This window comes from Spermophilus citellus, assembly GCF_964194105.1.
Source record: "Spermophilus citellus genome assembly, chromosome: X".
NCBI lineage: Eukaryota > Metazoa > Chordata > Mammalia > Rodentia > Sciuridae > Spermophilus > Spermophilus citellus.
This window is the reverse complement of record NC_138190.1, coordinates 13,294,001-13,582,358: the sequence shown is the minus strand read 5'-3', so window position 1 is coordinate 13,582,358 and position 288,358 is coordinate 13,294,001. Positions and strand designations below refer to the sequence as shown.

Here is a 288,358-nt window from a genome sequence, read left to right as displayed (position 1 = left end):
TTTTGGCCACAACCACCTCCCCGTTAACAATTTGTGTGTTCATGAACATAGAAAATAAAAAATAATTTGTTTCTTAGAAGAATGTCAAGACTATTAGCTAAAACAAGGCCTAAGAAAGATTCATGGCTTTCTTTTCAAAACCCTCTTTTGGGGCTGGGGATGTAGCTCAAGTGGTAGCGTACTAGCCTGGCATGTGTGAGGCCCTGGGTTCCATTCTCAGCACCAAATAAAAATTTTTAAAAAAGATATTGTGTCCACCTAAAACTAAAAAATTAAATATTTTTTAAAAAACTCTTTACCATTGTCTTAAATGAGATAGTAAGTTTATGGTGAAGTCTTTGGGAAAGTTTTTAAAGCATTTTCTTCTAGAGCACTTATTCTTGTCTTGGTTTCATCCATATATTCATTCAACAAATATCTTGAGCATCTATTATATGTTGGGTACTGCTCTATACCCTGGGAATATGTCAATTAATAAAACTGACAAGTCCCTTCCCACTTGAAATTTACAGCCTGGTAGGGAAAATACATACATACATACATATATACACACACACATACACACATATAAAATAATCATAAAAATAAATGTGAAATTATAAAGGACAAGTATGTGTATTGTGAGAGTAAGTCAGAAAATCAAGCAAAGAGTTCTCTAAGGAAGTCTTCTTTGAACCTGACATCTGGAGGATGAACAGGATTAATTAGGTGAAGGTGTTGATAGAAGGATGGAGTCAAGTACACACTTAAGCTTAGGCTTCTGACCTGGAGTAGATAAATGGAGTCTATGATCTGAGGTCTTTCAAAGGAGAATCTAGGTTTAATAAGGTCTTAGTTTACTGAAGTTGAAGTTCTTATTTTTACTAGTAAAAATAATGTTACTACCAAACACAACAAATCTGTTACTACCAAACACAACTCCTATTTTTACTTAGAAAAAGTGCACAATCTTAGCTAGGTATGGTGGTGTATGCCTTTAATCCCAGGGACTTGGTAGGCTGAGGCAGAAGGATCACACGTTGGAGGCCAGCCTCAGCAATCTAGCAAGGTCCTAAGCAACTTAGTGAGAACTTATCTCAAAATTAAAAAGGATTGGGGATGTAGCTCACTGGAGCACCCCTAGGTTCAAACCTCAATACCATAAACCAAAAAAAGTACATAATCTGTGAGTCTTTTACAATTCATTTACATGAAACTGTCTTAAAAAGTAATTTTTACACTTTAGTGTGCTTATAAATCACAAAACCCTGAACCCAATTCTTATAGGTTCTGATTCAGTAGGTCTGGGGTTGGGCCTGGGACTTTGTATTTAGCTCTCCCAGGTGATGTGAAACATACTTTGGCACTTCTCTACAACCTAGTACAGGTTTTCATTTTGCTTAATCTTTTTCAATTCATTCTTTCATGACTTTTTTTTTTTTTTTTTTTTTTGGCAGTGCCAGAGATTGAACCCAGGAGTACTCTGTCACTGAGCTACATCCCCAGGCTTGTTTCATGAATTTTCAAGTCAAACTATATTCTACAATGTCCTTGTGATTTTATGGTCTACACTCAGTAATATCACCAAAACAATGTTGTGATATACAAATAAAGCAAGGCCATAAGCTAAAGCTTTCAAATATTTGGAAAGAATGAGAAAAATAACTATTATAAGCAAACTGAGGTATTTATAATAAAACAAAATGTCACTAATTTACCCAGTGAGGTGAACTGTTATTCTTACCTAGTGAAAAGGCCAATTTACAAAAAAAGTAACATAAATCAATCTGATGTAACTCATTAAAATAAATTTTTATGTCTTATGACTCTTTAACAAGTTAATGACAGCTATTTGTAATTAACATTTTCATTTTCTGATAAAGCTCTAGATTTTATGTTATGTGAGATAAAAATCACCTCCCTTTCAAATCTGTTACTACCAAACACCTATTGAAATGCCATGTTCCTTCTGGTGTGGCTACTTAAAAAGAACACTATGGAAACAAGTTGGTTAGAGATCAAATATTTTTCTAGATTATTTTTCCTGAGAAGGTCATAAAGTTTATATAGGGCCTAGAGCAAAATACTGTCATTTTTTAAAATTAAAAATTAAGTCCTCTGTGCACATTAATAATAGGAAGATTATGAAAGGGAACCAGGCTAGGCTCCCTTGCAGTTAAGGGTGATCATGTGGCATAGTTCTGGCCATTGAGCTATAACCAGAAATCTACTGCTAAGGCTTCCAGAAAACACATTTCCTAATAAAAAGGAAAAAGTCTCAGCTGACAGGAGCCTTTTCTTCTTTGCCCTTCCCCCATTCTGCCTGGAAACAGAACACAATGCTGGGAGGAGGGGCAGCCATCTTGTGAGCATTAGGAAAAAAGCCTCACACTGAGAATGATAACAGGAAGATGGAAGGATAAGCCTGAGACATGGATAGCAAGGTGAAGCTGATTATTTCCTGGCTTTTTATTATGTGGGATAAAAAAAAAATCTTCCATGTTAAGTACCTGCTATTTCATTTATTTTATTATATGCAACCAAACACATTCTCTAACCAATATACTTGTAAGGTGGTTTGAATTGTGCCTGGCTCATAGTATTCAATACATGTTACTAGCAGTTGTTGCTGTTATTATTTGGCCAACATAATTCTTGCTAACCAGGTGGCCAGCAAATATTCCCTTAACCTCCTTATAATAGAACCTCAATTTTCCTTTTTGTAATTAACCATCTCTAAATTTTCAGGCATATGTTTTGCATGGGACTGACCACTCCCCCACACACTCTTAAGTGTGGACCCTGACTTAAGCCAATTAGCATAGCACGCTTCCCAAGCAACAGTGACTGTTCAGGAGTAGGTACATCCTCTTCTGTTAGCAAAAGAGCACTTGAGGGGCATTTAGCTCAAGACAGACAATGTGAGTGAATCTCAGGGCTCCTGAAGAGAGCACTGGTACAGAGACTCACTTTTCTCCCAAGAGTATGGTGCTGTGAGCAATGTTGCCCCTATGAGGAGAGCCTATCTAGAAGGTGAACTTGATACATAGAGAAGGGCAAACAAAAAGGTCAGGGATATGGAGCTGGAGCTTTCTATCATAAATCTCTGAATCAAATCTTACCTTGGGAATTTTCAAACCAGATTTCTTTGAAACTAATTTTGTTAACTCTATTTAAATGGGATCTTCTGTCACTTGCAATTATAAGATTCTTTCTGACAGTGTTAAATGAAAAAAATACATAATTTTAACAAATGGACCACCTAGAGGGGAACTTTCCAAACTCTGGTCTAGTGCATCTGTTTAATAAAATCTACAAACACAATATAAATTTATACCCAAATCATCTTTCCAAAAGAAAAAAACAGCAATAGCAGTGGTGCATGCCTACAATCCCAGTAACTCAGGGGCCTGATGCAAGATCGCACCTTAGCAAGACACTGTCTCAAAATAAAAAATAAAAAGGGCTGGGGATGTAGTTCAGTGGTAAAGCACCTCTGAATTCAATCCCTAGTACCAAAGGGGGAAAAAAAGAAAAAATAAGAAGCAATAAAAACCACAACCAATTTGTAATTGTGTAAATTCATTCAAGTTTCTCTTCCAAAAGAAAAAAATCAGCTAGTTCAAAGTGTTTTGTTTTTGTTTTGTAAACATGTCCTGGAGAACCCCATTAAGAGTAGATGAGCATCTGGGTTTTAGAATTACTACTGGACCCAGAGGCTGATGCTGGAAACCTGACTAATATTGAAATAATATTCACAGACAGTTGTCATGGCAGCCTGCTCATTCTGCACAAAATAGAACCCACTGCATTTTAACAGGATTTAGCAAAGAAAAACTGCTAGTCTGCAGACAGCCTCTAACTGAGTTAAACAACCTACTGATTCGTTTTGGTTTTATTATTGTACACAGCCTTCAGACTGCACCCTAATTGTATCAAAAAGATCCCAAATACTTAAAAATACACATATAATTTTGGTCTGACACCTGCACCACTCTTGAAATCTTTCCATCAGTTCTACAGAGAACAGCTTAGAGGCAGATCTGACATTGTGCGCAGTTGGAATCGACACAGAAATCTAAATAAGACAGTAAGTGTTGTGGAAGGAGAAGGAATAGCTCATTTCATTGGCTGCCATCAGATGTTGTCTTTTAAGTGGGGTGCTATAGAAGTGGGGAGTACCCAATTGTTCTATGCTCATTTACATAGTCCTGGGTGAGCGACTTTAGAAACTAGAGGCATCTCAAGTAAAAGAGAAAGGGAGAATGACAAAGTATTTCAAGCTGATCAGTTTCTTTCTGGAGTGGCTATCTCCAAAAAAATCCAATCTTACTGAATTTGATTATGGGTGATTTTGATAGCTGGTCTTGAGAAAAACATCACACAGAGGCCTTCATTATTAGCCCCCACTCCCATCTGCCTTCTTCTCTTTCAAATTTCTTTAAGGGAAAGGAAACATGGCCCTAATTAAAATCCAATACATCCTACATTAGGAAAACCACATCAAGTCATTATCTTCCATTAAGATCTTAGAACAATTTATTCCTTACCTACGTTCTTTAAACTTGAAATGAGACCATGTCATATCCTTTTTAAAAAACTCCCACACTGCCCAACACTATGATTCTAGACATTGTAGGCATGGACTGGGACATAGAGCAATCCTTCAACAGCTGGTGGGCAGATTAAAAACATTGTCAAAATGATGTAAGAGACAGACAGATGAAAAATATGGAGAAGTTAAAATCAATAGGGTTTGTATTTTCCCTCATATAACTGAAACTCCCACTAATCTGTGGTTTTAAAAATTAGGAATTTTAACTGGGTATAGTGGTACATGCCTGTAATCACATTCCAGAGAATGGGGTATGAGGATAGCAAATTGGAGATCAGCCTGGGCAACTTCGTGAAACCTTGTCTCAAAGTGAAAATGAAAAAGGCTGGGGATGAGGCTCGGTGGTAGAATGCTTGCCCAGCATGCTCAAGGCCCTGGGTTTGATCCCCAGGATCACAAAAAAAAAAAAAAAAAAGCAAGGGGGGGGGGGCTGTTTTTCACATGCAACAAAGAATCTGATAGTAGGAAATCCAGATTCTTTGCAGCTTTCTTCACAACTATCAACTCATGGTCACAAAACAGCTGATCTACCTCTAGCATCACATGCACATTGGTAGACAGAAAGTGAAGATTTATAGTCAAAATGGAACATACCACTTAAAGGAACTTCCTTTTAAAGAAATAGTTTTGGAAGCCCACCTATTTACATACCTCCTATTGAACAGAATCATGTCACACCGTCTCTCCTAGCAGTTAAGGAACCTGGGAAATCAAGCTGTTTTAGTGGGACACATTGCAAAATCAAACAAAAGGCAGTGTAGTACAGAGGTTAAACACAGCCTATGGTGCCAGATGGCCTGGGTATAAAACCCTGCTCCGATATACACAGTGGCATATGCCTGTAATCCCAGCTACTCAATAGGCTAAGGCAGGAGGATTACAAATTCAAGGCCAGCCTGGGCAATTTAGTGAGAGTCTATCTCAAAATAAAAAATAAAAGGGGTTGGGGATGTAGCTCAGTGGTAGAATGCCCCTGGGTTTCATCCTCAGTATCACCATCCAAAAAAAAAAAACTCTTATCCAGCTGTATGACTCAGTCAAGTTATCCAATTATTCTGTGTGGAATTTTTCTCACCTGTAAACTAAACATCATAGTACCCTTGTCATAGTGTTCTTATGAGTAGACCCTAATACATAGCAAGCACTACACAAATGCTGCTGCTTCTTTTTATTATTGAGGAATAGAAGAATGCATATTGGATGTGCAACTAGCAGTATCTATTACTGTGCCACATATGAGCAAATGTCTTGCCATATTTGAGAACTGCTGGGAACCCAAAACCTTATCCTACCAAAAGTGGCTATTCTCATGACCATTGTCTGTATGCCCATTTATTACGAACTGAGAACCAAAAGTTTCATTTGTCTAAGCCAGGACACCACTGTTAATCACTGTGCTGATGCTCATCCATTTTAGATACATATCATTAGGACTCTTTTTTTTAATATTTTTTAGTTGTTGATGGACCTAGATGATATTATTTTATTTATTTATATGTGGTGCTGAGAATCGAACCCAGTGCCTCACACATGCTAGGCAGGCGCTCTACCACTGAGCCACAACCCCAGCCCTCATTAGGACTCTCTCTGTTACAAGTGTCAGTTAACCCATTCTAGCTGGCCTAAGCAGAACTGGGAATCTATTCCTCAAATAGCTGAAGGGTCAGTAGATATATTAACAGAATGACTTGGTTGAGGACTTAAACAATAGCACTCCATTGCTCTATTTCTCAACTCAAATCTCTTGGTGTTGGCTCCATTCTCAGGCCTCAGAGGTAGTGGATATTTTTCATGTTTTATGGTCATCCACTAATTTCAAATCCTCTTCCCTGTTTTGGTAATTCTTCTCATTTGACTCCTTACCTCCTCAAAGTAGAAACAACAACAAAAAAAAAATCTGCTTCTCCAGCCTCTCCTACAGCAAGAACACAGGCACTTAAACCAAGAACTGCCTGAGTTTTCAATCCAGAAGAGGGCAACATGAAGAAGAGGGGTTACAAAAGTCATATTCTGACAAGGTTAATAGCAGAGGTGTCCCAGTTTTCAGAGACAGCAGTGGTAAAGATTCTGCACTCCATCACTGATTGGAGTTGCAAAATCTATCCTTAGTGTAGTCCTTTAGTGAGATGTGGATATTGTTTCTAGCTTTAGAATCACCAAGGCCTTCTCAGAGATCCTGAGAACTACCTAATATCCTTCAATAAACTCATTTTCTTCTTAAACTAGTAGGAATGTTGAAGCAGCCTAGATGATATTATGCTAAACAATCCAAAATCTTAGTGGTTTACTTTTCACTTATATTTCATGGCCAGTGCAAGTGGGCTACAGTTGTGTAACACACAGTCTTCCAACTCAGACTCAGGTCAACCTGTCTCTGGGGCACTGCTGGCCTCACAGGGAATGGAAAAAGAAAAGTAGTAAACCATACTGGCCCTTGCACTTTTGCTGGTAAGTGACGCACATCAGTTTTTGTTCACATTCAATTGGTCAAAGCAATTCACTTGATCAAGCGTATTAGTGGGGCAATGCTATAAGAATCCTACATGGGTGGGGTTAGGACATGCTTACTATGCATGAGGCCCTGGATTCAATCCCCAGCACACACACAAAAACAACAACCAAAAACTACTTTGAACAAAAGGGGTTCTGTTGTATACAATTAAGAGCACTGCCTAATACAATGCAATAGTAAGATGACAGCAGAACGTTCAGCCTGTGGATCATCTCACATTCAAGTCCAGGTTGAACAAGAAAATGCCTCTTCTCAGGAATTCATGCAAAAGCTCAAGGATTCGCTATAATTGGAACTGACTGACCTGGCTTGAGTCACCCCCCCAATACTGACAAATTTATTCCAGATGTATTTACTAAGAATTTAGTATATGCTAGTAATAACTATTTGGGCTCTATGGAGTATAGCAGCAAACAAAACCAAACCCATGCCCTCATAGAGCTTTCATTCTAGCTGAGGATGGAGAAAGACAATCAACAAAATAAGTAAACATCTAAAAATTTAGTTGGTGCTATGTGCTACAAAGAAAAATAAGCAGGAAAAGGAGATACTGAGTTTCTAGGGTGAATGGAAAGGAATAATAGCAATTTTAAAGGAAATCAGGAGGGCTAGGGTTGTGGCTCAGTGGCAGAGTGCTCGACTTGCATGTGTGAGGCATTAGGTTCGATCTTCAGCACCACACTGAAATAAATAAATAAATGTACTTTGTCCATCTACAACTAAAAAAAAAAAAATTAAAATGGAATCAGGAAAGGACCCACTGAGAAATTATTTGGGAAAATACTTGAATGAGGTGAGAAGACAAACAATGGGGTGATCTAAGGGAAGAATATTCAAGGCTCGGTAAACAGTAGGTATAAAGGCCCAGAAGCAGGAGAGGCCTAGTTTATTTTAAGAACAAGCAGGCTGGAATGGAATAAAAGAAAAGGCAGAGTAATAGGATATATAATCAGAATGATAATGGGTGAGGAGTTCAGGTCAGGTAGGGCCCTGAAGGTCACTGTAAGGCTTGGCTTTTATTCTAGTTAAGGTAGAGAGCCAGTGAAGGGTTTTTGCACAAAGGATTGACAAGATTTTACTCAGATTTTAAAAGGACTCTCTGGCTACTATGTGAACTGTCTGTAGGAAGAAAAGCACAGAGGCTGGGCAGCCAGGATATGGGACTACTGGCAATTATCCAGGAAAAAATGTGATAGTGGCTTTGATTAGATGATAGCAAGGGAGACTGTAGAAAGCCATTACATTCTAGATGGATTTAGAAGATGGAGCCAATATGATTTGCTAGTGAGATTACATCTGGGTTATGAGAAAAAGAGAAGAATCTAGTATGATTCTAATGTTTAGGTGTAAATAACTGGAAAGGTGAAGTTACCATTATCTGAGATAAGGCAGTCTGAAAGAGGAGCAGGTTTAGAGAGTAGAGATAAGGAGTTTAGATGCAGACATAATGGGTTTAAGATTCCTACTAGACATCTAAATGGAGATATTGAATATGCAGTTTTGGAGAAAAGTCTGGACTAGAGATATACATTTGGAATAAATAGATGGTATTTAAAGCCATTAGATTGAATGAGGTCATTGGGGGGTTAAGAATGAAGTTTAAAGAAAATAGCTATGTTCAAAGGACAAAGAGATAAAAGTGTTTCAAAAACAAGGGTGATTGACTGAAATGCTGCTAATAGTCTTGGATGGTGATGCATACCTATAATCCCAGCTATTCAGAAGATTGAAGTAGGAGGATCACAAATTGGAGGCCAGCCTCAGCAACTTAGCTAGACCCTGTCTCAAAATAAAAAATAAAACAGGCTGGGGATATAGCTCAGTGGTGGATATAGCTCAGTACTGGTCTCAATATCCAGTATCACACACACAAAAAAGAAAAGAAATTTTACTAGATCAAATAAGATGACGAAAGAGGACTATTCTGTGTAGCAATTTGGAAGTCCCTGGTGATATGGACTAGAGGAATGATACAAGCAAGTGCCAGTGCAGGGAACAGAACTGAAAAGAGCACCAAAAACAAGCAGCAGATTTTTCCTAGAGAGCAGAAAAATAGAAATAGCTAGAGGAGAAATGGGATTAAGAGATTACTTCTTGGCTGGGGTTGTGGCTCCATGGTAGAGCACTTGCCTAGCATGTGTGAAGCACTGGGTTTGATCCTCAGCACCATGTATAAATAAATAAATAAAGGTCCATCAATAACTAATAAAAATATTTTTTTAAAAAAAGAGATTAGGTCTGTGTGCCAACGGGAGTGATCCAATATGGGGTGTGGGGGGGTTTATATAGAAGAGTAGGAAATTTTTGTAGTGAGTTCCAAGAGTATGCAAGAGCAGGTGGGCCAGAGCAGGCACTAGAAATGCAAATTTAGAACAGGGTTTCTCAACTGGGTGCTGCTGACATTTGAGGCCAGGTAATTCTTTGTTGTGGGGAACTCTTCTGTGCATTGCAGGATATAAAGTAGTGTCCTTTGTTTTTATCCACTAGAAGCCAATAGCACCCCCTCCAAGTCACAATAAACAAAAATATCTCCAGACATTGCCAAATAGCCCCCACAAGATTTTGCTCCCTCCAGCAGACATTTTGGGTTGTCACAACTGGGTATTCATATGTGGGTGCCACAGGTATTTACTGAATGGAGGCCAAGGATGCTGCAAAACATCCTACCATACACAGGACAGCCCACACAAGGGGGTTACGCAGTCACAACCCACAGATCTGTGATAGAGACACCCTGAACTAAAGGAATAAGAGAAGTATGAAGCCACAGATACTGACAGGTGGGTTTCTGTGGACGTTCTCTTCTGATTGCTTTCATTTTTATTTTATCCATTGAAATAGAAAGCATGGTAATAAGCTATAACCCAGATTGGGAGAGGAGGTACAGGAGGTTGAGGAAGAAAAGATATGAAACTATACTGTAGGAGGTAAAAAATAAATGGCCACGAGAAGTGGTCATGAAACTGGGCTGCAGAGCTCACCTGAGGCAAGTAGTGGTGAATTTGATGTGAAACCAGTCGGCCTGGATGTGGGTTTTTCTTGAGCCATATCCAGAAGCACAGAAAGGAGAGTTTCATTTAACAGATTGTGGTTTTGCCAGCAAGTATAAGGAAGCAATGAGGGGGCAAACAAGTGTGTGATAAAAATGACCACAGAATTTGAGCCAAGTAAGAAGACAGAGGGAGAGATATATGAAGAAGAGAAGTATGAAGCCATAGACACAGACATTCTGTGGACATTCTCTTCTGATTGCTTCCATTTTTACTATCCACTGAAATAGAAAGCATGGTAATAAGCTGTAACCCAGGTTGGGAGAGGAGGTACAGGAGGTTGAAGGAGACTGTGAAAAGGTAGGTGGCAAAAACCAACAAATATTAGACTGGGGATGTAGCTCAGTGGTAGAGTGCTTGTCTAGCACGCAGTAGGCCCCAGTTTCCATCCCCTGCAAAAAACACACACACAAACAAAATGTCTATCACAATAGGATAGTTTCAAGGTATTTTGAATATATTGAGCTGAAAAGAAAGTTAGCTCTGCCAGAGTAAGGTAATGACTGACTTTCCCTAATAAATACTCAATACTCACTGAAGGACTGAGTACAACAGTTTCTAAATGATATCAGGTAAAGTAGGCTTCTTAACTAAATTCAATGTTTGGGACCACAGTTTCTTTGGTCAAGTTACCTCTATCAAGTGAAGCCAAAAACTGGTGAAACAACACTAAACACCTGAGAAATCAGTGAACTCAAAATCTGAAGTGGCTTCTGGTCTTCATGTATTAGTTTGCTCATGTATTTTTCTTATACTTGTTCAAATGCACGAGGGTATATCTGGGTGTGTCAGGCCTCACAAATCTGACTAAACAGACAGAAGTGCAAGGCAAAGCTGGCCATCTGAAGCATTATCCCTCTCAATGGTTTCAAGGTAAAAGTCATCAATAGTTGTTTCTAACAGACTTATGGTTCCTACTTTTGAGGATTTTGTTTAAAAATTACAAAACAAAAAAACAAACGGTATCCACTTCCTTGCTAGCATGCATACAAAATAAATGCCACTCTTAGGGCAATAAACATGTAGTCTTTATAGGCTTGGGCCTTGCACAATCAGATATCAGTAGGCTTAATATAAACCAAGGCCTGCTACTCACCAGCTGAAAGGTAACAGGTAAGGCATTCCAACTCAACATAACTTCTTCATTGAAAAATGGTGATAGTAATACTTACCATGGTTACCTCATAGGGCTCCTGGCCAGGAATGTATGTGAAAGTGCTTTGTAAGCCATATTGTACTTTCCTAATAATAGACATTGTCACTACACTTCAGAGGGGCAGGAAGAATGGAACTAAAGTCTCCCTTCTGGCCATAATGGAGAAAAGAAACAAAAGGGTTTGTTGTTGTTGTTTTGTTTTTTACTAAAGGCAGAAACCTGTGTTGAATGCATTAGAGGGGCAGCTTCTTTTCTACATGGATTTTAAGTATGGGAATTTGGTCAAAGCTTGCAGTTGGCAAACAGAAAGCTGAAGGGAGAGCAAAGCATTCCCTGGAGATACAAACCAACACAAAACTAGTGGGTACAATTTTAGGGCCAATTCTTGGCAACCTTGTTTTGGACTGATAGGGGCTTGGAAACAGACAGGACATACTTACGGAGTTCCCCAGCAGTCATTACAGCTCATTAACTAGCAGGAAACATGGAGCTTTTATGAATTCATTCTCCAGTTAGTGGCTGGCCACTCATGGTCATCTCAAAGCTCACACTCTAGGCAACAAGTACTCAAGAGGCCTCCTGAAATATATCAACAAAAAGGAAGACTGTAAGGAGACCCTGTAAAGAATATTACAGGAAACTGAGGACACAGGAAAACTGGGTACTAGATAAACCAGGCACTAGCTGCAAGCTTGCCTCTAATTAGTTCTATGGGGGAAAAAATTCATAGGGCAAATAACTGCCTCCATTCTTCTACATGGTAAATGGGGATAATATTTACAGCCAGAGGGGAAAATAGCAGTATTGCACAGAGGAAGAGATTGAGACTTGGAAGGTGAATTGGCTAGCTCAAGAGTATACAGCTGGTGAGTGGCTACAAACAAAACTAAAATCCAGATCATGACCCCCACATAGTGTTCATTCCACCCACCTGTATCTTCCATGGGCTTTCTCAGGAAAACAGGAGTTGGTTGAAGGGAATTGCTTTCCTATCATCAGTATCATTTCTTCATCATCCTGCCAGCCTCCGAGGAAGACGCCAGGGAAAAGAACACCTGCCACCTACAGCTCAAATCCACCAGGGTGCTCAAGATGCGCTCCTCCCCGCAACCACCGTGGTTTTTAGTGGGTTTTCAGGGTTGCAGGTGGTGAGCAATCCTATGATGGCGGTGAAGATCCACCCAGAAGCCCAGGAGAAGGCAAAATGACACTAACAATGAAAAGCAAGAAGTGAGACCATGTGGGAAACCATGTGGGAGTCCTTTGAGGCGAAGGATCGCAGCATCTTACTGGGACCATAGTTCTAGAAACACAGCTGTAGGGTCAGGAACTGCCATCTGCAATCCCACAAGGCCCCCACGCTGGATTTAATGCTTTACTGTCAAGGTTTGAAAATCTTCCTAACTTATAAAAACGGGACCTGGCATTTTCATCTTACAATGGGCACCTGAAATCATGCTTCAGGTGGCCTGTCTACACCAGCGCCACCCCTGACCCTAACCCAAAGGGACCGAAGGCAAGGCTTTCGGTTTTCATCCCCTCTGCGGCTTCGAAAAGGGAGGAATGCTGGAATAAGGTTAGAGGAGAGTAACAGGCCCGTACCCTCGGGCAAGGAGCCCACTAACTAACCAGTGGCCTTTTTCAACCCAGGCACAATAGACGCCGTCATAAAAATGGCGCCCCACCTCCGAGCCCCGCGCTGCCAACTCTTTAGCTCCTGTCCTCCCTGCTCCTGCCTCAGTGTCTCCAAAGCTGCCGGAAGCGGCAACAATGTGACTTCTGACGGGGCAAGTCAGTCGGGTCACCCAGGCTCAGTTTGCCTGTGGGGGAAAATGGGAAAGTACCGGTCCTTCACGAGTTCTGCGAAGCTGCCAGAAGGAGCAGTGCCCCAGCACGGCGCACTTCTGCCCGTCGGACCACCTTGCCGACGCTTCGGCTGAGGGAAAGTTTGGGGACAGGTAATTAGGGGGCCAGCATTCTCGGCGAGGAAGGGACCGAGTCCCGGCTTAGCCCTGGTTACAAGCGGCCCAAAGGCTGAGGTGCTGAGCTGCTGAAGTAGCTCAAATTCCGAAGCTGCCGGCGAGGATCTAGAAGCTAATCTTGTGCCTCGGGGGCGGGGCGGAACCACGGCGGAGGGGCGGGGTTCCGGGGGGGTGGGGGAGGCGCTGGGTTTGATGTAACTATGAATAGACAACTAACGCTCCGGGCTTGTGTGGAGGTTCTATAGTGTAGTGGTTATCACGTCTGCTTTACACGCAGAAGGTCCTGGGTTCGAGCCCCAGTGGAACCATTCCTAGTAAGAAGTTCTTAACTTTTCATATCCATTGTGGCTAAAAAAAACAAAATAACTAACATCCACTAAAAAAAAAAAAAAAAAGGTGTTTCTCCTTATCCTTTATTCGTTTAAAATGTTTTTGACATTCTTTCATCACAGAAACGAAATGACAACCTCTCAAATTCCTCAAGATCGCGGCTGCAGTTGCCAGACTCGCGAAATAGCAGAGGGTGAAGGCGGCGCAGAGCCGTGGTCTCTGCTGGACGCTATCCGACGTCTCCTGGTACTCCCGGGCGCGGCGCTTTCCCTGGAGCCAGGACAGGCCGGCTCCACACAAAACCTCCAACTAAAATGTAACAGTAAAGCAGCGATTTGACTGCAGTTGAATTATTAAAGGTTGATTATGATTATGATTGAAGGTTTAATATTTCGGTCAACTTTAAAATACAAAGCAGGGGGACAATATAGTCCTTTTATTTTTAAGACAGCAGTGGGATTAATGGAATACACATTCATCTGTTTAATGAATCCATACATAGTATAGAATAAAAGCCAGTTCTATAGACATCCAGTAAGTGCCTATTGAATGACCAAACATTTGCCTAGTTGCTTTTGGGCTCCTCTTTAATATTTCATTACTGTTTCCTTTACGGGGTGGGGAGAGGTGTTTTGTTGTGTAGTGTTGTGTTGTGTTTTGTTTTTGGCCTTTCTCATCTTTGATAAAATGAATAAGGGAAAGGTATCTGAGCCTTGGGTACTGAGGATGTGGGCTACAGGTGGGATGGTGATGGCAAAGAACTAAAAGAGGAAGGGAAAACTGTGTTTTTCTCAGCATTTTCCCACATAGTTCTGCTTATACAGTACATAAATTCGTTACTTTTTTGTAATTCCAGTATAACATGATTGTCCCTGTCATTAACAATCAACTCAATTCTCCTTTAAAATGCCATCTTAACCATTAAGTATACAGTTTTTATGTACTATTCACACTGGTATGTTAAGCCTATTCACGTTGTTGTGAAACAGATCAGCATCTTTTCACTTTGCAAAACTGAAGCTCTACACCCATCAAGGGAGTGGTTACTTCATTTTTCCTTCCATCAATTTTTTAGGAGTGCTGGGAAATATGAACCCTGGGCTAAGCACACATGCTACCATTGAGCCACACCTGGAGCTCCTTATCAACCCGATTCTTAGTGGCTATGTAACAATGATAGGTAAGTATGGCAGACACTGTTCTAAGTGTTCCGTTTTGGTTTTGCTATACTGGGGATCAATTCTAGGGTCCTGCACATGCTAAAGCAAAGCTCTACCACTAGACCACCCCCTACCTAGTCTATTCTAAGTACTTTGTATATATCATCACTCCCCACTACCACCCTTACTGGGAATTGAACCCATGGCACTCCACCACTGAGTTATATCCCCAGTTCTATCCCCAGTTCTTATATCCCCAGTTCTTTTTATTTTGAAACAAGGCCTCACTAAGCTGCTGAAACTGGCCTCAAACTTGTGATCCTCCTGCCTCAGCCTCCTGAATAGTTAGGATTACAAATGAACACCACCAGATATTATTCCATTTAAGCCAAAATAACTGTATGAATGAAGCATTATTATCATTATCATACAGATGAGAAATTTGCTCTAAGTTCACAGCAAATGGTAGAACTGGGATTTGCATCCAGTGTAGTTTGGAAATCCATGTTCTTAACTCTCCCAGCTTTACTACCTTTCCTAATTTGCTTAACCAGTCCCCTAACCTTGCACACTTTGATTGTTTTCAGTTTTATTATTGTAAGTAACACAGCATTAAACATCTTTGTGTGTAACTGTCTCCCCCACCAAATTTAGTATTTTCCTGAGTGAATAGTATGAACATGACACCAAGTTGCTTTGTGAGAGGTGATTCAGTGGCATTTTCATACCTTTCAAGAATGTTAGGACTTATTTGGCAGAAAATTGCTCAAGGTCACCCACTAGAAGACAATAACAGAGAACAGATGAAGAGCTGAGTCTTAGGATTCTAGTTTCCATTTCCCTCCATTCCTTCCCTTAACATTTAAAGATAGAATAAAACCAGTATCTTCCTTGTTAAACCAACCTCAGTTGACATTAGTATTGTCTCTGAGACTTCCTTGTTGAGGCAGGTAACTATGTGGGTTAACTTGATGGGACTCAGCCAAAACCTAAGAACTAAATGGAATAAGATGCTTAATGAGGCTGGTGCTCAAGTTAATCTCCTCCTCCTGGGCAAGCTCCCCACTTCAGGAAGGTAGAGCTGCCGCCAAGGACAAGGGAAAATGCCCCGCAAGATAGAAGGCTTCTTGTTATTACTTCTCTTTGGCTATGAAGGTATGTGCGATTCAGCCATTGGCATGTTTAATAATACATAATAATACAATTTAATTTATAATATAGTTGATAAATAGAAATACAACCTGAATAATACAAAAATCACTAATTAACAACACATGTTCATTAAGGTGTTATTAATGAACAACAGTTGTCTTTGTGTTGAATATGATTGTCATTGTCTTGCCACTGGCTTGCTTCTGTTTTTTTTTTTTTCTTTTTTGATACTGGGGATTGAACCCAGTGGTGCTTTGCCACTGAGCTACATCCCCAACCCTTTCTATTTTTTATTTGGAGACAGTCTCCCTAAATTATCGAGGCTGGCCTCAAACTTGCCATCTTCCTGCTTCAGCTTTCCAAGTTGCTGTGATTATAGGCGTGTGCCACCATGCCCAGCTTGCCTCTGGCTCTCTGGTTCTGTGAGGAGCCTTCTAAAGTTCAAAGGATGTTTAAAATCCAACAGAAAGAAGAAAGGCTCTCTTGGGTTGGGGCTGGGGCTCAGCGGTAGAGCACTCGCCTTGGACATGCGGGACCCTAGGTTCGATCCTCAGCACCACATAAAAATAAATAAGTGAAATGAAGGTATTGTGTCCAACTACAACTAAAAAATAAATACTAAAAAAAAAGTAGAAAGGGTCTCAGATATTGTATAAAGTAGCTACAAATTGCAATGATTAATGAAAGGCATTCTATACTCTAGAATAGTTTTAGGAATCATAGTGTGATTTTAGAATTTTAATCTTCCAAACTGGTATGCTAGGGTAGAGGAGGATGCTATTAATAATTCTGCTGGGACAACAGGTGTAAACCAGGACTGTCCTGAGCAAATTGGGACGTAAGGTCACCCTAGTTTAAATATGGATTAACATAACACGTCAAGTACCACTGGAATCTAATAAAAAGCATAATCCAACTGAGAGTTAAGAAACCCCAAAGACTCAGTACACTCCATCATTTTAAAATTTCTTAATGTAGCCCTGGTTGGGGTGATGTGCTTAAACAAGAAAAAAAAAAGAACTAAAGTCAAGTCTCTAAAATGTCATCCAATTGAACTTTTAAATTCTCTCTCAATCTTAGAAATATTACTCTCATCTCTCTCTCAATTCTGAAGTAGCCATCCACTCAGAACTCCTTGTCGGGTTCATTTGGATAATAGAAACTGAATGTCTTCTTTGCAGTCATTGTGTATTTTCGAGTTTTATAGGAAATAAAGAAGGAGGGCAGAGAGGGGGAGATCCCTCTTCTCTGCAAATGACCTGGTAGACAGACAAGATGAAACACACAAGAAGCATCGGGATTCCTGGCTGACATTTTCCTTCCTACTCTTTCACTGTATTTTATTGATAGAGAATCCACTTTCATGAATCCCCAGTCTTGTGACTTTTGTTATTTAGTCACATTTCTCAGTATTTGGAAAGACTTGAGAAAACATAATCCCAAAGTCATTTTGAAAACCCCAAGATATATTTCTTTCTTTTTTTAAAATTTTTTTTAGTTGTTAGTGGGCCTTTATTTATTTTTATGTGGTGCTGAGAATCGAACCCAGTGCCTCACACATGCCAAGCAAGTGCTGTACCACTGAGCCACAGTCACAGCCCCCCCAAGATATATTTCTAAATAGGGATTGTTTTAACCAATTTTCTGTTGCAAGGGCTTTTCCTCCTTGCAATTCAGAGGCAGCAACTTGTTCCAATAACTTTCATTCCTTGGTACCTAGCATAAAACCTAGGGCTTTGTGCGTGCAAGGCAAATGCTCTACCACTGAGCTACATCCCCCTTGTCCCAGTAATTCTTAATGCTTTAAGATGCTTTGGGGATTTTGTTTTTCTTTTACTCCTCGCTCTTTGCTCAACAAGATCTGAGTCGAGGATTAGATCCAAATACTTAGGATTCTCAGACATCCACGGGGCTCACCCTTAGATTTCTCCTTTTCATAGTTGGCATTGAGATTAATTCATTTGTTTCTCTGTCCAAGAACCCATGCTTGAGTATGTGCTGTGGGCAAACATTTTGAAAGAACTTGACATGCCAGGCTGATTCTTGTTGCTTTCACAGTGCTGAGTCTGACAACCCTGCTCCATGACCCCCAAATGCAAAGAAGTCCTCTAAAAGTTTACCAATACATTTTAAAATTAGGCCTGGATATCAATAATAAAATGGGAGGCACAAAGATAACACTCCATCTCATTCTATTACTTACCAATTTTTATTCAGGGGTGGGGAACTCCAGAAATGTCCAGGAAGAGCAGAGATACCATCTGTCCAGGTGGAAGGGAATGCGGTCAGGTGGGAAGGCTTACCCACCTAACTCAGGCCCTCCATCCTCACACCACCTGGAAGGAAACCAGCCAGCCAAAAATGACCAGCATGGTTTGACAACCTCCCGTGTGCTCTCTCCTGAGCCAGAGGGATACTCCAGGAGACAGGAAAAATACAGGACACAATTACTGTCCTAAATCAGTTTAGAATCCAGATGGAGATATGGCCAACACACAGAGAAAAGATGTATTCCATTGCACAACTGGGAACCCAAAGACAACGATTCCTTATCTAATGTACTCCTTGCTGTTTCTGTTGTTCCACGGTGGTGGCTCCTTTATGTAGTGAAATGAGGTCAATGGATTGACTCTGCTTATGCACTGGATGAAGGTTCATTTGGGAATGCACACATCCTCATAGTAAGGCCCCATCTATATCATAGAACTGTCAGGATTCTTTTTATCTTCCATTGCACATTTTGGATTCTATGCCAATATGATTTTTAAAACATCTATCCTATTAAAACACATTAGTCCATGACTTGGTCATGCTTATTGTATAAAAACAACAACAAAGCTCTCCAGTTCCATCTTCCATATGTATGTGTCCCCTTTGCTGGTATGCCAGCCATCAGAAATTGCAGATTTTTGTGAAAAGCAGCTTTATTGAGATGTAATTTGCATACCAGTAAAGTCATTCTTTTAGGGCTGGGGCTATAGCTCCGTGATAAAGTGCTTGTGTGAGGCACTGGGTTTGATTCTCAGCACCACATATAAATTAATAAAATAAAAGTCCATTGACAACTAAAAATTATTTTTTTTAAAAAAGTCATCCTTTGTAGGGTGTAATTCTATCATTTTTAATATGTTTACAGATTTGTGACACACACATTCTAATTTTAGAGCATTTTCATCACCCCAAACATTAACCAATCACTCCCCAGTCTCCAATTTCCCCCAGCCTTTGGCAACCATAAATCTACTTTATGTCTCTAGACATTTGCCTCTTCTGGATATTACATTAAAATGGAATGGTGCGACATGTGGTCTTTTTGTCTTTTGCTTAGCATATGTCTTTAAGGTTCATATGTGTTGAAGCATGAACAATAGAATTACATATGAATATGCCTGTTGCTGAAAATAGTAACACATTCACACTAGGAGCAATTTCCTTCTTTCTTCTTCCCAAGAGGAACATTACTGCAGCTGACTGTGTTTCTCCTGTGTCTTATTCTTGTTTCTCAAGTAGAATAGAAGCTGGTTACAGACAGTTTTTATCATTCACAGTTTTATGCTTTTCTCCTTACTTTCATGTTTCCATGGGAAAGGATGCTCTGTATTTAGTGATACCTAATCAAAGAAATTAAAATAGTCTATGTGTGTCTCTAAACGTACTCTTTTTCCCTTGCAAGGGATTTTTGGAGAAATAGGCATGCCTTTCTTGAATTTTCTTGCTGTGGGAACAAGACTTTCCCCAGTGGAGTGGCCCTTGGGGCAAAAGGGTACAATGAGCTCATATTGTACAAATCAAAGATGGGCAAGTGGCAGACATCTCACATAATGTGGGAGAATCACAAAAACAATCGAGTAGGCAGAAAAATATGCAACTACATAATCAAAATCTTTTACTATGTTCCTATTAAAGGCTGATTTTTTTTCTCATTCCAACAATGTTGTTTTCTGGTATAATAATTGTTATAGTCAAAAAATGCTTTTGCTCTTGTTCTTTAGCTTTTATTTTTTGGTGATTAAATCACTTAGGGGGGTGCTGCAGCAGCCAGTCGCTGCTCCCTTGGTGAAAGTGTTTCCTGTAGAATGCTTGTTGTTCCTTCTCTCTCTGCTCATTTCCATAAGGATCTGGCACCTCAGAATCTCAGGCTGCCTGCAGACAAAAGCTTTCTGGGGAGGGGACCCTGGGAGGAAAGAAAGGCAAGGAACCAACCCAAAATCTGCTGGAGCACAGGAACTGACTGTGAACGCAGGCCTTTTCAGGCCTCGTCCTCTCCACAGGTAGACTGAAGCTGAGTCCCCCTCCACCCCCAACACCAGTCTTCCTTTTTGCCTTCGGCTTCATTTCTGCAAAATGTGGAAACGGCTCCAGTACCTGCCAGTGAACATGGAGGAATACAAAAGTCCCTGAAAGCCATATTAAGACTCATTTGAACCCTGGGTTTGCTTAACTGTAGCTGAATAGACCCTCTTCAGTGACAGATGTGCCTTTGAAATTGATTTGGTTAATAAAGCCACATCAGTGACCATCACCTCTCACCTTTGGTCCCTCCAAAAGAGAGTCTTGATTTTTTTTTTTTTTTTTTTGATACCGGGGATTAAACCAAGGGTACTTAACCATTGAGCCACATCCCCAGCCCCCCCCCCCTTTTTTTTTTTGTGACACAGTCTTGCTAAATTTTTCAGGGCCTCACTAAATTGCTGAGGCTGGCTTTGAACTTGAGATCCTCCTACCTCAGCCTCCAAAATGGCTGGATTACAGAGCCACTATAGGAGTGCACCCCAACACCCAGCCACACCCAGCATCTCTTGAAGATGAGGATTGAGCAGAATACCTCCTGGATTCACAACCCCCAAGTCAACCAGATGCTAATTGCTCATTTACTCTGTATTTGTTGATGACAAACTATGAGACTGAGGTTATGTGCTTATGTAGACATTAACTCTGAAAAGCACAGAGCATCACCCTGCCTTTCTGCACTTCCCCCTGATCTCCAAAAGCTTGTATCTAGCTGTTCACTCAATCTTAACATCTGGGTGTTCCTTAGGCTTCTCAAATTTACTGTATCCCAAAAGGAACATCCTCTACCCCATCCTCCCTGAATCACTGTCCCCACTGGAATCTCTTCCCCGTTAGTAAACTGCATTTCTAAGATCCCACTTCTCAGGCCTCAAGCTTCTCTTTCTTTCACACTGCACATATACTCTGTCAGCAAATCCTATCTGCATGATATTTTAAGTACAGTCAGCAGTGGTCGCTTCTCATCACTCTATTGCCATTATCCCGGGTCAAACCACCATCAGTTCTGGCCTGAAGGACTGTACTTGCCTCACAACTAACTGGTCTTGTTTCTACCCTTAACCCAGTCAGTCTAGCCTACAACATGGTGCTAGAGGAAGCCTTTGAACCCACAGTCAGTCATGTCCCTCCTCTCCCCAAATCCCTCCAAATGTCTCACTCAGGCTAAATGCCTAAGTCCTCCGTCACATGGCCCACAACACCCTGCACAAACTGCACCCCCCCTTGGCCCTTCCCTGACCTCATCTCCTAAAACTTTCTATGCTCTGGTTTCAACCTCAGAGTCTCCTCGTTTTTTCCAGAACAGGCCGAACACACACCCTCAAAGGCTTTGCACTTGCTCGCCCTCTGTCCTGAATCCTTTGCCCTGGACAGGCACCCCACTTCTTCAGGTCTTTGCTCCAACATTACCTTTCAGTGAGGGCTTCTCTAAGCCAAAAAGTACCAGCCCCTGTCCCCTCCCCCTAAGCAACTTTATTTTTCAACTTGATGGCCCTAAGCAACTTGATTTTTCTCCATAGTAGTCATCATTATTGTATATGCTATATATTTTGTTTGTTCATTCATTAATTCATCCCCTCCAACATACACACACCATGGGGCAGGTGCTCTATGAGTACAGGTGTTTTTCCTGCTCCGTTCTACTATATTGTTGGGCCTGGAATATAGTAGACACTCAATAAATATTAGCTGAAAGAATGAATGCTCTGGAGTAAGTCATTATTAGCTGTCTTTTATATCAAATTCTACAATCATACAGGTGCTTATATAAACCTGTGAACAAGAACACGATGGGAACAAAAACCAGAGCAGGGGCTGAGTTGGGGGACAGAAAAGGGGATAAGCAGGCAGAGAAGTTGCTGGGGGCAGGGGGGATTTGAGGCAAAAAAAAAATTCTTTGAACAAGGGCATCAAGTACAGAGTGCAGAAGATAAACTTGGAGATATGTTATGTTCATTTTAGGGATGAGGAAATGGAGAGATACTACTGAATATCAGAGGTGGCACTCTGACCCTGTCAGGGCGACCTACCAAAGGGTTGAACAGGAAGAATTTCATCATGTCACATTGGCAGCAGGGAGGATGGATGAGGCAGCAGCTGTCTTTAACAGCAAGTGTATCCAGGGGAGCTGGGCGTGGTGGCACATACCTATAATCCCAGGAGCCCAGCATCTTGGGAGGCTGGAGAATTGCAAGTTCAAAGCCAGCCTCAGCAACTTAGGAATGGCCCTAAGCAACTTAGAAAGACTCTGTCTCAAAATTAAAAAAATAAATAAATAAAAAGGGCTGAGGATGTGGTTCAGTGGTTAAGTGTTAAGTGCCCCCTGGGTTTAATGCCAAGTAATAATAGAAAGAAAGAAAGAAAGAAAGAAAGAAAGAAAGAAAGAAAGAAAGAAAGAAAGAAAGAAAGAAAGAAAGAAAGAAAGAAAGAAAGAAAGAAAGAAAGAAAGAAGAAAGAAAGAAAAAGAAGAAAGAAAGAAAGAAAGAAAGAAAGAAAGAAAGAAAGAAAGAAAGAAAGAAAGAAAGAAAGAAACGAACCCAGGGGAGGGAGTAGCCTAAAAGCAGGAAGTGGAATGGAGAGGACAGAACACCCTCAGTAGCCACTGGATGTGGGGGTTAGGAAACTAAGATGAAACCCAGGTCTCTGAACAGAATGGTAGGTGGATGGTAGAGCTGGTCACCAGGATAAGAAATAGAGCAAGAATGGTCTGAGGAAGGAGCTATATCAGTTCAATTTTTAAAAAAAAAAAAAATCCTTCTCTACTGGGCACAGTGGTGTATGCCTGTAATCCCAACAATTCAGGAGGTTGAAGCAGCAGGATCACAAGTTGGAGGCCATCCTTGGCAAGTCAGTAAGGCCCTCAGCAACTTAGCAAGACTCTGTCTTGAAATAAAAGGGCTGGGGATATATCTCAGTAGCAAAGCACTACTGGGTTCAATCCCCAGAATAATAATAACAACAAAAAATCCTCATTGAAGTATAATAAACACAAAAGAATACATGTAAATATATAGCTCAGTGAATTTTCACCACTGAGCATGCCCATGGAACAAACATCTGGGTTAAGGAATGTATCTTGACCAGCCCCCATTGAGGTTCTTCCCCACCACTGCCTGCCCCAAGTGCAACTAGTATCCTAATATCTAATGGCATGGATTATTTTTGCCTGTTCTTATACTTTTAAAAATATTCACATGGTGTATCTGCTTTAGCATCTGACTTTTCACTTAGTATTGTGAGATGTATCCATATTATGTTATGTACTTACAGATTATCAATTTTCACTGAAGTATAGTATTCCATTATAAGAATATACCATGATGTATTCACTCTACTCTTGATGGACAGATGAGTTTTTCCAGCTTTGGGTATTACAAATAACTGCTATGAATAGTCTTGTACATGCTTTTGGTTTTTTGGAGAATATATATATATATATATTTCTGGTTGGTAACCATTTAGGAGTGGAATCACTAGATTATAGAGCACATATATGTTCAGCTTTAAATTGTCCAACTGAGCGAGGTGTGGTCATGCATACCTGTAATCCTAGCAGCCCAAGAGGCTGAGGTATAAGGATCATGAGTTCAAAGCTAGCCTCAGCAACTTAGTGAGTTCCTAAGTAATTCAGTTAAGACCTTGTCTCTAATAAAATATAAAAAAGGGCTGGGGATGTGGCTCAGTGGTTAAGCACCCCTGGATTCAATCCCTAGTACCTAAATAAATGGCCAAACCATTATCCAAAGAGGTTAAACTACCTTATGCTCCAACAACAACATACAAGAGTTTGGGTTGATCCCTAGCCTTCCTTGCCAATACTTAGTTGGGTCCAGTTTTAGACAGCAAGGGACATCTACAGGGAGATACTCAATCAGCCATTCAGTGCATGAATTAGGTTTAGCATCATTTACAGGGTGGACCAAGTCAAGCTCTCAAAGGAAATGGGTTATCCAGAGAGTAGAAACAAAAGGAAAATGTGAGGGACTAACAGTACCCAACATAGCAGTATGAAGACAGAAGGTCAATGTTGGGAAAAGTCCATTGGATTTGAAAATACATTATTAGTAACTTTTGCCAGTAGAGAGCTTTGTACCACAGAACTGTCCTAGTCTGTTTGGTCATCTATAACACAATATATAAACCAGGTGATTTATAACAATAGAAATGTATTTCTCAGAGTTCTGGGCCCTAAGCAACTTAGATTGTCCACGATCAAGGTGCTAGCAGATTTCATGTCCAGCAAGGGCCTGCTTTCTGGTTCATAGGTGATACCTTCTCACTGTGTCCTCACATGGTAGAAGAGGCAAGCTAGCTCTCTGGGGACTCCTTTATAAGAGCACTAATGCCATTCATGAGGATGGAGCCCAATCACTTCCCATAGGCTCTGCCATTTGATGAATAGTTTCAAGTGTGAATTTTGGAGGGACACAAACATCCAGACCATAGCAAGTACTAAGGCAGATGTCCACCAAGATGGCGCTCCCTAACCTTCATTGCTACCTGAGAGGATCAATTCAACCCATAGCAGGTGAATAACTAGTAGAACAAGGGCCTAGGAGAGACAGGAGTGTGGTGGCCAGAGGTGCGGGTTGGCCCTGAATCTTCCCAGGCTAAGAGATATGCTCCCCTGACTCCCAATCACAGCCTGTGCGTAACATGGAATGTCACCTTGTGCATTGGTCTTTCTTCTGAACGTCCCGAAGACCCTTGTCAGCACAGTGAGACTTCTATTTCAGAAGGCCCAAGCTCTAGTAGACTGCCAGACTCACAGTGAACACACTAAAGTGGTCACAGAATGGGTAAAAATGTATTTTTTCAATGATAGCTTTTATCATTATGATGGAAGAGATGAGACTCTCAATCTAAAAGCTTTTTGTGGGCATCAGATTCACTTTTTAAATAGCCAAGTAGTTAAAGGAAGGACTTTTACTTCCCATTTTCTACACTCAGGTTTTGTTTGGCACTTTTATAATAGGTAATGTTGCTTTATAGTCAGAAAAGAAATAAAAGAATCTGGTCAAAAATGGGAAGTTGGGGGGCTGGGGTATAGCTCAGTTGGTAGAGTGCTTGCCTCATATGCACATGGCCCTGGGTTCGATCCCCAGCACCCCCCCCTCCAAAATAGGAAATGGGTGAGCTGGAGTTATGGCTCAGTGGCAGAGTACTTGCCTAGCATGTGTGAGGCACTGGGTTCAATTCTCAGCACCACATAGAAATAAATAAAGGTCCATTGACAACTAAAAAAATATTTTAAAATAAATGGGAAATGGAGCTTTGGTGCTAACCTGGAGAAAAATGACCTTTTCCTCACTCATTGTAAGGTTCATGGCCAAGACTCCCTATAACAAAGACAGACCAGTAAGAGAAAATCATACAAATTTACTTACTAAGTTTGACATGGCACAGGAGCCTTCAGACCCTGAGCTGGGAGTGGAGCAGTGGTAGAGCACTTGCCTAGATACTCAAGGCTCTGGGTTCCATTCCCTACAAAAAAAAAAAAAAAAAAAAACCTAGTGGTGCACACCTATAATCCCAGCAGCTCAGGAGGCTGAGGCAGGAGGGTCACAAGTTTGAAGCTAGCTTCAGCAACTTAGGGAGGCCCTAAGCAACTTAGTGAGACCCTTTCTCAAAATAAAAAGGGTCAGAGATGTGGTTTAGTACTAAAGCACCCCTGGATTCAATCCCTGGTACCAAAAAAAGAAAGAAGGAAAAAGAGAGAAAGAAAGAAAAGGAGGGAGGGAGGGAGAGAGAGAGAGAAAGAAAGGAATAGGGAAGTCTGTATACTTGTATGGATAGTCATGCAGAAGAATAATTGGAAAACAAAAACATATAATGGTAATAAACTGGGGGGAACTTAGCAAAGCCTGTTCAGATTCTTCTTGGTATCCCTGTTTGTGACATTCCTTCCTTCTGGGAATAGGGCAGAACACCTGTCAAATGATGGTGTCTAGTAGAGAAGGTCAGAGAGTGGCCTTCCTAGGTTTTATGGCTTGTTTCAGAGGAGGAGGAGCAAGGGAAATTTTAGTTTATATGGCCCACTTCAGGGGAGAAAGAAGTGAGGAGAATTTATGTGACTCATTTCAGGAGCAAAGGGACAGAAGATCAATGGGACCTTCCTGCTTCTGTAGTTTTCTCAATTTCCTTCAGCTTAAATACTCAATCTACCAAGGGACTGTATTTGGGGGTAGCATTTCCTGAGCCCTTTCTGAGCTTTGAACCAGCACTCTCCAATGGAACTTTCTGTGATGATGGACATGTTCTGCATCTGTGCTGTCCATTACAGTAGCCCATGTGGCTATTAGTCACTTGAAATATGGGTAGTTCAATTAAGGAATTGAATTTTTAAAAATTTTTTAAATTGTAAACAGACACAATACCTTTATTTTATTTATTTTTATGTGGTGCTGAGGATTGAACCCAGTGCCTCACATGTGCTAGGCAAGCGCTCTACCACTGAGCTACAACCCCAGCCCAAGAAATTGAATTTTTAATTTTGTTAATTGATTTTAATGGCTTTTTTGTTTGTTTGTTTGTTTGTTTGTTTGTGTGGGGATTGAACCCAGGGATGCTTTCCCACTGAGCCATCCTTTTAATTTTTTTAATTTTGAAACAGGGTCTGGTGTTGTGGTTTAGCAGTAGAGCGCTCGCCTAGCATGCGTGAGGCACTGGGTTTGATCCTCAGCACTACATAAAATAAAGATATTGTGTCCACCTATAACTAAAAAAAATTTAAGAAAAATTTAAGACAGGATCTCACACTAAATTGCTGAGGCTGGCCTCAAACTTGCAATCCTCCTGCTTCAGCCTCCAGAGTCTCTGGGATTACAGGTATGTGCCACCTCACCCTGGCAATTAAAATTACTTTAAATTCCAATGACCACATAGAAATTGTTGCTATTGCACCAGACAGTGAAGCTTTAATCAGTTTATACTAATATACACAAACTCTTTTCCTACTTATTATGTATTCATTCTCTTTATTTGTACTCCAGAGATGATAGTTTATATCAGTTTTATGTTAAATTTTGTATGCTTTAAGTTTTCCCATATTTTTATATAGTATTTACACTTTAATTGTGGTTTGGCATTCCCTGTAAATTATAGAAAAACCTAAAAAGGAATTTCTAAACAATGTCCCAATCCTAAATAATCTAACTATGACATGGTAAGGGAACTGGGTATCAACTCCTGAGTAGTACATTAGACAGACACCAGGAATGAGGAGGAGGAGGAGGATGAAAAAGTAATAAGAGAAAACCTAACACTGTTACTGTTAAATAGAAAAGGAAAGCAAGACACAACATTATTTATAGAGTAGCTTGTCAAATATGTTTTTTAAATATTTATTTTTTGTAATGGGACACAATACCTTTATTTACTTGTTTTTTTGTGGTGCTGAGGATCCAACCCAGGGCCTCACACGTGCTATGTGAGTGCTCTACAGCTGAGCCACAACCCCAGCCCTCAAATATGTTTAAAAAATATACATGAGGGCTGGGGATATAGCTCAATTGGTAGAGTGCTTGCCTTGCATGCACAAGGCCCTGGGTTCAATCCCCAGCACCACAAAATAAATAACTAAATAAATAAATACACATGAAAGGGCTGAGGATAGAGCTCAGTGGTAGAGTGCCTTCTTAGCATGCATGAAGCCCTGGGTTCAATCCCCAGCACAGAAGAAAAAGGAAAAAGGAAAAATGAGAAAATTTACACTAAACATTGTTGACTTTGGTGAAGAAAAATATAAATGGTCTCTCCTCCCCTGCTTGACTACATTAATATATTTTCCAAAATTCCATAATGAACAAAAATAGTAATTAGCATCCTGTTGTGTTTCACTTTACTGTCCCTAGTTTCTCAGCATCTGTGGATGTTTTTCCTGGCAGATAGGTGCTTAGCTTGACTTCTTTCAGAAGGAGCTTTGTTAACTTTCACATGATTATTTTCCTTTTGCTTCTGTGTAATGAATAATATTGTCAAATTGCTTTTTTCTTAATTTCATTTTTCCTGTCTTCTTTTGCTCAGCCACATTGGGATTATCATCTACAGAGGTATGTCACAGTTAGAAGGCTGGAATGTACATGGACACAGCTTTTGAAGCCCCCGTGCCCCATTACTAGAGATTGAACCTAGGAGAACTTACCACTGAGCTGCTACATCCCCAGCCCTTTTTATTTCTTATTTTGAGACATCTCCCTAATTACTGAGGCTGACTTCAAACTTGAGTTCCTCCTGCCTTGGCCTCCCGGGATGCTGGGGTTATAGGCATGTGCCACTGAACCCAGCTTGCTTTTCAAATTTTCTTAAACAAGATTAATATATAGGACTATCACCCCACCCCACCCCTACCCCCATGCTGGAGATTGAACCCAGGGTCATGCTAATGCAAGAGCTCCACCACTGAGCTACACCCCCAGCAAGATTGGCGCTTTAATGAGAGAATAACAGTAAACCAGATCTTAACTCAGAATGCTCAGTTTTGAATCCAGTGCCTTTATGTATTCTAATTGTGGGGCTGGGGGTTGATCCCAGGGCCTCCCACATGCTAAGCAAGCATTGTACCACTGAGCTTCATTCCATCCCAAATCCAGTACCTTTAAAAATTGGATCCCTGGATAGGAACCTACAGAACATGTAAAAAAGTCCAACCTTGCATTGGGTTGAAACACAGCCATGCTCATACATTTACTATTGTCTATGGCTGCTTCCAAACTACAATGGCAGAATTGAGTACTTCAGAAAGAGACCATTTGGTCCACAAAACCACAAACATTTACTGTTTGGTCCTTTGTGGACAAAGTATACAGACCCCTGTCTTAGAGAAAGGCATTCATATTAATCAGAATTAATATATAGGACTATCACCAAGCCCTCAGAGGGTGAACACCGCCCTCTACATGGATATGTCTGAGAGATTATTAGCTGGTCACCCATGGCCACAGATATTTGTTTACTTAGAATCAAAGATGAGTGGCAACAGTAGATGTTCAGGCTGGTAACAGTTTTGCCACTGTAACAAAACACTCAGACAATATGTAAGGAAAGAACATGATCTTTGAAAATAAGCTTTCCATGGGCACTGACCACAGTTACCTTTGCCTGCGAGTTTTCTGACTTCCTGTTCCTCTGGCTGCGTGCAGGATGAGGGCGAGGACCCCTGGTACCAAAAAACATGCAAGTGTGATTGCCAAGGAGGAACAAATGCTCTGTGGAATGCAGGCGCTACCTTAGACTGCATACCAGGTGAGTGTTACTCTTCTTGGTTCACCATATTGGAACAGTCCTCAAAAACACCCTATTGCTCCTCCTTTCAATCTGGCTGAATTACCTCTGCTCCCAGCAACACTTTGCTCTGCTTTCTCTCGAGAGCTTCACACTGGCTGCTGCTTCCACAGACTGCACTGATGTCATTGTTCAAAAACAGCTTCCTAGATCTCTACCTGGTCTGACTGAAAAGGGATCCAACTTTCAATGAAATTGATTAATGGAACTGACTGAAAATAAATCAATGGCAGGCAGCATTTCAGAACTCTGGAACTGCCACTCGGTTCTTTATCTGTCCAATGGAGGGGACAGCACTGGGCATGGATATTCACTGCTCACCAAAACAACCATGTGCCTCTTCCCTCACATTTTCCAGCCTCCTTGCAGTCAGGTGGTACCATCTGAGTAGTGGCAGCCAAGGTGAGCAGGCCACTTTCCCAATGAGGCATCACAAAGCTAGCATGCAACTTTCCACCACTAACTACATGCCCGCCTCATTGTCCATTTTAGAAATAAACTTTCATTGAAACACAGCCATGCTCATACATTTACATATTATCTATGGCTCTCCCTTTCCCTGCCATGAAAACAACTGTTGACATAGTGGTTTTCTTTCTTTTTTTTTTCCCCCAGCCTGATCCCTGGATTATTAAGTAGAGCAGAACCCGCTGCTTACCCACAGTAGATGTCACCTAAGTGAAAAATACACCTGTTATGTGAAGCCTCTGAAATTTCCAGGACAATTTGCTCTGCAGCTAATGTAGCCTATCCTGATGAATATGAATGCCTTTCTCTAAGACAGGGTTCCGCATACTTTGTCTACAAAGGACCAAACAGTAAATGTTTGTGGCTTTGTGAACCAAATGATCTCTTTCTGAAGTACTAGATTCTGCCATTGTAGTTTGAAAGCAGCCATAAACATTATGTAAATGTATGAGCATGGCTGTGTTTCAGTAAAAGTTTATTTGTAAAATAGACAATGAGGTGGGCATGTAGTTCAGTGGTGGAACACTTGCCTGACCTGTGCAAGGCCCTGGGTTCTGTCCCCAGCTCCACAGAAAAACTAAATAGAGATAGTGAACCAGATTTGGTTTAAGGGACATAGTTTGCTGACCCTTGCTTTTTTGTTGTTATAGATGGACACAATACCTTTATTTTTATGTGGTGCTGAGGATTAAACCCAGTGCCTTACACGTGCCAGGCGAGCACTCTACCACTGAGTCCCAGCCCCAGCCCCTGACCCTTGCTCTTAAGGGTTGTTATGAAGAATAAATAAAATGAGCCATCTCAGTATCCCGTGTTGGACTTGGGAACCTGTGTGTTGGGGGTTGGGATAAGGAGGCTGAACACAAGGACCTTTGTTCAGTTTTTTTTTTTTTTTTTTTTTGGTGCTAAGAATCTGGGGTTTCAGAACCCAGGGGGCTGAACGCAAGGACCTTTCTTATGTTTTTTGGTGCTGGGGATCGAACCCAGGACCTTATGTATGCAAGGCAAGCACTCTACCAACTGAGCTATATTCTCACCCCTGAACATAAGAATTTGTGTATGCTAGACAAGTGCTCTACCACTGGGACATATCCCTCCACCAAACTATAGCCAAAAGAATAGCTAAAAGTCTGGCTTTCCTTTTCTCTTTCACCCTCTTACCCCAACTTCTGCCTCCAAGGAAGGGCACTCATCTCCGGGAAAGAATTGAGCAGACTTTCAGAGGCTTGGGCAGTCCCAGCAAATATGTCCATGGCTGGGGGTCTATTTTGTATGAAACTGGTCTTGCCACCATCCCTGCAGTTAGGACACTGCTCTCCAACCTCATTCACTTTACATAATTGCCTGAGTAGCTGCATGCATTGTCTGTGAGCCTCTTCTCATTATTTCATTAAAATTTGCATTAAAATAGCAAATTGCAGAGCTGGGGGGATAGGGTACAATGGCTTCTATTGCTCCCCTTTTCCTATTTACTTAAAAGGAATAGAAAGTCAATTTGAAACTCAGTTTGTTCCCCAGGAGAACAGTGGGGCCCCTGAGGAAAGCAGGAAGGCTATTTTGTTCACAGGCTTTTCCGACAGGAGGTCCCATTGTGCTCCCTGGCAGGAACTACTGCAGCCAGTAAATGTTGGTGTAATTGAAGGGCCCTCCTTAATAATCCATTCATAAATCAATTTAAACCTCTCATCAAGTGCCTATTAGGTGCAAGGCACTATTAGGAAGACAGAAATGAAGGTCTTGACTCCACCTTGGAGAGATTTACTAGTTAGTGGAAATAAATTTTTTCACTAGAGACATGAGACCTCCTGAAATTCCACTTCAAGAAAGTTCTAAGAAGAAACTGGAAAGAGATAATTTATGTGGGTTGGCTGCACTGACTCCATCAACTGTAAAACTGAGAAGGGCCTAGTGTTAGAGGAATATAAAGAGAACCCTGATCCCCAAGGTATCTCCCCTACACAGTTGACATGAACTTGAAGTTCTAAAATGAGAAACATTTTAGTTTAAGTGTTCCCCTCTCCCACTGTTTTTCTTTTCTTTTCTTTCTTTGCCTTGCTGGGGATGGGAGCCAGGGCTTCATGCATGCTAGGCAATTGCCCTACCACTGAGACACATCCCCAGCCCTTATTTTTGTTTTTCGAACAACAAAGATATTTTCGGGAAGGAAAAAAAAAAAAAACCAAAAAACCAAAAACCCACAATCTCAAGTGTTCAGTGGTTGATCCTTTGTGTTAATTGGTTCCTTCATGAATGAGATGATTCAGGGCATCAGGACTAGCCACAGCTTCCAGAAGTCACTTGCCCATCCATGCCTCAGATTATCATCGGAATGTCAAGAATCCTGTTTGGTCTCTCTGGAGCCTGATATTGAGTGCTTCCACCACAGATGGCCTTGAGAGAGAAGAACCTAGAAAGCACAGAAGAACAGGGGGTCACTCAGACCTTGGGGGGAGGGGGCAATGCAGAGGCCACAGGTGCACAATGGTTGTTAATGCCTGGGGGCTCCACACATGGAGCAGAAGGCCAGGTGCATTATGGCCGCCTAAGCTTCAGCTAAAGCTATTAAAAAGACTAACACTGCCTTTTCCACAATTGAACCAAGATTACCCTGGCCCTCTGAGAGTGGGGTTTAGGGTAGGGAAGGTATTCAAAAGCATAAGAGTTCCAGTGGTTTGCTAACACTTTAATTCTAGATTTTACATTCTATAACATATTCAAGCATATACTCTGTTCTATAAATATTCTGTATATTTTATCATTCTATATTCTACTATATTGTCACATATATTCATGTCTAACATCTAGGCACAATAATATTTACAGCCCTCTAGAATCTCTTCCCAAGAATATCCTTGAACTATGTTTTGTTTCCATTTTATTTTTCTTTTCTGGTACTGGGCATGGAACCCTGGGGTGCTGTTCCACCAATAAATTCTGTTATTTAGAGACAACAGGGTCTCACCCTAGGTTGCCCAGGCTGGCCTTGAACTTGCAATCTTCTTGCCTCAGACTCCAAAGTAGCTGGGATCACAGATGTGTACCACAACCACCTGGCCTCTGCATTTCTTTTCATTTATTTATTTAGTGTGTGTGTGTGTGTGTGTGTGTGTGTGTGTGTGTGTGTGTGTATGTATATATATTAGTTGTAGTTGGACACAATACCTTTATTTTTATTTGTTTTTATTTTTTTGTGGTGCTGAGGATCCAACCCAGTGCCTCACACGTGCTAGGTGAGCACTTTACCACTGAGCCCCAACCCCAGCCCCCTCTGCATTTCTTTACGTTAACTCCCCCCAGCCCCCCTGCCCCCATGCCCAGGTGCTGAGGATGGAATCCAGCGCCTCCTAATGCTAGGCCACTGCTCTACCACCAAGTACATCCCCAGCCTTAACCTTTCTATTTTCGGTATGGGGGATTGAACCCAGGAGTGCTTAATCACTGAGCCACATCCCTAGCCCTTTTAATATTTTATTTAGAGACAGGGTCTCAATGAGTTGCTTAGGGCCTTGCTAAGTTGCCAATTCTGGCTTTGAACATTCTGACCCTAAACATTTTTTTTAAGCATGCCTGGCCATCATGCCTACAAACCCAGAAAGCATTGACTGAATAAAACAGCCCAATACATTAAGTAGACATAGCCTGGATTACCAACACATTACAAATATACATTTTTCATCTAATTATCAAGAGCCACTTGAGCCACAAAAGATGCAGATTTTTCCTTATGAGTAAAATGAATATAGAAAACAGTTTAATAACTGCAACAACAAGGTTCCATTGGGTGAAAAATTTGGCAAGTCACTTTCACTGTGTCTGATAAGGATCTCCTTAATGCCTTTGGCAACATTATTTATGCTGCTTTCTAGCTTTTACTCAATTTACAGTTGCTTTTTTTTTTTTTCATTTTTTTTTATTATTTTATTGTTGGTTGTTCAAAACATTACATAGTTCTTAATATACCATATTTCACAGATTGATTCAAGTGGGTTACAGTTGCTTTTTGATTAGGCCAGAGGGAATTCTCAAGGCTGCAGCAGTTCATTTCTACTTCCTCCTCGAGTTCTGTGCTTCCTGCATCTGCCATTTCTCTGCTTGTCCCCAGCTGTCACCCAAGATTGGATGACTATCTGTTTATCCCTTTGTCCATCCATCCAATCAGATTATGTTAAGTGCCTAGTGCATTCAGGCATTCTGCTTGGCTCAGAGGATAGGATGTTGAGAAAGACAGACATGGGGAGCTGACAAAATCACAAGAGGAAGCAATATGTGACAGGTATTACAGTTAGGCAGCACCATGGAGCCCCTTACTCAGCTCAGGGTGGGCAGGGGAAGTGGGTGGTGATCTGAAGGAGGTGAAGGTGGAAGGAAGGGGACAGAAAGCCTCAAGGGAAGGTGCCAGACTCCTCAGGCATACCTAAAGGAAGGCAGAGAAGGAAGAAAGGGGGAAAGAGGAATCAGGAAGCACCACAATCATAACTGATGTGCAGTTTATTTCATAGCACACAGAGCATGAGAAATGTCACACTTGGTTTTTCCAAGTGAAAACAAATCCAGTTTCAGTCCTCCCTTATTATGGCCTGTGAGGAGTCTAAACACAGGTCTTTTACCACTGAGCCACATCCTTAGCCCTTTTTATTTTTTATTTACAGACAGGGCCTTCCTAATTTGCTGAGGCTGGCTTTGAACTTGTGATCCTCCTGCCTCAGCCTCCCAAGTTGCTGGGATTACAGGCATGTGCCCCTACAGTTAGCTAAAGACAGGTCTTTTGAAGGTCCTTTTTCTTCACTTTGAACTACATGAAACCCCACAAGATTGTGAGGGCTTCCTGGGGGCAGGACATGTGTTCAGGCTGGGTGGCAGGATCCTGGCCTGGCCCTAGGCCCCATTGGGGAGCAGTGGTGGCTCCTTTTCCTCCTAAGCCAAGCTTTCTAAGAATCCCCACATGGTATTCTGAGGCTTCCCGTAGCACAGGGCTCCCAGACCCCTCCCTGCTCCTGTTTCTCAGGGGACTACATCCCCACTGAGTCCACCACCGTGCCGCTGCTACCTTAACTGGGGGCTCTCACCTTCTCCTCTGGGAGGATCAGCTAATTCCTGTTCAGGCCTAGATTGTCCAACTCCATAAGCCTGAGGGATGCTGTCTACAAGGTGGGGGAATGAAGTGGGTCAGTGTAAGGTAGAATGCTGTTGGATTTCCTCCTTTGCTAGAAGGGCGCCCAACTCACGAATGCACCCTATCACTAATATTACCTGCTACTTGTTTGTGTTCATTTGTTTTGCAGTGCTTGGGATTGAACCCGGGGCCTCATGCATGCTAGACAAACACTCTTCTATTGAGCCACATTCCTAGCCCCTAATCTGTTACTTTTTGGCCAGGCATGTACTCTACAAACTCTATAGTCTCTAAACATTATTTCACCTTAATCTATTCTTTTTCTTTTTTTTTAATGTGGTGCTGAGGATTGAACCCAGTACCTCACACATGCAAGGCAAGTGCTCTACCACTGAGATATGACTCCAGCCCCTCACTTAATCTTTTAGCAGCTTTATCAAGGTGATACTACTACAGTGGCATTTCACAGATGAGCAAACTGAGACCCAGAGGGGGTTAAGCACTGTACTCACACTGAGGAAGACTGGGAACCAATCCTGGTCCTCACTGGCTCTAAACAGACCTTCTTGACCTTGAATGCCTATTACAATCACCTGTAGCTTTGTCCTGATTGCCTCCCCACCTCCAGCTGCTCAGATGATTCCAAGGTGCAGCCCAGGCCAAGCCCCACTGGTCTAGAGTCTCTGCCTTGTACTCTGGGGGTATCAAGGAATGAGACTTGGAGCACCACACAGGAGGTTGGACACTGAAGGGCTGTTTTGGATGTACAACACACCAAACTTCTTTGAGTTGCCCGGATGGAAATAATTCCCTGGAAAATCTTCAGGGATCAGTGGGCTGAGACTTGGGATCTGGCAGTAAGGTATAGATTCACAGAGGCCACCTGAAGCCATGATAATGATAAAACTATCACCTGTTGGGCTGGGGTTGTAGCTCAGCAGTAGAGTGCTTGCCTTGCAAGCAGGAGGTAGTGGGTTGAATCCTTGGCACCATAAACAAAAATAAAGATATTATGTGCATCTACAACTAAAAACATTTTTTTTAAGAAAAAAAAACTGTCACATGCCCTGGAGAGAGTGCAGGGTCCACAACTGGATAAACAGCTTTTTTTTTTTAACTTTATTTTTATGTGATGCTGAGGATCAAACCCTAGGCATTGAACGTGTGAAGCGAGTACTCTACTGCTGAACCATAACCCCAGCCTCGATAAACAGGTTTTTAGATCGAAAAGCTAGAAAAGCCTTCCCAGGCCTTTAAGGACATTGTCCCTCTGAGTCTGGAGTCCACTCCTAATCATTAGATGTGGGAAATATGGCAGACAAAAGAGTTGTAAGGGAGTTGCTGGTTCCATGGCTCAGTGGTAGAGCTCTTGCCTAGCATCTGTGAAGTACTGGGTTTGATCCTCAGCACCACATATAAATAAACAAAATAAAGGTCTTTCAACATCAAAGAAAGAAAGAAAGAAAAAAAGAAAGAAAGAAAGGAAGGAAGGAAGGAAGGAAGGAAGGAAGGAAGGAAGGAAGGAAGGAAAGAAGAAAGAAAGAGTTGTGAGGGGCAAATAGAGAAAGAGCAAAATGCCAGGCATAAGGTGGTGATTGGGAGGGGTGGTGACAAGGGGTCTTGTTCTGTTACACCTCCTCTCTCTCAGCTGGTGGCCCTGAGCAAAAAATAAAAAAAATAAAAGTTCAGTCATCAAATGCTACAAATGTTACAGATGAAGGGACCTTAGAGATATCTACAGTTAGAATTTTACAGATTAGAAAGGCTGAGAGCTGAGGTTAAGTAACAGCCAAGAGCCCTACTGAGACCCTGCTCTCTGATGCTTCGGACTCACCCCCCTCCTTCAGGTGGCTCAAGCCTGTCTTCCAGGCTGGAAGGAAGTTGGGGGAACTAGAAGAGCGTGGGAACCCATGGGCACTCAGTCCTCTGAAGCTCCAGCCCACAAAACGCCTTCCCTGGCAGGCTAAGGTTTTCAAAGTGCACTTTGAAAGTGTGCTCGTTAAAAATGCGAAACTCTGGGGATGGAATCCTAGAAACTGCATTCTTAACAAGCTCCCCTGATGATTCTACCACGCAAGGCATGATTGAGTGACCCATAAAAGCACTGCTCTTCTCTCTCCCAGGAATTGACATTATTTTAATAGACTCCCAAAGTCTTGGAGACTTGATAAACTATAAATACTGTCCCCTCTCCCCCAGCCCCTCTGAGTTGTAGATGCTGGTGGAATTCCAGCCTATTCCTTTGGTGCGTTAGGGCAGAAAAGTTGAGGAAGCTAGTGCTGTCCTGTCTTCAGCTGCTGGAGGCAGGACATGACCCTCTTGGCAGGTACTCTGGAGCCTTAGGATGGCACTCAAGCTTTTGCATGCTCCATTCAGTTTTTTTTTAAATTGGTTGTTCAAAACATTACATAGTTCTTGACATATCATATTTCACATTTTGATTCAAGTGGGTTATGAACTCCCATTTTTACCCCGTATACAGATTGCAGAATCACATCAGTTACACTTCCATTGATTTACATATTGCCATACTAGTGTCTGTTGTATTCTGCTGCCTTTCCTATCCTCTACTATCCCCCCTCCCCTCCCCTCCCCTCCCCTCTTCTCTCTCTACCCCCTCTACTGTAATTCATTTCTCCCCCTTGTATTATTTTTCCCTTTCCCCTCACTTCCTCTTGTATGTAATTTTGTATAACCATGAGGGTCTCCTTCCATTTCCATGCAATTTCCCTTCTCTCTCCCTTTCCCTCCCACCTCTCATCCCTGTTTAATGTTAATCTTCTTCTCATGCTCTTCGTCCCTACTCTGTTCTTAGTTATTCTCCTTATATCAAAGAAGACATTTGGCATTTGTTTTTTAGGGATTGGCTAGCTTCACTTAGCATAATCTGCTCTAATGCCACCCATTTCCCTCCAAATTCTATGATTTTGTCATTTTTTAATGCAGAGTAATACTCCATTGTGTATAGATGCCATATTTTTTTATCCATTCATCTATTGAAGGGCATCTAGGTTGGTTCCACAGTCTTGCTATTGTGAATTGTGCTGCTATGAACATCGATGTAGCAGTGTCCCTGTAGCATGCTCTTTTTAGGTCTTTAGGGAATAGACCCAGAAGGGGAATAGCTGGGTCAAATGGTGGTTCCATTCCCAGCTTTCCAAGAAATCTCCATACTGCTTTCCAAATTGGCTGCACCAATTTGCAGTCCCACCAACAATGAGCAAGTGTACCCTTTTCCCCCACATCCTCGCCAGCACTTGTTGTTGTTTGACTTCAGAATGGCTGCCAATCTTACTGGAGTGAGATGGTATCTTAGGGTGGTTTTGATTTGCATTTCTCTGACTGCTAGTCCATTCAGTTTTATTGACTGTTGAAAATTATCTAGAAAGACTTCAGTTCTCAATTTTACTATTACAGATGATGATACCCCAGTAAATATGTCAACTTTTTTATTCCCCCTGGTACTAAGGACTGAACCTAGAGATTCTGTACCACTGAGCTACACCCCCATTCCCATTTTACTTTTTATTTTGAGACAGGACCTCACTAAGTTGCTGAAGCTGGCCTCAAACTTGTGATCCTTTTGCCTCAGCCTCCTGAGTCACTGGGATTACACGTGTGCACCACTGTACCTGGCTACCTCTTCAGCTTGAACTCAAATATACACATGCACACATGGAGGAAATAATTTTTTTTTGCCTCATTTGGAGTTTACCATTCACAATCAGAAAATTAGTCAAATGTATTTATATAAGTTTACCCTTTGTTTTCTATAGCAATTCAGTTAAAAATTGGATTTTGTTAAAGTTAGAGATGTCCAAAAGAGTGGCTATTGAATTAGTTTTTGACTCAGAAGGCAAAAAGACAATGGGATAGTGAGTTGCTTAAGAATATCAGGGCTAGCTGGGCATGGTGGCACACGCCTGTAATCCCAGTGGCTTGGGATGCAGAGACAGGAGGATCGTGAGTTCAAAGCCAGCCTCAGCATGGCAAGGTGCTATGCAACTCAGTGAGAGCCTCTCTCTAAATAAAATGCAAAATAGGGCTGGAGATGTGGCTCAGTGGTTGAGTGCCCCTGAGTTCGATTCCTGGTATAAAAAAAAAAAAAGAAAAGAAAAAAGAATATCAGGGCTGAGAGCTCTATAGTTCTTCTTACCCCATGGTAGAAGATGGCTACAGTTACACCAGCTATCAGGTCCTTCAATCTAGACAACTGGGAGAAAGAAGGGGCAAGCAAAACTTGACCACAAATCCCTAGCACACATCTTCTTACATCTCATTGGTCAGAAATTATGTCATGTGGTTACTTCTAACTGCAAGAAAGCCTGCGAATGATTGCCTCTTTAGCTGGCCACATTGCTGTCACCAATAAAATTAAGCCTTTTTAGTCTAAGAGAAGGGGAAAATGGTGGTTGGGTTGGCAATTGGCAGTCTCTGATCAGGTAACCCAATACTGTTGTCAATACGAGGAAACAGCATATAGCCCAATTTGGGCTATTTCCATTTGGAAAAAGCAGTGTCTTTCAGCTGATCCGTCTTCAATAGTCACTCAGGTATACTTCACCTATTTTTATTTATTTATTTTTATTTTTTGCATTAGACTGCTGAGAAAACAGCAATTTACAAGTGGGAAGTCAATATATAATTGCCTTTCTTTCTGGCTCACCATTGTTTTATTCCTATAATTGGCATCATCTGCTGCCCAAGAACAATTAGAGACCCTGATGTCATCATGCAGCATGGCTAAACCTGCGAGCTAATGAGGGAACTGAAGATGTCTGACATTTAAATATGCTATTTTACCGAGTACCTCTTAGTGTTTAGGTCTCAAAGTTGGTGGAGGAGGAGTATTTCTCAAATCCCCCTCCCCGCATGAGGTTGCCATAGAACCATTTCCCTCTGCTTTTCTGAACGTTGAGTCTCTATGGCAATCCCTTCACTTCATCCTTCATGCTCTTTCCGCATGAGCAGTAAATAGTTGAAGGCTTTTGTGAACCTCCTTGCTGACAAGTAAAACATTCTCCATTTCCACACTGCAAACAAGATAAGGTTGCTTTGTTACTTCAATCATCTGAGTACTGAGATGTGGTGGTGGGAGGGCTTGTTTTTAATTTTTCTTTTTGAGATGGGGGTCTTGTTCTGTTACCAGTCTGGCCTTGTACTTTTGGCTTACAGGCCACTACAGTTTCCAAGCAGCTGGGGCTACAGGTGTGTACTACTGTGCCTGGCTAGAGGTATGGATGTTTGAATTGAATGTGCGTTGTTTTTCCTTTCCAGAATGCCCATATCACAAGCCCCTGGGTTTTGAGTCGGGGGAGGTTACACCAGACCAGATCACCTGCTCCAATCCGGAGCAGTATGTGGGCTGGTATTCCTCATGGACTGCAAACAAGGCTCGCCTCAACAGTCAAGGCTTTGGGTAAGTAGTGCAGTCCCAGGTGGTTTTCTGTATTGTTTTTCCCATATACCTTAAAAAAAAATAGGTTTCTCTAATAAACAAATGGCACAGAATGCACTTATTTATTCAATAAATACTGAGTACCTTCCATGTGCCAAGGACTGTGGGTATAGCAGTGGACAGGATGGATAAGGTCCTGGCCTTCAGGAGGTGCACAGTTTAGAGGAACAGACAGACTGTAAGCACATCAGCACACAACCGATTATTCAGTAAGTGTGATGAGCCTTGTGAGGAAAATGAAGAAGGAACTAAGATCTCATCCATTGCAAGTACCAGGGAAGGCTTTTTTTTTTTTTTTTGTACCAGGTACCAGGGCACTTAACCACTGAGCCACATCCCTACATCCCTGGCTCCTTTTTAATTTAGAGACAGGGTCTCACTGAGTTACTTAGGGCCTCACTAAGTTGCTGAGGGTGGCTTTGAATTTGCAATTCTCCCGCCTCAGCCTCCCAAGCTCCTGGGATTACAGGCATGCACCACTGCTCCTGGAACCAGGGAAGGTTTTCTTTCTTTCTTTCTTTTCTCTTGTACTGGGGATTGAACTCAGGAGCACTCAACCACCGAGCCACATCCCCAGCCCTATTTTGTATTTTATTTAGAGACAGGGTCTCACTGAGTTGCTTAGCACCTCACCGTTGCTGACGCTGGCTTTGAACTCGTGACCCTCCTGTCTCAGCCTCCCAAGCCACTTGGATTACAGGGGTGCAACACCGTACCTGGCCCAGGGAAGATTTTCTAAGTGAAAGATATTTCATCTGAGACTTGAAGATTGTGTTTTAGTCAGCTTTTTCACTGCTGTAACTAAAATACCCAGCCAGAACAATTGTAAAGGATGAAAAGTTAATTTGGAGGCTCACAGTTTCAGAGGTTGTAATCCCTTGGGGCTGAAGGTGAGGCAGAGCAACGTGCTGGAAGTATGGTAGAAGGAAGCAGCTCACATGATGATCAGAAAGCAGAGAGTCGCCCCTTGCCAAATACAAATATATACCCAAAGTCATACCCATAATGCCCCACCTCCTTCAGCCACACCCCATCTGCCTTCAATTACCATCAGTTAATCTAGTAGGGAATTAATTCACTGATTGGGTAAAGGCTCTCCTAACCCAATCATTTATCCTCTAAACCTTCTTGCATTGTCTCACCCATGAGCTTTTGGGAGCCACCTCACGTCCAAACCATAACAGATGGTCAGGTGAGGGAGGATAAGACACATGGGTTACGGCAGGTACAAAGACTTGAACTGGGGGATGGCATCTTCTGGTGCTTGCTGGCTATTTGCAGGCACTCACAGGGGAAGGCTCCTGGTGACTTGATGTGTTTCTGGCAGGTGTGCGTGGCTCTCCAAGTTCCAAGACAGCAGCCAGTGGTTACAAATAGATCTGAAGGAGATCAAGGTGATTTCAGGGATCCTTACCCAGGGGCGCTGTGACATCGATGAGTGGATGACCAAGTATAGTGTGCAGTACAGGAGTGATGAGAGCCTGAACTGGATTTACTATAAGGACCAAACTGGAAACAACCGGGTAAGTGGAGCTTACCCAAAACCCATCTTCGGCATACACCCTCTCTGGGACTCCTCTCTTATCCCTGTGTTGTGTTCGTCACCTTCTGTCAGAGCACTAATCCCATGGCAGAGTGGGTCATCTGTGCTTCTTTCCTGCAATTCAGTTTGATCTTTCCTGGTTGTCGAGTTAGTGCCTGGCAGTTTGTGAATGAATGTTGCTCTTTTATGCAAAAGAAATATTTGTCTGATTTCTATCAGTGCATAGTTGCCTAAAGACCCAAGACTGGCTATAGGGAGTATTGCAAACTCACTGGATCACTGAACACACTTTGCTTCATGGGTTTGGCTTGATCCATTACAGACACAGGTAGATAACATGCATTTGTATAGATATGGCCTCTCCTTACTATTGATCTGCGATTGAATGCTGGAAACCTTTTGACAACCTAACAAGTTAGCTGCCTAATCACACTAGTGTTTATTAAAAAGATTCCACCAGTGCAAGAACAGACACTTAAACTTTTGGGCAACCCTATATCCTATTAATCTTTGAAAACTGAGACCAAAGTCTTCTTCATCACAAACTAAACACATTAGATTCCTGACTATAAATATTTGAAATGAACAAAAATGAGTTAAAAATTCACTACCTGTTTGGAAATGTTAAGTATTTTTTGCCTAAGAGTAAGGAATTACCCAGGTTGATTTTGACATTTGACTAGGTTAAGCAGACCTGTATGGCTGAGAATGAGAAGGCTTTGTGGTCAGTCTGATGACAATCTGCAAAGTATGACATTCATGGATGAGGTTGAGGAGTTCGGACACAATAGGAAAAAACCATCTTGATACTTGGACATCTAAATTCATTTTTGTTCTTATTAGTTGGCTTTTCCAAAAGATATTAGGATTCTATTTCAAGTCCCGTGCCTTTTTGTTGTTGCTGTTCTTTTTTAGTTACACATGACAGTAGAATGTATTTTATATTGGAATAACTCCAGGACAAACATATTATACATACACGGAATATAACTTATTCTAATTTTTGTGGTTGTACGTGATGTAGAATTACCGTGATCATGTATTCCAACACAAGGCTAGGAAAGTTATGTCCGATTAATTCTACTGTCCTTCCTCTTCCCCTCCCTTTCCCTTTCCTTCATTCCCCTTTGTCTATAATCCACTGGATTTCTATTCTTGCCCTAGCCACACTCCCTTGTTTGGGGTTAGCATCCACATATTAAAGCCCTGTGTTTCTTGCACAGGTCTTGATAGTCATTGTTCTTTGAAAGAGGCACTCACTTCTGGTATTTGCATAAACTAGTGGAGCCTGTTCCATAGTCCCCTCTATATCTGGTTCCTGACTGGAATAACTCCAGGACAGACAGCTGAGAGAGGATAACATTAGGTGTTACTACTGGGAAGAAAAGCAAGATCATGGCAGACAAAGCCTGTCCTGTTATTTCATTTTTAGTACATATTAGTTTCGTTATATTATAGTCATACATCAGATAACACATTTCGATCATTTACCCCTTCATTTCCAGCCTTTCTCTCCCCTGCCCCAATATCCTTCTTGCTAATGAATAGTCTCCCTTCTCATGTTATCTTTTTTTCTTTCTGGATTTCACATGAGAAAACATGTCACTTATTTATTTGTTTGTTTATTGATACCAGGGATTGAACCCAGGGGAGCTTAACCACTGAGCCACATTCCTAGACCTTTTTTGTATTTTATTTAGAGACAGGGTCTCACTAAGTTACTTAGGGCCTAGCTAAATTGCTGAGGCTGGCTTTGAACTTTTGATCCTCCTGCCTCAGCCTCCTGAACTGCTGAGATTACAGGCGTGTGCCACCATGCCTGACATCCATTCATTTATTTATTTATTTTGGTAGTGCTGGGGATGGAACCCAGGGCCTTATGCATATTAGGCAGGCACTTGGCCACAAAGCTATATCTCCAGCCCAATACTTATCTTTTCAAGTATGGCTTATTTTACTCAAAATGATGTCCTCCAGCTCCACCCATTTTCCTGCAAATTACGTAATTTCATTCTTTATGGATGAATAATACTCCATTGTGTATATATATCACATTTTCTTTATACATTTATCTGTTGATGGGCACCAATACTTGTCTATGGTAAATTGTGCCTCAATAAACTTGGGTATGCAGTTACCTGTATAAGTATGCTGACTTCAATTCTTTCAGATATATCCAGTAGTGCTATAGCTGAATTCTATGGTAGTTCTATTTTTAGCTTTTGACCTCTATATTGACTCCCTTAGTGGCTGTGCTAATTTAACATCCCCACTAGCAGTGTATGAGGGTTCCTCTTCCCCTGCATCCTCACCAGTATTATTATTATTAGGTACTGGGGATTAAACTCAGGAGCACTCAGCCACTAAGCCACATCCCCAGACCTATTTTGTATTTTATTTGGAGGCAGGGTCTCACTGAGTTGCTTAGCACCTTGCCATTGCTGAGGTTGGCTTTGAACTTGCAATCCTCCTGTCTCAGCCTCCCAAGCTGCTGGGATTACAGGTGTGTACCACCATGCCCAGCTCAAGCATTTATTATTTTTATTTTTGAGGATAGACATTCTGACTGGGGTGAGATGAATTCTCAATGTAGTTTTGACTCGCATTTCTCTGACAAAGATATTCAACATTTTTTTTCATACAATTGTTGGTTATTTGTCTTCTTTTCGGAAGGGTCTGTCTGTTCAGTTCATTTGCCCATTTATTGATTGGGTTATTTTTATTTTTTGGTGTTTTTTGAGTTCTTTATATATTCTGGATATTAGTCCTCTGTGGGAAGAGTAGTTGCCAAGGATTTTCTCCCATTCTGTAGGTTGTCTCTTCACTCTGTTAATTGTTTCCTTTACTGTGTAGGAGCTTTTTAATATGATGCAATCCAACTTGTCAATTCTTGCTATTATTTCTTGAGCTATTAGAGCTATTCAGGAAATCTTTGCCTATGCCTATGTCCTGAAGTGTTTCCCTTGTGTTTTCTAGCAGTTGCATAGTCTCTGGTCTAATTCCTAAGTCTTTGATACCATTTTTTTTTTTGGTCCTGGGGATTGAACTCAGGGCACTCAACCACTGAGCTACATCCCCAGCCCTATTTTGTATTTTATTTAGAGACAGGGTCTCACTGAATTGCTTATCGCCTCACCATTGCTGAAGCTGGCTTTGAACTTGGGATCCTCCTGCCTCAGCCTCCCAAACTGCTGAGATTACAGGCATGCGCCACCATGTCCAGCTCTTTGATCCATTTTGAGTTGACTTTTGCACAGGATGGGAGATAGGGATCTAGTTTCAGTCTTTTACATATGGATATCCAGTTTTCCCAGTACCGTTTGTAAAAAGGCTGTCTTTCCTCCAGTATATGTTGTTGACACCTTTGTCAATGAGATAAGGCCAGCCTTGGTTAGTGGATGTTTAAGGCCAAATTCAGGAGATTATCTCAGAAGGAAATGAAGTGTTCCCGTGTCGTGGAAGAGAACACTATGACTCTGGGAAGAATGCAAAGAATGATTTCTTTGGAAATACTGTCAAACATCCATTGCATCTTTTTGCATGCTACTTCCATTGCATGCTACTTCCTGAAAAACACTATGCATCAAACCCTTTTTTTCTCTCTGATACCACCCTCCAGTTTTTATCTGTTTAAAAAAATATTTTTCCAAGTCTAAAAGGTACTTGTCACTAGTATCAAAGTAGGAACACACATTTCAGCTCTGGTTCACAGCTTCAGAGCCAGGCACAAGTTTCTATTTGAGTCCATTTGGGATACCTTTGAAACATGGGAATATTCTTCTTGTAAGTATGATATGAGCTTTTTAAACTGTCTTGTCAAAATGCAGACAACAAAAACACAAAATTGACAGTAAGAGTCAAAAAGCTTTTTTTTTTTTTTTTTTTTTTGGTGCTGGGGATTGAATCCAGGGATGCTATACCACTGAACTAAATTTTTCTGAGACCTTTTTATTTTCTGAGATAGAGGATAGGGTCTCACTAAGTTGCTGAGGCTGGGCTCAAATTTGTGATCCTTCTGCCTTATCCTCCTAGGGAGTTGGGATTACAGATGTGTGCCATCATACCTGGCAAGAGGTATTTTGTATCAGTGCTACCCAATAGGACTTTCTGCAATAATGGAAATATTCATATCTGTGTTGTCCAATGATACACATTGAAACATGGCTAATGTGGGCTGGGGGTGCAGCTCAGTGGTAGAGCATTTGCCTAGCATGGATGAGACCCTGGGGTTGATCCCTGGTGCTACAAAAAGAAAAAAAAAGAAGAAAAAAGTGACTGAGAAACTGAATTTTCATCTAATGTTAATTCATATAAATTTAAATTTAAATAGATGCTACTGGCTACCACATTGGATGGTGTAGTTCCAAAAGTCTTCATATATTCAGAAATGCCTCAAGCATGTAGGTGCTGACAATTATTAAAGGTCAGATTTTACAGGGTACTTGTAAATTCTTTGCACTATAACTACTTTCTAGGATTTTCCATGGTTCAAAGTTGGAGTTGACTCCAGATAGTAGTTGGTTGTCTTTTTCTCTCCCCTGATGTAATGGTAACAGGATTTCCTTCCTCTCTTTAGGTCTTCTACGGAAACTCAGATAGAAGTTCCACAGTCCAGAACCTGCTGCGGCCCCCCATCATTTCCCGCTTTATCCGCCTGATCCCACTGGGCTGGCACGTCCGCATTGCCATCCGCATGGAGCTGCTGGAGTGCGTCAGCAAGTGTGCCTGATGCCTGCCTCAGCTTGGCCCTGCCACAGGGTGGATGGGTATGGGAGGGACCTTTTTTTTTTTTTTTTTTTTTTTTTGGTACCTGGGATTGAACTCAGGGGCACTCAATCACTGAGCCACATCCCCAGCTCTATTTTGTGTTTTATTTAGAGACAGGGTCTCTGACTTCCCTGAGTTGCTTAGAGCCTCACTTTTGCTGAGGCTGGCTTTGAACTTGTGATCCTCCTGTCTCAGCCTCCCAGGGTGCTGGGATTACAGGTGTGGCCCTGTTACAAGCACTTTTAAATGCAGAGCTTGGTAGACAATATTTCATTTTTTAAAAAGCAATATAGTTTCCAATGAAAGAAAATGAACTTTCCCCCCACTGAGGGCCAAAGAAAATAAGAACAAAGAAAATATCCCCCAAACCAATTTTCTTATGAAAGCTTAAGTAGTAGGGGTAATTTGCTGCACTCCCTCTTGCTTGCTCTCTCTCTCTCTCTCTGTCTTGGCGACACTGAAAGGTGCAGTCCCAGGGGAATACAAAGCAGCCCTGATAATTTGAAAAATCTTTTTTGCTCAACCACATTCAAAACAGGAATGTACAGTTTTGTAAAGCTTTGCTTGAATGCTGAAAGGAAGCAGGCTTGTAGTTACATTTTCATTCAGCCACGACCTTGAAGACTTGAGAGGTAGCTGAAGTTATGGGGGAGACTGGGTGGCAGTACAAATGAGGTAGATGGGAGCCTGTGGCATGCCCCACAATGGTCCTGGTCAACTGAGATCCTGTACATGACAAAGGACTAAATGTTCAAGATAGGAAAGGTAGGAAAGCTTCCCTGTTCAGTTTTCACCTTGTGGGGGTGGGGTGGGGTAGAGTTATTAGCTTGAAGAACACAGGGAACTTGGCCTGGTGGCACATGCCTGTAATCCCAGCAGTTTGGAAGGTTGACACAGGAGGATTGGGAGTTCAAAGCCAGCCTGAGCAACAGTGAGGAGCTAAGCAACTCAGTGAGACCCTGTCTCTAAATAAAATACAAAATAGGGCTGGGGATGTGGCTCAGTGGTCGAGTGACCCTGAGTTCAATCCCCGGTACCAAAAATTAAAAAAGAACACAGGGAGTGGGGAGGGATCCAGAGCTCCCATTACATCCGGCTCCATTCTGCAACTCATTCAGGCAAACTACTCAACTCTGTGATGAATGCATGGGGCAGGCTGATCATTTAAGTAGCAGGTCTCCTATGTTTAGGAACCCCAGATAACTCCAACACAACAGAATTTCCTTATCTCAGACTACCTACCAGTGTTTAAGAAACATTTTGACAACAGCTGGCCCAGGAGCTATCACTGGTCACTTGGAGGTGACCTGTTAACTGCATGCTTCATAGGACGTGGTCAGGGCTCCCAATATAAAAAGAACCATGTAGCTTCTACCCTGGAAGCCTCTCACCCTCCAACCTATGCCTTGTGCCATCCCAAAACACCTGCCCCTGACATTTGACACCTCTTTGGAAAGGAGCAGGCCTGACCTGGCTTTCTCTTGCTGGAGCTCATTTGGCAGACAGTGTAGCTCAGCCTGAGTTCTAGGTCCTTCCCTTGAAGAGGCTAGTAACATGGAGGTCAGGGGTGGGTAGAGCTATATGGAAAGTAAGAGCTGAGAGGGTTTGAAACCCTCCAAAGAGATTGGGGAAGCACCGAAGGTCCTGGACCTGTGTAACCCCTGTTAGCAAGTCATTTCTCACTTATTTTTCAATTTCAAACAACAAGGGAAGTGAATGGACTCATTCTAACATGATCCTGGACATCACATTCAGTTCTGTGAACAGGCAGGTTCCTAAAAGCCCCAAATCCCTCCCCTGGTGTTCTAGGGCTCAGAATAGCTTTATATTCAAGCCAGCATCTTTTTAATCTCCATGCCATTTACCTGGAAAAATGCTTTCTCTTGCTAAGTTTTCTCCCAAATATAAACAGACCACTGGTGGAGTAGGGTGGGGTCATTCTTGGCCACAGGACATATCAACAAATCCATTTTGGACAGAACGGCTGAATAAAGACCCTTATTATTGGGGGGGGGGGGCGGGTTACTGGGCATTGAACCCAGGGGCCCTTTACCATTGAGCTACATCCCAGGCTTTCAAGTTTTCATTAAGTTGCTTAGGGCCTCACTAAGTTGCTGAGGCTGGCCTCACCTGTGATCCTCCTGCCTCAATCTCCCAAGCTGCTGGGATTATAGGTGTGTGCCATTGTGCCTGGCAAAAACCATTATTTGAAAAACTGAACTAATGAAGTCATAAGAAAATTATAAACAGATTGTCAAAGAAAATTGCAGTAGCTTAAGAGTTAAGGGCTTCTACAACTGGCATCGTCAGACTCATAAGGCAAGCAAGAATATACTTTAGGAAAAAAAATAAAGACCAAAATAGTGTGACAAATGGGTAAACGTTCTTCAAATAATTGCTCATGTTGGAAATTTGTTTTGTAATAGTTTTATTGAGATAACATATCATCCAATCCTCACCCATTTAAAGTGTGTAATTCAAAGATTTTTAGTATACTCAGAGTTGTACAACCATCACAAGCAACTTTAGGTAACTACTAACCCATTTTCTATTTCTTTTTTTCTTTTTCTTTTTTGGCACCAGGGATTGAACGCAGGGGCATTTAACCACTGAGCCACATCCCCAGCCCCCTCCCCCTTTTTTGAGATAGAGTCTTGCTAAATTGCTAAGGCTGATCTTGAACTTGCACTCCTGCCTCAGCCTCCCAAGTTGCTGGAATTACAGGTGTGTGCCACTGCACCTGGCCCCATTTTCTATTTTTATGTAGATTTCCCTATACTAGGCATTTTTCCATAGAGATGGAATCAATATGACATGTGGTAGTTTGTGACTGGCTTCTTTCACTTAGCAGTACTTTGAAAGCTCATCCTTGTAGTATGTATCAGTACTTCACTCCTTTTTATTGCAGAATAGCATTCCATTGTATGGATATACTACATTGTATTTATTCATCATCCCTCAATGGACCTTTGGGTTGTTTCCATTTTTTTTTGGCTATTAGGAATAATGCTGCTATGAACATATGCATGTGAGTTTTTTGTGTGGATGTATGCTTTCATTTATCTTGGGTATGAACCTGGGAGTGGAATTGCTGAGTCATAGTCTGCGTTCAACTTTTTGAGGAGCTACTTTCCCAAGTGGCCGCACCGTTTGCAGTTTCCACTAGCAGTGTCGGAGGGGTCCAATTTCTCCACATCCTCACAACGCTTATTGTCTGTTTTTCATCATAGCCATCCCAGTATACGTGGTGTGTTTCGTTGTAGTTTTGTTTTTCCCTAGTGATATGATGTTGAACATCTTTTCACATTTACCGGCCAATTGTACATCTTTGGAGAAATATCTATTCAGATTCTTTGCTCATTTTACAATCATCTTACAATTGAGTTATAAGGACTTCCAACTATTTCTCCCACTCTAGGTTTTTTCTTCCTCTCTTGATGGAATCCTTGGAAGCACATAAATTTTTAAATTTTAATGAAGTCCAACTTATTTTTTTGCTTGCTGGTTCTTTTGGTGTTATTGAGAAAGCATTGCCAAATGCAAGGTTATGAAGCAGTACTCCTATAATTCTACCTTTTATATTCAAGTCTCTGATCCATTTTGAGCTAATTTTTGTGCATGGTATCAAGTAGGGGTCTAACTCCATTCTTTTGAATGTAGATATCCGGTTGTTCCAGTCCCATTTGTTGAAAAGACTGTCCTTTCCCCTTTGAATGGTCTTGGCATCCTTGTCAATCAATGGATCTTAAATGGGATGGTTTATTTCACAGTCCTATTACCTCACTGTCTTCATCACTATAGCTTCTGGTAAATTTTAAAATTGGGACATGTGAGTGAGTCCTCCAAGTTTGTTCTTCTTCAAGATTGTTTTGGCTATTCTGGGTTCTTTGAATTTCAATATGAATTTTAATTTCTGCAAAGAAGCCAGATGGGATTTCACACTGGACACTGCTCAGTACTTCAGAATTTAATAAACAATGAAATACCGAGATCTGTAAAACATTTACCTGAAGTTAATTTGCTCCCAACAGCCATACTAATTATTTACTTCATTAAATTCATGACAAAATGTATAAAAAATAAAACTATTATTGAGAGAAATGTGAAGCTTAACAGAAACTTGTTATTAAACATGTGAAATATGTTTGTAGTATCATTTCTTTTGTGGGGAGAAACTTTCAATTAAAAATGCATAATGCAGTAAAAACGCACTCTTACTTTATTTTAACATGTTTATTTTTATTTTTAGAAATGCTAGAGTGTGGTCTACACTTGGGGACTTTTAAAAAATGTGGTAAAATATACACAACATTTTTGCAGATTTTAAATAATTAAATGAAATGTTATGAACAGAGAAGTAGCATTAAGTGTTGCCAATATTAAGAAAAAAAAAATCTGAGCTGATTCTAGTACTCGGTGTGGGAGGAGGTTACTTGGACAAAGCAAAGGTATTTCAAGATAGAGGTACTGGTATGAATCTATTCTCAGAGCCAAGAAGACTGCACCCCTAAAAGTGAGCCTTTGAACAAATGCCGACAGAAGCCTGCCTCTGTTCACTGATGTGGTTGCTGAAGCCTGCTGACAAACAGCTTACAAGGGCTGCTACTTTCCCTGTGATCCCAAGAATGGCTCCAAGCTGGCCTTTCTTGGCTACCACCACCTTTGAGGGCTGATAGGAAGATCAAATAGGATACATGTATCACAAGTGCTTGGCAGCCATCCAGTGACATTCTTTCTCAGTTCACCAACTGGGACACAAATAATAGCAATAATGTTACAATAGCTAGCATTTATTGAAATTCTATAGAGTGCTTTGTAGTATCTCATTAGATGCTCACAACAACCCTCTGAAGTAGGTACTATGATTGTCTCCATTTAAAGGGAAGGAAACCAAAGCATAGGGAAGCTACATTTATCTTGCCTCAAGTCATGGGGAATTTAGTTCATGAAGTCAGGACTCCACTCAGGCAAACTGATTGTAGATCCTGGGCTTTGAACCACTTCAATGAAAAGTTCCATTCCCAAATCAAATCAGTTGCGACCTGCTGCAAGACATGGGATGGAAGGTGGTACATAAATTGTTGGGGCTACAGTTAGAGCTCAGTGGCAGAGCGCTTTCCCAACACATGTGAGGCACTGGGTTTGATCCTCAGCACCCATAAAAATAAACAGTACTGTGTGCATCTACAATTAAAAAAAAACAATGTTAAATTGGGTGTGGTGGTGCACCCTTATAAGCCCAGAGATTCAGGAGGCTGAGACAGGAAGATGGCAAGTTTGAGGATAGCCTCAACAACTTAGCAAGGGCCTAAGCAACTTAGAGAAAACCTGTCTCAAAATAAAAAATAAGAAAGAGTTGTGAATGTAGTTCAGTGGTAAAAGGCCCTTGGGTTCAATCCCCAGTACAGAAAAAAAAAAAAGACATGAGGATTCATTATTACCTGCTCCAATTAATATACTTATGTATCAATATAAATAGCTTTTTCTAAATGTGTTAGTCCCCTCCCCCGCATTTTCATTTTGGGGGTGCTGGGAATTGAACCCAGGGCCTCATACGCACCAGATAAGTGCTCTACCACTGAGCTACATCCCCAGCTCCCAAATGTGTTACCCCTTTCCTTCATTTAACTAAGTTGTGTTTATTTTTGCACCTGAAATTCCTCCAGGCAAATATTTTTACATGATCTATGTTGGAAATTGTTTTTGAAAATCTGGACTTTGGAGTTAATTGAATAAACCAGAATTACTAAAAGGAAAACGATATCTGAATGGGACCACCATTAAACTTGATGTCAGTGCTATACATGGAGATGCAGTGGCTGCACCATTTACTAGTGGTTAAGGGTACAGGCCTTATGGTTAACATATTCAGCCTCAAATCCTAGGTGCGCCACTTCCAAACTGGGTGACCTTGAGCAAGATAATGCAAAGTATGAAAACCTACAAAATGGAGATAATAATAGTATCTGCTCCACTGGGTTGTTATTTAAAGCAAATGTAACAATATAACACATGGCACTGTGCTATGAACATAAAAAAATTATAAGCCCAGATACTTGATACAGTCTTAGTATAGCTGAAACCACAGGCCACAGTTTCCATGCCACTTAAGGACACAGAGTAAAGAACTGGTTGACACAGTGCCTTTTTTTGCTTGTTTTGACAGAGCTTTCTAAGAATACAAAGAACTTAGTATTAGCTCCTACTCTTTGTTTATAATGATAAAACTAGAGAATATTTTATACATAAGTTACCACAAAATTTAAGTTCTTGCTTCTCTGACTGAGCATGACTCAGTAGGTCTTCTTTCCCTAAACCTCACAAGTGTCAATAAACTCTGGCCTGTTTTTTTTTTTAAATAAAGTTTTATCTGAACACAGCCATGCTCGCTCATTTACATATCCTATAGCTGCTTTTGCACTCATTTACATATCCTATAGCTGCTTTTGCACTAGGGCAGAGTTGAGTCTGAGTAGAGGCAACACCAAAAGAATGTTCAAGGCCAATATTTACCATCTGGCCCTTAACATTAAAAGTTTGCTGACCCCTGCTCTACCACGAGAAGAAACCCTCATGGAGCTGTTCATCTTTGCTTTCTCCACAGCACTGAGCACGAGGTTGGCATCTCTTCCCATCCTCCTCAAACCACCGAGTGAGCTTCTAGCAATGCATTACAAGTGACAACACTCAAGTGTAAAAGAAACCAAAGTTTTCAAAATGCCATAGGGGGAAAGAACTTTATAAATAGAAAAGAAAAAAAAAATCAACATCATTAAATAACAGGATTTGCCTTGCTTTACATTAATTTCTCTCCCTTAAACTGATTACAACTTCAAAGGCCCATTATCCGTCATTTGAATTCAAATGCTTTAAAAAAAAAATTTTTTTTTATATATATATACAAAGAAGGAACTAAAACCGAGCTGCTCGCTGTTCAAATGCAAGAAGGACCATAGTGCTCAAGATTGGGATGGCCTGGCAGTCACATCAGTCAGTGCAAAATCTGCATTTTATTAAAGACATTTGGGAAGATCCATTCAAAAATACATTGTGCTCAGTAAAAATTAACCATTTCATGCTGATAATGTAGGTTACCACGGAGTAAATATTTGTATAATTATTTACAGCAACAATAGAAATTTTACAGAAGTTTAGAATGGAATACATGCCAGAAAAAACTTGATAAGATGTACCAACACATGATACAAAGAGTTATAGAAACACTTTACAAATGGTTCATAATTAGCTTGTGAGGAATTTAAGTATTCAACACTTTAAATTCAGTTTGGATTCAAAAATTAAAAAGATTTAACAACCACATCACACCCTTGCCACAGTAAAAAGTATGGAATTACAATTTATATAATGAATTATAAAGTCTGTGCAATTAAGAATTTCCACTGATTCTTCATCTACCACAAATTGGATATCACATCCCTCTGGCTTATCCCTATTTTTAAGAATGAACAGGGTCTCAACATCACCCTGCCCTGTGTCTTCCCAGATACTCCCTTCAAACTTACTAGAGATTGAAGAAGCTCTGAATAGTTGTCTAAGTATATACAGAATATCTACCTGAATTCAGAATGGCACAAAGCAATTCTTGGAGATAGGAATCTGGGGCAACTATTTTGTTTGGCTTCATTGTTTCTGTTAATCAATGCAAGTTTACAGTGAGAATTCACTTCTTTCCATCACCCCTCTGGCCTGACTCAATCGGTGACCAAAGAGTAACAAAGGAGAGGGACCGAGACTGGCGACTAGAAACCGATTATTGATCCCTAGGGAAAATGGGTTTTCTGCAAGCTTTGCTTTCCATTTTGGAAAAGCGAAGCTATTATGGAGAACTTACACATTCTCCAGGAGGAAAAGTATCATTTTTCTCATGAAACTGTACAGAATTTAACCAGAGCTTTTGATAACTCTGGCAATAAACACTTTAATCCCCCAACAGGGACAAAAGTCAAGGCATCTACCTTTTCTATTCCTGGGTTTCCTCTGATTAGACCTGAAGCAGAGTATTAGGACAAACTTGTCTATGTCTGAAATGAATCACATCAGCCTTCTGGGAAGTGAAATCCCCAACCAAAGGAAGTCCTGAGGGATTCTCAGCAGTCTGTCAAAACAGAGGGGGGGATGGAGGGACAGATAAGGCCTCTTTCTCCCTGATACTCTGCATGGGAAGAGCAGCGAACAAGGCAACTTCTATTCTGCATACAACACGGAGACCGATTTCAGATTCCCAAGGAGGATCAAATATGACCAAGGATCAAAGGGGGTGTAAAGAGCTTACCCTTGTGGGACATGAAGGGCCTTGGAAGTGACACCAGTTTCACTGCCGCAGTTCTGCTGGCCCTACAAATCTAGCGTGTAGACTGTGACAAATTTTTTCTGGCAATACAAGAGACAACACTCCCTTAAATTTGGGAGTGAACAGTTGAAGAATGAAAATGCAAGGCAGGTCAAGATCATATTTAATAGCCTACAGTAAATACGCAGAAAGGTGGGTCAGTGCCTGGAGAAGAGAAAGGTGGAGTGGGACCAGGCCTAACGCTGATGAATTACCGAAGCACTGTGGGAAATGAAGACTCCTGTAGTAACTGGCTCGCACAAAAGTCTACCATCTTGTATAGTACATTCAATTAAGAAGAAAAAAGAAGAAGAAAAGAAAGAAAAAAGAATCGCACGGGGCAATAGGCCCAGAGTTTCCTAGACACCTGACTTCTCCCCCATTCTGTGATGCAGACAGATGAGAGACGGTCATTTTCTTTCATGGCTTCTTACTCATGGTTTTTAAGAATTTTTTACTCAGCTGAACCAGAGCAAGATAGTCTATATCTCAGCTGATCATGAGGCAAAAAGAAGAAACCATAACCATTTAAAGGTTTGTTTGTTTGCCTGTTTCTGGTAAGCTGACCTCTTGTTTATTTTTTATTTGAAAAAATTTTTTGAGTGCTAAGGATCAAATCCAGGGCCTCACACATACTAGAAAAGTGCTCTACCACTAAGATACAGCCCAACCCTAAGCTGGCCTTTTAAATCTCTGCAAAGACCTCTGGTGAGATTCTGGTCCTGGTTATTAGTGATAGGACATTTTCAACATTGATACTGTTTTTCTGCAGTCTCTTTCAAAGAAACCAGAATTGTTATTTATTAAACCATAAATAAGTTTTCTCTGTCTACATACTTTATTAGTGAGGAACTGAAGGAGGCAAGGAAATAGCCCACTGTTTTCTGGCTTGTTAGTTCAACAAAACCACGATCCTGGTTCACACAAGTATGAGCCTGTGGATCTTTGTACCTGCATAGAGTTCAGTATCCCACTTTAATGCAGGAGACAATGAACTTCCAGATAGAAAAGCAATGCTCTCCAGCAAACAGGTTGGCGCTTGAGAGATAATGCAGGTTTTTTGAGTACCAACTGGGCTCCAGTGGTGACTCAGGATGAGCTTCTTATTGCCCTTGCCAAAAAGAGTTCTGTCACCACTGGGATCCAGGGATACAGAAGTGGACAGAGCCTTCTACACACATGAAAAGTAATCCTCTGGCCTTTGAAAAAAAGTTGTACACTTAATGAGTCATTCTCAATACATGGCTAGAATAAAATAAATGGCTTTTTTCCTTATTTACTCTAAAAACTAGTTTAAGAAGTGAGGATACTATGATATCAACTAAGAGGTGCTGGGAAGGGAAAAATGGGACAGCATTTCCTAGTGTAGTCCACTAATTTTCAGATTAGGAACATGCTAAACTGGCTAACTCTACAACCACAACATACTTTATAATACACAACGTGACTAGAGACTGACCAGCGTAGCTCCGAGCTTAGAGTTAAAGTATACAACTGCATATGGTGAGTCTTAAAGCATGTTTTAAAACAGATTTAACCAAAGCATACACAGCACAAATACTTCTATAATAGCCACATCACAACCACCAATAAAGAGTTTTTTTTTTTTTTTTTGCTTTTAATCGGTCTGTCATATGCTAATATTTGTAAAGAGCTATTAAGTAACTTGATTAAAAAACAAAGACATTTTCTTTCGGTAGACACAGCTAAAAGCCATGGGTGCCTTTGAGCAGTTGGTAAAAATCATGCCAATCTGCCAGGCTGTTGCTTGCTTCTAAATATAAGCCTCATGGCTCTATGAAAGATTTTCTAAGGATGCTAACCTAGAATTTAAGTTCTCAAACACATATAAAGTAACTCTGGCTTCCTCCCAAAGTGTGCACCTTTTAGCAGGCCCAAGACAATGGAAACAAACAACAGGATTCCAAGGACTCAAGAATTGTGGTAGAAGATTCATTCCTGCAGTTCTGTAGCCTGGAAAGAACAAGGCCAGAGCCAAGCTCTACAGACAGGGCTGGAATGGTGTTGGGCAGGGTTTCTCAACCTCACCACCAGTGACAGCTGAGGCTGGATTGTTCTTTATTTGGGGGACTGTCCTGTGCACTGCAGGATGATTAGAAGTATTTCTGGCCTCTACTCACTAGATGCTAGTAGTAACCCCCACGGAGGAGTGATACCCAAATGTCTCCAGACATCGCCAAGTGTGCCCTGTGGGGGCAAAATTGCCCCTGGTTGAGAAGCACTTGCTCTGGAGATAGCTCACTTGAGCCCCTTGGCGCGGAGAACTCCCTTTTAGTCTTGGGTTATGGAGAGAGGCTAAACTTCAGTCAAGACTGAACAAGGCTCAGTTCAAGTTCACTTAGAACTTTAGAGAAGAAAAAGAAGAATGGCAGAGAAGTCAAAGTAGAAAAAGAGAAGCTAAGTTTTTTTGTTTTTTTTTTTTCCAAAAGGAGATTAGTGATACTTCCAAAACACAAAGTAATTCACAAACCTTCATTCAACCTATGTATTCTTTAGGAAGTTAGGGCAGATAATAGAATGTGGATGTCATAAATTCCCCTTCCTAAAGAAAATGCAAATTTTTGTGACTTAAGTCAAGTCCTTCCCACTATGGATGGCAATCTTTGTGAGGTTAGTAATTCCTCATCAACCAGAGGCAAAAGCAACAGTTAGAAGCTGAGAGAGGACCCATTAGATCCAAAAGAAGACTTTACTCCCACCCACCCCCCAAACAGGAAAAGAATGACATGCTAGAAAGGCAGAATGTAGGTTCACTTACAGCTTATTAAGGATCGATGAAAGTGGGAAAGGACAAAAGCTGAGAAGAGGATAAAAGAGCTACCTCAAAAACACTAGTTGAAAACATTGTAGCTATTTTCTGGCTCAAATCTGGGAATGTACGAAAAAGTACATATTGACTCTTCATCAGTTAGGTTTAGTTTGTTCTAGGTAGAAGGCAATTAGTCTAGCCCTTCTTTGAAGAACCATCGAGAATATAAATGTTCTGCAAACATCTGAGATCCCAGTGTTAGCAAGGATGACAACATGGGAAACCAGCCCCTAGGTGACAACGAGCCTCGAATGCCATAGTATGGCAACGGGACTGCGCAGTTCCTAAGCGCACAGCACAGTGAGAAGTCTTTCCAGAAGAAAAAACGTAGTTTCTGGTTTGCAAGGGGGGATACAAGGTACAGATCTAGTACGAAAAGAAGTGTTAAATATACACCTTTGTAGAGTCATTGTATCCAGGCAAAAACTGCTGAGGGTCTACCTCACATGTATAACCAAGCAGCTGCCTGGGGAAAGCCAGAATTCAGAGCTACCCAACCAGTATTGAACTGGTGACAGAAAGGAGATAGAAAAGGAACTTGAGAACATGCAAAAACTATTTATTTGAATCAAATTGTTTCAATGATAGTACCCAGTTGAGTTTCATTTTAGTGCCTATTACACTTACTACAATTAAATAAAAAGCACCTTAAAATGACCTCTCTCTATATATAATCAATACACACCATTATAATATTTATATAAAAATGCAATATGCACACATTTTAAGCTTCAGAGATTCTAAGACCTTTCTCTTTATAATCTTCATAATCATCAGAGCTAGGATTCTAAAAATCTTGGGGGAGGGTTAACAGGAATTCAGCATATTTCAAAGAGAGCTGACTTGATTCAAGGGCTGACACTCTCATAATCCTGGAGCGAGTAATAAATACTGAGAAGTTACCTCTTTGAGGGGTGGGAGGGACCTCTAAAAGTCTTATTGCTAAGAGACTACTTCCAAAAGTCTACTACTACTGATAGATGATGGTGTTGAGGTGATTTCTGTCAAGGATGGCCTGGAGATATGGGGGATAACACTTGCTGGCCAAAGGCCTTAATGGTACTTGCGAGTAACTTGGGAATTGAAGTGATCAAATGAGAGCAAGATAGGTCCTGTTCTGATGGAGGGAAGGGTGTATATACAGGTGTGCATGATGACCTTGTTATAAATGGACAGTCCCAGGAAGAAAAAATGGATATAGCATCCATTTATAGAGAGATTTTCTCTACATCTGGAATTGCTTCAGGAGCCTTTTAAATACATCGGGAAAAGCAATAATGAAAAAAGCGGTTAGAAGGAGAAATGCCACACACGCATCTCACACCGCAGCTAGAGCCAAGAGTCTCCAGGAGGGCGGACGGTATTCAGGAGCATAGAGCTGGTTTGCAAGATCTGCAGACAGGTGCCTCTTAAAACCTCACAACAAGGAATGTTTGCTGGCGAATCTTTGGTCTACGCTCTACACTAATGCTTAGTGGAAGAGCACATTCTCTCTACAAAGACCCATGAGCAACACCTCTGTCTGTTCCCCCGCTTACGTCCAAGTAACATTCCTGGACACAAACGGGAGCCAAGTGTGTGAGGGCAGAAACGAGGCCTGCTGGAATCTTCACTGGCCTAGCTGACCTTCTTCCCTTGTGGGTCTGGAAAGAGATGCTGCATTATCTGCTACCAAGGATCACATCTAGAGGCTACTGCTGGGGCCGAAAAGTTGAGCAAGGTTCATACTGTTACAGTCACATGTAGCCACAATTCAACTCCCTTTATTAGAAGTATAATACTCACTTCATATCACAAATGTATAAAAATATGGCAGATAGTGTCATAACGATACTTTCTTTAAATGAATATATTTATAAAACAGACAGATATTTACCATATATATTTATATATATATAGAATAAAATACTCCTGATGCAATATATAAATGTTACTGTTTAGTTTTTATAGAAACTACTGTAGCTGTCCCACTGCTTCACAATGTTCCAAACAGCTCAAAATAACTTTACATTAGAACATAAAAGTATGATAATTATAACAGTACAATATTAATTATAAATAAATGTTACAAATCCTATCAAATATAGAAAACAATTTAAGACATACAGTTCATCTTCTAACCCTTCAAAGGGATACTCTTGGATTACAACAAATCCCACACTTAGTCTAGGCAGAAAAAAATACGTGGTAAGGGCATCGGTCAACACGAATTTTTCTATCCCTTGCAGTGCCAGGACATGTCCTGGCTTTCCCAAGTTCAACAGAGATTGCACTAAAGCTGGAATGTAAGGGGGAGAAACTGGCAAGAATTTCTTCTTCCTCAATGGCACAGTCTATCCATTCTCACACAAGACCTGTGGGGGAGTGGCGATCCCTAAGGAACTCCTGTGGCTCTAAGATCCCTGACTAGCATTTGTGGCTGTGAGGAGCCAGATGGCCCTACACATACAATATTGCACACACCTTCATAAAGCTGAAAATACTGGCTTACCACCCTGGCCCAGCCCATTCCCCAGCCCACCCCGCGCCCTCCCTTCCCAACTGGCTCGTCCCCCCTCCCCCCACCCCAGCACAAATTACAAGGCTGTCTCTTTTAAATCGTTCAGATTTGGCATTCGTGAGCGATTTGTTCTGTTATATGGGTGCCCATTTGGCCCACTCTTGGCACCCAGCTGTTCAGAATAGGAAGGCCCCTCTGTGGCACTCCTGGTCACAGAGGACACGTGCCAACCAGGATCCATCTGACCTGGCAGCTGGAGGGCTGGCCTGCCCTTTGGTGTGGGCTCCTGCCGGATGTTGGTGCTCCCACCAGAGGCCTGGCTCAGGGGGTGAATCCGAATTTCTGAGAAGGAATTTTTGGTTTGTTGAGCTGCTAAGGGCTGGAAGCGGGGATCTGAGGAAGCCGGATGATTTGAGGCCGAAGAGAGATGTAACAGCTTGCGCAGTGATTTTAACGGCTGGCTCTGAAAGAAAGGATGAGAACGTATATAGTATTAAATTCTGAGTAGACCAGGGCGCTGGGAGAAAATGGAGCTCAAAGGGGACAAGACTAAAAGAAGCCAGGGAGGGTAAGCTGGGAGGGCAAGCTGGAAGGGCTAGCCCAGCTCTAGCTGCCTTCTGAGTTTCTTCAAAGAAGACTATAGTCACCGTCCTCTCATGTGAAAATCTAGAAGACAACTAGAGCTGGTGGGTGCTGCTCAGAGGCCCAGGCTCCATCAATCTGGCTGCATCCTGTCTTACTATGGAGTTTCATGCTTCAACCATAGGAAGAAGAAATATAAGAAGGGATGTTTTTCTCCTTTTTGAGAAGACTTCCCAAAAGTTCCACATAATGCTTCCACTTAATATTTCACTGGCTAGAACTCAGGCACACAACCTTATCTAGCTGCAAGAGAAGCTGGAAGAATGCAATGCTTTAGTTCGGCAGCAATGCACTGAGCTAAAAAATTGTATAGCCCTTTTTGTTCTCATCTATCTGATTTCCCCTTTTCTTTGATATGTAAAATCTAAATGTGCCCTGCTATAGTTACTTTTATGTGAATGTATGGTGGGGGGTGGTGGTGTAAGATCTGGGCATAAACAATGCAAAGCACAAAAGCAAAACCCCTACAGAACCTAATTTTTCATTCACAGAAGGCTGTCAACTCCTAACATGGACTCACAGCAGCTCTGCCTGACTGTCCATGGCTGAAGGCCCATAAGGGGCTGCACTGTGGAGGAAGAGTGGCATCAAGGCAGAAGGCAGGGTCCTGGACATGTTCTGCCCCAGGCTAGCCAAATACTCTCGGGTAACTCCCGAGCCTCAGGTTCCTCAATGATCAAAGGCAGCTGACTTCCCTATTCTCCACCTCTATCATGGGGCATGTGAAGGCCACTATCAGAAGAGGCATGGAAAGCCCTTAGACATGCACAGCCAATCACTATTGCTGGACTCTTATCACTCAGACTACAATCCTAGCCTTGGGGCAGCTCTGCCTGCTAATATCTTTACCTTTACTCTGAGTGTCACAGTACAAGGGACATACATTTAGGGCTAGCCAAATTTGAATAAGATGTTGAAAATCTCCAGGAACACCACAGGGTTTGAAGGAACACGATGTTGAAAGCCAAGTTACGGGCTGGGGTTGTAGCTCAGTAGCAGAGCACTTGCCTAGCACGTGTGAGGCATTGGGTTTGATTCTCAGAACTGCATAAAAATAAATAAATAAAATAGCCAGGCGTGGTGGTGCAGGCCTGTAATCCCAGCAGCTCAGGAGTCTGAGGCAGGAGAATCAAAGTTCAAGTTCAAAGCCAGCCTCAACAACTTAACGAGGTCCTTACCAACTTAGTGAGACCCTGTCTCAAAATAAAAAATAAAAAGGGCTGGGGATGGAGCTCAGTGTTATAGCACCCCTGGGTTAAATCCCAGTACCAGAATAAAAAATAAATAATAAATAAAATAAAGCTATTATGTACATCTGCAACTAAAAAATGTTAAAAGAAAGAAAGCCAAGGTAAAAGGCTTGAGAATCAACTCAAGGAGGAACTAACTGCTCCAGGGGAAGTATCCTCCAACACTATTCCAAGATCTTTCTAAGAAAGCCATGGGTCCCCACAGGAGGCGGCATAGTACCCTGCGCACTGTAAGTGCTCAAAGGTGTTTTTGTTTTTTCATTTTTTATTAAATTGTTATGGTAACACAATGAGACTCCTGGGGATTTTTTATAGCCCTAATCACATGTAACTATTGAGCAATTACAATAATCCAGAATCAGCTGGAGATGAAAAGTTACTTGAAAAAAGCTTCTTGGCAAAGGAAACAGTTTCACCATGGAGTTTCTAAGCATTGGGCCCTCACTTGGAGCCTGTGTTCCAATATACTTGGATATCTGGTTCTCTATTCCCCCACTGCCCCCAGCCCATATGACATCAGAAGCAGAAAATATAAATGGTTGGATAAAGAGGATAGCCATTTGGGGAACTCCTGTTCCCAGCTCTAAGTAACAGCTTACAGTTAAAGAGAACAAATAGAAAACCTGTAATGAGTAAAGGCCCCACCTCCAAATCACAGAAACCTGTGATTTGATTAAAGAAATCGACAAATTATGTAACTATGCTTATTGTGGGATACTGAAATTTACAATATTGAAACTTCTCTAATTGACAAGCTGTTTAAAGGAGATAAACCTCCACTACTTAAAAAATTTAGTGACTCAATTTCTGCTTATTGCCCCACTACAGTAGATAAATGTGCCTATACAATACTGTCCAATTTGTAGTTCCTAATGCAATTGTTTGCCTGTTTTTTTTTCTTCTGAGATAGCATAGGTTTCAGGGAATGAAATGTTCTTTCATGAAAGATAATCCTATCTATATGTATATCTGAACCAATTTTGGGGGCTGGGGTCATAGTTCAGCAGTAAAGCTCTTGCCTAGCATGTGTGAGGCACTGGGTTCAATTCTCAGCACTGCATACTAATAAAATAAAGGTTCATTGACAACTAAAAAAAATATTAAAAAAAGACCCAATTTGTATTCTACTACTTTTAAGAAAATCTTAATCTTCCCACCATCTCCATTCATTCTCTCAACATTTTATAGCTGACCTCACTTTTCACCACAATCTTTATGAATCTCTCTCCTGGGCTGTAGAGTATTTGGAGGATAGGACTGTATCTTTTTCATTCCCTTAACCTCTCTGTCCCCTCCCCAGCTAGGTAAAGGCTTAGAGACTCAGTTTTCCCCCACGAGGACGTGAGTCATTGAAGCATGATTCATCCAGACTCCCAAGATATACCTGGCTATTATCTATTTGAAGGAGGCCCTCAGTGTTGCCGTAACACCGAGAAACTAACTTTTCTCTCCCCTGCCTTCCTCCCTAGGACTTGCTGCAGAGTCAGAGAGTCTAGGAGTAGTGTAGGTTCCACTCACTTGGATCTGTAGATCTGAGAACTTCTCAGGACGCCACTCCTTTGGTCTGCTGCTTGAAGTGCTAGCAGAGTGAATGGCTTTCTGTAATGTCAGAAGGTCAGGGCCGTCAGAATTGGGCACCTAGAGTGAAAGGTGGACAAGGTTTCAACAAGCACACCAATAAATCTATTTAAGATATATAGCCACACCCAAGAGGAGAACCAAACCAGAAAGCAAATTGAACCAAACCAAAACTCAAAGGGGGTGGGGGGGATAAAGAAACCAAAACTCTCCCAATATTCATAATGCAAGTGATGCTAGTTAAATTCTGCTGCCCTCTTAATAATTTTCCCTGCATTAGGAAAAATTGGCAGATGTCATGCAGCTTTGTTGAAACCTCAACCCTTAAAGCATTCCCATGCTGTTAGTTTTAGTCGCTGTAAGAGAGAGCAGTTAAATTGGGCTGTACCAGGAATTGATGTCGTATCCTCATTCCATATTGCAGTTAGGTTATGAACCAGTTCAATAAAACAACAAAAAAAATTTCCCTGCTGGGAAAATGATCCAAACACTATAGTTGGTGGTGCCAAAGAAGTCTAGTAGGTCTTCAAGGATAGTGAAGTGGGAAAGTACAGTTTGAATCATAGTCCCAACGTTACCCAGTACATTTGGATCTAGTATTATACACTGGAAAAATGCTGGAAATTTGTACCACAAATTCCAAGTGAATGCAATTAGTCTATTCACCAGTTTTGGTGAACAAAGGAGAGTTATGCCACATGCCAAGCAAAATTGTGGCTTTAAATTAAGTGACCAGCAAAAGCTAGAGCCAGGCAAGGAAAGAACAAGTCACCAACTAGTAGAAGCTATTTTTTTCATGGAGCCTGCAAGCTCACTTAATTTGGTCAACTCAAACTTAGTTTCAAAGAAACAAACTGCCAACCAAATGTTAACAAACTTTGTGAGCCAAATGCAAAGACATTTGTTAAGTGTAAATGTTAATCAAATTCTTTACAAGAAATAAGGGACTTCATAAATGTTGTCTGCCAATAACTGGCTAATCAGACAACCCAAACTAGCCTTTCACTAGTTTGTTTAATAGATGTTATGTGTCAACATCCTTAACTGATTCCAAAAAATCCAGAATGACAAAGATTTTATATCCCGGTGAATTTATGGAACTGGCTCAGGTACTTAACTAGCACAAAGAGAATATGACCCCACGAAAATAAGACATGCTTTTGTCATCAGTAAAACAAGTTTACTGGAGCAGTTTTCAGGGCTACCATACATAAAAATGGGTACCATGGGTGGAGTGACTACAGGAAGCTTTTTCAAAGAAGAACTATGCTTTAAATGATTCTTTGAATTAAAAAGAGGAAAGAGGGATTTCTTGATGCTTGGATTCTCCCCGTTGGTGGAATCTGTCTGCAATATAAGATACAAATAAACTAATTGCAAAAAAAAAAAAAGTGTTTTAATTGAAACTAATAACCCTTGGCAGCCTTCAATTTGTTAAATATTAACGGTCACTGAAAGAATCTTTGTGCTGAGCATCTAGAATGGTTCTGTTTCATTTTTCACATGGATATGAAGAGGTCAATAAGTTAAGTTCAAGGCAAGCATGAACTTCTTCTAAGCCTATAATATGTGGTCATGATCAATACCTATGGTAGGAATGCCTGGAAACCTATACACATCTGTTCAGATTAAGCTTATGAAACATTTAAGAATTTATTTATTATCGAAATAAAATTATTATAAACAATTGTTTAATGAGCTGCTGATGAATTTCAATCTTTTCCTAATTGCTAGAGAGAAATTTAGCAACTAAAAAATAACAATATAATTTGCCTATTAATGGGAAAAGAGATACTGTAAATCCTTTATAAATTTGGTCAACTCTTGAGCCAGAATACATCACTTGGAAGAGGACTACCACTGTTCTGGGATGCTAACATTGAGCAAGCAGCCTTCTTGTACACTGTTAGAAATATTTACCCAGTGGAAAATATTTGGCACAATTTAGAAAATTGGCTTTTCAAGTGAAGAAACAGAAAGTTCAATCTTTAAATTGAAGCATCATTGCAAGTTGAGATACCAAGTAGAATACAATTACCAAGTTGGCAAAGTCACCATATGCTCTGAGGGCTTATGTAACTCTCTGGATATGTAACTGAAGCCAGATTTCCCAAGGCAGCTTCCAGATTTGCTTGAGTCAAAGCATGCACCTTTACAATATAGAATTAATTTTTGGCACCCCTTTTCTCTCTTTTGGATATCTCAATTGTCGGAGAACTAGAAAGTAATAAAGGTATTCACAGACCATCTTTTATGGGTTTGTGTATGAGGACATTCAGGAAAAATATCCCATGCTCTAATTTCCTAATCTAATGACAAGAACCCAGGGCACAATTTAAGACCCATTGCTAAAGAGGTCAGAAGAGAGCTCCCTCCTCCTCCCAGGCCTTTCACAACAATGGGCCCAGCAGGACTAAGCCCAACTGACTATGTGTTGGGCAGGTCACAACCTGCCTGGGCTCAGTTCCTGTGCTAATGAAACAAAAGGGTTCAACTAGATTTAAGATCCACCAACTTTTAAAATGTCACACCTCTCTATGTGCACTGGACATCAGAATTTCTTTGAAGCCTATGCAAAAGTTATAATGCCTAAATCTTACAAAGTTTGTTTTAGTTTCCTTTTGTTCAATTCTAGAAAGTGAAAACAAATGAACTTTAATTACGTTTGCTCATTCAAAAAAGGCCTTAAATAGTTTGTCTTTAGTTAAAAAAATACGGTGGTATTTAAAAAACTTTTGCTTTGGAAGGTGTAAAGCATGATGGCATGAGGACAGATATTTTGCAGTTAATTTAAATATCTAATAAAAAGTAAGTTTAAGTCAAAGAGATGTTAGAAAATAGTAATTTTCCTATTTACCCTGATCTATACTATTAAATATCTAAGTAACTGTATCCTGAATAATAAAGTCAGTCAATATGTATATACTCTACTTGGCCTCACTGAATCAGGGGCTTTAGGTTTAATGTCAGTCTAAGGCAGATGGACATTAAAACCTAACTCTAAATACAAAAACAGTTTCAATTCCTTGATTCTTACTATTTTCTGTCATTTAATCACTTAAAATGGCTGCAGATCTGTGGTTAAGAACAAAAACCTTAAAATAAAACTCACAGTGGTCAGGATGAGGTAGCTAAGTTTCAACGATCATGATGAATATGTTCTGTAGACAATGGTAAATGTTGTATTTATTTTTTTCAGCACTTTAAATATTTTAAGCATCCCTAGGCTAATATAGGTCTATTTGTTCATCTACTCTCAGCAACAAATGTAAGTAATATCTGATTGAGTGGCATTTTTTTCTTTTTCTTTTTTTAAATAGTACTGGGGAATATAACGAGGGGCATTATACTACTGAGTTACATCCCCAGTCCTTTTTATTTTTCTTTGTGGTGATGAGGTTTGAACCCAGGGCCTTGTGCATGCAAGGCAAGCACTCTACCAACTGAACTATATCCCCAGCCCTCTTTATATTCTTATATTGAGACAAGGTCTCACTAAGTTGTCAAGGCCGGCTTGGAACTTATGATCCCTTTATCTTAGCCTCCTGAAGTCAGTGTGATTACTGTGCCCAACTATGGCATTTTGATTTAACTTTTCATTTTAGGTGAGCTTCAGTTAGAGATAAGGGTAGGTTTAATTTATTTTTTTAAACTCAAATGAACATTTCAGGAATATTATGCAGGCATTAAATTGAAGATAATAAAGTTTTGTGAAGTAGCATACAATATTGTGTGTATATAGACACAGATTAATATATTGTAAAAAGGCAGAATATAAAATTATACTATAATTATTACTATTATTTAAAACAAACTTAATCTGGGCATGGTGGTGCATGCCTATAATCCCAGCAGCTTGGGAGGATGAGGCAGGAGGATTGCAAGTTCAAAGCTAACCTCAAATGTGAGGTACTAAGCAACTCAGCAAGATCCTGTCTCTAAATAAAATACAAAATAAGGCTGGGGATGTGGCTCAGTGGTCAAGTGCCAGCCCCTGAGTTCAATCCCTAGTAGCCCCCCCAAAAAAACCACTCTTAAAACACCCCCCACCCCCTTTTCTTCCACAAACATTTTACACATTTTTCTATAATGAGGTCATATTTATTTTATCATGAAATACATAAATTTTATAAGCAAGCAAGTGAAAGAATGGTCTAGAAAGCTAATCTAAGAAAGATCTTTGTTAACATTTCTAGAACATTTATGAAACAAAAATCCTGATTCTAGGTTATATACTCGCTACTATCACCTATCTCATCTTTACTTACCATTGAGTCACAATTCTAGAATTTTCATAATGAAAAGGGCCTCAAAAACACTGAGTCTAATCTATTAATCTTACAGATGAAATCAATGAAGTCCGTCCAAACAGGCCATTTGGATTAGGCAATTTTCTTCTTCAAATAAATGAGAGCATATCATGCATGAAGTACAGCTGGAATCAAAATCACTTAAAATGGCTAACTCAACCTCATCTAATTTTGAAGGTTTCATGAAGCTAAGGGGGAAGCAGGCCTCAGATGGGCAAAGAACCACCTGTTGCTGTCCTGGAGGCCTGGCTCCCCCACATTTTCTCAAGTCTCTAGCCAATAGAATTCTCACTTGGGTGGCTCAGTGAAGTGATGTACTTAGTACCAGCCTTTTGTTCAGGCTGAGAGCTCCCAGGAGCTAAAGCGCAGCCCAACTCACAGTGATACTACAGGGGAAACATGTTTACCTACTAAAGCAAGCTCTGAAACATCTGATGTGATCATCTCTCTGTGACTATACAGCACAGAAACATACTTGTCAACATGGGAATTCTACAATCAGCCAGGAGGATAAGGAATGATGGTTATTTATGAATTTCAAGATTTAAATGTAAATCAAAACTGTTTTCTAAGTTTTCGCATATCTTTATGCCCCCAGAGAGAAACAAATTTTTCATCTCCATAGTTTTTACAGGAATATAAATCTATATGGATAAGAAGTTTATTGAAAGAGGCTTAAAGTGTTCTCTTTCATCCAAATTAAATTTCTTCTATTCTTGAAGATCTGCTGAATCTAGAAAAGACTTTGTGACAGGACAGTTGTATAGAATTTCAAAAAGAGACATCTACAGTGTATGCATGTCAAGTCTCAGCAAAAAATTAACTTTGATTGCCATGTACAGAGTGTAATATATCCACAGAATAATGCAGAAACCCATGCCATTATACATAGAAATTGGCTATCTACTTACTGTTTGAGATTTCTTCTTTTTCTTTTTCATTGACCTGAAAAAGCCTTGCTTCTCCTTTTCCTTGAGTTGATCAGAATGACTAATATTTTCGGGACTTTTCCTAAATGAGAAGACATTTTTATCATATTGATCTTTCAATCAATCTCTTGCCACTGTGTGACCAGCATAATGAAGACTAAAAATGCACGACACCAGGTGCAAACAGCCATGAAGAATCAAGCACACAGGTAAAGGTCCTCGAAAAAAGCACAGGAGGAACTGAATCTAATCAACCATAGTTAATGGGTATTTTTCGGCACAGGCTCACTCACACTAGCAATTTGGGCACTGTTACAAATGATCTGTAACTATGCTGCTGGACCATTTTCATGCTGCTGAAAGCCTTAGAATTAGAGATTCTGCAAAGCACACAGCTTAGAGGATGCCTTTTCTGTAACCCTCCAAGAAAAGAGCAGAAACATTTTTAATACCTTCATTTTTCTATTTACCTTTTTAAAAACATTTCAACGAGTTTATTATTAGCAGCTTGCCAAGATATTGAACATTAAAAAATCAATGCTGCTACAGAAACATTACAAATAAAAAAAATGGCCTGACACTGGAAAATTCCTCTCTATTAAACCTTTTATTCATTTATTAAAGCTAAATAAAAAAAATACTTAAAAACATAGATAGGATGAATGCTTTAATACAAAGTGCTCATGGAAAGAAAAAGCTTCTAACTGAAAACACTGACATTAAGCTTAATGCCATGGATAACACCAGGTATTTTAATAAAAATAGAAGATACTTAAAAGATAGGAAATAATGCCGTGGCCTCAAAAAATGCCTATACTTGTATGTTGAAAGAGGACTTATATTAATTTAACTTACACTCTTTAAAAAGCAACTTGACTAGTGTTATTCTTGAAGAACTCACATTTCATGGACCCTACTTTTAATTTCAATAACTATATGACTGTGCAGAGCCTTTTTCTCAAATGATTGGATTTCTTTTATAAGCTATTCTCTAAAATTGAGAGTAAAAGTGACTGCTTAGTGGCACAGTGACCATTTCTTCTTAAGCATTTAGTCTAAAACTTAATGGGAATGGCCAAGAAGTAAAAACTGGTATGGTAGGTCCAAGTGTTCCAGAAACTTACTGGGACTTGCAATTTTAAACATCACTGAGAGTTCCAAGTTGTGAAATAAAAAGTTTTGTTTTTCAACAAATCATGACACTTCAACCCGAAACTACAGCCAGAAAACTTCAGGCATAGCCAGGTGCAATGGTGCATGCCTGTAATCCTAGCAACTTGGGAGGCTAAGGCAGGAGGATTGCAAGTTTGAGGCCAGCCTCAGCAGCTCAGCATGATCCTGTCTCAAAATAAACAAGGCTGGGGATGTGGCTCAGTGGTAGAGTGCCCCTGGAATCTGTCCCTAGGTACCCCCCCCCAAAAAAAAACCAAAGTTCAGACATGATGAAATGAGCAAGAATGGGGAAATGGGGTGGTAGAAAGTTAAAGATTCTTTAGATGCAGTGTAGTACTATAAAGGAAAACAATCTCAACATGAATGCAATTTCAGAAGGGGAAGGCATTACTCTAAGAATATTAACTCTGGCAGGAGAGGAAAGGAAGGATGAGACACCAGTTCTAGGAAGAGAAGGATTTTTCCTGGAAAGAGGAGAGTCTGTCCAGGATGAAAAGGAGAATAAGATGAAAGGGAGAGTTGAAGCTGGGAGGGTAATGAAAGAGGAGAAGGAGTGGGGAGGAAACAGCTCAGAGTCTGAAGTTAGGTGTTGCAGAGTTGAGTTGAGGGAAGATGGATCAAAGACCCTCTCTGTAAGGTCTCTTCAAAGGGTGCTGGGTAAACAGTCCAGAAGGGATAGGAGGAATGATGAGGAAAACAGTTTTGAGCTGAAGCTGAGTGGGTGGTGGGGCTCAGATCTAGGCTGTGAAAAATCACAGAGGCCAAAAGAAAAAAGGTAATAAATTACCCCTGAACCAGATGAAAGCTAGGATTGAAACATGCGTATGTTTGCATCACAAAAGACAGACTGAAGACAGTGAGAAAAAACAAATCCAGGGGGAAACTACACCAAACATACATACCTAGATAATTCACAGAGCAACAGAAAAGAGAAAAGCCAGAGAGAGAGAGAGAGAGATGGAAAGAGAGAGAGAGAGATGGAAAGAGAGATACAGAGAGCAGAGGCCCAGAATATAGGCACTTGAAAAGCTATATGGTGTACTAAGGATGGAAAAAGAAGCCTCGAACATGGGAGTGAGTCAAACACGCAAGAGTGTGGCTGACCATTTTCCTCATCTGTGCTCTGTGGTCCATGTGATTCTACCCAGTACAGACAGCAGTTTCATGTTAAATAGGGCAAAGAAGAGCAGCATTAATCTCAGGGATGTATGCTTTGAGAAAGATCACCCCTCCAGGCACCTGGCACATTATTGGGGGCAGCAGCTCCCAAAAGAACAGTGCATATGTGGGGGGAAGGGGGGGGTCAAATGGTAAACAGGTGACTTCCTTTACAGTCATGTGACTCCAATGTCATCTAACACAACAGCAATTTCCATAATCAGTCAAGGAGAAAGAGGAAATTCCAAAGGGAGGAATGAAAACCAAAAGCTACTTAATCAAAATCAGCCAACATTTACTAAGTACTTTTTAGGTGCTAGGCCCTGTGTTAGGTGTCAGAGACATACAGATAAATCAAAAAGGAGCCTGACCTCATTAAAGCTGCTCCCAGACTCACAGGGAAAGAGGATGGGATGGAGATGAGGCAGCAGGGTCAGCCATAGAGGCTTTAGTAATCCTGGAAGCAGCATGGAAGGCGAGTTGAAGAGGTGAGAGGCATTACTCTGTGATTCTTTCCCTGCCTCCTCCCCTCCCCTGGCAGCGTGACTAGGGTGGTCAGCTAATGTGTGAGAGGAGAGAGCTATAGTGAACGATTCCATAGGAGTAATTCTTAAAGTTAGGTGACAAGCTATAATGGATACAATATATCTATAACTTTATATGAAAAAAGAGAGTCTGGGATTATGTAAGTAAGTTACAGCAATTCTTCACCTAAATAGTGGGATTTCAAATTAATTTACTATTTCAAGTGTCATTTAATCCAATTTTGATGGCAGTCTTTCTAAACATTTATACAATTTGTCTTTTTTAAAAATTTTTTTATAGTTGTAGATGGACAGCATGCCTTCATTTTATTTATTGTTGTATGTGGTGCTGAGGATGGAACCCAGTGCCTCACCCATGCTAGGCAAGTGCTCTGCCACTGACCTACAGCCCCAGCCCCAATTTGTCTTTTTAAACAGAGTAAATATTATCTATTTTATAACATATACTCTAAGTGGATATCTATGATGTGCATAATTTTCTCACTGGGGGCCTAAGACAGAAACACCTGCTTTTCTCTACACCTACTGTTCGTGATGCTGCTTCTTCTGCACATTGCATTGTTACCTGGGACTGTTTCTTGCCCTGACAACCTCAGCACCAACTGCTAGAATTAGGCATAATAGACAAACAGGCTCCAAGCAAGGGTAGAGGTGTCATCCTATTAGTAAAGATGATGAATCTGGCTGCACAGACTCTCTTTTTCTTGTTCTGAGATATCCTGGCTCATCTCTCAGTTCTTAAGTGGGTTCAAGGCAGCTAAGGTGGCCGGAATAACAACAACTCTGGGTATTATACCACAATATCTATTTGTTGTTTTAAAAATATGACATAGTAGCTTCATTTTTTTCATTGCAGACAAAGTGTACACTGTACAAATATTCTCTTCCCCAAAGAAGTTATACTGTTATACAGGAGAAACAGGCTGCCCTTAGATTACTAGATCAAATAAGATATGTTATATGAAAGAGATGTGTCATAGCAGCATTATCAGGAGGGGTTGGCAGGGGGCAAAAGAAGAGAGCCAATTTACTACTGCAATGCTGGAACCGTCTCAAGCCTCAAATCAGCAATATCAGAGCAAGGAATACTCAATGAAGACTTGGCTAAAGTTCAATGTCCCAATTGTGCCTCTGATTCTCCTAAAACAACTGATTTCAGGTTTATCCATATATCCATATCTAAAGTTCTACTACTCAAGTGGATTATCAAAAGGACAGAAATGAGGAGCTGGGGGAGCAGCTTAGTGGCAGAGCATGTGCCTAGCATATGCCACGCCCTGGGTTCATTCCAGCACCAAACCAAACCCAAACCACCTTCTAAAAAACAAAAACCAGAAAAAGACATAATAATATTACTGACTATCACACTTTTGGATTTAAAATTTTTTTAAATAATTTTTAAGTCATAGATGGACACAATACCTTTATTTTTTATTTTTATGTGGTGCTGAAGATTGAAAGCAGTGCCTCACATGTGCTAGTAGGCAAGCACTCTACCACTAAGCTACAACTCCAGCCCCTAGATTTAATTTTGATTCTGACCTAGCTTTCACATGACTATGGTAATCTGTAATTGATTCTCTCTTTTTTCTTTTGGTACCTGGATTGAACCCAGGGGTGCTTTACCACTGACCTACAGCCTCAGCCATTTTTTTTTTTTTTTTTTTTTTTTTGTGGTGCTGGGGATTGAACCCAAGGCTTTGTGCATGAGAGACAAGCACTCTACTGACTGAGCTATATATGCCCAGCCCCCATTTATTGTTTTTTAAATATATTTTTTAGTATTGATGAACCTTTATTTTATTCATTTATTTATATGTGGTGCTGAGAATTGAACCCAGTGCCTCACACATGTGAGGCAAGCACTCTTCCACTGAGCCACAATCCCAGACCCAGTTTTTTTTTTAATATTTATTTTTTTGTAGTTGTACACAATAACTTTTATTTATTTTTATGTGGTGCTGAGGATCGAACCCAGGGCCTTGCACATGCAAGGTGAGCACTCTACTGCTGAGCCATAATCCCAGCCCCCCCCCCCCCACCATTTTTTTTGAGACAGGGTCTTGCTAAGTTGCTTGGGGCCTTCCTAAGTTGCTAAGGCTGGTTTTGAACTACGATACTGCTGCTTTAGTCTCCAGAGTTGCTAGGATTACAGGTGATTACAGGTTCTAGGATTACATGGTGGTGACCATGCCCAACAACTGATTGTCTTCTAAATTATCACCACTTCATTTACCAAAAAAACTCTATTCCTTCCAACCATGTTAATGTATTCTCATACTTTAGACAATATTTTCAGGGCTCATCAAAGCTACATCTGAGAATAGTCAACACTGGTACCTGTGCTCTAGGGTTAATGCACAGTAAATCTCTACACCCCAGGGAGCACAAAACAGCCACAAAGAGGCAGAATGCATGAAAGTTTATTGGCAAAGTTAGGTGGAGGGGAAACATTTAACAAGTCAGAGTGAAGCTATATGATACTAAGCATAATAACTGCAGCCACTAACATTAATGAGCCCATAAGATGACAGACACTATTCTGGGTAATTTTTATGAGTTACCTCATTTAATTATCACATGAACTCTATGAGGGAATTGCTATTTTTTTTTTAACCCTGCAGTGCTGGGAAATTGAACCCAGGGCCTTGTGCATGCTGAGCACTATGCTTTTCCACTGAACTATATCCTTGGCCTGGGAAGTGCCTCTGCTTAGCCCTATTTTACAGATAAGCAAACTGAGGGGCATATAAAGTTACAGGGTTAAAAGTTGACATCAGAGCTAGAGTCGTGGCTCAGTGGTAGAGTGCTTGCCTACCACATGTGAGGCCCTGGGTTTGCTCCTCAGTGCCATATAAAAATAAATCAATAAAATAAAGGTATTATATCCATCTACAACTACAAATAAATAAATAAGTTGACATCAATCACGATATCTTACTTCCAGTGTAACACTTAGTCTGTTAGGACTCTACTACATATGATACAAAAAGAAAAAGGATAAGAAAATTTACCACAACATTTGAACCTTTTTAGGGTAGCATATGAAGAGCTGTTCTTACTTCTGACTTTTTACCATGAATGAAAGGCAGGTGGTACGAAGATGAAAGCTACAAGCTTTGGAGTCAGAACCCATTTAGGTCTAAATTTGGACTCCCTCATCCATGTGACTGACTATCCAGCATCAGGAAAGTTCCTTGACTTCCAAGCTTCAGTTTCTATAAAATGGGGGTAATCCCTACTCCAAAGGGCAGTTGTGAGAATGGACTGAGACAATGTACAAGTGCAAAGCAAAGTATGGGGTACAATGTCAATAAAGGGAAGCGACAAATATTATCATTCATATAACAAAAAATACAATGGAAAATTATCAGGTATTTAATGATGTAAGAGTTTTTTCTTTTAAATGATATTTAATATAGATGTTTAACTTTAAAAAAAAGACAAATAATGACAAATTATGTCTTCCTTGTCTAAAAATCTTTCGAGAGAGAAAGACCAAGCAGGAGAAATAATGCTAACGTTTATCCAGAATTTCTTTGCATTCTTGAATCTATAATTCGAAAAAAGAAGATGAAACTAAATCAAAACACTTACCATGGATCAAATGCTGGTTGTCTTTTTGAGTGATTGGTTCCAGAACTGCTTTCAGATGGTAGGGAAGAAACTCTGGTTGACACGTTATTTTCATGGAAAGAATTGTCTGGTCGTGGAGAAGGCACTGAATAAAGAAAAACTAAGTTACTGATGTACAGATATACTCTTGGTCAAAGCAGTTCTCATGTCATTTTATTGCATTTTCTTGAACATAAAACAAACAAACTAACTAAAGAAATAGATGAGGAAAAATCCTCATCTCCCTTTTGCAAAACTTTCATGTCTTCTGAGGTTGGAGGCTTTCCAGGGAACATTCTTCCTACTTCACTGCTTGCAGCAAGGGCCAGTTAACATAGGGCAACATGTACTTCACAACAGAAACCTAATCTTTCAACTGATATAGGATATTTAAAAGCCCCCACCCCACTGATCTAAGTTCAGGCTTTCTTATTATAGACCCAACCTACTTCTTAGAAGTAATTTTAACAACATTTGTGCTGAAAAATATAAACTCCAGTTTAAGCCCAAACACTTGGAAGGCAGTGTCACTCATATTTTTTAAGCTAAATTACAAAGAAATTTTGTTAGTGCACAAAAATAGTATCTTTCTCTACATTCTCATTTCAAGAATGAACAGAAAACTAAACTACAATGTAGGTAAGTAGATACTTTTCTACTTTTAGGGAGGGGACAGTTACTAATTTTTTCCATGAATTTCTAAACTTAGTCATAAATCAAAATATACTGTAAATTTCTTTGTAAAAGTAATATACAGAATGTATATCAAGGTAAGTGATACATTTTACTTGACTCTTTTAATATATATTTATTTATGTTGGACACAATATCTTTATTTTATGTGGTGCTGAGGATTGAACCCAGGGCCTCACACATGCTAGGCGAACACTCTAATGCTGAGCCACAACCCCAGCCCTTCACTCGACTCTGGACCAGTAGGAATGAAAACAAGAAGTATTCTTGTGTATGATACAAGCATTTTTTTTAAGGGAGAGAGAGAGAAAGAGAGAGAGGGAGAGGGAGAGAGAGAGAGAGAATTTTTAATATTTATCTTTAAGTTTTCGGCGGACACAACATCTTTGTTGGTATGTGGTGCTGAGGATCGAACCTGGGACGCACGCATGCCAGGCGAGCGCGCTACCACTTGAGCCACATCCCCAGCCCCAAGTATTCTTGTGTATGTTTTTATTTTGGAAATAAAAACAACACTGATGGTAGAATGCTTGCCTCGCATGTACAAGGCCATGAGTTCAATTCCCAGCAACAAATAAAAGAAGGCTGCGGTGACTCTTGAAGGATTTGCAAGGCAGAGCCTCCTACCTGTGGGCTTATTGTCCTTTCTCCACCAGGGTGCTAGTTCCCAAGGGTTTTAGTTACCACTCCAAAGGGTTTGTCTTTCTCTATCAATGTCCCCTAAGTTCATATAATCCCAGATGCACATTTCAGTCAACTGTTAAACATCATATTTTTAAGGCTGTGCAAGTAGAAAACACACTTGAAATTTTCCTTTAGTTCAAACAATAAATATTTATGAAACTGTGCCCTGTCAGTATGCTAATCAAAAGAAGAACAGATGAAGAGAAATCAGACTTTTTTTTTTTTTTGCAGTACTAGGGGTTGAATCCAGGCCTCCCATAATCTGGGTGAGTGCTCTTTAAATGAGCTACACCCCCAGTCCAAGAACTCAGCATCTCTGAGAGGCTTACAACCTTCTGAGAGAAATGCAGATAGAGAATGAGCACAATGTGGTCTGCATTGTATAAGAGGCATGGTACTGTGAGTAGGACAGAGGAGGAAATACTTTATCTAGGGTGGGTAGGGAAGATCTCACAGGAAGAGGACTATAAAGAAAAAGACAGGAACAAGCTCTTCAAACAAGGGAAGATGAATGTGTTTCAAGCCATTAAAGGGCATGGCCTGTGCAAATCCCACAGGCTGGGTACCAGTCAGACTTGGCAGCAAGACCACAGACAGTCTGGAATGCCATCTTAGACAATTCAGATTTTGTCCTGATGCCAATGGGAAGCCATCAAAGGCCTTTCAACAGGTGAGAATTAGGGTTTTGGGGGTGGGGGTAATGGATTACATTTACTGGAAATCTTTCCTGAGAATGTGAGCTCCATTAGGATGGAGATCTTTAGCTGTCTTGCCCATTGACATATTTGTTCTAAGCTAGACTAGTACCAGGTACACAGGTGACATTCATAAGTATTTTATGACTAAATGGAATGAATGAGTGGTATGGTCAGAATGCAGCTTCAGAAGGATTATTTCAGGGACTATTTTGATGGGTACCTTGGAGACGGGAAGGTTAGGAAGCTCAAGCCCAAGGCAGAAGGTAGGAGGGCCTGAACGAAGACAAAGGCAGAGAATTGCTAGAGGTGACAGTGCAGGCAAGAACGTTGCAGGTCTGAAGTCAGTCAGGGTGTGGAAAATGTAGTGCAGGGCTTGGGCTAGAGATGCACTCCTCAGAGAAAAGAGGACGACCCTGCTTAATGCTGGGGGTGGCTTACCTCTATAAAAGCTGCCAACTCTTCTGGGGACAGGATCATTGTACAGATGTCTGTTTTCTTTGGGGGCTGTGCCATCGTCAGAATGTGGGTCATGATACGCTCCACCCTAAGGCAGGAAACAAGTTTATAGAAGTTAAACCACAGACTGATGACAGTGTCACCTATGAGGTCAGACCAGAGCCCAATCAAGACAATGCCATGAGGAAAATGGCTTCCTTTAGAAGACAGTCTAACTTATTTGTGGGAGGCTGGGTATGAATAAAGTTTACCAGCTAGGCTGTAATGACGCCGAGTGAACAATCTGTACAGACCATCCTATAGTAAAACATAGCAACTCGGGAAGAATTCAGACCTCAGACTTTTGACGAGTGTGGAATGAAGAGGTGCCTTCTCTGGAGGACTCTTTGACAGAAGGTCTCGCCACAGTCATCTCTGGAGGGAGCTGTTCTCCAGGCTGAAAGTCAAATTCAAAAAGATTTATACGAGCATCCTATTCCTACAGATGAAAATCAACATGGTCTTTATTTAGTAAACTGGGGACTAAATCCAGGGGTGCCCTACCCCTAAGCTACATCCTTAGCCCTTTATATTTTGAGAAAGGGTCTTGCTAAATTGCCTAGGTTGGCCTCGAACTTGTGATCCTCCTGCCTTAGTCTCCCAAGTAGATGGGATTACAGTGTGTGACACTACACCTAGCCTAGTATAACTAGTACCTTAACCGGCTAAAATTAAAAAAATGTTGTCTAAAACATAAATTGTCCCAGGAAAGAGTGAATCATCTGATGAATATAAAATAAGCTGAACAAATTTCAACAGATGGAAAGCGAAATTCTCATTAAAGTTAAGGCAAGCAAGGAATAAATTAATCTGAAAATAGTCCAATTAATTATTAAAAACAAAACAAAACAAAAAACCTCTTTCTAATATCTAGATGTCATGGTTCTGAGCAGCACTATGGTTGTCTATTAGTCAATCCAAAAGTCCTCTAGCTGATTTTAGGCTGAGTTCTCTAAAAAGAACTGTCCAGAACCAAAATTATTTTTCAGAAAGAACTCATATAGCCAATTCAAATGAAAATAAATGCTTCTTGAATGAATCAAGGAATAAGTCCTCTTATTAATTTTTGTCTTGAAAGTCCCTAAATCCCATAGTCTATGTGCTTCAAATTTTCTTCTTGTCTCCAGGATAACAGCACTTAGGTTCTCTGTATTTCTCAGCCATAATGATGACAGTGCCCCTTTCTGGAGAGGCTATTACTACCTAGATCTCTCAAAAAAATGAGTCACAGCCTCAACACAGCACTTGATCTACAATGGTACCCAAGGGGGACAATTTTCATATTTTCTACACTTTAGAAAAATCGATTAAGGAATGCATTACCAGCTCATTAGGAGGAGTTAGTTGAATCATATAGGTGTATATTAAGGCACATAAAGAGTATTAGCTCAAGCCTAGGTGAGATATAAAAAATGTTTTATTTAAAATCTAAAATATGGGGGCTGGGGTTGTGGCTCAGTGGTCGAGTGCTTGCCTAGCATGCATGGGGCACTGGGCTCGACCCTCAGCACCACATAAATGTAAAATAAAGATATTGTGTTCACCTAAAACTAAAAAATAAATATTAATAAAATAAAATCTAAAATATAATTCTGTTTTTCTGACCCTCACTCTCTGGGGTATTTGGAGGACTCTGGGCAAGAATTTCCACAGTGCTGCCTTTCTTCTTTCTGCTTTGTGACACAATCTTATTTGACTCTTACCACCTATGCTGCTGACAAGGGCCTCTAGAAAAATATTTTAGAAAACAAGTTTTTTGTGTCTAACCTAAAGGTGGTCACATACTTTGCATGATTCCTATGATTCATTCACAGCTTTCATTACCTTTCAAGCCTTCTGCCACCTTTGCTCCTTTAAATGTGTACTTTGCTACAGCTTGGTTCTGCACCTCCTGAACTGGACTTTGGATCTGTACTTAGCCCACACTAATTGCTTATAATTAGCTTAGGACAACCACGTTCACAAAAATCATTTTTTTTTCCCTGAATTCACCAAGAGCCAATCATTTGTCCTTTTCCCAAGCGAAACCATCTCTTTTTTTTTTTTCCTTACTTCTCTGATACTATGCTTACTGCCAGCACACTTTACCTGGTTTTGACCTCCATCTCATGTCTATGGGCAGGTGGGTCCTAGAGATCTTTCCATGTTCTTGAAGTTCTCTTCTCTCTATAGCAACTCCTCAGGGCTCCTCTGACCATTCCTGTGACTCCATTTATGGCCTCTGCAAACTGGTACCTCATGCCCTCCCCTCATCTGGCCTTTCCAGCTTCTTAGAGCATACCTGGGGACCTGAAGACTGTCTCAGAATCCCAGGATCCACCTTGCTCTAGTTGGGTAAACTTGGGCGACTCACCTACCTTCTCTGAGTCTCTGTGAGATGAAGGTAGTGACTTAATGGGCTGTAAAAATTCCCTCTCCCACTGGGAAAAGGAAAGGAACGCCTAGGAAAGAAACCTTCAAGTTTCCATTTCCCTATACTCAACCCTGCAACTTGAAAGACCACTTGTTTCTACTTCTGAGCAGTTATTAACATCCATACTGTTTCCCACTGGCATTCACTCAGTCCTGAACACACTCTCCTCATGTGTGCATGACTGCAAAAGCCACTCCAATTCTTGCATTTTCCCCTCCAGGAACATGAAGCCAGTTGCAATCCCTGCAACACACTATGCTAAGTCAGGTCTCTGTCACCCTCTGCCCCCTTGGAATGTTTTTCTTCTTCTTTGCTTCTTTCAAGCCCCTTTCCTGCTGTTGCCCTCACTTTCATCCCCAAATGAAATCCTAACCCTCTTGGAGGACTCTACTCAGATGCTGCCTCCTTGGGGAGCCTCCCACTGCCCTGCCTGGACTGCCACACTGCTCCCTCTCCCTTTAGAACACATGTGTGTCTCTGGTACAGCAGCTGGAACTCGACCCCACAGCATCAGAGTGACTGATCTGTTGGCAAGTGTGATCCCTGCTAGCCCAGAAACTCTAAGAGGACAGCAACCCTGTCATTCTCCTCTTTCTAACTAGGGCCTCTCATGGTGCCTGAGCGCATATTCACTCTTCAACCACTCAGCACCTGTCTATATCCTCACCAGAGCAAACCTGCCCCCAAAAGCCATTTCTGACTGCTGCTGCTCACAGTGATCTTTCCTTGTTCTCAATCCTACTCCTAGCCATGTGAACGTAGGCCTTAATTATACCTTAATTAGTTCATGGTCAGCATGTATAATTGAATCTTTCCTGAGAAAAGCTAGTTTCTCAAGGGCAAGAACTCTATTTGGGACTCTCTGGAGTACCTGGGAACAACCAGCACCAAGACGATGTTCACTGAGTAACAGCTCCCACCATCACAAAGGAGCAGCAGGAATGGCTAAAGTTTGTTAGACACTTGCCCTGTGCCAGGCACTGGGCACAGTGCTTTATACATGAAATCATGAAAATATGATTTAAAAATGTGTTCTATTATAGGAATGTTACTTCTTTAAGCAGGTTAGTCTCAGTTCTAGAGTCTGATGATGAATAAGATGGAAAAGCATTATGCTAAAATTATTGCCTGAAGATTTAGACACAACCCATAAAGTCCAAAAATTAACATTTATCCTGGCCTGAAGTTAAATTTATCTGTAGTTCTGGATAAATTAAAGACTTTTAAATTCAGTAAAGATATTGAAGAAAGCCTTAGAAAAAAGGTTTGATTTAAGCAAATGTGGTTTAGACTGATTACAGAAAATACCCATGAATTCACACTGAATTTTGAGAAAACTAAAAGCTAACCCATATAGCCGATGAGTTCTGTAATAAATCAAAATAGGATTCTTTCAACAAAATATGCCAGAAGGGAACATTTAAGAAAAGAAACAGATTACTAAAAACAAACTTTTACATTCTTTTGAGTACTCAACAGTTGATTTAATTTTCTTTTTTAACACAACAGTCCAGTATTGCTTCTTTGTATTCACTCTACCAAAGAAAGCATGGCCTCCTACAGTAGGTAAAATCGCAGACTGACCCCGAAAGCATCCCTTGTACCCCCTTTTCCCATGATGAGCCACCAGACTGGGTCAAGGTGCTGAGCTGTACCTGAGGTGATAAGAGTTGTAGGCTGTTGGCTCTGGCCGCCATCCCTTGCCCTATGCTCAAGCTTCCGTCCAAGCCTTTGGCTCTCACTTTGTCCCGGGTCACATACATGGAATGCCTATGAGGACGCTGTTGAGAAGAGAAGGGGCTGGTATAGCCTAGCCCATAAGAGAAGGACTCATGAGGTGCAGACAGCGAATGAGAATGGCTGCTGTCCATGTGTTCGGGCAGCTTCAACTCCTCCATTGTTTTGGAATGCCTAGTTGTGGTTCTGCGTGAGTCCAGAGTGCCCTCATTTCGATTATTTCTCCCTGAAGGGCTGAGTAAAGTTCTTGTGTCACTGTGCCTGGTGGGAGTTGGGCTGGTGGGAGAGTTCAAGTCCAAGCAGCTGGATGGGAAGTACCTACTGGTATTGGTATCTGTGATTTGAGCCCTGGTTTCGGAAAGGTTGCTCACAGATTTGGAGTCACTCAATGCCCCATGGCTTTTGGCCTTGGTCCTGTAGGAGGGACTCCTGGAGGACTGGGGAATGGTGTCAATGTAGCTGTGCCGACTCTGCTTTTCACTAGGCTGCAGTGTCCCGGCTTTGCTCTGAGAGCTTTCCATGAATGAGTGCCGGTTCTGTTGAGATCTGCTGCTGGACTTGAGGTACTTTGTGCCTGGGCCTTCTGACGGCTTCGGATCAATATTAAAGTCAAACTCTGTTTTGGACTTGGCTTCTTTTGGACTGAGAAGATGTGGTATGTTGTTGTTGGTGAGATCTTTGCTGGCAGACCCAGGCTGGGTGCTTGCTTGGTAGGTTTTGGTGTGCATCGGACTAAGAGTAGCTCCAGCAAGGTTTCCATTCAGGAAGCTTTCATTGGCAGGAAGGCCTTCGTCAGCCCGGGGTAGACCCACACTTAAGTTCTGAATGTCCTTACTGTTGGATCTATGGTGAGACTGTAAAGCAGCACCTTTGCTGGCTTGGTTTCTATGTTAAAAACAAAAGAGGTACATTGGTTTCCTTCAATAGCTGGCACACAGAAAGAAAGAAAGAAAGAAAGAAAGAAAGAAAGAAAGAAAGAAAGAAAGAAAGAAAGAAAGAAACACATATTTAAAACACCTCAGTGACTAAAAACATTAACTCTCTCAAACATGTGCTTACCAATAACAAGGAACCTATCGATAAGAAAGAAGTAAGTCCCTCAGACTAATTCACTCTGCAACAAAGCACTAGTCCTGATGAAGTTATTATTGCATCTGTAACTGCTCAACCAACTTGCTGCCAACACAGTTTCTAACTGATAATCTGGTAAAACATGCTTTCACTCTGTTGGCTGCTATGAGTGTTCATTATAGAATATCTGCTAAGGAGAAGAAAGCTGAGATGTAGACAGACTCCCTATCACTCTTTTATCCTCTTGAATGTCAGAAGGCAACACTTAAGACTTGAAGGTTACTGTGTTCTCTGAACTTGATTTTTGTTTGTAAAACATGTAGCTTGCATCAGAAATACATACTCATAGCACACAGACACCAATATCTCTTTAGTCTTTAACTTGCAGAGTTAAAGAATGAGAATTCCAGCAATGTACTCATTAAAAGAAAATGACACTCTAAAAAGAAATGCAAACTGCTCAGTGAGGTTTGTTAGTGTTTATGTTTTGGAGAAGAGGCAATTACTTAGGGCTCTTTGGCTATCTCCTTATACACAAGACAGGAGTGAGTGAGTCACTAACTGTTCAGATACCTTTGTGTTGGCTAAATAAGAAGCCTATACTGGATCCTAGGAATCTGGAAATGTTAACTGCTTATCAAAGGATACAATTTAGTCTCTTCATTTTACATGTTGTTACTTCAAACTGACTCAAAGCTTCATTTCCTACTTGGCTTAAAATACAAACTATCAATCCAAAGGAAAACCTTGACCTCTATCTAAAACCTGAAAGTAACACCATAACAAGTTTAGTTTTATTCATTAAGTAACTCTTTTAAAGGACCTGATAAGGGCTTGGGATAGGTTAGAATGTTTCAAAATGAATGAATTACACAATTTTCTTTTTACTATGTATTCAGAAAACGTTGTAAATATCACTATTGCTAAAGATGGTTTGATTGGGGAAAGTTTTGTTCCCATTACATGCTCACCAGAAGATTCTGGCGAATGTTTTTTTTTTTTTTTTTTTTAATTAATGTAGAATGCTAACCTGTGAAACTGCCTTCTAATTTTCCCTGTAAGAATCTGCATGTTCAGGCATCAAATGTAAGGGCCCTTTTCCTATCATATTTTTTAAACTTTATTTTAATTCTTTTAGTTGTAGGTGGACACAATGCCTTTCTTTTTATTATTTTATGTGGTACTGAGGATCGAACCCAGGGCCTCATGGCCTTGCACACACTAGGCGAGCGCTCTACCACTGAACCACAACCCCAGCCCTTTCTATCATATTTTTCAGATGGTCTTCCCCAGCAGAAATCTGAGAGCATTAAAAAGGAAAATCTTATATTAAGCAAGCCTATAATAGTGTGGAAAGTTCATCTCCTAAATGCACTCACTAATCTCTCCCAGTAAGGTCACAAGAATTGCAGCATTAAATAAGGACACTTAAATTTGAGTTGACCAAATGGCAAATCTCAGACCTAGAAAGAAATCAGGAAGATAGGAAAAGTTTTACTTTCTGTTGAATAATGTCATTAAAATCTATCCCCAGATCAATAAAGGAGAGTCCCTGTATCCTAAAGGCATCAGGCTTTAAAACCATTAGAGTTGTCAACTGAATCTTGCTAACTAAAATATCTCAGTGACTTTTCAAAAACCCAAAAATGATAAGACAGTCTTATACATGAATAGATCTAAGTGTGTGTTGGTTATTTATTATTTATCCAGTTACCAATCTGTTCTTCACTCCTCTGGCTGGTCCTGGGCCCAGACTGTGTTCCCTAGGCTTGCAAACTGGCGACCTTCCAATAGGGCTTAGCAGGGGAAAGTATCACAAGACCAGAGGAGAAAGAAGCCAGGGGAGGTCTTCCTTGCTCCTTCCTGGCAATGATGCCCTGACTCAGATCCTAGCTGTGTCCCTCCCTCCAGATGACAGCTTCTGCAGGGTAGCTCCTCCTGCAAAGCTCCAGCTGTCACTAGGCCTTGGAACCCTATTTCCTCTCTTTCTCCTTCAGGCCTAGAGAGAGTAATGGCAGAAAGATAAAACATGCAGATATTGGGAAATGTCTCAAACCTAAAAAAGGACGAGAAGGGGACAGAGAACAATAAAGACAGCTGCTAGAGCTTCTGTCAGCTTCTGGAACTGCTAGAATCACTATTATTAATGTTGAGCACAATTCAACATGGGATGTTATACATATTCACAGCAACATAAGATATAATTTCTAACTGAAAAGAAAGGCTAAAAGTTAAGGCAGAAACATTTGTCAAAGTTTTAGGTTTTTCCATGAATGTACAAAGAGTCTAAATCGCTATTCTGATTAATTGGAAGTAATTGAGCTTTGTACATAGTATAATTCCTATATAGAAAGGGCATCATATTATCTTCAAATTGGAGCTCTGCCAAAGCATAACAATAAAATACAGCTTTGAAAATTCCATAGATCTCTTTGACACACAACTGTAAAGAATCTGTTTTAAACTGCCAACCACATAAGGAGATTTTATATATAAACTGGTCTTAAATGATTGGCAGGATGGATGGATGGATGGATGAATGGATGGATGGATGGTTGGTTAGTATATTATGTAAAATAAGTTTTAAAAGGAAACACAAAGGCACAAAGCTACATTATTAGGGGAACACTGGCAATGCAGAACCAGTGAGAGAGGAGCAAGGACATGCTGAGCACCATCATGTAATCGGAGGTTTTTCCTCTGATAATGAATCTAAGGAGAGCCCCAGTGAGACAGGCAGGGGACTGGGTAATGCCCGAGTCCATTGCTGCCTACAGAGAAAAGAACTTGGAAGACAGGGTATGTGAGAGTGTATATGCTTCCAGGGACAGGGCAGCGGAACATGTAAGTAGCGACCAATGGATATAGTGATTGTGAGTGGGAAATATCCTGAGAAGTCCAAAGGAGCCACGGTCTGTGATGAGATCCAAGCTAGAATTAGTGTTCCTGACAAGAACTCTACTTATTCTGTGGAGTAAGTATGGACTACAGACAAGAATGGGAAGAAAGCCCTAAGATGAGGTAGGATTATTAACAGAAACCATTTAGGACTTTTTATTTAAGATATTCAACAAGAGTGTCAAGACCTGGAAATAAACTCTTTCAGAAATATCTATGTACTTATTTTCTAATGTCATATACTTCAAAAGAGGATTTGGGAGGATTCCTCAAAGATTCATACAAATCATCTCCTCTGAACCTGCTGCAAACACCTCCTTAAAAGACACTGAAAGAGGATTCCCAAGGACAGCCTCAGGTCCTCACTGAGGTTACCTCCAAGAACTCTCTCAAGTAAGGCCCCTTCCAAATATGGTTACACTACTAATGTCTATGGCACAAATCACAAATTTATCATCCGTCTACTGTACTTTATATAATTGGGAAATTTTCTTTGTAAATGTACACTGTAGACAATTCAGGTATAAGGGAAACAAAAGAACCTGAATTGAGAGTGACCCCAGAGAAGACACAGAAATAATCTGAACCTGCCAAATGCAAAGGAGAAACCAGATGATGACTACTATTCCTTACTTAGTGTACTAAAATCTCATGGAAGCAAACAACAAACGAGCTAAGAATGGTCTGTAAGATGCAAGGGGAAACAACTGAAATCAGTCATTTAAAGAAGAGTAAACAGTTCTGAGATACAATCACATGATTGTAGTTAAGCAGAGCAAATATAGGACAAATGGTTATCACCAATTGATGAATGTCCTCCCAGACCTTAAAGTACCAAATCTTGAGCCTTTAAATCTCCAGTCTATTAAAAACAAATGCTCAGGCTGGGGATGTGGCTCAAGTGGTAGTGTGCTTGCCTGGCATGCGTGGGGCGCTGGGTTCGATCCCTCAACACCACATAAAATTAGAAAAATAAAATAATAATAATAATAATAAAGATATTGTGTCTGCCTAAATAAAACTAAAAAAATATAAATATTTTTTAAAAATGCTCTATGTGGAAAAAAATTGGGGGGAGGGTTTAATTTTTTTAAAAAAGGCCTCATATTAAGAATTATTGTTTTCTCTCTTTGCAGTACTGGGGAATCAAACCCAGGGCATTGCACATGCTGGGCATCTGTTTCTAGTATTTAATGAAAGAAACTATGTCTTTCAAAATCTAATAATCCCAGATGCCAAGATCAGCTTCTGGAAGATACACGGAGACTGGCTACACTCTCTCTCCTCCTGTAAATGCAGCCAGCAGAATTGGGGGTATCAGGTCTAAAAAGACAACCTGACGGATCTAATTCCAGGGGGAGGGGTGTGTGTGTGTTTGAAAAATTGCATTTAAAAAGTACCACTTTCTTAAAAAAATATTTTTTAGTTGTTGATGGACCTTCATTTTATTTGCTTATTTATATGCGGTGCTAGGAGTCAAACCCAGTGCTTCACACATATGAGGCAAGTGCTCTACTGCTGAGCCACAACTCCAACCCTAAAAAGTACCACTTTTAATCGCAGACTTTACTTTTATTTTTGTGAAGTCATTGGCTTTATTTTTATGAAAAAATATTTTTTCAACAATTAAAAAACAGGAATAAAAACACAAGACCCTTCTAAAGAGTCAGCTTACTTGGTTCAGTTGCAAAGACTGTTCTGGGGTCTGGGCCCACCCACATGTTTGATATCCTCCTTTCCTTCCAGGAATTCCTGGGCCCCCACCCATCCTTCTTCCTCTAGGTATCACCCCAGGGTGCTATTTATACAGAATCTTCTAGCTGGAAACCCCCTGAGTTGCTAATCCAATGCTACCTTTCCCAGAGAATGTATAGATTTCCATAATATACTTGTTAAAGATAAGAAAGACTTTAAGACCCACACAACTCTTTAATTATAGTTCTGAATCATGTAATAAGCATAAGGAAGATATTTTTGAATAGAGAGGGCTTTCCTTCTTTTCTCTAAGTGCATAATTTTAGCAGCCACCTCTTCCACCTACTTGTAAGACCAACACTGCATCTGTATTTCCTTAAAAGGGAATATTTACCTATTAGACAACGTGCTGCTTTCCACATGATAAGGTTTCCTTTTGGCTGACCTTGAAGGGGACCGATCCAAAAGTCTCTGGGTTTGAAATGTAGGGTGATTCAAACACTGTTCTGTCAAGTATCTGTCGGCTGGGTCCAACTTCAGTAAATTCTTAGGAAATAAAGTTCAGAATTGGACATTACAAAGTCAAATTTAAATTATAATAAAAATATTACTTTTTTTAAGAAAAGGAAAATACATGAACATTGCAGAATATCTAGTAAACACAGTTCAGGAAAAACAAGACTATCTAAATCACCATCTCACCATCGTTGTCCTCTGTGTAGACATCCTTCCAGCCTTTTCCTGAATATAATATATACATATTTCCTTTTTAGAAAATCTGGGTCATATTACACACACAAGTTTTATATCCCACCCTTTTTAACTTACCCATTAAAACCACTTTTTATGATATAACTTAAACATTTATAAATCTTTTTAATACATAAACATTCACATTCTTCATCTTTTTCATTTCCCTCAAATACCCAATTCCTATTTCTGGAGGCAGGTCATCAGTTTCTTGTGCAGCCTTCCATAGTTATATTCTGTACACAATTCTATTTATTTCTATTATTTTACCCAAGTAGTAGCATACACACAACTGTTTGTACTTAGGGTTTTTTTCCACTCTTTCCACTTGATGTACATTTTTCCCCCTTTTCTTTTCTGTACTGGAAACGGAATCCAGGGGCATTCTACCACAAAGCTTCACCCCCATCCCTTTTTATTTTTTATTTAGAGACAGGATTTTGCTAAGTTGCCAGAGGCTGCTGTAGAACTTGCTGTCTTCCTGCCTAAACTGGGATTACAAGCGTGTGCTACAACACCCAGCCTTGAGACACAACCATAAGGGTTCATTCATATAGGTAAGGAACATTAACTCTACAGATGTACCTTTTTGTATTGTTTTCCTTGTTTTGTTATTTTTAGTTTTAGAAAATTTTTTTCTTTCTTTTTATACTTAAGATCAAACCCAGGAGAGATTTATCCCTGGGCAACATGCCCAATCCTTTTTATTTTCAGACAGGGTCTCTTTAAATTTCAAGGCTGGCCTTGAATTTGCAATCCTCCTGCCTTAGACTCCTGACTCACTGGGATTATAGGCATTATAGGCCTGAGCCACAGTGCCTGGCCTCCTTGTTTCATTATTATGAACAATGTGGCAACAAATAATCTTACAATATGTTTGCTTTTTTTTTTTTTTTTCTTCTCAGTTCTGGGAATTGAACCACAGGCCTTGTACATGCTAGGCAAGCACTCTACTGCTTACCTGTATCCTCGGCTTTAACACCACTTTTTTTTTTTTTTTTTTTTTGAGAGAGAGAGAGAGAATTTTTTAATATTTATTTTTTAGTTTTTGGTGGACACAACATCTTTATTTTATTTTTATGTGGTGCTAAAGATCGAACCCAGCGCCCCGTGCATGCCAGGTGAACGTGCTACAGCTTAAGCCACATCCCCAGCCTAACACCACGTTTTTAATGACTACATAGAAATCTGTGATATTAACATACCATTATTTAGTTACAGCCTACTACTGTTGGGCATTTAGATGATGGTCACTTTTCACTATTATAATTAATTCTGAGACAACAATTGTAATCTTTTACAGGATGAACTCCTAAAGACAGAACTGTTAAGTATGCAAACTTTTAAATTCTTTTTGGTGGGCTGGGGATGTGGCTCAAGCGGTAGCGCGCTCGCCTGGCATGCGTGCGGCCCGGGTTCGATCCTCAGCACCACATACCAACAAAGATGTTGTGTCCGCCGAGAACTAAAAATAAATAAATAAATATTAAAAATTCTCTCTCTCCTCTCTCACTCTCTCTTTAAAAAAAAAAAAATTCTTTTTGGTATATTGCCACATTACCTCCTAGGAGGGTGTCTCAAAATTGTAGGAATCTCTGCAATTGTAGGAATCTACCAATTTCTTGGCATCCTCATCAATAGCAGGCATTTCCTTTTTTTTTCTTTTTTTTTAGTAATTATAAAATATATATTTAAAAGGCAGTATTTCACAGTGGTTTTACTTATTTATTTTATTTTTTTGGTGGGGAGAAACCAGAGATTGAATCCAGGGGCACTCAACCACTGAACCACATCCCCAACCCTATTTTTATTTTATTTAAAGACAGGGTCTCACTGAGTTGCTTAGCGCCTCGCTTTTGCTGAGGCTGGCTTTGAACTACTGATCCTCCTGCCTCAGCCTCCCAAGCTGCTGGGATTACAGGTGTGTGCTACTGCGCCCAACCTTCTCATAGTGGTTTTAAATTACATCTTTGACTACTATTGAGGCTGAATGCTTTCACATGTTTATTCTTATGTTTTTTTTTTTAATTTTTCCCTTTCTAAATCTATCCTTCTTTATTTGTAAGTGTTCTTTATTCATTAAGGCACTGGCCCTTTGTTTTATATTGTATATATTAGATTCTTTACAACTAAAAGTTTTTTCCAAATATTGTTTATTTATATTAGTAACCGAACAGGATTTTAAAAGTGAATCACTGAGATTCTTATTTACAAATTAAGCAAATAGCTAAAGAAACATTACCTACATAGCGTAACATAATACAATACAGCACACTAAAATTTGCTCTTTACTTTTCCCTGTTAAAGGAAGGAAGCAGGGTGAATTGTAGCATTCACAAATCCATCTCTAGCTCATTTTTACTGGTTTTGCCCATAGTTGACCTCTTTGTGACCCACTATTAAACAGCAAGAAGAAATTTGCTCCCCAAAAGTCAGATTTCAATTTCAGACAAGCACCTTCAACCTAGCACCATATAAAGTTTGACTTTTGATTCCACCATATACTGAAATGAACACTTTAGGTTGAAAGATTCTGTTTATTAAAACACAAACCTCTGATTACATGCAAGTGGATTTACATTCATACTGATTCAGACACAACTCTGAAATCATCTCAATTCTTTCTTTCTTATTATCAAACAAAAACTGTCAGGATATAAAAACAATTTTGTTCTCACTCGCAGTTCAACAGTTAACATCAAAATGGCAACACTTAAGATACTAGCTAAAAAAGAAAGGAAAATCAACCCTTAAGTAGTCTTTTAAATTCAAAGTATATATATCTACTAGCATTAGTGTTATTTATTGTTATCAAGTAGAAGTTACTGTACATACAAAAACTACATTTGTATTTATTAATAGAGCTGTTAATTTTCAAATTACTTGAAAGGATGAGGTCTTCATGAGGAAAATATGAAATTTACCCAGTTAATAGTATCTAAAATTCAGCATTTTGAGGAAAAACATCATCCTCCTTACCATCACCACCACCACCATCACGATCATCATCATCATAAAATAGATCCAACATAATTATTGTATCTATTCTTAAAATAGTTAAGGGCTTGAATTAATGCTGGTGACTTCTATCCCCATTGAAGTGGTTGAAATGAACAGATGCAGGATGAGATGGCCATTTTAGGTACTTCTATTACCTAAGACAAAATTATCCAGACAGCTTTTGGGAATGGCACAGAGAATATTTCTTCATGAAAGGATAATTGGTATTTTTAATTTTTCAAATTCATTTTCAAAAATAGCTAAAAGACAAAAGGAATGGATTCTATTTATGTACCATTCAATAATAATAAGGCAATGTTAATGGTTGGTAATAGAAGGGGGCAGAGCAGGACAGGAGCATGAAGCCTAGAAAGGATCATAAGGAGGGTTCAAGGGTATTAACACATTTCTATATCTCAATCTATATAAGGTTATAAGAATATGTTAACATTATAAAAGTCATCTGAGGTGGAGACATAATGAGCACCTCTGAATATATATTTCAGTAAAACTATTTACTATTCAAGAAACTTGACAATAAACTCATTTTAAAAAACAGGAATTAGAATGTCTAATTTATGGTTCTACTTCTGTCTGTGGTATCTTTTTTCAGTACTTGCTTTTATTCAGATTCAGGTACCACCCTGATGACTGGTAATTACACTTTACAATGATTTAACAAAAAAGTTCAATTATTTTTAACTAAAAAACAGATAAAAGGCAGAAAACATGAAATTTTATTTACTTCCATTTTTCTACCTCATTTACATTTTAAAAGTTACCAAATTAAGGCCCTGATCAATAAATATTGACTGTGAAAGAATATATTGACAAAACCCAACTGATATAAGTGATAATTTATACCTAATTAAACTGAAAGAACTTGGAGGTTGTTTTTATTTTTTTTTTAATAGCATTTCTCAATCTGTATTCAGAACATTAGTGCCTTAGAGTTTTATACAAAAACAGTTTTTAGTGGTTAATTAAATTTGGGAAATGTTGAATGAAACAGAAATGCTTCTTTACATGAGATTTCTGAAACCATTTACAGGTTAATGAACATTGTGAATCTCTAAGAAAGGTTATAAGGTATGTGGCCTTTCCCAAATGCCACACCTCCCTCCTCCACCTCCACCCCCACACCTATTTACACTGTGTTCCCTGGAACACAGATTAACATAGTTTAAAGCACAGTGAAGTTCTAAGAATGCAGCTCAGCAATTTCCAACTGTGCTAAGTCTTTTAAAGGTTCTATGCACACACTGTGTAGCCTCCACTGATTTTGACAGTTGACTGAATGGGCATAAAATAAACTCATCTATTAACAAGCATTTTTTGAAGGTCTACTATCATACAACCAATGCTTGTTTATACACTTGTTGGCTGCAGCAGAAGCTGGAGAAATAAGAAAAGAAATAAGAAAAGTAATAAGAAATAAGAAAAGTAATTTTTGCTCAGAGGATGTTTTTAGTAGTTCAGAGCAGGAAGTGTTCTGAACAAGGGGCTAGCACAAGGAACATTCACACCACAGTAGTAGCCAGTGTCTAAAGAAGAGCCAGAAAGAGTTATCTGGGAGAGAAGAAGAGGTTACACAGAAGAGGAGAATTGGGTTCACTGATTATATCTGTACAAACTACAAGAGGCCTTAAATATCATGTAACAGAAATTGTAGAATCTCTTTTCCTTCAATATTCATTTTAACAATTGTTTAAAAACTTATGCCTGATCAGCTCTGAGTGCTGAAGATTTTTATTACTCTGCCTTAGGAAAATGAGTTAGAGATCTCATGCTATTGTCTAAATGAACTACGATAATACCAGAACTTATTGCAAGTTTAAACAAATTACATGCCTTTTAACGTGAAATAGTCCCCCATTATTCACAATTTACATCTAGTAACAAAACACTTAATTCATAAAAGCAGGCTATGATCACATGTAGACACAAGAGAATCCATACATCAAAAAACATTTTCATATAGATAGATATCAATTTCCCCTACCTTCATTAGATCAAGTAAAACACTATTTAAAATTCCAAGATATCTTCTCTCCAATGATTGAGGGTGGTTCACAGCCGGAAACTGTAAGGATAACACAACAGGAATGTCAGCATGTGGGGAAGGACATGTGTGCATGTACTTGTGAGCACAGCAGAAGGGAGCAGTTGAGAAATTATTGCCTAGTACCCATCCAAGCAAATTCATATTTGTATATTACTTTTGGTATCCATGTATTTCAGGTATGAATAAATAGGACTGTATGTTAAACAATGGGAAACTTCACAGTGAAATATGATATTTAAATCTAGACAATACTTTTAAGCATGTAAAATTGACTAAGATATAAAATCTGAAACTATTTATACAGTTTATAGAGTACTGTCTGCTTTTATAAGTTCTAAAATAGTTTACACAGAATGTCTACTTAATTACTGATGGTAATTGGGGGACTAACAGGAGGGATACAATATGATATAATGTAAGATTTTTATCGCTTTTTCTCAAGAACATAGCATTTATTCCTGAAAATAGCTAAGTTTTACAAAGGAGAAAAAGGAAGCAGGAGGCCAGAACCTGAAAGGCCATCAGAAGCAGAAACAGTGAATTCAGGCACACACTGTAATTGCTTTAAATGTCTTTTTAAAATGAACTGTTTTTAATTCTCCCTTTTTGTAAGCTGAGGTAGGGGGCAAACATAGGCGCCTAGATTAACAAATGCAATTTTTAATAAAATGAAGGGGAGGGGTCAAGTTTATTTAGATATTCTACCCTTTCCTGTGCTAACACACACTTGGCACTATCTGAGTGAATGCTGAAACACTGGGTAATATGACTGGCAGAGCCCAATGCCATGTACTCCCTCCAAATGTGAAGGCTAGTTTGCTTTTAATATATATTTCCTTTATACCAATATAAGAGCATTTCAAGCTACTGAAATCCGTAAACATGTAAAAATAAGTGGACAGGAAAACTAATTATGGGTAAAATTCAAACAGGCTATTTAAAGAGTGATTATGACATCATCTGCACGCTCTGCTCAGCAGGGGAGGAGATGCAGAATATGGGTAAGACCTAAACCTTGCATTTGAGGAATCTATTATATGATTGGGAAAACAATCAGTGCTACACTGTGCAAACATAAATTCCAATGGAAGCTCAGAGAAAAGAGATCAAGGTGGTTTGTGGCTATAGAAGCAAGAACCCATAGGTAATATCTGAACTATGTTTTGAAGAATAAAAAAAGGGAAGACAAGAGAAAAGTAGGACAGCACCTCCCAGATAGAGAAGGAAAGAATAACATGAACTTAACACAGACTCACAGGCAAAAACCTAAAACTGATTTCTGAGGGAAGTGATGCTATGCAAGGCATTTTAGGTATTATTATTCTTTCTTTAGAGATGAGGAAAATGATGATCAGAAAGTTCAAATAACTAGTTCAAGGAAAGTTACATAAGTAACAAGCAGCAGAACTAGTATTTGCACCCAGGCCTGTGATCCAAACCTAAACTCTTTCTAAACTGAGGCATCTCTCCTAATGGAGAAGCAGAAGTTCCTTTTGATGTTATTGGAACATTAAATATCAGCCCAAAGAGAGAGATGCCTGTCATGCCATGATAAAGACCCTGTACCAGTATATTTTATTGATTGGCTGACTGATTGATTGATTATGGTACTGGGAATAAAACCCAGGTGTGCTTTACCCCAGAGATACATGCCTACCCCTGCCTTAATGTCGAAACAGGGTCTTGCTAAGTAACTGTGGCTGGCCTTAAAATTACAATCCTCTTGCCTCAGCCTTTCAAGTCACTGGGATTACAGGCATGTGCCACCTTGCCCAGCACAGTACATTTTGATTAACATTTTACTTCTACATTACATACCAGATACCCTCTCCTTTGCTTTTCTCAGAAATGACCTTTCATTGATAAGAAAATCAATTCTGAAAGTCAAAAGGTATTAGAACTATTATAATAAAATTACCAAGCAAACTTCTGACTTAAAAAAAAATTATGTTTCGAATGAAATCTACCATTCTAACATGAGATGATTCAATAGACAGCTAAAACTTAAGCACAGAAGTTTAAATAATAATCTAATCAGTAGTTTGTTTCCTTTCTTAATCACTTGGTGGATACAAAACAATGAGCATACCTTTTTACTGAGCACTGACTATATGTCAGGCACTGGACTGGGTATTTTATATCCAATATTTCATCTTCACAACAACCCTACGAAATGTTATTCTATTATCACTATTTTACACATGAAGAAACAGAGGCACAGGATGGCGAAATAAGTTGTTGAGTTCATTCAAGTAATAAATGTGGACTCAGGCTTGGAACACTAGCAGTTTAACACTGGAGCCTAGGAACTAAACTATGAGACAACAATTGTTTTCCAAATAATCCATACAGTTAGAGCAACATCTTGTGCATTTCCCATTCTCTATGCAAGTGGATCCAATTGCACATCATACGCTGGATTTTAGTTACCGGTATATGGGGCTCACGGCAATTGCAGTTCACAAGCTCTCTGTGCTCAGCTCTCCATTGCAGACATTCTCAAGGGATATCATAAAAGAAAACTTTCCCCTCAAAGGATGTTGTTAAACCTCTAAAGAGAGTGAACTAATTTAGTTGAAATACCGTAAACACTTTCAGACTAAAATGTAAACATTTAAGGCTTATAAAAATCAAAGTGCCATGGAAGCAGCAATTTCCCTGAAGAATATTTATAAGCAGCATTGTCAAATGCCGCCTAACACTTTACAGGTAAGATTGTTTAGCAAGGAGGTCTGTGAACAAATAGGACCACAGACAAATGAGGAAAATACACCCTTTGTGTGGTCTCTCTAATCTAAATGCTATTCATTCTTCAATATCTACTTAAAATGTCAAATCCTCCATAAAGTCCTTTCTAATGAATCCTTATCTATGATTTCTAACTTTCTGGAATGTTTGACATGCATCACAGTCTAAATCATAGTGAGATATATTAAAAAGCAGTACAATAAAATAACGAGTACAGTTCTGTAATATATATATTATACTTTCCTGTAAAATATATTGTTTCACAATTATTTTAGTATGAAATCCTTAATTCTTTAGCGTACTAAGGCTAGGTACCATGTTGTATCTGCTATATATATTATATATTATGTAGACTATTATATAGACTATTCATCCTAGAATAGTCTAGAAGAGGCTTTATGGACAGAGGAGATTTGGTTGGAGTCTAGGCAAGTGTTGGGAACATCAGAAAAAATGGAAATGAGCCATTTCAGAACCCACATATCAAGAAAATGGTGGGAGGTTCAAGGTAGTTTAAGAACAGGGGGCAGGGACAGGGTGGAGATGATGCTAGGAGGCTCCTTAATGCTAACCCCTAAAGATTTCAACTTTATCAGCAATTCTACATAGGTTTTTAAATAAAAGGGAGATAGAAGTAAATGCATAGTTTGAGAAATGTGAAAAGACTTAAGTGAAGAAATTTCAAGAGATTAGTTTGGGAGCCAACTGTCTATACTTCAGGCAAAAATGACAAGGGTGAAAGAAGCATTGGAGATGAAGAGAAATGAAATAAAACTGAGCTTGGGTGCTGATGACACCGGTTCATTCGATCCATAGATCACTCAGATGTTTAGTGAGGGCCCACCAGACATATTCGTTCTGTGTTAGATGCTGTAACTAACTACAGTGATAACACATGATGTCCATCCTTGAGGAACTTATATGCTAGTGGGACAGAACTTGATATTAGAAATTATCAAGAAAACAACAAATGAAATAATACCATAATGTGATAAGTGGTATGACAAAGAAAGAAGGATACTATGGAGGAGAGAGATGAGATAGGGTACAGAATATTGGGTGGACAGAGAGAGGAGGCATTCTTTGAGTTGAGATTTATGGAAGGAGAAGAGGCCGTGCAAGGGAAGAACAATCTTCCTGAAAGAAGAAGCCACAGGTCCCAAAATTCATGAACCTGGAAAAACCTCTGAATGTTTATGGAAGCCAAATAACAGAAAAATAGAATTTGGAGAAAGAGGGGATTGGAGATAGGTTTAAGACAAAGTCAGACATCCAGAGGACATGGATTGGGCAAGGATTCACAGACTATGGCAAGGAGTATGGATTAATTCTCAGTGAAACAAATTCGATATGACTAACTTTATTTGTGAATATAATAGATTTCCCTTACTGCAAGACTGAGGGCAAGTTTTATTTATTGTCATGTTTTCAACATCTAGTATGACAAATGTTCAATAACTGTTGAACTAACCTGGTAAACTACGTGTGCTGTTTGTACCCTAATTAATGGCATAATTTGGCTAATTTTTGGCTTACAAAAGCAAAAATAGAAGGGAGAAAAACTTGCCTGAGGCACTTCAGACACATTTGGAAGAGAGACAGAAAGCAGGAAGGAGATGAAAGAGAAACCCAGCAGGAGCTGGGGTTGTGTTGGCACTCAGGTGTGAACAGTGGTGTTCTCCAAAGGGAAACTAACTGAGGTCTAGGAAGTCAAAGAAAAAAAACGAAGTGCTTTACAAATGGCAAGATAACATGGTTTGAGAATGATGCATTTAAGAGAAAGAAAGGAAGTGATGAAAGATTATTTTATAGCTTCCACCAACTAACATGTGGGTCCAAAAAATGTTTGAAAACTTAAAAAGTTGCTTTTGGGGTAGATGGATGAGAGGGGTAGCCTGTAACTCACTAGCCACTCCAATGAAGTGCCTCTACAAGGTAGGTGTTCCTTATTTGGGGAAAGTTCATACTTTCTAAGATGCTTTTTGGCATATTCTAAGAAAACAAGCTCTGTACAAATTTATCAAGTTTAGAAAAGGCTGCTTAAGACAACACATGGGTTTGTAAAGAATATGTGACAAGCAATATTTGCTGGAACAAAAACCTTTAAATCTGCAGGATGCAAGTATTCATGGTCTTCCTCAAATCACTATAAACAAATTTGCTCAAGTAAGTAGTAAGCATACATACATTCTGTATCTTTCAGGAATGCTTAATATTTTGAATAAAGAGTCTAAGATAATTGAGGTTTAGAATATAATAATGCATATGCTAAAAAAGATCTTGAAAAATTAGAATTTATAAATGAGAAAAAATATTAGCAGTTCCTACTTTCAAATTCTGATCATTTTTTAAGCATTCACAAATACTATATAAGACCCGGAAATAAAATATGATAGTGGGGATTATAAACATTATAATGGGAAAGGGAACAGTTTTCAAAGGACAGCTTAGCATACCACTGTGCAATGAACAATGAACTAAGTACAGCTGTATTGATTCCATTTGGGGTTTTAGCAAAACCTCTTACCCGGAGCCCGTGGAAGCGAGGATTACTATAGAAGAGCTTCATCTGCTCAGATGGAAGTGGTCCTAGCACCTTCTGAATAGTAAAAAGTTGGTCAATTTCGCTTTCTCCAGGAAATAAGGGCTGTCCGTCACTAAGTTCCCCAAGAATACAGCCCACTGACCACATGTCTACAGACTTCCCATAGGGAGCTCTGAAAAAGCAAAGGGAGAGATTATCTTGACAATTGAGGACATATAATGTTTGAAAACTTTTCCAAATTATTTCGAACAGATTCATGACTTAAAGTACATTTGTGTATTTAAGAAATTTTAAAATGCCACTAGAAAACAGTACAACTGAAAATAAGGAATCATGGATATTCAAGTAAAAATCCAGAATACAAGTGAATAAACCTACATTAATAAAGATGTCAGTTTAGTAGCAATTTAGTCAGCATACACTAATTTGATATCTGGGTATATCTTGAATATGAATGGCTTAATAAATCCTAATATAGTGCACATGGCTGATGAGAAACACCTCACTTGGGAAATAAAATGCTCCCAAGAAATATAAATTCTAGGTAATTAAATTATACTTTAGCTCTCTAAATGTCAAAAAGTTATATTTTATCCATTTTATCCAGTGTATTAAAACGTACTACTGACTTGTGTGTCTTCTTAAACAAATAGTGAATATTATTTAACCTTTGATTACTTAGTGTCACAATATCCAATAGCTGAAATGGTGCTAAGTTCTATTGTATTATTTACTTGAATATAATTGTACTCTACATATCCAGGGCTTTCTAATAGCTACCTTCCTAAAAGCATTATTAGTTTATTTAAAGGGTTTAAAGCTCTCTTCTAGGATCTGAGTTTACCAGAGTGCTTTAGGAGGAGAGTTGCTATTACAAATAGAAACCATCCATGAAAATCTAGGCATTCCCAAAACAGCTCTATACCTATAACTCAATATCTATGGCTGTAAGTCAAATTATTTATGGTAGTTTAGGTAAGAAACCATGTATTTATTTTAATTTCAAACACATATACAAGTTCTTTGGTGTTTGATACTAGGGATTGAACTCAGGGATGTTTTACCACTGAGCTACATCCCCAGCCTTTTTTTTTTTTTGATGGACCTATATTTTATTTATTTATTCATATGTGGTGCTGAGAATCGAACCCAGTGCCTCACACACATACTAGGCAAGTGCTCCACCACTAAGCTACAATCCCAGCCTCCCAGCCTTTTTTATTTTATTTTGAGACAAGATCTTTTATTAAGTTGCCCAGGCTGGCCTTGAACTTGTGATCCTCTCAAATTGCAGGAATTACAGGTGTGTGCAATCATTCCAGGCAAATAATCCAAGTTTTAAGAACAGAAAACCAAAATAAAATATATGATAAATGAAATGAAATTCTAGAATGCCACAATGATATTAACAGTTAATATCAAAACTTTTAAACCAAAGCACTGTTAACATTATACAGAACATGTTTCTAGGGTAACAAATCACTGCAATAAGGCAACATTTCATAAGGCAACATTTCATTTCTTTCCCACAAAAACTTAAGAACTATATGAGGAAACTTCATTTAAATCTTTTTGGTAGCTTGCTGGGGGAGGAATAATACTGATTGTTCTTTCATATCTTTTTGAGAGAAAGAAAACATCCTAGGTACTAGACGGAAAAACCTTCAAAAAACCTCTACATACCCTAACTAAGCTATTTTTCTTCTATCATCTGATTTGCGTAATTTATGCAGCTGGAACTATTTTGAATGTCAAGGACAAAGCCCTGAGAATATGTAAAAATGAAAATTCTTAATGTAAAACTAAATATCAACTGATTTCAATGGAATTTTTACACAAATCATATAGTTCTTCAACTAGTACTTGACAATCACTTGACTAACAATAGTCAATTTAGCTCAAATGAGTTGCGCTATCACCATCTACTTTTGGTAGCTATCACGCATCTCTAAACATAACTTCAGTTTTCTGAGAATTATCTACTTCATACTCTTTTTTTCATTGGCAAATAGTGTCCAGTAAATTCAATGAGTCCAGAATGGTACACAGAAGAAACACAGGCAGAATGAAATATCAATCCTAAATCCAAGAATAAAAATTAGCACAGAAATCCAGAACGTCCACACAAATGAGGGAATAATAAAGTGACTAATGATCATTTGATTCTCAGGATGAAGCAAGCTTTTGATTTCAAAAAAAAAAAAAAAAGTAAAGTTTCCAAAAACTGATGCCAGTAATACTTATAGGTCAGCAATGAATCTAGAAGTACTACCAGATGGTTGGTAGACACTGGGAAATGAATAGTTAACATTCATACAAACCCCTCAGAAAATAATTTAAACATGTAGTCATGCTCTTCAGAAAAAAATTCAGAAATTTATATTGCTATATTCTACATTGTTGAGTGGGACTGCAAACTAGGACAATTACTCTGGAAAACAGTTTGGAGATTCCTCAAAAAAACTAGGGATGGAATCACCATATAATCCAGCTATCCCATTCTAGCAATGCAGCCTCATCAAAGTTTACAGCAGCACAATTCACAATAGCTAAGTTATGGAATCAACCCAGATGCCTGTCAATAGAAGAATGTATTAAGACATTGTGATACACACACACACACACACACACACACACACACACACACACACACAATAGAGTTCTACTCAGCCACTAAAAAGAATGAAATTATGGCATTTGCTGGTAAGTTGATAGAAATGGAGATATCATGCTAAGTAAAATTAGCCAAACTCAGAAACTCAAATGTCAAATTTTTCTCTCATATGCAGAAACTAGAGTAAAATAAAGGTAAGGGGGAGGGAAGGCTAAGATTACATAAGGAACCAATCAAATACACAAATTAATAGACAAGTGAAAGGAAGACTAGTAGAGGAAGAAGAAAGGGGGAGGGCAAGAGGGAAAAAGGGAAGGGGCAAGGGGGGTGGATTATGAACTGAAATCGATTTCCATGCATGTATGAGTTTGTTGGGATAAACCCAACTACTAAGTATAATCATAAAGCACTTAAAAAAAAAGAATTTCTCATATACCCCAGGATATATATAGCACGTTAAAGAGATAACTGACAATTTGCATACTTGTCATATGGCAAATTTTACTAGATTATGAATTTTTTCTTCATTCTTGGGTGGTCTCAAAGGAGGAGATATAATCTAGGGAAAATAAGAAAATACTATGACTAGGGTAAGTAGAAAATTCCTGAAACTATGTAATGGAGATCAGGATCATGGGCTCCCTCTCTTAGGCTCTAAAGTTAAAACGCATTAAAAAGAAAAGGAGAACCATGTCAGAAGATCCTTTTCTGGTTAATAGATGAATGATAGGGCACTGACAAAGGAAGGGTGGGTACAAAGTAGATGAAATGTTAAGAGGTATTGCTGAAAAAAATCATCAAGGCAGCGATAAAATAGTATGTATCATCAAACAGGATTTACACTGTTCAGAAGAAAATGGCTACTGGTTCAATATTTACCCCATGTATCTAGCAATGTGGCTAGATGTAAAAGACACTCAATAAATATTTGTTAAATGAATGAACAGGTAAGCCAGAATGCCAAACTCTATAGACAACTACATTTTAACATGGAAGATTACTAGCAAAGGTGGCTGTAATAATTCCTTCCATCTGTATATACATGCTGGTTTATACTGTGGCTCTGTCACCTTTTCCATCAAGAGGTGGGATTTATTTCTCCTTACCTTGAATCAGGGGTTGGCCATGAAATGGGCTTTGGCCAAAGGAGGCAAAAGTCATGCAAACCGGGTTTTGGAAAGTACCTTTGCTTTGCTTACTTCTTGCTACATGGAATTCTCCTTCTATTCTACTTAGCCTACTGAAAGATGAGTCCCTACAGATTAAAGATTATCAGTCTCAGCTGAGGCTCCACACACCAATCAGCCTCCAGATAACCTGCTAGCCAATTGTAGCTAGATGAGTGATTTAAAGAGAGGCCAGCAGAGAACTATGGAGTTGCACTCAAATTATTAAGACCCAGAATCCTGAGCAAAGGAAATGGTGCATTTCTTTTGGGTTTTGATTTTGTTTTGTTTTTGTGGTGCTGGGAAGTCAAACCCTGAGCCTCGTGGTAGGCAAGCACTCTCAGTGAGTAGGCAAGCACTCTACCACTGAGTTACATCTCTAGCCCTCATTAAAGATCTAAAATCAGCATACTACAGCAACACAGGTGCTTTGTTATACTGAATCTATAACTGACAAATATTTAATTAACTGAAATTCTTATTTTTCATAGGTGATCCCAAAGCCAATGATAAAGGAGCAATACATGCATAGAGATCATTGTATTTGGAGAAGGTAACTCACCCAAGTAACAGTTCTGGGGATCGATACCACCTGGTGGCCACATACTCTGTGTAATTAGCATTGTTGCCCTCTGATAGATTCCGAGCAAAACCTGAAAGAATAAATAACTTTGTGTTGGCAAAATATTTCAGTCCTAGTAATACTTTAAAACAACATCAAAAGAATAAATTACTGATATATTGAATGAGCTGCTTATTAATAAGTGTCCTTGTTATTTTAAAAAGTAAAGTGTTCATATGTTAATTGAAGTATATGATGTATTTACTATATACTAAAGAAATTCATGTTTTTGAAGTTATCTCATGCTTTATTAAGCATTCAGAGCATACTTTTAAATCAGTGCTCCTAAAAATGCAAATCTTAGGAACAAAATGAAGTCTCCATTAGAGCCATAAGTCAAAGTTAAACTGGGATTATGGTCATTAATTCTGCTATGTGGGACTTAAAGGGATATTTGTATAGTTATTGTATCTGAACAGTTTCAGCCACTATGTAAACAACTAACAGTTGGCAATGATGGAAACAAAACAGGCCAAAATTACTGTCATCTCCTAGTGATTGAGAAGCAGGTTAGGAGTATCTTCATTACCTCACAAACTTGACTACTACTTTTGCCCCACATTCTTTTAAGAGGTTTGGGGGCCATAGCATAGCCACAAAATGAGGCAACAAGAGAAACTAATTATCCCACTAACTCACCAAGTGTAATATAGGCTCATCATCAACAGTTACAAAAACCAAAGCATTAAAATCAGAGGTAAAAATTTAGGTGTCTGTCAGTTTTGAAAAATGGTGTATGTGTGACAGTACTGGAAACGGAACCCATGGCTTTGTGCATACTACCAATGAGCTACATCCCCAGCCTCATGCATTTCTATTTTTTTAAAATATTTTTTTAGTCGTAGGTGGATACAATACCTTTATTTTTACTTATTTATTTTTATGTGGGGCTGAGAATCGAACCCAGTGCCTCATTCATGCTAGGCAAGCACTATATCACTGAGCTACAACCCCACCCCTCTTTTGTTTTGTTAATTTGCTTTATGATTTTCAGTAACTTTGGAGCTTAAAGAGACCAGTGGCCCATAGAATCATGTATGCATACTAAATTGTATATGAGGGGCAAAAAGTCCCAGTATCACGTAATAATCACAATTGCGGATAGAAAGTCAGACTTAAGTACCATTCCTAAAAATCATGCTGCTAAGGATATGCTAAAAATGCCAAAATCAAAACCTAATCAGATACAGTATTCAATATTTCTTTTTCATTTTCTTAAGAACTTCTTTAAGAATTGGGGAAAGAGCAAAGTTCTTTGCACTATTTCTTATAAATTATGATGAAAATTAAAACCTTTTTTCTCAGGCAAGCAGGTTCATAATGTTCAAACTCTTTGAAAGTGTTGAGTAAAAACAGTTATACATGCTTCCAATTGCTATACTGAACAAAATGGTCATTCTACAAAACTGATTTTTAACATTTTCCATTGCTGCTGGGCGTGGTAACACATGCCTGTAATCCTAGTGGCCTGGGAGGCTGACGATTTCTAGTTAAAAGCCAGCCTCAGCAAAAGCAAGGTGCTAAAGCAACTCAGTGAGACCCTGTCTCTAAATAAAATACAAAATAGGACTGGGGATGTGACTCAGTGGTTGAGTGCCCCTGGGTTCAATCCCTGGTACACCCCTCCAAAACAAATCTCTATTGCTCATTTATGCAATCCATTTATGCACTAATGTAATCTAATCTAACTTGCTTATGATATTTATTTTTTAGTATTTGGCGGACACAACATCTTTGTCTGTATGTGGTGCTGAGGATCGAACCCGGGCCGCACGCATGCCAGGAGAGCGCGCTACCGCTTGAGCCACATCCCCAGCCCTAACTTGCTTATGATAAAGAGAGATATTCTTAGCTACATTTGGAGGTTATTATATTTAGTTATATTTGAATATGTAAAAAAATTTAAAATCCAACTGTTATGTTTTAACAGAAAGATTAGGTAAAATTTGGGGCTGGGGTTGTGGCTCAGCAGTACAGCGCTTGCCTAGCATGTGTGAGACACTGGGTTTGATCCTCAGCACCACATAAAAATAAATAAAGATATTGTGTCCAGCTACAATATATATATATATATATATATATGATAAAAGATTAAGTAAAATTTTATATATTATATAAAAGATTAGGTAAATTCTTAATTTCAAAGTGACCTGTGGACCTAACACCCTAATTTTTTATTTTAAAATTTTCTAAACTATTTTAAGTGTTTAACAGCACAATACAGAGTTACCTATATGGGATATAATATACAATTTTTTCCTAGGAGACAGTACAACTAAAAAACTTTCCTATACATTCAAGTAAGAGCTGAAATAGTACACATCAGTTACTAGTCTCATTCATTGAACATTGAGCAGAAATAAATAGAAGTGTTCTAAAAATGGCTTTGACCATACAGATACATAACCATTATATGGGCACAATGTGAACATACACACACGTATATTTTTTGTGGTTATGATGAAACCTATAACAATTTCTATCACATTTAAAATATTTTAGCTTATTCAAACCAGGAATCCACAGTGATAATTCTAAGAAATTTTTTTCTGCGGCTATTAGGTGCTGGGCTTATTAATCTATACACATGCATATATTTGCTTTGAATTCTCATTAACTAAATACTGAATTTTTAAAAACAGCAGATAAAAGTCTTTAAAGCAAGGAAAGATTAGTACTCCTCCAGCAATCAAATTTTGAACACAACAGAATGAACAACAGACTATTGCTCTGCTAATTTAAGTAAAAAATAAAGATTAATTTTAATATGCCTTTAAAAGCTACCTACATGTTACACTAAATTAATTCTGTATCAGGACTCAATTTCTTTTTAACTTACCAAAGTCACATAGTTTCAGAACATCATTGTGGCTGATTAAGAGATTTTCTGGCTTTATATCTAGAATATCAAGATTAAAAAGCAATTAGTAAAAATCTCCTATGTTCTACTGATTGACACTATTATATCATGGTGACAACATCTAATTAGATATATCTAGAGTAATTTGAATAGAAAACCATGGAAGTGAAAACCAGAGTACCAGAGTAACACATATCATGCTGGTACATAAAAGTTTCAATTAATTTCAAGAAACATGCAGACCACAATCCCTTGCTCCTTTTTTGGTATGATGGTGTGAAGTCCTAGGGATCAAACCCATGGCCTCAAGCATGCTGGGCAAGTATTCTACCACTAAACCACACCCCCAACCTACCTTAACTCTTAAAGGGATGAACTGAATCTTTAAGGAGTTTAAGAATAACTGAATCTAGACCAACAGATTTCAAGAAACTATTTTTACCACATAAAATATTAATGTAAACTTTTGGAGGGAAATAGAACAGAACATGTTTACATACACAAGATAACTTAGAAAATACATGAGCACAAGTAGCCAGCATTATATTTACTGGAGGAGGGAAAAAACACAAGAAAGGAATAATTTCTATGTTTACATATATCTTTAGCTTTTCTGTGTGGTTCACAATTACCAATGTCTAATGCTGAAGCAATACTGAATGAGTCAAGGTAAGATTTCTAATTTTTTCCCATAGACCTCCTGTAGATATGACAGGAATTGAGGAGCAGAAATTTGAAGAAAATGCAGTTAAATTCTCCCTTTGGGAGGCATCTCATACAGTACTTGGTATCTGTATCATGGTATAGGTCTAAGTGAAGAAAGGGCAAAAATAGTGAAATCTGTAGATTTCAGAATCATGGTATCTACAGTTAATTCACAGCCACTGGTTAGCTTTACACTTAACCAAATCACATTTTCATGATGGAAATGTAGCTAACTCAGTTCCTCATTAATATTCTTTTTTAAAATATTTGTATTTGTTGTTGACAAACCTTTACTTATTTATTTATATGTGGTGCTGAGAATTGAACCCAGTGTCTCACACATACCAGGCAGGCACTCTACTACTGAGCCACAACTCTAGCCCCCTCATTAATATTCTTGAACAAAATATATAGACTGTTATTAGAATCATTACCCTAGACACTAGATGGCATGTCTATCCCATTGACAACCTTGATAGGGTAGTAACTGCTATGAAAGCCAAATGTAAGAAAACAAACTAGAAATAATAGGAATTGACATTCTTCATACAACCTTCAAGCCAGTCTTAAAAGTCAGACTATTTTTAAAGTAATATCCTTGTGCATTTGTATAGGTGAATTAAAATGTAGTATTCGTTTATCTAATAATTCAAGGACAAGAATTAAGTATGGCAACATTTTCTGATAAACACACTCATTTAGCCCATTTTTTTATCCATTTGTGTCCCAGTACTATAAAATTATGCAATGCAAGAAAGATTATCATGAGAAGATAAATGGTATAGAGTCAAAGATGATGCTGAGCAAGTAATTTCCCTTTTATTGTATAAACCACCAGTTTGTGGTAGTAAAGGACAAATTAAGACAGTTTATAAAAGTACAATTATGGTCTTTATGCAAGGCTGATCATGCCTACAACCTGCAGACAATGAACACTTTTCACTAATGGATAAGGAAAACCAGGAAGTATAGATATGTACTGGAGATTGTTGGACTAAGAGTGAATGACAGAGGAGTGCCAATGGGGAAAAGGTCAGTAACTTAGGGGTTATTTAAAGCCTGACTCTAATGGGGTTCACATTACCTGGTCTAAAAGACTGGACCACAAGACTGGACATTCTCTCTCTGCTACCTCCACCCCCACTCCCACTCCAAGTTAAGCATTTAATGGATTCTTTTGTATCACCAGTGTTTCTATAGTTCAGTGCAGATCTGGTGATACAAACAGAGCTCTCACCACAATGCCCAAATAAATCTGATTTGTCTTTTACATGGCACAAAGTAGACTTGGAGAATGAATGACTTCTCATATCCTATGCTTTCAAAATGTTATTTCATTTAAATAGAAATATTCTGAAATTTTATTTGATGTTTTCTTTAGTACTTTCCATTTCAAAAATTCCATACTCACCTCTATGGACAATATCGTTCTTATGGCACCAGTGAATAGCTTTGATTAGTTGATAGATATAGCTTTTTACTTTTTCAGGTGGAACCCCATTTGGCATTTCTTCCAGCAACTCAAGCATATTCTAAAAATTGGAGAAAAATATTAATCTCCAAAATTAGGTAGGCCCAGAAATTATGTTCTAATAATTTTTGAAAGTATCTTGAATGATAATCCATCCAGTACACAACATGTATTTTTTTATTTTGCATCTCATTTACAACTTAGCTCATGGTAGATCAGGATACTACATTAAGTCGAGATTTTCTTTTATGAGAAATTCTATTTTTACTTCTCTACACTGCCTTAAATAATAACTGTATATACTTTTTACTAAAGACTTTAAAGCATCATTTTAGAATAATGTAAAGGGAAAGACAATACAAGGTAGAGGTATGACATTACAATGTAAAAAGAGAGGGCAGTCATTTTAACACAGCAAGCTGTATGTCTTTAATAGAAACTTGCATTGGAGTCAACTCTTAAAAATTTCTAGGAAAGACCTGGATAATATCCCCTCCACCCCAATATTGGGGATTCAATGTAGGGTCTTATGCATGTTAGGTAAGCACTCTACCACTAAGTCACAACCCTATCCCTTTTTGTTTTTGAGACAGAGTCTCGCTAAGTTCCCAAGACTGGTCTTGAACTACAGATCCTCCTGCCTCAGCTTCATGAGTCGCTGAGACTCCCAGTGTGCACTACCAAGCCTGGCCTGAACAATATTCTAAAAGGAAAAAAGAGTTGGATGTGGGCACACGCCCATAACCCCAGCTACTTGGGAGACCTGAGGCAGGAGGATCACAAGTTTGAGGTCAGCCTGGGCAATCTGATGAGAACCTGTCTCAAAATGAAAAAAAATAGGAAGGACTGGGGATGTGGCTCTATGGTAGAGCACCCCTGGGTTCAATCCCCAGTACTAAGAAAAAAAAATCCCTAAAATTGAAGTGATCAATATATTTAGTACAAAAATTAAAATAGGCTAGAAAAATACTGTAGAAGTAAAAACACACAGACCCAAACAATTCGATCTTCAAAAATCTTAAGACCATTTTAAAATTCATGCAATTTGTTAAGTAGAATCTTCACTTAGCCAGTTTCCACTGAATTTCCAGGTTAACTAAACTCTATTTTTTCTGCAAACCACAATGGAGTTAAGGCCCACAGCACCTTATTGTTTGTAAGCAATCACCTAGGACAGCAATTCTCAGAGTATGTCCTGGCAATCTACAGTAAGACTTCGCAGAGTGTCCATGAAGTCAAACTATATTGATCATAACACTTAGATATGTGCCTTTTCCTGTGTTGGCATTTACATTAATGGTACAATGAAATAATGTGTAAACTGCTAGTACCTTAGCATGAATCAAGGCAAGGGATTTTTCAATGCAATTAACTCTTGCCATTAAATAATAATAATAATAATAATAATAATAATAATGAACAAAACAGCAGTTTTAGTTAAGGATATTCTTGATGACATAGTAAAAAATATTACATTTACTAAATTTTGTTTCTTAAGAGTATATATCTAAGTTTTTACAAGAGAAAGAAGAACGCACATAGAGTTCTTCTGCTGCATATGTACCATCTGGACCATAGACCATGACTGTCTTAAGGCAAAGTGTTTGGGTGATTGAGATGAGACGCAAGCTGGTTTATTTATAGTTGGTTTATTTGTGTGTGTGTGTGGAAGACCATATCTTACTTGAAAGAATGACTGACATACACATTTATTTATGTCAAAATTAACAGGTTTATCATTATTTATTTGTTTGTTTTGTTGTTTTTTTTGTGTGTGGTGCTGGAAATTGAACCTGGGGCCTTCCGGATGCTAGGTAAGAGCTCTATCACTGAGCCACACCCAAAGCCCCATATTGCTCAGTTTTGCCTTCTAATATGAAAAACATAAATAGATAAAACCGACATAAATAAAAAGTACTGAGGGCTCCCAATAATTTTCAGAGTATATAAAGGAGTCCTGAGGATGCCAGGTGTGGTGGCACATGCCAGTAATTCCAGCCACTAGGGAGGCTGAGGCAGGAGAATCACAAGTTCAAGACCAGACTGAGCACCTTAGTAATACCCTGTCTCAAATTTTTAAAAACAGGTTGAGGATATAGTAGAGTGCTTGCCTAGCATGTGGGAAGCCCTGGGTTCAATCCCTGGCATTGTCCCCACCACCACCACCACCCCCAAAAGATGGAAAAACCACTGCTCTAATACAGCCTCAAAATTTTGTTCATATAAGTTGTATACTTATCTGTTGTGTGTGTTCTTATACCTACTTATAACAGATTCACTTGCTATTTTAATAAAATGATCAACCAATGAAAATGAATTTTTTTAAAACAGGGAGTTGCTGTTTATAAGAAAATGAAGCTGAATACTTTAGAAAGATTTAATGAAGGAAAACCACAAAACACTGGCAAGGGACAGGTGCTGGCAGTAGTGAGCATAAACACTGAAGGACTCTGTAGTGAGATTGCTCTGTGTTTTTGAGCTTTTGCTTCACTTTAAAGGTACATGATGAGTATGATGAGTATTCTTGCCTTACTCCAAAGAGATAAAATTTTCAGTTGGAGACCTAGTTGCCCAGAATGAAGAATCCATTTCTTCTCTGCCAAGCAGCCAGTGTGACCATGCGACTACACCCTGGCCAATGGCATATGACAGCTGGAGATCTATTCTAACCTTAAAGATAAGGGCCATATTCAGGAATGGGCAAAAAGGGCAGAAGCAGCCCACCAGAGTTCCTAAAACTATAGAGCAGAGCTGCCATACCAGTCCTGCACTGCTTACCTTTGAATTTGTTATTTTGTTGAAGACATTATAATCAAGGGTCTCTGCTATCTCCTTGCTCTCCTGAGACACACTGTTAACTGTTAGGCATTGACACTAATGAGCAGGTGTGATGGTCACCTTCCACTTAAGAACCTTAGGGCAGGGGAAAAGGCCCAGGCCTGAGCATCAGAAGCCTGCAATTCTGGTAGCAGTTTGGACACTTACCAGGAGAGAGCTCTCAAACATGCCAAATTACCCACCCAGGAGGTAATACACAGAGGTGATTTCTCAGTTTGTTCTACTACAGTGACATTATCATGAGCAATCACCATAAATAGATCAGAAAAAAATAGTGAAATACTAGATTTGTTGAAATTTTATTATTTGGCAGTGAAAACTGCAAACTGTATGACAACTAAAAAATAAATAGCATCTGATTTTCCCTGGGATCCTAGCATAGCAATCCTTTTCTTATAACTTTTCCCTTTTTTTTTTAAATCAACTTTTAGTTTTATTTTTTTGGGAAAGTACCTTAGGGGAATACCTAAATTGACACAGAAAAAGAAACTTCCAACAGATTTTGGAAAAGAAACATAAAAGCCGTGGCTTAACATGACAAAGAACCTAGTATTTTTGAAGTTTTGCTAGCAAGTAATGAAATTACAACATATATGGTTTATTTCACAAAATTTTTTGTAATGGCTGAATGAATTCAAAGTTGCACTGCTGGACAGTCATCTTGACAACACTGCTTCCAATTTGATAATGACAATGGCAGTGATGCTCTGTCATGGGATAACAAGCACCTGGGAATTGACCTAAAGCAAACAACTCCTCCAACTTCAATTTTCATTAGAAAATATCAGGATATCAGCAAGTGCCACCTATTTATTCATCTAGGAAACCTCCAAAAGGCTTCTCTGGCATGTTTCCTCTACTATTGTATTTAAGTTTTGACCATCACCAAGTCCTAAGGGTAAGCTGTTCTCCAAAAATTCCAAGGCACCTAATATACATTACTGTAGTGTATACTGTCTTTAGGTCAAATTATTTAAAATGTCACTAATAACTTTCTTCTTCTTCTTTTTTAATAGATGGACACAATACCTTTATTTTATTTATTTATTTTTATGTGGTATTGAGGATCTGACCCAGTGCCTTACACATGGTAGACAAATGCTCTACCACTGAGCGACAACCCCAGCCCTCTTTCTTTCTTTTTTTAAGTGCTAAGGCAAGTATACAGTCAATTCAAACAACACCTGCTTTTCCTCTTTTTTTCCATGCTTTCAATTCCTCACTCCTGGTTTCATCTACTGCCTCAAGCCTCACCTTAGGCTTCCTGGCAGGCCCCCTTCCCTCACATAAAGCCTAAGCACTGGCAGTTCACAAAAGGCTACTTTGCACATTTACCACCCCAGGTCTGATTCAAGCTCCCAGTATATCCAGGCGTGGTGGGATCTGACACATACCTCTATCACTGGGACCATCATTTGTTAATTCTCCTGTTTCTCTTTCAGAAACTCCGTTTAGGTTTAATTAAAATAAATCAAGTCTAAAAATAAGTTGTTAGACCATAGATTCTAAGATGTCAGAATACAAACTGGTATATTATTTAAACTTGAGGTTATCTCTGTACTGTTAAATTGTATGAAATCCTTAAATATATTTCAGGACATAATTACGGATAATATTTTCATTTTTCAAGGCTTAGATTATGAGTACATTGACAAGTTATACTAAATAATACTTTCTTCGATAATATCTGAAATGGACAAGCAAATCTGTACACTGGCAATCAATGTCTTACTTTTTCAACATATTCAAACACCAGGTATAATTTCCCCCTCCGACGAAAAGCTTCCTTCAGCTCCACAATGTTTTCCTGTTTGAGAGTCCGAAGCATTTTAAGCTCTCGCAAAGTCGTTTCCTTGACTTCTTCATTTTCTAGAATGTAAACAATAGTGAAGAGAGAAAAATTAAAGTTTTCAAACTATTTTTCAAAGAATTTTAAGAACACTGAAAACATCCCAATTTCATCTTCTACTTTGGGTACTTCTGCTTAAGATTACAGATGGAATATTAAGTAATATATTTTCTTGTTGGGAAAAAAAATTGAGAAGAATTTAAAGAAGAAAAGGCTTGCCTGACCAGCACGGAACTGATTTTCTGCTTTTTCTTTTCTTCCTTTTTTTGGTACTGGGGATTGAACCCAAGGGCACTCAACCACTGAGCCACATTCTCCATCCCTTTTTTGTTTTTTTTTTTTTTTTTAGAGATAGGGTCTCACTGAGTTGCTTAGCACCTCACTGTTGCTGAGGCTGCTTTGAACTTGCAATTCTCCTGCCTCAGCCTCCCGTGTGGCTACGATTACAGGCATGTGCCACCACACCCAGCTTTATATTTCTTATTGTAAAGTGTATGTACAGAAACATGGGTTAATAGGAACAACATACAAATTCACTGTCATTTAACTCTAACACTCTATACTGGGGAAGAAGGCATTTAAAAGGGCCATAAGAATCAAGTGTATCAGTGCATAGAGGTCCTTCTCTGCTGCCAGCGTCAGTAGCAGCTGATGTCCCTAAGGTTGCCCTCAAGCTTTGGTTTTAAAGAGTGTTTTATTCCCCCATCTGCATGTAAGTCACCACACTGAACAGAGGTTGTGTGCCAGGCATCCACAATGAAGCTCGTGGCCAAACTGCAGGGACTTCTTAAGAGTGATTGCTTCTCTGAATAGCAGCTCCTATAGGTTCCCGCTGCCTTCCTGTGGCATGTCCATCTGTCCATCCCAGATGGTATAGCTGTTCTGGGATAAGAACTGATGCTGAACCAGTATATGCCCTTGCATACCACCAACTTCACTCATGATAAGCTCCACAGATAGGGAGAAAGAACAGAAGTCACCTTAACTCAGATAGATTAATGGGCAGGGAGTGAAGAGCTAATATTTCATTTTAAATGAATGTTTATAATAGCTCTGGGAAATTCAAAAGTACTGTGTTATTGTATGTATATGTGAGGGTAAAGGTTCATAATCCCTCATCTATAATTTCAAATCCCCAAACAATCTAAAAACTGAAATCATTTCTAAGTGTGACAAATTCATTTAGATGCAAAATTGAACAGTGTTCATATGAATATGAATATTTATATGTTGTGCTACAGAAATACTATTTGACTACAGGGTGCTATATAGCACGCCATATTTCCATTCTAAAATCCCAAAGTTATGATTTGGCTCCAAGATTGGGGTAAGGGCCACAATCCTAACTTTGAGAGGTTGGGTCACTCTCAGGTCCAGGCATATCTTTTTTTTTTTTTTTTTTTTTGTACTGGAGATTGAACTCAGGGGTACTCAACCAGTGAGCCACATTCCTAGTTCTATTTTGTATTTTATTGAGAGACAGAGTCTCACTCTGAGTTGCTTAGCGCCTCAAATTTGCTAATGCTGGCTTTGAACTAGAGATCCTCCTGCCTCAGCCTCCCAAACTGCTGGAATTACAAGCATGTGCCACAGTGCCCAGCTCATATCTTCAAATTTGAGGAGGAAGAAAATGGAATTTGGGGATATGGGCGTTTCTAGGAAGACATGTTTCTACACAAGTTACACAAGAGGGAAAAGGCTGAAGCATGCATGGGGGGCACAAAAGGAGAGGGAGATTCTAAGTACAGAGCCCGGAGTGTGTCTCAGCTCATTTTCTATCCCAGCCCCTTCTCTCAAACCCCTTTCAAACCGAGTTCAAAGAAGAGACTGAAATAGAAACAGAGGCTTTGTAGCAGTGGAGCATTTGTAACAAATAGGAACATAAAATCAACACTCCTTTGTGAACTGGTTACATAAGCAAAGTATTCTACTTCAGTCAGACAACTGTTGGAGAATGCTGGAACACCGACCAGGAAAGGTCAGAGATGCTGCCTATGGGAAGACAAAAAACAGTGGCAGGGAAGGACAACAGTGGCAGAAGCAGTGAACCAGCCCAACCCACATTGGGGGGAAAAGCACAAGACAGCAGATACTGCCTGGCAGTAAGGGGGAATGAGTGAGATGCAATCAGGGAACTTCTCAAATTGGCTTCAAGGACTATGAGGGCCATAGGGCCATAGGGCCAGCTGTTCTCCAAGGTGGGGCCTAGCCAGAGAAGTGGTATTCTGTGATGGTTAGTGTTACAGCAGCCCCAGATGTTGCAGCCTGGGGGACCACCACCAGTCTCCAAAAGAAGCCATACCAGGAAACCTCACCTTCTGTTCCTCTTTCCCTTCATCATCTTAGGCTTTCAGTTCCCAAAATAACCCTAAACCTTATTTTTTAGCCATAGGACCTTTCAATTTGTCCCCTATTCCCAGAATGTTCAGTCTACCACCCTGGCTCTTTATAGGGCTGCTGGCTCCTTCTGTTTTTCTTTTAAATATCACTCCTCAAGAGTCTGTCCCAGACCTTGAGGCAAGAGGGCCCCATTCCCACTATACCTTATCACAGAAGTCTAGGCTTTTCTTTTGCTATCACGTCATTTTTTTCCTTTTAATATAGATAGAGCATCCCTTATCCAAAATGCTTGAGACCAGGAGTGTTTCAGATTTGGGATGTTTTTGGATTTTTGAAATATGTGCTTTTACATAATGAGATATTTATCTTGGGATTGGAAGTCAAGATAAAAGACAAAATTCATGTATGTTTGGTATATACACAGCCTGAAGGTAAATTTATATGATTTTTTAGTGCACTTGTATTTTGACTGTGACATGTCATTCAAGGTCATTTCCAATTGTGATCATTTCCAAACATTCAGAATGTTTCAGGTTTTGCAATATTTCCAAACTTGGATTTCCAGGTCAGAGATGCTTAACCAGTACATTTGTTGCTTACTGTTTTACCACCTGTGTGGTCACCTCTGCTAAACCCAGAGCTTTAGGAGGATAGGACTAAGTTCTTCCATTCAACAATATACACCCCACCACCCAGCACTGCACCTGCTACAAAGAGGTGAATGATAAATATATCCTACATAAATGCTTCAGCTAGAGCCATGAAATCTTTGCTCATGTGTTGCTAATTCTTCCTCTTTTCAGAGGTGGGGGAAACAGTGCAGGATAGCAAATAGGCACTTTGCCCTCTTTGTTTTGCGTGTGTGTGTGTGTGTGTGGGGGGGGGGGGTTTGTTGTTGTTTTGTTCTGTTTTGTTGCTTGGTGCTGGGGATGGAACTCAGGGCCTTAAGCATGTTACACAGACACTCTATCACTGAGCATACCCCCAGAGTCCTTCCCTCTCAGTTTTGAGAAGAATGCTTTTAGTCCCTTCTCTCTCAAGAACTTTGAATAGACTGCTTATCACATAATAAGACACAAACTGAATTGATTTTCCCTAATTCACCTCTGACTGGTTGTTTTTATAACATGTGATTGCAAAAAAATGGAGGCTCCAGAAAACTGATAGTACTGAGGTCAAGAACTGTGTGTATGAAATCCTTAAGAGTATCCACAAACTAGCTGGGCATGTTGGTACACATCTGTAATCCCAGCAACTTGGAAGGCTGAGGCAGGAAGATAACAAGTTTGAAGGCAGCCTCGGTCATTAGCGAGGTCCTTAGCAACTCAGTGAGATTCCGTCTCAAAATAAAACATAAAAAGGGTGGGGGATATAGCTCAGTGGTAGAGCACCTGGGGGTTTAATCCCAGTACAAAAAAAAAAGTACCCATAAACTATGCTGGAGCTGTGTAATACCAAGTCAGTAAGTAAATACAGCTGGTATATCTTCCCTAATCAAATGCTTGATGAATTGTTGGCACACGTAAAGCAAGTGAAAAGAGGGCACTTTGTATTATTGATCTATGGCAGTTTCACTTTGCTAACGGATAAAGCCACCTCAGAATATTTGAACCAGAATGGCTTTAGTAGAAGGAATGCTGGAACAAGACTATAGAAATCTAGATTTTCAATTTAGTATTTTAGTATTTTAACTAACAGTGTGACATGTCACTCTGGGCAAGCCACTTAATTTTCCATCAGTAAAGTAAATAAATAAATGTCCTCCCAATTTTAAGGTCTCTTCCAAATCTAATAATTATTTCTTTTCGTTAAAATTTTACTGATTATAAGCCTAAATGACTTTTGGTACTTTGTTATACATCATTCAAATCTATACTGATTTCACTGAACAATGGTTATAAAGAGAAGATAAATGACCCTGCAAAAAAAAGCACACTAAATCAACTAGCATGTAGTACCAAAACAACCTCATTTTAGCAGCCTATTTTTAGGAAATGAATGCTTTTTTACTTTATGCCAGTCATAGGTAATAAAGTGGAGGTAAGTGCTTAAGCATTAAAATTGTAATGAATGAGAGCAGGCAGGAAATGGAGTTATTAATTCCCAAAGTGCAGGCAAAATGTGCACTCTTCATTACTGGGAACATCCTATAATTTTGTTTCTCTAAGTATTTTTAAGGTTCTCAGCCTGTCCTGCACTTTTAAGATAAAAATTGAGGCAGCAAATGATGAGATGATGGGGAAAAGGAATATACGCTCCATGTGCATGGGCTGCTCTCCCCAGAGCAGCAGAAAGCAGCAAAGTGCTTCAGTGGGGCAGTTTTTTAAAGGTGAAAACAGCAGAAAAATCACTGTCTTCTAGTTGAAAGAGTCCTTGTGGGTTCTCTATACAGGCTAGCTCTTCCTGCTCACAAAAGAAGAAACCAAGGATAGCTAACTATCTTAGGATGAGTAGGCTGAGGGTCACAGACTAGGTCAAACACAGGGACATAGGTGGCAGTGATGTAACACAATGAGATTTGGAGAATGAGCCAAAACACCCAGCTTTGGGTTGACACTCTGCTACCAGACTTGGGCACTTGACTTGCTGCTAAAGCTAAGTGGCCAAGCTGCAAGTGGAAGAAAAACTCAGTGAAGATTCTGGGTTTGCATTTTCGTCTCAGTTAATCACATACAAACTTGTCAACAATAAATTGCAGCTAGAGTTAAGCTGGATTACTCTCAAGGTCTCATCCATCTCCAAGAGTTAGCACTTCTACACAACACACCTGCTTGTACGCATACTGGCTGAACTCATCACCAGTTATCACTGAAGGTTTAGTGAAGGCAGGGCTACTCTGACAAAGTTATGTGCAGATAAATACATAACTCCACTGAATGAGAACTAGGTGACATGGTAGAAGAAAGTACATTAGGTAAGAACAAACAAAATCTGACCCACTTTCAAAGGGTTACCAGTGAGGCAAGTTACCATATCTAAAAATCAAAAGATTCACTAAAGTAAAAGGTAACTATTTTTTAAGAAGAAAGATCATAAGAGCAAAAGAAATCTCAAAGATAAATAAGTGATGAAAAGAACCTAAAGATGAGCAGAAACTCTATTGTAACTCTATTTTTAAAGAACTGTGGGCTTGGAAAAGAAATCCAGGAATAGCTATAACCTACTTCGTGAAATCACAAACCTGACATTTTTGTATAGCCAAAGAGGCCCCCAACACAGGCCTTTAAACAGATATATTGAAAAAGAAAAGTCAATCCATCCTTGTTTGAAACCACAGGGGCACCATGTTTGATTCTGCTTGTCCTGATTGAAGAAGGGACATTAGCAGCAGGGCAATTAACGTGGTCAGGAACGTTGGAATGCTGGTGCTACTGTTTCATGTACCAAAAAAGATGAGGACCCTTCAATCTTCAGAGATGAAAATCTGGTAAAAGGACAGTGGAAACTCATGAAATCACAAAAGGCACAAAATGGTCACCAGGTCTTAGAAGAATCCCTGGGATTTGAAAGTGATCCATTTTGGACATGAAAAGGAAATGTGGTGAAACCATGACTAGCCAGGAAACTCAAGCCCAGTTAATCAAATTCTTTGCTTAATCAAGGGTTGGGAAATTTATTTCAAGACCTCTCTTTCAGAGAATAGAGGCTCTTGAATTTAACGACTCAAGATTATGAACTCTTGCTTTGTAACATGATACAAAGTATAGATTTTTCTAGTGTTTGGGTAAAAATAAGAATGAAATAAATTGGAGGAAAGAAAAGATGATCAATTAAACATGTTCTAATAATTAAGAATAAATATGTCCACCCAAGAGAAAAATATTTATAAAATACATAAGCAAGACATGAAACACAAGCAATTTTATTTGATATAAAATTAGAGATACAACCAAAATTCCACATTAAACATGGACTGCTGCACAGCTCCCCAGAGTCAGCCCCCTTACCATGTACCAAGGCCCAGTGATAAGTAGGGAAGATCCTTCCTCATCCCATCATTTGTACATTCCAGGAAAGATAGAAAAGTCCCAAGAATCAAAAGGAATATCCAAACATGAGTCAAAGATAAATTCTAGAGGGCTGGGGCTGTGGCTCAGTGGAACAGTGCTCACCTAGCATGCAGAGGCACTGAGTTCGATCCTTAGCACCACATAAAAATTAAAAAAATAAAAATAAAAATAAAGATATTGTATCCACCTAAAAAATTAAAAAATAAATTCTAGACCACAGGTTCTCCAAAAATAAAGGTTTAGCAGACGATATTTTTAATTCTTGCTGGTCCAAAGCCACCTAGTTTAGGGCTGGGATGTAGCTTACTGACAAAGCGTCTGCCTTACATTCGCAAGGCCCTGGGTTCGACCCCCAGTTCCAAAAAAAGACAAAACAAAACAAAACAAAACAAAACAAAACACCAAAGCCACCTAATCTAAATCAGTGCTCTTAAATCATTTAATAAGTTTGGGGCAGAAGGCTTTTACACATGCCAATGGGTGAGAATGATGAACCAACAGTGACAGAATATTATCATGTGAACATCACATCTCATCACATAAGACTGGAATTACAGGAAGAGTAGGGTAATTAGGCTAAATTTATAATTATACATAGTCTGAAAACTACCTTTTACCTAAATAGTATCTATTATCTTTATAGTCTGTGGTCATTTTTTGATCTTCTCAGAAAATCCAAATAATGAGCAAATAATTTGATGAAGACTTATGGTTGGTTTGGTATTCACCGGAATGGTTCTCTGTGGAAACTTAATTGACAAATTTATAATACCATCAGTATTAAAAGTACTGCTAAGAATTTACTGACACTTCCAATTTATGATGACATGTCAAGAGGCAGAAGTCATTGAAATAAGAAAAATCTAACTAACGAAGTGTTCCCAGATTAAAATTTGCCCTCAAACATCCTCCTCCCACACTGTCTCCTCCTTTTTGGGGCGAGTGCTCAGGATTGAACCCGGAGCCTCAAGCATGCTAAGCACAGGCTCTATCACTGAGCTCCAATCCCAGTCCACATTCCTTCCTGTTTCTGTTCTCACCCCAAGGTATCAAAGTCTTTCAAGGGAGAATTATAGAAAAGGACACTGAGAAAAAATGATCTGATAGAGTTATACCAGCTAACAACTAGAGAATAAAAACCTGAAAAAGATGACGACAGAAAGACAGGAATACAAAAAATGAAGAGAAAACTGACAAAGCTTTTTAAATATTTTTTTGAATATTCTTTTTTTTTAAAGAGAGAGTGAGAGAGGAGAGAGAGAGAGAGAGAGAGAGAGAGAGAGAGAGAGAGAGAGAGAGAGAATTTTTTTTAAATATTTATCTTTTAGTTCTCGGCGGACACAACATCTTTGTTGCTATGTGGTGCTGAGGATCGAACCCGGGCCGCACGCATGCCAGGCGAGCGCGCTACCGCTTGAGCCACATCCCCAGCCCCTGAATATTCTTTTAATGACCCTCTTTTTATTGTGGAAGTCATTCATTAGCCTAGTCTACAATTTTACAGTATAGTTGCTATTATAACTTCAATTGTATTAAGTATAAAATACTTATATTTATTCATAATTTTAGTTACAATTTTTCAACTGAGAGTTCCAATATAACATTTTATTTACTATGAACTTTCCCCCATTTTAAATAGTAATTGATATACTGGAATAATAGGGACCTCTTGAACTAAATAGTGGTCTACCTTAACATTGTAGCCCTGAAAATGTTTTCCACAAATTTGTGACAACATATGGATTTAAGAATATTTAAAGATATTATCAGAATCTTTCAAATCTACCAGAAGGTAATATCTACTCTCACAAAATATCCCTTGATATCAATTTGAGAATACTTCATTAGATTGAATGTCAGTCAGACCAATTACACATCCTGCTTCAGTGTAATGTTGTTTTTATGGAATTATACCATCATCTTTACAAAGATTTTTAAACATTAACTTAGAATAATCACCATTGCAATATCAAAAGGATATTTTCAGAGTAACTAGTAAAAGAGATGAATAAGAGCTACATGACAATATTATTATGACACCATACCTTTTATTATAACAGGCTTAACCGAAATTTAAGATAATAAACTGATTCAGATTAAATGGTTTACACAGGAGTTGGACAGCCTCACCTGTATGAAACTATTTATGTTCATTCCACACTCCAAAAGGGTTGTTCACAATACATGTACTCTTTCATTCCATTAAGTAAGACATTACTCTGACAGGAGGAAAAAGATAAAAGACACAGACAACAGTAGTAGATGTCCCAGGGAGAACTGGAAACAGTAGGAAAGTGGGCCTATAATAGGATGGAACTAAAAAGTTTATTAATAATTGGATATGTCTTCAGATTCTATCAAAGAAATGCTTCGGAAGTATCTCTCTAAAAGTACATGTAGGTGTACATTAACAAAGTGGGATAGGTGATAAGGCTCCATGCCAGTGAGGGGTGATTAATAATGGTCTAGCAGAGATGAGGGCACAGCAAATTAATGACTTGTCGACTCAGAGAAATAAGGACAGATCAAAATATTTCCATGTCTAGACTATACTCATACCTTTGGATGCCACAGCTGGACACAATCTCTCTTACGTCAAAATGAATCATGTCTCAGGCACTGTTTTTCATTCTGTTTTACGATTATTTATTTACAGGTCTTAATTTTACCAATAGGTTATAAGCTTCACATGTGTTCTTTATTGCCCTTACAGTACTTGGCTCAGTGTGTTATGAATTACTGCAGATACACCACTGATTGCCACTCTGAAGATATCATAACAGGTAAAAATATATAATATGACGGAGAGGGGAAGAATAGAAATTCAGTGGATTAGACAAAGGGGAATGAAGGGAAGGGAGAGGGGATGGGAATAGAGAAAAGACAGTGGAATGAATGAATCTGACATGTTTCCTATGTACATATATGAATACACCACAGTGAATCTCACCATTGTGTATATCCACAAGACTGGGATCTTAATTAGAATAAGATACACTCCACATTTATATAAATATGTCATGTATAACTAACTCAACAGAACAAAAACATATATCATAAATATAGCAAATCACTGGTATGCCACAGGATAGAGATTGTAAAAAAATATGGTATTTAGTTTAAAAAAAAAAAAAGCAATGGTATAAATGGCCTAGATTGCACTCCTTTTTAAAAACCCAATGACAATTATTATTTTTGGTGATATCTGATGCTTGCCGATGTGCCCTGTAAGATAAATGCACAGCCAGAAGCCTCTACACGCATACGAAAGTTGTGCTTTCATCTACTGATGCAACCACTCTCTTTAGGAGATCATCGTTTGTCTCTGGGCCACCTGTCGTTAGCCCAAAGTCACTGCTCAAAGAGCTCATTTCCAATGGTCTCACGGTGGGTTGACCCAGGGCTACTGCTTCCTTTAGACCACAGCACACCCTTTGAAGCATGCCCTCTGCACCCCCACCCCCTGCACCTGTCCCAGCCCAGAAAAAGCTAAAAGCATTTTTCCACTGCCTTCCTTTAAGGCTGCCCTCATAATGGCTGCTAAAGTTCCCAGCTGATATGCATGTGCTCCACATAACCAGAACATCAGAGTTCGATTACATCAAACAGTACTGAATCTATCCTGGGACATTTTTGTTAGCAAGCCCTTTCAGTTGTCTCATGTTTGCCGAGTCTCTGAGGGTGAGGGTGAGGATAAGGAAAAGCTCTTCATAAATGTAGAAGTTGGTATCTTACAGAGCTTAGTAAATGGGATCTGATGAGGGCAGGCTGTGATGGCAATCTTCATACTTCTGATTAGATACAAAGGTTGATGCTATGCTGGTTCCTCTTACCCCTAGGTCATTGTTTTTCAAATGGCAAGCTGTGGCTCATTAGTAGTAGAATCAATTTATCTGATGCTACAATAGATAGGCATTTATGTGAGTTTTTAGGAACAGGAGAGAACAGAAAATGGAGTACCTTACATTAATTAGTACAACAAAGTAGTCTGTGATACTTTTGTTTTAGTTACATCTAGTACAGTATGTGGGGTTAGGATACAAATGTATTTCTACTGGAGTTCTCTGTCTAAAAAAATGTGAAGAAACACTCCCTACAACTCCTTAAAGGCCATGCAGATTTTCATGATCAGCTGGCTATCTTTGGCCAACAGTAGAGATTAAAAACCAGATGAATTACTAAATGCTATATTTTAAACTTTCTTTCCCAGCATAGAGTAATTTCAATATTCTATTTGAAATGGTCTAGATGTGTGATGAAGACCTTAAAAGTATGCTATTTCTTCTCAAAAAGCTTTTATTCTTCAAATGAGTGGTTCTAAATAAAAAATCACCCCTTGATATTGTCTCTCATTATTCTTGTATTTCTAACTCTGACTAAGAGCTGGAGAGCACAGTAACCAGTACAGAAACCTTGCACAAAACACTAGCTATTTGTGTGACTCGGAGAAGCATTTACTTTAAATCAGCCTTTTCATTTTAATTATATTTGAAAACAGTGTAGATGACTTCTATACAGTCTTTGAAGCAAGATTTCCAATGTTGATTGTACTGTAAAACACATGATAAATGTTCTAATATCAGGATACATGAAAAGATTCATATGAAAGGAAGTAAATTTTTCAGCCCAAAGCATGATAAGAAATAAGCTATATTCACTTTCTGAGATGATGTCTTTAAAATCTTAGGAAAAGATAGGGTCCAACCAGCTAAACCCCATCTTTCCACAATTCCTTTACAAAATCTTAATAAAGAAGGAAAAAAAATACATATATACCTTCACTGTCCTTGAATTTCTTGATTGCCACAATTTCATGCGTTTCCTGCAAAGGAAAAAGGCAGAAGAAAAGTTATTCTTCAATGGTTTTCCAATTGGGGAACCAATTACCTGGGGGTATATTCTGGGACAGAGTAGCAAGAACCCAGAAAGAAAGAAACCAGATCCTCCTCCTTCATAGCCCTCCATTTCTTGGTTCCAAAACTCTCTTTCTTACCACACTGTAGACACGGTCAAGGAAGGTGAAGGAGAAGGGGAAGAGGAAAAGGCACAAACAGTTGAGATGGCAATGGAATATGCATGAATCATAAACTAGAAGTGTTGATGTCTTCAGGCTACTCAAAAGTGGCAGGATATAAAAGGAATAAAAACAGTATAAAGGAGACATCAAAAATATTCATATAACCCTTGCTACATTTTGGCATATTTTCTTCAATTAAATTTTTCTCAAATTGGAATAGTAATGTAGTACATCTTGTTGTATGTTGCCTTTATTTCACTTGATACTGTATAAGCAACATTTTGACTTGTCATTATTTTTAAAACCACCATTTTTAATGGATGATTATTTAACCAGTCTATCAATGAATAACTTCAATACCTGCATCTTTATTTCCATAAGGTACATTCTGTAGCAAGACAACTGGTTCAATTATATATATCAATAATGTTAAAGGGTCCTGGGCTGGGATTGTAGCCCAGTGGTAGAACACTTGCCTAGCAAGCGTGAGGCACTGGGTTCGATTCTCAGCACAGCATATAAATAAGCTAAAATAAAGATCCATTGACAACTAATATATAAATAATGTTAAAGGGTCCTAATACATATTGCCAAACTGACACTGAAAACTGTATCATTTCACAGTTCCCTTCAGCAGTGTATGAGAATATCCAGTCTACAACCAATGCCAAATGACATATAATTATTTAAAGAATCTCTGGAATTCATTGAGATTAGAGAAGTTTTCTTTTTTTATCACCTGGTTAGTGCATTGAGGTCTACTAGGGTAAATTTTTTTTCCTAGCTGATTCAAGGATAAAAAGTTGTTACCAAAATTTCCCCAGGTTGACGTGATTATCAAACTATTTAGGGTTTTTGTTGTTGCTGAATATATCTTGTTATTATATAATCAAATTTATTAATATAGGCCTTTGTAACTAGGTTCACTACTCTTATTCCCAAACTCCTTATTTAACTTAAGTGTGGCTGATATTTATCCATATTTATGCGCCTTGGTATTTTAATAATTTATTGTCTTTCCTTAAATCTGTATCTATTTGTAATTTATTTTAATATGACATAATGAGGGAATCTAGATTTAATATCATTTCTAAATATAGAATCAGTTGTCCCAATCCCCTTCAGTATGGATTTTTAGTTCTTTCTTATATTTTATATTCTCACATACATATTCTAGATTTGCTTTCAGAGCTTTCTTAGTCATTTCTAGTTTAGTCCTGTGTAGCCTACTATTCTTATGCCAGAACCAGTTGATATTATTGGGACCTTAAACTCCTGAATTAACCTGAAGTTACAAATCCTGATCTTACGTTGCTTTGTTAAATGAATTTATTTTTGAGATTAGGTATTGGCTGTCAAATCTAATTTAAAATTACACACACGAGAGTGATTAAGTTCATCTATATTTATTTACATATTGAATTGGCTTCACTGTTTACCAACAGCCTTTTTCTCCTACAGTTTTCGCAAATTTTTGTGAAATATTCATTATTGAGTGAAATATTTGCATTAATTTTTTACTCAGCCAGAGTGGATTGCTGAATGACTTTCTGAGGAAGTATCGTATTTTCCTGAACATCCTCACACATGCATGGCAAGTTCGCAGAAGGAAGGGGAAGTCTTACATTCTTGAAGAGTCCCTGTAAACTTGTGTGTACTGCAAAGCCCTGGAAGGAACCATTCACATCGCTGACAGGGAAAAATCTATATATGCTTATTAAAGCAACTTAAAGGCTAATAGGAGTGGAGTGACTTGCAACAAAATTCCTTTTCCAAGAGGAAGAAAATTAAAGGTTTGAAAAGAAGGACTGCCATTTTCAAACATAAAGAAATTATAGTAATAGTACATGAGGCTCTAAATGGGGAACAATGATGGTCTCCAGTATTTAGTGCTATAGAAAAGTTGTCTGTGGCCAATTTGGCTTTTGCTCTAATGTAGATAACTTATTTTTATTCTCTGCCTTATTACTTTTAGAACTTCTCATTTTCCTTGAAATAAAAATTTGAAATTATCGGAATATATCTAGAGGGGAATGTTTGTATTTTTTGAACTAATATTATCTCAAGATCAATGAAATTAGAATAGTTTTCTTCTAGCGAACTTAAATGTTTCTGCTCCGATTTTTCTATTATTTTTCACTATAAACCTCAGGGTTGCTTAATCACTGAGCCACATCCCCAGCCTTTTTTACATTTTATTTTTGAGACAAGGTCTCACTAAGTTGCTGAGGCTGGCTTTGAACTCGTGCTGTTCCTGCCTCAGCCTCCCAAGCCGCTGAGATGACAGGCATACACCACTACGCCAGGGTAAACCTCAGAACTTTTAGGTGGATCTTTTGTAATTGTTCGATATGCTTTGTTCACAACTACATCATTTGTGCCTACAACAGCAGGCACAGAGTAGTTATGTTGTTCAATATTTAATGAATGAACAGTTAATGAGTGAATTACTCAAAATGCTGCACCAATTTTGTTCTTTATTGGCTCCATTTTAGGTTTCTTGATCTCCTTTCCTTATCTCAGCAGCCAACTTCTGCAATTTTTGCCTCGTTTCAGTTTGTTCCATCTGTAGAGGTCATATCTTCATGGTGCTCTTTCAGAAAACTAAACAGATGTCTCAACTTCATCTGCTTCTTACAAAGGAAAAAAAAAAAAAAACATCTTCAGATCTAGGTGCTGCCACTACAGGGCAATGTCTTCTTTGCCATGTCTCTTCACAGGGCCTCCCCTCCATTTTTTTGGCCTCATCATTACTAAGGATGAAAAAAAGAGCCACCAGGACTGGCAGATATCTGGCAGCAAAAAGAGAACTTGGATTCTTCAGCCATCTGAATTTCAAATACAGATTGATGTAGCCTGAGCCTGATTTCAAAACCTGGACTCCTAGCAAAGATTCTTATTGAGTTTGGCTAGTCTGAGGCTGGACTGCCTGGGCACCGTTCTATGAATAAAAAGTTGGAGGAGCACATGCCACTTGCTGTTTCCTGTGTGGGATCTAGAGAGCACATTTCCTAGCACAGCCTGCTCCCACACTTCTCTGTGGATGCTACATGCCTCTTCTACTCCTTCTCTACTTCTTGTTTTACTGTATCTGGGGGCATTTTAGTCTCTGAAATGATCTGGAAATATAGATGCTAATGTGGCATAGTGAGGCACTGAGAACTCCAGCTCTTTGCTGTCCAGCCTCTATGGGCATGGATCCAAGTCTTTTCCTACTCCCTTTGGATATTTTGACCAACTTGGGTTCACAAAGGTGAATAAATAGCATGACATTCAAGACTATGCTTGTTAAACCATTCCTACTAATGAAATCAATTCTCCTTGCCAATAATCTTTGATGGATTTTTTTTTTTTTTACAGAACTGTTATGAGCTCCTGTTTTTCTTTTTAAATATCTTCATGGATATTTAATAGAAAGGCAGGAGGTGATCACATGCCAAGCTTTATTACTTGTTCCACCACCACCCAGAGATGACATACACAACATAGGTGTGGACAAACAAGAAAAATACATGACAAAACACCAATGAAGAGGGGCTGAAGCTGTAGCTCAGTGGTAAAGTGCTTGCCTCGCATGTGTGAGGCACTGGGTTCGATCCTCAGCACCACATAAAAATAAATAAAGATACTGTGTGTTCATCTACAACTAAATAAATATTTTTAAAAAACATGAAGAACTTGTGTTCTAAATTCAATTTATTCATGAAAGCATGCCATTGCCCCCACAACGTCTGCAACAGAATGTCACCAGATGTAGTTAACAAGATAGGCATAATTTGCTATTTGTTTCAGTACCTTGCTCTGTATAAATAATGAGGTAGTTAAAAGCTGGTATTTTAAGAAACAAATTAAGAATGTGATAAAATATATCAGTAATCCATTAATGATAATCCCATGCTTCATCCTTAATTCTGTATCAAAAATGGAATTTGCAATACAAAAAGAAAGACTAAGTAAATTTTAGATAAACGTTCCTAAATTATACTAACTTCATGAGAGAAAAAAACTATATTAAGGCATTTAACAGTTCCCAGAATAAATTTTTTCAGCAGAAAGAAAAAAAAACAGAAAGAAAATGAAAAATTATATTAGTAGTAACTAACACAGAAATATCTGGAGGACCTATAGTTAGTTTTTCCGGTATCAAGATCTCCACCTCAGGGCTGGGGATGCAGCTCAGTGGTAAAGCACTTACCTAGCATGCACAAGGCCCTGGGTTCCATCCCCAGCACTGCAAAACAAAAACAAAACCCTACCCCATAAAAAACAAGCCTTGATCACCAACCAACCAATGAACCAACCAATCATATTGGACAGAGACCTGGTAACTACTCCTGTTGTTGACTACCTAAAGTTTCTGAGTCACTGTTTTATTCTCAGTATTAATTTTCCCTTACTTAAGATTTTGGCAAAGGAACTAATTGGTATTAGCAGTCATAAAATTTACTAACTTATTTTAGAATGCAGTTATGCAAGAATGCTCTGGAAGAGTGAATTCTTTAAACTGATCATACACTGTGTAAAGAAGCAGCAGGAGTCATTGTATTAAATGTTTTGCTCTCTAGGTTAGAAATCCAACATGCATCATGAAAGAGGATGGACAAAAATATTGATTCTATTTTATTCTACTATTCATGGATTAAACCATTTCAAAGGTTATACTCTAGAATTCATTCTTTAATTACTCTCTGAGGAAGCCCTTCCTTGGGAGAAATGCTTATTTCTTCATCTGAACAGCAAGGAATACAACCTCACAAGTATTTTAAATATGTTTATATGTAAATATCCATGCTCCTTCAGCAGGAGCAAAACCATACATACATAGATACCATTACTTTGTAGACTGATATGGCATCCAAGAAAGTAAGCTCTATTTTCAATTATTTTTAACGACTTTTGTGCCAGGCCCCATGCTAAGGGCTTCCCCTGGATTATATTACTCAATTCTCAAATCATCACTCTGAGAAAGATTTTATGCGTGTTTTAGAGATGAGGATACAGAGTTCAGTGAAGTGTCAAAATTGTCCTAAGATCACACAGCTGATACATAGGAGAGCTGACATTTGAAACTCAGTAACATTGATCTGGGATGCCATTTCTCAACCATGACCATGCGTGTAATACTGCCTTCACAAACCATATATGTAAATTATGTTGTGGAAAAGGATAGATTCTAAAACATGCATGCATACAAACATCCTCACAAAAATGCACCTTCCAAGGAAGGATCAGTATTTCTCTTCCACATCTCTCTGAAAAAAAATATATATAAATACACACACACACACACTAGCACCAATAAAAATTTCCAAATAGTTTTTTTATTGTTGCTGTTGTTGGTTTTGGTACTGGGGATTGAATTCAGGGGCACTCAACCACTGAGCCACATTCCCAGCCCTATTTTTATTTTATTTAGACACCTGGTCTCTCTGACTTGCTTAGGGCTTCGCTAAGTTGCTGGGACTGGCTTTGAATTCGTGATCCTCCTGTCTCAGCCTCCCAAATTGCTGGGATTATAGGTGTGTATCACTGCACCCAGCTTCCAAATAATTTTCTAACAATACCTGTTATCATGTACTTACAAATCCATGTAAGTATTTCACTATTTCCATATTTATTATTTTATAGAAACCTAAATTGTGAAAGAGACATCGTTTTTAAACTGAGTAAAAACCATAAAATGAGAGTAACTCAGACTCAGGATACATTCCATATAGCAGGGAGAATACAATAGAGCTAATGTATTTGCCAAGTATCACAGAAATTTAAAATATCGTCCATAATATGCTAGATTTCTTCAAGAAATCCTGTAGCAATTGTGACTTTCTTTTGGTGGGGGGGTGCTGGGGATTAAACCCAGGGGCACTCTAACACTGAGTTACATCCCCAGCACTTTTTATTTTTTATTTTGGGACAGGAATTATTAAGTTTCTGAGGCTGGCTTTGAACCCGTGATACTCATGCCACAGTCTCCAGAGTCACTGGGATTACAGGTGTGTACCACCACACCTGTCCGTGCCTCGTATTTTTTGTTACTTGAAAATTACCATAGTTTGTCAATACTAAAATTTAAGTATTTCAGACCAAATCAGAAAAGAAACAATTTAGTATGGCCATGAAGGGGAGCATCTCAAGCTGTTCAGCTAACAAATGTCTACTGGGCTTCTGCTTTAGGTAAGGTTTTCTGTTGCATCCTGTGTTTGACATGAATAAGGAAATTAAGCTGTCTCAGGTACACAGAAGCTTACAACCTAGTATGTAATAATGCATGACAGGAATTTAAAAATGCAAGACAAAAGTTGAAAAGTACAGTAAAATGTTGTATAATATGCCATGGGAGTTCAAAAAAGACTAATCTTGCAAATATATAGAAAAACTGTACACTTCTTTCAGATTTAGCAGCTGAACAGATCTTGGCTTATTTGCTTCTGATCTCTCTCTTGCCTTTTGAAAATGTAAAATGTCATAAATGCCATTCCCATTCCCATTCCCTCTCCCAGAGGTAACTTCTATCCTGAAGTTGGAATTTATCATTCCTATCACACATTTTTGTTTCTACAAATGAATTCAACCAAAAATGACTTCACTATTGTTTCGTACATTAAAAATCATGTAACTTTCATATTACTGTATATCTTTTTGCAACAGCTTCTTTTTTAAAATATTTGTAGTTCCTGATGGATTTTTATTTTATTAATTTATTTATATGCAGTGCTGAGAATCAAACCCAATGCCTGACATATGTGAGGCAAGTGCTGTACCACTGAGCCCCAGCCCCAGCCCCAGCCCCAGCCCCTTGCAACAGCTTCTTTTTAACATAACAATGTGCATCTGAAATTGAAACCTACATCTAGTTCAGTGGTTCTCAACTAGGGCAACATGACCTCCCTCCAAGACATCTGGGGCCACTTTTTGTTGTCAAATAGGAGAAGGGACCTCCTGGCATCTAGTGAGAACAGGATCTGCTATACATCCTACAGTGCACAGGACAGTTCCCACAACACAGAATTATCCAGCATCAAATGTTAGTAATGCGGCTATTCATTTTAACTAGTCATTTAAAAATAGTTCATTCATTAAACTATTTTTTCATTTTAACTATGTTGTAATATCCCCTCCAGATATTCCCCTTTTGAGACTGGTCACTTGTTAAAGACTTGTCCACCAACTGATGGGGCTGAAATTACGTGATTTCTGGCAAAACTTTGCTGAAAATATTAATATATTGTAAAAATAAACCTTAAACAAAAGAGATGTTTAAAAGACTGGTTCTTCAAGAATTATTAAAACTATTAATACTGATGCTAAAATGTTCACATTCATCTCGTTTTTCATAAAATAACGATTACTTTTACAATAACTCTGTGACATGGTCCATTAAAATATTATAATGAAATATATCTTCAACGATGTATGAAAACATATTATTTACTTTTTTGTTAAAAATTCATTTGGCCAGGGGCTGGGGGTTGTGGCTCAGTGGTAGAGCACTCGCCTAGCACTTGCAAGATGCTGGGTTCAATCCTCAGCACCAAATAAAATAAAATAAAGGTATTGTGTCCAATTCTTTTTTGTTAAAAATTCATTTGGCCAGGGGCTGGGGATTGTGGCTCAGTGGTAGAGCACTCGCCTAGCACGTGCAAGATGCTGGGTTCAATCCTTAGCACCAAATAAAATAAAATAAAGGTATTGTGTCCAATTACAACTTAAAAAAAAAAAAAAGACTTAAATTCATTTGGCCAAAAACAAATTAAGCCAAGTCCTGGTAAATCGACATCAATAGCTCAAACAATTGTCACTAAAGTTTACATTATGGGGCTGAGGTTGTAGCTCAGCGGTAGAGCACTCGCCTAGCATATGCGAGGCACTGGGTTCGATCCTCAGCACTACATAACAATAAATAAAATAAAGATTAAAAAAAAGGTTTACATTATGGAGATATCACAGGACACACTAGTATACACTCTAGACAGTTTACAATTTGAATTTATTTGTATACTAAGAGTATTTTATGAAAAAACTTATATTTAAAAAAGGAAAGACCAATGTATTTACTTCATGCTGAGTAAGCCTCTAAAAGGAGGCTAGTCTAATGAAAATATTAATACTCTATCAAGAACGTGAGATAGCACACAGACAAAAAAGGCAGGTGTGAGAAATGGGATCTTGTCATAGACTTCCTACAGAAAAGGTCTGACTTCAAGTTAAGTCAATGATAAAATTCCTACATAACAAACTCTACTTTCTCATTTATTTCCATTAAATATAAAATTGCTTCTACCCTAAGATGGATCTGCCCTGTTTGAATCTTCCATTAAGATGTAAAGTATGAAATATTCAGCCAGAATGCCTATTCTCACATCTTCCCCCACTAAACTTGGGCCTGACTTCTGTCCCATATCTCAGTGAACACTAGCCAAAGATTTAGAATCGCTCTTTACTTGTTTCTTGCCTGTTCCTCCAAACCCATCCAGTCTATCACCATGTGGCAGTAAGTTTTTATTTTCTAAATCTGGTTTCCAATTTACCTGAATACTCCCATCCCAGGTCAAGCCCTTGGTACTCTCACCTGTAGTACTGCCTCGCCTCCTTACCCTTCTGTGTTTGCCCCCAGCAACCAGGATTTTATTTGAAATTGGATATCTGATTTCATGTCCCACCATTCCTCCTTAAACTCTCCCCAAACTCCACTGACCTAACAACTATAAGCAGCCTCTCCAGGTGGCCTGTAAGGCCCATCAGGGTTCCGACCACTGGACATCCCTCTAGCCCTCTCTCCCCAGATATCCCTTGCTTGCAGAGCCCTAGTCATTCTTGCCATTTTCTCTACCACTACAGGGTCTGTTCCCTTTGCCCTTGCCCCACTCAACACTCAATGATTCCCTCAAATCCTGACTCAGTCTGCACTTACTGCAACCATGAGGAGGTCTGAAGCCCATCTGCTCTCTCAGCACAAGCCTCCTCCTTATAACCTGCTCTCTCAGCACAAGCCTCCTCCTTATAACCTGCATCAAAGTTCCACCTTTACAGATGTATATGACCAAGGTCTGACTCTACGTCTTGATCAAGGTCTGACTCTACCACTAGACTGCAAGTTGGTGAGAGAGGAAAATAACTATATGACTGGGCCAAAAAGTTGCTCAGCAAGAAAGATGAAGAGCTGGTCCTTGCAAATGTCTGACTATACTACGTCACCAATTCAAAGCACAGATCCTGCTGACCCAGCTCATCTTTCTTGTTGAGCCTCATTTACTAATTCCACCACTGCTTAACGGAGAAACACTTTTTTTCTACCATAATAAAATTCATTACTTTCCTTGGTACACAAGGAAAAACAAGCCACTGAAGAATGCAAGCCACAAATGCACTTCTGTTTTGTTTTTGTTTTTAAAGGACAGTATATTCCCTAGGAAACACATTAGGATAGATCTATTCTTCTGTGCTTTAGAAAGTTTCAAAAAACAAAGACAACACAGGAGACATAATATAAGACCCAGAAGTCCCTCAGTAGGTAGGAATTGAAATCAGTTCTTAAAAGTTCAGAAAGTATGATACTGTCTTGATTCAAACCTTCTTTTGCTACTTGGCTACTCTGGTCTCCTGCAGATCTTAAAAATGCACTGCAAAATTCCTATTACTTTGTCAACAACTTCTTTCACACCAGTACCATAAAATGGTTGTGTTTACTATGTTGCCAATATGTATCAAGTTATAGCAGAGGTTTACTAAATTTAAAAATGAGTATTCTGTGATTTATTTATACACCTGAAACAATAAAATGACTCTCTTTCACTGTCATCTTTATTCCATTCTGTAACAAAACTAGTAAGATTTCTTCTAGCCTGACAAAAAGTAAAATGAAAACAAAGCCATTACATAACTATGAATATGTCGATTTGCACTGTCTGAGGCATTCCCAGTGGGAGAACGGTCATGAGATTGGTAACTGGTTAATATTTATGTTGCTGACAGTGCTGTATAGTATCCTGGTCCCCAAATACTCAGACCACTGGACTTCCCACAGTACTTACAATGAAGCCTTGAATTATTTTTATTTACACATTAAAAGTGAAACTATCTAGTAAGGCTGAGACATGGGACCACCTACATACTTGAAATATAAGAATAAAAACACATAAAAGTCTCAGACCATTTCATTGATAAATGCAAACCCACATACCAAGTCAGTCTTTTAAAGTATTTCTAATATGGCTCAGTATAACTGTTATCAGTGGATTAATACCAACCTGAAGGGACACTGGCTGATAATGTCAAAGGATGAGCTAAGTGGACTAGTTCACACAAAACTATACACTGAAAATGAGTACATCTTGTTATATATAATTAGGTATACCTTTTTCTGTTCTTTTTTGTGTGTGTGTGAGCTGGCATTGAACCTAGGGCTTTACACATGCTAAGCAAGTGCTCTACCATTGAGCTTTATTTTCTAGCCCTAGTGGGGTGGATATACATTTTTCATGTATATTATACCTCAATTAGGTTAATTTAAGATGAATCACTTATAAATAATTCACCTCACAGATATAGATTAATATGCTTGCTACCCTTATGTTCATATGATAGACTAGGTAGTTAATAAGATGTTCAAAAACTAAAATGTATTTATTAAGATGAAAAAAATGAGACACCTAAACAATTTTTGCTAATCCCTCTGGTAGATCAAACAGTGACTTTTTTTTTAATTTTATTTTTTAGAAGTAGACACAATACCTTTATTTTGTTTATTTTTATGTGGTGCTGAGGATTGAACCCAAGGCCCTATACGTGCTAGACTAGCGCTCTACCACTGAGCCACAATCCCAGCCCCCAGTGACTCTTTTTAATAAAAAGGGATATATAAACTGGGCATAGTGGTGTATGACCATAATTCCCAGCTACTTGAGAGGTTGGGGCAGGAAGACTTTGAGATGGAGGTCAGCCTGGGCAACATGATGAGACCCCATCAAAAGAAAGAAAGAGAGCAAGAGAAAGGAAGGAAGGAAAGGGAGAGACAGGTAGATTTTCAATACACTCTAGCTCCATATTATCATACAAAATGTGAGATATATTTGATTTTCACATAACCCACACTTTCATGCATTGTGTGTAAACGCTCTGAAACTATCTTGTATATACCAAATTCAGACCATGATATGACAGCAAATGAATGAAAATTTCAAAGACTATGTAGTGATGATGCCTGTCAGACTGCATTTAGTTTGGTGATATTAACCATCACACCTATACAGCAGATATTATACAACTGGGTTACTATTTCATTTTGCCCTTATTTTATAACAATGAAGAAAGAGATGAGAAAATCAAAGTCCTACTTCTAGTGATCAAGTAATTGAGACCAAGATAGCATTAATTAGGTTTGCCAAATACAGGCAATCTACAACCTCAATCAGACAATCATTGAACTTAAGCTATATTCAATTGTGAGCAAAGAATACAAAATTTAAATTTAAATGCAGAAAATATATTCTCAAAGATTATCCCGTTGTAACAGAACAATAATTTACAACATGCTAAACCTAAGGTGTACCAAGAAGGTGGGGCTTTTCAATTTTCTGTAACCAATTTAACTTTGCTTTTTAAGCATCCATTTGACTTCAACTTACATTCTATAGCAGCTAAGTCCTTCTGGTTTATAATCTCTTTCTGGTAAATGCTCAGTTTTACACACTTTCTTCCTGCATCAAGATGGCAGCTGGGTGTATGGATATGGGTGGGGCAACAGAACTTCACAGAAGGCAGGGAGGGGCTCTCAGATCTCCAAGACGAGGTTCCTTCTATTTCAGATACAGACCTGCTGCTGCTGCTGCTGCTGCTTACCACGGGAGCTATAGAGACTCTGGTGTCTCTTGACTCAATGCCTAGGAGTCTGGCCCAGTTGTTTAGGCTCCCTCTCAATTTTATTGGTGCTGAAGATATCCAGACTCTGTAGTCTCATTTATACCTGACACATGCCCCTCTACACAGCTTCCCCACTGACTAGTACACTGGCTCTCAACTCAGCTACTGGGGGTGTGCAGTACCTTTGGGATCCTTAGAAGCCACTCACAAGCTAAAGAGGCCGAGGAGTCTTCTCTCAATCTAATCACACCCTGCTTCATTTCCTTCTGCTGTCACTACTGCAGATGTAATAAGGCAACTCTACAGGTGGTTTCTTCCCCAAGTTCCAAGAGGGGAATGGGGCATCAGCTTCTTTTGCTTTTGGCTTTACCCTCAACATCCCCAACCCCACCAACCAAGAATTTCAGTTTTTTTGTGTTGAGGAATGTCGAGACATTCCTCCTGTCCTCTTGCCTGCTCTAACTCTGCCGCTTCTGCCCACATTGCTTTGACACCTGAAAGGGCTGTCTTTTGTTTCTTCTTTAATTCTCAGCAATTTCCCCTATAAAGTGGCATTCATGCTATACTCTCTCCTGGGGCCATGACAGAAGAAAATGTAAGGAGAGAGAAACCAATTTATTGATCAAAAATATATTAACCAAGTATTCAAAAAATATTATCCCTATTAAATATATAGATTCAAGTACAGTGATAGAAGAAAAAAAAAAGAAAGCCTTAAGCCTTTTCCCATGGTGACAACCTCTTGCAAAGAACATGCCTCTTGCAAAGAATCTCTTCATCCCTGTCCAAAAGAGAAGAAGAAACCCAAGAAGCAGCACCTGGTATCATTCCTATTTCATAGATGTAAAATGCCTAGGGTGCTCCTAAATCACCACCATTTTTAGCCATGCACAAACAATAGTTTGGTGTGTTGGCTGCTCCACTGTCCTCTGCCAGCCTGCAGGAGCTTTAGAAAAGCAAGGCTTATAAAAGGATGCTCCTTCAGGAGGAAGCAACACTAAAAGCAACCTGAATAAAGATGAGTGGGAAAACATCCCAATTAACATATTTTGGATAAAGAAAAGAAAGGCTTAAAATTATGGTCAGAGTGAAAAAATACATAATCCAAATGAAGACAAGAATCTATGGTTCTACTGAACTAGTGATATCAGATAACAGCTCTCTAAAGTATCTTTTTTACCAAAGGGGGGGGGCCTAACTTCCTCATGATCAATATTTCCAGTAAGTTATGTGGATATCACTTTAGTCAGCATACTTGCAGATACTTGTGGGAAAACAATATACAGACAGCTAATGATAGTACAGCTAGTATAGAGCAAGTTATTCGTTGCTTCCTAGGAAACCCTAACAGAAACCAGGCCCACGACTATGCATGTGCTCATACCTTCTGCTAAAGATAGAGACAGTGGAGTTAAATGGTTATAAATTAGTTCCTAAGAATGTCTGTTTTGCTGTTTTTCATTAACATGCTGATAAATCATGCATGCATGTATATAAAATCTATTAAGTCTGGGTTTTGACAAATACCATGCTACACTAATTTTACATTTTCCTATAAAATAAGACAATGTGAATGCTGAAATCTGGCAAACATAGTCAACACGACAAGTTTTAATTTTTTTTTCCAATTCATGAGAAATACAGCTGGTTTTACAATAGAAGCATGTTTAATGAAATTCTGAAGTTCAAAAGAAATGAATTATGTTCTATAATAATATCTTCAGGCTATCTGAGCACAAGGTCCTCAAGTGCACAATCACTATGACATTCACAAGACAAGAAAGACTGAGGCATAGCAAGGGAAACTCAGAAACTCCCTATCCAAACACTGCAGTGAATTTCCTTCAGGGATGCCACCATCACATGTTCTGACAGATATGTTCACACATAAGCCGACAAAGAAACAGAAAAAGTTCCAAGTCAATGCTTTTTACCATAGCTGTATCCACACAGGAAACTGAAAAAAACACTCAAATAAATAATAAGGATTTTTCTGTTCTTAAAAACTTATTTTCAAAATATCTAGCTAATTTAGTGAAAATCCCTTATATCTTATATGCATTGTGGGAAAAATTAGAAAATGCCAGACTTGGTTTCTCTTACCATAGGAAGAAAAAGAATACCACATGTAAATCAGCAGACTATAATACTTTTCATTGAAAAGAATTTGGTCAGATTTGTTTTTATGTCCAAGTACCTAGCATTTTGTTGTACATATGTATAAATGATATATATAAATTGTCTGCTGAATTGAACAGGTCTGGAAGAGGAACTATTTACCACATTCACATAAAGAAGCTTGATGACCTATACGTGCCACCTTGAGTACTAAAGCAAAAAAGAGCAGACAAAATACCCCAAAATGGCAATAGCCTTGAAACAACAGTGACATGCAAGTCTCAAGCAGTTCAATGTTTTAAGAGAATTAGCCAAAGGACACGATAAACTTAAACATTTTTGTGCCTGGTTATTTAATGTCAAGAATATCAGGGTTGGGGATATAGCTCAGTTAATAGACTGCTTGCCTTGCATGAACAAAGCCCTGGGTACAATCCCTGGCACCACAAAAAATGAAATACAATAAAAAAGAATATCACTGAAAAATAAGGAACTCAGCTCAATAGAAAAATAAGTAAGTAAACCAGTAAATAAACATTTCTCAAAAGAAGACAAACAAATGGCCAACAGGTATATAAAAAATGCTCAGTATCACTTTTTATGAGGGAAATACGAATCAAAACAACAATGAGATATCAGTTCACTCTAGTAAGAATGGCTATTATCAAAATGACAAAAGACACCGCTGGTGAGGATGTGAACAAAAGGGAACCCTTGCACACTGTTGGTAGGAATGAAAATTAGTACAGCCATTATGGAAAAAAATATGGAGATTCCTCAAAAAATTAAAAATAGAACCACCATAGGATCTAACAATCCCACTACAGGTATATAGATAGCCAAGGATAATGACATCAGTATGTCAAAGAGTCATCTGCACCCCCATATTTGCTATAGCATTATTCACCATAGGAAATATGTAACCAAACTAAGTAAGTGTCCATTGACAGATGAATGGGTAAACAAAATGTGGTACAAAGACACAAAGGAATACTGTTCAGTCATAAAAGAAAAAAATCCTATCATCTGAGACATCATAGAACTAGAGATCACTATATTAAGTGAAATAAGCCAGGCACAGAAAGTACCACATAATCTTGCTAATGTGTGGACTAAAATGGTTGATCTCATAGGGGAAAAACAAAGAATACCACTGAAGCACAGTATTAAAATTCTCTTTGAATAGTACTATCTAAAGGCCTTAATGAGGTCATCATCCTGCACATAGTAGATATTTAAAATACAGGCCTGGGGATGTGGCTCAAGCCCTAGCGAGATTGCCTGGCATGCGCGGGGCGCTGGGTTCGATCCTCAGCACCACATAAAAGATGTTGTGTTTACCTGCTGAGGGCCATTACCAAGTAGGAATGACGCATCGATTTCCTTGCCAGCGTACCCCATGTTAAATTTGCTGTGACCTTGCATGTGTGTTTGAGAAAGATGACCCTACTCAAGGACGAGGGTGGATCCAGGATTAGGGTGTATCCTGCAATTTGAGGAAGTATAGTATCCCGGTCCTTGGGTTTAGGGCGTTCCCAGTTTAAGACCTTGGGTTTTAGGGAAGTTCGATATTGAGGATTATTGCTGCTGGAAATAGGGCGTTCCTGCTACCTGAGCTCCCTTTGAGTTCTCGTGAGATTCAGAGAGTATTTTGGGAGGAAAGCCTCGTGGAGTAGGTGAATTGGGCGGCAGCAGAACTGGGATTGCCCCAGAACGTGTGTGGAGGCCGGTGTGAGTTCGGGAATAAAGAATTGCTGTTTGAATCTACAAAGCTGTGTGGTGGCTCGTGATTCTGTGCCCAGCCAAGACTGCGGCATTTACCGAAAACTAAAAAATAAATATTAAAAAATTCTCTCTCTCTCTCTCTCAAATAAATAAATAAAAAGTAAAATACACATTACTGTCAATCACAAGAATTCAGGAAAAGAATGATGTATGACACATCATGCAACCTGATGGCTTTCCAAAGCTTTCAAGAGGAAGTTCTAATTCCATGCTTTACCTCCTAACTTTTTAAGGAAAAAGTCCCTTGCTCCTGTCACACCTAATTATTTGCAATTTCTCAGCTGAGTCTTCACCTGCACTTGCTTCTATCTGCTCACACACTGCCTTAAGCATTCATTCATTTCACATTTCCCAAGCTCCTACTATGTGATAGACACTGTGCCAAGCACTGGATATGCATAGGGAGTAGGATCAATAGGGTCTTTGTTCTCATGGAAGTTACATTCTGGAAGGACAAGACATATTAATAAGTAAGCAAGTAAAAGAACAAGACAACTGCTTATACTGGAAAACAAAACGGGCAATCAATAGTGTCTATTTGGGTAGCAAAAGACTCAAAGAAGTGACATTTTAGCTCTCCTATTTCTACTTCATTACTAATTCACCTTCAAACCCCTCCTTTAGAAAGCACTTATTTTGTGCACTCCTCTTTTGTAATCTATCCCTAGTACCCTATCCACACCTCCAGCAAGCACTTTCTACAGCTTCCCTGGAATCTAGCCTGGCCAGACAGTAATGAAGATCTGTAAGAGTAGGTGCCTCATTTAACTCTGTGCCCCCAAGACCTAGCAGAAAAGTCCCCAAAAGGATGGAATGGATGAATTGAACAGTTTGGCCGTTCTAAGTACTTCTTACACTGATCAAGAAGGAATGAAACAAGGGGCATAATGAGCAAAGAAATGAGATATGAAAATCTTATTGTAACTAAAAACATGGCAGATGGACTGAACTATTAGTTTGCTGAAAGGAATACCTACGTTTTGAAATAAATGTCTTATTTCTTTACATTTCTATTCTCTGACAACCTGTGAACTTAAGGACAGAGAGCACACCCAATCACTGCTGTGACAAGCTTTTTCCTTCTAAATGGTGGACTCTCCATAATTGTTGACCATGTCCTTCTCAGTTCTTTCTCCCAAACACCCATCAAGATTCACTACAGCAAGTGCTTTAACAAATGTCTGCTTAATTTATTGAAGTTTTAAAACTCACTCCTATGTTTTCTCTTGAGCTAGAACTAACAAAAATATTTTGTGTCAACAAAATGTATTCAAATGGTGTAGCTGATAAATCAGTGTGAATTTAGGGGGGAAAAATCTGCTCCTGATAAATCACGCAGTGGCTAAGTGCCTGTAGAAATTTAATAGTCAATGATATGAAAAAATGCAAATTAATGGATGACTCTAAGAGAAATTATGCTTAATTCCCTAACAAAACACAGCAGAAAATTTATATTCAACACTCTGTGTTTACATGGAATAGAAACAAAACTATTCCATTATAGTACCAAGTACATAGAATATGTATGTAAATGGAACTTGACTCCACTTTTCAGATGAATGAAAAATTAAAGCATTTTCACTGAAAAAGCAAGTAAAGGGCAGCATGAATCCTTTCTGAACAGAGGAACTTGGCTCCTCTATAATTGCTTTACAATAAGTCCCTAAAGAATTTAAATCTACTGGCATGCATAAATGACATAATGACTTGTGAATCATGTCCTTCTAGTTATTCTACTAGCTGTATTTGAGCAAAGGGGAAGCTAAAAAGATAGAAATTAACACAAATGTATGAAGAAAGATGCTATAATAGATGTGCATAACCAGAAATAAACTGTTATATTTTATATTGAGCTCTAAACAATTGAACAGAAATGTAGAGATTTCTAATAAAATCATTACGTCCTACTTAAAGGAACAAATCAAAAAAAAATTTTATTAGAGAACTGTATTCCATACAGTTGAGAATGTAAGCTATTTTTCATACTCTTGTGGCCGGCCAAGTCTATCTACATGGTTTTCTAAGAAAGAAAACAAACAAAAAAAAAATTGTTTCCAGTTAGAAACATTCTTGTTACTTTTGCTTAATACCTTTTAGAAGTCAGAAACACTTCTTCCAGATATATGGTTACTCTTGATCTCAAATAATCATATAGCAAGGTGAAACTCAAAAGGATGCCTCACCTCCAAAGAAAGGGTAAAAACTTCAACTCTGGAGCCAGACTGCCTAAATTGAAATCCTGGCTTCACCAACTACGACTTGAGTGAGTTGCCATAGGAACTTACTTAACCTCTCTGTGCCTCAATCTCCTTGTTGGGAAAACTGTGACTGTTAATAATATCGTATATTCCTGAAATTACCATTAAGACTAAATGAGAAGATACAAGTCAAATAAATGTCATTAGCCTTATCACTGTCATTATCAAGGAGATAAAATGACAGTTAAAATGCTTTAACTTTTGTGCATTCCCAAATCATCAAAAGCAAGTTTCCAAAGAAATTCAGGGAGCCATAGGGCTGAGTTCCTGAGATTTGGTTCCTCTTACCCTTGTGGGTGGGGTGGTAGCTACAAGTCTTGACAGTTATTTGTGAGCTCAGCTTTATAGCAGCAGTAGAGCTGAACTTCTGTCCAATAGACTATGAAGAGATGGAGTTATGCAACGACTAGGTGGGCCATGGGGCTGCAGTTCCTGCATGCAGCAGAAGGGGTCCAGAACTCCTAAGAGGTGGTACTTCTTTTTTTTTTTTTTTTTTTTTTTTTAATATTTATTTTTTAGTTATTGGCGGACACAACATCTTTGTTTTTATGTGGTACTGAGGCTCGAACCCGGGCCGCACGCATGCCAGGCGAGTGTGCTACCGCTTGAGCCACATCCCCGAGAGGTGGTACTTCTGAGGTTTCTTCTGCCTGTTCACTACAACATGACCTGGGGAGCTGGGTCCAGGGCAGCACTGCCTACTGGATAGCAGCTACTGGCCCCAGGACTTAAATGGTAACCAGAATGGGAACCAAGGTAACCATAAGACTCAAAGCACTATGCCCCCTACCCATTTGTCTGGTAGCTCAAAACCAAAGGAGGCTTATACTAGCCAACAGGAGGGGAAGGAGCTCTGATAATGCCATAACCCTGATAGAATGGAGCTAGATTTAGTTTTGTGGGTTTTTGTTTTTGTTTGTTTGTTTCTCCTCTTCTTTTTATCTGGGTTTTTTTTTTTTTTCGGTGTGTGTGTGTGTGTGTGTGTGTGTAGTGCTGGGGATTGAACCTAGGGCCTTGTATATGAGAGGCAAGCACTCTACCAACTAAGCTATATCCCCAGCCCTAGATTTAGTTTTATTTCTAAAATAAAAAACTATGTGCCAGGTCCTGGGTTCAATCCCCAACATTACAAAAACAGGTGTAAAATACTTGTGTTTTCTGCCAACATCACAAGCAAACTAAGTTTATTTCATAGATCACTGAACTCACAAAACTATAGATTACAAAATAAGGACTATGTCTTAGTTGTATCTTTAGTCCCAAGAGTCAATCACAGTGCCTGATACATAGTATATTTGAAGAATGAAGTAATGTTATCATCATATACAATGTTATTGCAGAATAATTTTTAAATTTTCTTATATATTAAACACACACACATGGAAATTTCTAGTTCTGGTCCAGATGGAGTAGCCCCATTTTTCTCAGGTCCTTCTTCTTAAAACTAAAATTATGGGGCTGGGATTATAGCTCAGTGGTAGAGCTATTGCATCGTACATGTGAAGTACTGGGTTTGATCCTCAGCACCACATTAAAACAAAAACAAAAACAAACTAAAAATCTCTGGGTATAATATACAAAACAAACGCAAGACGACAAGATGGGAAAATGTACAGACTACTGTTGAGAGCCACAGCCGAAGGGGCCCCAGCAAACTTCCAGCTGCCAGCAAACTTCCAGCTGCCAGCTGATGATTGGCTCACAGCGGCCCCAGCAACTTCTAGCTGCCAACTGATTGGCTCCTCTGTGGTGATGCTCATTGGGCTGTTTCCCTGCTCTTTCAGACCACGGAGGTGCTCATTGGGGGACTTTTTTGGCTCCGCCCACGACCCAGACAATTGGCCTCAACAGCAGGAGGAGTGGAGGAAGTGGAGAGGCTTGTGGGAAGCTGGTGGTGGCAGTTGGGCTCTGAAGGTTTTTCCTGAGGAGCTGTTTTGTTTGGTGTGTGTGGTTCTAAAAATAAAGTTCATTTCTTTTGACAAGTGGTTCCTGAATTGTGCCCAGCCAGACTGTAGCAGACTACCTAAAGACTACAGAGCTTGAGGAACAACATGATGGTGAATTCCATGGGTTTCCTTATTGCCTCCCATACAAAATCCAACAGCAGGCTACCTGGAACTACAAACAGGTGAATAACAAAAAAGCTCTAAGGAAAGTCCATTCTCCCAGCCAAAGGACCAATAACAGAAAATCTTTGGGACATTATCTACCCTTCCCAGGCAAACACCAATGGAAAAACTGCACCAGTCCCAGTGAAGTTTCAGTGGGGCTAAGTAGGAAACACACACACACGCGGGCGCGCGCAAAGCAGGAGGCACTCAACAGGGAGCTGATCTTCCTTCTCCCATCAGGTAGCAACAATTAGGCTCCCCTGCCAGGGTATTGTCTGTAGGACAGAGCAGAGGCAAAAAAGCAGTGAGAATCAGTGGTCCAGTTCCACCAGAAAGATGTTCATGGGGCCGTGAGGAGTTAAACATCCACTCCACCTCTCAACACTTTTGCAGAAGTTGTATTGATGGGGCCAAACTAGAAGCCAAACACACACACCAAGCCGGCCCTCATGCTACATCTCAATAGTATAGCTGTTTGCTGTAAAAAAATTAAATATGATCCAGATTCTCATACTATCTAAAATAAAACAAATTTTAAAGACTTCAAAAGTCACTCATCATTAACCATGAAAAATCACAACTTGAATGAGGAAAGACAACTGAGAGACAGCAACATTGAGATAAAGCAGATGCTGGAAATATCTGATGAGGATTTTAAAGCAACTCTAATAAAACTACTTCACAAAGTAACCACGAAATGCCCTGGGCACAAACAAAAAAATAGCCCCAGTAAGTTTGCTCTCCCTAGTTAAAAGAACAGGAAAGGAGAAGCCAAGCAAGATTGAAAACTTAAATATTTAATAACCACTCTACTCCAACCAAAAAGAACAGTGAAAGCTGTGGCCCCATCCATGACAGCAATGGTTGAACACAGAGCTTATCCAAACCTCTGCCAGGATGGCACCAGTGGAGGCCATGTGGGAAGTAGTAATAAGGCACTCCCAGAGCTTCCACCCACAGCAAGCAGTAACAAGTATTCTCACCTCAGTGGGTGTCAATGGAGGTGGAATGAGGAAACTGAACTTCCATCTTTACCTAGTATACCCTCCTTGTCAGAGTGGTATGAGAGAGAGAGAGAGAGAGAGAGAGAGAGAGAGAGAGAGAGAGAGAACAGAAGATTAAATATCCAGAGTCTAATAACATTAATATTCAAAATGTCCAGGTTTTGATACAAAACCACTAGTTATACAAAGAGGGAGGAAATCTCAGCATGCAGAAAAGAATATTGAGAAATGTCAACTGTCAGGTGCAGAGGCATATGCCCATAATCCTGGTGATTTGGGAGGCTAAGGCAGGAAGATTGAAAGTTCAAGATAAGCCTCAGCAATTTAGCTAGATGCTATCTCAAAATAAAACATAAAAAGGGTTGAGGATATAGGTCAGTGGTAAAGTGCTCCTGAGTTCAATTCCCAATACCCCTGCGAAGAAAGATATGTCAACAGAGATTATGAAGAAGTCAGAATTATCTGACACATATTTCAAAGCAGCCATCATACAAATGATTCAATAAATAATTACCAACACACTTGAACAACATAAAAAAAAAAACCTCTCAGTGAAAATAGAGATTAAAAAACAAAATAACAACAACAACAAAAAAAAAACACTTCATGCCGGGCACAGTGGCACATGCCTATAATCCCAGCAGCTCAGGAGGCTGAGGCAGGAGGATCACGAGTTCAAAGTCAGCCTCGGCAACTTAGCAAGGCCCTGAGTAACTCAGTGGGATCCTATTTCTAAATAAATATACAAAAAAGGGCTGGGAATATGGCTCAGTGGTCGAGTGCCCCTGGGTTCAATCCCCAGAACCAAAAAACAAAAAAACTTCATGAATTAAAAAATGCAGTATAATAACTGAAATAAAAGACTTAATATGTGGACTCAACAACAGAATGAAGAAGGCAGAGGAAAAAAAATCAAGGAACTTAAAAGGTAGAATAGAAATGATCTAATCTTAAAAACAAAGAGGAAATAGGGGGGAAATGAACAGAGCCTCAGGGGCTGTGTAGAACTATAACAAAAGACCTAAGTCACTGGATTCCCAGAAAGAGAGGACAAACAGAGCAGGCCTGAAAAAACATTCAAAGAATTAATGACTGGAAAACTTCCAAATTTGGCAAAAGACAAACCTACAGATTCAAGAAGCTGAGCAAATTCCAAACAGAATAAACCTAAAGAAATCCTTACCCAAACACATTATATTCAAACGTCTAAAATACAAGGACAGCTTCCTACCTGTAGGAGAAAAATAATTTGAATGACAGTGCATTCTCATCGGAATCCATAGAAGCCAAAAGGAAGTGGTACAACAGTTTTTTAGTGCTACAAGAAAAGAACTGTCAACCAAGAATTCTGTATTAGCCAAAGATATCCTTCAGGAAAGAAGGGGAAATAAAGACATTCTCAGAAGAAGAAAAACCAAGAGGAGTTGCTAGCAAACCTACCCTTAAAGAAAGACTACAGGAAGCTTTCTAAACAGAAAACAAATGATAACCAAAGAGGCTTGGAACTTAAGAAAAAAAGAACATCACAAACTACACAAAGGGTGGAGGATACAGGACTACCCTTTCTCTCATGAGTTTGATAACCATATTTGACAAATGAAGCAAAAATTATAAATTAATTTAATGTGGTGTTCAATGTATGAAAATAAAATGAAATTTTAAAATGCAGAATCATCACTCTACTCCAGCTAAATCGAACAGTGAAACTTGGCCCCATCCATGCCAGGAATGGCTAAGTAGAGAGCCTGTCCAATCCTCTGCAGGGTGGTACCAGTGGAGGCCATATGGGAAATATTTTATACATACATATATATATATATATATATATATTTTTTTTTTTTTTTAAGATGGGAGGGTAAAGGGATCTAAATGAAAGCAAGTTTCCTATACTTTGCCTGAGTGATAAAATTCCTTAATAAAAGGTTGTAATAAGTTCTATATGCCTATTATAATACCTAGCTGGGTTATGAAGAATACAATACAAACTGATATACTCCTAAGCAATATAAATTAAGATGGAAAATAAAAAGAAAGAAAAAGGGAAGGAAGGAAAAGAGAGTAAAACTGGAGTTTTTTGTTTGTTTTTTGTGGTACTAGGGATTGAACCCAGGGACTCGTGCATGCTAGGCAGGCACAAAATGGTTTGTGAGAAGGAAATCTGACTCAACATTTGACCAGAAGATAGGTTTTCCAAATGATATTATCTAAAGATCTGCCAGAGCAAGGTGCTGTGGATTGCCAAGTTGGAGCTGTCCTTGTGTACTCTACCAGTTTGGGGGGGGGGGGCGGGGGAACACTACACACATACCACCTTCTGATAAAGAGCAGATAGGTCTGTGATTCTTCTACATTGAAAGATGCGAATACCAAAACTTTCTGTCATGTGCTCACTGCAATTCCATTCCTAAAATTCTTATTCTGGTACATTTTGCTTAAATTAAGATGCACTAAACAAAGAGTTCAAGATTAGGAAAGTTCAGTATAGACAGAAGCTTCTAGAGGCAGCATACATGCAGGTTTCTCTTTAGAAATTTTATTGAATAAAGAACTCTCTAGAACAGGATATGCTAGACTAGGTCTGCACTGCATGCAATGAAGCTGAACGTGACAGTCGTTTAACATCAAATGGTAAGCAAATTAGTATTTCTCATTGTACAAAATTGTGTATGTAGCTGTCGTGCAAGAACAAAGGTATGAAGCTCAGCCATTTTCACCAATCATCTGTGATAAGCTTTAACAAAGGCACTGTAAAAACTTAAGATGTCTTTATACATTTCAAATGAATTAGTCATACAGGTACTGCTCAAACCTCCCTTAACCTCTCTTGCTTTCCAAATAAAATCTTAGTACAAACATCAAAAATGCCAGTCATCCCAAAATATAGGCTGCCAAACTCCTAGCAGAATACAAGATCTGAATTAATGTGCAATAAGTAGAACAAAGTTAAGAAATCAGTTACTGCCAAATTCATGTAAGCACATTTAACAGTCCAGCTCTAAGCATTTCTTTTTCTCACATTAATAAGTACTGCTTATAGTACTAAAATTCTATCATTTGATCATGATTACATTTCAGAAGGAGTATAAGCAATAGGGTCACTGCTATAGTCTACAAAAGAGAAAAAAAAGAAAAAAAACCTCTAATAATAAACAATAGAACTAGTATACATAATATGATATATGGGGGAAATATTTTAGGGGAGGAAAAACCAGAACTTTTACAGTAATTATGTAATGTAAACATAGTATTGGCCCACATCACAAATTCTAAGAGAAAGGCTTGAATATGAACAGGGGTTGTGTATTATTTTAACGTCTCTGTTGATGAGTTTACACTGTACCTGTTTGTACTGATACATGGCAAATCCCTTACATACACTGAACCATTTTAGGGGGATATGGGAGAGAAAAGGCCCTTATTGATATACCACTTAATATGACTTTTATTTGGGATTAAAATTCTTGAAGTGGATCATTTTATTTATTTTTGTGACAGTGGGGATTGGACCCAGGGCCTCGTGCATGCCAGCTCTACCAATGACCTACATATCCAAGCCTGAGTCAATCACTTCAAATACCTAATCCATGTCTCCCCACTCTATTCCAGACACCCCCAATGCACCCTGTTGATCTAATGTCTTTGTATCTGCTAGGTCTCACAACCTAAGGCTGTAGAGACCATCTGTACTAGAGCAAAGGTATACTTTCTATTGCACCTGCCTTCTCTTTGGTGATTGAGGAGACATGATCACAAATCTTGATGCCTGGGTCATTAGGATGCTGCTGGCAGGACTGCTGGTTCTACAGGACAGTTGCTAGTCTACAATGCATAATGCCCAGTATCTAGGGCTTTTTTCTATTCTTTTCAATAATTCTATTATCATCAGGGAAAGCAAAGGATATTGAATGCAAGTCACAGGTGACACAAACTGCCTGCTCCCTTTGATCCTGCTATGCACTGTAATTGGCATGGCTTTGCTCACTGCAACTGTGGCAGGAAGAGCTATTTCTCTTTTTAAGCAAACATCTAATCCCAAAGAGAAGGCATGGTGGAAAAAAACAGTTGTTGAGGAAAACAGTTGATGAGGAGCTATTGGAAGAACTCTGCTGACCAGCTGTATCATGGTAAAGATCACTCCCTGATCTTTCCCATGATCCTTAATAATCTTAAATAAAATAGAACTTAATGGTGTTTGAAGCAATTGACACCAGGGACACCAACAGCATGAAGAAGATGCCTGATGTGGGCAGAAGTCTTGCATGCAAGTGTAAACCACACTCATGCTGAATCCATAGATGTACCAATGGATGAGCATCAGGAAGGCCACCCAAAGAACCTACCGATGGTATAGGATTGCAACAATCTCCCCTTGCATCTTCACCTTCTGGTGTTCTTCAATGCCATACTGAACTTCTTTATTTTAATTTCTTACAAGTGTATCTCTACATCGACATCATCAGTTTGGGCAACCTTGAACCTCTCCTCTTGTTTGTTCAACTTCTCTTCTTTTTACATCACAAAGAATACATATACCAGATACAAGAGTGTAGGCACCTACACAGATATGATCTGCAGGACCCAGGAGTACAGGTGAGGGATTGGGAAAGACTAGTCATAGAAGGAGCAGGATTCAGAAAATGAAAAGAACTAAGAGCCATGACTTCCCTCTCCAGCTGTAACGTAGGCTTAAACCTTATCTGGGAGATGGCCTAAGGCCCTCCAATCACTCACTGTCATAGTCTGGGGTGTGTGTTTTGCCCCTGTTGAGCAGAGCTTACACTCTGGCTGCTTCCTGATCATCAGGTCCTGAGCTGCTTTCCTTTGCCATACCTTTCCACTGTGGTGTAGCTGACTCATCTTCGGCAAGATCAGTGGAGTTGGCCATCAATGGACTGAGACCTCTGAAACCACAAGCCCTAAATGAACTCTTTTCCTCCTCTGAAATCATTCTTGTCAGATCTTTTGGTCACAGCAGCAAAAAAAGCCGACTAAAACATGCATGTTGCTTGTTTGCTGTATTCTTTCACTTAAAAGAAGCGGATGTGTCAAGTGAATGCACTCCTTGGAGGATGAAATAGAACAGAAAAATAAGCTTCTGAGTAAAAACTGTCTAAAGTTTAAAAGTCTGCTACTCTTTGATACCTTCCTCACTGCTTCCCCTAATGAAAGAAAATAGCTGGCACCAGGTAAAAGCATATGTGGATTCATTTTCACACATGGTAAGTACACCTGCACAAGCATGTACATGTATCTCTAATGGGACACGATACATAAAAAGGGGAACAAAACAAATAAACTCAAGGTCTCCTTCAACTCCAGGATAAAACAATGTTCAAAAATAACATCTCGATTATTTAGTATATTAATGAATCACACTCACATATCTCTGATACATCTTCAGAAGAATTAGAACCAACACCTCCCAAATAAATGATGATATTCATTCAATCATTATATTATTCAGTTCCTACTAGGTGCCAGGTACTGACTATACCAGGCACTGGTTCCTACTGGTGAGTAACACAGAATTGCTGTACTTGTAGGGAATCAACTGGGAGAAACAGATATTTTTACTAAGTACTAAGACATAACGGATTGTAGGATAAACCATAATTTTACTTGCCATTCAGAAAGAAAACAAGGCATCCATTGTTAAGATACATCCCAATTTCAGAAATGTGGGCAAGAAAGGTGTATCTTAGAACTAAGGGAAAAAGCCAAGTAAGCAAGTGAATATACAGTTGCAAATTTAAATAAATGCCAAGAAGAAAACAACGAGGAGACCCTGATAGAGAAACCCAGACCAGACTGAATAGTAGGCCAAGCACAGCGTAGGAAAAGTGCTGCTGCATGTGAAAGCAGCCATGTATGGAAACACTCTAAGGGAAGAACTCACTGTATTCATAGAACTAAAGGGCAGGTGGTGCAACTACCAGGCAGTGGGCATTGGAAGAGGCAGGATAGTTTGAGACTGTGCCACAGGGGGAAATACCTCAAGCATCCACTTAGCAGCAGAGAAGCCCAGGGGCAAAAAGCGAGATTATACAGTGAAGCTGAGGCCATGGGAGAAATTATAAATGGCTGCTCAGGAGCTCTAGGGAACAGTGGGAAAGTCGGGGGGAAAAGTGGATCACAGTGAGAGATGTACAGAGCAGTAAGTACAGGGATGAGTATTCTGTGCTAAGGGATGACCACTGAGTTTTGGTGGTGAATAAAAAAATAGAAGATGGGGGCTGGGGTTGTGGCTCAGTGGTACAGCACTCACCTAGCATGTGCAAGGTGCTGGGTTCAATCCTCAGCACCACATAAAAGTAAATAAATAAAATAAAAATATTTTTTTAAACAGAAAGAAAAAAAAATAGAAGATGATGCCAAGAACAATGGGGCTGGTCCTGACGGTCTCTGGGAAAGGAACAGGCAATCAAATCCTGGCACTACGGTTCTGAATGCTTTAATGAATGAAGTGTCAATTTCCAAGGGTAGCTGCCAGCCCCAGCAGCATGAAGTGGCAAGATCAGAACAAATGAGGAGCTCCTGCTCCCTCATAATATGGGAATTAGAGGTCAGGTCCCTACCTGACCTCTAATTCCCATATTAATTTTATTTATTAATATTTTATCTCAATTCAAATATTTATTAAACGTAGACCATTTACCTTCAGTGGAATTGTTAACACATGTAGGGTTTTTTTTCCTACTTCTTTTTGGTTTTGTTAAAACTAAACTACTAACACACTGTGTTCATTCTTGTGAGTTTCTTCTAGGATATTGTATGAAGAGCTTTATTAAAAAAAAAAAAAATCAACTTTTATAGGAGGAACAACCCTGATACTTACTATCTGCTGATCTGCCAAGGGTGAATGGAACCCGATATAATGCATAACACCTAGCCAGGTAACTACTGAGGACCTGATGGTTTTCATACATTTCCTCCCTATGCCCCAAATTTCTTTCTAAAATTGATCTCAAAGCAAAAGCAGAGTAAAAGGTTTCTGCCTCTAATTCAGAGCATGTTAGACAAATAGATCTTACCTTAAAATGGGCCACAGATAATTGACTATTACATGGCAAAAAAAATAATAATTATTATTTTCAACCAAATTGTTTCAAAACAATCATTTTAAAGCAATTTTTATTTAGTATACTAAAATTATATTCATGATATTTTTTCTCTTCAAAAAATATTTAATTCTAAGATATATTTGTTTTAAACAACTGGGAAAATTAAAAGAGAAAAGTATTTCTTAAACATGATAAGACTTTGCCAACTAATGAGCAATTTTAAATATCAAAAGGCTAATTTGTTTCTTGGTTCAATGACTATTCCTCACAGTAGATTCAGTGAGAAAAATAAAATTGGGGGGAAAAAAAATTTTAAAAAGGCAAGGTTATCAAAATTTAATCGCCTGAGGTTTGTCAAAACTATTATTTGAGGATAAGAACTAAAGTCTCCCAAAATGCAAAATTTTAGCAAGTAATCAAATTATAAGGCTTTAAAGAACATGCAGTACTTTCTCACTTGCTTAAATAACACATTTTAGGCAAACTGTCCTCTATTTCACAGATTCTAAAAGTAATCCTATTAAGCTAAAGTCACTAAGATGTATAGTTTATAATTAATACATTCTTTAAGGTTAATTGAAAATAAACCATTGGCAGCACAAGAGTTTCCCATTTATTCTCATTAGGTTTTCAAATTTGAACATTGCCTACTCTCCAGAGGCTTCAAAATGCCTTAGAAATTTAATTACTCTTCAAAAACAAAATGGGTGAAATAATAAGTTAAGCAAAGAATCCCCAGAACTACTTTAGCATGGTTTATAGCAGGTATCCAGGCAAACAAAACAAGAATCAATGGGTAAAATAGTTCCAGTTAATTTAGGGTAACGTTATTAGCAATTTTCAAGAACTACATGAAGTTCTTAAGCTTTTCAAATATTTTTTTCTGAAAAGTTCTTACTAAGCACACAAAAACACAAAGATCTAAGATTCAAAGGGATGAAAATAACGGAAGATGAGTCATCTCAGCTAAGCAAATGGTTCATAGGAAAGTTGAAAATCTCTTACAGATCATTATTCTTAAACTGGACAAGACATTTCCAATTTTAAAATATAAACATAGGACCTCTAGTTTCAGCTCCAACACATACAGTGCTTGGATATTATCATTTCTGTCCTTACAGGAAGAGGGGTGGGGGGACTAACAAACTGAAAAACAGCAACTTTCCTTAGACCCATCAGAGAATTGAGGTTGCAGGACAAACCAGCCTCCTAATATCTAGAAACGGGCAAATACAAAGAATTATGTCCAAGATCAGTGAAAATTATACAGTGAAGATTATACAGTGAAGCTGTATAAGTTTACCTGGAGCAGAAGGGACTAGAATAATGTAACAATAAGAAAATTTAAACAATAATCTCGACAAAGGCTAAATAAGACAAAACTGCAAAGAAGAACTCCCAAGGACCCAATTTAGGAAAGAAGTCCTCTATACTCTTGTATCTTCTCTTCCAGGAATCTCAACTAGGTTCTGATTATGAAGAGTCAAGGAAAATTTCCTCCCCTTGAGGAAAAGTAACCACTTTGAAATATGCCCAAGGGTAAGATTCAATTTAAACAAACAAAAAAACTTAATTTGGTCAGGGGAGGGGAAAAGTAACCATTTTGAAAAGCAACCAACTTTTTCCTTTGGGAAAAAGTAATGTTTTTTCATTGTTTATTTTTAATTTTTTTAGTACTGGGGAGTGAACCCTGGGGTGTTTAGCCACTTAGCCACATCCCCAGCCCTTTCATTTTTTATTTTGAGATAGGGTCTTACTAATTTGCTTAGGGACTTGCTAAATTGCTGAAGCTGGCCTTAAATTCATGATCCTCCTGACTTTGCCTCCGAGACTCTGGGATTACAGGCATGAGCCACCACCCCAGCTATAAGTAATGGATTTGAAATAAGCTCAGAATGTTCTTCATAAAAAAGAGCAACACTCAAAAAACAACAACAACAACAACAACAAAAAAAAAACCACAATTAACATAGCCTGTTATGTCCTGGGAAGAGGAAAAAGCCAACTACAGCCCCTCAAGTCTTCCTGTTTCAACTAACAGGAGGGGGGAAAAATAGGAGGGAGAGTCCTAAGACACTTTTGAAGGGTGTACCCGAGAACTCAGGCATAAGAATGAAATTATAGGGCTGGGGATGTGGCTCAGCGGTAGCGCGCTCGCCTGGCATGCGTGCGGCCCGGGTTCGATCCTCAGCACCACATACCAACAAAGATGTTGTGTCCGCCGAGAACTAAAAAATAAATATTAAAAATTCTCTCTCTCTCTCTCTCTCTCTCTCTCCTCTCTCACTCTCTCTCTTTAAAAAAAAAAAAAAAGAATGAAATTATAAAACATTTTCCCTTCCTCATACTCTTCCACCATTTCAACAGGATTCCAGTACAGTAACAATGGACGGTCACTGAAAAAGTGATTCTATTTAAAAAAGAATATTGGGTGTGGTACTGAATCCCAGCCTCTCTCAGAAGGCTGAGGCAGAGGATCACAAGTTCAAAGCCAGTCTCAGCAAGAGCAAGGCACTAAGCAACTCATTGAGACCCTGGGGATGTGGCTCAGTAGTAGAATGCCCCTGAGTTGAATGCTTACGGAAACCCAAAGACAACAGGGTAGAAAAAAGAAATATAAAACAAAAGAACTAAAGGGAAGTAAAGCCCATGACAAACATTGAAAATGGCTCAGCTCCTGGCTATTTATTAGAAAACTTTACACTAAAGGCCTGTTACACAATGCATCATATCCAGCTTATATGTGCGCGTACACACACACACACACACACACACACACAATGAGGCATGCAGAGAAACAAGACAAAGTTAAGCATCTGAATCAAACTCAGATATGGCACAGATTTGGGAATTATCAGATTGAAGATTTAGGGAATTTAATGTTAAGATCTTCAATGAAAAAACAGATACTATGCAAGAACAGTAATGTAAGCATACAGCACTCTAAGGAGGAATTAAACAAAACTGCTAGAAATCAAAATCACTAACAAAAATGAAGAATGCCTTTAATGGACTCATCAAGTATATTGGACATAACCAAAGAAAGAATCAGAAAACTTAAAGATATATCAATAGAAACTTCCCAAACTAAAATGTAAAGAGAAGAATTTTAAAAAGCAGAACAGAACATCCAAGAATAATGGAAAAATTACAAAAAGTATAACACATGTCTAAGTGACCTTGAGTTTAGTGATCAGTTTGCAGATACAACACCAAAAGGACAGTCCATGAAGGGGGAAAAAATGGTTAAATTGGAATTCATTAAAATTAAAGACTATTGCCGGGCATGGTGGTGCATGCAGTTTGGGAGGCTGAGAAAGGAGGATCGCTAATTCAAAGCCAGCCTCAGCAACAGTGAGGCACTAAGCAACTCAGTGAGACCCTGTCTCTAAATAAAATATAAAATAGGGCTGGGGATGTGGCTCAGTGGTTGAGTGGCCCTGAGTTCAATCCCTGGTACTCAAAAAAAACAAAGAAAAATTAAAATCTACTGTCTGCTAACAAAGTGTTAAAAGAATGAAAAGATATGGCATAGGCTGGGAGAAAAGGGCTTTGGAAGGCTTGGGGGAAGGAAGCAGGTGCTTGTGATAAGAATTGCCCACCTACCTTTCCCTGCATAGAAGACAACTTCCAACTTCCTCAACCTGATAAAGTAAAGGACTTTTTTGGGGTTTTTTTTTTTTTTTTTTGTAAAGATGGGATCTCACTATGTTGCCCAGGATGGTTTTGAACTTGTGGGCTCCAAAAATACTCCAGCCTCAAAATCCCAAGTAGCTGAGACTACAGGTATGTACCACCCTGCCTGGATAAGGGTATTTTTGAATACTCACAGCTAATATCATGCACACTAAATGGTAAGACTGAAAGCCTTCTCCAAACACCCGGAACAAGACAAAAATGGGTGCTTTCACCACTTATATTCAATATTGTGTTTGAAGTTCTAGTCAGAGCAATTAGGCAAGGAAAAGAAAGAAAAGGTGCCAATTTGGAATGAATGAGTAAAACTATCATTTTTCACAGATAATATACATAGAAAATCCTAGAGAAGCCACCAAAAAACTATCAGAGATAATAAACAAATTTAGCAGTTACATAATATAAGATCAAAACACAAAAAACAGTATGCTTTAAAAAGTTAATCATCGCCTAGAATATGACCCAGGAATTCTACTAGGTATACATCAAAAAGAACTGAAAACAAGGACTTAAATTCTTGTGTATTAATGTTTGTAGCAGCATTATTCACAACAGCCAAAAACTGGAAACAATCTGGGGCTGGGGCTGTAGCTCAGTGGTAGAGCACTTGCCTAGCATGTGTGGGGCACTGGGTTTGATCCTCAGCACCAAATAGAAATAAATAAAAGAATTAGAGAGTTACTGCTTAATTAGTACAGAGTCTCTGGGGTAATGAAAGAATTGAGAAACAGTGACAATTACACATCACTGCAAATACAATTAACATCACTGAACTGTATACTTAGAAATTGTTAAAATGGCAAATTCTATGTTAAAATACATATTGTTACAATAAAAATCAAAGATATTGTGTCCATCTACAAAAAAAAACTAAAAAAAAAAAAGATGGAAACAACCCAAGTGTCCACCAATAAATGAGTGGATAAACAAAATGTAGTGTACACACGCATACATACACATACACACATACACACACACACACACACACACACACAATGGAATTTACTCAGCCATAAAGAAAAGAAGTTCTGGGCTGGGTTTATGGCTCAGTGGTGGAGTGCTCGCCTAGCATGTGTGAGGCACTGGGTTTGATCCTCAGCACTACATAAAAAATAAATAAATAAATAAACACATTGTGTCCATCTACAACTAAAAATATTTTTTAAAAAGAATTAATGTTCTGATATGTACTGCAACATGGAATAATCCTGAAAACATAATGCTAAGAGAATGAAACCAGACACAAAAGGACATTGCATTATTCCAGTAATAGGAAAAATCTAGAATAGGCAAAATCATAGAGACAGAAAGTAAACTGGTACTACTTTGGAGTAGAAGGAACAGAAAAATATTAGGTACTGGGGGTAGGGAGAATTGGAGAGTTACTGCTTAATTAGTACAGAGTCTCTGGGGTAATGAAAGAATTTGGAAATAGTGACATTGACACATCACTGCAAATACAATTAACATCACTGAACTGTATACTTAGAAATTGTTAAAATGGCAAATTCTATGTAACATATCTATTGTTACAATAAAAATCATTAGTACTTTTATACCCTAGCAACAAACAATACAATAAAAAAATAAAAGAGCAATTTCATTTACAATGGCATCCAAATGAATTAATACCTAGGGATAAATTTAACCAAGGGAGTGAAAGATTAACATTCAGAAAACCAAAAAAATAGAACTGCTAAAAGAAGTTAATGAAAATTTAGATGAATCAAAAAAATTCCATGTTTGGGGATTAGAAGAATTCAGAGTTAAGATGATGATATTACCCAAAGCAATCTATGAATTCAATACAATCCCTATCAAAATTCCAATGGCTTTTTTTCCCCTCAGAAATGGAAAAGGTGGTCCTCAAATTCATATGGAATTGCAAGGAGCCCTCAGTAGCCAAAACACATTGAAAAAGGAGAAGAAAGTGGGAAGACTCAGTTACTACAAAGCTACAATAATCAAGACAGTGTGGTACTGACATGGAGACAGGCGCATAGTCCAATATAGTAAAAGAGACCACAAAAAACCACACATCTATGACCCAGGGACTTTTCAACAAGGGTGCCAATTGCCAGTAAATGGGGGAATTATCTCCTCAAAAAACAGTGAAAACCACCTTCATGACCTTGAATTTGACAATGTTCTTAAAAACACAAGCAAGAAAGGAAAAAATTAAGTGGACTTCATCAAAATTAATACATTTAGTGCATTAAGAGATACTGCCAAGAAAGTGAAAAAAGACCACTACAAAAAAAATACCTGCAAATCACACATCTGATGAGAAACTAGTACTCAAGCTACATTTAGGAGTCCTATAACTCAACAAAAAAGACAACCTGATTTAAACATGAACAAAGTATTTGAATAGACTTTTTTTCCAAAGAAGATAAACAAATGGCCAACAAGTGCAAAAAACACTCAACATTGTTAATGAGGGAAATGCAAATCAAAACCACAACAAGGAGGCCAAGGTTGTAGAGCTCTTGCCTAGCATGCATGAGGTTCAATACCCGGCACCACATTAAAAAATAAATAAATAAGTAAATAGAGGTTTCTCTCCATCTACAACTGAAAAAATTAGTTTATAAAAATCAGGAAACAAGTGTTGGTGAAGACGCAGACAGACTAGAACTCTTGTACACTGCTAATAGGAAACTATAGTGGTATGTGGCTGCTATGGAAAAATTTCACAGTTAATCATAGAACTCCGTAAGAACTAGTATTTCCACGCCTAGTTACATACTCCAAAGAACTGAAAAGAGAGAGACTCAAACAACACTTGTACCTGAAGGTTCACAGTAGCACCCATTCACAACAGTCAAAGGGTGGAAACAACCCAAATTTCCATCCACTAAAAATGGACAAACGATGCCAGGCACAGTGGTGCTCGCCTGTAATCCCAGCAGTTTGGGAAGCTGAGGCAGGAGGATTGCGAGTTCAATGTCAGCCTCAGCAAGAGCGAGGCACTAAGCAACTCAGTGAGACCCTGTCTCTAAATAAAATACCAAAAAGGGCTGGCAATGGGGCTCAGTGGTTCAGTGCCCCGAGTTCATTCTCTGGTACCCTCAAAAATAAAAGAATAGATAAACAAAACATTCATACAGTACAACAGAACACAGAACATCATTCAGACACAAAAAGGAATGAGGTACTGATACATGCTCATAACACGGATAAACCTCAAAAATATTATGTTAAGTGAAGGAAACCAAACTCAAAAGGTCACATGTTGTACAATTCTGTTTATATGAAATATACAGAACAGATAGATCCATAGATACAGAAAGCAAATTGGTGGTTTCCAAGGGGGAGTGGGGATAGGTAATGTGTACTTAATGAATACAGGGTTTTTCTTTTGAGGTGATGAAACTGTTTTGGAACTCGAAAGAAGTGGCTGTTGCACAACATTTTTGAATGTAATGTGACATTGAATTGTAGACTTTGAAATGTTTAATTTTATGTTACATAAATTTTGCCTTGATTAAGGGAAAAAAAAAGAGATGAAGGGCCTAGAATGTGGCTTAATTCCTGGGCTCTCTATTAACTAACTTGTTTGGACTTCAGGAAATTACCAATTTGAGCATCAGCTTCCCCTAGGCAAAAGGGGGATAATTCCTTCTAACTTTTATAGTCATTATGAGGACTTCAGGAGAAATGAAAATAAAGCAGCTAGCACAACCTGGAAGACAAGAGGCACTTTAGACAGAAGTTATTGCTATGTCTTCTAAACTTATTTATGTCCACTTGAATCAGATTAGGAAGATAATCTCAAGTTTTTTTCTCCATAGAATTTTACTTCCCACGTTTGTTTGAATGTCCTTCTCTTGAACAGAAGAATTTTTTCAGTCTTGAAGAGAGCTGTTTTCTTTGTATGTTTGTCCTTGGGTGGAAAGAGAGCTATTGATTTACACCAGTGATGGGACGCAGGGCAAATACACTGTATGTGCCTCTGAATGATCAGCTCCTGGCAAATTCCACTTCTCTGCACTAACAGTTTTTTAATTTCTTTTTTTTTTTTCCCCAGAAATGGGGATTGAATCCAGGAACACTATACCACTGAGCAACATCCCAGCAGTGTTGTGACAATACCTGAGAAAAACAACTTGGAGCCAGCAAGGTGGCACATGCCTGTAATCCCAGCTACTCAGGAGGCTGAGACAATAGGATCACAAGTCAAGGCCAGCCTCAATAATTTAGCAAGACCCTGTCTAAAATAAAAAGTGCTGGGGATATAGGTTAGTGGTAGAGAGCCCCTGGATTCCATACCTAATGCTCCCTACTCCCCCTAAAAAAAAAACACACCTTAGAGGAGGGAAAATGAAAGCTGCTCAGCTCAAGCAACCAGGAAGCAGAGAGAGCGAGAGGGAAAGGGAGAAGGGGCAAAGATGGTGGGGTAGGGGAGAAATAGGCCAGAGATAAAATAAATTCCCCAAGGGCACTCCCTCAGTGACTGACTACCTCTAAACATGCCCCACCTGCCTTAAGTTTCTACCATTTCCAGTAGTCTATTCAGCTATCAATGCATTAATCCATTGATGAAATCACAGCCCTTATGATCCAATCATTTCCCAAAAGCCTCACCTCTGGACTATGCTGCACTGGGGACCAAGCCTTCAACACATGAGGCTTTGGGGGACATTCAAGATCCAAACCATAATTCTAGTCCTTTTTATTTTTTACTTTGAGATAGTCTTTCCCTAAATTGCCCAGGCTAACCTCAAACTTGTGATCCTTTTACCTCAGCCTCCTGAGTAGCTAGGATTAGACACATGTGTCACCATGCTCAGCTGTTGTGACAGGTAACCAATACAAAATTTCTTATCCAAACATTTATAAGATTTACCCAAATCTAGATAAAGGAAAAGTAATTTTCAGTGGCAGCCCCGCCCCCCACATTACTAGCTTTAATTCCTTAGACTCCAAGAGTACCAAGGGCAAAGAGAAAATTTGAGATTGTTGGTTCACTGAAGCCCAATGGTATTTCCACCATATTTTCCTACTTAGGATTTGCTTAACATCAAAAGTCGGCAAACCTTTTCTTTAAAGGCTCTGTGGGTCACACAGTCTCTGTGGCAACTACTTAATTCTTTCATTATATTGCAAAAGCATCAATAGAAAATACATAAACAAACTAATGTGGCCACATTCCTGCAAAATTTTATTTATAAAATAGGTGGTGACCTCATTTGGCTACTCAGAGGTAAAACAAAGATTCTCAATATACCATTTTCATTCCATCAGCTAATTGTGCTACTTCCTAATTCTATTCATATCTTTGTGTGGTTCTGAGAAATGCTCTTTTTTTCCCACCTGCCTTTAGTAATGACAGGAATGTTTCCTAAGAAGGATTCAAAGGAAAACATGGGGGAGAAGAGAGGATTTCACACAATCATTTCAACTACCATCTTCTTTCAGATTTACCTCCCCCCAAACTATATTTTAAGCTTCTTGACAATAGAAAATGAAACTTCCTATTTGTTAGTTTATCCATGCTAGACTAAATTCCTCAAAAGAATTTCCTCTTATTGATTTTTTTCAGAGTGAGTACCTAGCTAAGTGCCTGATATTTTTTCAGCAATCAATAGATTTTTCTTTAACAAATATTTGGTTGAATTCTGTTTATAATGTAATGCCTAGAACATAATACTTTACGATGTAGTCAAAAAGGGAAAAAATGCTTTAAATATATTAAAGAACCTTTAAATTAAGAAATATCAAAGCTAGGGGCTGGGGATGTGGCTCAAGTGGTAGCGCGCTCGCCTGGCATGCGTGCGGCCCGGGTTCGATCCTCAGCACCACATACAAAAAAAGATGTTGTGTCCACCAAAAACTAAAAAATAAATATTAAAATTCTCTCTCTCTCTCCCTCTCTCTATCTCACTCTATCTTTAAAAAAAAAAAAAGAAAAGAAATATCAAAGCTCAAAAGCACTATAGAATATGAACTGTTGTTTCAAATTATACAGTATTTCACAGCCGGATTATCACTTTTTTGTGTGGTGGTGGTGGTGGTAGTATTGAGGATTTAATGCAGGGATGCTCTACCACTGAGCTCTACCACATCCCCAGCCATTCTTATTTTGAGATCCACAGCATCCAAAGTAGCTGGGATCACTGGTGTGTGCCACCACACCTGGATATATTACTTTTTAAGCAGGAATAGATAACTATGCACTTTCCAGTCACCAGTTTCAACAACTGATAAAGGGTTACACTCAAGTACTTAATGAGTATATACTACATGGGCATTCGTTAATCAGTTCTTTTCCTTATAACATTAGTGCACACATATTTCAGAACTGTGTAGAAAAATAATCCACACTCATTTTTACCCCTGAAGTTTTGAAGAAAAGCAGCATTGGGGCTGGAGATATAGCTCAGTTGGTAGAGTGTTTGCCTCGCATGCACCAGGCCCTGGGTTCAATCCCCACCACAACCAAAAACAACAATAAAAGCAGTACCAGGGAGCTAGTATAAATCATATAAACACAGTTATCAAAGACTAATGAAATTACTCATTTAAGATGTAGAAAGAATGTTCTCTTCTTTGAACTAATTATATTTTTATGATTTACATAAAAGGGACTTTCAAGTAGAACTATAAGTGTTCAATAAAAATATGGACTTAAAAGAGAGAACCGAAAACAAAGGATACAGAAGAGAGCTGTTGCAGAGTAGTAGGGACTAGGTCCCTGAGGAAGGAAAAAAGATGATCTCAAGGATCTGAATGAAGTAAACTGGAAAAGTACCCAGGCCAATTGATCCTCTGGACATGCAGGGGGAAATGATGGTTTAGAAACTGAGTCTCTGTAAAAAGGATGAATGAGGGCTGGGGTTGTGGCTCAGTGGTAGAGCGCTCGCCTAGCATGCTTGAGGCACTGAGTTCAATCCTCAGCACCATATAAATGTAAACTAAAGACATTGTGTCCACTTAAAAGTAAAAAATAAATATTAAAAAAAAGGATGAATGAGGCAAAGGCCTCTGTGTAGTCAGTCAGTACTGGCTAATTCTAATATGCCCATTTCCTTACTTCATTACCTAAAAAACTAACAAACAGAAAACTAAATCCAGATAAAGATGATGAAGATAAAGGGAACAAGGAGGCATACCAAGGTAAATATCTCCCTAAATAACTAGATAACCTGTTAAATTGATGATTGTTCATTGGTTTTTTTCCTCAGATATCTTCTTTTTTATAAAATATTTTTTAGTTGCTGATGTACCTTATTCTTTATTTTTATGTGGTGCTGAGGATCGAACCCGTGTCTCACACATGCTAGACAAGTACTCTGCCACTGAGCCCCAGCCCCAGCCCTTCTCAGATATCTTCTTAAAATAGCTTGGGTAAAAGGCAGGGGGGAGCAGCTGGAGATGTAGTTCAGCAATACAATGGATTGATGGACTAGCCTGCTTAAGGCCCTAATTCAAACCCTGATACCACTAAAATAAAAACAAAACAAAGAGAAAAGGAAGCAGGGTTGTGGCTCAGTGATACAACGCTAGCCTAAAATGAATGAGGCACTGGGTTTGATCCTCAGCACCACATAAAAATGAATGAATAAACCAGGCACAGTTGCACAAGCCTGTAACCCCAGTGGCTCGGGAGGCTGAGGCAGGCAGGAGGATCGCAAGTTCAAAGCCAGCCTCAGCAAAAGCAAGACACTAAGCAAGTGAGACCCTGTCTTTAAATAAAATATAAAATATGGCTGGGGATGTGGCTCCGTGGTTAAGTGTCCCAGAATTCAATCCCCAGTACTCAAAAAAAAAAAAAAAAAAAAAAACACACACACACACAATGAATAAAATAAATATTTGTTAAAGAAGGAAAGTACGAAGTAGTAGTAACCAGCTGGGTGCCGTGGCACACACCTATAATCCCAGCAGCTGGGGAGGCTAAGGCAGGAGTTCAAAACCAGCCTCAGCAACTTAGCAAGGCCCTAAGTAACTCAGTGAGACTCTGAGCCCAAAAAGGGCTGGGGATGTGGCTCCGTAAGTTAAGTGTCCCTGGGTTCAATTCCTGTACCAAGGAAAAAAAGTAACCAAATCCTCATTCTGGTTTTTTTGGCAGAAAAACAAAATTAATCTAGAAAAAGAGAGGAATAGGTAATCCAAAATGTATAATGTGTGCTAAAAATGAAGCCTTACAGCAAATGATTGAGTACAGACTGTATTTTTTTCTTTTTTAATTGGACAGCATTTATTTCAGTAAATTAAGAAGTATGGTCTTTGGCCTAGAATAGCCCAACATCATATTGTGTTCACAAAAGACAAGACATACACTTTATAAATTTGACCTCTAAACTCTTACAACAGTACACAGATTAAAACAGTGATTTTTTCATACCTCTTCAAATACACAATATGCTGACTTATTATATACACCCACAGCTAACCTTCTAAAAAAAGATACCCAATCTATGCTTAAAGTAATCAAAGAGAGCCATGCATGAATAACCACACAGACCCGATTTCTACATTTTTACAAGCATTTCACTAAAATGTTAAAGGTATGCAAAAATATATTGGCATGATTATTGTATATATAACAGGTACAATAGGGAAAATAACATATTTTAACTATAATATGAATTTTATAACAATCTATTCTGTAATCCTACAGTGTAAACCTTACCAGAACCATCAAATTCTCTATTTTTGGATAATGGGGGTATGGATTTGAAGGTCTGATTTTAGCTGGGAAAAGGATATACTATAACAAGTCTAATGACTAAACAGCTGCAGATTCTAAAAAGAATTTTATATTATTCTGAGTTAGGAACTAAATTATGCTTTAAATTTTCCATTCAGTGATATCGTTTTTTAGACGCATAAAAGGAAAAAGCAATAATACTTAGAAAGCTGGTCTGTGAGTTCCTCATTTAGTGAAGGGCAGCAAAAAGAAAATTTTTAGATGCAATTTCATTTACAGCAACTTTACAGGTGTTTTTTTAATATTTTTTTAGTTGTAGATGGACACAATGCCTTTATTAATTTTTTTATGTGGTATGGAGAATCAAGCCCAGTGCTTCACGTGTGCAAGGTGCATGCTCTAACACTGAGCCACAACCCCAGCCTCCCCGGGAGGTTGTTTTTTAAACAACTCTACTCTTCTGTTTCTTCAGACAGGCTATAAGCCATAACCATATAAAGGGGAGGGGGCCTACGGTTTGTTCATTTTTGTACCTCCTATAGCCCTAGTAATCAGAGTTCACATTCAGAGTTGGTTTCCCAAAGGCTGCGGATATAACAACCCAGCTGATACAGCACTTGCCTAGCATGTGTGAGGCCTTGGGATTCAATCACCACCACCACCACCCACCCAAAAAAATAAACAAAACCCAGAGTTGATTTCCCAAGAGCAGAGATGTCCATTCTCATCCACATTCCTTTGGAGCCATCTTGCCAGCATTAACAGTGTGCATCATGAGAAGCAAGTACATGTGATAACCGTATGTTAACAAATAAATGAAAACATTATACTTAACTAATAAATTTTATTTTTACATGAAAGATAGAAGAAGAGCTTAGATAAAGGCAAAAGGAAGTATCTATATATAGGACAAAGTATAACAAAGACTAAGAGAAAAAAAATAGGCTATATGCATTATATATACTGATATATATGTATATGCATGTGTGTGTGCATGTATATATTAGATATGCATATATGTCAGAAATCCCTAGGGGTTTTTTTTTAATATTTTTTAGTTGGAGATGGACACAATATCTTTCTTTTATTTATTTATTTTTATGTTGTGCTGAGGATCGAACCCAGGGCCTCACACTTCTAGGCTCTACCACTGAGCCACAACCCCAGCCCCAGAAATCCTTAGGTTTAATCCCCAGATTAAGAATGGAAATTTCGGGCTGGGGATGTGGCTCAAGCGGTAGCGCGCTCGCCTGGCATGCGTGCGGCCCGAGTTCGATCCTCAGCACCACATACCAACAAAGATGTTGTGTCCGCCGAGAACTAAAAAAAATAAATATTAAAAAGTCTCTCTCTCCTCTCTCACTCTCTCTTTTAAAAAAAAAAAAAAAAAAAAAAAAGAATGGAAGTTTCATTTGCCATGCTATACAGAGCTATAGTGTAAAGAAGTATTACGTTCATGAGTCAAAAGTTGACTTGGAAACTAACAGCCTAAGTAACATACCCACAGGAATTCTACATTTTTTTATAAGCTTCAGAAGTTTATTGTAACTGAAGGCAACTTATCAAAACAATAGTATTTCATTAGAGAGTTTTCCATTTGCTTAATCTCAAACTGCAGTAATACTTAACAAGGTACACAAGGTACTACATTTATTTTGATTACATTTATAATTTTAAATTCTTAATCATCTTTAATCAGGAACCAATAAAATTCAGACAATTTCTGAGCATTTTCTGGCAAAGAGATCTTCAGATAAATACTGTCAATATAAAAATAATCCAAACACCCAATTACAATAGAAGTCAATGCATTGATCAAAAACACTAAGATATATTAAATGTCATGAATCCTTAAACCCAAAAGGTAGCTTGAATTCTGTACAAAAGAAAAAGCAAATATAGAAATATAACATTTTTATTTACACACATATATTATAAATTACTTCGAGTTTAAATGTTTTAAGTTAAATTGTTAAATTCATCTCAGACACGAATTATATCATTATTAAAATCAAATTATATCCAAAATAACATGTCAAAAATTAATACTTAGACTAGATACATCATAATAGAAAACCATTTAACCTAATTGTTACAGTTTTAACACTGGCCATCTTAGTTTCTCAATAAAACACTCACTTTGTAACAGTTATGTAAACTTCAAATAACTTTCCTGAACAATTTGTGATTATTATCACAGTCAAATAATCTATAAGAGAGGCTGGGATTGTGGCTCAGTGGTAAAGCGCTCACCTAGCACATGTGAAGGCCCTGGGTTTGATCCTCGGCACCACATAAAAATAAAATAAAGTTTATTGTGTACACTTACAACTGAAACAAATATTTAAAAAAACTATAAGATTATCACAAGGCTGCTCAAGGGTCCTCAGGTAGCAGCAACCAGTAATTATAATCATATACTATCATCACAAGCCCCAGCTCATAACCAAATATATATCTACTACCCTTAAAAATTTGGATTCAAATCTATCAAGTAATGTAAGTTACTGAGTCTGCATGAAAAATACTAAATAAAACACCTCCTTGCTCTTAAGTACTTGAATGTGAATTAAATCTGGAACTACCTGTTTTTTCTGCCTATTCTCCAGCTTCTTTTTTCTTCCCATTAAGCAGTTTTTCACCTAAATATCAGTTGGCTCAAAAAATAGCATGGGATTACAAAAAGCTAATTATTACTTATGTATGAGGATCAAGCTTATCCAAAAGTCATCTCTTTTTCTGGTTCACATATCAATTCTACTTCATTAAGCGTCATCATCATCATATGCAGACAGTTTTAATTATATGCCCATGTATACAGAGTACTGAGTTACTTTCAAACACTTTAAGCATGTACAAATATTTTACTTATAAAACTATGTACTTGCCTTGTGTCTGCATTTAAGTACCACTCCATAGGCTCCTATAATAAAAACAGAAGTAAACAATCAGGGGCATGTATACAAACTAAAGCTCTTTAAGAAATTAAACTCTACTATATTTATATTGCTGATCAGGATATAAAAATAACTAAAATCACAATATTATAGACTAAAAATATAATAATGAGCTACATATAGATAGAGCATGGATACCTTAGTATATTTTATTTTAAATAAACCTCTCAAATGTTTCTCTTCTTATAGAAAATTTATTTAAGATATTTTAAAATTTAAGCTTAAACATTTTCAGAGATAAGATTGGATCATAAGAACTCTTGTGAGTAAATGAAAATTAACTTCGAAGGTTCTAGGGAACTTAAAACCTAGAAGCTAATAACTTCCAAGAGTAAGTTCAAGCACAGAGCCTACCCAAACATACTATCTGTCCTAGGAGTCACTGAAACCCTCTTCTATATTACTGGAATCTCTTCAGACTAGCAAAATAGTACAGGTCAGGGCTGGGGTGCTTGCATGCATAAGCCCTGGGTTCCATCCCCAACACTACACACACACTACATACAAAAATACTATAGATCTCAGCATTCCAACTAATGACTAGTGGGAGTTGCTACCTTTTTGCCATGAAGTGTCAGCTTAAGGGCATAGGCCACTCCCACTCCCACTTTCTTTCAAGTATTTTGATGAGGTTTTTTGGTTTTTGTTTTAAGTTGTAAATGGACACTTTATTTTGTTTATTTTTGTGTGGTGCTGAGGATTGAACCCGGTGCCTCACACATGCTAGGCAAGCGCTCTACCACTGAGCTATAGCCCAGCCCTTGATAAGGTTTATTTTTGACCTTTCAGTGACTAAACCCATTATCTAGGCAATAAACTTAATTTCTTAAAGGCAGAACAGAGAAAATATTGTGCCAACAAGGTACTCAGGAAACTGACGTTAAAGTTAAAATGTGAAAGATCCAATAAAGAATCAAAATGTAGCCAGGTGCAGTGGCCCACACCTATAACAGTGGCCCATGAGCAACTCCAAAAGCAGAGGCAAGAAGATTCCAAGTTTAGACCAGCCTTGGCAATTTAGCAAGGCCCTCAGCAACTTAGCAAGACCCTGTCTAAAAATAAAAAATTTAAAAAGGGCTGGAGATGTGACAATGTGGTTAAGTGCCCCTGGGTTTGATTTCCAAGTACCAAAAAAAAAAAAAAAAAAAAAAAATCAAGTGTAACAGAGCTTCGAAGAAACATCAAAAACATTGGCATTAGCAAACAGGCAAAACCTGTATGCAACTATGAGAAGGGAACTTCCAATAGAGGCTAGGGGACCTAAAACCTCCCTCATTTTGATGGAGATGGAGGAAACTTATTATCAGAATTAAGAAACCAGCCAGGAGAACCAAATTAACTCCATATCACCTGACATCATCCAATCTTCACCATCAGCCCATGCCAGGTATTCTTGTGAGGTGGAAATGTGCTCTCTAGGCTACAAAGATGTAGAGTTTTTTTGACAGAGTTTTATAAACTTCAAATATAGGTATTTCTTGGGGGGGGGGGGAACTTAAGTAATTTACGAAGAAAAAATATGTATAGCAACTAAGGTTCTGATTATAACAAGTTAATATTCTAACTGAAACAACAGTCTCACAATTTTGGTTAATCTGAACCAATACCTGGGAAGATTATTACCTATGGGTGTATTGAGAAAAACAAGGTTATGATCCAGAATGTAGAACATTCCAATCTTGTTATATCCTATGTGCTGACCTTCTCCAGTCAGAAGCCCCTTGCCTAAATCTATAATTGTAATACTTTGAAAAATAAAATTTTAAAAGATAGCTGTCATAAAACAGATGAGACTGAAAATGAATTTTATTTATATGATTAATACCAACATGGGGCTGGGGTTGTGGCTCAGTATTAGAGCGCTTGCCTAGCATGAGTGAGGCACTGGGTTCAAGTCTCAGCACCACATAAAATAAATAAAGGTCCATTGACAACTAAAAATATTTTTTTAAAAATGATTAATACATACCAACAAAGAAATGAAAAAGAAGTTAGTGAAGGAAGAAGAACCCATTTTTTTTTATGTTTTCAACTTCACACCTTGAAACAAGTATCTAATGACTAGACGCTAATTTGTTTCTGTTTATTTGAAAAAGATTTACCAACTTGATATTAAAATCTTGAACAGCTTTGCTTTTCACATAAATTTTTAAAACTTCTTTTGAAATTCAGTTTCTTTGAAAAAATCTAAAATATGAAATTTCTATAACATTTGCCTTAAAGATAAAAATGCTAAGAAACTATAATTATAATCACTTATCTTCTTAGAGCAAAATCATTTATCAAAATTTCCATAAAGTTACCTCTAAGTCAAGAGCAAGAATTACCAAGCAGGAAAAATTTGGGAAGAAATGATGATTTTTCTAGGAGTCAATTTATGAAAAATGAATTATCAAGCTTCATCAAATCAGTAATATCATTGGTTAAAAGCATTATTTTATATACTACTAGAAAAGAAAATGTATTTCTAATTAAACCATGTGTACTACTGATTATAGAACACATCCTGATTTTAGAGATATTAAAATATGACCAAACACTGCCTGAAAATTTATAAAATGTGGTTTGTCATTCTCAAAGAAATACAAGTTATTTGTTTATTTACCTGTATTGAAGTCCAACATTTATAAAATATTTCAAGTTATTCAAAATAACTTAGTTGATATAAAAATGAAGTGTAACTATAAATATATACATATACACACAAAGGAAACTAATTGCTAACGAAATGAATGAAAGTAGTCTTAAATTCTTGATTTATTTAAACTTTAAAATGTTTTAAAATGGTATTGACTTTCTTTCTTTCTTTTTTTTTTCTTTTTTTTTTTCTTTTTCATCTTTCATTCTTTGGTCCCAAGGATTAAACCCAGGGGCACTCAACCACTGAGCCACATACCCAGCCCTTTTTATTTTTTATTTTGAGACAGAATCTCACTAACTTGCTTGGGGTCTCACTAAGTTGCTGAGGCTGGCTTTGAACCAGCAATCTGCCTGCCTCTACATGCTGAGATGCTGGAATTACAGGCATGGGCCACCATGCCCATTGTCATTGACTTTCAATTGAAGAGTAAGACTCAAATTCTTTAAGTGTTAATTGTATTTTTAATATTTTACTCTTAGATTTATATCTGAATTGATAGAGTTAAATTAACAGGATCTGAATATGTAAAATTTTTGATGGTAGGCATAATTGAATATTAATCAAAAACTCAAGGAATGCAAAAAATAAAAATCAAGGAATACAAAAATTTCAACTTACCTTCACCTACAACCCCAAGGATCTCAAATTTATTCATCACATTACCAATGTTAGGAATCTTCATGAAGACAAACTCCTCTTTTGATGTAAGCCACAGAACATGGCACCAAAAAAAAAAATTCTAAGAAATTTTTGCAGTAAATGGAGGAAACAATATCCAAAGGAAAAAATTCTCAACAGTAGACAGGAATTTTCACATATTTGTTCTAATAATGAAGCATTAAATGAGTTCCTGAAAGAACAAACACAAAGGAAAATCATCAGTTTTATGTTGCAGTATTCTGTCACCTTTATGTACAGTGTTTTTTTAAAAAAATGTGTTAATGTTTCATAATGCTAAACAAAGAAGAATCAATAAGAAGAGGGAAGAACCCAAAATGGAATGAACCTCAAGATATGTGAATGAGTAACATAACCACACTAAAGGGAACCAGAGACAAGGGAGAAAGAATTAACCCCAGGTAAATTTTGAAAATAGTACCTACTGTCCTCAAACTGAAACACAAAGAAAACCGCACAATTTTATATTCCACCACTTAAATATCTGTTTTTATTACACAGCGAGATGAAACTTCTTTATCAGTATCCTAGGATTGAGTAAATGAGTAAATACATTGTAGATAATGAGATCTTTGTTTCTTACTCTCATGTAAGGGAGCTATGAATATGAAAAGGGAAAGGCTTGGAGTTGAAGTTAATGATATTAAGCTCACTTTGGATTTTTTCCCCCGTTTTCTTAAGCTCAATTTTTAATATCTAGAGCTGTAGGAGAATGCTCCAGCAGACTGCCTTCAGTCATCATCTGCAACATAGGCTCTTCCTGGAGGCTTCAGACCTTTAGACACAAACTGAAACATCCACTCTCATGGGCTATCAACCTGCTGGCCCAGTTTTAGACTTGGACTTGTCAAGCCCCATATAACCGGGTATAAGCCAAATAATGATAATAAAGTAATCCCCCACACACATTCTGGAAAGAGATATATTATATATACATATAAATGAATGTATATGTATATATTCATACACTCATATTCAAATTATGGACCCATATAAGAAAGAATATATTCTATTTCTCTGGAAAATCCTGTAGCAGTCTGGCTGGGCACAATTCAGGAGCCACTTGTCAAAAGAAACTGAACTCTATTTTTAGAACCACACACGCCAAACAAAACAGCTCCTCAGGAAAAACCTTCAGAGCCCAACTGCCACCACAGGCTTCCCACAAGCCTCTCAACCTCCCCCACTCCTCCTGCTCTTGAGGCCGATTGGCTGGGTCATGTGGGCGGAGCCAAAAAAAGTCCCCCAATGAGCAGCTCCCTGGTCTGAAAGGGCAGGGAAACAGCCCAATGAGCATCACCACAGAGGAGCCAATCAGTTGGCAGCTAGAAGTTTTCTGGGGCTGCTGTGAGCCAATCATCAGCTGGCAGCTGGAAGTATGCTGGCAGCTGGAAGTTTGCTGGGACCCCTTCGGCTGTGGCTCTCAACAAAACCCTAATACAGTCAATAACTTTTTTTCACTAACAAAAAAAAAAAAAAAAGAAAGAAAAGTATCTAGAGCTGTAACTGTAAATGCTTATATACTCATATACATATATATTCCTTAGCTGTCCCCTGAGAGGTTCTAGAAGCAATGACACCCCCAATAACCACAAGCACAGCCAGTGCTCCAATAAAAGGTCCCACAGTTCCTTGGAGAAATAAATGGCTGATTCCAAGGTAAGAGCAAGAAAAGTACAATATGATCCTAAGATATATTTTTGTGGTGCCAGAAAGTAAGGAAATGCTCAAAGAATGATGATGGCATATCAAATGGACACAGGAATCTGATTAAAATGACTCCCACTGGACAAATGGGTAATATTTTTTAAAAAGTATTATTTTTTAGTTGTAGTTAGACACAATACCTTTATTATTTTTTTACTTATTTTTATGTGGTGCTGAGGATTGAAACCAGGGCCTCACACATGCTAAGTGAGTGCTCTACCTCTGAGCCACAACCTCAGCCCAAATGAGTAATATTTGAGCAGCAAAATAAAGATATTTACAGATTATAATCCAGAGAATAAAATAAAAATGCATAAATCCTTAGTGACATAAATAAATGGGGAAGGAAGGAAAGTTCTTTTGTGGAGTATAATCCCAAATAATAAAAAGTAGTGATAGAATTAGAAAATCACCATTTGGCAATCACTCTTGTAATAATTATTTCAGGCAACTAGCACCAATATGCACTAAAACTCGTAGTTGAAAGTTTACCAGAAAACAGGGTATTATCTAGTCTCAAAGCATCTCCCCACAAGATGCCTATTAATTACAAAGGGAAAAAATAGTAATTTCATAGTGAAAAATCCTGCCAGACCCAACCTTAAGCAATCAAAGTTATTATTAACAATAAAGGAACAAACAAACATTATATGCCTCCTGATAGGATGCATCACACCACCAGTTCTGTGGCATTTCTATGAGAAACATAAAATCACAAGATACAACAGACAAGCCTAAGCCAAGAAACATTCTATTAAATAACTATCCAGTATTGTTTAAAAACATTTTCTATCTGTTCTATATCAAAGATTAAAATACATGATAAATAAATACAATGCACGATCCTGGATTAGATTCTAGACATGAAAAAAACAATTATTTTTGTTATAAAAGCCAACTGACAAAATCTAAATGTCTATACATTAGATTACAATATTGTATCAAAGATAATTTTCTGTGGCTGTAGAAAATAATGGTCTTGTTCTTAAGAAATAGCACCAAAGCTTTTAGAAGAAAAATGGAGCGTCATATTTGCAACTTAAACCATTCATTAAAAAAAATACGTAAATGTGGATAGGATAAAAGAGAATGAGAGAAAAAATAATCAGTATAATAAAATAATAAAAGAGCAAATACAATAAAATGTTAACATTTGGAGAATGTGTGCTGAAGCTATAAGAAACGAAATTCTTTGTGCTATTCTTGCAATTTCTCTAAATATGAAATACTTTCATAAATAAATTCAATTCTAAAACTTATTCGTGTGTGTGTGTGTGTGTGTGTGTGTGTGTGTGTGTGTGTTTGGGGATTAAACCCAGGGCCTTGTGCATGCGAGGCAAGCACTCTACCAACTAAGCTATATCCCCAGCCTCCTATCCTATTTTTATAAAAAATAACAGTGGTACCAACACAAAACATTGGTTTAAAAGGCAGAAATAGGGCTGGGGTTGTGGCTCAGTGGTAGAGTGCTTGCCTAGCATGTGCAAGGCACTGGTTTGATTCTCAGCACCACATATAAATAAATATATAAAATAAAGATCCATTGACGGCTATAAATAAATAAATAAATGGAGGGCTGGAATAAATCTAAGCAAATAAATCATCTTTGCTACCTATGAAATTTGAAACGTTTTAGAATTAAGAGTACCTTATGTGGTGTGGATAAGCATTGACAAGAAGTATCCTTTCATACAGGTATGGTGGGCATGTGAACTGGGACAAGCTTTCAAAAGAACAATATGGGGCTGGGATTGTGGCTCAGTGGTAGAATGCTTGCCTAGCGTGTGTGGGACACTGGGTTTGATCTTCAGCACCATGTAAAAATGAATGAATGAATGAATGAATAGATTGTGTCCATCTACAACTAAGAAAATATAAAAAAGAAAAATATGGGGCTAGGGTTGTAGCTCAATTGTAGAGCGCTTGCCTAGTATGTGTGAAGCACTGGGTTCAAATCTCAGCATCTTATATTAAAAAAAGAAAGAAAGATCCATTGACAATTAAAATATATATTTAAAAAAAAAACAATATGTCCATGATTAAATGATTTTAAAATGTTCATATCCTGAAAAAGACATCTGACCAAAACCTGCAATAAATACTTTAAATGTAAAATATTAGTCTCTTTAACTATTAAAAACATGACAAGGACTTCTATTAATATATAATAAATTTATTATTAAATATTTTGGTGGGTCTAACCATCCCAGTAAAGTAAGAAAAAAATAAGTAAAATACAGGGAATTGTAAAAAGGGATACAGAGCAGAATTTGCTGATATTATTGTCTACATGGAAAGTTCAAAGGAATTTATAAATAAATTATTAAAATTATAAATTTTTAGCAAGGTAGCTGAAACATAAGCTTAATAAATATCAATTTCGGGCTGGGGATGTGGCTCAAGCGGTAGCACACTCGCCTGGAATGCGTGCGGCCCGGGTTCGATCCTCAGCACCACATATCAACAAAGATGTTGTGTCTGCCAAGAACTGAAAAATAAATATTTAAAAAAAAAAGTCTTCACCAATAAATAAATAAAATGCAGTTGTATTTTTAAAAAATAAAATAAAAATAAATAAATATCAATTTGGAAATATATCAGTAAAAAGATAAAATGTAGTTTTTAAAATCACACAATAACAACGAAAAAGACATTTAAGACGTAATAAGGTAAAGATATTCAAGACATATATTCACATATATATAGCTTTATTCAAAGGCATTGAAGAAAATCTAAATAAATCAAATTATCTAAATTTTAAGGCTAGGATGATTCAATACTAAAGTTCTTAATTCTTTCCACAGTGATCCATACAGTCAATGAAATTCTAATCAAAACCCCAATAGGTTTTTCTTAGAAGTAAAACAAGCTGATTAAAAAACATATACAGAAAAGCAGAGTATACACAACACCTTTTTCCTATAAGGAGAAAAGAGTAAGAAGAAGAAAAAGAAAAGGAAGGTGGCTTGATTTTGACAGTAGGATCTGGAAGGATGAGGCCCTTATATATTCTGTAGAATATATTGAGGGTTATAACAGAGCTATGGAAATTAAGACAGGTGGTTTGGGCACCAAGGCTGACAAATTAGCCAGTTGAACAAATGTGTGAGCCCAGAATAAACCATACTTTAATATCCCTATACAGCTTCTTACAATCTTGAACAGAAGTCACAATAACTTTCTATGATAAGTGGGATCGTGTTATTTCTCACTCAAAACCTTCTAAAGGCCTCCTATATTATTAAAAGTGAAAGTCAAAGTCCACCTAAGCCATAGGCCTTGCTCTCCCTTTCCCTATAATTTCCTACTAGTCTCTCCTTTGGCTCCCTTCACCCCAACCATGCTGATCTCCTTTCCCACACTTATTTCAGAAAATGTACCTTTATTCTGTGGAATCACAAATTTTTTAAAAGATTACTGTGACATTTAGAGAAAATAATCTTACAATTTGAGAAGAAGCCAAGTATTTATTCTATTCATTCATTAAACAAATAATTACTGACTGTCTCCCATGTTTCAGGAAATAAGAGAAATAGGTATGACAGTGGTGAACAACACAGGCAAGATCCTTGCCCTCATGGAACTTAACATTTTACTGGGGGAGGAAAAAAATATACAAGATTATTAGCAGATATTGATGCATATTATAAAGAAAGGGAAAGACTGATTACATTGGGGGGGGGGGGCATCTTCTCTAAAAAGGTGACCTTTGAAATCACAATGACAAGAAGGAGCCCGCCATATGAAGATCCATATCAGAGGCTGGGGTTGGAGCTCAGTGGTAGAGCGCTAGAGCAATTGCCTAGCACGTGTGAGGTATTATGCCCTTCTACAACTAAAAAAAAGAAAAGAAAAAAAAAGATGCATATCAGTCATATCCCAGGTTAAAAATGCTCAGGGTGCTTCTGAGGAATCATTCTTTCATTTTCTATGGCTGGCTTAGAAGAACACTTTAAAAACATTTAAATATTCTATTCTCTGCCAATAAGGGTATGACTCATTTCAAAAGAAATGAGATAAAAATTAAATCATTCCCACTAAGACCCAGCACCCAAAAGTTCTGTGTATAAGTGTACATAAAGAACATGTGGCTCATCTAGTCTCTGTGGCAATCAAAACAGAGTAAAAGAAACTGGAAATCAAAATTTTGAATATGTGAGTGAATACATAACACAGGTGTTAAGAACGGTCTTTTAAGTACCAGTATTCATTTTATGCCAAATTGGATTTAGCTGCAATTTTATATGAATAACACTGATTAATCTTTAAAAGAAAAAAAAAGAACAGTATTAAAAACTGAGACACTTTAGCTTCTGCTAATAGCAAATTATGTAACTTGGATAAAATGTCCCTTTGAGAACAAATACAAATGCTGGAGAAAACACTTAAAAGCTCCAAACACAAGATTGTGAAGATTTACCTGGCTAAATAATCAAGGCAAAGAATAGAAGTCAGAAGGGGTAATCCAAATCACCCCAAACTGTTTTGTCCCTTTTGATATTTGAAGATCCAGAAAACACACACACACAGAGAGAGAGAGAGAGAGAGAGAGAGAGAGAGCGCGAAAACCTTACAGATCCAGGAGCACAAATATCAGAGCCAAGAGTGCTTCAGAAGGAGAAAGTGTGATAAACCACCACACATTTGAAGCCGAAACCCCAAAGAGCTACACTCCCAGAACAGGGGAAAAGAGCAAAATGAGCCCTTGGACAGACTCCAGTTGTACCTTTTAAGTCGTCTGGTTGATTTCTATAAAACCTTTAAATATACCTTGGATTAAGGTGGTTCCACATTCAGATTGAAAGGGCCACTGATGGTCAGGGTGAAGCAAAGTGGAGGCAATTCTATGAAGGAAGATGACATCAATCTAAGCCTCATAATATTGCTAGAGATAATTTCATTTACAGTATGCAGGACATAGTCAAAGATGGCCAGATACAGAAGGTGAGATAAGACCTAATAGGAAACACTGAAACAGGAAGGAAATAACTTAAAGACTTGTAATATTAGAATGATCAAGAAGGGACTCCATAAAACTAATAGAGTTGAAATAATAAAAATCAAGGGTTAAGTATTTTAACAAAACTGAGAAGTTAAAAAGTGAAAGACAAAATTGGAAAAATAACTTAGAATACTAGAAGAATACAAAAAGAATTCAACGGAAGAGAAAAGTATAAGCATACAGAAAATTTTGAACATGTTTTTTAAAACTTCACCAAATGTGGGCTGGGGCTATAGCTCAGTGGCAGAGCACTTCCCTAGCACGTGTGAGGCACTGGGTTCAATCCTCAGCACCACATAAAAATAAACAAATAAAATAAAGGCATGCTGTCCATCTACAACTACAAAAAAATTTTGAAAATTAAAAAAAAAACTTTACCAAATGAACCATGAACGATAGCAAAGAACTGCAGAATACCTTCCCCCCCCCCCCAAGCACATACATAATGTTTTTAAAAAACTGATCACATACTAGGCCATAATAGAATTCAAAACAAATTACAAGGACTGATGTCAGAGGATATTCTCTCAACACATCTAAAATTCATAAGAAATCAATCACAAAAGAAATAAATAGAAAATACTCATACACTTGGAAATAAAAGCATCCCCAACGAAATCCATTAGTGAGTCAAAAAAGAAATCATAATAGATGTTAAAGCATTGCTTAGGGAAGAAATTGAGAATCTTATGTGCACATACCAGAAAACATTAAAAACTGAAAATAAATGAACTATGCATCAATCTTAAGAGGTTAAAAAAGAATCACAAAGTAAACCCAATGAGAAACATAAAATAAATATATATATATATATTTAGAGCAGAAGTTCGTGAAATAGAAAACAAACAATAAAGAGATCAAAAAAGCAGAGTTGGATCTTGAAAATTAACATTGAAACTCATCAAGGAAAAAAGGGAGGAGAAAAGCCTACCTGACAGGGTGATATCAGCCTTATTAGTTATCCTGAGCAGGGAACCCAGCTACACCAGGCCATGCTTCTGACCCACAGAACTGTGAGCCAATATATGGCTGACGTTTTAAGTGGCTAAGCTTTTAATAACATGTTACACAACAGAAAACTAATACAACAACACTGTTTCACTTATATACAGTTTTAAGATAGAAGAAACTTAACTACAAGCATAAGTAGGCATATTTAAGAGGGAAATCAATAAAAAAGTGATGAAGGAAGTGTTTGTGGTAAAAACAGAATATTAATTATCTCTAGGGGGCGGTTAAGATTGAGAGGAGGGGCTGGGGCTCACTGGTAGAGCACTTGCCTAGCATGTGTGAGGCACTGGGTTTAGCACTGCATGTGGTTCAGCACCTCATATAAATAAATGAATAAAATAAAAGGTCCATCAACAACTAAAAAAATATATTAAAAAAAGACTGAGAAGAAATATATAGAAGGTTTTTCTGGGACACTGATTCTATTTCTTGATTTCTAGTTTAATAAAGATTCACTTATAATTAGTCATTAGTGTGTATGTTTATGTTTAATGAATTTCTACCACAATTAAACAAGTTTTCAAGAAATCACAATAATTCTGATTAATGATATCATATAATTTCTTAGTTTTATCAAAGATAAAGCATTGCAACATTATGTTTAAAAAAAGTTTAATTGGACTCATTCTGAGACTAAGAGCCCACATAATGTACTATGTCTAGTGATGGTTATTACGACAACAAAACCAAAAACTCCCAGTGACAGATAACCTGAACAGTGACTACTATCCTAAAACCACACTAGATGAGGAGCTGGTGAGGGAACTGGGTTTGGCCTAAATGAGAGATGACTGACATCCAAATGTCTGTTTGAAATGTTTGTGAAAAAGAGGGATTAAAACAGGTGATTGATTTCAGGAGGCAGAACCAAGATCAATGGTACAAGTGAAAATGACACAGATTATAGCTCAGTAGTGAATGGACAATGATGATGATGATGAGCCAGGGACAGTTATTCGCTTATGCTCACATTTGTCCTTATTTGTCAGATGTCTACAATGGGCCAGCGGTGAACAATACAGGCCTAACTCCTACTGAGAGCTAACAATAAACAAATATGGTAATTTGGGGGCAGTCACAAGTATTATAAAGAAAATAAAAGTAAGTCTTATGAAATAGAGTTATGGAAGTCGGGTAGGGGCAGATCCTTTTTAGATAGGTGGTCTGGAAATGGCCTGAAGAGGCAGTATTTCAGAGAAATCAATTTCATGTTAAAAAAAAAAAAAAAAAAGCAAGCCACCTGCACAGGGCTTTGAGAAAAGTATTAAAGGCAGTACAAAGAGTCTTAAGCTCATGACTTGAGAGAATAGAGAAGGTATACATATCTGGAGCAGACAAGGGAGGAAACCAGCAGGAGGCAGGAAGGGGTGGCTGTAAACAGTTTGTCCCTGATAGAAAAGAGTCTTGTACAGAACTAGATGTCCTCTAGGTACCTTCCAAAGTGAAGATTTTGGATTACTAACCATTAACTTTGTAAGCAAATAACTGAACCCATTTTAAAGTGGATTCATCTCTCACTAAGAAATACACCTAGGATTAAGCAATCTTGTCTTTGCGTTAGCAAGTAAGCCTGTACCTACAAGAACTGACAGAAAGGTAAGGCTTATAATTTATTTTATAAATTATTAGTATTGAATTTAAGAGCTGCCTGGGCCTTGAAAGTTTCCTTTGTTGCTGAAATTATAATCTTCTGAACGGGTCTTTTCTTCTTCCCAAAGAGTGTACAAAATCAGTTGAATCATGAGTTTTGTTTTTGTTCCTGGCATTGTTTTCACACATACAAATGAGAGAACCATTTTGTCACTGAAAATTGCACAGGAATAAATTTGGTACATGACTAAATTTCTGTTATAATAAAGAGAGTTCAAATGGTTTGAAAGCATCTTTAAACTCAGGACCCATGTAAGGAAGGAAACCATTTCTACAGAAAGCACAGCCTTGTGAAAAACATCCTAATTAATCACACTCTTGCAAAGACTTCTCCACATTGAATACAATCAAGGAGACAAGGCAGCACTACTATTACCTTTTCTTCCCAGATGAGACCATTAATAGACTCTTCATTTTGCTTAATTTTCCCAATAGTGGACAGCAATTTATCAATCCATCCTCTATAATTCAGCCCTTATTATTAAATCAAAACAGATACTTGATGATCATGAGTTACACACAATTTATAGAACAAAAATTTCAAACTACCAAACATGTATCTTGCCTTGACCTTTAAAATCCTTCTACAAGGGAGGAAATCCAGTGCCAATTTGATACTCCTCCTGGTACTGCCAATCCTAATAAACTCCAAGACCTTCCTAAGAAAATGAGGACCTTAGGGTTCACATTGAAAACAAATGGAAAAAATAAATTCAGAGTTCATACTAACATGGTTAAAAAGGTTCTGAAGGCACCTCCATAAAAAACGTAAGGATCAACTTTAACATAGTTAATATGGAGTAATATATTCTGAATTCTAAATAACTGATTTTAAAATAAACTTACAAAAGTAGGGGACCACCTAGATGTTGCCTTATTGATGAAAATATGGTCTGTTATTGTCCTCTGCTCCAAGAAATATAACTTTCACATGATAAAGGATGGATGGATCTGAAATCCAAGACTGTTGAAGAATACCTACAGGGTTTACATGAATTCAAGACTACCAACCTGGATAAATTTCATGCCTGACATGCTTTAAGACTTTCAAGATGAAATAGCTGAAACTTAGTAGTCTTGGGAAAGTCACAGAAAAAAGATGATAACAAAGACTGACCAAGAGAAAATGCAGTCAAATTTTTCAGAAAGGGTAAAAGTAGTATAGTATATAAATTCTACACTGGAAAATTCATAATTATCAAACTGCTCAATAAATATGTCTTGAGAGCTAATCATATGCTATCTTATTTCTATCTATGATAGATTCTAGGGACATAATAGTAAAGGGAAATAGACAAGATGCGTTATCTCATTGAGTTTAATCAAAGAACTGCACAATAAATGTAAAATAACAAATACTAGTGCTATTAAAGAGATATAAGGTGCTAGCAGGGCTTGTGACAGGGTTTTCCACCTAATTAGGAAAGGTTGTCTCTTCCAGAGAAAGCAATGAGTGAGTTGGAATCTGTAGGATAATCAGACATAAACTTATGGAAGAAAATAAATGCTCCAAGAGAGAATAATTTATGCAAAAGCCCTGCTTTTTTTTAGGAGGGAACACAGCAGACAAAGAGAGACTCAATAGGTGGTGGGGGCAGGGCTATGGAGTGGTAAACAACCTAGCATAAGATGAGGCAGGAGAAATAGCAAGTTGAGCTATTTTAAGTAATAAAATCTTTATCATAGACCATAAGGACCACTGGAGGGTTTTGAGCAAGAATGGGAGGGGTAGGTTCAGGGCTAGTATGACAATTAGATGATTCATGTTTTGAAAAGATCATATAAGCTACAGAGAATGTCTAAGTGCCTGGAAGGGGTGATGTCACTTTGGGGACAGAATAGCTAGGAAGCAATCCTAGCCACCCAGATATAATATAAGGGCAGGATAGACTAAATTGGTGGACATGAAGAGAAATGGACGGGTCCAGGAAATTGTGGCGGGGAAGTCAATACCACCAGGGATGGATTGAAGACCAGGAGTGAGGGAAAGAGGAATCGAAGGTAACTCCTTGGTTTTGGGTTTGGGCTATGAGAAGGGACATTGAGAGTTGCTGTTTCTTGATGTGAGGAAGACTAGAAAAGCAGCAGATTAAGAGAGGAATTCCAGGATTTTATTTTAGCCATGTTCCACTTTTTGATAGCCACAAAAGGGAAAATAGAAATGAAAAAACTGAGGAAAAGAATCTGCAACTTACATCACAGAGTTAATATCCTAATAAATAAAAAGCTCCTATTGCTCAATAAGGGGGAGGGGGGGTCAAAGACCAATTTTTTAAATGGCCAAAGTGAAATGAAAAATAATTCACAGAAAAGAAAACACAAATGGCTCCTAAACATAAAAAGCTACTCAACTTTATATATAATAAAAACTGAAGATTAAACCCATACTGAGATATAACTATTCAAATTAGCAAAAAATCAAAAATAGCACACTGTATTAGTGAGAACATGAAGGAATTAAGCTTGCTCATACACTGTTTGGTAGGAATGTATATGAAAATTTTTGGAGATCAATTTGACAGTATCTTAAGAAACAAACATATTCTAATGACAGCAAACTTAATTCCAGGAATCTATCCTCAGACACACAAACAATACGTGCACATACATTATTCACTACAACGTTGCACAAGATTGGGGGCTGGGGTTGTAGCTCAAGTGGTAAAGAGCTTGTCTGGCAAGTGTGAGGCACTGTTTTGATCCTCAGCACTGCATAAAAATAAATTAATTAAACAAAGCTATGGTGTCCATCTACAACTAAAAAAAAAAGAAGCACATGATTGGAAATTCAAAAAGTCTAAATACACATTGACAAGAGCCTGGCTAAATAAATTATGGTACATCTATCCAATTATTTTAAGTGAGAGACAGAAGTGAAATATGCTTTATTCTAATATAGCATTTAACAAATTTGAGAAATGTTCTCACTATTTTTCAATAAATTAAAATTATACTTAAAACTGTATTCTAATTAAATGCCACTTGTGTTTGAGACACTGCAGTTCCACCTAAGATTACATTTAAAAAGGGACTGTTGACTTTAGAACTTTGAAAAGCCACTAACTGAAAAGTATAAAACTACATAGTAGACGTGACTGGTCCTGGGCTGGGGTTGTGGCTCAGTGGTAGAGTGCTCATACCTGTGAAGCACTGGGTTCGATCCTCAGCACCATGTAAAAATAAATTAATTAATTAAAGATATTGTGTCCATCTACAACTAAAAATATATATTTAAATAAAAAAAGAAGTTATTGGTCCTGAAAACATCACACAATTCTGAACAATGTCAATGACATGGAAGACTTAAAAAGGCTCCTTTCATGTTAATACTTTGACAAAAGGATTTTCTTATCAAGACTCCAGACTTTTGGTCCTAGTAGTTGTAGACTGCAAATTACATGAGAGAGGTTCTGAAACCCAGGTTTCCTCTCATCAAACTAAACAATCTAAAGTATGGTTCACCTTGACCACTTTTGTCTCCTCAGTTAAAATATGAGGCTCCTCTGCTGGATGATCTCTGAAGTTCTTTCTAGCTTTCAGATCTCAGTGTTTCATTTCTAAACACTGGGAACCTTTCAAATTGAAAATGAGTGTCAAAAGCTTCAATTAATAAATGTTAATTCATAAAGAACCAATATAGAATATATATGACCAACTCTCTTTTCATTATGGTCCTAAATCATTTACCAAGATATGAGCAATTGAGTACAATCATTTTAGAACAAGGAAGGAATATTTACTTTTCAGATTACTTCAGAAAAATAACAAAATCAGAATAAATGGAATATTGCGGGCCAAACAGCTGGTGATTAAACTATTCCTGTAAGGGTCACTCATGTTAAAGAGAAAAAACAGCAATAATGACTAGACAGCAGCAACTTTGCAAGGCACAGAGAGGAAGTCTGGGATGCTTTCCAAATGGATTGGGAGGAAGTTATTTTTATTTACAGAGATATTTGTGTCCTATTTAAAATATAGATGAAACTGAAGAAAATCAAGCAAAAAAACTTACACTTCCTCAGCTGTCTATGCTAACTTTGGAAGGGTAAAGTCAAATTGCTTTGAATAAAGGATAGTCAAAAATATAAGTGGACTGAATCAAAACCATTACTTGATGACAGATTCAATTAAATTCAAGAGATCTGAACACCTAATAAAAATTTTAAAAATTAATGTGCTCAAACAAAAGTTAGGTTCTTTCCCTCAAGGAAATTATTTCAAAACAAACAAAAGACGGCTACAAACACTTCTGAGCTCTTCCTCACACACATTTGGAGAGGAGTGGTCTCTTGAAGCTCTGGTTTGTTTCCATTTGTAACCTTGAGGTACGTGTGCCAACCTGAGGGGTTTCTCCCCCAATAGCAAATAACATGGCATCTCTTCCAATCCCAATTCTCTGACACAAGTTAATCCTCAGGTTTAAAGTCCCACAAAACTGCCCCCATTTAAGACACCAGTCACAGGTCCCTGGTCCCCAAGCTGCCTGCACTTCTGACTTGACTATGAATTCAGCAGTTTCCACAACCCTCTCCCCTCAGATTCAATGACTGACTAGAAGGACTCAAGGATTCAAGGAGATGCATACACTACTTAATATATTTTTCCAGTTTCTTGTAAAGACAACTTAGGAACTGCCAAATGAAAGACATTCACAGGACAAGGAAGGTGGGGTTGGGACTACAGAACGTTACTGCGTTCCCAGGGCATGCCACCCTCCCAGAACTTTCTGGGTTCACCACCACAGAAGCTCCTGAACACTGTCATTTTAGAAACACGTGTGTGATTGATGCAATCAATGACCAATGGTGACTCAACTCAAACTCCTTGCCCCCTTTTCCTCCCTGAAGGTCTCTAATTGTTTAAGCTGAGTAGAAAATTTTCCAGTGATGTTATTCAACTCAATAACGTAATAGTGCCTTACAAATAATTTGTCAACAGAACTAGCAAGACTAAAATATTGCTTGCAAAAATGCTAATGGATATTTCATGAATTTATTATTCTTTTGGGTCTTGATATAAATGGTTTCATTTGGGGAATCCCTTTAAGCACAGACTCATAATTAAGATGATCAATCCTATTTTCTAGAAGTATTAGTTTTCTTATTTCTGTTGTCTATTGTGTTAGTGTTATTTAATTAGTAATAATGGTTATTATTTGGCTACTATGCATCAGAGGCTTTATTTATATAACCTGGAATCCTCTCTGTTAGCCTTTGAGTAGATATATACTATAATCAGTTCCTCTTAGTGAATGAGTAAATGAGCTTAAGAGTTAAATGACATGCTCATGGTTGCATAATTAGTGAGAGATGCTGCCCAGATTTATCAGTATTCTCAGAACAAAAAGAGAAAGAGGAGTCCAGACAGAGAAAAGTTTGTGTGCACTGGAACTGACTGTTCGTCATCTTAATAGATGTTGGGTTGTTGAAATAATGATTTTTCATCTTCTAAGGAAGACTTATCAAAGTGTAGAAGCTAAAAAGTCACTTGTGATTTTTAAAATTATTAGGATATATTTAGCCCAACTAATTGAAAATAGCAGATAACTCAATATTTAAATTTGGAATGTGCATGGGTTCCTTTAGAGTATTGAATCTTGTGTCCATGATCAGATGAGAGTTATTTCATGGAAAATAATAACCCCACATTGAGAAGCAGCCTCCATGATCACCAGGAAGCTATTCAGTGTTCCCCATCTACTCTGTTGTGAAACTCCTTCTCGGAACCTGATTAGGAGACCTGGACATGAGCTCTGTAGTCCTCTTTGTTGTAATGAATGTTTACAGTTTTTTCTAACTTTACAAATTCTGTGATTTTTCTGAATAGGAATATGGTGGTTTGTATTTCAAAGAGTTTCACACATTGCATGAAATTAAAAACACAATAAATTAGTTGCAGAACTATACAGTAAAATATACTATGGATAATCTACATACAGGCAGGAATTGACAGTAATATTGTTTACAAATTCATTCTCTATCAATTACTATTAAAATATGTATTTATAATTCAATTCTTAATTATTTAGGAATTATTAGAATAATTTATCCCAAGCCGGGCTGGGGATGTGGCTCAAGCAGTAGCGCGCTCGCCTGGCATGCGTGCGGCCCGGGTTCGATCCTCAGCACCACATACCAACAAAGATGTTGTGTCCGCCGAGAACTAAAAAATAAATATTAAAAATTCTCTCTCTCTCAAAAAAAAAAAAAAATTTATCCCAAGCCCATTTCCTTCATTTCCCTATATCCTTTAGAAATGTGGACTATTATGAATTTCTCCTTCAGTTAACAGAAAAGAGCTGAATGGAAACTAATTTTTTTTAATACTTCATAAAGAGATTTGATAGGAAGGATAATGAAATGCACATCACTCCCCACCTCCACCCCCAAGAGGATGCTTTTTGAGTTTTTTATTATCTATTTTGTTTTTGGTTTTTTTTGTTTTGTTTGTTGTTTGTTTTTGGTTTTGTGGGGTTCTTTGGGGATTTTTGTTGTTGTTTTTTGTACTTGGGATTAAACCAGAACTTTGTGCATGCTAGGGGAAAAAAAAAAATTAAAGTACCTCTTTTATATGCATGGACTAGACCCAGGATATTGTAGAGGTATGGTATCCAGTTTCTAGAAAAATATGATTTACCTAAGGGGAAAAAGATACATGTAAAAACATTAAGTGTAGAAACAATAAACATTTAAAATATATGATGAATGTCAGTGTAAGTGCTGAATGTAAGAATCTATACTCTCCGACTTTTTATCATGGATTAGTCTTAAGAAGCTAAAGAAAAAAAACCACAGTATTTTAAAGAATAACTTCTAACCGGGCAGAACAGAGAAAGTTATAATTTACTTTTATTATTTCATTCATTACTCAGTTATTAATGATTCATGAAGTGGGCAGCATCCATTCTGCAAAACAGCAAGGAGCTATAATGAGTTTCTTTAATAAACAGTAGGTGAGTTTTATGGGAATGCTAAAGAAATCTTTTTGACTTAAGGGATTTGGCTGTCATCTCTCAATTTCTGTGAAAGCCAGATTTTACAAGTAAACTGAGGAAGTCTGAATAAAGTATGGCCTCTATTAATAACACCAATAATTACTCAATATTGGTTTATTAATTTTAATGAATATACTATACTAATGTATGATGGTAATAAATAGGGGAAACTGGTTGTGGGGTATACTGGAAGTTTACTATCTGCAATATTCCTCTAAACTGAAAAGTAGAAGTAGATTAAGAGGCAGAGTGGAGGGATGGGTAGGGAAGGCAATGCAGAAAGAAGTCTAAAAATCATGATATGTGCATATATAAATAAACCACAGGGAATTTCTTCTTTGTGCATAAGTAAAAAAAATCAAATACAAATAAATACATAAGCAAAAGGAAGTCTAGTAGAGAAAGGAGAATGGGAGAGAGGAGGGAGGACAAGAGGGAAAAGGGGATATTCATGAACTGAAATCTAATTCCATGCACGTTATGAGTTTGCTGAGATGAACCCAAATGCTATGTATAACTATAAAGCTCAAAAAAAAAAAAAACAAAAAAAAAACACTCATTAGGCTCAACAGACTTCAGCTGGCAGAAGAAAAAGTCCGTGAACTTGGAGACAGAATAAATTGACAGAGATTATGCAATATGAGGAACAGAGAAAAAAGAATGAAGAAAAATTAGCAGACCTCAGAGAAACATGGGACACCATTAGCATACTGTGATGGTTAATTGTAAGTGTCAACTTGCCTGGGTCAAAAAGTCCCCATATAATTTGATTAAACACTATTCTGACAAACTATTCTGTGTGTGTCAGTGAGGGGGTTTCTAAATGAGATTAACATTTGAATCAGTATACTGAATTGAATGAGGAAAAGTGCCTTTCACAATGTGAGCAGGCCTCATCCAATCTGTTGGAGTCCTTAAATAGAATAAAAGTCTGAGTAAGAACTAATTCTCTTTGCCTGATAGTCTGGACTTCCAGCTGGGACATGGGTTTTCTCTGCCTTTGGATTCAGCCTGGAACTTACACCATTGGCTCTTCTGGTTCTCAGGCCTTCATAGCACAAATCTTGCATTTTCTCAGGCTCCATAATCATATGAGTCAATTCTTATATATATTTATAAAATGTAATTTAGAATTGAAAAAAAAAATGGGCACTTGCCTAGCATGTGCGAGGCCCTGGGTTCAATCCCCAGTGCGGCCAAAAAAAAAAAAGAATTAAAAAAATAAATGTATAAATGCACATGATAACATATCTCAACAAACTCCAAGCAGGATAAATACAAAGAGAACTACACCCAGACACATCATAGTCAAAATGTTGAAGGACAAAGAAAATCTTGAAATCAGCAAATGGAAAAACAACTTGTCACATACAAAGGTTCCTCAATAAGATTAATAGCTAATTTCTAATTAGATACAATGGAGACCATAAGGTGTTGAGAGCCAAAGCCAAAGCAGCCCCAGCAAACTTCCAGCTGATTGGCTCCTCTGCAGTGAGGCTCATTTGGCTGTTTCCCCGCCCTTTCAGACCACGGAGCTTCTCATTGGAGGACTCTTTTGGATCCGCCCACACGACCCAGCCAATCTGCCTCAAGAGCGGGAAAATTGAAAATGATCAAAGAGTTCCAGTTAAGGTGCTCACTGGAAGTGCCTGAGGTGGCAGTTGGGATCTAGGGTGCCCTGTATGGCGTGGGTGCTAAAAATAAAGTTCGTTCCTGCTTGACAAGTGGCTCCTGAATTGTGCCCAGCCACACTGTGGCAATAAGGCAATAGTATAATACATTTGAGGTGCCAATAGAAAAAATTTTAAGATTTGGGGTTTTAACATCTATAAATATTATATATACTACTAATAATACAAAAGGAGGAAGGAGAGAATAAAGCTATGTTTGGAATTTGGAATATTTCTATACCTTGCTGGAAGTCAGCATAAATCTGAAATAGATTGGGGGGGGGGGTGTCCTAGAGCAACCACTAAGATAATAACTCAAAAAAATAGTAAAAAAAAAAAAAATCATTAAAGGAATTAAAATATTACACTAGAAAGTATTCTATTAATTCAAAGCCCAAAAAAGATGAAAAATATTAAAAAACTAAAACAATGGATGTAAATCCAACCATATCAATAATTATATTAAATGTAAAAGTAAATGAATTCAACAACGTAATCAAAAGGGAGAGATCATCAGATTAGATAAAATTTTTAAAAAACACAAGATCCTGCTACATGCTATCTACAGGAAACACATTTTAGATTCAAATACAAACGGTTGAAAGTAGAAAGGATATATTAAAATCAGCAAAACACATGTTAAGACAAAAAGTATTACATAAAAGCTAAGGAAAGGGCTGGGGCTATAGCTCAGTGGTAGAGCACTTACCTAGCATGTGTGAGGCATTGAGTTTTATTCTTAGCACCGCATATAAATAAATAAAATAAAGGTCCATCAACAACTAAAAAGATATTAACAAAAAAAAGCTAAGAAAATCTGAATAAAGTACAGACTTTAATAAAAGATCAATTACTAAAGAAAAAGAGGAACATTTTATAGTGATAAAGAGTCAATCCATCAGGAAGGCATAAAAATTATAAACATATACTCTCCTAAGGAGAGCAACCAACGTAAATGAAAACTGAACCGAAAAAATAAGAAGCTTTGGATGAACACAGCAAGAGGTAGACAAAAGATCAACTGCAAACACTATATCCTTGTGTTCAAGTATGAATGCTTAACTCACATTTCAAGCTTTGTCTGATCAATATAAAAGTTTTCTGGCCTTGAGTTAAACAAGTTATTAAGGAAGAGTAATGTCACTTACTACAAAAACAGTCTAGGGCTGGGGATGTGGCTCAAGCGGTAGCGCGCTCGCCTGGCATGCGTGCAGCCCGGGTTCGATCCTCAGCACCACATACCAACAAAGATGTTGTGTCCGCCGAGAACTAAAAAATAAATATTAAAAATTCTCTCTCTCAAAAAAAAATAATAATATTAAAAAATTCTCTCTCTCTCTCTGTCTCTCTCTCTCTCCTCTAAAAAAAAACAGTCTAAAATTTATTATGTGAATAAACATGATTCTATAACACACTTTTAAAACTCATTGGAAAAAAGGAATAACCACAAACATTAAATTATTATTTTTATTGTCTTCTCAAAGTAACGCAAGATTGAGTCTGGAACATTAAATAAAATACCACTACCAATTCTAATTTGTATTAATACTAAATTTTAGAAGGCTGAAATGTATTAAAAATGATGTACATAATATTTGAGGGAAAAAAGTAGAAATGCTATTTTTCTAAAATATTATTGACAATTACTGTCTAAAATATACAAAAACTCCAACAGTATATCATAGCAAAATTGTATTTCACTATATGAGTATAAAATAGTGCCATTTGACTTCTTTTAAAAAGAAGTATGGTCAACAGGTTCTCCAAATTTCATTCACTATTTTTTTTTAAATATTTATTTATTTTTTCTTAGTTCTCGGCAGACACTACATCTTTGTTTGTATGTGGTGCTGAGGATCGAACCCGGGCCGCATGCATGCCAGGCGAGTGCGCTACCGCTTGAGCCACATCCCCAGCCCCCATTCACTATTTTATACTAGCCAATCCCAAAACCCTGAACTGCCTAATTGCCTGAATGCCTTTCCACTACCAATAAGTAAGGTTCCTAAAAGGAGGGATTCCATTTTCAAAAATCTGTATTTCTTTGGTGCAGCAAAACACATTTCTGCTTTTTACCTTCTTCTGTTACTAACTCTGACCTTGGGAAAATTACTTCAACAATTCGATTAATATGGTATAAAAGGGTCTTGATTACTATTCTACAGTGTAAGTAGTTTGACCTTTAGGCATTCGTAATTATTGAAAGTTGCTAAAGAAAGCAGTGATATCACTAAATTTATAAAGTAGAAAAGTGTTGTTGGAGATGGGGATATGGTTCGGAAGATGTAGAAATCTGGAGATTAGCAAAACAGAATTTTATTGCAAAAGGCCTGAGGAAAGAGGACATGGACCTTAATTAAGGTAATAGCAGCAGAGGCGGAAATGGGAAGTTTTCAGGGAAATAATTAACACATACCATGTCCTCATAATTTCTCAGTTACCCTACTAGACCATGAATGATCACACTGCAAAGGGTCTTTCCTGCCTCAAGAGCTTTGGTTTTAGAAGTATATAAGTCACAATAACAACTACCTTATCTATTCTAGTAAAGTCTTCAACTATGTGCCTAGTGTACCATACAAAATAAGTGCTGTATGTAGCTCATATTTTCCCTTTTTTCATGAAAGCCTCTAGAAGCATGTGTTGATTGTTTTGATCTGTATTTAAAGATAATTTTCTTTTTTTTTAAAGAGAGAGAGAGAGAAAGAGAATTTTTCAATATTTATTTTTTAGTTTTTGGTGGATGCCGCAGCCTGGCTGGGCACAATTCAGGAGCCACTTGTCAAAAGAAACTAACTTTATTTTTAGAACCACACAGGCCAAACAAAACAGCTCCTCAGGAAAAACCCTCAGAGCCCAACTGCCACCACCGGCTTCCCACAAGCCTCTCTCACCACCACAAGCCTCCCCACCTCCCACAATCCTCCTGCTCTTGAGGCCGATTGGCTGGGTCGCGTGGGCAGAGCTAAAAAAGTCCCCCAATGAGCAGCTCCGTGGTCTGAAAGGGCAGGGAAACAGCCCAATGAGCATCACCACAGAGGAGCCAATCAGCTAGATGTTGCTGGGGCTGCTGTGAGCCAATCATCAGCCAGCAGCTGGAAGTTTGCTGGCAGCTGAAAGTTTGCTGGGGCCCCTTTGGCTGTGGCTCTCAACATCTCCCCCTCTCTGTTTAAACAACAAGCATGTGGCTTAGGGACCGTGCCTGCCTTAGGTTGTCCAATGGTACATATGGTCCTTACCCGTTATCGGATGAGCTGACCTCAAGGCGTCAGCCTCCTGTCTTAGGTTGGTACCATTGCAATTGGATCTTACCCGTCACTGACTACCAGTCCAGTATACAGCCACACCTGTGGAGAGGTCTTTGTACCAGCCGGGGGGTGAGGTTCTTTGCCTCACCTCTGTTGGCCCCCAAATTTTAGCTGAACGATCATGACAAGCAGAAGGGAGGAAGATATACCAAGCCAATTGACGGCTCCTTTTGGAAAATTGTACCACCGATGACATCATCAGCAAAAATACCCCAACACTACCACAAGTCACTGCACCAACAGATAGTTCACAATGCATACAGGTGACTTCACAATGCATACAAGTGATACATAGTCCAGGCAAGTTCTGCAAACAGTTCAGTGATGGCTATTGCAGAAGCTGTAGATTGGTTTTATCTTTGTCTTCACTGGCACTGGGATGAAGATAGGAATTCTGGCAATAATGGCTAAAAAAAAAATTATGTAACATTTCAGAAGGCACTAAAAGAAAACAATTTTCTTAACAATTTACATTGTCTTCACCGGCACTGGGGTGAAGATAGGAATTCTGGCAATAATGGCTAAAGAAAAAATTATGTAACATTTCAGAAGGCACTAAAAGAAAACAATTTTCTTAACAATTTACATTGTCTTCACCGGCACTGGGGTGAAGATAGGAATTCTGGCAATAATGGCTAAAGAAAAAATTATGTAACATTCCAGAAGGCACTAAAAAAAAACAATTTTCTTAACAATTTACATTATCTTGAAGAGAATTATTAAATATAATGAAAAGGAAAGGTGAAAGCAAACTTCCAGCTGCCAGCAGGTGGACAGAACATCTTTATTTTATTTTTATGTGGTGTTGAGGACTGAACCCAGCGCCCTGCGCATGCCAGGCAAGCGTGCTACTGCTTGAACCACATCCCCAGCCAAAGATAATTTTCTAATAAGTGAATAACATTCATTTCCCATAAAATATTATCTACTCATCCAAATAAACATTCATAATTCTAGTCAATATGTATTCTGTAGCCACAGAGATGAAGGCCAAGTCATATTCCAAAATTCAGAAAACAAATTTAGTATGAAGCGATACTTCATTGCCAACTTCATCCAAATTGTTCCAGATTAAATTGTCAAACAAAAGAAAAATATATTATCTAATTAGATAATATAAAAGAAGCAAATTCTTTTATCAGTTTGTATCATCACCTTTTGTTTTGTCAAATAACAGAAACTATATTTTTCAAACAACATGGTACACATCATGATTTATAGATTTACATGATATTATTGTACAGCCCTAAGTAATGTAAGCATTTTATTTCAGGGCTTACAACCTAGTCTACTCTAAGAGGACTCCTGCACTATTTCAAATTTTTTACCTTTTCAAATGTTACAAAAATTAAAGAACCACTTGAACAATAAGGGGTAAGTATTAACACATTTCAAAAACTATATATCTAGACAAAATGTCCATCATTTCTACCCTATCCACACTTTAAAAAAGAGAAAGAAGGACACACACAAAAAAAGATTCCACCCATAGTCTCAGATGCTAGTCCTACATAGCATGTGGCCCTGCCCCTTGAACATAACTACTGGACTAAAGAGAAACCCCCAAAGCTGAGCATATAATATTCCCAAATTCAGACTCAAGAGACCAAGACAGTAATTAGCTATAGAGAGTTTATTAGTAGGTCCTGTAGACTCAAGGACTTAGGCTGCTGCATTGTGGCAGTAGTAACACTACCTGCAACTGGATGAGTGACTCGGAGAGGATCAATTCTTAGAGGTAATCAAAAAAAAGAAACTGCCTGATTATTTTATGCAACTGATTTCAGGCAACATTCTATGTTCTTTTTTCTTTAAGTTATTGATGAATCTTTATTTCATTTATCTATATGTGATGCTGAGAATCGAACACAGTGCCTCACACATGCTAGGTAAGCACTATCACTGAGCCACATCCTCAGCCCAACATCTTATGATAAAACTTTATTGTGTTTATGTTGTGTTGAGCAAGTTTCTTTCTTTTTTTTTTTTTTTGTACTTATAGATGAACAGAATGCCTTTATTTTATTTATTTTTATGTGGTGCTAAGGATCGAACCCAGTGCCTTACACATGCCAGGCAAGTGCTCTGCCACTAAGCCAGCCCAAGTTTCTATTCTTTAAGACAATGACTAATCATAATAGGGACTACATCACATTAATATAATCCGTTTAGCTTATTAACACAGAGACTCAAAATAATAGTGGCTTACATAATAAGAGTTTATTTCTCTCTCATATAAAAGTTTGGGTAAGTGGTTCCAGAGTTTTCTATCTCATAGTCCTAGAAACTCAGCTCTCACCATTTTATCTGCTTTCTAGCCAGAGAAAGAGAAAAGGTAGGATGCAGGAAGAGCAAAATTCCTTTCCTTTTAAAGGAAAACATAGAAGATGCACCAGTTTCTTTTCATATCCTGTTGACCAATACTGTAATACTGTATCCATACCTGGTTGCAAAGAAGACAGGGAAATACAGTCTTCACTTAGACAGCAAGTGCCTACTTAAAAAAAAAAAAAAAAAATCATACTACAAGGGAACAGATACTTAGAAGCCTGCTTAGAATATATCAAAACTATGTCAAGAGGTACATGTAACTCTCCAGAATGTTTCAGTCATTATAAGTGAATGTTCTTAAATGAAATTAAAAGGGGTTTTTCAACCCTAGGGAGGGAAAAAAATTAAGTGAGAAAGAGACAAATGAACCCCCGTTATGGACTACAGGAAAGAGACGAATGAAAACTATTTTCAGTACTTTCTATATTTTATCTTGCCCTTACCCCTCTCCCTGGTCAGATCGTACATTTAAAAGAATAATAAATAAATAAATCATCAGCCATGTATGTTATACTTGTACTGAAAAAGACAGAAGGCAGTCCAAGAATAGGAGAACACTTGCTTGCTGATATTTTACTGTAGCTGACAAAATTTTGAGGCTCTGTATTTAAAATAGTCTAGACAGAAGTCCTCAAATTAAAATCTGGCACAAAAGGTCATCTCCTTTCATTCACCACTGCTAAAATAGTCACATTTTTAGAAGGACAACACAAAGTCTTAGGACATACTTGGTATTTTTTAGCCCCAAATCCACTGAAGACTATGTAAAGTCACTCATATTTAAAATTTTTTGCCCATTTTCCTCTCCAAAATTGGAATGATATCATCTGTTCTGGAATTTTTTACTGGCCTTATAAAACTTTAACAACAATGAGAAAAACCAGTGCGATATTGACAAATTATATAGTAAAGTACAACAGGAAAACGCCATGGTTGGGACTGGGGATGTGGCTCAGTTGTAGTGTGCTTGCATACCATATGTGAGGCACTGGGTTCAATTCTCAGCACCATATAAAAATGAATAAATAAAATAAAGATATTATGTAAAAAGGGCCATGGTGTTATCAGTAGAAAGAAAATTTATACAAACTACTGCATTTTAAATTCTCCAGTAATGATAGCATATGAATGTTTTCTCAGTAAATACCATAAGGAAATGGAAATCTTTAGGCCCAAAGTATTATATTCCATCATGTACTGAGGAGACCAAAATAGATGCTCAAAATGGGCAACTCAATGTACTGGGTCATTCTATTGAGGGCCTGGTCAAGCTGGGAATTATTTCCTAGAATTCCTTTCTTTGTATGGTATACCAACTTAAAGATGCCAAACCCTTGGAAGGTCTTCATGGTCAGAAGGGGAGAAAACAAACGTAGAGGTGCCTAGCAATTTCCAGCCCATCCTTACTCTCCTCTTTCTCCTTTGTGTCCAGCCTTTCCTCTGACCTGACCAACAGGCACCCCAGACCCAAGAGATGCCTGGCTTTGGACCCATAGGGGCAACAGTCTCCCACATATCTCTCCACAAAGAGCCTGGTTACATTCTCACTTGATGTACATACTTGGTTTCTTAAAATTTTCCCAGTAGCCAGGTACAGTGGTGCACACTTGTAATCCCAGCTACAAGGGAGGTTGAGGCAGGAGGATCAGAAGCTTGAGGCCAGCCTGGGCAACTTAGTGAGACCCTGTCTCAAAATAAAATTGAAGAAAAGGGCTGGGAATGTGGCTCAGTGATAAAGTGTCCCTAGGTTCAATCCACCACTACCCAGGACCACCTCTCCCACTGCCACCCCATTCCCCCCAAAAAACACAGTAAACTCTGATTTTATCTGTTGCGATGCTTTTGGAGACTCTATCAGTGACTGTTGTTTCTCATCTTTCCTTTTTCTATTCCCATCCCCAGCCCCTCCTACAATTGTGTACAGACTGATTATGATAATAAATGTCAGCCTATAACACTCACAGTGGTTGTATTTCTCTGACTGAATCCTAATGTACTCTAAATTCAGCAATTTATTACTGCGATTTATAATCTAGTAGTACTGATAGAATGGGTTTAATCTCTGAAACATTTTGCTGTTACTACTAAGCTTAATTTTTCCAGAGATAACCAGTTTCTCTGCTTTCTATCAAAGAAGTCCTTAAAAAGTCTACTCCATTACTTTTATCTTAATCTTATTTCCCTATATAGGGCATGTAAAAATACATTAAATAATCTAACTTACAGTACTTAATCCAAGGTGTTCTAAGAAGAATGGTGTGTTAATCTTTCTGCTTTTAAGTGTCATTGTAACAATTTTTCATTTGAGGACTTGCTAAAAGACAAATGAACTAAAAATTAATAAATTTAAAGATGTCTTCTCTGAAATAAGCCTATAAATTCTAATTATAAAAAAATTAAAATGGCAAAACATATGAAGTGGTCAAGCATGAGAAGTATCTTCCCCAAAAAGAAATGAATATATAGCAAACACTCAAATCCTAAAGTAAGGCTGGGGATATAGCTCACTTGGTAAAGTGGTTGCCTCACATGCATAAGGCCCTGGGTTCAATCCCCAGCACCACCACCAAAATCTGACTCACTGGTTTTTTTAAGTCACCTTTTCCAAAGATTCCTTGGGTCCTATTTCAACTGTAACAACCATAACAACCTAACACACAACTATTTCTTTCATGACTGTGACACTAGATATCCTACAGTTAGCCTGCCACATCAAAGGGCATAAAAACAACTCATAATTGAAAAGATGTTCTGCTACAGGAAAAAAACATAATTAAATACCAGATTCGGGAACTAATTTCTAAAACACTACATGTGACTGAGAAAATTTATTGCATATGAAAATTCCACCCTATACGGATTTAGAATATATATTGGGAGTCAGGAGGAGATTCAGAGCTATTCACGCTAATAAATGAACTATTTTACAGAATATTTCACTTTATACTTTACTTGGGGGGGGGATTCCTAAGGTGTACTGAATTATTTCTAGAAAAACTCTGTGAACAAAACATTTTTACAAGATGGTACTGTTCTACAAAAATACATACAGGTTAAAAGCCAGCACCTGTACTTACTAAAGTCCCACCACGGGATACCTACCCACAATAAGGCACAGAATTATATTTGGGGTGGGAAGGATTTCTTCAGCTCTCTGCATTAAGTTCCTAATTCAAGAAATTTGAATTATAATTATATTTCTTATAACTAAGAAAATGATTCAGTAAAACGCTACTGGGAAAATAAATAGCACTTTATCCAATTTCCTATAGAATCCTTTGGTTTACATTTACTATGAAGGAAATTTTTACTTACAATATTGGCGCAGTCTGAAAAAAAATCCAAAACATTCTGAATTAATTAACTTCAGGTCACAATTTTTTTAAACATAAGTCAGTTTCACATCCCATTCATTTACTGATTATAATTACAGCTATAACATTTTTTTCAAAGTGGAAAATTGCAAATTGAATTCAAATATACCATGTTCTAAAATTAGAATAAGATTTTCTTCTAAACTTGATATTTAAATTTTTTTAATCTGAAGGAATAAAATTATTTAACCAGCTAGGTTGGTTCAAGATACTTTTTTTTTTAATCTAAGCTCATTTGAGTTATCACTTGCAATAGTTTCTAAAACTTTTCTAAAAGTCTTAATGATGATTCACACGTGCAAATAATATCAAATACCTATCATGTGTAAAGTGCTGTGAAACAAATTAGTTTTTGCCCAATCTTTTAACTCCAAAAATTGTGAATATAGAGCCCTTGTTATTGCCTTTGCCTGGTCCATCTCTACAGCTCCAGTATATTATTGTTGAAAGACTACATCCAGGATGGCCAGAGTCCACCATGGAGATGAACCTACAGTAGTGGGCTTTCCCCTAAGGCAGCTCAACATCTGTTGACTTGACCATGCTTGCCCATAGATTCCTTGAGCTCACAGGAGTATGCATGACATTGTTAGAGGACAATCTATGACAATACTCTCTCATGTCTCAGCTGCATCTCGCCAAATTGCTAGTTGACTTGGAATTTTCCTCTGTACAACACTATCTGACACTTGCCCACACTAACATTCATATGACACTTCTTTCCCCACGCAGTTTCCAGAGTTCTTCCTGTAGTCTATCTCTACTGGCACCACACAGCATCACCTAAGCAAGCTGATGTCTTCTACAGATGTGAAGAGCTCCCTGGGCTACCTCCTGTAGGAGCCTGTTAAGAATAATGACTAAGAAAGATGAGTACATCAGAGATGCCCGTGGCTTCCATTACCTGGAGAAATTTTTAAACTACGAACAAGCTTTCATCAATGTGTTTTGAGATACACCTTAAAAGTGCTCACCATCAAAATTATATTTAAATATTAAATATTAAAAATAAAGATTTCATAAGATCTGTTTATACAGCTTTTAAGAACATTTATGACCTTACCTCAAAAGATCCTATTAGCTTTTCACTGGGCCTCATCACTTTTGAGGTCCCTGGAGATTTGGGTTTAAATTCAAAGATAATTCAAAAATGAAAATGGGATGCAGTTTTAATTTTTTCATTCAGAAAGAAACCTCTATATAGAAAGCTATTTATTTTTTAAAGTAGTTTTAAAATTATATGAGCCCGGGGCTGGAGCTGGAGCTTGGTGGTAAAGCACTTGCCTTGCAGGTATGGAGGCCCTGGGTTTGATCCTTAGCACCACATAAAAATAAATAAAAAGATATTGTGTCTACCTGTAACTGAAAAAATATTTTTTAAAAAATTATATGAGTCCTCCTAAAAAGTAAAGGGATATTCCATGTTAACAGTTGACACTATAAAGATGTCAATTACATTCAAGCTCATCTAAAGACTCAATAGGATCCCAATCAATCCTAATGAGTTTTTTTAGTGGAAATTTACAGGCTGATTTTAAAATGTATACAGAAAGGCAAATGGTCAAGGCAAGAAAGACACCCTCAACAAAGAACAGAATCTAGATTATCAGGATATATTTAAAAACTCAGTGACAAGGACAGTACATTAGATAAGCAGATGAAGAGGAAGAATAGAAATCCCAGAAACAGATCATACATGAAATGGATTCTGGTTGTACAATAAAGCAGGCATTACAGATCACATCTTTTCAATAAATAATACTGTCATTTGGATAACCATATGACAAAACAAAATTAAATGACTTCCAACTCACACATGTAAATATTAATTTCAGGTGAATTATAGAGCTAAATGGAAAAGTCAGAAAAAAATAAGTTCCTAAAAGATAATACAGAAGAATAGTTTTTTCTTTTTCTTTTTCTTTTTTTTTTTTAGTTGCAGTTGGACGCAATATCTTTATTTATATTTATGTGGTGCGCAGAACGAACCCAGGGCCTCGCACATGCTAGGGGAGCACTCTACTGCTGAGCCACAACCCCAGCCCCTACAGAATAGTTTTGTGGTTACAGCAAGCACCAAGCATAAAAGAAAAGGTAGATAAACTGAACTACGTTAAAATTAAGAGCTTCTATTTTTCAAGAGGAAAGTGAACAGAAAAGCCAAAGTATTGTAGGCACCATACACACTGACATTTTTTAAATGGCCTACATATGGTGATAATAAAAGGCAAATCAACGTTTAGTCAATTATTTTATTGACTTTAAATTCTCCATAGAAAATGCACTGTTACTACCTAAACCTCACCCATCACCCCCAGCCTTATACACCAAAGATTTAGCTTAGTGATAATTCATCAATGTCTTATAGACCTTATAGCTTGTCATGTTTCACTATAAAGGAGTTTAAAAAGTCAGTGAGTGGGGCTGGGGATGTGGCTCAAGCGGTAGCACGCTCGCCTGGCATGCGTGCGGCCCGGGTTCGATCCTCAGCACCACAAACAAACAAAGATGTTGTGTCCGCCGAAAACTAAAAGATAAATATTAAAAAATTCTCTCTCTCTCTCTAAAAAAAAAAAAAAAAAAAAAAAAAGTGAGTGAGCTGGGATGGTGCTCAGTGGTAGAACCTTGCCTAGCATGCATGAGGCTCTGGTTAAATCCCCAGTACAAGAAAAAGAAATCAATGATAAGAGACAGAGAGGCTGAATATCCTTAATATGTTAACATCTTACAAATCAGTATAATTTAAATAACCCAAAAGAAATCAAGAACAGATATTTAACAGGTCTTTCACAAAAGAAATACAATTATCTAAAAAAGATTTATGAAAAGCTGTCCAAGCTCACCAGTAGTCATTTAAATAAAAAATAAGAACAAACAAGAAATCATTTTTAACCTATTATGTTGGTAATGATTAAAGTAAATGACAGATATCTAGTGCTCTCTCATGAGCATGGGAAAATGTGAACTTGTATTCACAGTAGGTAGGAATATTAAGGTTTTTGGAGAGTAATCTGGTACCAGTATCATCATTTTAAATGCATAAACACCATTTAATTCTACTTCTAGAGATTTATCCTAAGGAGATTTATCTGACAAACAGGCAAAGATCAACACTGCAGTGCTGTTCATAACTAATCAACAATAAAAAACAAATATTAGTCAAGGTAGGATTGATAACGTCACATAATATAACATCATGCCACCATTAAAATCACTGAAGCATATTTACTGATATAGGACAACAGCCATAATATCTTTTTAAAATATTTTATTAGTTGTTGGATCTTTATTTATTTTTATGTGATTCTGAGAATGGAACCCAGTGCCTCACACATGCCAGGCAAGTGCTCTATCACTAAGCCACAACCCCAGCCCCAGCCACAATATCTTAAGAAGAAAAAATCATGCTATATTTCATCAATGAGCAAAAATCTTTCCCAAAACTAAGAAATGGACAAACATTTCTACATTTTGCTTTTTGTTTAATAAATCACTATTAGTTAGCTGCCTATTTAAAAAGTGAACTTCAGACCTTAGTACTGACCTCCACAATGAGAATGTTTTATAACCAAAATTAGTTGGTTCTTATAAGACACCAGAATAACCTTGTCATTCTAACGAAAGTCACAAATGTTTCATCATTTTCTTCTTAAATATAGTTGGAGTTCTTCTCCCCAGACCAACAGTTGACACACTAGGCATCTTAAGACTGTCTTGTCCCAAATTTCCTCTGTAAAACTGATACAGGATGTTTCTATGATGGTGCAAAGTGAAACTGCAATCTTTACGAATTATCTGTTTATATAAACATTGTTTCACAAATATAAAATCCACCAGTTTTTAAATACACCCTGACCTGGGTATCTTCTTTCATTTATCTAAGAGTGTTGGTTGCAACATTGTATAATCCCATGTGTACAAAACAATTTAAACGAATAATTGTATACTCATAAACATTCAAACAGGAAAATGGTTGGCTTATCTCTGAAAAGTAGGATTTGAGGCAATTCTGCTTTCCTCTTCAACTTCCCTTGAGTGTCTGAATTTCCTACACTGAGCTTGTATTATTGGGAGTGGGGGAGGTAGCTATCTTACTTGTAGGAAACATTCTCATACCTCACTCCCTGAACCACAGGGCATCTCCACCTTGGGTCTACACAGCTTCTACAAGCCCCACCATCCTCTCCCAAAACCTGGGTTCAACACCCACCCCAGCTGCTTCTGAGGCTGCAAGTTGACTCTTTTCTGACACTGGACCAGCAGCCCCAAGGCTGACCCATCCCAGCTGTGCTGCTCCTCAGCAACAGCTTCCTTTCAATTCCCAAGGCTCCTCTGGCCTAGTTTACCTTTATGCTTTCATTATCTCTCACTTTTAACTCACCTTACAAAAGCCTGTCAGATTACTATTCCTAAAGTAAGCACCTGGAAGGTCTCTTTCTTCCCCCTAATGGTTCCCCAACCCCTATATGCTCATAGCCTAAGATTCCATGTCTCTGCAGTAGGCCTCTGCCTTTTTGTTCTCATCACTCCCTTTCTCAATCCTTACTCTCCAACTAAAAGCAATTTGCTATTCTCTGACCTAGCAAGTGGAGAGCAACAGTTCTCAAACTTTTGAGCTTATCACAACCACCTAGGAGCTTGTTAAAAAACCTGGATTTCAGGCTGGTATGTGGCTCAAGCGGTAGTGTGTTCACCTAGGATGCGTGCAGCGCTGGGTTCCATCCTCAGCACCACATACAAATAAAGATGTTGTGTCCGCCGAAAACTAAAAAATAAATAAATATTTTTAAAATTCTCTCTCTTAAAAAAAAAAAAAAAAAAAAAAAAAACCTGGATTTCTGGAATTTCCCAGAGTTTCTCCATTAGTAGGTCTGGAGTAAGACCCAAGAATTTACATTTCAAACAAGTTTCCAGGGGAGGCTGATGCTGCTGCTGGTCTGGTGACCACACTCTGAGAACCACTCAGTGTAGACTATACAGTTCTGTTTCATGACTCCATCAAGCAGTTTCCTTCACCTGGTATATATAACCATAATCAAAATCCTTTCAAAATTGGCATCTTAGACTATCCCTCTCCCATGAAACCTTATAGTGTTACTGTCCCCTCTCTACAATCCAAATAAGATGTGAAATGATGTGATATGGAGGTGCAGAGCACTTTACATCATTCTACTTGGTCTTATATCAATATGTATTTTCTATTGACATCAAATAAGATTAGGAGACACAATATTATAGGTTTTTAGACACTGAAATGCCTAGGGCACAACCTTGCAAATATTAAGAATTCAGTTTGAACTTGACCATATATTAGTCTGAACCAGGAAGAATTAAACTTTCAAAAGGTGCTGGAGATGTACCTCAGAGTAGAGCATTTAACCTAGCATGCACAAGTCCCTGGGTTTGATCCCCAACATTATAAAAGGGCAGGGGTCTTGTTCTTGTTCTGTTATATACTTCATATTGTAAGTTCCCCAAATATTTTCTGGTGATGTCAATGACATATACTAGTTCCCATAGCAGAAAGCAACAGCAACCCAGCATTCAACATAATCAATTCACAAAGGAAGGAACAAGTTTCTTCAAAAACCAGGTGTCTTGAAACTCAATCAAGATTGTCAATGGAAGAAGAGAGAGAGAAAATACTATTTTTGTACTCTTGTAAGGCCATCGGACTAATGTTATTTTGTATTTTGTATTATTCTCAGATTTATTTGTAAGAGATCCCCAAAGTCTGTGACACGCAGTAATTAATGACTTACTTTAACAGTCTTGGGGAAAATAAACACTCAGAGAGTAAAAATGCATAAATGACAAACTTTAAACTCTTGTGGTATCAAAAAGAAAGCAACATAAATTGGTTCAGCTACTTTAGAAAACTGTTTGGTATTATACACATTATGCTATGGCCTAGCAATTTCCTTCTTAGGTATGTTAGCCCAAGAGAAATGAAACCAACTGCCCACCAAAAGACTTTTGTAAAAAAACATTCAGAGTAGTTGTATTTGTATACGCCAAAAACAAGAAACTACCTAGATAATCATCAACAAGAAAATGGATAGCATTTTATCATGCAATAAAATTGAAACAAGAAAAAGATTTAGGAAACCTCTGCTCCAATCACTGCAAACCACACTTACCAAATAAGAAATAAATCCATGGGAGTTAATGGTTCATGTAAGTATTTCCATCCATCATGTCCAACTATATCTTCCCTGAAAAATTATGCATAGTACTGAGAATATATAATTTGGAATTTTCTAACAAAATGGTTCTCCTTAATCCCGCATGATAAGTGATAAGAATCTAGGCAAAAGTTCTTAAATTTTCCATGCAAGAAATTTGTTTTTAAAAACAATCCACTGTCGTGGGCTGGGGATATAGATCAATTGGCAGAGTGCTTGCCTTGCATGTACAAAGCCCTGGGTTCAATCCGCAGCACCACCAAAAAAAAAAAAAAAAAAAAAATTCTTGGGGCTGGAATTGTGGCTCAGAGAGAGAGTGCTCACCTAGTATGCATGAGGTACTGGGTTCAAACCTCAGCACCACTTAAAAATAAAATAAAGATATTGTATCTATCTATAACTAAAAAATAATAAAAACTCCACTGTCAATAATGACTCAATCACAAAATAAGGCACTTTTGGGATACATACCATAACCCAAAAAAAAAAAAAAAATCAATATTCAATCTTTTTGGTAGCGTTCAGAACTCAGCAAAAGTTTCTTTTTAGATGATAAAAAGACATATTCATGGCATTAACATAGTAAACAGGGGTATAGTATCTTTTTTCCCCTTATTATCTTCAAAAAAAAAAATGTCAAAAAGAACACTAGGATACACATTGGATAAGGCTAGTTAAGCTAGCTCCTGTTATAAAAATGCAACTTTCCCCCCTTTTATCCACATTTTTTTTTTTTTTTTAGTTCTCGGCGGACACAATATCTTTGTTTGTATGTGATGCTGAGGATCAAACCCGGGCCACACGCATGCCAGGCAAGCGTGCTACCGCTTGAGCCACATCCCCAGCCCTATCCACACTCTTTAAAGTTCCAGTTATTTTTTATCTGGATATCTACTACTTATTGGACCAGGCCCTGATAAAAACCAAAGATAAATTCCTTGAACTCTCTGAAAGAAGAAATACATATAATAATAATACAAGGAAGTAACTAATTAAAGATTTTTCCAACTCTCTAGGTAAAACTGTGGAGCTACATTATGAACCAGTGCTTTCTAAAAGAATGTTCTGCAATCATGGTAATATTTTATATCTGAACTGTCCAATAAATACAGTAACCACTAATCCAATGTGACTTCTGGATACATGAATTGTGACTAGTCAAACTAAGGAGGTGAATTTTTAATTTAAATTCTAGGTAGTTGAAGTTTAAATTTAATATCTAATTAATTTAATTAATTTACATTTAAGTAGCCACATGTGGTTAGAAGCTACTATATTTGACAGTGCAATTCTGTACATAGTTCTATCATATTTGCCATTGATGTATACTTTAGTTGCCCACTGTAAGGTTCTACATTGTAAACACTATCGATTTAATAGCTCTTGAAGGGGGAATAAAAAACTTCATTAAACATACATGCAAGTGTTGAGAGCCACAGCCAAAGGGGCCCCAGCAAACTTCCAGCTGCCAGCAAACTTCCAGCTGCCGGCTGATGATTGGCTCACAGCGGCCCCAGCAACATCTAGCTGATTGGCTCCTCTGCGGTGATGTTCACTGGGCTGTTTCCCCGCCCTTCAGACTGCCAGCTGATGATTGGCTCACAGCGGCCCCAGCAACATCTAGCTGATTGGCTCCTCTGCAGTGATGCTCATTGGGCTGTTTCCCTGCCCTTTCAGACCACGGAGCTGCTCATTGGGGGACTTCTTTGGCTCCACCCTCGCGACCCAGCCAATCAGCCTCAAGAGCAGGAGGATTGTGGGAGGTGGAGAGGCTGGTGTGGGGGAGAGAGGCTTGTGGGAAGCTGGTGGTGGCAGTTGGGCTCTGAGGGTTTTTTCCTGAGGAGCTGTTTTGTTTGGCGTTTGTAGTTCTAAAAATAAAGTTAGTTTCTTTTGACAAGTGGCTCCAGAATTGTGCCCAGCCAGACTGCGGCATTTGGTGGCCCGTACAGGGAGCAACTGAGGGTAAGTAACTGCTCGCCCCTGAGGGCAGGGCGAGAGGATGGGTAGCCATTCTAAGATTCCTCTTTTGTTTTGCTTCATTTTTGTTTTAAGTTGCCTGTCCCTGGAGATGAGTGAGACGGAAGAAAAACCGCTCACATCTGAGGAAAAACTATTTGCGTCTGAGGAACAGATAGGGAGAAAGGACGGATGGACATTTCAGGAGGATAGAAAGGTTGATATAATGATTTTGTATGGTTCCATTTTTATTTCATTCTGTCTCGGTTTTGTTTGGCGTCATCTTGTTGGGTTGTATTATAGTAGAAATACGGGATCAGAAATTAGTAAAAAAACAAACCAAAAGACTGTTAAGTAAATTGCTAGAGGAAGGAGGCATCTCAGTAAAATCAAGAAGAGTCAGGGCATACGTTGATACAATACAAAAATGTAGCCCATGGCTTTTTAAGGAGGACTTGTTAAATATATCACAGTGGGACCATCATGGTGAAGATTTAAAAAGAATAGAAAAGAAAAGCCCAGGAACTCTGCCAGTTGGCACATTGACATTGTGGGCGTTGGTATCTGGTTTGCTTAGTCCAAAGCCTTCAGTTCAGACAATGGTAGAGGAAGGAGAAGACATATTGATTCAAGTAAAAGAGAAGGTCTCTCAAGTTAGTCAGACAAAGGAAAAGATTCAAGTAAAAGAGAAGGTCTCTCAAGTTAGTCAGAGGAAAAGATTCAAGTAAAAGAGAAGGTCTCTCGAGCTAGTCAGAGGAAAAGATTCAAGTAAAAGAGAAGGTCTCTTGAACTAGTCAGACAGAGGAAGAAAGTGTAAAGCAGAAAAAGCCATCAGGGGAAAAGTTACAACAGGAGACTGCTACTAACGCCTTTCTATCAGAGGGCGTAAGTGTCCAACCAACAGCACCACCTCTACAGGAGACTGCTACTAACAGCATTCTATCACCAGAGGGCATAAGTGTCCAATCAACAGCACCACCTCCATATGCTAGGAGGCTCCCAACCCCCACAGTTGATAGTTGGGATCCTGAGACAGGATCTCAAGTATTAACATGCCCTGTATTTGAGGTAGGAGGACAGCGAATTTACCATGCTTTAAATTTCAAAACAGTGAAGCAGCTAAAAGAGGCTGTAACAACCTATGGTCCTCAAGCACCCTTCACTGTAAGCTTGGTCGAATCCATTACCAACTTAAACATGACGCCAGCAGATTGGGCTAATATGTGTAAAGCTGTGCTAAATGGAGGTCAATACCTGTTATGGAAGGTTGCCAATGAGGAATTTTGCAAGGAGACGGCTAGGCGAAATGCAGCAGCTGGTTATCCTCAGAGAAATCTAGATATGTTGTTAGGAAAGGGACCTTATGAGGATCAGCAGCAACAAATTGCATATGATCCTGGTGTATACTCACAAATTGCTATAGAGGCGATTAGGGCATGGAAGACTTTACAAGGACATGGAGGTTTACAAGGTCAATTATCTAAGGTAATACAAGGAGCTAATGAACCTTATGCTGAATTTGTAGATAGGCTTATTCAAACAGCTACCAGAGTTTTTGGGAATACAGAACAAGCAATGCCATTAATAAAACAACTGGCTTATGACCAAGCGAATCGTTGGTGCTGATAATGCCAAGGTTGCGGGTTCGATCGCCGTACGGGCCACCAAATGCCGCAGTCTGGCTGGGCACAATTCAGGAGCCACTTGTCAAAAGAAACTAACTTTATTTTTAGAACTACACACGCCAAACAAAACAGCTCCTCAGGAAAAAACCCTCAGAGCCCAACTGCCACCACCGGCTTCCCACAAGCCTCTCTCCCCCACACCAGCCTCTCCACCTCCCACAATCCTCCTGCTCTTGAGGCTGATTGGGTCGCGTGGGTGGAGCCAAAGAAGTCCCCCAATGAGCAGCTCTGTGGTCTGAAAGGGCAGGGAAACAGCCCAATGAGCATCACTGCAGAGGAGCCAATCAGCTAGATGTTGCTGGGGCCGCTGTGAGCCAATCATCAGCTGGCAGTCTGAAGGGCGGGGAAACAGCCCAAGGAACATCACCGCAGAGGAGCCAATCAGCTAGATGTTGCTGGGGCCGCTGTGAGCCAATCATCAGCTGGCAGCTGGAAGTTTGCTGGCAGCTGGAAGTTTGCTGGGGCCCCTTTGGCTGTGGCTCTGAACATGCAAGAGTTTAGACTTTCTGAATTTCAGAAATGCTAAAACATAGGAGGAAAATGCACCTGAGAACCAACAAGAGGAAATCCAGTAGTTGTTTTATAGGCCTCTTCTTTCTCCTTAAAGATGAGAAGCCTGCGGAAAAGGACTAAAATACTTCCATGCCTACAAGATAGCACAGAGAAAGTAGTCAAGAAGTGTTTGCATAATAGAGTGCCAAAATAAGTGTTTCTCTCCCCCATTAGTATTCTAAGAACAAAGGATTGGATCTGAAAGTTTGTATTTCCAGCACCTACAGAGTGCTTAGAACACAATAAATATACCCCCAGTCCTTTTTAGCTTATACTTTGAGACAGGGTCTCGCTAAATTTTCTAAGACTGGCCTCATATTTATAATCCTGCCTCAGCTTCCCGAGTCATTGGGATTACAGGCGTGCACACTGTGCTTGGGCTCTAATATTTGGGCGTGCAATGAGAGTAGAAAGAATGGTGTGGCTACAAATGCCATTTTGAAGTCAGAAGCAGAACTTGGGATTGGACTCTAGTACCATTAACAGAAGAAGGAAAGCTTGGAAGAGGAGCCCAGTCCAGGGAAAGAAGATAAATGTAAGAGAACAGTATGTGGTGCCTACTACTTAGAAAATGATACACTAGATGCCAGGCGTGGTGGTGCAAGCCTGTAATCCCGGCAGCTCAGGAGGCTGAGGCAGGAGGATCCTGAGTTCAAAGCCAGCCTCAGCAACTTAGCGAGGCACTTCGCAACTCAGTGAGACCCAGCCTCTAAATAAAATACAAAGAAGGGCTGGGGATGTGTCTCAGTGGTTAAGTGCCCCTGAGTTCAATCCTTGCTACAAAAAAAAAAAAAAGAAGAAGAAGAAGAAGAAGAAAAAAGGAAGAAGGAAAAAGGAAGAAGGAAGGAGAAGAAAAAGGAAAGAAAATGATACATTAGATACTTTAAGGGCACAAAGATGCAACTTGCCCCCAAGAAAGTACAGTCCAGTAAAAGATGTTATATAAGTAGAGTGATGTAAGAGGGACACTGAAAAGCATAGTTCCAGAAGCACAGGATTAGGGTATAACACAAAGCATTCCACTAAGGGTAGAAAAAGAGGAAGATGGGCTGGGGATGTGGCTCAAGGGGTAGCGCGCTCGCCTGCCATGCGAGCGGCCTGGGTTGGATCCTCAGCACCACATACAAAGATGTTGTGTCCACCAAAAACTAAAAAATAAATATTAAAAATTCTCTCTCTCTCTCTCTCTCTCTCTCTCCTCTCTCCTCTCTCCTCTCTCTTTAAAAAAAAAAAAAGAGGAAGATGACCAAAGGCAAACTGTTAAAGGAAAAGATATTACAAGGGGTGCTGGGGTTGTGGCTCAGTGGTAGAGCGCTCGCCTAGCATGCGTGGGGCACTGGGTTCGATCCTCAGCACCACATAAAAATGAAATAAAAATAATGTGTCCACCTAGAACTAAAAAAATAAATATTTTTTAAAAAACAAAAAAGATATTACAGGGGAAGGAAGCTAGAAATACAAGTAGGAAACTAGGAGTGTGTGATGGAAAAGCAAGGCAAGGCGTCTGGAGGAGATCTAGACTATCAACTGCCATAAATCTGTTACTACTCCCAGCCCAGATAAGGTCCTATTCAGTCTCAAAGCCTCTTGGATTCCTCCAGACTCTAATCTCTCCTCCCCAAATAGTCCCACAGTACTAATAGTATCCATGTCCAGACAAGAACCAATTCAGGACTTTGTAGTCACAGTACAGTACCTTAGACATATGGAATATAACATATTCAAATGAGTGTAATTATACTAAAATATTTTCTGAAGTGAATTTATAGATAATGACAGCTTATTTTTCTGGGGCTCATCAATGAAAACTATATCTCAGCAAGATTGGGTTGTAGGGCTGGGGTTGTAGCTCAGCAATAGAGCGCTCACCTAGCACGTGCAAGGCCCTGAGTTTGATCCTCAGCACCACATAAAAATAAATAAAGATATTGTGTCCAATGACAACTAAAAAATAAATATTAAAGAAAAAAAAAGATTGGGTTGTATCCTCTGTTCAAGTCACCAGAACTTCTCTTTCAATTTGAAATTGGTTCAATCCCCAGTACTGCAATAAACAAACAACAAGCAAGAACTAGATGGTTTCATGGGTTAGCTAAATTATTGCTTCACTTTCATGAAATTAAAACTGGACCCACTGCACAGACTATGAGTATGATTCATACGATAGGATGACACAGAGCTTCGGCCTGCTGAGAAAGGTCTTGGACCTACATCACAATATTGCTTAAGAAACATGCTTTTTGGCAAAACAGTTATACATGTACATTCTCTTTTGATTACATGCAACTTTACCAATTTTAAAATTAAGTTTCCAATTACTGACCATAACTCATCAGGTAAGGGGGGGCTCCCCACAAGAAAGAAGCATCCTACACATCCTTAACATTTATTGCTTCAAGTATCTGCACAAGTCTTTCTTCTAAGAAAAGCCCTGAAGTGCTAACTGCTTCTTCAAAATACCCTCAACTGGTAATAGACTGCCACTGGTTTTACTCTCAAACCATTTTTAGAAACCAAATTCCTTATGGGTAGTAAAAATCTATTATCTTCTTCTTTTGATCTTGATTCAGTGGTAAAATGCTTGTCCAGCAAGCACAAGGCCCTGGGTTGGATACTCAGCAACCAAAAAAATAAAATAAAATAAAATAAAATGGTCTTGATAAATCACTATAAAGATAGATCTTACAATGACAACATACATGTGAAATGGTAGGTTTTTCTAAAGGTACCATAAAAAGGTTCAGCAATTTAATTTTATTTACATATGACAGAGGAATGCATACAATTCATATTATACATATAGAGCACAACTGTTCATATTTCTGGTTGCATACAAAGTATATTCATACCAATTCGTGTCTTCATACATGTACTTTGGATAATGATGTCCATCTCATTCCACCATCATTTCTAACCCCATGCCCCATCCCCACCACTCTGCCCTATCTAGAGTTTGTCTATTCCTCCCTTGTTCCCCGCTCCCTATCACACTATAAATCAGTCTCTTTATATCAGAACATTCAGCATTTGTTTCTTGGGGATTGGCTAACTTCACTTATCATTATCTTCTCCAACTCTATCCATTTTCCTGCAAATGCCATGATTTTATTCTCTTTTTGGGGAAAATAAGTCAAAATATCTGAAAACAAATTTAAAAAGAAAGGAAATATATATGGACAAATCTTAACAAAAATCCAGTTATCACAGACAAATGCTAGACTGGTTCTAGAAGGAAAATGACATTTTAAACTTAATTTTAACATTAATGACACATCAACTAATCACTCACTGCCACGTTTTATTACATATAAAGAAATCATTCATGAAACCCTGAAGTAAATAACCAGTCTTTGTCTTAATGTATCTTACAATCTAGTTGTCAAAACTGGAATACATGAAAATTTTATGCAGAGATTAGGACAATATAGGTGTTTGAAAAATGGTCTCTGGTTTTATTAAGCATTAAACATCTCAAGATCCTAAGTTATGTAAGACAACAGGCAAGATGAGCCAATTCAGACTCATAATTATCAAATGAGCTATACAAATAAAAATGGTTAGCCAATGTTCAAAGGAAAGAGTGGTGTTTCAGACTGGGGAGGTCATGTTTTACACCAGAGATAGGATTTGAACTAGGTCTGAGAAAATGGGTGGGGTTAAATTGTCTGACTAAAAAGAAAAGGGAGCAAAATTTGGTTAAAAACACTTGAGGATTGTCATAAATTGTGATGAGAATCACACCTTTTCCAAAAGCTTTCTTGTTTACCTTTTCACAGACTAGATACCATGACAGCCCAGTGAGTTCACAGCCCAGAAAATCATACACTTGAGATGAAAGACAGAAAAAGGACATCTGGTCAAAACACCACATTTTAAAAGAAAAAGAAACATGTACCCATGTACAATAAGATTCCATGAGTTTTTTAATACAAAGCTTAAAAACATGGATTTTAGACTGTAAACTTTGGGATGTTATTTTAACCATTTATTACCCTTTTTTTTTTTTTTTTTTTTTTTTTTTGCAGTGCTGGGGATCAAACCCAGGCCTTACATATGAGAGGCAAGCACTCTACCAACTGAGCTATATCCCTAGCCCTACCATTTTTTTATTATAAGTTCTAAGTTCTATTAATTTTTTTTCAGTGACACAATTAAAAAACCCACTGGTTCTACAATATTAGTAAATATAACTCAAGGAAAATGGAACATTCATCATTCAATCATTTATTCCACAAATATTTACTAAAGTAATAAGTGTGTTATGCTTAGTCACTATAGCAGATGTGAGAAATGCTGTAGTGAAGAAAATGGGTCAGATCCTGTCCTCATAGAGCTTAAAATCATAAAAGATTTGAAAAATTTCAGTGGAGCACAATATTTCAAATTTTAAAATGCGGTAGCATACCAGATTTTCAAATGTGATAAAATAACAATAGCTAAAACATGACACTTTTGGCCAAGGACTATTCTATCTTGTTCATATTAATTTATTTAAAGCTGACAAGAACACTTTGTGGTCCCTTACTACCAGAAAGTTCATGTTACCAACAAGGAGACTATAAGAGAGAAATTAAGTAACTTTTCCAAAGCCACAAACCCAGAAAGTGGCGGAACTAGAATTTTAACCCAGGACCTCAGGCTCCAGAATCCCCATACTTAGCCACTGTGCTATATATATATCCTTAACAGATAAGCCACATAGCTTAAAACTAGTGCTTATGGAGCACATCCATATGAGGGGCATGATGCTAAGTTACATACATTACCACATTTAATCCTAAAACCATTTTAAAAGATAAGAAAATGGTCCCAGAGACATTAACCTTGTCTCTGGTCACACTGCTAGGAAGAAATATCAAGGCCAGAATCAAACCAAGATTTTTTCTAAATTCCCCAAGCTGTATTACATTATTTTATGGGCCAACAGTTGTTTATAAGCTTCAATTAATGTATCCTGAGTAGAAAAATGAACTTGGAAAACCAAAAAGGTAAGAAAGAATTCTACCTATTAATCAAATTTATAAAAAGGAATAAATGTAGCAAGCTTAGGACTAAATGTGGTGTGAGATGTGCAGAGTGCAGATGTGCTAACACTACTAATCTCTGAGACAAGTTCATGGATGCCCCACCTCCAAATCTATAATGGATCTAACCATTCTTGCCAAGAGCTCTTCTTATCTTACTATCCAAAATAACCTACTACATGGGAAAGATGGTGGAATGTGACAGACACCATTATGCTAGATCCATCTATGTTTGCACAAATGGTGTGACTCTACATGGTGTACACCCAGAGAAATGAAAAGTTGTGCTCCATTTGTGTACAATGAATCGAAATGCATTCTGCTGTCATGTATAACTAATTAAAATAAAAACAAAATTTTTAAAAAAGAACTAAAAAAAACGAAACAGAGTAAACTCTGAGATAGTAATCACTTATCTATTAAAGTTTATATATGAGAATATATATGTGTGTGTGTGTGTGTGTGTATCACTTAAATCTTCCCTCAAAGCCTTTTTTCATGACTAAAACAATGACAGTATGGGTATTCTCCTGGCAATTTCCAGCATCCTCCCTACCAACCACCAAATTCTAACACTTGTTTTAACCAGAGGTTTAGCAAAACAGTAAAAAGCAGAGATACATTTTAGGAATGGGCGTAATATACCATTCAATAAAAGATTTTTCATTCATTCTACAAATATTTATTCAACACCTACTGAGGTTGGAAATACAATGGTTAGCATGCTTCTACATCCCCATATATCCTGTTTTTATCGAGGCCAAAAGCTGGGCAGATCACCCTTTGGGGGGGGGCCCCATCTAAAAAAATGGAGCTAATAACTACTCGCCTAGAAATTAAATATGGCAAACCAACCTTTAAAGTGCTCTCTGCTCAAATACGAAAAAACACAGCATACTAAAAGGGGAAGGGGCTAGAAATGTTCAAAAAAACAAAAAAAAAGAGTAGGTTAATGTTTATCCCCAGACAGCAAGCAACCTTAAACATCTCTGTATTCCTCAAGGTATTTGGCAAACTGCCCTTTTCTCTAAGGTATAAAGTTCTGTAGTTATTTTAATAATCTAACAAAGAAGAATGAACAAAAGGAACTAATATCTACTGCTGCTTATTATTTAGCAAGTACTGAGCTGGGCACTTCACCTATGCTATTTCATTTAATTTTCACAGCCATATTATGAAGTGTGCATTACTAATTTTTTTAAAAAGGAATGGATTTTCATTTTCCAAGAATCAGATCATAATAAATCTAAACTGAAAAAAATAATCTTATATTTGGCAGCATTTGCTTAGTTCATGTTGAAAGAATTAATGGAACCCAACAAAAGGGTATTAAGAAAAATATTAACATGAAAAGGAAAAATATAAATGGCTAATACTTAGTGTAAATGTGCAATCTTATTAGTGATTTCAAAAATCCAACAATAAAAAAACCATGGGAAAATTTGGCAAGATTGGCCAACACAATACAAACTTAAAATAAGTAACTTTTCCTTTAGGTGAATCAGCAGGGTTTCCTCTGTGCCCTTCACAGGTGTGGCACACTCCTATCCCAATTCCTTACCATCACCGGCACTGATTCTCAAGGGTGTTGTAAGGCCTATGTTTTAAAAAAAACAAACAAAAATATATATACAAATTTACTTTAAAAAACATCCTCTGCCATGTTGTCTACAATGGAGAAAAGGGGGAAATCACATGTGGTCTGGGTCTCTGAGGTTCTACTTAAAAATGGCTAACCAAATGAGGTGGGGCATGGTATTAACTGCAGCTTCCATAAAGAATGGGGAGTCCCACCACTCAGAAAAGTAACCGACACACTCTACAGAAAACTACTGCATTCCAGACAAAGGAAAGAGTCAGCATAAAACAAAGACATCCGGGGCTGGAGCTGTAGCTCAGTGGCAGAGCACTTGTCTGGCATGTGTGAGGCACTGACTTTGATCTTTAGCACCACATAAAAATAAACAAATAAAATAAAGGCATGCTGTCCATTTACAACTACAAAAAAAAATAAAAACAAATTTTTTTAAAAAAAAGACATAAATCACACATAATTTTTCTATGTACACATATGAAAATACCTAAGTGAATCCCACCATCATGCCCACCCACAAGAATGGGGTCCTAATTAGAATAAAATACATCCCCTGATTGTATAACTTTTATCAAAATGGTTTCTATCATCATGCATAACTAAGAACCTCCTCCAAAAAAAAAAAAAATGACATCAAGTTTGAAACAGAATTTTATATAAAACTGTACATAGGGGAACAGAGTGTTTGAAACAGAAACAGAAGGATAAGAGGCAGGGAGCAGAGAACACATGGAGCAGAGCCTGACAGGCATAGAAGGGAATTCAGTCTTTCTCCTCACTCCCCCGTTAGCAAGATGGCACGGGTACAGACTTTCAAGCAGGTCAGTGACATCAAAACCAAATTTTATCACACTGGCAACTGTAGATAATATATTCAAGTTGGACAAGACCTAACTACCTGCCAGGGGTGGATGCTGGAACCATTGACAAAGACTTTTTTTTTTAATAAAAAGGAATAAATTTGAGGAAATAATATACTTCACCTTCTGAGTTAAGGTTACCAGCAGAATATTCACGTGCAAATTTCAAGCAGGTTAAAAGTCTAAAAGCGTGCAGGAAAAAGTTGGGAAGAATTTGGAAATTTAGAAAAATTATCTGCGTGTAAGTGCAAGTGAATCCCTCAGTGTAACTGAGGTACTTTATGATGACAATAGCTTATGATAACCCTTGGCCAACAAGTTAAGTAACAGCAGTGTATAAGGAATAAAAGATCAGTAAAAGCTCACAGGGGAGGCAGAGAAAGAACTATAAGAGAAGGACATGGAGAACAGAGATACCAATAGGATACACTGTTTCAAGAACAGAGAGATTAACAGTGTCAGGTGCAAGAGAAATGTCAAGTAAAATTAGGACCAAATGAATCCACAAGATGCAGCATACAAGAGGTCACAAGTGATCTCAGCAAAAACAATTTAAGTGATGATGGAGGTGGGAAGCCAGAGAGCAACAGCTGAAGTGAATGAGAAATGGATATGCTATGTATAGACCACTCTTTTCAGAAGTTTAGATGTGCTGGATGTGGTGGCACACACCTTTAATCCCAGCTATTAGGGAAGCTGAAGTAGGAGGATTGCAATTTGGAGGCCAGCCTCAGCAACTTAGAGTCTCAGCAACTCTGTGAGACCCTATCATAAAATAAAAGAAAATTTAAAAAGAACTGGGGGTGTAGCTCATTGGTAAAGTGCCCCTGGCTTCAATCCCTATTACCAAGGGGGCAAAAAAAAAATTAAAATGAAGAGGGGAGAAAGTTAGCTAGCTAGGAAAGAAGTGGATGGTTTGTTCTCTTTTTTGTAGTACTGGGGATTGAACCAGGGGCACTCCACTGCTGAGCTACGTCCCAGCCCTTTTTATTTATTTTCTGAGACGGGGTCTTGCTAAAGCTGAGTCACTGGGATTACAGTCAATAAATAAAGCTTTTTTTTTTTTTTTTAATGAAATTGTATAAGGATGCAGCAAGGTGACTCAACCTCAGCACTGCTAACATTTGGGCCTAGGTCATTTTTTTGTTGTGGTTAGTCGTCTTGTGTAACACAGGACATCTGCTGGCCTCTACCCAGGAGATGTGCCGATCCTCCTCCCCACTGAGAATCACTAGGAACAGGATGAGAAGAAGGGGAATCACTGATAGAAAAAGACTGTAAAAATAATGGCACTGAAGCTGAGGGCCACCAGCAAGGCACTGGCCTCCAACAGCACGGAAAATCAAAAAGTATCTCTGAGATGGGAGAGGGCTACTTTGGGGTGGGAAGAGATGACAAATTTGTAATTGGTGCCTGAAGAAAACCAGCCACAAGGTTCAAAGTTCTCAGCAGTGTGGAAGCAAGATCCTGTGCTAAGTATGAATGGTGATGATTTAATGGCAGCTTTGAAATAGTGGTGAGAATAGGCAACAACAGGGGGAAACTGTTGCTGGCAGGACACAACAGGGGAGACCAACTGCTATAGTTTGAATGTCCCCTCCAAAACTTATGTTGAAATTTAATTGCCATTGTAACAATTATTAAGAAGCAGGACCCTTAAGAGTTGATTAAATCATGAGGGTTCTACCCTACTAAAGAATGAATGCCATTACTGAGGGAGGGAATGGGTTGCTCATAAAAAAGGATGAGTTTGGCCTGAATTCCTCTCTTGATATAGCAGATGCTTTCTCGCCCTTCCACCATGGGGTAACATGACACTACAGTCCTTGTCAGACACTGGTGCCATGTTCTCAAATATCCCAGCCTCCAGAACCATGAGCCAAATAAACTTCTATGTCTTATAACTTACCCAATCTGCAATATTCTGTTACAGCAGCAGAAAATGGGCTGAGATACTAATAGAGGTTGGAAACCACAATATTCTCTTCTCACTAAGAAAGTTAAAATTCACCTTCCCACAGAAATCGCCTCCTATATGCCAACTAGTCCCAACAAGCTCTCAAGTCTATACAAATTTCAACTGCATAATAGAAAGAAAAGGCTTCTGAGTGTTACCTGGGAAAGTAATCCATTTTTAATAACAGTTTCTACTGAATAATGTGAACTGTGTTCTACACAATCAACACCTAAATGAACGTTTGATAAACAACCTGTTCAAGATAGAGGATGCCTGTGGTTGTAACTACTTCCTTGTTCCTAACTGGTTGAACTACTTCCCAGCTAACAGTCAAGAAGAAAACTAGGGGCTGGGGATGTGGCTCAAGCAGTAGCGCGCTCGCCTGGCATGCGTGCGGCCCGGGTTCAATCCTCAGCACCACATACCAACAAAGATGTTGTGTCCTCCGAGAACTAAAAAATAAATATTAAAAATTCTCTCTCTCTCTCCCCCTCTCTCACTGTCTCTTTAAAAAAAAAAAAAAAAAAAAAAAAAAAAAAAAAAAAAAAAGAAGAAGAAGAAGAAGAAAACAAGAACAAAAAGGAGTGGGGTAAAGACCAGATGTGTATTAAATGAGATTCTTCACAGGACAAAGACCTGTGCACCAAAGACTGCAAACTATAATGTTTATAAAAGCAGGAAATTAGAGAAATTGCCTGAGTCTGTACTTGGGAAAAAGTTGCAAGTGAACCACCAGCAAAAAGCCATGTAACAAAGAGCTGTCCTTGGGTGAAAAAGAAAAAAAATCTACATACACCAGCCCAGGGCTGTGCCTAGAAAGAATGATCAAAGCAGAAGGGAAAAACCAAATCTTTGCTGTACACACATGTAGAGTCCAAATTCACACTACTCTCAGGGTGCCAGAGACCCATCTGACAATTGGCCAAAAATTCTCTAGTAGAGAAGCAATGAGTCCCATCAGATAAATGCAAAAGTCCCGAGATAAATGCAAAACCACAGAAAGGAGCATCCCACAACCCAGGCATTGGCAAACAATACCCAAGATGTCAAATACTCCAAACCACAGAAAGAAACAAGCAAAAACGTCAGAGCAAAAGAGGAAAAGATAAGGGGGAGATTTCATTCCTCAAGAGTTAGTTAAGAAAATAATTGAAAGGTTACTTAAATATAGCTGTATTTTTAAATGAAAATCCCTTACGAAAAAAAGATTTAAAAGAAAACAAATTCTTGAATTTGAAAATACAAATGTTTTTAATAAAACCAATAAGTGGATTAACAAATAGATTAGATACAGCTAAAGAGGAAATTAGTGACTTATAAAATACATGTCAAGAAGAGGCAAAAATGTAAATATTAAAGAACATTTAAGCAATATGGAGCACACAATGAAACTCCAACATCTAAAGAATGGTTCCAGAAATGGAAAATGAGGAAGAAACAATATTTTCAAAAATAATGGAAGATTTTTCCCATAAATAAAGACATCAGGAATCCTCAAACAGATGGAATACACCGAATAAAAGCAGGATGAAAATCCATATTTAGAAATACTGCAAAGAAACTGCAGAACAAAAAAATCTCAAAAGGTTGCCCAACAGAAAAGACAATAACCTACCTACAAAGAAATTACAACTGAACTACAGGCATCTCATTGACAAACAAGACCGATCAAAACACAAGAGAGAAATGCCATCAAAGTGCAAAGGGCAAGCCGGTTGTGGTGACACACACCTGTAATTCCAGAGATTCTGAAAACTGAGATAGGAGGATCTCAAATTCGAGGCAAGTCTGGGCAACTTGGCAAGACCCTCTCTCAAAATAAAAAGGATAGGGATGTAGCTCATGAGTTAAGTGCCCCTGGGTTTGATCCCTTGTATCCTCCCCCCCAAAAAAAATGTGCAGGGGGAAAATAATTGTCAATCCAAAATTCTGTACCCAAGTTCAACAATCATTATAGAGTAAAAATGAAGTAAAGACACTTTCAAAAATACCAAATCCAGGGCTAGGGTTGTGGCTCAGCGGTAGAGTACTCTCCTAGAATGTGCGAGGCCCTGGGTTTGATCCTCAACACCACATAAAAATAAATAAATAAAATAAAGGTATTGTGTCCAACTACAGCTAAAAATAAGTTAAAAAAAAAAATACCAAATCCAGGGGTTGGAGTTGTGGCTCAGTAGGAGAGCACTTGCCTGGCATGTGTGAGGCCCTGGGTTCGATCCTCAGCACCACATATAAATAAATAAAATAAAATAAAAAATACTGAATCCAAGTTTACTATTAACAGGATCTTACTGTAAGAACTACTTAAGAACATTCTTTATACAGAAGGTAACTGGCTGGGCGTGCTCACACCTGTGATCCCAGCAGCCTGAGCGGCTGAGAATTGCAATTCAAAGCCAACCTTAGCAACTGCGAGGTGCTCAAGAACTCAGGGAAACCCTGTCCCTAAATAAAATACAAAAATAGGGCTGGAGGGGCTGGGGTTGTGGCTCAGTGGTAGAGTGCTCACCTAACAACATGCATGGGGCACTGGGTTCGATCCTCAGAACCACATAAATATAAAAAATAAAAATATTATCCACCAAAAAATAAAAAATAATAGGGCTAGGGATGTGGCTCAGTGGTCGAGTGCCCCTGAGTTCAATCCCCAGTACAAAAAAAAAAAATTAAAAAGAAGGAAACCGAACCAAGAAGAAATAGGGTAAATGAAGTATGGTACAAGTTGGTGAATAACTATTCACTATTTTTATAGGCTTAAGGTGGCTTAAACAAGACAAAACTAATACATAAATAACATAAACACAGAAGAGGAGATTAAGGGTTAAGCTTGGTCTTATTTAAGAGAACAGGAATAATAATTAAGTTTAGACTTAAGTAAATGAACATGGTAAAACTTTAGGAGTGACCACATTTCTGGCTTATATACCCTGAAATAAAGAGAGTTGGAAGAAGCATAGCTACCCCCCTCCCAATGACAAAAGAGCTGGGCTAATTTCAAATTCAGGACTCTCTTTGAACCCAACACAGAACAACCAGTTGGTTCAAAAAGGAGACTGCCTGCCTAGAGACAGGCAACAACTATGTACTTACCTGGAATAGACTGCAACTGGACACCAAAAAAAGGAAATCAGGTTGAACAGTAAGAGGTGGTAAAAGCCCAAAGTGTCTTGCTGGAAGGACAGTGTGAAACCACTGGTGGTCGCAGAAATTGGGGAGACCCCAACCCTCTGCAGGATCTTCCTCCACCAGCCCCAGCCCCACCCCCCTCCCCAGACACTCACTGAGAAAACAGCCCTGAGGAGTGACCATTGTGATGCAGTCTTATGATGCAACTTGTGACATAGCAGCCAGGCCTGAGGGCCAAGACTTGCCCAGATCCTTTCCCCTATTTTCACCCAAGAAATCAGCCTTTATCTGTGAAAGGAAAGACAAAGATACTTCTACCCTTAAGACACTGGTTAAAGTTCACAGCTGGGGTGATTCCACACTGAGCCCACCTCAAGAGCCAGGGGAGTGGCAGGGACTCAGGTCCAAACCCAAGGCTTAAAGGGAACAACAGAGACCACATCCCACTACTCCTTCCCACTCCAAGTTAACACTTTCAAGAACAATAACAGCAAAACACTATTGGAAGAGAGATGAGAGAAAAACAAAAGTATGTTGAAAAACAACAACTAAGGCACAGTTCAAAGGGGAAGATCTGAAATTCAGAATGGAAACCATTCTGATAAACCAACTAACACTGAAATCACAAAGTACTTCATTTCTTTATTTTTTAATTTTTTTTAGATGTTGATGAACCTATATTTTATTAGTTTATTTATATGCAGTGCTGAGAATCGAACTCAGTGCCTCACACATGCTAGGCAAACGCTCTACCACTGAGTCCCAGCCCAGTAATCACAAAGTATTTTTAAGAGAATTTGAGGCTGGTAGTACACTGAGGGTAAGTGTAGGAGCAGAATTCAAACGCAGCCCTACTCTTAACTAAACTAACTCAGATCCCAGCACTAAAGGCCTCGCAGGGGGGGAAAAAAAAAGTACCCATTTACAGACATAAAAACTATGTACCTCCGTCTCTAGCATTTACACAATGCCAGCCTTTTAAACAAGGATGACAAAAAAAAAAAAAAAAAAAAACCACAAGGCATGCCAGGCATAGGATACAAGTTTATAATCCCAGCAACTCAGGAAGCTGAGGCAGGAGGATCACAAGTTTGAGGCTAGCCTGGGCAACTTAGCAAGGCCCTGTCTCAAAATAAAAAATAAGCTGGGTACAGTGGCACATACCTGTAACCCCAGCCACTCTGGAAGCTGAGGCAGGAAAATCACAAGTTTGAGGCCAACTTACTAAGGCCTAAGCAACTTAGCAATAAAAAGGGCTGGGGAGAGCCAGGCGCAGTGGCACATGCCTATAATCCCAGCAGCTTGGGAGGCTGAGGCAGGAGGATCAAGTTCAAAGCCAGCCTCAGCAAAAGCAAGGCGCTAAGCAACTCAGTGAGACCCTGTCTCTAAATAAAAAACAAAATAGGGCTGGGGATGTGGCTCAGTGGTTGAGTGCCCCTGAGTTCAATCCTAGTACCAAAAAAAAAAAAAAGGGGGCTGGGGATATAGCTTAGTGGCGGAGCATTCTTGCGTCCAATCCCAATTACCAAAAATAAAAAATAAATCACAAGGCATAAGGAGGCAAAGAAAAACCACTCAGAAAAGACAAAGAACTAATTAGAATGAGATACAAAGAGATGTTAGAAATATCTAAAATGAAATTCAAATTATTGTTAAGTAATACGTTGAAAGCTCTAACCCAAAAGGAGAACAACATGTAAAATCAGATGGGTAATTTCAGCAGAGAAATGGAAACTGTGAGAAGAAATAAAATGACACTGTTAAAAATGGAAAACACGGACAAAGAAAGCCTCCAACGGGCTCATTGGTAGGCTCAATTCAGCCAAGGAAAGAATCAGTGAACTTGATGGTGGGCCCATATCAATTATCCCAATCAAAACACAGAAAATAGTGGGGGGAAAGAAACCCAGAACATTCAAAGTCTGTGGGACGATATCTTGTGTTCTAATATACTGTAATTAGGATTACAGAATGAGATAAAAAGATAGAAGAAATACTTGGAGAGATAGTGGCTGAAAATATACTCAAATTATGTGGACCCAGACTGCGGTTGTGGCTCAGTGATAGAATGCTTGTCTAGCATGTGTGAGGTGCTGGGTTTGATCCCCGGCACCACATAAAAATAAATGAATAAATAAATAAAATGGAGGTATTGTGTCCATCTACAACTAAAAAACATTTATATTAAAAAAATTATGTGGACCCTCTAACCCACAAATCCTAAAAAAAAAAAAAAAAAAAAAGATAAATACCAAAATTTTACGTTTTTTAAAATGTCATTTTCTTTCTTTCTTTTCTTATTTTTGCATTGCCACCATCACTTAGTTAACACTTGGGACTGAATTCCCTTGAATGATCTTACCATTGCCACTCCTTCAAAACCAAATTCCTTGGGGCTGGGGATGTGGCTCAAGCGGTAGCGCGCTCGCCTGGCATGCGTGCGGCCCGGTTCGATCCTCAGCACCACATACCAACAAAGATGTTGTGTCCGCCGAGAACTAAAAAATAAATATTAAAAATTCTCTCTCTCTCTCTCTCTCTCTCTCTCTCTCTCTCCCCCACTCTCTCTTTAAAAAAAAAAAAAAATTCCTCTGTCAACAGGATCACCAGATCACCAATTCGACTACAGTGACTGCTACCTTACAGTACTCTATTCTGTCTATAACCCTCCTCTAAGATCACAAGCCTGTATGCCAGCTGTGAGAGAGACTGGGGATGCAAGGTTTTGGGGAAAGTGGGATCTATAATGTGAAAACTTATCAAAATGTAGGGAGGAAGGCTGGGGATATAGCTCAGTTGGTAGAGTGCTGGGTTCAATCCCCGGCACCACAAAAAAAATATAAATAAATAAAAAAAATATGTAGGGAGGATATTTTAAAACACTGTGCAGCTCAAAATAACAAAAGTCTGCTATCACATGCTAAAAAACCCTCCATCTAAATAACCAGCAAATTATTGTATGACGGATTCTTTGGGGAAATTATTGTATCCTGTAAGGGTCTAAAACCACTTTCCCAGTCCAAGGGACATAACTGATCATACAGGGGTGTGTGAAACCACATGGTAAATAAGCAACATATTTGCAGGATGTTGGTTTTGCTTAATGGTAAGTACCATACAATGCAGATACACACACACACACACACACACACAGAGAGAGAGAGAGAGAGAGAGAGAGAGACTTATTATGAATAAAACTCAGCATTTCAGTGAACTTGTGCAATAAATCAAGAAAAAAACTCAAAAGAAATGTCACTCTGTCAACTTTGGTTTCCCCTTCACCTGCCATATTGTAAATGTTGACAGAAAAGTTTCTGGAGCCCTATAGGGAGCCGTTAGCACCTCCTCATATACCAATGTGCATCCAATTATAATGCAGTTATATCCTAAACAGGTGACTAGATGCAGGACAGGCATGTCTACAGGGTGAGTGAAAAGGTAGGTCCACTAGATAGATACCTGACAGAAGAGAAGCCACTCAACAAGGAAGAAGGTACTGGCAGGAGGAGATGTGTTGGGGTGGGGCAGAAAATAGGCACCCTTCACAAGATAAATGTTTCTTTACCATTTCCAAGGTGCCACATGCTGAGGCTATAATAATCAACACTCCATGACACCAGTAAGCTTAGAGCAGAAGACAAATACCATCTGCTTAGCCATTTCTCCTATGATCCACCCCTATTTAAATTTCCTCGTTTTTTAGAAGTTATTTCATATTATCTCAGGTGAAAAAAAAATGGACAGAATAAGAGCCATACAGAAAGAAAACCAAGATCCTTGGACATAGCTGGAGTACAAGCATCAAAGCAAAGCATGTAATACATAAATCCATGTTATTTCTTGCATTTCTCACAGCTTTATATGCCCATTCTTAGATTCATGCCCTTAATATACCCTCTACCTGAAACCCTCTTCCCTCCATCTCACATTCTGAGCCTCTCTTAAGACTCTTCACTCAAAAATCATCGCCTTTCCCTCTCTTCTTACATCTGCATTAAGTCTGCCTTCTCTGGGCCTAGGATACCAGCGCCTTATTTCCATTTAAACATGCACATCACCTGATATTTAGTCATTGTTATTGACCTCTTCTACTGGTTTACAAACTCCTTAAAAACAGAACATCACAGTCTTTTCACCCCCAACACCATAATTCTGACATCCTTTCAGTTGCCTGAACAATTAATATAGACACCATGATACCTAAATCATTACCCTAGCATAAGGACAGCCAAAGAAAGACAAGGGTAACTTCCTTTACCAACCCTACACATACAGGGACACACTCAAAACCATACCCCTAAACCAAGGGCAGTAGCTCTGGATGTTAGAAAAAACAGTAAAATCTGAAATGAACCAACTCTTTTATCTTTACATGCCCAGCCCCTCCTCAACCCACTTTTTTTTTACAGAGGCTTACTAAATTGCCCCAGCTGGCCTAGAACTTGTGAGATTCTCCTGCCTCAGCCTTCTGAGTAGCTGGAATTACAGGCATGCACCAGGAGGCAACTCTTTCAAAATAAATGTCCCGGGCTGAATAGAAAGTGAAAAAAATGTAATGACCCAAACAAACCCATCTGCAAACTCTTCAAGTTAACAGTATCAGAAAAAAAAAAGAATAAGAATAAAAGATTAACCTCAGCTACTCAGGAGGCTGAGGCAGGAGGATCAGAAGTTTGAGGCCAGCCTGGGCAGCTTAGCAAGACCCCGTTTCAAAATAAAAAAGAAAATTTAAGAGGCTGGCGACACAACCCAATGATACAGCACATCTGGGTTCAATCCCCAGTAGTGCAAAACATAAAAACAAAAATAAATACTGAGCAGTATAAAATAGTCACAACAGCCTAAGAGCTATGGCAAATGCATCAAAATGTCAATTTCAAAGTAAATATTTGAAGGAGGTGATGCTGTGGTTCTTCTTTGCATCCATGGAGGGGGAAATGAGCAACAGTGCTCTGTATAGGCACAAAGTAACAACTTTACACCAAAGGAGACCTGAAAGAATGCTCAATCATGGGCTGGGGCTGGGGCTGGGGCTGGGGCTGTAGCTCAGTGGCAGAGCGCTTGCCTAGCATGCATAAAGCACTGGGTTTGATCCTCAGCACCACATAAAAATAAACAAATAAAATAAAGGCATTCTGTCCATCTACAACTACAAAAAAATCAGAAAAAAAAAAAGACTGATCAATCATGAAGGCAAACAAAAATTTAGCATGGCTGATGCTTTTTTAAAAAGAATTGAATGTATAGGGTCACTTACTATAGGAGAAACAAATCAGGATTCACAAAATAATGCCTTTACAGCACTTTCCTATATATAAGCTTGCTTGAACATAAAAAGTCTGACAGACTTAATATAATATACAGTTTAATATAAAAATACAAAGGTCACAGAATAATGAACCAGATTTGAAAATGGTATTCTTGCAGAAGTTTGATGCTCTTAAACAATATTAACAAAATTATCTATAAAACCTGTAGGTGCTCAAATGTTGTTTCATAAAATATGAAATAGCACAAATGCTAAAAAGGAGCACAAATGCTAAAAAGGATTAAACTAGATACAAAGCATTGTATGTGGAAAGTTAAAACAATAAAGCAAATTTAATGTTGATATTCAATGAAACATTTCATTAAAACATTAAATATCTTCAGCAGATTAAAGGTCGGGGGACATAAGCAAAGAGTTTTAAGTTTAAATATGTAAGGCAGCTAAAACTGTTTTAAAAAATTTTAAATTCAGTTATAAATAGAAATGACATTCCTATATAAGGTTAACAGAATGGTGAAGGATAAAAGGAATCTTTAGAAAATTAAAGGTAATTTCTATAACAAAAATGAAAAGAGTATCACAGATGACAATCAATCAAGGAAGCAGTTGCAAAATTTTAATGAGGGAAGAATATTTTACCTTGCAGAGATTATGACCTTTTTGGCAAATTGTTAAAATTCCATCGAGCTTTTTGTAGCATTTCAATTCATGTCACATCCTGTTTAAAACCTTCACTAGTTTATCTAGAGACTTGGGGCACGTTTAAAAATCTAGCAGATGGCCTATGAAGCCTTTTCAAGACCTGGTCCCTGCCTATTTCTGCTTCATAGCCTGCTTCCCTACTTACCAGGTATTTTGGACTTCTGGTTCTTTAAAAAGTTCTGAGCCAGGCATGGTAGTGCTTGCCTACAATCCCAGCAACTTTACTCAGGAGGCTGAGGCAAGGAGGATCACAAGTTCAAAGCTAGTCTCAGCAGTTTAGTGAGACCTTCAGCAACTTACTGAGACCCTGTCTCAAAATAAAAAATAAAAAGGACTGGGGATGTAACTCGGTGGTAAAGCACCCCAGGGTTAAATCCTCAGTACAAAAAATAAAAATAATAAAATAAAAAATAAAAGGTTCAGGCTGGGGTTGTGGCTCAGTGGTACAGTGCTTGCCTAGCACGTGTGAGGCCCTGGGTTTGATCCTCAGCATCACATAAAAATAAATAAAATAAAGGTACTGTGTCCAACTACAAGTAAAATAAATAAATATTAAAATAAATTTAAAAATAAAATGTTCTATTTTTCTAAAGCTTCTATCTCTCACCTTGTCTCAGGGCATTTATACCTCTGTCTGGAAAATGTATTTCCCCAACTAGACCAGTCCTTCTTATCCTTCAGGTTATTTAAATGTTAGTTTCTCAGGGGTGGCTTTCTGAACACCTCTGTAAGGATAAATTCTCCACCCTGACCATTAAATACTCACATAGTGCTCTACTTTTCATCTGCCTTCATCTCTCAAGACTATAGTAAATTCTTTGAAGGCAGGGCAAGGTCTACTCTTTTTTTAATCATTTGATGCAACCTCTAGCGCAGTCTGACACAGATTAGGTCCTCATTAAGTATTTGTTAAATGAATGAAGGTCATATCCTCAGGTTGTAATGCAGGTTATTTTGAAAAGAAGTAATTGATGAAGTATGAAATACCAATTTGCACAAAATTAGCTTTAATCTACCTCAACTATTTTCAACAAATGCATTTAAGATTAGACTTTTTTGTCCAAGGCACATTATTCAACTTGAATTTAGTGTTGCTATTAGTAATAATAATTACTAGTAATTGAAGTTACTATGTCCCACAAACACCTAACAGACCAGTGAGGTGTGTGGATAAATTGTAGGATATGTTACATGGAACCAGCTCTGGTAATCTCTGAAGTGTTCTACTTATTAGGAGACTAGTTTCTACATTTGGACAGTGTCAGGGTCATTGGAAAAATCCAAGTCAGCAAGTTATTCTTTAACTATTACTTATCACCATTTTTTATCTGCCATATCTTCCTCATGAAAGAGAGTTTAGTCTGATTACCATAAAATAATCTCATATGGCTAAGAACCTAATGTTTAGGCATAATACGAAATCTAAAACTAAGATCTAAAATTGCAACCTACCTAAAATAACTTAAGGCAATCTTTAAAAATAAATGTATTTGTCCATACATCTTATTAACTTCCAGAAATTAAAGTTGTTCTTACTATCAAAATCACTATCTCCCTCTAAATTAAAAAAGAAATTTTTTTGTTAGAAAGCACTTCATGTTACTATTTCATATTAGACTTCCTTCTTACAAAGGATACAAAAATAACAAAGAATCATACAGCCATAGCTGTTAAACAGTTTAAAAAAACCCAGTTATGATTGAATTGACATTAAACTATTAATATCAGGCCAGTCTGAGTGTTTAATCTGTTATTAAAAGTCCAGACACAACCTACCACACAGAGTTATTGATTTATCTGCCTGGCACTTGTAAGGGTCACTTTCCAGAGAGAACTGTTCATCTAAAAGCAATGAAAAAACATTTCCAAAACCACTTCCAACCAAATCTTTGCATTCCTCTATAATGTGCACCCCAAAAACTAACATCCCTAAGCTTTCCTATGAGTAGTGCCCATCTACACAAGCAATGTGCTGTGCAGAGAACACCACCTCAGAAAGTGACAGAGATAAACCTGTGCCGCACAATTGTATGATACAATTGGCTTGCTCCCCAACCCACCCAAGAAGGTACCTAAAAAAAAAAAAAAAAAAAAATGATGCAAGCAGGAAAGACAGTTCTAAATCCCACCACAACCCAGCCTGAAGCAACGCAGGAAGTAGAGAATGTGTTTGAATACCTGAATCTGATGAAGCCTTCTCTCTAGCATGCACAGCAAACATGGATATGTCAAGGGAGATTGGAGCCCAAATAACAAAATGCACGATGTCAATGACTTAAAAATCTAGAAAACTAATCATTTTGTACAAGGTCTTAAATGGAAAGTGATATTTTTTTTTGCACAATAATTACATTCTTTTACCTTGATTTCTTTTCACTACATTCCCAACACATTGTTAATACTGTTGTTACTTTATTTGCCCATTTTATTTTTTAAAAAATATTTATTTTTTAGTTGTAGATGGACACAATGCCTTTATTTTATTTATTTATTTTTATGTGGTGCTGAGGATAGAACCCAGGGCCTCACATGTGCTAGGCAAGTGCTCTACCGCTGAGCCACAACTTCAGCTTTATATTTGCCCATTTAAAAAAAAGAATAATCCAAAATACAATTGAAACCATGAGTATAAGGCAATTTATACCATTTATAGAATGGTCCTTTATATTCTGCTATGTATTATATTTAGGCAAAAACCTGAAAACACTAAAAATGATAATATATATAAGAAACTTTATTTTATTTTGGAGGTGCTGGTGTTCTTACACATGCTAAACAAACCACTGAGCTACATCCCCAGCCCAAGGAGATGTTTTTTAAAGATACCTTTTAAGATCTGCATCTTTGTTTTATCAGTGTCTGATAATTAAAGGATCTAGGTGAAGCAAGTAAGGCTGCAATAAATTCATGCTAGCAGGAGAGATTGGGGTTGATGGAAATATTCTAAAACTGGATTGTAGTGATGGTTAGTAATGGTTATATAATTCCATAAATTTATTAAATAATTGGCTAGTACATTTATAAACGGTGAATTTTATGGTATGTAAATTACACCTCAATAAAGCTGTTAAAATGCATACTGGGGGCCAAGTTTTAGCTCAGTGTAGAGCACTTGCCTAGCACGTATGAGGCACTGGGTTCAATCCTCAGCACCATATATAAATAAATAATTAAAATAAAGTCCATAAACTTTAAAAAAAAGCGACAAGTGATTTTCATTACAGAAAATGATGTTAAGTCCTTTTTCCTTCCTAACATAGACCTCTAAGTATTCTTTTAGGAGAAGAAACTATTCATCTCTCTTAATGATGGTCTTATTTAAAAAAAAAAAAAATCACAAAGCTTTAAGTAGCACAAAATTCTACCTTTTTTTTTTTTTGAGAGTATTGAGGATTAAACCCAGAGCCTTGTACATGCTTCACAAGTGTTCTACCACTGAGCTACACCCCAACCCCGAAAATTATACTTTCAAATAGAAAATTTTTCATCAGAATCCAACCTCCATGTATTAAGAAACAACAATAAGAAAGATATCTCTGCAGACTTCACCTTTATATTTTGTTTTACTGAAGTCATTATAATTACAGAACAGATGCCCACCTGCTCATTGTAATGGCTGCCATTTTACTTAAAGAGTACATCTAAACCACAAAATTGAATTCAAGGACTAACTTCATAGTATTTATTAGTGTAACAAATTAAATCAAAGACAGTCAAAAGTTGTAATGGAACATGCAGAAACATGAAATATCAAATGGTTAATTAGAAACAGTTACCTCATTTGGAGCATAAATGATTACGTACAACCTTCATTTATATTAAAAAAAAAAAAAAAAAAAAAAAAAAACAGAACCAATCACTCTGTATTAGGAAAGTCTGCACTTCTAGTTGTCCTATCCAGCAGTCCTGATAGATCTGAGTCCAGCTTCCCAAGTCACTAAAGGTCAAGCAGTGAATGTAGCTCATCAAATCCAGGAACCATGTTTATACCTTAAGTACCTCCCCAGCAATGATGAACTCAAAACATGCTTGGGCAATCAGATTCCTTAAGAGAAGCAGAACACATGGTTTTAAAGAGCACAGCTTCAAGTCAGACTGGTTTGGAAAGCAATTTTGCCCCTTTTGCTGACTAGCTGGCTAATCTGTGCAAATAGTTTCTCTAAGCCCATTTGACATGTATGTGAAAAAAGCAAAACACCTATTCATAGAGATTCTTTGAGAACAAACATTCATACATTCATGCAAATAAATAATTTGCCACAGTACCTGATATTGAATAAAGCTCAAAAAATATAAGAATTATAGAAGAATCCAAAAGAGACCACACCCAAACTTGACTCTGATTAAAACTATCTCAAACACAAATGTTTCTAAGAGCTTAATTCAAAATGTTGACAATTTCAAAGACCAGAATGGGCCACATCCTTTTAATCTAAAAAAATAATTTTCTGTTCATTTCCAAATTTGAAATGTTTAAATGTTATCCACCTCTTTACGTAGAAGGCCCTGACTCTCAGCTTTCACATCCACCAACAGAACTGCCCCCAAGTTCATATCTCAGGATGAAGATGAACAAACTTGAATGAGAAATCAGGACAGATCGTGGAGTAATTCAGTCATTCATGCACTGCTCTATATAGAGGAAACATTCTGAAAACTCTACAAAATTAAGATACAAACACTAAAATCATTTATCACCAACAAAAGATTTCTAATCTTGAGCTTAAGATTGAAAGCAGAATGGAAAAGCCCAAAACAGAAAGTTTAAATAAAGAAAATCTTCCCCCATCCCTATGGGGGAACAAATTCAGGGTCATGTGCTCCACCACTGAACTACATCCCCAATCCTAAATGTAGTCTTTTGATTGCATTATTTTCCTAAGATGAAATATGTGATCCAACTGTCACCATCATCAAATGATAAAGAACTTTTGAGATTTTAGCTCTTCTTCTACTAAGAAATTTGATGTTATCAAAACAAAAACTTTAAAATCTAAAATTAATTCTGAATAAACAGGCTTTTCCACTCAGAAAGCAACTGAATACTTCAAATTTTGCTATTTTTGTATCAAAGTTAAGGATTATATAAAAGACTTCCCTAACATTTTGGATCCAAGCACATGGATTCATTTATTTTTAAATGCCTCGTGTCATTTGACATCAATTCAATGTATGAAAAAGTCGTATCTACACACTAACTACCAAAAATAAAGTTCTATATTAGCACACCTTCTAATACCTAGGAGAAATAAAAAGATAACCACCAAAGTTATCAAAATGGAAGGGGGAAGAAAGGCAAAATTTTAACAAGACGTGCTGAAGAAAACTTATTATCTGCTCACTTCTTTACAAACTTCCTACAATTTCTCAGATATAGATGAATTTTCTATTACAAAGTAAATTGAAATGTAAATCATAATGAAAGGTTAGCTTTCTGCAAGAGAAGCCACTGTCATTCCCAACAATGCAACTATTGTTGAGTCTCTCATAGATTCTGGGTGACAGTGGTGTTACTGGCCTGAGGGATAAAAAACTACTTAAAGGAATTTCTTCACCTCTGTATTTTGGTTTGTAATGTAAGACTACTGCACCTTCAAAATAGAAATACCATGTAAAATCTGGTTCTCATTAAATGAAGTTGCCTTATCCCCATGCAGCATATTTGGAACAGAATACATCTGATTAGTATAAATACAAACTTCTATTACTTATCTCTGTGAGATGGCCCTGCAATTTCTTTCAATGGGAACCTTTCCTTTTAAAACCCCAGGGAACACATTAGATGCCACACTCTAATTCAAATAACTCCAATAACATTACAATGAAAACAATGGCAGGTTTAGTTAGGGATTTTTAAAAAAAAATCCAAGGGAGTAAAAAATCCCTACCACAAGCCCCTAAATCATTAATAAATTTTAAGAGTGAGGGGGGGGGGGGAAGAGTGAGCAGGGGAGAAAGTAATGTTCTCTGGAGAAAAAAAAAGCTATTTATAATTTTTTTAATATATCAAATTTTTTTAAAGGAATTAGGCTTAGTAAATATGCTAAATAAACAAAAGTATGACATTACGCTGTTTTTATATATACATATATGTCAAATTAACCGTTGCATTGATTAAGTTAAAAAAGGATTTGATACCCTTTATACTTAAGGACGCCCCTCCCCAACTACTCTGAAATGGCAGATTATTTAATACTCTTGAAATGGTTAAGTTTATTTAGAACGTCTCTTTTGGAGTTCCATTATTTAATACAGCCAACTAGAATCTTAACCACCCCCCCCCCCCAATTAGGTTTCCTTGTACTTGTGAAATGCTCAGCATACACAGTGCTGGCAGCTTTAGTTCTACAGCTTCTCTCTTTTGGCTCCTTCCCCCTTCACCCCCCCCCCCAAAAAAAAAAAAAAAAAAAAAAAAAGATTTCCTTCCCAAATGTTCTCTTCTCTGCATTTGTCAACAGAAACACCCACTGGTGGTGTCAAACTGGTAATACTGCTGCAGGCTTCCTTACTCCGGTTCCAGTGTCAATGCCAAAAATGCTCAAACCCAAAATAGTACTTTTAATAAAGAAATTAAAAGCTAGATGCTTAAATATCATATTCTCGAAAAGAGGCACACCTTTTAAAAATGTATTACTAAGGAACACAAATCCGGTTGTTAAATAGATTATACTATCCCCATCCAACACTAAACACGAAGGGACAAGTAAATATAGCCTCTAAACATTTTATGAATATTTGAAAACACTTAAAGGAATTAAAAACAATTTACATCTAAATGTTATTCACGTGTAATTCCGAATAGTCCCAGTAAAGATGTCTTTTTTGATACCCTACAGCAAGAAAGGAATAAGCTGGAAACGTTCCAGCAGATGTTACCTAAAATGAGAATCCTATGTTCTATACATATTTATGTCTCTTGTTTCAGTCAAATGCTCTCAAATTAATTTGTGTAAATATTTTACATTAACTACATAACCAATACATTCAAACAAACCTAATTCAGATGCACGAAAAGAAATTATTCTGTGTCAACAATACTTTCTAAAATCAGCTTAAATTTCAGACAATTAAAATAAATTGTTAACAGAATTCTGATCTGTAACTACTTAAATATCGCAGCATACGTCTAATCTCTCTATAGAGACACTAAGGTCAGGCTTTTCTTATTCAGGCATCTGTGCTCTAACACCCAAGTGAAGCGAAAAACAAAACCCTCAAGGAAGATCTGCCTTTACACTGAAATATGTTCAGGTTATTTTTTACCCCAACGTGGGCACAGAACGTTGTCAATGCGAGAAGGACCTGTTCGTTCGGAGAGACGGTTCCAAACCCCAGGATTCAGTTTCTACGAGGGTCCAAAGGGTATGAAGGTCTGAGAAAGGGCCAATTACTGCTTTTTCCCCATCAGGCCAGTCATGAACTTCACAGCAACGCCTGAAACTTGTTCGGGGAAGGTTGCGTGAGCCGCAGGTCTGACAGCAGGTCAGTCGCCCACCCTCGCGGGCAACCAAGGTCAGATGGGCCGGGGCCGCAACTCGCAGCCCCCGGCGGGTCCCGGGCTCCATCGGAACTTGGGTGAGGGACTCTAGCTCTCAGGCCCCAGCTCAGCGCCGACAGAAAGGGGCTTCCCACGACGCAAGCCCCGGGGAGCTCGCGCCGCGGGGGCGGCGGGGCGGGGACGCTGCAGACCCGCAGTCGACGGGAGTCCCGCGGGGCGTGCTCGACCCGCCGCCCGTCTTTCACACCTCCCCATACCTCAAATGCAGACCAAGCCCCTCCGGGAAAGCCCTTCCAGAAGCTCGAGGAGAAGCCACTCCAGGTTGGGACACCCTCGCCGCGTCGCCCCATTCTAGAGGGACTGGTGCCGCCGCCCCTTCTCTTGCCTGCCCGAGGGGACCGGGTGGGTCCCTTCTCGAGAAACAAGCTGGGTGGACACAGAGTCAGTGGTATTGTAAGAAGAACTAACGGGCGGGCGCGATTACTCACCCCGCTGAGTCCCCACCTCCAGCCGGGGACCCCACTGCTCCAGAAGCCGCCGTCGACGCTTTACCTTCCCCAGCGGCAGGGACAACTAATCGAAACCTCCGGCCCCGCCCTCTCGCAGAAGAGAACGCGCAGCCTAATTTGCTAACTACCCCGCCCCGGCCTGCCCACTCGGACCTATAGAGAAGCTCCTCATGTCCCGCCTGGTCCCGCCTCATCCACGCCCACTTCTGGTAGAAGCCAATGCGGAGAGAACGCTCGTCCTCGAGCTCGGGCTCGTGCACCCCTCCCGCGCTGCTCGTTCTCGAACCCCCAAAGTCCAAGAAAGCTGGTTCCTTGTACTAGCCGGCCTGCGCGTGCACGCGCGCGTCGCGCCTCCTCGCGCACCAGGTTTGGTTGCCCCGCCAGGCCCTAGCAACCTGGGCTGGGAGGCTGGGAGGGGCGGGGCCCGAGCTGCGAGCTGTCGCGGGGGGAGGGGCGGGGGGGGGAGATCGTGACTGAGAAAGGGGAGGCTGCGGGGGTGGAGTGGGGGGGACGAGGAGGCCCCGGAATCCGCTTGTCACTGCGGGAAAAAAAGGGGGAATCCTGCCTTCAGCGCAGCTATCCCGGCTTGCCTCCCAAGGGACCCGTTCAGCGTGGGGAGGGGGAAGAGACCGGGAAGAGGGGATGAGCACATTTAGGGCGAGAGCCGTAGCACTGCTTTGGAAATAAAGGATGGAAAATGATTTATCTCTGTCGTTGGTTAAAATATCGAAGTATATTGCTGCTGCTGCCTGTTGCAGCTGATCTCTCTCTCTCTCTCTCTCTCTCTCTCTCTCTCTCACACACACACACACACACACACACACACACACACACAGTCATCCAGCAGACTGCGATCCCTTGGGTGACTGGGAGCAAAGAACTAGCATCCTGAGGATTTCTTTCACAGCTGCTGGGCACCCGCAAACGGCTGCTGCAGTAGCAACAGCAGCAACCCACAGCTCTACTTCGGTCCGATGCTCTTCACACATGATTCCCAACTGGCAAGAAAGCAATGAAGTCATCGCCCCGCCAGTAGAAACGTAAAGATCTTAATACCCACCATGGATCAGATTTCCAATGAGGATAAAGAGGTGGCGAAATGGAAGGAGATATGTTTCTAATGACACTTTTTGAAAATTAAGAAAAAAAATTAAACATTGCGTGCAAATCTACATAAAGCAGTATAATGATTTCCACTTTAAAAGGCAAAGAGGGAAAAAAATGTTTTCTGATTTTTAGGAAAGGCACAGAGAAGAGGCAGTGTATGAGGTCCTACCAACCACCACATTAGAAATATCCAGTGTTACAATAGGAAATAGATATCTTGGATAAAATCCATTAAATCTATTCCTGTCTTGAATCTGGTAAGGATATATACCAATATGAGGGACTTGGCCATTCAATGCCAGACCAATACGGTTTTCTTTTTTATAACATGGTGAATATTTAAGGAGGAAATGAAGGTACCTGCTTTCTTTTCAAATTTTCAGGAAGAATTAGAAATTTTTACAGGTAGGAGCATTGAAATTAGCAGTGAGGGAAAATGGAGTGAGAGGCAACAGCAGAAGGCTTTGCAGAGGTTCCTGCCTCCTCCAGATGCAAAAGTAACACTGCTGTGACCTCAAGCTTCACCCACGTGGAGCCAGAATTCCAGAGACAATCATTCCATTTTCACCCCTGTCAGTGCCTTTGCACTAGAAATTTCAGCAGCATTACCTTTGGGTCAAATGGAGAATGGTTTATCTGTATAGATTCAGAACAGGATAAGGAAAAAAACACTAACCAAATATCCATTGACATAAATCCAACGTAGTTTTAAGTAGTAACATTAGATGTTTTATAGTGTGCTACCCCATATGTACAAATATGACCTGCCACTTAGGGACATTTCCTTTGAATTGGTTTTGAGTAGTGGTAAAGGGTATTTTAGAGCCACATTCAGTTGCATTATTTCCTCTTTTGGGCAAAAACTAGCCATTCTAGAAGTTAGTAAGAGTTCAAAAAATATCATGCTGCCATTTAACTGAGCTCCAGAGCTCTTTTCTTATGTGGAAAGAACACTAATCCTTACCACTAAATGAATGCTTGCATGTACTAAGAATTCTACACACATGTAGGGCTGCCAGATAAAATACAGAACACCTTGTTAAATTTGAGCTTCAGATAAACAATAAGTTTTAATATAAGCATGTATTTTATCCTGGCTACATGTGGGATAAGGCTTGAAAACTAAGTAAGCCTTTTAATCTTCGTTGAAGAATTTATGTAATGCCCTTTTGAGCTTAGACCTCCAAATACAACCAGGATTATAGGAGAAAAATTTAAGAACCAAACCAATGTGTAAATTTGTAGTGTTTGTTGAAAATGTAGTGTTTTTAAAAATCATTTGCTGTTTATCTGAAATTCAAATTTAACTAGGCATACTCTGTTTTTATTTGCTAAATCTGAGGACCCTATAATGTTACACACATTATTTCAAATCCTCACAATTCTCTGTAAGATTCAAAACGTTTTCCAGATGAAGAACCAGTTTCAGAGCCTCTTCAGCATTTATTTGTGCCTTCTTCCTTCTAAAAGAACCCCTGCTATGTTCAGGTATCAAGCCCCTTCATGTTTCCAGGGGCTAAGTCCCAGTTAGTCTCAGTCTATCCATGTGTGGCATGATTAGACTGAAGGAAAAATCTTACTATACCATGGTATGAGAAAAACATTTTTCCATCTCTGCTCTGCTGGATGAACAAGGAAGCAAGGACCCTGGTTGCCACTGGCAGCCATTTTGTGGCTAAGAGGAAAACCAGAGTTATATCAAAGCCTACACACCAAGTAAGGCAGAGTTGAAAAATAGAAAGAAGAAAAAAAAAAAAAAACCTGGGCTCTTGATGACACTGCTGATTTGCCTAATTAAATATATTCTGCCTTTCCCATATGTTTTAGACAGTTTGAGTCAGAGTTTCTATTAGATGCCACAAAAGCATCCTGCTACAGATGTCAGAACCCATGAGTACTACTCATTATGGCTCTCGATAATAAATAAACAAGTGGCAATCAAGATGTAAGACATTTTTATCCTGGGTATATGTGGGACAAGTCTAGAACACTAAATAAGCCTTATTCATTGATTGTCAAAAAGTATTTATGAAATGCCCATCTGGGCCTAAACCTCATAATGCAATCAGGATCTGAAAGAAAAGCTTAAGAAACAAATCAATGTGTAAATCTGTAGTGTTTGGAGGAAAAGGTAGCAATTAGTAATTCCTTGGCCCTGCTCATAATTAAAGCAGACAGTCAGATCTTACATGTTTTCATTTAAAGCTTATACCATTTTGGGAAAATGTCATTTTAAAAATTCCAGTCCAGTATCTCATTTTAAACACTCAAAGCCTTTATCCCTGTCCTCCAGGCACTAAGTTTAACCATGAACAGGTGTAAAGTACAGAAATGTTGGTCTCAACACTTAAACTGATTTTCTTTTTGCACCTTGAACACATCTTAAATTGCAGTCATATCTTTTTTTTAAAAAACCCAAGATATTATTTCTCTGACCAAAACAGAATCTCTCTCTGAGCAGTACAATGACTACCACAATCATAGACAATGAAAATTGGCAAGGAACCAAATCCTAATGTCTTTTAGGAGTTTGGTGGAAGAAAATGAATAAAAACACTTTCATCTCTTCTATGTCAAACATTTTTTTTTAAAAAAAAAAGGAGGGAGGAGGAGAGAGGAAAGAAAGAAGGAAGGAGGAGAAAGGAAAGAAGGAAAGAAAATGTCAGCCTCAAAAGACCCAAGAAAGAAAACCACACCAGCATAGAATGCCATATGAAAGTGGTTGGTCACTGTGGCAGTATAGCTTTGTACCCAAAACCCTAGACTCAGATTGCCAGGATTCAAATGGTAGTTTTAGTTATATCTTTGAATAAATCACTCAACTTGTAAGGGTCCGGCGAATCATTGGAGAAAGAGACCACAAGAGACCAGCTTCATGCAATGAGCAGGACGGAGTTTATTGAAGAGGATCCTAATTCAGCGCACTGAGGCTCAAGGCTCACTCAGGAAGGGAGAGCGGCCCAGAGCCCAGAGCAGAGGTCAAGCAGAGCTTAAGTACACTTTTTGGGGAGGGCGGGGGGCTTTGCATACATCAGAACAAATCATCATGAGGCGCAGGAAAATTGAACAACAACTCTGAGACGTGATTAGCACATTCATTGGCGGGAACAGGTGGGGGGGGTGATTGGTCACTCCTAAGCGGGGTACACATTCAAACTGATTGGTTTGGGCCCTGTGACAAACTGCACAGGGCCCTAGGCTAAATGGCCAGTAGGGCATTGTTTTAACTATCTCAGGAATTTCAGGTTCTGGGTGTAGCAGAGGAACTTAACAATACCTAGTCTTGGGCTGGGGATGTGGCTCAAGCGGTGGCGCGCTCGCCTGGCATGCGTGCGGCCCGGGTTCGATCCTCAGCACCACATACCAACAAAGATGTTGTGTCCGCCGAGAACTAAAAAGTAAACATTAATAATTCTCTCTCTCTCTCTCTCTCTCTCTCTCTCTCTCTCTCTTAAAAAAAAAAAAAAAAAAAAACAATATCTAGTCTTTTACATTTTAATTCAAGCTTTGCAGCTTAGAAACTTTACAATGCCCGGTCTTTTACATTTTAATTCAGGCTTTCCAGCTTAGAAACTTTACCCTTTCAAACTTATCTGTGCCTCAATTTCTTCCTCTGGAAAATGATGATGGTTATAATAATAGTATTTACTTCAGAGGTTTAAGTGAGTGGCTATGAAGTGCCTAGAAAAGAACCTGGCCCATAGTAAGGACTTTATAAGATTAGCTCAATTCCATGGGGTATAAATTTAAAGCAGTTTTTTTTTCCTTTTATCACTGCTTTGAAACATATTTTATGTTTAGCATATTTTGCCTTTCAAATGCCTTCATTTCTTGGATAATTTTCCTGACTTTCCTGTTAGGTCTTTTTCAGCTATTAAAAATCAAACCAGGACTGGAGATGTGGCTCAAGGGGTAGCACGCTCGCCTGGCCTGCGTGCAGCCCGGGTTTGATCCTCAGCACCACGTGCAAACAAAGATATTGTGTCCGCCGAAAACTAAAAAATAAATATTAAAAACTCACTCTCTCTCTCTCTCTCTCTCTCTTTAAAAAAAAAAAAATCAAACCAGGACTGGGGTTGTGGCTCAGTGGTAGAGCACTTGCCTAGAACATGTGGGGCCCTGGGTTCGATCCTCAGCACCACATAAAAATAAATAAAGGTATTGTGTCCAACTACAACTAAAAAATAAATATTTAAAAAAAAAGTCAAACCAGGCCAGGCGCGGTGACACACAACTGTAATCCCTGTGGATCTGGAGGCAGAGGCAGGAGGATTGCAGATTCAAAGCCAGCCTCAGCAACAGCGAGGCGCTAAGCAACTCAGTGAGACCCTGTCTCTAAATAAAAAATACAAAATAGTGCTAGGGATATTGCTCAGTGGTGGAATGACCCTGAGTTTAATCCCCCAGTACCAAAAAAAAAAAAAAAAAAATATATATATATATATATATATATATATTTTTTTTTTTTTTTAAACAGTTTAAAAGCAAAACGCTGTGTTTGATTCAAATTCCCTTCTCCCCTTTCTGCCAGGCTTGTTGCTCAAGGCAACTGAAGTGACCAGGGGATATGATGGGCCCTTTTACTTCTACAACAGTTCCTTGAAGGGTATAGTGTGTTCATTTCTCTCACCAAGCAGAGGAGACAGAGGGGAGAAGGAGTCATGAGCCCCTGGCTTAAAAACTCATGAAAGCCCCTTTGAATGTGGACTACACTTTGTGACTCACTTCTATCAAATAAAATATGGCAGTGATGGTCATGGGTGTTCCTGACCTGAGACTAGGTCATAAATGGTGTTGCAGCTTCCTTCTTGCTCTATTGAATCACTCACTGTGGGAGAAACCAGATACATGTTGTGAGGACACTCTATAGAGAGGTCCATGGGATAAAGAACCTAAGCCTCCTGCCAACTGCAATGTGAGTGCACCATGTTGGAAGCAGAGTCTCCAGCCTCAGTTGAGCCCTTCATGACTGCAGCCCCTGCTGACATTCTGACTGCAACCTCATGAGAGACCCTGAGCCCAATCCACCCAGCTAAGCCACTCCTGAATTCTTGACCCACAGAAACTATGAATTAACACGTATTTGTCATTTGATGCCACTAACTTTTGGGGTAATTCTTAGGCAGCAATGGTAACTAATACAAGTGGTTCCTACCTCCATTTTACAGTCAGGTTTTAGTAACCTGCCCCAAGCTAACCCAGACAATAGGCAGTGGATTCAGGACCCAGGTGATTGATTCCAGTAGCCTAAGTAGCCTAACTTACTTTATTTATTTATTTATTTATTTATTTATTTATTTATTTATTTATTTATACTAAGTATTGAACCCAGGGCCACTCAACCACTGAGCCACATCCCCAGCCCTATTTTGTATTTTATTTAGTGATAGGGTCTCACTGAATTGCTTTGTGCCTCACCATTGCTGAGGCTGGCTTTGAACTTGGGATCCTCCTGTCTCAGCCTAACTCTTAACAAGTATATACTCTCAGTAGTAGAAACCAATATGGGATGCTACTATGTGCCCGGAACTTTCCTTACATTGCCTCATTTACTTCCACAACATTCCACAAGGAAGACTTCTTTCTGCCTTTCAAAGCTATCAAAGTAAAGTTACTATCTTATGGGAATCAAGTTATAAATGTGACATGAGGTATCACTGTTGTCCATTTCATTTTTGCCCTCTGCTTACTTGCTTAGCCTAAGTGCAAGGTAGCTTGATAAGCATCTTACTAATATCCCTCCCTCAAAGTGTTTTAAAATTTATGATGACCCCAAAGGATGCCTTCCCCCAATTGTATGCAAATAGACTAAGATAAAATGTATAATATATTACCTTATCTCAAGATTTTAATTAAAAATGGAAAAATGTTTTAAAAACACAGCATTTAATTTGTATAAGAAACAAATGAGTTCATAGAATGTAAATTCTAAAAAGTAATAAAATGGCTGTGTCTTTCATTTTCTAGGTTTAATATCAGACTGGATTCAATGCAATTTTACAGGCTTTTTATAAGGCATCTTGGAATTCTGGGAAAGTTATATAAAAATATACAGTAGAAAACATATTGATCTTGCTTCTTAAATCTATAAAGCAATTCTTACTCTTTCAAAGTTTTCTAATAATTAATAATTAGCATATAATTATCATAACTTAGTCTTCAGTATGCACTCCTAGTTGATATCTACACAAAGTAAAGAAAAGTAGAGGTTGGGGTATAGAACAATCATTACTGTCATGTCATGGAGCTGCAGGTATAGCTCAGTAATAGAGTGCATGCTTGTTTAGCATGTGCAAGGCCCTGGGTTCAACTCTCACCACCAAAAAAAAAAAAAAAAAAAGGTATTTTTGTTACAAGAATGGGAAAAAAATCTTAAAATGAGTATCAATTATCTAGTTTTGTCAGCTTTATTGATCAATATTAACCACTTTGCCTTAAAACTAAGGATTGTGTCTTATTCATTTTTGTTTTCCCAATGCCTAACATGGGGCATGACAATCAATAATCATGTACTGAATTAACTAGTTAACTGATCAGTGAGTTTCTGCATAATTTCATGCTATACTGACACACCATAGAGGGAATTAAGAATCCAGACAATTCATTTTGCAACTTAATGATTACAAATTTTGTTTTTTCTAAATAATCCTCCATATTAAGTGATATAGGAATTCCTAATCTTGGGTACATGCATTCCTGGGTGAAGCAAAATCAAAAATAGTGGCCCTTGACTTATGCTTAGGTGTTTCAAAATACAAATGCAACTGTCAATGTTTTTATAAGCTGAAGCTGTACTACTCAATTGAAATGTGACATTATTATTTTGTTTCTTTCCTAGATATTTTTACATGTTACATGTTAACTGGATATCAAAGCTCATTTAAAACTCTCTTAGTTCTATTTTGTCCTTAATGAAATGAAAATAAGTGAAATATGAACAAGCAGTTTATTGAGAAGACAACTATCAGAACATGAAGTTTGGATATTGAAGGAGAAATGAAGATATTAATTTTAAAATCTGCAGAAAATCTGGAATAAAACATTTTAGGATGTGCTGTAGTTGCAATTTCAGGATTAGTTTACACTCCCAGAGACAACTGAATAATGATCCTTGATTTAGTTACAAAGCATGTGAAATTCAGAAATAATTTTGGACCTGGTTATAACTACTCTGGGGAGTTGAAGATAGAGGAGACACTTATTTTCTAGGGTTCTGCAATGCAATAGCTTCTGAGAGTATACTATATGTTGTAAAACTTGGTTTAATGAGGAACTACTGATCCAGATACATAATATCCAGAATTATCCATATACATAATTAATTCATTGTATATCTATCTATATGTATATATTATATGTATGTTTATATATGTATGTAAATTAATAAAATTGGGCACACACACAAAAAAAAGAATGAAGACAACTACCTAAAGAATATACATTAAAAAGGAAGAAAGAAGGATGAATACAGAGTGACCAGATAAATTGAAGCTGTCCCATTTGGAGGAGGTAGATTAGAATTAAAAAAATGGGAGTTGTGAAGTGAACCTAATCTACCTGTACAATTGTCTCAAGTGTGATGATTAATTTTATTGGTCAACTTGGCTGGACTAAGGGATGCCCAGATAGCTGGTAAAACATAATATGTGGGTGTGTCTGTGAAGGTGTTTCCAGAAGAAATTAGCATTTGAATTAGAAAACTGAGTAAAGAAGACCTGCCCTCACCAATGTGGACAGTTACCCTCCTGTGTCAGGACAGAACAAAAACACAGAGGAAGGGTGAGTTTGTTCCCTCTCTCCTTGAATTGGGACATTCATCTTCTCTTGCCCTCAGACATTGGATCTGAGGCCTTTGAACTCTAAGACTTACACCAGTGGGCCCTTACTGAAAGATGCCACCAGCCTTCCTGGTTCTCCAGCTTGCAGATGGCATATCTCAGGAATTCTCAACTTCCATAATTGTATAAGCCAATTGCCAGAATAAATGTCCTCTTACATATCTCTCTATATATTATTAGTTCTGTTTCTTTGGAGAACCCTGGTTAATACACTCAGGTCTTGATTTCACTTTCTCTAAGAGAAAGTCTTGACCAACTTTATAGATAAAAACCCAATGTGGCTTTCAAAATGGAAATGAAACAAATTTAAGGAAATGAAAAGGTGCGATGATGCCTATTTTATTCATTAACCATCCTCTTTACTATCAAAGGGCATAACTATTCCTTTTCAGTTCAAAACATATAAAAGTTTTTATTACATTCTCAAGCCAAGGCAAAGATATGGTCTGAAGCACATTAAATAAGAATATATACCACAGAGCATTATCTTTAAAGAGCTTATTTTTCCAGCAATGTCTCCACTAAATTCTCATAGATTTCATATATAATGAGAAAATATTTTGTCTATCTGATTTCATATATTTGTCAAATATAAGTTTTATCCAGGCATGGTGGCACACATCTATAATCCTGGTGAATCAGGAAGCTTAGGCAGGAGGATGGCAAGTTCAAGGTCAGCCTCAGCAATTTAGTGAGACCCTGTCTCAAAATAAAAAATGAAAAATGAGGGGCTGGGTTTGTAGCTCAGTGGTAGAGCACTTGCATAGCATGTGTGGGGCACTGGGTTCAATTCTTAGCACTGAAGCCAGAATTAGATAAGCAGTCAGTGTAGATAGGTAAATCGAGTCAGGTTGGGTCAAGGAGACCAATTTTGAGTGAGTCTGGGAAGTTGGAGACTGTCCCCTGAGGAATCTTATCAAGAACCTGCCCCTGCTCCAACCTGTTGCCAAGGTGACCTGTCTCAGGAATTTCCCCTCCCCACAGGGAGCTGTAAGGTTGTTAATTAATGTGTCCCTGGCTGCTCCATCCTGCCCTTCCCCCATCAGCCCACCTGTTTCCCACCTTTTGGCCACCCCACTGAGCATTCCTGGGCCTAGTCACCTGCACAGGAAGGAGAGAGATAAGGGGGAAAGGCAGGAGAACACAGGAAGCCTAGGACATATAAAAAGGGCAGAACACCTGGCCTCTTGGGATACCAGGATACCAGCTATGGCCCCCTTCTCCCTCGCGGGAGAAGTCTATGTTACCCCTTTCTAAATAAACCCTGCTTCATATGCTTGCCTCTGCGTGCTTCTCTAATGTTCAAACTTCAACATGTGGGGAAGCAGGACTCGTCACTGATAACCAGCAGTATCAGTACCACATAAAAATAAATAAATAAAATGAAGGTATTGTGTCTATCTACAATTAAATAAAAGTGGGGAGGGGGACAAAAAAGGACCAGGGATGTAACTCAGTGGTAAAGTGCTCTTGGGTTCAAACCCCAATACCAAAAAAAAAAGTGTGGGGGTAATAGAGGAGCACCTTCAGGTTCAATCCCTAGTACTGCAAAACAAGATAGATTGAAATGGGGGACCGGGAAAGTTCACATTTTAAGCCAGATGCATTGGCACACTCCTATAATCCCAGTGGCTTGGGAGGTGAGGCAGTAGGATCATGAGTTCAAAGCCAGCCTTAGCAATTTATCAAGGCACTAAGCAACTCAGTGAGATCCTGTCTATAAAATATAAAATAGGGGTGGGGATGCGGCTCAGTGGTCAAGTGCCCCTGAGTTCAATCCCCAGTACCCACCCCCCAAAAAGTCCACATTTTAAAGGAGAATTCAAAATACACTACTTCATATATTGATGACTTCAAATTACTTTGAAATGTATAAAAAATAAGATGGAGTGATAGATGGATGGGGGGGGACAGATGAATGAATAGGTAAGTGATGAAGCAAAATGAGTATAATGTCAATTCTAGAATCTGGGCAGTGGGTATATGGATATTTGGTGCATAGTTCTTTCAACTTCTGGTATTTTGAAAGTTTTGATAATTTGCCATGGTAATCCCCAAATAGAGACTATTTATTATTCCACATGTCTGTAACATTTTACTTTGAATCCACCTATATCTATTCATCTATCATCTGTATTATAGAATCTTTCAAAACTTGAGTTAAGGGGCTGGGGATACGGCTCAAGCGGTAGTGCGTTCGTCTGGCATGCGTGCGGCCCAGGTTCGATCCTCAGCACCACATACAAAGATGTGTCTGCCGAAAAACTAAAAAATAAATATTAAAAAAACACAATCCTATTAAAAAAAAAACTTGAGTTAAATGTGCCTCTGGGCAATGTGTGTTTATATAGATTTTTTTTCTCATTTTATTTATTATATTTAGAGCTATGCTTATATGTATGTTATTCTCTTCTCCAAACCAGATAAAAGTCAGGATTATGAGGAAGGATAAATTTAGAAGGATACATACTTTCTTTCCAGAAAGATGTTCAACTGGTACCTTTAGTACACTGCAAGAACAATCAGCCACAACAGAAATTATTTTAAAGAATGTTAGCTTCAGGGCTGGGATGTAACTTCGTGATCCCTAGCATTGATTGCATAAATAAATATATGTTATAACTAGCAATTTTAAAGTAGGTAGTTAGGAAAAAATATCATAAAGACAAATAGAAAAAAATATTTAAGATGAGGAACATGGGGAAAGATTATAAACAATCCCTGCAGCAGACTATTTCCACCCAAAGGGCCAGAACAATACCTTTTATCCCACATGTCCTTCTTACAAGATATCTTTTAACCTCCCTCATCAAAAGGTGAGGTTCTATGTATTTTCTCTTTTTTTGTTTTAATATTTTTAGTTGTAGTTAGACATAATAACTCTGTTATTTTTATTTATTTATTTATTTATTTTATGTGGTCCTGAGGATTGAACCCAGTGCCTCACATATGCTAGGCAAGTGCTCTACCACTGATCCACAACTCCACCCCCTCTTTGTACCTTTCTCTTAAATCTAGGTGGGCTTGCGATGATGGTGATGTAAGGATCCGGTGAAACGTGGGAGGAAGAGACCACAAGAGACCAGCTTCATGCAATTGGCAGGAGGGAATTTATTGAACCAGCATGCTGGGGCTCAAGGCTCACTCAGGAAGGGAGAGCAGCTCAGAGCCCAGAGCAGAGGTCGAGCAGAGCTTAAGTACACTTTTTGGAGAGGGTGGGTGTCGGGGGCCATTCTGACACGTGATTGGGTGACTCCCGTTAAGGGCCTGAGGCGCTTTGGCTGTGTCGAAGCTTTCCCGACCCTTTCCTGATGAGAGAGCCCATCCGTGTGGGGGTGTGCGTGACCACTGACCCCGGAGACCCAATCACTGACCCTGACCTTGGAGTGCAGCCCCCCTCAACCTTCATTGGATGGAATTCTCCCCTGAATCTCTTGTTCCCCAAATAAAAGGCTACTCCCAGGCGTGTTCGCTCTCTCTCTCTCCTGCTAGCCCAGAGTAATCCTGGCTGCCCTGCTGGGCGGCTAGAGGTGGGAACCAGAGAGGTGAGCCGTCTCGGACCTAGCAATATAAATAAGGTACTGTCTGTGTGTTTTATTTCGATCTCTTCTAACTAACTTTATGCCTAGAACCTCATTAATGAAACCACTGCGCAGGCCGAGTGGTAGAGGTGGGGGGCTTTGCATACATCAGAACAAATCATCTTGAGGCGCGGGAAAATTGAACAACAACTTTGAGACATGATTAGTACATTTATTGGCGGGAACAGTCTGGGCAGGGGTGATTGGTCACTCCTGAGCGGGGTACACATTTAAACTGATTGGTTTTGTGGCCTGGATGCTTACGTGCTGGGCTATTTGGAGCCCTTAGCTAATAAACAACCAGGGAATCAATGGAAATATTTACTGGGCAGTTCAGGTATTGTCCTAACAGCTACAGAGATTACAGGTTCCGGGGGTTGCAGAGGAATTTTAACAATACCTGGTCTATTATATTTTTTTTTTAGCCCAAGCCTTTCAATTTAGAAACTTTACAATGCCCAGTCTTTTACACTTTAACTCAGGCTCTTGCAGCTTAGAATCAGCTTAGAAATTTTACCTTTACAGTGAGTGACATTGTATGACTTCCAAGGCTAGGTTACAAAAGATGGCATAGCTTCCACTTGGTTCTTTTGGGGTGCTCATTATTTTTACCCATCAATTTGTTGTGAGGAAACCTAAGCTACCTTATGGAGAGGAATTAAGAGCCAATCCTAATTTACCAGGCTTATGAATGAACCCATTTTCGAAGTATATCCTCCAGGCCTACTCAAGCAACCCTAGCTGATGCTGACTGCAATAGAGATAACCAGTTTGCACAAAGCTCTGCTCAAATGGCAGGTTCATGACCAAAGTAAATAATTGGAAGCCACTGCATTTTAGGGGTAGTTTGTCAGGCAGCAATAGATAACTGATACAATGCCTATGGAAAACAACAACAACAACAAAACCATGTGAATCTGTACATACTAGCTTCCAAAATCAAGAGAACAACTATATTACTGTTCTAGTAGGAGACAGAGATTTTAAAACCAGTTGACATCTATCTATAATTCAACTATTTCACCCCAAAACCAAATTCTGTCATATGAAACCTTTTTCTTCACAAGAATTGCTAGCAAATAGGTCGGCTTAAGTTCATCCATCCAACAAAGATTAGTACCTATTATATAGAAAACACTGTACTTATCACAGTGGACATACACAAAGGGAGCAGCCAATTAACATAAGCTATATTTTCCTGATTATTTCTCCTCCAAACTGCTCATAAACATAGACATAATAAAAAAGTAATCATAAAAAATGAAGAAAAGAAAAGCCTGATACTTTACTGACTCATAAATAGGGCAATCAATTAACTTGTGAAAACATTGCATAGACTAACCAAATGAAAACAAAACTTAAGTTTATTTTCTCATTAATTAACTGCATTAGTGTAAAATATGTAACTTCAAGACTTTGTGTAGTGGAGATTTCAATGTTTCATGTTGTCTACTTGCTGGCTTCCAAGCAAAAAAGTATCTAATTAGACATAACCAATTAAATGGTTGCAATATTTGAGACTCCTTTGGATAATGAATGTATTTATATTAAGAAAGGGTTTAGGAAAGGTCTAGGCAACTGTGTTCATTTTAGTGGCCCCAGCCTCTTTTTTTTTTTTTTTTTTTGCTCCTTTCTCAGACTCCATTTCACCCCAGATTTAGTATTGCTCATGATCTCTTATTGTCTATCTTTAAAACTCTTTGAAAAGTAATCTGAGAAAAACACTTGATGAATTCATTGAAGTCAGACTATAATGTTAATATGTTATGAAAGACCCCAGCCCCATAACCTAAGGCTTGATTATGAAAAGTAGAAAGTATGTAGTAAACAGGTGAGCTCACCACATGACCTGTTAGAAAGGGCACCCTGACCACATCACAGGACATGCTTGAGCAAACTGGGATCATAAGCGGGAACAGGGAGGAAACACAATGTAAACCTGTGAGATTAATGAGTTTTTCGGGAAACTATAGTGAAAAATAAGTTTATCATAGTGAAAAACAAGTTTATCATAGTGAAAAACAAGTTTACCCTTTAAGTGACGTGTATGCTGGATTCAAAAATACCTGTTATTGTGCTAGGTGGAAAACAACTCCTTTTTCCCTATAAAAGATCTGTACCCCAAAGCCCGGTGTGCCAGTTCACCAAAGCTTCGGCTGAGGTTTTGCTGTGCACCCGCAGGCGCCTGTGTATTAATAAACTTGCCTCTTGCTTTTGCAGCCAGTGTGACGCTAGTTCTTTTGGACGGGGGATTTGAGGGTCCGGGGGTCTTTCAGTTATATGTAATCTTCCCTGGAAGTTGTCATTTTAACAGTTATGTACCCAATCAATCAATAATACCTCTAGTTATAAAAATACAACATTGAGTAAGACTACTAGCATTATTCAGAGTAGTCAAAAAGTGCAAACAACTAAAATTTCTACCAACTGATGAATGAATAAACAAAATGTGGTATATCCCTACAATAAAATACTATTTGGCAATACAAAGGAATGAAATCCTTTTTTTTTTTTCCAGTGCTAGGGATGAAACCCAAGGTCTCACATATGCTGGGCAAGTGTTCTACAACTGAGCTATATCTCCACCCCAGAAATAAAATCCTGATGCACCCTACAACATGGATCAACCATGACAACATTATACAAAATGAAAGAAGCCAGATGCAAAAGAGAAAATGCTATATGATTCTGTTACCGCTGTTGACCGGTGACGAGTTCTTGCTTCCCCAATGTTGAAGAATAACACCAAAGAAGCACGCCGAGGCAAGGTCAGAGTAGAAATTAGAAGTTTATTAAAGGACAGCAGAAAAGACTTCTCCCGGAGGAAGAAGGGGACCCAAGAGGTGGAATCCGCGGAAGTGCGGTTGTTTCCCCTTCTTATAGTTTTGGGGATGGAATGCAGGTTGGAAGGCCCGAGTGGTGGGACACTTCTTTGTGATGGGCTATCTTTAAGTTTGCTGGGGGCTGTTCATTAACACTTCTTTGAGGTGGACTTTGGCCTAGGGCCTTTTCAGGACTTCATTAACATTCCATGAGTTGTCCTGCGTTTTCTCTGAGTCATTCCCAGCATGGCCTCCATTTTAGATTTCACTCGGTATTAGACCCGATTTACCTAACTACACTGACTACCTAACTTTAAATCTGGCTTCAATTCCATCGATATGAAACTTCCAGAATTAGAAAATCCATAGAGACAGAGAGTTGATTGGTGGTTGCCTGGGGCAGGGGAGAAATGAAGAGTAATTCTGCTGAGGAGGAATCAGTGGAGATGAGAGTAATAATGTAAGCAAGTATACATTTATATTTACTCAATTAATATTTGTCATCCATTTTTATTTAAATTGCCATGGTAGACACCTTGGTGCAGTGCCTTGAGCACCCTTGTGACGGTTTGAATATGATCATCAGTTGATCAGTTTATGTCCCCCAAAAGCTCAGGAGAATGTAGCAATGAGCGGAGGCAAACATTAGATTATGAGAGTTGTAACCTAATCTGGATAAATTCATTTGATGAGTTTATTTATTCATTTGATAAATTCAAATGAATAAATAAATTCATTTCAAATTAATAATTTGAACGGACTACTGTACTGGGTGGTAATTATAGGCAGGTGGATGAGGTTAGAGGACTAGGTCTCTGGGGGTATGCTGTTGGGAATTATATGTTGTCCCCCTGGGTCCTCCCTCTTTCTTTCTGATCTCAAGCCTCCATGAGCTAAGGAGCTTTCCTCCACTATACCCTTCTACCATGATATTCTGCCTCATCTCAGGCCCATAGCCATGGAGTCAGACAACCATGGACCAAACCTCTGAAACCAAACCTCTGAAACCATTGGCCATAATAAACTTTTCCTCCTCTAAGTTGTATTGGTCAGGTATTTTGGTCACAGCAACAAAAACCAGTCACATACACCCCTTCCATGAAGGACTTATTACCCCAGCAGTTGAGAGCACTTTCAGGAGATACCTCAGCTGCAGAGAGTCATGTAACCCAGGTGCCCTGCATCTGATGAACAACAGGTAAAAGGTGATTAAGATTTGGCCATCTTGGCCCAATCAGGCCAAAGCTCTAGAACTTCTCAGAGGCTATGGTCAGGCCTGCATGCAGTTGCCCACTCCTACTTCTCTTGCTTCCTTCCATAGGAGCCAACCCGAAGGTCACCTCCTAATAAACATCTGTGTCCATCTCAGAGCCTGCCGCCTGGGGGAATCCAACTTGTGACAAGTCTCAATTCTTTTTTACTATAAGTTCATCTCATTCAATAAGGAAAGGAGGAAACTATTATAGGAGAAAATGAGGAGTGAAGGATGAATGAAAGGGTGTGTCATAACTTAGCTAGATATCCATACAGATAGCTAAGTTTTCCACTAACTCACTTGGAAATTCTGGCTAAGGCCATATCTAAAGTTACTACTCTCACAGGAATCTGCAAATAGAAAAGTCTTCCGTACCTGCACCTTCATTGGAAAAATTTAATCTTGGGCTAATACTTTGGGATTAGTGGCCCTTTTTTTGTCCTTCATATCATCATCCTCACTAGAGACATGTTGATCACAGTGATAAACCAGTTTCTCAATGATTTACATTCCCAGTGACCCTTGGCTTTATCCAGCTTGTCACCAAAAGGAACTCTTAAAGTTCATAAGGTCAAACACAGGGAAAGTCAAAGTCCCACCATTCTTCTCAAATACACTTAATTTTAACCTGTTAAGTGCTCACTTCTGAAACAGGAATAGAAAGAATAAACAGTGACCATGTATTGCCCCAGGATGGACCAGGGAAGAAAGTTGTTGGAGACATTCATGGGCAGTGTTAGGAAAGAAAGCAGTGAGCCATCTCTGGGTGAAGCCAGAGAAACAAGAAGTGGTTGGGGAGCATCCCAGGCCCCATAAGATGCCCCGTCACAACTCCCACTGTCCTTCAGGGCCCCAGGCCTACTCCTGGCCCATTCCTGAAAACTTACCATATTGCATACCTCTGTGCCTGGTTACATTACATCTTCATCTTAGTGTTAGAGAAGTGATCCTGTTCATTGCCCTACTGTGGGCAAGGGCAGATAGGATGGTCCAGAGAGGGAGAAATTCCAAGCCAGCACCTTTGACACATTTTCCTGCAGGAGCACTGCTGTCATAAATTGTGTCTGGGCTCTACAATACTACTGTGCTTCCAGGACATCTATTAAAGTTGCTTTTGCAGCCCAACCTGGGCCTTTAGTCAACCTCCATAACCCTGTTTCTAAGAAAAAAATGCCATCAATTTAAACATAAACTTTTGAAACAAAACCTTTCTGTAGATGAAAATCTCTCTTCTCTTTCTTCCTCCTCTTCTTCCTCCCTCCCTCTTTTTATCCTCTTCCTTCTCCTCCTCCTGCTCCTCCTCTTCCTCCTACTTATTCTCCTCTCTCTTTCTCTCTCTCTCTCTCTCTCTCTCTCTCTCTCTCTCGATATACATGTGTGTGTGTATATATATACACACACACATACATACATACATGTCAGTAATCAAAGATTATAATCTTATATTTTTCAAAAATATGAGTTTCAGATAATGTGTATTAAATTTCTTCATTTATTAATTAAATTGTTGCAAATTTCTGTAGAATGTGAGAACACATAATGTGGAAAGCTGTGTGTAGCACTGTCCCTGATGTTTCATATTATTATTTCTTTTTTGGAGAGAGAGAGAGAGAGAGAGAGAATTTTTTAATATTTATTTATTTATTTTTTAGTTCTCGGCGGACACAACATCTTTGTCTGTATGTGGTGCTGAGGATCGAACCTGGGCCGCACGCATGCCAGGCGAGCGCACTACCACTTGAGCCACATCCCCAGCCCCTCATATTATTATTTCATGTGCATACCCTCAGCTTTGCCACACGCTCTGCTGCTCACTGGGTAACCCTGGACAAGTCACTTCTTTAAGTCTTTGTTTCTTAGATTAGAGTTTGAGAAGTATCAAGTTTTGCTACCATAATGTAACTTCCACCGAAATGGATGTAAACAGGCCTACGTTTACTCAGTAATCCAGAGGTTTCTCTGCCTATACTGCACATTAAATATGGTTCTAAACGTTTCTCTCAAAATGTCAAATTGGGGAAAGAATTAGTCAGAGTTAAACAATTTGAGGGAACAATGGTGCCAAATTGACACCATCTGGGAAATCCTCGGTCTGTTTTTCATGTTTACTCACTTTTTTTTTTTTTTTGTATTTTGTCCTATTGAAAATATCCAGTTGCAGTGGTGATACCTGAGTCATAGCAGTGTGTTAGGCACGGACAAGACCCTGACCACATACCCTCTGCCCAATTTGGTGCATTTTGCTTCTTTTGTAACCCACAGAAAAATCAGCACCCCACCTAATCCAGTCTACATACTGAGAGTCACATACATAGCGGTTACTGACCTCCAGAAGTAACTACAGTAGTGTCCCTGAGAAAGTGTCAAGGCAGGCCCAATTTGCAACTCCACAATACTTTGTAGAGTCCAGTTTTCTCTTTCTTATCACTTGTGATAGCTTTCTTACCCTGTAAGTGCCTGAAAACTCTCAATCTCTCATTTTCTGCTTGTTAATTATAAAAATATTCTCTGCAACTAACCTTCCAGATTTTCTCCCTTTTTGACTGTCCCACCTAGTTTGCTCTCCTTTTGCAAGTTATCTTACTAAATCAATTGTGCTCCTTGCGCTTCTCCAGTCCTTTCTTTTTATTACAAAGATAGCCCCCAAATTTTTCATAGGAAAGGTATTATGGATTGAAATGTGTTACCCCCAAAATTCATATGTTGAGACTTAAATCCTTAATTTAATTATATTTGGAGATTGAGCCTTTAGAGGTAAATAATATTATGTAGTGGAGCTCTAATCCAATATAACTGGTGTCTTTATCAGAAGAGGAAGAGACACCAGGGATATGCGTGCAGAGAAAAGGCCATGTGAGGACACAGCAAGAAGGAGGCCATCTGAAAACCAAGGAGAGGGGCGTCTCAAAAGCCATGAAACCTAATGATATTTTGATCTTGATTTCAAGATTCTGAACTGTGAGATGATAAAATTCTGTTGTTTAAAGTTATGTAGCCTCTAGTATTTTGTTATTGTGACTCTAGCAGACTAATACAAGGGGTTAGAGCAACAAGTTGGTCCAGGCAACCTCTCCTAAAGACTGTATGTTTACATGGACACATTTTTGTTTGTTTGTTTTTGTTTTGTTTTGTTTTGTTTTGTTTTTTAAAGAGAGAGTGAGAGAGGAGAGACAGAGAGAGAATTTTTAATATTTATTTTTTAGTTCTCGGCAGACACAACATCTTTGTTGGTATGTGGTGCTGAGGATCGAACCCGGGCCGCACGCATGCCAGGCGAGCGCGCTACCGCTTGAGCCACATCCCCAGCCCTCATGTTGTATTTTTTAAAAGTTATGTTTTTTAAAAAATATCTTTCTAGTTGTAGATGGACACAATATCTTTATTCATTTTTATGTGGTGCTGAGGATCGAACCCGGGCCGCACGCATACCAGGCAAGCGCGCTACCGCTTGAGCCACATCCCCAGCCCTGTTTGTTTGTTTTTAAATAATTTTTAGTTGTAATTGGACACAATATCTTTATTTTATTTATTTTTATATGGTGCTGAGGATCAAACCCAGGGCCTCACATGTGCTAGGCAAGCGCTCTACCACTGAGCCACAACCCCAGCCCGAACATATTGATTTTATTTAGAGTATATGTGTATTTAAAATAGCTTGCATGGAAGTGTGGGATGAAGAGATTATTTGTGTATTCAAGTCCCCAGATCCCCAGGCTTCTCTTTCCATGCACTAATCCATCTAAACCCCATCTCATTTACTTTGAGCTATTTGCCTCTTCCTTCTGTGACTTCATTTCTTATTATTTCCAAACTCTCAAGGCTGTTCAGTCCCAAAATCAAGGAAACCTAACCCCGCACCCTTTGGCTCAGTCAGCTGGCCTTCATGATTATACTTCATGTTACCCCTTACTTACTCTCCATAAAAGAAGTGCTCACACATGAGGGCCATTTCCCTGTAAGAATTGATATTTGGTGTATGTAATGACAGCACTGTGCCCAAGTGAGAGTGGGAGATGCACTTCCACTTTATTAATCTTCTTGGGATGCTGTAACAAGGTACCACAAATTGAGCATTTTTTTTTTAAAGAGAGAGTGAGAGAGGGGAGAGAGAGAGAGAGAGAGAGAGAGAGAGAGAGAGAGAGAGAGAGAGAGAGAATTTTTAATATTTATTTTTTAGTTCTCGGCGGACACAACATCTTTGTTGGTATGTGGTGCTGAGGATCGAACCCGGGCCGCACGCATGCCAGGCGAGCGTGCTACCACTTGAGCCACATCCCCAGCCCCCAAATTGAGCATTTTAAACAACAAAAATTTATTGTCTTGCAGTACTTGAGGCCATTAATCTGGGATCAATGGGAAGTCAGCATTGGTTTCTCCCATGTACAGTGAGAAAGAATCTGTTCCTTGTCTGTCTTGTAGCTTCTGGTAGTTTTCAGACAATTTGACATTTCTTGGCATGTAGATGTATCACTCCAGTCTCTTCCTTCATCTTGCCATAGTATTCTCCCTGAGTCTGTGTCTAAGTCCAAATTTCTCCTGTTTATAAAGACACCAGTCATGTTGGATTAGGACAACCTCTCCTAAAGACTGTATGTTTACATGGACACATTGTTTCTGTTTATGCTACCACATTATAGCCTCAGTCCTAAGTAGTTACATCTACAATGACCCTATTTCCAAATGAGTTCACATTCTATGGGACTGTGGGTTAGGACTTCCACATATGAATTTCAGGTGACACAATTCAACCTATAACCCCACCTTACACAAATGTACACTTGAAGTTTCCTGGGAAAGCTTCAAGGAAGAGTTGGGATGGATTGGGGTCTTGGAGGCTGGCTAGAATTTGCATGGCATATGTAGAAGTGGGTTAGCACCCTCAATGGCAAAACTGAATCTAGCAAAGCACAGTAAACCCAGAGTTCAGGGCTTCTGAATGGTTAGCAAAGTGTTTGGAGGTCAGCAGACATGGCTCAGGATGGAGAACTGGTTAGAGCAAGACTCTATTAAGCTCAAAACTTGTCCCCACTGAGCTTATTCTACTTGTGCCCCTGTCCACCAAGCAAAGAGCAGCCTCCAAAAGGCCCCAAAAGTTCCATGAGGAGCTTGCATCTTTCTTTGTAGAGTGTGGGCAGTCATAAAGCTTTTCTTAGCTAAGCAGTGACACGATCCAAGCTGTGATTTAGGGAGATTAGCTTTGCAATTCCACACTGATGGACTGAAGGGAAAAGAGAGCTGGAGATGGGAGAAACTGTTCCGAAACCAAAGTCTTTGTTAGAAGATGTGTGGAGGTAAGGGTGTGAAAGAGGACCACAGTTCCAAGAGTGAAAATAAGGGAAGAAATGGAAAACAAAAACAAAACTGTTGGGCTGGGGTTGTAGCTCAGTGGTAGAGCACTTGCCTAGCATGTGTAAGGCACAGGGTTCAATTCTCAGCACCACATACAAATAAATGAATAAAATAAAGTTTTATTAACATCTAAAAAATATTTAAAAAAACTGTTATGGATGTGTGGTGTTCCCCAAAAGCTCACGTGTGAGACAATGCAAGGTTTGGAGAAGAAATGATTGGGTTGTGAGAGTCTTAATCCAATCAGCGAATTAATTCCTGACAGAATTAGCTGAGTGGTAACTGGGTTGTGGCTGGAGGAAGTGGTTCATTGGGGGCGTGGCTTTGGAGTCTATATTTGTATCTGGAGAGTAGAGTCTCTCCCTGCTTTCTGATCACCCTGTGAGCTGCTTCCCTCTGCCACCCTCTTCCACCATGATGTTCTGCCTCACCTCCAGCCCTGAGGAATGGAGCTGGCCTTCTCTGGACTAAGACATCTGAAACAGTGAACCCTCAAATAAACTTTTCCTCCCCTACAATTGTTCTGGTTGGGTCCTCTGAGTCACAGCAGTGAAAAAAGCTGACTAAAACAAAACAAAACAAAAAAACCCAAATGGGAAATCACTGACAGAAATTGGCAACTCTTATATCCGGAAGACTGAGGAGAAATTAAAGAGGGCTCCAGAGTTGGGAGAACAGTGGTGTTCTGAAGTATGATAAGTAGCCTTGAGAAAAGCAGGTACCTTTGAGGAGAAGTTCATTCATATACATACATTTTGAGCCTAAAGTGACATCTAAATGGCCAGCCCATAAGCAGGAGATTTGAAACTAAAGGCTTGGAAGGCAAACTAGAGCTGTTGACTTAGATTTGAATGCTACATGCTTTAGGAGATGTAGATTTTCTCTCTTATTCATTCATCAAAGGCCTTCTCTTGTACGATAAAGAACAAGACAGTAAAAGGAACAGGGAAAAGAAAAAGTGGTAGAATTGCATCAAGGGGGCCATGCTGCCCAGTACAAGAGGACAAGTTTCTGTGGGTCTTTGGCAATTGCTTGCCCACCAAGCTAATGGATTCTAGTTTTCTCTTAGCTCTGGCCAGTAGCAATTTCCCAGGATCTGGAAACTTTGCCCATCTTTATTTCTCTCAGGAAATTGCCATTTTGCCATTTCTTTCATTTCTTATTTATCTTGAAATGACCCAAATAATTAAGTGTGTCATTTTTTGCAACCCATAGCCACATTTCTTTCCTTCTTTTTTTTTTTTTCCCTGGTAATGGGGATTCAACTCAGGGGTATTCAACCACTGAGCCACATCCCCAGCCCTATTTTGTATTTTATTTAGAGACAGGGTCTCACTGAGTTGCTTAGTGCCTCGCTTTTGCTGAGGCTGGCTTTGAACTTTGATCCTCCTGCCTCAGCCTCTAGAGCCCCTGCACCTGGCTAGCACATTTCTTTTTTTTTTTTTAAACTATTCTTTTTTTTTTAATATTTATTTTTAGTTCTCGGCGGACACAACATCTTTGTTGGTATGTGCTGCTGAGGATCGAACCCAGGCCGCACGCATGCCAGGCGAGTGCGCTACCGCTTGAGCCACATCCCCAGCCCATTAGCACATTTCTTGACCCTCATTGGCCATCAGATAATTCTGGAAAGGACATGCCATGATTCAGTTTCTATACCAGGGGCTTAGTACAATGACAAGTGTTTATTGAGTTGAATCAGATTTTGCAAACCACTGGCTCTACAGGTTAATTTTACTTTGAGTTGAATCAGAGTTTGCAAACCACTGGCTCTACAGGTTAATTTTACTTTGAGTTGAATCAGAGTTTGCAAATCACTGGCTCTACAGGTTAATTTTACTTTGCTTCCATATTTTCAGTTTGTCTGCACCATGATGTTTTTACCAGAAAAACAGGTTATATTGATCGTGTGTTCAAGAAGTGAAGCAATGAAGAACAGAAAGAAATGGCATGGTAACCAGCAGAGACAGTGAAAGACTTTTCCAGGATAGTGAAGACCTATGTGGAGCTGAAAAATAAAGGAAATAACTGATGTAGGTTCAAATGCTGAAACGGAAAGGAACATTTTAGGGCTGATAGGAATTGAAAGGGGTGGGAAGGATTTAAAACATGAGTACCAAGGGAATGAGTTTGCCTTTCTTTTATTGAAATACATATATGTATATGTTTTACTTCTTTCAAAGCAATAAAAATCTTCTTAAATAGCAATTAACAGTAATTAGCTGAGAAAGCCATTATGTCAAACCTATCATTGTTTGAACCCATCCTTCACTAAACCCTTGAAATTTTCATGCATGAACTGATAAAAGTATATGCATTGGTATTGTACACATATGCCTAAAAAAGAAATTAACAAATCTATTCAAGTCAAAGTGGGTCAATCCAGTACTTGGACTCAAGAGGAAATTCTGAAAAGTTAAATGAGCTATTGAAATCAACTGGAGTACAATTTTTTTTTAAGGAAAAAAAATTTTTGAGCTGGGCATGGGGTTACACATCTGTAATCCTAGCCACTGGGAGGCTGAGACAGGAGAATCTTAAGTTTCAGGCCAGCCTCAGCAATTTAGCGAGATCCTGTCTCAAAATAAAAACTAAAACATCGGCCAGGGGCAATGGTGCATGCCTGTAATCCCAGCAGTTTGGGAGGCCAAGGTAGGAGGATCAAGAGTTCAAAGCCAGCCTCAGCAAAAGCAAGATACTAAGCAACTCAGTGAGACCCTATCTCTAAATAAAATACAAAATAAGGCTGGGGATATGGTTCAGTGCCCCTGAGTTAATCCCCAGTACCCCCACCCCAAAAAAGTAGGAGGGAGGGACTGGGGATGTAACTCAGTGGTAGAGTGCCCTTGGGTTTAATCTTAGTACTAAAAAATTTTTTTAAAATATATTTAAAAACTATAGAAATGTTACATGAATATTACAACGAATTTTTGACTTCTTTTCTCCCAGTCTACCCCATTGTTAACATTGTACCCTATGCATTTTCTCTCTTCAAATATATATATATATATATCCCCCTCTACATCTTTGTATGTTCAGTGCCAAGCAAGCACTAATATATAATTTTTATGGTTTTAATATGAGAAGTCCCCCCAAAACTTCCTGTAATGTAAAGGTAAAATTTCTAAGCTGATTCTAAGCTGCAAAATCCTGAATTAAAATGTAAAAGACTGGGGGCTGGGGATGTGGCTCAAGCGGTAGCGCGCTCGCCTGGCATGCGTGCGGCCCGGGTTCGATCCTCAGCACCACATACCAACAAAGATGTTGTGTCCGCCGAGAACTAAAAAATAAATATTAAAAATTCTCTCTCTCCTCTCTCACTCTCTCTTTAAAAAAAAAAAAAGAAGGTATAGAGAATTAAGTAAAAATAAATAAATAAAATCTATAAAAAAAATATGTAAAAGACTGGGCATTGTAAAGCTTCTAAATTGCAAAGCCTAAATTAAAATGTAAAAGACCGGGAATTGTAAAGTTTCTAAGCTGCAAAGCTTGAATTAAAATGTAAAAGACTAGGTATTGGGGCTTGGGATGTGGCTCAAGCGGTAGCATGTTTGCCTGGCATGCGTGCGGGCCCGGGTTCGATCCTCAGCACCACATACCAACGAAGATGTTGTGTCCGCCGAAAACTAAAAAATAAATATTAAAAATTCTCTCTCTCTCTCTCCTCTCTCACTCTCTCACAAAAAAAAAAAAAAAAAAAAAAAAAAAGACTAGGTATTGTTAAGTTCCTCTGCTACACCCAGAACCTGAAATTCCTGAGATAGTTAAAACAACGCCCTACTGGCCATTTAGCCTAGGGCCCTGTGCAGTTTGTCATAGGGCCCAAACCAATCAGTTTGAATGTGTACCCAGTTTAGAAGTGACCAATCACCCCCGCCCGCTCTGTTCCCGCCAATGAATGTTCTAATCACATCTCAGAGTTGTTGTTCAATTTTCCTGTGCCTCATGATGATTTGTTCTGATGTATGCAAAGCCCCCCCCCCCCCCGCCCTCCCCAAAAAGTGTACTTAAGCTCTGCTCGACCTCTGCTCTGGGCTCTGGGCTGCTCTCCCTTCTTGAGTGAGCACGGAGCCCCAGAGCGCTGGAATGGATCCCCAATAAATCCCCTTTTGCCAATTGCATGGAGCCAGTCTCTTGTGTGGTCTCTTTCTCCTACGCTCCGCCGGACCCTTACAGTACTAGTGCAGGAATGTTCAGAGGTGAAATTATTGAATTGTGAGAGTTTACACCCAATCAGTTCATCCTAGTTTCAATGGACTGACTGGGTGCTAACTGTAGTGCTAACTGGGTGCTAACTGGAAAGGGGTGGTCCCTGGGGACATGCTCTAAAAGGGTGCATCTTCCGTGAGGCCCCTCCCCTCCTTTCTCTATTTCTCTGCTTCCTGACCCTGCTATGAGATAAGCAGCTTTCCTCACTGGGCCCCTCCCCCATGATTTTCTGCCTCATTCTGGACCCAGAGCAATGGAGTTGGCCATCTATGGACTGAAACCTTTGATACCATGAGCCTCAAATACACTTTCCCTCATCTAAATTCTTCTTGTCTGGTATTTTGGCCACAGTAACTAAAACAGAAAATGGTCTGGGAAATGGAGTTATTGCTGTGTCTGACCTGACCATGTGGTTCAGAAGCCTTTAGAGCTGGTTTGTAGGAGGAATTTTGAAAAATTTAGAGATGAAAGCTGGAAAAAAAAGCTTTAGAATGTCCCAAGCCGAACTCAATGGATAATTCTGGTGGGAGCTCATAAGACCAGAATACCAAAAGGAATGTAGACTGTGCTCATGAAGTTTCAGAAGGAAATGAGGGCTCTATTGGGAATTAGACTAGAAGTTGTGAGAAAATGAAGTAACTCCATTTTTGAAAACCCAGCTTCTACCTCAAGGCCTGTCCAGACGGAGGGGGCGTGACCCTTGTCCTTGGAAAAACCCACAGAGCACTCCTAGGCACATAGCCACCCTGCTGAGTTGTTTGTCTGCAAATAACAGGTGTCCCTGACTCAGTTAAGCTAGGTGAGGACTCATAGCAACCACCAATCAGCAAGAGACAGGGAAAAAACCTGGGATGCCAGATGACCCCCCAGTAGTCTTGGTGGTTGATAACATGTTAGGAAACCATGTAGTTTAGCATGTATACCCCTCAGGGATTAAACCAATCAGTTCAAACTGAATCCCACTCTTGTACTAACTTGCTGAGGGCCATTGCCAAGTAGGAATGACGCATCAAAATTTCCTTGCTAGCATACTCCATGTTAAATGGATTTCGCTGTTGACATTGCATGTAAGGTGACCTTGCTCAAGGACCAAGGCGGATCCCGGGTTTAGAGCTGATCAGGTTTGAGGAAGTATCCCGCTCCTTGAGTTTAAGGCATTCCCGGTTTAAGACAAGTTTAGGGCGTTCCCGGTTTAAGACAATAGGGGTTTTAGGGAAGTTGGAGGTTGAAGATTATTGCTGCCGGGATTAGGGTGTTCCTGCTGCTTGTTCCCGTTGAGTTCTCGTGAGATTCAAATGGGATTTTGGAAAAAAGCCTCGTGGAGTAGGTGAATTGGGCGGCAGCAGAACTGGGATTTCCCCAGAACGTGTGTAGAGGCCAGTGTGAGTTCGGGAATAAAGAATTGCTGTTTGAATCTACAAGGTGTGTGGTGGCTGGTGATTCGTGATTCTGTGCCCAGCCAAGACTGCGGCACTAACTAATCACCCAGACCCAACTTGTTCCCACCAGTGAATGTACTAATCAATGTTAAGAGTTGTTGTTTGATTTTCCAGTGGTGGGAAATGATTTGCTGTGTGATGTTGTGATGCATAGAGTATCCCCCAAAACCTATAAAATCTCACTAAACAAAGGACCAGGGCTCACTCCTCGGGACCCCTGCATCAGAAACAGTGTGAGTCCAGGCTCAAGCTTGCAATAAAGATTCTTGTGTGATTGCATCGGATTTGGCTCCTGGAGGTCTATTGGGGTCCCTCGAATCTGGCATTACAGTTGCTTATGTTATATTCTGATGAAAAACTTAGCTACATTTTTTTCTATGTCCTGAGGCTTTGTGTGAGGATGAATTTAAAAGTAATGGACTAGGGCTATGGTTGTAGCTCAGTCGTAGGGTGTTTGTCAAGCACTTGTGAAGCACTGGGCCGATCTCCTGGCACCACATATAAATAGATTAAATAATAAAGGTCCATTTACAACTAAAAATATTTTAAATAAATAAAACAAAGGTATTGTATCCATCTACAACTAAATTTTTTTTTTAAGAGAGAGTGAGAGAGGAGAGAGAGAGAGAGAGAGAATTTTAATATTTATTTTTTAGTTCTCGGCGGACACAACATCTTTGTTGGTATGTGGTGCTGAGGATCGAACCCGGGCCGCACACATACCAGGCGAGCGCGCTACCGCTTGAGCCACATCCCTAGCCCCTAAAAAATTTTTTAAAAAATAATGGACTAATTAATCTGGTGGAGGAAATTTCTTTTTTTTTTTTTTTTTTTTTTTTAAAGAGAGAGTGAGAGAGGAGAGAGAGAGAGAGAGAGAGAGAGAGAGAGAGAGAATTTTTAATATTTATTTTTTAGTTCTCGGCGGACACAACATCTTTGTTGGTATGTGGTGCTGAGGATCGAACCCGGGCTGCACGCATGCCAGGCGAGCGCGCTACCGCTTGAGCCACATCCCCAGCCCCTGGTGGAGGAAATTTCAAGGCAGCACAGCATTCAGTCAGTGGCATGGATATTGCTGAAGCTTTTAGCCAGGTTTACTGTGAGAATTGGGTGCAGAAAACAGAGCCAAAGGATTTTAAAAACTTGGGGTTTGGTCAGAAAAGTACCTGTAAAGCTGGAGCTAAAGAAGTCAGGCTTGTTGAAGAGATTACCTCCTAAAGAGATGCTAAGTAGTCTGCACAGAGACAATAGGAAAGATGCCTTGAGGGATCTCAGGAATTTATAAGACCACAACTATTGTAGGCTCAAGGATGTAGAAGAGAAAATTATTCTGGGAAGAGAACATGGGGGTTCCCTGCTAGCATAGGGAGACCTAGGAAGTTGTTTCACCAGTGCTGTTACACAGGCATTCAGAGGCCACTGTAGCCCTGAGTCCATGGGGCCCAGGTGTTGTGCAAGCTGGCAGAGACCTTAGGAGCTTCCATGTGATGCTGATTCTATAGGAATGCAAGATGCTGGACTTTAGGGGTTATGGAGATTTTGAAGGAAAGCCTGGGAGGCCAGGCAAAGTGTAGCAGGGTCAGAGTCGCTTCATCTGTCCCTGATAGGGCAATGCATGAAACCATAAGTATGAAGCCAGAGCTGGAATGGAGACTCCAGGAATTAAGATAGCAGTAATGTAGACTGTCTGCTAAGAAAAGCTGTCAGCTGTGGAGAGAGCCAGGCTAAAAGAGAGGCCTTGTAGGCTACAACTGGCAAGGCCAAAGGGGCAGGGCTGCCCAAGTCCTTTGAAAATAATGTCTCACAGCCAACTGTCCTACATGTTGTATGATGAGTTATGAGACCTGTTTGCTTGGTAGGGGGTTAGGTCTTGTTTTGGTCCCATTCTGTCTTTCTTTGTGCCCTATTGCCTGCTTTTCAAATGAGAATATTTACTCTGTGCCACTGGATTTTGGGTAATGTAACTTGCCTTGAATTTTTTCAGGGGCTCACTGTCAAGAGTTTGCCTTGATTCACAGATGAGACTTTGGACTTGGACTTTGGGGCAATGCTGAATCTGTTAAGACTATGGGACTCTTGAAGATAAACTAAATGCATTTTGCATTGTGAGATGGACATAAACTTTTGGAGATCAGGGGTGGAATGTTATGGTTTGAATATGAGATGTCCCTGTGAAAAGCTCTTGTATTAATGTGGGAATATTTGAAAGGAAAATGATTAGATTGTGACCGCTGTAACCTAATCAGTCCATCTTAGTTTGAATGGATAGGGTGGTAAATGTTGGCAGGATGGATGTGACTAGAAGAGGTGGGTCACTGGGGACATACTCTGGAAGGGTGCATCTGTCCTATTCCCCCTCCCCCACTTCCTGACCCTGCAACTGATAGAGGACAGACAGATGTGAATGTTGGGAACATGAAATCAAGGGAATAATTCTATAAAATGTGCCACTGTGCTGACCCCCACATGCTTTCTTTTCCAAGAAGCAATTTATCTGCAGCTCTGCCTGGTTTCAGTGGACAGGTTATATCACATTCCTCAGCAAACTACCTGTTATCTGCAGGAGAAATACAGGCCTGAAACAATGTTGATAAGAGGAACTCAAGTTACCCTGAAGGAGGAGACTTTTGTGACCCTTTTCACAGACCATATCCTGAACTCAGGGAGAATAAGGATAATTCCTTCTAACCATAAAATCTGTAAGAATTTATGGTTAAGAATCCAATTAGAACCAGTCAGCATGGGCCAAAGTAACCTAGAGTTGTCATGGCAGTGGGAACTTGAAAGTCTGATGTCATCTTGCTATCAATCAAGAGTCAAGAGCCAGATGAGGGCGGGACTCTCTGGAAACTTCTCTGGGATTCTCAATAAAACTGGATTACAGGAGAGGCACACTGTCCCTCTCTGAGAGAACCCAACCTCTCCCTTGAGAGTGTCCCTTTTCCCTTTCCTATCCCTTCAATCAACTCATGCCTGTTACCCTGAGTGACATGTCTGAAATCTTTTTGACTTGATCATAAGAATTGGAGTTTGAAGGGGAAGTCTTTGCGCTGCCTCAGTTTCCCAAAAGGCTTCAGCCCTGTCACACCATGAGCAAAGTAGCTTTCCTCTACTGGGCCCTTCTCTCATGATGTGCTGCCTTATGTTGGGCCCAGAGCAATAGAACTCTGAAACCATGAGTCCCCCCACCCCCACATTTTCCCTCTTCTAACTTGTTCTTGTTGGGTATTTTGTTGCACAGATGAAAAACTAACTAAAATAATCATATTAAAAGTTACATTTTTGTCAGGCATGATGGTGTACACCTGTAGTCCCAGTGACTTGGGAGTCTGAGGCAGGAGGATCACAAGTTCAAGGCCAGCCTCAGCAACTCAGTGAGGCCCTAAGCAACTTAGCAAGGCCTTGTCTCAAAATGAAAACATATGTAGTTCAGTTGTAAAGTGCCCCTGAGTCAATCCTCAGTAACAACAACAAAAAAGTTATAATTGACAACTATCTGCAAAATAGTTGACATTGTTAAATTTTAAAATATTTCAAATGACATATAGAAAAGTAAAGGCACCAATATAACAGACAACTACGCTACCAATTCTCAGATTTAAGAGATGCTCATCTCTAACCAAATTTGCCTCAGAAATTTTTAAAACAAAAATAAAAACACCAGGGCTGGTGTTGTACTCAGTGGTAGAGCACTTGCCTAGCATATGTGAGGCACTGGGTTCTATTCTCAGTACCACATAAAAATAAATAAATAAAATAAAGATTTAAAAAATAAATAAATAAATTTTTATAGTTGTAGATAGACAGAATGCCTTTATTTTATTTGTTTCATTTTTATTTGGTGCTAAAGATTGAACCCAATGCCTCACACATACCAAGCAAGTGCTCTGCCACTGAGCTGTTGATTTTCTGTTTTGTATTTTTTTGTGAAACCTGGGGAGATACCTAGAAGAGGAAATTCTGCATGGGTATCCTTCTTCCCAAAATAATGTCTCTAACATGGTTTGGGTTCTGAAAATTTTATATGATGGTTTGTTTCATGTTCTTTTTTTTAAATTTTTTTTAAAATTTTTTTAGCTATAGGTGGATACAGTGTCTTTATTTTGCTTTACGTGGTGCTGGGAATCGAACCCAGTGACTGGCGCATGCTAGGCATGTGCTCTAACTCTGAGCCACAACCCAGCCCCTTGTTTCATGTTCTTAAGATGCCCCTCAATTTAGTTTTCAGTCTATCTGTGACTGTATTGGGTTTTTTCTTTTTGGGGGGTGGGGTACTGGCTATTGAACTCAGGGGCACTTGGCCACTCAGCCACATCCCCAGCCCTATTTTGTATTTTATTTGTAGACAGGGTCTCATTGAGTTACTTAGCGCCTTGCAGTTGCTGAGGCTGGCTTTGAACTCCCATCCTCCAGCCTCAGGCTCTCCAGTAGCTGTATTGGGTCTTTAACAGGGCTTGACAGTGGGTGAGGTTCACCTTGTGAATATAGCCCTCAGTTGCTCTGAGGCTTATTTTTAACAGGGACCTGTTTTTCTTTTCCTCTTCTCACTCTCCCCCTCCCTGACCTGGGGGTGGGAAACAAGATCTGTGCTCCACAGGAAAGAGATGTCTGCCAGAGGATCTTGGAAGTGATTATCTCCCAAGTTAACAAGTGAATCCTAACACAGGATCTGGGCCCTGGGACCCTCTGTCAGGGCACACCTGGAATGTAGCCTTTGACTAGCTTCTTTAAAAGTCCTCTATTTTCCCTGATGGGCAGAATCACAGCCTCAGAGACAGAAGTCGGCTATGTTTCTCCTTTGCTAGCAAAGCAATTAAACTTTTTCCTTTTTTTTTTTCTTTTCAAAAAGATGTCCTTGGGCTGGGAATGTGGCTCGCCTGGCATGCGTGCGGCCCGGGTTCGATCCTCAGCACCACATACCAACAAAGATGTTGTGTCCGCCGAGAACTAAAAAATAAATATTAAAAAATTCTCTCTCTCTCTCTCTCTCTCTCTCTCCTCTCTCACTCTCTCTTTAAAAAAATAAATTAAAAAAAAAAGATGTCCTTATTACTAAATTGGCATGAATTAGCATTGGGGACAAGGACTGAACTTTCAGTTACAAAACTGGTGACCCAGATGGGACCCAAATGCAGTCCCCTCTTCAGCTTTCTTGGGCAGGAAACTGAACTTCCATGCTGAGAATGTAAGTCAATCTTTTTTTTTTTTTTAAGAAAGAGAGAGAATTTTTTAACATTTATTTTTTAGTTTTCGGTGGACACAACATCTTTATTTTACTTTTATGTGGTGCTAAGGATGGAGCACCCTGCGCATGCCAGGCTTGAACCACATCCCCATGTCAGGGACTAGAAGGAAATTCTCCTTCAAAGATTAGCCTGACAGCCCCCTGGGAGACATCCTACCTGGGAGGCATCCTGCAGCTACCTATCTCCCTGGAACATCCTGCGGTTATCAGGGTCATCAGACATCTTGCACCTGGCAGTTTTACCACCCACATCCAGCAATTGCTGATTAGAGAGCTTCCCCATCCCCAGCATATGAATACCCACCCACATCCAGCAATTGCTGATTAGAGAGCTTCCCCATCCCCAGCATATAAATACCCCTGTGTGAACAATCAAAGTTTGCAGCTTGATCAGACTCCTGTCTTGCTGTCACCTTTCGTGTCTCTTGTCCCTTCATTCCTCCCCATCTAGGTTCGCTGCCCACGTTGTTGTGTCCTGCGGGTCGGGACATCCCCAGCCTTAAGTCAAACTGTTTCGAAAGCCGACTGCTGGAAAGTATGGAGACAGGTGAGTGTGCCTCAGGTGGAACAAGAGGGGCTATCCCTGTGAATAAAGGAGGGAATGAAGGACTCCCAGCAGCTGCCAAAGCCCATTTTGTTTTGCCTTCTTTCCCTGAACTATATGGATTGCTCCATCTTGGTCTACTTTGAGAAAAAAGAAACTGAATGCAGTAAAGTCAAGACATCTTGGCCATTCGATGAGATCCCCCTGGGTGCACACCAAGACCTTTGATTCTACACAACTGCTTCCCCTTCGTGGGGACATCTGTAGCACTGCTGGTGTAGGAATCATGGTTAAGTTGGAGTTGGGAACTTGGGGAGATTTTTCCCCTATCTGGTTTGTGTGTTTTAAAGGTTCTCCTCTGTTGGCCATTGTTCTCTATTTGTTTCTGGCCCTTTAAGACATGGGCAATACTCTGTTGATCCTATAGATTGTTTCTTGGAAGAGATCTTGGCTAAATGGGCTACCTATAGATGTAAACCTGTTTGAGAAAAAGATGTTTTATTGTAACAATCTGGTCTTTGGATGGTTTTCTGAATTATTTGGGAGTTCGTCTGTCAGAGGTAAAATAAATGAAAGATTACACACATTTACAGGCATGCATGCAAATGCAAAAAGCTGCTGCCTCTAATGTGTGAGTATAGTAGGACACTGCCGCAGTCTGGCTGGGCACAAAAGAACCGAGCCGCCACGAGGCACTTGTAGGTTCAAACAGGAACTCCTTTATTGCCCGAACTCCACCAGCACTCCATGCACACTCCCTGGGAACTCTCTCACCCTCCACTGGGCTCTGCGCAAACTCAACGGGAACCGTGAGAACTCAACAGGAACTCAAAAGTAGCTGCCCTATTGCCGGCCAGCAGGGTCTATATACAACTCAATACACAGCCTGTTTCAATCCAGTATCATCCAGTCACAGCAATTATAACTTAATTATCATCATCTTAATGGCTCGCTGGTGTCATCTCTCAACCACTCCTTCTGGCAAAATGCCACGCGCCATCCTGACTTGTCTGTGGCTCTCAACAGGACACCAAAGAAGGGTTAAAAAAAATTTTTTTTCCCTTTCAATACAGTGCTGACAGTCCAGCTGCAAATCATCTTGCTGTGAGTCAGGGACCCCAGTCCTGGTGATACTGCTGGTTGCTGCAATCTGGCTGGGCACAATTCAGGAGCCACTTGTCAAAAGAAACGAACTTTATTTTTAGAACCACACAGGCCAAACAAAACAGCTCCTAAGGAAAAACCCTCAGAGCCCAACTGCCACCACCGGCTTCCCACAAGCTTCTCCCTCAACCACAAGCCTCACCACCTCCCACAATCCTCCTGCTCTTGAGGCCAATTGGCTGGGTCGTATGGGCGGAGCCAAAAAAGTCCCCCAGTGAGCAGCTCCGTGGTCTGAAAGGACAGGGAAACAGCCCAATGAGCATCACTGCAGAGGAGCCAATCATCTAGATGTTGCTGGGGCCGCTGTGAGCCAATCATCAGCTGGCAGTCTGAAAGGGCGGGGAAACAGCCCAATGAGCATCACCGCAGAGGAGCCAATCAGCTAGATGTTGCTGGGGCCGCTGTGAGCCAATCATCAGCCGGCAGCTGGAAGTTTGCTGGCAGCTGGAAGTTTGCTGGGGCCCCTTTGGCTGTGGCTCTCAACATCTCCCCCTCTCTGTTTAAACAACAAGCATGTAGCTTAGGGACCGTGCCTGCCTTAGGTTATCCAATAGTACATATGGTCCTTACCCGTTATCTGATGAGCTGACCTCAAGGCGTCAGCCTCCTGTCTTAGGTTGGTACCATTGCAATTGGATCTTTTTTTTTTTTTTTTAAATATTTATTTATTTATTAGTTATTGGCAGACACAACATCTTTGTTTGTATGTGGTGCTGGAGGATCGAACCCGGGCCGCACGCACTCCAGGAGGGCGCGCTACCGCTTGAGCCACATCCCCAGCCCCTGCAATTGGATCTTACCCATCATTGACTACCGGTCCAGCATATAGCCACACCTGTGGAGATAGTGGAAAGCAAAGAGAAAACAATAGAGGAAGGGGAAATCCTACTAGCATCTTCAAGGGATACTATAGCATTAACTATATACTGACTATCGGAAAATAAATTAAATACAGAATCTTTTATTTTATTTTATTTTTTTTTAGAGAGAGAGAGAGAGAGAGAGAGAGAGAGAGAGAATTTTTTTTTTAATATTTATTTTTTAGTTCTCGGTGGACACAACATCTTTGTTGGTATGTGGTGCTGAGGATCGAACCCGGGCCACACGCATGCCAGGCGAGCGCGCTACCGCTTGAGCCACATCCCCAGCCCCAATACAGAATCTTTAAACATCACAAAAGCTTGTAATACTGCATTAAGCTCTACCTTTTGAGCTGATTGTTTGGGTACTAAAAATGTAAAAGTTTGATCAGGTGTAACTATTGCTGCTGTACCATTATTTGACCCATCAGTGAATATATTCGGAGCATTCATGATAGGTGTTTTTCTTGTCATTTCTGGAAAAATTACAGGATGCAATGACCAAAAAAAACAATAAAGGACTATCCCTGCACTGAATCATGAAGGTCCTGATCAGAGATATGAATGGAAAGTACTCCCTCAAGGGATGGCTAACAGCCCAACTATGTGTCAAATTTATGTTAACAAAGTAATCCAGCCACTTAGAAATCAAAATCCTGAACTACAAATATTTCACTATATGGATGATGTATTATTAGCACACAAAGATAAAAACACATTGCTAGAAAGTTATGCCACACTTACAAACTTATTAAAAATTATAATCTAGAGATAGCAATAGATAAAGTACAATTAAATTTTCCAATTAATTATTTAGGAGTTCTATTATCCTCAACCATGGTCCGTCCACCAAAAATTCAAATACGAGTAGATCAACTCAAATCACTTAATGACTTTCAAAAGTTATTAGGAGACATAAATTGGATAAGGCCTTATCTAGGCATACCAACAGGAGAGTTGGGACGTTTATTTGATATCCTAAAAGGTCCATCAGATCCAAATTCACCCCAAATGTTAACGCCTGAAGCAAGAAAGGCATTAAAAATCATTGAAACATATATGGAAAATATGCATTTGGATAGAATTGATATAAGTTTGCCTTTATTATTTATTGTACTACCAACAAAAAATATTCCTATGTAAGGGTCTGGCGAAACGTCAGAGAAGGAGAGACCACACGAGACTAGCTCCATGCAATGGCAAGGGGGATTTATTAGGGATCCGTTCCAGCGCGCTGTGGCTCCGTGCTCACTCAAGAAGGGAGAGCAGCCCAGAGCCCAGAGTAGAGGTCAAGCAGAGCTTAAGTACACTTTTTGGAGAGGGTGGGGGGCTTTGCATACATCAGAACAAATCATCATGAGGCGCGGGAAAATTGAACAACAACTCTGATACATGATTAGTCCATTCATTGGCGGGAACAGGCTGGGCAGGGGTGATTGCTCACTTCTAAACTGGGTACACATTCAAACTGATTGGTTCGGGCCCTGTGACAAACTGCACAGGGCCCTAGGCTGAATGGCCAGTAGGGCGTTGTCTTAACTATCTCAGGAATCTGGGTGTAACAGAGGAACTTAATAATACCTAATCTTTTACATTTTAATTCAAGCTTTCCAGCTTAGAAACTTTACCCTTTCACCTACAGGAGTATTTTGGTAAGAAGGTCCATTATTATGGATACCTTTATCTTATTCTCCTAACACTATTCTTACTAGGTATCGTGAGGCTGTAGGACAATTAATACTCAAAGGAATAAAAGCAGCAAAGGGAGTGTTTGGAATTTCTCCCAATAAAATTATTACTCCATATACTATGAATCAAATTGATGAATTAGCTGATGAATTAAATATTTGGGCAATAATCATGTGCAAATCTAATGTTTCATTTGATAACCACTTACCATGAGGGAGAGGCTTGTGGGAAGCTGGTGGTGGCAGCTGGAAGTTTGCTGGGGCCCCTTCGGCTGTGGCTCTCAACAGCTGGTTACCTTGAATGCTGAATTATAACACCAGAGAAGCACAGGAGGTGAGTATAGAGTGGAAATTAAAAGGCTTTATTAAAGGATAGCAGAGAAGATCCCCCCACCAAGGGATCGGGATCCGTGGGATGGGGAGGTCTTATCCTTTTTATATCTAAGGTCTTCCTACATTCCTGTCCTTTATCTTGCTTATTTCCCTCTACCCTGCATGTGATTGGGGGGATGCAAGTGGGAAGGACAAAAGGTGGAAAATAGGGGGGCCCATGGAGGAGGGGGAGTGATCCCATTTACCTAGCTACACTACCTACCTATCTTTAAATCTGGCTTCACTGGGATAAAAGAAAACAAAAAATCCTAGGAAGGCTGCCTGGTCCGTAGAGAAATGGGCAAAGAGGACCTGGCCTCTGCCCTGCTTTCCAGCCACTCTTTGCCCATGGGAATAAAATTGCAGTTTGAGAACAGGGCTCAGTTCACCACTTCTGGAGACAAATGAAATCTATGTGGGCCATAGACCTCACTGATTTTCTTTCTGGGTTCTTGTCTCATGGGTTCAAAGAATGAAATCCATGGATGGTGTCAGAGGACAAAAATAAAAGAAGTAAAGTTAGTTTTGATTGGGAGGAAAAAAGATGGAAATCCCTGTGACGTGAGGGAGAAACTGATGGAAAATTTTTCCACTTAAGTATATTAGTCTAGAGATTTAAGGCTTCTGGATAAAGGCATTGATCAGAGTCCATGCTGAACAGACATTAAAAGCATTGGGGCTAATGGGGGCGGGGTGGAAGATGGAAGGTGCCAGTCACAAGGTATAGGGCTTGTGTATGGTTCCAGTACCATTAAATTATAACCTGGGGACAAAATAGTCTCCCATTTTTAAGATCTGACAGGATGCCCTATTTGGCTAATGGACCCTTCTGGGTGCAGCCCTGCTTGTTGCCCACAAAGCTAAAATACAAGGGCCTCCCTGAATCTCCATGAATGCAAGTGCCTGAGTCTTGGTCCTGGCGATTTCTGCAGAGAGAGGTTCTTAACAATCTCTGTATGGTCAAGTGGCCTTCACTGGACAGAGTGCCCTAGATACATATGTATATAAAGACAGAGTCTCTGAGTACAATTAATTGACAGTGGGGACCTCACTTAAAGTTAATGGCATTAATTTTCCCACACTCTTGTCCTTGATTTCTCATTATCTTGCAGTGACAGAATGCAGGTGGGAAGGCCCAAAAGGTGGGAGATAGGTGGGCTGCAGGAGTAATCTGGGCAGAAAGGGCCTGGGGCGGCTTTTTAAAAAATATTTATTTTTAGATGTAGTTGGACACAACACCTTTATTTCACTTGTTTATTTTTGTATGTGGTGCTGAGGATTGAACCCAGGGTCTCACAGGAGCGCTCTACTGCTGAGCCACAACCCCAGCCCCCTGGGGCGGCTTTTGATTAGCACTTCCCTGTTTGCTGGGAGCTGTTTCATTAACAGTTCCTTAGGATGGGTTCCGGGCCTTCAGGACATTAACATTTCAATTTCCCCAAGTGTTGCTGTGCTTTCCTGGACTCCATTCTCTACTAATGGCCTCCATTTTCTTTATTTTACTCGATATTAGACCCGATTTGCCTAACTACACTAACTACCTATCTTTAAATCTGGCTTCAATTTGACCCATCCGGGCACATGAGGCTTATTGCACATCCTCAAGAGTGATCTCTGAGGAATCTCAGCTGACTTGGTAGATAGGAACAAGGTCAGTTTTTTTTTTTTTTAAAAGAGAGAGAGAGAGAGAGAGAGAGAGAGAGAGAATTTTAATATTTATTTTTTAGTTTCCGGGGGACACAACATCTTTGTTGGTATGTGGTGCTGAGGATCGAACCCGGGCTGCACGCATGCCAGGCGAGCGCGCTACCGCTTGAGCCACATCCCCAGCCCGGGACAAGGTCAGTTTTGATCACCTTGATCTTAAACACTTGGCAAGAGAGTACAACCAAAACACTGTCCTACATGGAAATTTAAAAGAAAAAAAACAATGTTTTTTAAATGTAACTTAAGATGTATACTTGTGTTAGCCCCACCAAGAGTAAGTAAAGCTGGAGGCTGTAAAGGAAGGGTTCTTGTGGGAGTACCTAATGTTTAACTATCTCAAAGGTGCAAAGGTCTAGAGACTCGAGCTTGTCCTGTGTTTCAGAGACTGGCTGAAAGACTAATTGCTTTTGTATTAATTGTTTATAAAAAAGTAATGCTTTGCTGTCTTGTTTATAGCATTGTTCTAGTGTAACAGTGGTCACTTCAGCTTTTGAATATAGTTCTGAGGCTTACTTTTCAAAGGGATCTGTTTTTCTTTTCCTCTTCTCACTCTCCCCCTCCCTAACCTGGGGGTGGGAAACAAGATTGCCTTTATCGGGGCTGGGGGAGTGGCTCAACTGGTAGCGCGCTCGCCTGGAGTGCGTGCGGCCCGGGTTCGATCCTCAGCACCACATACCAACAAAGATGTTGTGTCCGCCAAGAACTAAAAAATAAAATTCTCTTCTTAAAAAAAAAAAAAAAAAAAAAGATTACCTTTATCTGTGCTCCACAGGAAGGAGATGTCTGCCAGAGGATCTAGGAAGTGATTATCTCCCAAGTTAACAAGTGAATCCTAACACAGGATCTGGGCCCTGGGACCTCCTGTCAGGGCACACCTGCAAAGTAGCTTTTGACTAGCTTCTTTAAAAGTCCTCTATTTTCCCTGATGGGCAGAATCACAGTCTCAGGGACAGGAATCCCCTGTTTCTCCTTTGCTAGGAAAGCAATAAAACTTCTTTTTTCAAAACGTGTTCTCATTATTAAATTGGCATGAATTGGCATTGGGGACAAGCACCGAGCTTTTGGTTACACAACGACTATGTAGAAACTAGGGTTCTTTGGGGCTATGAGCAAGACCAGCCTCTGAGGCATGGCCACAGAGGTATCTGGCTGAGGTACATGTTCCTGTCTCAAGCTCAGCACATCTGGACTCAGCCTCCTCTTCATCCTAACACTGATAGAGCCTCTGAATTGGCAGTGGAAGTTTGTCTTTGGACCCAGGTCCCTGCCCTTCTAGAATCTCCTCCCCTTGGAACCCGGTGCCCAGAGACCTGAGCTCCCTGGCAAGTCTTACCTGCCTGGGGAATTTTCTTTGCTGTCAAGGTATTACAAAGCAAGGTGACGAATTAATGCCCATAAAAGCATTAATGGTGGTAAAATGAGTTGCTCCCAGGAGCATTTGTATTTTAAACAGGAATCCAAGGGGCTGGATTTTAGGAGACTATTTAGGGGGTGTTCCTGGTACTTAACACATGTAAATGCAGTTTCTTCCTCTCCTTCCAAAGAAAAGGCTTTGTCTTCTTTTTCACTATTTTGTTCACAAGCCTACATTATTTTTCCTCATCCAGAAAAATTCGTTGGAGATGAAGATTTTAAGTAGGTTGGGATGAAGCAGATTGCTGTGTTCCCTCACATCTGTTTCCCTGGTTTTCTTCCAAGCTGTGTGAAACCCTGCAAGAGTTGTTTTTAGTTGTCCCACAGTGCCATCTGTTGGCTGAATGTAGCAGGCACCCACAAGCTATTTTACTGTGTATTTTACAAGAGCAGCTTTTTTTTCTTAAAGGGAACAAGACCATTTATTGCCTTAATTAGGTTAAGTCTAATCAGGTTAAGTTAGGCTTGCTTTGCTTCGCTTTATAACACGGAATAACTCTTCTGGTTCTATAAAATTCACTTTTCAAAAGCTTTAGGTCAGCTAAGAAAGTATTGCCTGGGGAATAGATTGTGTCTTAGATCTGGGTCTGAGATTCTGCACTATTGGAAATACCGAGGTATTCATAAGAAATTGAACATGCACCTTATGTGGGTTGGCAAGGCAAACTTCTGCTGAAGGGCATGCTACCAAACCTGGCTAAAAAGCACACTTTGGCGAGCAGTTCACCTGCTTTTATTCCTTTCTAGTTAGTCCACAGTGCCATCTAGTGTCTGAAAAGAGCAGGTACCCAAAAGTGACTACCAGGCATATAGTCTTTTGTAAGCCATTCCTTCTTTTAAAGGGAACAAAGGTTAATTTGGGGGTTTTGTTTTATAATACTAATTAACTTATGAGAGTCTATATAATTAAACTTTTTAAAAGCTGAAAAATTCTTTAGGAGAATCAAAATGATTTTTAAATTTCTTCGACCACTTGAACAATCTAGAAGTTTTTATTATTTATTTATTTTGTACTGGAGATTGAACTCAGGGGCATTTTACCACTGTGCTACATCCCCAGTTTCTTTTATTTTGAGACAGGGTCTTGCTAAGTTGCTGAGGCTGGCCTCAAACTTGCAATTATCCTGCCTCAGACTCCCAAGTCGCTGGGGTTACAGGTGTACAGTTTTGACTTCTATTATGTCTTCATTTCACGGTATTAAAGTATGTTTTCATTCAGTTAGGATTTTACTCCATCAACGTTTTTGGAGTGTTTATTGGGGGCAAAATTTTGTTCTTGGAATTTGCAGGGAAATGCTTCCCAGGAGTAAGGCTAGAGTATTACAAGATCCAGGTGAGGTATGAGGGCGTTCAGAAGTGCTTCTTTGTGCCATATGTGAAAATAAACCAGATGGGGGCATCTCCCTCCCACCTGGGTCCACAAAGCAATCAGTTTTCTGGACAATTTTTCCTTTTTTTTTTTCCTGAGGGGGAGGTACTGGGGATTGAACTCAGGGGCACTTGGTCACTCAGACACATCCCCAGCCCTATCTCCAGCCAGCCCTATTTTGTATTTTATTTAGAGAGTTGCTTAGTGCCTCACTTTTGCTGAGCCTGGCTTTGAACTCGTGATCCTCCTGCCTCAGGCTCCTGAGCCTCTGGGATTACAGGCATGTGCCACCATGCCCCGCTTCTGGGTAATATTTCAATGTCACATCCAGCACCTGGACACTTGGACACCTGGCCATGGCAGGGCTAACAATCAGGCAGCCCCTCACCAGAACCAGTTGTGACTTTGAGCTGGGTTTTGCAAGTTTGCAAAGACTGACTGTTTTCTGCATAAGCATTGAAAGCACTTCTCAAAAGCAGTCTTGTATTTGTGCCCATGGTCACAGAGCACAAATTCAGCACTGCTTTTGCCCCAAACTCCTAGAATTGACAATGAAATAATTTTCCCACTTAAAAACAATAAAAAACTTCTCCTTTATCCATAGAGCTTATACTCAGTACTAAGGGACCAAGGCTGTGAGATAAATTGGTATAACAAATTCTCTTCTGGGGATTACTCCTCACAGTGTGAAAGCCCTGTCACTATGGAGTTTGAGTCTCTGTTTCTGTAGGATGAGTTCATTCATAGGAAACTCAAGCCCTTTGTGAGTGTAGACGCTTATAATACAAGAGTCAGAAACCTAGGTCAACTGGCTTAAGAAAAGGAAGAGGAGGAGGAGAAAGAGAAAAGAAAAAAAAAAGGCAATATACTGCCTTGTGTTCCTGGGGAATCCAGGGTTGAACTTCAGGTAGGCAAAGATCTAGGGACCCCAAAATCTCAGGACTTTATTTCCAACTCTTAGCTCCTTTCTCTGTTTGGTCTCATTCTCTCTCAGCTTATAAGGGTTTCCTCCATGTGATGGGACTATGATCACTGAAACCTTCAGGCTTATAGAATCATGGCTTGAGATCCAAGGAAAATAAGAGTGGTTCTCACTACCAATATTCACAAATATGATTCTCAGAGATGCACTCTCCCCGGCCTTGCTTGAGTTCATATGCCTATCCCTTGAACAAATCAGGGGTCAAGGGGATGGGGTAGCAGAGTCAAGTGCTATGGTCACTTGCCTTCAAGATAAGTACCAAGACTTACACATTTGTATAACATCCTTCCAGATTGTATTAGGCTGGTTTGTGTGACCAACAAAATAAGGCATAAGTGATGATGTAAGATTTCTAACACTAGGTCATAAAAGGCACTGCCAATTGCTCTTGGTCTTTCTCTTGGATCACTTCTGGTGGGGGAAGCCAAATGCCATGTCCTAAGGAGAGATCCGCCTGATAACAAATTTGTTAACAGATTTCTGAATGAGCCTGGTAGCAGATCCTCCAGCCCTAATCAAGCCTTCATTTGATTGCAGTCCCAGCAGACATCTGGACTGTCACCTCATAAGACACCCTGAGTCACAACCACCCAGCTAATCCACTTCCAAATTCTTGATATTTAGAAATTGGATGTTTGCTGTTACAAGCCACTGAATTTCAAGCTAATTTGTGATGAATTTATAACAGTGCATGTGTCAACCTTTGAGCTCAGGGAAACCAGGTGATACAATTGGATGTCCCAATAGAACCAGAACCAAACTGAATGAGATGGGACCAGTGGCAGTTTCCCAAAGGGAGGTTGGAGTGTTTTTTTTTTTTTTTAATTTTATTATCTGTTTTTTTTTTTTAATATTTATTTTTTAGTTCTCAGCGGACACAACATCTTTGTTGGTATGTGGTGCTGAGGATCGAACCCGGGCCGCACGGATGCCAGGCGAGCGCGCTACCGCTTGAGCCACATCCCCAGCCCAAGTTGGAGTGTTAATATAGGAAAAATGCAGATCTTGTGTACCCTTGAAAGGATGCTAGACAGGCCAAAATAACAGCTGCCTAATGCCATCCTTTACAGAAAGTAGAAGTTTCATCAATTGCCAGTCCTTCAAACTTGCCCAGGTGGGCCTGAAGCTCAGTGATAGACTGGGCCTGGGCTCTACTTACTACTACTACCACTACTAATAGAAGATTAATTATAAAATGTATTAAGTTATCCCAAGTCCTAATTTTCTCTGTTACCAAGGGATTGGGATTTGGAGCTAGCTATGTGACCATTGGATATGCTACCTCTCTAAGACTCAGTTTCTTCATCTGTAAAATGGAGTAACAGTTGTATCTACCTCTTGGGTGACAGATTTAAATGTAGAGTAGAGCCTACCAGAACCTCCCACTTGATGAATCCCATTTAACTGTTGACTCTTAGATCATGTATATTTGTATTAGGCTAAATAATGCCCTCCCAAAAATGTCAGTTTCAACCTCTGGGACTTGGGAATGCAATCTTATATGGCAAAGACTTTGCAGATGTGATTAAACTAAGGAACCTGAGATGAGAAGATTATGACGGATTATCTGGATTCATCCTAAATGCAATCACAAGGGTCCTTGTGATTTAAGAGGGAGGCAGAAGATTATGCCCACACAGAGGAGGAAAAGGCACTGTGGCCACAGAGACAGAGATTGGAGTAGTGTTGCCACAAGCTCAGGAATACCAACAGCCACCAAAAGCTGGAAAAGGAAAGGAACAGATGCTCCCATAGGGCCTCCAGATGGAGGAACCTTGATCTCAGCCCAGTGAACTGATTTAAAACTTCTGCCTGTAGGCTGATAAGAGAATAATTTTCTATTTTAAGCCAACAAATTTGTAGTAGTTACAGTATTTTTAGAAAGCCACTTGCATTTGTCCAGTCTATGATACAAAACATGAAAGACGTAGAAATAGGGATGATTTAGAAATTAGAGCTCTTCAATGTTCCTGATTTTTCCTACCAAATATATAGAAAATCCTACATTATAGAAATGCAGATATTCATTTTTACTTTGCAAGCTAGAAAGATAAGAGAACTTGTTAGAAACTTTATCTGAAGGTTCTAAAGAGGGACAAAGGGACGTTAAAATTTTTTTTTTAAGTGGTATGCATGCTTCCTTACTACCAATGACATAAACTTCCATGGCACCTCCTCTCCTAAAATTCCAATAACTTTAAATTGTATTGACACTTATTTTGAATCTGTTTTTTGACAGCCCTCTTTAGAAAGCTTCTTTACCAACTCATTGTTATTACCTTCAAATTTTATTGCTAGTAAAATTTCTCAATGGAGCAAAGATTCATCTAAGCTATCTATTTTTTCCATATTTTTATTGGTACATAATTGTACATAATGGTGGGATTTGTTACATATTCGCACATGCACACAATATAACAATACAGTTGGCCAATATCATTCCCCAGTATTCCTCATTTCCCTCCCGTCCAAAGCCAACTATTTAAAATCCCATTTGTACCCTTCTATTTCAGAAATGTAATTAAAATCAACTACAGCAGCTTGAATTCTCTCTGGATATAATCTCTGTAGGCCAATGGCTTTTGTGGATTCCATTTAAGTTTTATATTAATTACAAGTTCCATAAGTATAACTTCTGCTTTGAGGTCCTTCGCCTACCCTCCATGCCTTGATATTCAAAGATGGTCCTAACAGTGATTGCTCTGCATGTTGATTGTGCTTATGTTTTTCTGAGTACTATCAGGCAGCACCTTTGTGTAGAAGATTAGAATTTATGTCTTAAAATTCATCTTGTCTGGAAGACTCTTCCCAGCAAATGTTATTTCCACTGATGGAATGTGCAGCTCACCAGGCCACCCTATTCAGGTGTTGTGGTTTAGATATAAGGTATCTCCTAAAACTCATGTGTAAGACATTGCAAGAAGGTTTAGAGTTGAAATGATTGGGTTACAAGAGCTTTAACCTAATCAGTGAGTTAATCCCCTTATATGGATTGACTGGGTGGTTGGGTAACTGTAGGCAGGTGGAGAGTGGCTGGAGGAGGTGGGTCACCAGGGTGTGACTTAAGGGTTTATATTCGCCCTGGTTAGTGGAGCTCTCCCTGCTTCCTGGTACCATGTCCTGGGTTTTCCTCCTCTACACCCTTCTTCCATGGTGTGCTGCCTCACTTCTAGACCAGAACAATGGAGTTGGCCATCTATGGACTGAGACCTCTGAAATCGTAAGCACCAAATAAAATTTTCCTCCTCTAAAATTGTTGTAAGTTCTTCTGGTCACAGCAGTGAAAAGGCTGACTAAAATACCTGGTGCCAGGGTAAAGTCTGTTGGAAGTGCAGGCACAGTTGCCTGCCTTGGTTATGAACAGACAATAGCCCAGATGGTACACCTGCAAAGATAGCAGCTCCTGCTCCTCATTGAGATCTAATTGTTGTGTTTGGATACCAAAAATGGAAGCAGATTCTACCTTTCCTATTATGGCTTCTCATTAATGACACAATGATGGAGCAAATGTCAAAACTTCTAGAGCTTAAAAATCTGATTTCACAGTAATTGAGCTCCTTTAAAATTGTCAGAACCATGTGACGCAATGAAAAGGAGGTGGATGCAAGAGTACAAGCCTTGGGCTGGGGATGTGGCTCAAGTGGTAAGTATCAATTTATGATTTTGACACTTAAAAAGAAGTTATTGAAGTGTTTGAAGTTATTGGGTCTTGTCGCCCTTATCTGATGGATGCTGAAGCTTTAGCATGATTTTTAATCTGTGGCTGAATGCATATCGGGCCAAATGCTATTTTCTTCCATGGCTGTCTTGCTTTTTGGTTTGTGTTCAGTTTGTTCTAAATTGGAAATAAAATTATATTTAAAGATAACTGTTCAAGGTCAGGGTTGGTGGATAGTAGGGGAAGGAGAAGTCCTTGAAGCCAAACAGATTCTTCCACCATGCCACACTGCTTGCCCTAGAAGTGAGACATAGATTCATCATATAACTCATTACTCAATAGAAAACTCAAGGCAACACAAGGAGGCAGGTTGTTAGTTAAAATGATCTAATAATATTTTCTCCAATGATCACTGTAGTAACCACCATATCTAATAATTACAATTAACTTCATTAATGACTATACCAGTAACACTGACTTTGTGTTTGAGCTAAAGTGTATCTCTGCATTCTCTATAATCAAAAGGTCTGTTAAACTAATGAATAGTGCAAACAAGATTATTGAGTGGAGGCTTTTTTCAGTCCCTTTAGGGGCAACTATTTACATATCATGTGTAAACACTTGAAATGATAAATATAAGTACTCAGTATGCTGATGGCAAAAATTTTTATCTGTTTGCTAAAATTGATTATCAGCCTAATTACAGATGCTATTTATTCTTACAAGCATGAAAACTTCGCTTTTAGATCAAAATATTCCTGCTTTTCTATAAACCAAATATGCTATTATTACCTCAATGTAGGTAATAATACATGGGCTATTTCTAGAGTAATACAAGTCTATCCTAACCATCTCATTTTGTGAATGAATAAACTCTGGCTCAAAAGCTTAAGTGAGCTGGGCATGATGGTGCACACCTGTATTCCTAGCTATTCTGGAGGCTGAAGTAGGAAGATCACAAGTGCAAGGCCGGGGAAGGCATTTTAGCAAGACCCTGTCTGAAAATAAAATTTAGAAAATTTAGAAATGTACAGCACTCATGTGTTCATTCCCTGATAACACACACACACACACACACACACACACACACACACAAAAGCTTTAATGATGGAACACACATTATATGAAAATTGAGTTATTGTCATAGACTTGGACAGTTCATGAGTACAAAGAAGATTCAAAGTCATTGGCACTTTCCTGCTACTGCTGTCCTTGTACATTATTTCTACCATCTATTCCAACAACACAAGTTTGAGTGGGGTAAATTGGCACTTGGGATGCATTTCAACCTCCTTCTCATGGCTATGCCATATCAGGAGTTAGAGAGCTAAAAACTACATTCCCTATCATCCTCTGTGATTATAGAGGTTCTGCCACTTGAACTATGGGGGTAAAGTGGTAGTCATCTTCCTGTTGCTTCTGTGTTACTGCTGGCAAGCACCATCTTGGAGACATGGGATTTTTATGCATTTGAGATCTGAGGTCCAATTAGCTTCATGGATGTCAAGAGATTGTTGTAATAATGAAAACTAGATTTTAGTTGTGTATCCAATCATTAACAATAGCAATCCCCTGCTCTTCATTTTCTCCTTCATGACACTATGCTATCTGGCTTTTTAGGCAAAGATGGTCTCTAGCACATCTTTCTACTGCTTTCAGCTATTCCAGGCTGCTCTAGGATAGCTGGAGGACTTAGAGCTCCATGCCTATCTCAACCCCCTACCCCCATACTCCCAGTGAATGAAAGCTGGTAAGAGTCCTTGGGAGATTTAGTTGCAAAAAAAAAAAAAATGTCATTTCAGGAGAGAAAACAATCTTCTCCATAATACAAAATTGTATAGAGAGCACAGGAAAAAATTATACTGTCCCTTGAGAACTATTGTACTTGATCTGGTAAGAAAAGGGACACAATTGTTTTTAGCATCAAGATAGTGGTGTTTTAGAAAGATAAATCTAGCAAAAATTAGAGAAGAAGGTGGAACCAGGTAAGCCATCTAGGAGGATATTTTGATAGAGCAGTCATTCATTTATTTATTTGACAAATATTATCAAGTTGTTATGACCCCCAGACATTGCACCAGATGCTGAGAATACAACCAAAGCAAGATAGTCCCTACCTGAAAAAAGCTTATAGTAATTAAGTGAGAAATGACACTCCAGTGTAGTAAATGCTAAATAGAGGATACTGTGAAAAGACAACTAGAGAGGGCAACACAGAAGTTTTACAATTGAAGGATGAGTCTTCCCTGCACAGGGAAGAGAACATTCAAAGACTCAAAGATGAAAGATTGAACTACTTTGAGAAACAGAAAGAAGTTCAATTATGTCTAGACCCTCTGAGGTGGAGGGCAGGGAAGAGGAGACAAAATGGGGAGAGGTGAGATTGGACAGAAAGAAGTCGTGAAGGGCTTGTCTCAGGAGCAACAGGAAGGCACTTAAGCAGAACAGCAACATGATTTCATTTGCATTGTGGAAGATCCTCCTGCCTGCTATATGGAAAATGGATTGGAGAGGAGGGCCTTCAAGACATTCCTTTGTACCTTTCTTCTAAATAATAACTTTTTCAAATTGAGTAAGTGGAAATGTGGGCTGGATACACCTCTGTAGTGAGCCGTTTCTGCGGACTGCGGTCGCCATTACAAGATGGCGCTGGCTCGACTGTGGTTTGTGACAAACAACTCCTTAATTGGGAGAGTTGGTGCGTGGTTTTCTAACACCCTATGAGAAAGCTCCACGTGGCAGCTTCGCATTGGGGCTTGAGATGCTTTATTAAGGCTGGTAGGAGCATTCGGAGAGGAAGATGAAGAAGAGGAAGATGAAGAAGAGAGAGGAAGAAGATGAAGAAGAGAGTAGAGTGGAAGAGATCTCGAGAACCTGAATAAACGACTGGAAGAAGATTCCCGGTGTTGCGTCTTCCTTGCGGGCAAGGGGGTTGCGACAAATGGTGCCGAGACCCGGGAAAATCAGAACTTTCAGTCGTCAGGAGTGGTGCACCGATCGTCCCGTGAGTGGACCCCTCGTCCCTGAGTGGACCCCTCGTCTGTGAGCGGACCCCTCGTCCGTGAGTGGACCCCTCGTCCCGTGAGTGGACCCCTCGTCCCGTGAGTGGACCCCTCGTCCCGTGAGTGGACCCCTCGTCCCGTGAGCGGACCCCTCGTCCCTGAGCGGACCCCTCGTCCCTGAGCGGACCCCTCGTCCCTGAGCGGAGCGGACTCCTCGTCCCCGAGAGCGGGACCCCGTAGGCCTCATATTTTATTGCAGCTGCTATGTGTACTTTCACTTTTGTTTTCTGTGTTCTTTTTTTGTCGTCTGTGTCTTTCGTTTTCTGTGTTCCTTCTGTTGCTGTGCCATGGGTGCCGCAGCAGCAGATTAATTATGACCCTGGGATCTATGCCCAGGGACGCCCACTGCAGCCGGGAAAAGGGAACAGGAGCCCGCCCCGGCCCGGAAGCCGGAGTGTGCGGGGATGGTCCAGAAACAGAGCAGGCTGCTGCCGCAGTAAGAGCTTGGCCAGGCGGGGGAAAATGCAAACAAAATCAGGCAAGGTGCGGTCGGCTAGGAAATCTTGGGGAACTTTTGCCCTGAGGGTGAGCGACGGACTCCGTGTTGCTTGCATCACCATGGTAACCATGGGCTGCCTGGCGGAAGAGCGGCTTCCTGGTCCCACCTCCCACACTCTTGGGGGCTACCGATTGGTTCTTCCACAGTCACTCAGACAGGACTTCTAGTCCCGCCTTCCAGCCACTAACCTGTACTGCTGCATTTCAGATTTCTACCGGAGCTACTCAGAAACTGTATTTTTAAAAATGCCTACCTGTAAATGCTAACGGAAGACTGTTTAAACTCATAAGATGATAAATTGAAGACCCTGGCGGAGTCTGTGCGCACTTATGGAGTGGATGCCGCCTTCACACTAACTCAGGTGGAAAGCATTTTTGATCAATCTCAAGTTAATCTCACAGGAGTTTCTTGTTTTGGCTTCGGGAACGCTCATTGTATTAGCCTTAAGACCAAGAATTTGATTAACTGGAAGGACCCATTGCGGTCCAGTCAGGTCTCGGGAAGCATTCTCAGTGCTGTATTGAGCTAAGTAGCCTCAGGGGAACAATCAGGCTCAGGAACCCCCGTAAATAGCTCTGCTTTAAACATAACTACCTTGGCCATTATCTCCGAAGTACTAATCCCAGTGCCTCCTTCTTCTAATAGTCTTTATAATGCCACTCATTTTAAGGCCTCTCCTTACTGTACCCCTAATCTTGGTTTCCCCCCAACATTTACGCCTTGTCAGGATCATTCTTGGGAGAAACGTCAAGTTGCTAAAGGTTTCTCCCTTTCCCCCTCTCTTAAGAGGTATGTTTATAACTTTGACAACAGTGCCAACTCCTCTCTTTCCAGGAATTTAAGCCTCTGTATGATCTCCTCCAAGGAGACCCTTCCCCCAGCTCAGTCAGGAATCCCACACCTGAGGCTCTACAATCATTAAGACTGATAGAGAAGGCCCTACAAGATATGCAGGTTACCCAGATAAACTATTCTATACCCCTATCATTTATAATCCTGCCATCAAAATTAACTCCTACTACAGTGTTTTGACAAATAGGTCCCATCTATTGGGTCCATTTACCTGCTTCTAACTCTCGGGTAATAACTCCCTTTTATGAACTGGTGATGAATCTGATCTGGAAGGCCAAATATTTGGGTGATGCACTGTTTGGAAAGACTTTTGACATTCTCATTCAACCTTATACCCAGGATATGATTTTAAATTTCCAACAAGAACATGATCTTTGGTGTCTCTTCCCTTGTAATTTCAAAGGTCAAATTGATAATCACTCTCCCCGACATAAACTTCTAGAAGACCTCAAAAAATGTCCTATTATTTCTCCTAAAATTATTAAAGGGGAATCTATCCCGGGAGCTCAGACTGTTTATACAGACGGAGCAAGAGGGGGGTTTGCTGTTGTTTTTGATGAATCTCAAGTAATTCGACACCCTGTTCCTAGACTGTCTGCCCAAATATCAGAAGTTGAGGCTCTAATTATGGCCCTTAAATTATACAATTCCATTCCACTTGATGTGTATACTGATAGTCTCTATGTTGCTAATTTAGCCTCAGTTATTGAGGCAACCCCTTATATTGGCAGACAATTTACTATCATGGAACAATTACAAACGGATCAACTCCTTAGCTCCATGCTAAATTCCATCTAAATGCATAATCCTTACGCTTCTGTACGGGGTGCTCACGTGATCAGGCTTTACAAATTGTTTCCTTGTGCCCAGTGTGTGCTCCATTCATTCTTTCCCCTAGTCTAAGTGTTAATCCTAGAGGCTTACACACCAATGATGTCTGGCAAAATGATGTTACCCATTTCTGGTAAACAATAGAGGGAGAATCAGATATTACTATTCAGTTTACTTCCAATGGAAAACAGCAGCCAGATTGGACTTAAGGATATCTCTGGGGGCTGGGTGTTTGCACCCCCGGACAGTACAATCCTGGCCTGCTTTTTCGGCTTAAATTGACCACAGAACAGCCTACTGGAAGTTTAATAGGACCCAATCAGGTGCTCGGAGATCAAAAGGCCCCATCTGGACCCAAACAGCCTATAGCCCCAGCAGTAATATCTTCCCCCAGCGGTCAAACAATAACTGTGGGCTATCAAACCTTTGATTGTGCCCCTGGGCCCATACACCCTGGAACTGGAGATCGTCTTTTTGATTTGATCCAAGGAGCCTTTTTCGCTCTCAATGCCACTAGTCCTAACAGGACCCAAGATTGCTGGCTATGCTTGACCTCCAGGCCGCCCTATTATGAAGGGGTAGTAATACTGTCTAAATTATCCTCTAATACCACTGTAGATCTTAAATGTTATTCTCTACCCAGCTATAAGATTTAACAGCCATGGCCAAGTCAATTACTGCTTTGGAAAAGTCCCTCACCTCCCTCTCAGAAGTTGTGTTACAAAATAAGAGGGGACTAGATTTATTGTTCCTAAGGGAAGGAGGACTATGTGTAGCCTTAAAGGAACAGTGTTGTTTTTATGTAGATCATACTGGGGTAATCCGTGAAACTATGGAAAAGGTCACGGAAAGATTGGCTAAAAGACAAAAGGAGTTTGAAGCACAACAAGGATGGTTTGAACAGTGGTTTAAAAATACCCCATGGTTAACTCCTTTGATATCCACTGTAATGGGACCGCTTTTCGGTCTCCTCCTTATAGCTGCTGTAGGCCCCTGCCTAGGT

The 288,358-nt window shown here is 39.0% G+C and overlaps 3 protein-coding genes and 1 pseudogene across 5 annotated transcripts in view; 2 read left to right on the top strand and 2 right to left on the bottom strand.

Moving 5' to 3' along the window:
- Nucleotides 1–12,372, bottom strand: part of PPEF1 (protein phosphatase with EF-hand domain 1) — a 137,807-nt gene extending 125,435 nt beyond the window's left edge. For both annotated transcript variants that reach the window (XM_081278305.1, XM_081278304.1), the window contains exons 1-2: nucleotides 12,244–12,372; nucleotides 11,753–11,891 (exon numbers count right to left, since the gene is read on the bottom strand). The gene's annotated coding sequence lies outside the window, so the exon portion shown is untranslated. The remainder of the gene's footprint in view (nucleotides 1–11,752; nucleotides 11,892–12,243) is intronic.
- A 3,515-nt stretch (nucleotides 12,373–15,887) lies between these two features.
- On the top strand, nucleotides 15,888–46,994 carry RS1 (retinoschisin 1; the record flags this gene model as incomplete). Its single annotated transcript, XM_081277941.1, has 6 exons — nucleotides 15,888–15,939; nucleotides 28,252–28,277; nucleotides 29,367–29,469; nucleotides 40,367–40,508; nucleotides 41,875–42,070; nucleotides 46,667–46,994. The coding sequence occupies 6 exons, from the start codon at nucleotides 15,888–15,890 to the stop codon at nucleotides 46,817–46,819; spliced, it is 672 nt and encodes a 223-aa protein (XP_081134067.1). The 3' UTR covers nucleotides 46,820–46,994.
- A 13,619-nt stretch (nucleotides 46,995–60,613) lies between these two features.
- CDKL5 (cyclin dependent kinase like 5) lies at nucleotides 60,614–235,578 on the bottom strand (the record flags this gene model as incomplete). The annotated part of the gene is made up of 18 exons (XM_081277068.1): nucleotides 235,489–235,578; nucleotides 171,486–171,717; nucleotides 168,158–168,192; nucleotides 124,481–124,526; nucleotides 113,238–113,374; nucleotides 108,608–108,728; nucleotides 106,471–106,530; nucleotides 103,572–103,662; nucleotides 99,212–99,401; nucleotides 93,874–93,954; nucleotides 88,516–88,667; nucleotides 82,376–83,342; nucleotides 78,603–78,704; nucleotides 78,251–78,356; nucleotides 75,720–75,843; nucleotides 69,229–69,328; nucleotides 63,948–64,067; nucleotides 60,614–61,000 (listed from the first exon to the last, which is right to left on the bottom strand). The coding sequence occupies exons 2-18, from the start codon at nucleotides 171,547–171,549 to the stop codon at nucleotides 60,614–60,616; spliced, it is 2,883 nt and encodes a 960-aa protein (XP_081133194.1). The 5' UTR covers nucleotides 171,550–171,717; nucleotides 235,489–235,578.
- LOC308639669 (small ribosomal subunit protein eS27-like) lies at nucleotides 137,334–137,581 on the top strand (annotated as a pseudogene). The gene has a single exon. The product of its transcript is annotated as a small ribosomal subunit protein eS27-like (transcript).
- Nucleotides 235,579–288,358: the final 52,780 nt, after the last annotated feature.